This window comes from Hemiscyllium ocellatum, chromosome 31 (genome assembly GCF_020745735.1).
Source record: "Hemiscyllium ocellatum isolate sHemOce1 chromosome 31, sHemOce1.pat.X.cur, whole genome shotgun sequence".
Lineage (NCBI taxonomy): Eukaryota > Metazoa > Chordata > Chondrichthyes > Orectolobiformes > Hemiscylliidae > Hemiscyllium > Hemiscyllium ocellatum.
Genome location: NC_083431.1, coordinates 18,606,712 through 18,895,069, shown reverse-complemented (window position 1 = coordinate 18,895,069; position 288,358 = coordinate 18,606,712). Strand labels below are relative to the sequence as shown.

Here is a 288,358-nt window from a genome sequence, read left to right as displayed (position 1 = left end):
TAACCCAAGATGTTGATCACGGAGGAATTCAGCAATGACAATACTATTGAATGTCATAGGGAGATGGTCATTGCCCCGTACTTGTGTGGTGTGGTGTAATTTCCACTGTCAGCCTAAGTCTGGATGTCCTCTGAAGTTTGTTGAAGTGATATAAACTGGTTCAACATCTAAGGAATCATTGGTCAATATTCCTACTTCTAAAATGATGATTGAGGGAATATTGTTGATGATGAGGTGAAGTTGGTTGGGTCCAGGACACTACCCTGAGGAATTTCTGAACTGAGGCACTTGGCCTTTTTTGTGGTAGGAATCACTCCAATTAGTAGAGAGCTTTGCCTATTTCCTATTGACTCCAGTTTTGCTGGGTTCCTTGGCCAAATGTTGCCTTGATGTTAAGTGCAGCAATTCCCGTCTCACCTGTGGAATTCAGGTCTTTTTTGCTGTTTGGGCTGAGGCTATAGTGAGGTCAGGAGTTGCCTTGGCTGATCCTAAACTGAGAGTCAATGAGCAGGCTATTCCTTTGGGAGAGCCACTTGACAGCGCTATCCATTACCCCTACCATAACTTTGATGATGGTGATCAAGAGTAGACTGACAAGGCTGGGAGGCTTATATCCTGCATTTTGTGCACAGGACAGAGCCAAGGAAATTGTCTGTAAAGTATAATTCTGTGTGTATGACCACATCATGCTCTTCATAGAATCCTTATAGTGTGGAAGTAGGCCATTTGGCCCATTAAGTCCACACTGACCCTCCAAAAAATATCCCACCCAATCCTTGTAATCATGCAAACTCCACACTGAAAGTCACCCGAGGCTGGAGTCAAACCTGGGTCCCTGGCATTGTGAGGCAGCAGTGCTAATCCCTGAGCACCATGCCACATTGTTACTTGACTTGCTCATGGGACAAGTCTGCCAATGTTATGATGGGGGACTTTGCCGGACTAGGGGTTTTGCGTTTTGGTGCCTTGGTTTCACTCCTTTTGTTCGGCTCTACAACTGAGTGGCTGGCCAGCCCCATTTCGAGGGCTGTTAAGAGTCAATCACATTGCTGTGATTCTGAAGTCACATGTAGGATTTCCTTCTCAAAAGGTCATCAGAGAACTAGATGGGATTTGCCAATAATCAACAATGGTTGCATGGATTCCATTTGACTATAGGTTTTCAAAATTATGAGGGGCATGGATAGGATAAATAGACAAAGTCTTTTCCCTGAGTTGGGGAATCCAGAACTAGAGGGCATAGGTTTAGAGTGAGAGGGGAAAGATACAAAAGAGACCTAAGGGGCAACTTTTTCACGCAGAGGGTGGTACGTGTATGGAATGAGCTGCCAGAGGATGTGGTGGAGGCTGGTACAATTGCAACATTTAAGAGGCATTTGGATGGGTATACGAATAGGAAGAGTTTGGAGGGGTATGGGCCGGGTGCTGGCAGGTGGGACTAGATTGGGTTGGGATATCTGGTCGGCATGGATGGGTTGGACCGAAGGGTCTGTTTCCATGCTGTATATCTCTATGACTCTATGACTAAGTCCAGGTATTTTTAATTCAAACTTCACCATTGACCCACAGAGGGTTTTGAATGAACATCCCCAGAACATGAGCCTGGGGCTTTGGATTACCAGTCCTATGCCAGATAGCAGTTCTAACAGTTTGGTACATTTTAAAATGAGAGACTCATCAGACTACTAGAGGGGGAAAAAATTAAGAAATCATAAAGAACTATTGAATAAAAGGACATTTTGAATTTTGTTTGTCTACTTTTTTCAATTATCAAAGCAATGAGTTTGAGTTGATTTTGATTCCAAATGTGTTTAAGCCCTGAATGAACAGTCATTAACATCTTCTGAGCACAGACTATTACAACTCAGTAGCAATAGTAACACTTACCTCAACTGGCAGCACGGTAACAAAGACATCCAAACTGATCTAAGTTCTTGTGGTTTTAAAAGAATTCCTAATGGCAGAAGTTGTTTTTAAAATCAATAAAAAGGACAGAAATAGAGCAAAAATCGACCACCCTTTGAACAAGTTAGGTTGCCCTTAGGTTTTTAAGAAAAAAAAATGACAAAAGTGAAAACTAAAGCTGCACACTTGAAACCCTTGGAGTGGTTGGTTAGCTCACTTGGCTAGGCAGCTGGTTTACTGAGCAATAGTAATACTAACAGCATGGGTTCAATTCCTACACTCATTGACTTTCCTTCTTGACCTCTCATCTTGCCTGAGACACAAGTTAAATTGCCACTAGTCATCAGCTGATGGGAGAACGACCCTATCATCTAGGAGAACTATGGAGACTTTACCAATAAACTTTAAAACAATCAACTCGTTGTCCTTCTCATGCAAGATTCTTATCAAGTGCATTTATCCATAATGAGACATTTATATTAAATCTGTGTACCATTCTCTGTATTAACATTAAAGATATAAAGTCAATTCCTATGGTACAAAATTCAATGTAGCAGTCTACAGATGCAGCTATTTTTAAAAAAATCCACAGACCCAATATTAAGCAAAAAATAGTTTTGATTTTTACATGTTTCTTTCCTCAATTATAAAGATACATGGATGGACCATACTATATCGATGGGAACAGAGGACCGAAAGGCAAAAGGAGGTCACTTGACTCCCAGTCTGCTCTGCCATTCAATCAGATTATTGCTGATCTAGTTGTGGTCTCAACTCCACTTTCTTATCTGCCCTGCACTCCCCAACAAGCCTCTCCTCTCTGGTCAATAGGAACATAGGACTTAGGAATTTATGACTATGAATGTTACCATTTTTAGAAAATAAAGTTTATAATATTTATCCATATTACATTCCATTAATCATGCCGTAAACAATTATTACAATTACTTATTTACCCAAAAAATAAAGAAAAACTATTTTACAAAGAACTTTGACTGTGGAAAGATCATAACTATTCAGTTTTCATTTCACCAAGTTGCTTTATGAAGTAAAGCCATCAATTAAATTGCATTTATTTCAATGCAAGGGGCCTAAAGGGGAAGGCAGATGAACTCAGGGCATGGTTAGGAACATGGGACTGGGATATCATAGCAATTACAAAAACATGGCTCGTGGATGGGCAGGACTGGCAGCTGAATGTTCCAGAATACAAATGCTACAGGAAGGATAGAAGGGGAGGCAAGAGAGAGGCAGGAGTGGTGTTTTTGATAAGGGATAGCATTATAGCTGTGCTAAGGGAGGATATTCCTGGAAATATATCCAAGGAAGGTATTTGGGTGGAACTGAGAAATAAGAAAGGGATGATCACTCTATTGGGATTGTATTATAGACCCCCTAATAGTCAGAGGGAAATTGAAAAACAAACTTGTAAGGAAATCTCAGCTATCTGTAAGAATAATAGGGTGGTTATGGTAGGGGATTTTAACTTTCCAAACATAGACTGGGACTGCCAAAGTATTAAGGGTTTAGATGGAGAGGAATTTCTTAAGTGTGTACAAGAAAATTTTCTGATTCAGTATGTGGATGTACCTACTAGAGAAGGTGCAAAACTTGATGTACTCTTGGGAAATAAGGCAGGGGCAGGTGACTGAGGTATCAGTGGGGGAGCACTTTGGGGCCAGCGACATAATTCTATTAGATTTAAAATAGTGATGGAAAAAGATAGACCAGATCTAAAAGTTGAAGTTCTAAATTGGAAAAAGGTTAATTTTGACGGTATGAGGCAAGAACTTTCAAAAGCTGACGGAGGCAGATGTTCGCAGGTAAAGGGACAGTTGGAAAATGGGCAGCCTTCAGGAATGAGATAACAAGAACCCAGAGAAAGAATATTCCTGTTAGGGTGAAAGGAAATGCTGGTAAGTATAGGGAATGCTGGATGACTAAAGAAATTGAGGGCTTGGTTAAGAAAAAGAAGGAAACATATGTAAGGTATAGACAGAATAGATCGAGTGAATCCTTAGAAGAGTATAAAGGCAGTAGGGGAACGCTTAAGAGGGAAATCAGGAGGGCAAAAAGGGGACATGAGATAGCTTTGGCAAATAGAATTAAGGGGAATCCAAAGGATTTTTACAAATACATTAAGGACAAAAGGGTAACTAGGGAGAGAATAGGGCCCCTCAAAGATCAGCAAGGTGGCCACAGAAAATGGGGGAGATACTAAACGGGTATTTTGCATCAGTATTTACTGTGGAAAAGGATATGGAAGATATAGAATGTAGGAAAATAGATGGTGACATCTTGCAAAATGTCCATATTTCAGAGGAGGAAGTGCTGGATGTCTTGAAAAGCATAAAGGTGGATAAATCCCCAGGACCTGATCAGGTGTACCCTATAACTCTGTGGGAAGTTAGAGAAGTGATTGCTGGGCATTTTGATGAGATATTTGTATCATCAATAGTCACAGGTGAGGTGCCGGAAGACTGGAGGTTGGCTAATATGGTGCTACTGTATAAAAAGGGCAGTAAAGACAAGCCAGGGAACTATAGACCGGTGAGCCTGACATTGGTGGTGAGCAAGTTGTTGGAGGGAATCTTGAGGGACAGGATTTACATGTATTTGGAAAGGCAAGGACTGATTAGGGATAGTCAACATGGCTTTGTGCGTGGGAAATCATGTCTCACAAACTTGATTGAGTTTTTTGAAGAAGTAACAAAGAGGATTGATGAGGGCAGAGCGGTACATGTGATCTATATGGACTTCAGTAAAGCGTTCGACAAGGTTCCCCATTGGAGACTGGTTAGCAAGGTTAGATCTCATGGAATACAGGGAGAACTAGCCATTTGGATACAGAACTGGCTCAAAGGTAGAAGACAGAGGAGGGTTGTTTTTCAGACTGGAGGCCTGTGACCAGTGGAGTGCTGCATTGATCGGTGCTGGGTCCTCTACCTTTTGTCATTTACATAGTTGATTTGGATGTGAACATAAGAGGTACAGTTAGTAAGTTTGCAGATGACACCAAAATTGGAGGTATAGTGGACAGAGAAGAGGGTTACCTCAGATTACAACCAGGATCTTGATCAGATGGGCCAATGGGCTGAGAAGTGGCAGATGGAGTTTAATTCAGATAAATGCGAAGTGCTGCAGTTTGGGAAAGGAAATTTTAGCAGGACTTATGCACTTAATGGTAAGGTCCTAGGCAGTATTGCTGAACAAAGAGACCTTGGAGTGCAGGGTCATAGCTCCTTGAAAGTAGAGTCGCAGGTAGATAGGATAGTGAAGAAGGCATTTGGTATGCTTTCCTTTATTGGTCAGAGTATTGAGTACTGGAATTGAGAGGTCATGTTGCGACTGTACAGGACATTGGTTAAGCCACTGTTGGAATATTGCATACATTTCTGGTCTCCTTCCTATCCGAAAGATGTTGTGAAACTTCAAAGGGTTGAGAAAAGATTTACAAGGATTTTGCCAGAGTTGGAGAATATGAGCTATAGGGAGAGGTTGAACAGGCTAGGGCTATTTTCCCTGGAGTTTCAGAGGTTGAGGGGTGACCTTATAGAGGTTTGCAAAATCATAAGGGGCATGGATAGGATAAATAGATAGTCTTTTCCCTGGGGTGGGAGAGTTCAGAACTAGAGGGCATAAGTTTAAGGTGAGAGGGGAAAGATATAAAAGACACCTACAGGGCAACTTTTTCACACAGAGGGTGGTACATGTATGGAATGAGCTGCCAGAGGAAGTGGTGGAGGCTGGTACATTTGCAACATTTAAAAGGTATTTGGATGAGTATATGAATAGGAAGGGTTTGGAGGGATATGGGCTGGGTGCTGGCAGGTGGGACTAGATTGGTTTGGATATCTGCTCTGCATGGATGGGTTGGACTGAAGGGTCTGTTTCCATGCTGTACATCTCTATGACTCTATGACTATGAGCTTGGCTAGGGAGCTCTGCAATGGGCTTTAGTGTCCATGGGGTGAGGCAGCAAAAAAATAAGACTGTGTCCTTTTATCATTCTTAACCAACATACAATGATGTCTGTTGGAAAGTGTCATGATAAAATGGGAACAGCACTGAATTTGACTATGAAATGGTCGTGTTCAAAGAGAAATTGATTATGGTCACACGTAAAGAAGGAGCAAAGAGAGTGGATTGGATGTTCAGCTGACTGCAGTGAAGAATTCCTGAAAGGAGGTTTATAATGAATGCCACCTGATCAAACAATCCTTGGTCATGACCAGGTAAAGGAAATTCACTAAGGCTCCTCAGGCAGCACTTTCCAAACCAGCACTTTCACTGTCATCTAGAAGGATAAGAACAGCAGATACATGGGAATACCACCACGTGCAAGTTCCCCTCCAAGCCATTCACCATTCTGACTTCAGAATATATTGCTATTCTTTCAGTGTTGCTGTGTCAAACTCCTGGAACTCCGTCTCTAATAGCACTGTGATGTATCTACATCCCAAAGACTGGAGCAGTTCAAGAAGGTTGCTCAGCACCACCTTCTCATTGGCAGCTAGTGATAGGTGATAAACACACATCTTGCATTGCTATACACATCTCTCAAAAGAGAATATAGACTAAAACAATGTCCTTTGCAATGCAAAGCTTAGATAGAAAAGCTTGTAAAATGTTAACAAAGAGAAGGATAGTCTAATTGATAATATAAATGTAACGTCACTGTAGTCCTACTAGGCTATAGTGGTCCTCTTTCATTAGAGGGAGATGGCGCTAACCTCATTCAGTGAAGGAATTAATCCCATAATGCTGGCATCACTCTGCATCACAAACCAGCCGGACAGTCAACTGAGCGCATCCGTACTTAAGCACTGAGACATGGAGTGCAGGGTCATAGCTCCTTGCAAGTAGATACTTAACTGGCTTCAGATAGGGTGACATGAAGGAGCTGCTAACTTACTTAAAATCTGAGATGTTATATTTGACAATAAACCAATCAGCCAGTCACGGCCTCAGCAACCCGAGAGAAGAATCATTCAGTATTATCAGGTTTCATCACTATCAGACGCCCCCTTCTGGTATGCACAGATGAATGGATGATTGTAAAACCACAGATCAAGGTCAGCCATGATATTGTCAACATTGAATTGGATGCTGGCTGTCATAGCCTTCATGTGAGGGAGGGCCATGTTGAAGAGGCATGACCAACATTGGAAAAACTACTTCAGTAGAAATGTATATGTGGAGAAGACAATGGGAGAAAATAGAAACACAGTTGGAAAAAGATTAACAATTTAACAACTGTATCTGAAGGTATGATAAAAGTCAAAAATAAAAGTTGATTTAGAATGTATCTGAAGTTGTAAAGGTCCTGGTTCATCCTTAAACGTCAACTAAGCCTATTAAGGCATTTAACCTTGTCATTACTTCAGTGGTCTTTGTGGGATCCTATTGTTGTAAAGTAGTTGTCATTGTTTTTACACGACAATTCTATGTTTACTGCAAAATGAGTTCAGTAACTATGAAGTGCTTTGAGACATCTCAAAATTGTGAAACGTGTGTGATAAATGCCTGCATCATCCATTAAGCCACTCATGCACTCATAATTCATATATTTTACAGTGATTACCAAACTGCAAGCATACAGTCTTCTCATACATGCAAGTTATGATACTTCCAAGTACCAGTCAATGAAATAAGAGTATATCTTGTAGAATACTGTTGTAACATAGCTTTGAGAACCTGTCATCAAAAAGCACCACACAATATTCCTACTGTTTTTCGTACACCAATGTAATAATACAGGTTGAATAAGCAATCAGGGCAAAATTCAATCTGAGTCAAGATTAGAGCGGTGCTGGAAAAGCACAGCAGGTCAGGCAGCATCCGAGGAGCAGGAAAATTGTTGTTTCGGGTAAAAGCCCTTCATCATTCGTGACCTGCCTGACCTGCTGTGCTTTTCCAGCACCACTCTAACCTTGACTCTGATCTCCAGCATCTTCAGTCCTCACTTTCACCAAAATTCAATCTGGTCAATTTTGTCCTAGTGAATAATGCTCTCTGCTAATGTTTGATGACAGTAACAATTTAGGTACTCAAAAAAATAAAACAGCAAATGCTGGAAATTTAAAATGAAAACACAAGGTGCTGGAAATACATCTGAGATAAAGTCTGTACATTGATGGGCAGCACGGTGGCACAGTGGTTAGCACTGTTGCCCCAGAGACCCAGGTTCAATTCCTACCTGAGGCAACTGACTGTGTGGAGTTTGCACATTCTGCGTGGGTTTCCTCCAGGTGCTCTAGTTTCCTCCCACAGTCCAAAAGTGTGCAGGTTAGGTGAATTGGCCATGTTAAATTGCCTGCGGTGTTAAGTGTAGGGGGATGGATTGGTTTGGGCCTGTTTCCACACTGTAAGTAATTGAAGCATTAATCTTTCTTTGGACTTTGATGGACCTGCCATGAATTTCCATCATATTCTGTCCTTTTCACATAAGATTCAAACTTGATAACCTGTTAACACATCAAGCAAATGTTGCATATCCATTTTGAAACTTGGAACAGTGCTAATCCGTAATAATCTTTATTGTTCTCTCAACAAAATGTTACAGCGATCAACTTTCCTTACATATAAGAAATCATGCTAAATACTGAGGCAAAAAGTAGTGCACTAATATTTTAGGTCTCATTCAGACAAACATTCACATAGATGTACCTGGCTTGGAAGCTGATTATAAATTATCCAAATAACATAAAGGAGCAATAGTAAATACAGAGGCAAAGCAGAAACTATGGAAGATATTGAACATTTTTTGTCCATTATTAACTTGTCAGACAATGGTAGGTTAAATTGGAAGCAAGTAAGTGTGAACCTAGGAAGTAAAAATGGATAATGCATTTGGTCCATAAGGCTAAAATAGCTTTCTGATCTAATGAAAAACAGTCATCAACAAAATCCAGTAAAACAATACATTATTAAGGGAATATAATATTTTTAGGGGGGGTGTGAATTGGCTCTGGGCCACAGCATAAAACTGACCAGAGCAAAAGCATTCTTCATTGCACTCTTCAGGCAGTGTATGAACTGACCCACTAACTTCCTATCAAATGTTTCACAAATACCCCACAAGATTAATCTCACCCCCTGCAAGTCCAAGAAAGTTGAATTTAACTTCACAGCACTTTGATTAGAAAGTACCTTGAACACTGTGCCACAGTCTGCTCAACAATTATAAAGATACATAAAGATACAAAATAATAATAATAGGAATTATAATTATCAGAATTGCTGAGAAAAGCTATCAAACTCATCTTTAGAGTCTCAGATTCAGTTATGTTTGAGAGATGTGAGAGCATCAGTTGCCAAAAGAGGCATCTGAAAAATTTCCTTGTGGGAGTTCAGGAGGAACAGAAGTTGAGGATATGACTGAACGGGGGGAATCGGTTCAAACCAGTAACAGTTAACTTTAAGATTGATATCAGAAACGTTTACTTCACATTGTTATGACCAAGGTTGAGGAGTGAATTGTTTGTCCTACTACATCATGGGTCACAATACAAAATAAAAATATCTTTCCCAGTCGTTGAAATGAACAGTTATGTATATAAAGTTTTAAATTTTATAATGTCGATCAACTAGGTTTCTGAACACACATAATGGTGGTGAAAATTGCATAAAGATTCATGCACCTTGTGTCTTTCATTGTGTCTCATACCTGCAAACACACAACATGGGTGTGGGGGACAAAATAAACAAGTAGTGGGGGGCAAGTAGTATGGGGGTAATAAAAACAAAAGGGGAAAAAATAAACAGGAGTGTCAAAAATTATAATAATAAATAGGAGTGACAGGCAACGGGTCGAGGAGGGGGTGGTTAGGGCCGATTGCCTGCCCCTCTTCCACAGTTATGTTAGAGCCCGGGTGTCTCTGGAGAAGGAGCACATGGTGTCCACCAAGACCCTTGAGTTATTCAGGGAGAGATGGGAACAGTGAGTGGAGTGTATTATTTTCCCCTCCAACTCTATTTTGATTTAATCCCTGCCCTCCCCTTCACTGTTTGATCATGCAGCATTGCCTTTTGATGTGAAGGGCACTGCTTGTCATTGACCACTCGGGTGTTTCTTTTCTTCCTGGTGGTGGAAACTGAATAAAGATTCGTGCACCTTGTGTCTCTCACTGTGTCTCACACTTGCTCACACAACATGGGTGCTGGGGAAAAAATACCGCAATTAGGTAGGAGTGTGGGGGGTAACTAAAAAAAACAGGAGGGCAAAGGTTCTGTACACTCCAAGGTCCCATACTTCCCGCGGGAGCCTGTGCCCCACAACCGGAGCCGCGTCTGGAATATTAATTTTGTTCCCTTTCAGGGGGTAAAAAGGCGGGCCCTGCATAGACTGCTGCTGCACACCGTCCACCTCTTCTCCCTCATCCACCGTCCGGACACGCCTGGGCGTGCCCATTTGCCACCGGGCGGTGGGGATCCCAGTGGAGGGCTCTCCACACGGGAGTCCTCCCCCTTTCTCTCGGGGATCTGGGGTGGAGGATGCTGCATGCAGCGGTCCCCTGCAACCGCAGATTGCGGTGGTTCACGGACTCCCAGCCCAACTGCCTGTTCTGTGGCGCTGTGGAGTCTGTGGACCACGTGGAGATTGGATGTTGGCGCTTGCACTCCCTTTTTGATTTTCTTAAAAACTTCCTCCTTTGTTTTTGGTTGCACTTCAGTCCCACGCTCCTGATCTTCGGGAACCCGGTATGGAGGAGGGAGGGCAAGTCTGAAGACCTCCTCGTGGGTCTGCTCCTGGGCCTGGCCAAACTGGCCATAAACAGGTCCAGGCAGCGGGCCATGGAGGGGGTTGTTAGGGCAGACTGACTGCCCCTCTTCTGCAGTTACATTAGAGCCCGGATGTCCTAGGAGAAGGAGCACGCAGTGTCCACCAACACCTTGGAGTTGTTCAGGGAGAGGTCGGTGCCGCAGGGAGTGGAGTGCATTATTTCCCCCTCCAACTCTATTTGGATTTAATCCCTGCCCTCCCCTTCACTGTTTGATCACACAGCATTGCCCTTTTGTGAAGGGCAATGCTTGTCACTGGCCACCCGGGTGTTTCCTTTCTTCCTGGTGGTGGAAATTGAATAAAGATTCGTGCACCTTGTGTCTCTCACTGTGCCTCACACCTGCACACACACAACATGGGTGCTGGGGGAAAAAAAAAGCATTACTGCAGTTAGGCGGTAGTGCGGGGGTTAAAAAAAAGAGAAGAAAGAAAAAAAATAAACAAGAGTTTTGCTCATTCTAGGAGCTGGCTCTGAACTAATTAGGTTAGTGTCATGGACTGTTTCCGGGTAAATAAAGAGTGATATGATGATGGGATATCAGCCTTCATGGAGTTATTTCACTGAGGATTCAAGAGCACATTTTACAATAATCCACTGCATCCAAATGCATCACATCCCACCGTGAGTTAGAGAAGGAAGAGCCTTTACTGCTACTTCAGCTGATGGTAAAAACTCCCAGAAAGAAAATTAAAAGTACAGACAAACTTCAAACAAGGATTCCAACTGGGGATCTTTTTCCTTCTGCAAGGGTTGGAGGGCCCACTCCATATGCTGTTTGACATTGGGCTCCCATAACATAGAATGGAATTCCTACAGTGTGGAAACAGGCCCTTCTGCCCAACAAGTCCATACCGACACTCCGAACAGTAACCCACCCAGACCCATTCCCCTACCCTATTATCCTATATTTACCCCTAACTAGTGCACCTAACCTACACATCCCTGAATAATATGGGCAATTTAGCATAGCCAATTTACCTAACCTGCACATCTTTGGGTTGTGGGATGAGACCGGAGCATCCAGAGGAAAACCCTGCAGGATCAGGGAGAATGTGCAAACTCCACACAGACAGTCGCCAGAAGCTGGAATTGGACCCAGGTCCCTGGTGCTCTGAGGTAGCAGTGTTAACCACTGAACCACATTGCAACCCAAACATGGTGGCATTAAACAGAAACTGGGCACCTTGATTTATGCAATATACAATTTAAAACAGTCCCTGATGACTCCAATCCCTCTCAGTATGTACCTGTATTTCAATCCCACCTTTCCTAGCCCTCCATCCTGCAGTGTAATTATATGGACAGCGGCCATGTTTCTGCATGTACACAGTTGTGGCACCATCTAGAGGTAGGAGATGAACTGAGCAGCCCTTCCTTGTGGATCTCTTGTCCTCCAATTGGAGGCCAGATAGCAAAGCACTCTCCAACCATTCACTGTTCCAAGAGACTCAGTAGGGTTCAACAGCAAAGCAAATGCTTCACAAAAGTATTTAATTTCCACAGTGACTTTCAAAGTCCTTCTTTATAGAAAGTGTTACAGATATTTCCGCAAAAATTGCAATTTATCCATTTTTCCACAATCCTTCAAAACTTCAGCCCTCCAAAAAAATATTAAATGTGGTGTGGCTTCATAACACAGGGTGATAACACTCGGAACTGTCTTCCAGAAAGAACGGTGCAAACAGATATCCTGCAAGCATTTAAGAAATAATTAATGCAACAATGGAGAGATGTTAGAATCTTTATGCAGAAGTAAAAATATCTAGTGGTTTGTTGGTACATTCTTCATGAAGCAGCAGTTTCCTGAAGTTAACAGTTGAGCGGGATTCTGATAAATAATGCAGAGAAATCAAACAGGAGTCTATAAACAAAGAGAGGAATTAATATTCCATTATGTTTACTCTCTATTTGAATGTACTTTCAGCTGATTTATAATTTATTGTGTCAATACTATTTTAAATTAACTCAACCCACTTTCTTGGATTTGATTTTCCAATTCTACTTTCCAATATTTTATTAAGCTTTCAAACATTAGGTTACAATCTGAAAAAATAGCACCGGTATGTTGAAAGATAATGGCAGTGGTTAACAGCACTTCGTAAACATCAAAGAAATAAAGCATTAAGACAATGATGTTTCTTCAGATTTATACAAAATTGGTGTTTTTTAATAAAGAAATCTAGGTTCTATTAACCTAGAAAATAAACCCTCAACATAAGAAGTTTTTCTACAAATTTAGAAATGTCTTAAATTTTAGTCATCAATCTGCTCGAATTATTGTCTTATGCAATTTAATGTAATTTACGCTTCTCATCAGAATCAGTCACAATTTTACTTTATATGTTTTGAACAAATTTTAATCCTAGAATTACCTTCTAGACAAAACTTGAAACATTTCACTCTTAGTTTTTTCCTTCTCATGCTGGATATTCTTCTAGAAGTTTAAAGATATTTTAAAAGCTGTCATAATCATGATTTAAATTATCACAGGCCACAAAATAATGAAAAACAATAAGACTAGCTTGAATGACAATGAGGCTTCATTCATTCTTGTTTCTAAACAACTTTGTTAGAATATGCAAATTCATTAGATAGTCAAGAAATCTATCACAAATTTGTTAAAAGGCAAATTATGTTTGACAAGCTTTATTATTATGTTTGAATAATTGACTGACTGGATAGTTACAGAGAATGACTTTACATGGCTATCATGGCTTCTCCAAAAGAAGTTCAATAAATGATCTGACAGAAGACTCATTCAGACAAAAAAACTAAGAGTCTAACGTAATCAGGAACGTGAATATGACTAAAAAGTTGTTTGTGATAAGGTCAAAGGTTATTTCATAAAATGTGAAAAGGCTACAGTTAGGGTTAGTGCTGAATGTATTTTGGTTCTTAATGTATATTTATACATAGAATTTAGACTTAGGTGGAAGAAACACCATTATTAAGTTTAAAGATGCAATTGAGGAGCAAATATATAGGGAGATCACAGATAGCTGTAAGAATAATTGGATTGATGTGGAGATGCTAGAGTTGGACTGGGGTTGACAAGGTCAAAACTCAAATGACACCAAAGCTATAGTCCAACAGGTTTATTTGAAATTGTGAGCTATTAGTGCTTCACTCCTTCCTCAGGCATGGTAAGATAGGGAGGTATAAGACGCAGTATTTATAAGCAAAAAGTTAACAACTTTAAAACTAGCTGCCCTTGTTGAAACCTTTAATTGGTTAGCAGGTAGACTGTTGAATAATCGGATTGTAATAGAAGGGGATTTTAACTTTGCTGTGAAGGTGGAGACAGTACTTATAGATTGGGAGGCAGTAAGTTTGGTGTTTGGAAAGTGCTGGGGCGGGAGGGGGGAAGCGGAAAGCATTGCGTGGTCCATTTTAAAAGATTATATGCCTTTTTAAGCTTATAAATTTAAAATGGATGTCTGTGAGCAGCAGTTTGAACGTTTGCATGCACACAGAGAGCGCTCGAATTGAAGTATTTGTATCGAAAGGCTATACAGTTAGCAAGCCAAGTTGCGACCTGGACAACAAGCTTTTGAATTTAACCAATCAATTTGAACCAGGTACTCAGATACAAAAAAAGCCTATTAAATAAAAGTCTGATGGTTTTGACAAAATAGAACCAATCATACAGTAAGAAATATTGGTATGTCCTCATGGGTATAAAAAGAAGGGCAAAGTTGGACAAAGCCCCCAGAGCTATCTGCCAGAGCTAACAGCCCTCAGCTCTCAAGAGAGAATCGTTGGCTCTCAAAGCCTCCTCTATGTCTTAGAGAAAGAACCATCTAAATAACAATGGTACCAATGGCACAACAGGTTAATAATCCTGACAGAACAATTGACGGAGAAGGCACAGAACATTCCAGAAGACATGTAACTTGACTGTACTTGCAAGAGATTAATTTTTTCTTAATATATGACTGGGACCTATATTTATTGGAACAGCACGCCATTAGAATCTTGTTTTATTCAGGAATATTTATTAGTTAGAAGGATTTCATTCGGTTTGTTAATAGTTTAGTTAATTTGTTCACTGTTAAAATTATATAAATAAATTGCTACTTGTTGATTTTAAAGCAAGTGTCTGGGATTTATTTTGTTAAACCACTAGAAGTTGCTGAAAAGCAGGCTAGACTACCTTTCACACATCTTTTATGGATTATGCAGTGAGGTGCTTCTCTTTGAACGTTTTGATTTAGTTCTCAGAGAGGGATCAACTTACACTTTGTAACACTTTCCAAACATAGACTGGGACTGTCATAGTTTTAAGAGCTTGGATGGAGAGGAATTTGTTAAGTGTGTCCAAAAAAACTTTCTCAATCAATATGTATAATTGGCCTGACTATTCTGCCTCCTCGTGGGTAACAAGGCAGGGCAAGTGACTGAGATGTTGGTAGTGGGAGAACTTTGGGACCAGTGACCATAATTCTATTAGTTTAAAAATAGTTATGGAGAAGGATAGGCTTAGTCCACAAATTAAAGTTCTAAAGGTCAATTTTGACAGGAACTTTCAAAAGTTGATTGGTGGAGGCTGTTCGCAGGTAAAGAAACATCTGACAGTTGGAGGATTTCAAAAGTCAGATAAGAAGAGTTCAGCATGTTCCTATAGTATGAAGGGCATGGCTGACAGGAGTAGGGAACACTACATAACCAGAGTTATTGAGGCTTTGGTCAAGAAAAATAAGGAGGCATATATCAGGTATAGATATCTGGGATCAAATGAGTCCCTTGAGGAGTAGAGGGGTTGTAGGAGTACATTTAACTGAGAAGTCAGGAGGACAAAAAAGGGACATGAGATAGCTTTGGCAGATAAGGTAAAGGAGAATCTAAAGACATTGTACAAGCAGTATTAAGGGCAAAAGAGTAACTAAGAAGAGATTAGTGCCTCTTGAAGATCAATGAGGTCATCTATGTGTGAAGCCACAGGAGATGGGTGAGATCTTAAACGAGTATTTTTCGGTAGTATTTACCATGGAGAAAGACAAGGAAGCTAGGGATCTCAGGGAGATAAATAGTGATCCCTTGAAAAAACTCCATATTACAGAAGAAAAAGAAGAAGAGCTGGAGATCTTAAAGTGCATACAGGTAGTTAAATCCCCAAACCTGACTATGTGCATCCAAGGACATTGTGGGAAGCTAGGGAAGAATTCTGGAGCCCCTAACAAAGATATTTGTATCATCAACAGCCTCATGTTAGGTGCTGGAAGACTGAAAGGAGCTAATGCCGTGCCATTATTTAAGAAAAGCTACAAGGAAAAGCCAGGGAACTGCAGACTGATGAGCCTCATGTCAATTGTGGGTAAGTTGTTGGAGGGGATTCTGAGACATAGGATCGTCATGTATTTGGAAAGGCAAGTTCTGATTAGGGATAATCAGCATGGCTTTGTGGATGGGAAATCATGTCACACAAATTTGATTGAGATTTTAGAAGAGGTGACAAAGAAGATAAATGAAGGAAAGCAGTCGACATTGTCTACATGGACCTTAGGAAGGCCTTCGACAAGGTTCTAAATGGTAAACTGGTTAGTAAGGTTATATCACATGTAATTCAGGGAGAGCTTGCCAAGTGGATACAAAATTTAGCTTGATGTTAAGAGACAAAGCGTGGTGGTAAAGGGTTATTTTCTGACAGGATGCAGGTGACCAATGGTGTTCCACGGGTGCTGGTTTCATTGTTGTTCATCATTTATATAAACAATTTGAATGAGAATATAGGAAGCCTGGTTAATAAGTTTGGAGATGATATCAAAATTGGTAATATAGTGGACAGTGAAGTAGTTTATCTAAGAGTACCGCGGGATTTACTGGGCTGGTGGGCCGAGGAATGACAGATGGAGTTTAATTCCGATAAATGTGAAGTATTGCATTTTGGTAAGACAAACCCAGGGCAGAACTAAAACAGTTAATGATAGGGCCATGCAGAGTGTTATCAAACAAAGAGACCTAGGGGTACAGGTACACAGTTCCTTCAAAGTGGCATCACAGGTAGACAGGATGGTGAAGAAGGTATTTGGCACACTTGCCTTCATCAGTCAGAGCACTGACCACAGAAGTTGGGACGTTATGTTATAGCTGTCCAAAGTATTGGTAAGGCCACATTCGGGGCACTGTGTACAATTCCGGTCGCCTGCTATAGGAAGATTATTAATTAACCGGAAAGGGTGCAAAAGAGGTTTACAAGGACGTTACTGAGACTGGAAAGTTTGAGTTATAAGGAAAGCTTGGATAGGCTGGGACTTTTTTTCCCAGAGCACATGAGGCTGAAAGGTGACATTATAAACATTTATAAAATCACGAGGGGCATAGATAAGGTGAATTGTCAAGATCAGTTCGCCAGGGTAGGGGACTCCAAAATTAGTGGGCATAGTTTAAGGTGAGAAGGGAAAGATTAAAAGGGACTTGAGGGGTGACTTTTCACACAGAGGGTGGTGCGTACAGGGAACAAGCTACCAAAGGAAGTAATCTACCAGTTACAACATTTAAAAGACATTTGGACAGGTACATAAATAGGAAAGGTTTAGAGAGATATAGGCAAAACACAAGCAAATACCACTAGTTCAGTTCAAGAAACCTGGACAAGTTGGACCTGTTTCTGTGATGTAAGACTCTATGACTCTAAAAGCAGGAGATTTAGAAAGATGCAAAGGGGTTATAAATAGCCAGACAGTGGAACAGTGGGATTTAATGTGAAGGAGTGTGAGGTAACGCGTTTTGACACAAACAAAATCAGAATTAAAGTGTACACCAATGCAAAAATACTGAATGGAGTGGATCAATAAAAATAACTGGAAGCTCAAAAACACTTGTCATTGCAAGTGCTGTAAGATAAAGTCATCAAATGCCAACTATTGTAGATCTTATAAAGTTGTATCATTTGGATAATGGGGATAATTACAGAGTGACAAGTTTATATAGATAGTTTCCAATATGATTTGGTTTTGGACATTTTTAATGGAAATATAAGTACAAGGGCTCCATGTATGCCATTAACCACTGGACTGAATTACATTTGCAATTATCTCCTAGTCTCTCACTCCACTTCATCTGAAGACTACACTTAGCTTTGACTTTGATTTTGCAAAATCGCTGACAGTCTATATTCACTATAATTAGACTTAAATACATTACAGTGAAGGCACAAACAATTTCCACCTTCTTAATGACACAGGGATAAAATGAGACTGCTAAAATGTTTGGCAGAAAATGAACTCTGAATTGAGCACATAGTAAAGTATGTTCAAGTCCCAAATCACTGCTTCGTTGTTCAGTCAAATGAGGTTACTCACCAGTTTGCAAAGGTTTCATGAAGTCAACCCTCATAGATCAAAAAGAAAAGTCAGTGCAGCCTTAAGTCTTTACTTCTTTCAGGAGAGAATCTAGCAATGGTCATCCATTCCAAGATATTGACACAGCAACAAGTTATCATGATGACAAACTAATAAGCTGGGGTCAGAATGTTGACGTCAGCTTATATGAGGGGGCATAGCTACAAATTGAGGGTAATAGATTTAAGACAGATGTCAGAGGCAGGTTGTTTACTCAGAGAGTGGTAAGGGCATGGAAAAGTAGTTAACTCAGCCACACTAGGGAGATTTAAACAATCCTTGGATAAGCACATGGATAATGATGGGATAGTGTAGGGGGATGGGCTTAAAGTAGTTCACAGGTTGGTGCAACATCAAGGGCCGAAGGACCTGTTCTGTGCTGTATTGTTCTATGTTCTATCTTTATGCGTAGAATGGAGAGCCATTCTTTCTTGGAGTGGGACATGGGAAATAATGTGCATCTTCATTAAAACATGTAAACTTAGTTACAAGAAACCGACAGGGGATAGGAGAGATTGGAAGGGAGTAGGTAAGGAAGCAATGAAAAGATATTTACATTTAAATAGCACCAGTTTTGACTTCAGGGAATCAAAGCCTCTTTAAAGCCAATTAATTACTTTTGAAGTAGACATGGGAGTAATATAGGAGACACGACAATCAATGTGCACACAGCAAGTTCATGCACACAATGAAATAAAAGACCGGGTAATCTGCTCCTGGCATTAGTTGAGGGATGAAGTTAGACGAGATTTACTTTGTTTTATTCATTTGTGGGATAAGGGCTTCACTCACTGGGCCAACATTTATTGCCTGTCCCCAATTGCCCTTGAGAAGGCAATAGTGAGCTGCCTTCTTGAACTGCTACAGTCTATTTGCCGTAGGAAGACCCACAATGCCATTTGGAATGGAGTCATTGAGGTCTACAGCATAGAAAAAGACCCTTTGGCCATTTGCGTCTGTGCCAGTCAAAACAAGCACCAACATTTTAGTCAGTGGAATAGAAAGGCAACTTATTATCTGGTTGGAGAGAAACTTCAGAGTGCTTTGGGGAAGAGGGAACTGAGTGTCCTCATGCATAAATCACAGAACAGAAGTACACCATACAGCAGGTAATAAGGAAAGTAATGGAATTCTGGCAATTATTGCTAAAGGAGTACTGTGTAAAATAGAAAACTATTCCTGCAACTGTATAGGTATTAGTGAGACTGTGCCTGGAGTGTTGCACACAACTTTGGTGGAGGGATATAGTTACAATGACTGAAGTTCACAGGAGGTTCACCAGAATAATTTCAAAGATGAGGGGTTACCTTAACAAGAGAGATTGAGCAGTTAGAAGAGAATGAAGGGAGATCTAATCGAGGTACATAAGATGCTAAAAGGAATTGACTAAATGCTCATAGAAGGCACATTTCATCATATGGGGCAATCTGGAATGACAGGTCACAGTTTAAGATAAGGGGTGGCAGATTTAGAACAGAGATGTTTTAAGTGTCATGCATCTGTGGAATTCATTACCCCAGGGAGTGGTGGATTACATTGAGTAAATTTAAGGAGATAATCAGATTTCAAATTAGTAAACGGTTGAAGGGTTGTGGGGAATGAGCAGGAAAATGGCAGTGAGACCAAGATGAGATCACCCAAGATCATATTGAATGATGGAGCAGGCTCGAAGGGCTGGATTGTCTACTCCTGCTTCTTCTTCTTAGGTTCTTATTCTCATCTCATTTTCCAGCACATGGCCCTTGGAGTTCCAGGATTTTGACCTAATTACTCTGAAGGGATGGTGATATATTTCCAAGTTAGATGGAAAATGGCTTCAAGAGGAACTTGTGGGTGGTATGTCACCATGCATCTGCTTCCCATTGTCCCTTTAGATGGGAATGGTCATGGTTTTGGAAGGTGCTGTCTAAGCAGTAGATTCACTTGCTCTTCTTTTCCACCCACCTGTGAAGTAGACAGAGCCTTGATTCCATCTGAAAGATGGTCCTTCCCTTACTCTTGTAGTAATCTCCTGAAATATCATCCTACATATACATGCTTGAGTTTCTGAAGTGGGACTACCAAAAGAGGCCCCTCCCTGTTTTAGGCAGGATCTCCTGCCCTAGGTCCTGCCAAATAAAAATAAAATACTGCAGATGATGTAATCTGCAATAAAAACAAAAAAGTGCTGGAGAAATCCAGCAGGCTTGACATATCTGTGGAGACAGAAACAGAGTTAACATTTCGGGTCCAGTTTCACTCTTTGTCAGGACTAAATCCTGTCAGATTGGGAGTTTCTGCTTGCACTATTGGCAGGAATCCAACAAACTCAGTCTTCCGGCAAACCTTAGGTGCTTCTGTGCTAAATCAACATCAGGAACCATTAGAAAATTCATTCTCAAGTTCCATTACCAAATCAACAAGTTTATTGTTACTATTGAGGCAAAACCTACAATAGTCAGAAAATTCTTAAACAAACAAACTTGTCAAATAAAAGTTGTATGGACATAATTTGTTTCGTCAGTTAATGGAGAAGTTAACACAATTCTCTAGCTTTCTTTCAGCTGCAAGCTTTCTGGAAAGTTTTGTTTCCAATGCTGTGTTACATTTTGCTGAAGGTGTGGCATTTGTTACATCATCATGCCAGTTACTCTCTGCTATATCTCCCTGGTGTGAACATGGAGGGTTTGTACTAAATGGCAATTCAAACAACCCTTCCAATATCCACACGACACACTTTCAAACATTGATCACTGGATAGTGATTGTTACTTTGTGGACTAGATTCATTTTTAATCCAGTGAAGCCAAGGCCAATTATAACACCCCAGCTTTATTGTTAGCTGTGATCAACGAACCCAGCAAAAACTAAAGGCAGAACCTGGATCGTTCTAATCTGGAACAATTGTACACAGAGCACTTTAGTAACTGAGTTTTCAAGGAGCTCCTTTTCTGTTCGGGTTTTTTTTTGGCAAAAATTGCCTGCTTGTCAACACTTTGAATTAAGATAACAGAAAAAGAATGCACTGATATGAAAATTATAATCACCTTATATTGGAAATGTAAGGCAACTGTTAGCATGTGAGAAACCACTAGGTAGAGCTAGTGAAAAAGGAATTCTCCACTGTAGCACTTCATTACCATTACACTGGAGTATGGAGCCTGAACCATACATCCTGATTAATTAAGACTTTAAGGGATTAGAAATAGAAATTTAACAATAATTCTCTCTGCAATGAATGTGGTCTGATCTCCATTTGATCTGACATGATAATTAGTAAGCAAAGCCTTGTAAACCATCCAAAAAGCAAGAAGGTTGAGATTTTGCAAACAGCAGTGAAAATGCATTCATTGCTTCATGAATTAAACAATCATCTAAAAAGCTCCATCAGAGTATTGGGGAAGCGTTTCTGATTTACAGCATCCAAAGTTCTTTCAGTTTTTATTTTGTTACTGGGGAAGTAAGGCAGTTCAAACCTTATTTTTCACTACAATCAAAACATGAAAATCACCGAATTTACGTTTTGAGTAGGCCAGAGTTGGTGTCAAAAGATTAATAGGTTATGCTGCATAATGGTCATAATAATATCTGCTTTTCTTAGAACTGCTGGAGGCTGGGGTTGCTAATTGGTAGAGGTAAGGAAAAGCGGCTTTAGGTCAAGAGTCACTACGAGAGCTAAGGAAGGAGACTGCACGAAAGCAGAGCGAAAGAAGAAATACAATAGCCTTTCAGGTCAGCCAAGATTGTGGATTGCACAGTGTGCGGTCTGCGTGCTACAGTCACTTTCAGTCGATATAATGCATGCTGATCATGTAACAGGGTGTTGTTCCTCGAGCCTTCAACCAAAAGAGCTCTTTTACTCAGAGTCTGACGTGCTTTTGATCCAAACTAATCTCTCCATGTAAAAAGTGAGGTCTGCAGATGCTGGAGATCAGAGCTGAAAATGTGTTGCTGGTTAAAGCGCAACAGGTCAGGCAGCATCCAAGGAACAGGAAATTCGACGTTTCGGGCTAAAGCCCTTCCTGATGAAGGGCTTTAGCCTGAAACGTCGAAATTCCTGTTCCTTGGATGCTGCCTGACCTGCTGCGCTTTAACCAGCAACACATTTTCAGCTCTAATCTCTCCATGTACTTTGGTTCCCTGAGGCATGTGGATCATTAGCTTCATTGAGGAAGCACTGACCCCAGTTTATCAGTGTGTCATCATGACGATTTGTTGCCAAGTCAACAGCTTGGAACCCTACTTAACAACATATTGGGAAGACGTCCACACTCCTGACCCCCCCCCATGACTCCTGCAACCCCAACCCCACCCCCACTCCCCATGACTGCACCCCTCGACTCCCCAAGACCAACTAAAGTAGTGCACTAAATGCTGACTAGTCATTTGGCGTTTAATCCCAAATTCAGATCTTACATAAATTATATTTGCTTTACTCTTTGTGGGAGCAACCAGTCTGCAACAAAATAAAACAAACATTCCACCAACATAATCATTCACCACACCCCCCTCCCCCCTCCCAATATAACGAAGCAAAGCTTTCTGATCAGAGAGGAAATTGGTCTGTGCAAAGAGAGGAAGACAGACTGACTTACATTTATAGAGCACCATTCATGACCTCTGGATGACCCAGCTGGCTTTACACCCAGTTAAGCACTTTATAAAGTGCACTTGCTGTTGTAGGAAACACAGCAGCCAGTTCTCACACAACACTTTTCCACAAACTCCAATGTGATAATGAGTATATAATTTGTTTTAGTGATGTTGGTTGGGAGATAAATGTCGTCTAGGACACTTATGCATGATGGAGAATTACTTCCAGTTAAGGATAATTTAATCTTTTTCTTGCTGTTTCTAGTTTCATGATCAATAATTTTCAATAAAGCAAACATGTGGATACTTAGAGAGGCAATCCTTTTTAATAACGTAACAGTATTGTGTAAGGGAGAAGGTCACACAATATCCCTGTCCCTTTGGAAATCTTGACCAATGACGTGGTACAACCATCTCATACTGGTCTCTGTTTTCTATTGGAAAGGAGATGCAAACTGTGATCAAGCAAGGAATGTTCAGCAAAATAATACATTGTGCTCTATATGGCCCAGCAAATCTTATAAAATTACTGTCCAACTTGTCAGGAAGTTGGGAGATTTAGCATTTTGAAGTTTCAGCTATTATTCTTAATTGAATATGGATCCTGGTTTAAAATTTCCCCTTTTGTATTGTTTTGCTTTAATGTTGTTATCAAGACCAGAAATCTCACTGAATGTTGTGAGATGCATTTTAATGCTGTTTACTACATTGGTGCCATTTTGGTGTGACTTTGCGGCAGTGCCACACCACTGCCCAGGGCCTTCACCAGGGAGTTCTCACCCACCCGGGTCCAGACCGCCTCCTGGAGCCATCACTCTCCCTGGACCACAGCACAGACATCCTTATGTAGCATCTATCCCCACTCCTACCCTCCCAAGAGGCTACAAAAGCCTTCATCATCCGTAGAATCTGCCTGCACATGACAGAGCTGTTAGGAATGAAATTCCAGGGTTTTGAGCCTGCAATGACGAAAGGATGCTGATATATTTCCAAGTTAAGCTGGTGAGTGACTTAGAGGGGAACTTGCAGGTGATGTTGTTCCTCTGTAATTGCTGCCCTGATCCTTTGAGACGGTAGTTAATGGTCATGGGTTTGTAAAGTGCAGTTTAAAGACTTAATAATTCCTGCTGCTGCTCCAATTGCAGGGATGTGGTGGCTGGATTTGATGGAGTTGCTTGATTAAGCATAGCTTCTCATGAACCCACAGCACTTGAACATGTTGGGAGCATTGTATGAATGCAGGGAGACAGTAGGTTTCCAGTTAGATGTTAACAGCTTGCAGGAGGCTGGAACTGAACGAGAGTCAGGAAATAAACTTTCCAAGGAAAGGAGTTCTACCTGGGGGGCTGGGGTCACCAAAGAACCAATATCCACTTTCATAGGCAGCAATATCAATTAAACAGCAATGCTGATAATTTGGTTATTTGTCCTGGCTACGTTAGACTGTGGGACTTTCAAATTGATACAAATTAAAACCTATTGTTTGCTATTTAAATGTAAAACATTTATCCTTATTTTGTGCTAAAACATATACATGTTTCTATAATTTTGCATGGATTCAAAAGCAAGAGTTCCAGTTTTGTACATGTGAGTGGCACATTGAATATATGAGCACAGCACTGGAAAAACAAATCAGTGTCTGGGGTTGCTTAATTCACATGGTGAAACTGCACGCCGTCAAGAACAACACAAGCATCATTTTTATAGCTATAGCTAATAGCTATGTAGCTCCGCAAGATCTCTATGTCTCCGGACTTTACCCTGATATCTGACTCTGTCAACCACTCCATTGAATCCGTCCCGACAGTTAGCCAATTCAACATAATCTCAGAAGTACCCACCCAAATCTTACTCAGATTTTAAAGTGAGATTTCTAGTTCTTTAAACAAAAATGAACCACATTTGTGATCCTATTTTTAACACAACTGTTTTAAATAAATGACACTAAGGCTGAAAATTCACTGGCTCCATCCAATCGGATTGCAGTGAGTCATTGAAAACACTCTTAATTTCTGAAAGCATCTTGTTTCTCACTAACTTTAAAATTGAAAATATTGTTTAATTTGCATTTCTCATCAAATTGTAGGATATTATTGTACTTGAGGCTTCAGAAAAGACATTTATTGTTTGCAGGAGATAACCAAGTAGGAAGTGTTTTACCAAGCGAGATCATTGACTGAAAATTGGGTCGAAATTGATCAATACGCGGCGAGATATTGAAGCCTCAGCAGAGGCCTCGCTTTCATTCCCCTACGCCCTCGGATTAATGAGTTCAACACGCGGCGAGATATTGAACAATTCTTCCGCCGCCTTCGCCTCCGTGCCTACTTTTACAACCAAGACTCCCGCCCACCCTCTGACAACCCCTTCTCCCACCTCCAACACACCCCATCCACCTGGACACCCCGTGCTGGTCTCTTACCCACCCTCGATCTATTTATAGCCAACTGCCGCCGCGACATTAACCGACTCGACCTGTCCACCCCTCTCACCCACTCCAACCTCTCACCCTCAGAACGTGCAGCCCTCCACTCCCTCCACTCCAACCCCAACCTCACCATCAAACCAGCAGACATGGGAGGCACGGTAGTAGTTTGGCGCACCGACCTTTATACCGCTGAGGCCAAACGCCAGCTCGCGGACGCCTCCTCCTATTGCCCCTTGACCATGACCCCACCTCCCAACACCAAACCATCATCTCCCAGACCATCCATAACCTCATCACCTCAGGTGATCTCCCACCAACCGCCTCCAACCTCATAGTCCCACAACCTCGCACCGCCCGTTTCTACCTCCTGCCCAAAATCCATAAACCTGACTGCCCCGGCCCACCCATTGTCTCAGCCTGCTCCTGCCCCACCGAACTCATCGCCGCGTACCTCGACATGGTTCTGTCCCCTTTAGTCCAAGAACTCCCCACCTACATTCGGGACACCACCCACGCCCTCCACCTCCTCCATGATTTTCGCTTCCCAGGTCCCCAACGCCTTATCTTCACGATGGACATCCAGTCCCTGTACACCTCCATCCCCCATCACGAAGGACTCAAAGCCCTCCGCTTCTTCCTTTCCCGCCGCACCAACCAGTACCCTTCCACTGACACCCTCCTTCGACTGACTGAACTGGTCCTCACCCTGAATAACTTCTCTTTCCAATCCTCCCACTTCCTCCAAACTAAAGGAGTTGCCATGGGCATCCGCATGGGCCCCAGCTATGCCTGTCTCTTTGTAGGATATGTGGAACAGTCCACCTTTCGCAACTACACTGGTACCACACCCCACCTTTTCCTCCGCTACATCGATGACTGTATCGGCGCTGCCTCGTGCTCCCACGAGGAGGTTGAACAGTTCAACTTTACCAACACCTTCCATCCCGACCTCAAATTCACCTGGACTGTCTCAGACTCCTCCCTCCCCTTCCTAGACCTTTCCATTTCTATCTCGGGCGACCGACTCGACACAGACATCTACTATAAACTGACTGACTCCCACAGCTACCTGGACTACACCTCCTCCCACCCTGCCCCCTGTAAAAACTCCATCCCATATTCCCAATTCCTTCGTCTCCGCCGCATCTGCTCCCAGGAGGATCAGTTCCAATACCGTACAGCCCAGATGGCCTCCTTCTTCAGGGACCGCAGATTCCCCTCAGACGTGATCGACGATGCCATCCACCGCATCTCCTCCACTTCCCGCTCCTCCGCCCTTGAGCCCCGCCCCTCCAACCGCCACCAAGACAGAACCCCACTGGTTCTCACCTACCAACCTCCGTGTACAGCGTATCATCCGCCGTCATTTCCGCCAACTCCAAACGGACCCCACCACCAGGGATATATTTCCCTCCCCTCCCCTATCAGCGTTCCGCAAAGACCACTCCCTTCGTGACTCCCTCGTCAGGTCCACACCTCTCACCAACCCAACCTCCACTCCCGGCACCTTCCCCTGAAACCGCAGGAAATGCAAAACTTGCGCCCACACCTCCTCCCTTACTTCTCTCCAAGGCCCCAAGGGATCCTTCCATATCAGCCACAAATTCACCTGCACCTCCACACACATCATCTATTGCATCCGCTGCACCCGATGTGGCTTCCTCTATATTGGGGAGACGGGCCGCCTACTTGCAGAACGCTTCAGGGAACACCTCTGGGATGCCCGCACCAACCAACCCAACCACCCCGTGGCTCAACACTTTAACTCTCCCTCCCACTCCACCGAAGACATGCAGGTCCTTGGACTCCTCCATCGCCAGAACATAACAACACGACGGTTGGAGGAAGAGCGCCTCATCTTCCGCCTGGGAACCCTCCAGCCACAAGGGATGAACTCGGATTTCTCCAGTTTCCTCATTTCCCCTCCCCCCACCTTGTCTCAGTCGATTCTCTTGAACTCAGCACCGCCCTCCTAACCTGCAATCCTCTTCCTGACCTCTCCGCCCCCACCCCACTCCAGCCTATCACCCTCACCTTGACCTCCTTCCACCTATCACATCTCCATCGCCCCTCCCCAAGTCCCTCCTCCTTACCTTTTATCTTAGCCTGCCTGGCACCCTCTCCTCATTCCTGATGAAGGGCTCTGGCCCGAAACGTTGAATTTCCTGTTCCTTCGATGCTGCCTGACCTGCTGGGCTTTAACATTTTCAGCTCTGATCTCCAGCATCTGCAGACCTCACTTTTTACTCGAAATTGATCCAATCACCTTGTGCTGTGGTTTGTATTTAAAAGAGTTGTCTGCAAGGGGACGTTTATTGTATTAATGGCAGGGTATTTGAAGGAGACGTGGAAAGAAATATAACACAAAAAGACACCTAGAGTCAAGGAGAGATACCCAGAAAGAGAGAGAGAGAGAGAGAGAGAGAGAGAGAGAGAAATAGAAAGATAGAAATTAAGAGATATTAGAAGTTCACAAGTGCAGAGCATGAAACCTTGCATGGTTAGTAAGTCTGTGGATGACACCAAAATTGGTAGTATAATCAACAAGGAAGAAGGTTATCTAGGATTACAATGAGATCTTGATCTATTGGGTCAATGGGCTTAGGAATGGCAGATGTAAGGTAAAATAAACAGGGGAACAATTTATACAGTTAATGGTAGGGCCCTGGGTATTGCTGTCAAATAGAGAGGCCTAGGGGTTCAGGTACATTGTTTTTTGAAGGTTGCGTCACAGTTAGACAATGGTGATTATGAACATGTTAAGCACGCTAGCCTTCATTACTCAGACCTTTGAGTATAGGAGTTGGGACAACATGTTAACGTTGTACGGGATACTGGTGAGGCCACTGTGTACAGTTCTGGTCACCCTGCTATAAGAAGGATATTATTAAATTAGAGAAGATGCAGAAAAGATTTGCAAGGATGTTACTGGGATTGAAAGGTTTGAGCTATAAAGAGAGGCTGAATAGGCTGGGACTTCTTTCCCTGGAATGTGGGAGGCTGAGGGGTGACGTTATAGAGGTTTATAAAATCATGAGGGGGACAGACAAGGTGAAAAGCCAAGGTATTTTCACCAAGGTAGGGGAGTCCAAAACTAGAGGGCATAGGTTTAAGCTGGGAGGGGAGAGATTTAAAACGGACCTGAAGGGGAACTTTTTCACACAGAATGTGGTGCATATATAGAACAAGCTGCCAGAGGAGGTATAGAGGTGGGTACAATTACAACTTTTAAAAGACATTTGGACAGATATATGGAGAGGAAACGTTTAGAGGGATATAGGGCAAAGGCAGGCAAATGGGACTAGATCAGTTTACAAAACCTGATCAGCATAGACGAGTTGGGCCAAAGGGCCTATCTCCATGTATGACTCTATACAGACTCAGATTTGAATCATCCCTAAAAGCCAATCAATACTTTCTTGGGATTTGTCCTAGTTGCATACCAAGGTTCATTTAAACTTGTATTAAAGACAAACAATTGAACATACGGGGCAAATATATACTAATGGCCACCTTCAGGAGTGAAAATAAATAGTGGTGTGGAAATTCATAAAACTGGAGAGCATGAGGGATCAGCTTTGTTGTCATTGCCTGTCAGACAACCGCAATTGGGCAAAAGTTAACTTAAAATAAAAGAACTTGGATACAGTTTACCAGCAGGCACAGTAATACTGTGGTTTAATGTCAAAGGGTTGCTCATTATCTCATATCAATCAATAATGCAGAAAGATCGATGCCCATTCTCTCAGTGGCTGTAAAGAAATGCTCAGAAAAATTTGTTTTCTCATGGTATTAAACATAATATTGTTGTAAGTTAATTATTGTAGCTTGCCTTAGTATTAAAATACCTTGTTGAGCAGACAATATGGCAGCACAGTACTACTTGATTTATGTTGTTTGATGACAAGAGCACTTTCATAGCATTATGCTGGCATCTGGTGACATAAATTGTGTACTGCAGTCATACCCTAGGGATATAAAACAGATACAGGAACCATGAAATAAAAATAGAATCCGCTACAAGCACTCATTGTGTCATCTGTATCTGTGGAGAAAGGAAAGGTGGATTAGTGTTTCAGGTTTTCTGGAACCTGTTCTGAAACTCCCTGACTACCTGAAACCCCAAAGCCATCTCCCTTTCTGTGACTTGACCTGCTGAATGTTTCTACTGCGTCTTGAAATTAGCTAGAATATGAAACTTGAAAGTCTAGGAGAGCCATCAGCACCTGTGGAAATGTGTCATGGTAAGTGTCAACATCCTTTGCTATTTTGTCACAACTGTACCTTTCAAGTCATCTGAGTTCACCATAAAACATTTTGCCTATTCCTTACCAAGTTTGCTTAAAACCAAACCTCCTCGCCATAACCCCATCAACACTTGTGAATTTAAATTACCTTTATCTCTTAAAACACATCCATGTTTAAGAGCATAACATGATATGGTAACTGAAAGCAACAAATATTGGAGATCATGGCAGGTCAGACAGCATCCACAGAGAGAGAGCAAATTAATGTTTTGAGTCCATGTGACTCTTAATGTTGTTTGTTATAATTATTTCGCAAAAGTCTGCTTTATTGTTGGATCTATCCAAATTTCAACTTTGAATTGACCCATTGTGAGAGTACTGAAAGTTGATTAGCTAATCCATCTGTTTTCAGTTCCTGGTTTAAAGTGATAGAAGATCTGTGGATGTTTGGCTGGATTCCAGAGTAGGATAGCCTCCACAAAAACAATTGACTTGGAAATGCAATCTGTCCATTTATTACATAATGACTGAAATGTTTCAGGAAATGTGGACTGACAGGAGGGAATCACCAAAGAACTAAAGGACTTTCCTTGAGGAATAGTGATACACAAGTTCAAAAACTATGCACAATTGTTTCTTTTGTTTGATGGATCATTTAACCGTGAAATGTCATGATTTCTAGTTGTACTGAACAGAAATTGTTTGGCTGGTGCAAGGCATATGGGTTAGATGGGGAGTGAAAAGCTCTGCAATAGTAATAAAGATCTCAGCTTGTTTCTATAATGCTCAGCCCCATCTATTATTGTTAACAGGGCAACAGCAAAACTTAGATGATCAAAATGGAAGCAATTGTTCTTTTTCTCCAGAATGGAGGTGACTGGATGGTGCAAGTTCTTCATAAAATTCAAAATTGTGGGTTCTTCATTGTTATTTATTACCTGAGATAAGTAACTTTTCTAATTAGTTTTATTAGAATTAGAATGAGCTTCATTGTCATATGCACTTGAATGAGTGCAGTAAAAGATTTGTAATGTCGCCGCTTATGGCACCATCTTAGATACAGGATACTCAGTTTCAGATACTGAATAATTTGTTACAGAACTGAAAGAATAATAAATAGAAGTCCAGCAAAGATATAAAATGCTTTTAGAAAGTATTCAAATTACAGTCCTTCTCACCAACTCCGTGCCAGCACCGAGCCTCCAGACCACACCGGGCCCAGTCTCCAGACTGCACTAGGCCCAGTCTCCAAACTGCACCAGACCCAGTCTCCAAACTGCACTCGCCTCAATCTCCAGACCACATGGTGCCCAGTTTCCAAACTGCACTGGGCTCAGTCTCCAGACCGCACCGAGCCCAGTCTCTAGACAGCACGAGGCCCAGTCTCCAAACTGCACCGTGCCCAGCCTCCAGACTGCACCGGGCCCAGTCTCCCAACCGCACCAGACCCAGTCTCCAAACTGCACTGGGCCCAGTCTCCAGACCACATGGTGTCCAGTCTCCAAACCGCACCGGGCTCAGTATCCAGACCTCACCAGGCCGAGTCTCCAAACCACACCGAGCCCAGATTCCAGACAGCACCGGGCCCCAGTCTCCAGACCACAGCAGGCCAGTCACCAGACCATGGCGGGCCAGTCTCCAGACCGCACCGGGCCCATTCACCCAACCGCACCGGACCCAGTCTCCAAACTGCACCGAGGAGAAAGTGAGGTCTGCAGATGCAGGAGATCAGAGCTGAAAATGTGTTGCTGGAAAAGCGCAGCAGGCCAGGCAGCATCCAAGGAACAGGAGAATCGACGTTTCAGGCATGAGGTTCCTGAAGAAGGGCTTATGCCCGAAACGTCGAATTTCCTGCTCCTTTGATGCTGCCTGGCCTGCTGCGCTTTTCCAGCAACACATTTTCAGCTCCAAACTGCACCGCGCCCAGTCTCCAGACCGCACTTGGCCCAGTCTCCAGACCGCAAAGGGCCCAGTCTCCAGATTGCACCAGACCCAGTCTCCCAACCATACCGGGTCCAGACTCCAGACCGCACCGGGCCCAGTCTACAAACTGCACCGGGCCCAGTCTCCAGACCACAACGGGCCCAGTCTCCAGACCGCGCATGGCCCAGTCTCCAATCTGCACCAGGCCCAGTCTCCAGACCGCACTGGGCCCAGTCTCCAGACTGCACCAGGCCCAGTCTCCAGACCACACTTGGCCCAGTCTCCCAACCGTACTGGGTCCAGACTCCAGACCGCACCAGGCCCAGTCTCCCAAACGTACCCGGTCCAGACTCCAGACCACACCGGGCCCAGTCTCCAAACTGCACCGGACCCAGTCTCCATACCACATCGGGCCCAGTCTCCAGACCACTCAGGGCCCAGTCTCCAAACTGCACCGGGCCCAGTCTCCAGACCACACAGGGCCCAATCTCCAGACCGCACAGGGCCCAGTTTCCAGACCACACAGGGCCCAGTCTCCAGACCGCACTGGGCCCAGTCTCCAGACCGCACAGGGCCAGTCTCCAGACCGCACAGGGCCCAGTCTCCAGATCGCACAAGGCCCAGTCTCCAGACCGCACAGGGTCCAGTCTCCAGACCGCACAGGGCCCAGTTTCCAGACCGCACAGGTCCCAGTCTCCAGACCGCACCGGGCCCAGTCTCCAGACCACACAGGGCCCAGTCTCCAGATTGCACAGGGCCCAAGTCCAAAAGACTATAAGGCATAGGAGCAGAAATTAGGCCTTTCAGCCAATCAAGTCTGCTCTGCCATTCAATCATGGCTGATAAGTTTCTTTATCCCATTCTTCCTGTAACCCTTCATACCCTTGATAGACAAGAAGGTATCTTTCTCAGTCTTAAATACATTCAATAACCTTGCCTCCACAGCCTTCTGCGGCAACAAATTCCATAAATTCACCACTCTCTAACTAAAAAAATTTCTCCTTATTTCTGTTCTAAAAGGTCTTCCCATTTTCCTATTCATATATCTATCCAGATACCTTTTAAATGTTATACCAGACTCCACTATCTCCTCAGGCAGCTCATTTCATATCCATACCTCTGCATGAAAAAGTTGTCCCTTAAGTTCCTTTTAAATGTTTTCCTCTCTCACCTAATCCTATGCCCTCTAGTTTTGGGATCCCCTATCCTGGGATGATGAAATGATAATTTATAAATACATCACAATTGCCAATTTTTATAAGAAGATTTTTCTGGTTCAGAGCACATGTGAGATACTTGCCTCTATAAGACAAGGCACAGAGTTTAAGAGCACATAGGTTATGCTGGAACTGTATAAGGTTTGGGTTAGGCCATAGTTACAGTATTGTGCGCTGTTCTCAAATACAACATTATTTGAGGGATGTGATAGCATGGAGAGAGTGCAGAGGAGATATACCAAAATGTTGCCTGGAGATTTTAGTTATGGAGAGAGATTTGGCAGATTGAGGTTGTCTTCTTTAGAGCAATGGAGATTGAGAGGAACATAGAGTCATAGATTTATAGAGTCAAACAACATGGAAATAGACCCTTCAATCCAACTAGTCCATGCTGACCATGTTTCCAAACTAAACTGGTCCCACTTGCCTGCACTTGGCCCATATGCAACCAAACCTTTGCTATTCATGTACTTATCCAGGTGTCTTTTAAATGATAGAACTGTATCTGCATCCATCAGTTCCAGCCATGGTTTATATGTGTAAAACTACGAGGTGCATGGATGGGGTAGTCAAGAAGAAGCATTTTCACTAAATGGAACAATCAATGACCAAAGGCATTGATTTCGGGTATGGGCAGTAAATTTAGAGGAGATCATAGAGGTGTACAGCATTGGTCCAACTCGTCCATGCTGACCAGATATCCTAATCTAATCTAGTCCCATTTTGCCCATATCCTCTAAACCCTTCCTCTTCATATACCCATCCAGATGACTTTTAAATGTTGTAATTGTACCAGCCTTCATTGACAGGATAGTGGGAATCTGGAACTCAGCTGCCTGTAAGAGTGGTGGAGGCAGATAGCCCCATAACATTTGCCAAGGCTTACAAGACTATTGACTAAGTACTGGAGAATGGGATAAGAATAGCAAGGTTGTTGTTGTTAATTGCTGTGTATGCAATGGGTCAGACAACCTTCTTCTGTACTGTAGGTCACTATGATTCTATGAAATTATTTTCAAATATTTTAAAGGGGAAGCCTTTTAGGAATCAATTGAAATTTGCCAAGATAAAGGAGAGTAAAATGTGTTCAGCATACTTGAACAGGATTCTTTCAATTTTCTTACAGGAATAATTAATCTTTGGAAAACATGGAAAGCTGCCAAAATCTTTTGCTTGCATTTCCACAAGTTCAGGGTTTGAAGAGGCTGATGCAGAGGGCACAGATCTTCAGAACAATAATGAATCCACGTTTCATATTCTTTAGTGGTGTTCAGTCTTTATGTATATGCACATAACTTTAACATCAGTTGTAGTTATATAGTTCATTTAACATAGAAAAATATTGCATCTTATTTCCCAGTGGCATAATCATAAATCAATGGATGTTGAGCCAGAAAAGAAGCTATTAGGAAGAGTGACCAAAGAGCTAAAAGATCTTGAAAAAGAGAAAAGTACTAACGCCAAAGATTTTAAGGAAAACATTCCAAAGTCAGGGGCAGGACTGCCACAAATGAGGCAAAAGGAAGGGACGTACATGTTGTCAAAGTCAGTGGATTAGATAATACGAGGGTGTGGGTGGGTTGCAGGAGCTTTATAAAGGTAACCAATGAGCATGACCAAGAAGGGATTTTAAACAGGATAATGAGATTTTTAAAATGCAATACACGCCTCAGCCACAAGGATAGAGGTGATTAATGTGTGAGGCTTAGTGCAGTCTAGGTATATACAGCAGAGGTTTGGACACACTGAAGTTTGTGCAAAATAGAAATCATTAAGCCAGAAGAGCATTGAATAATCTGGCCTGGAGATGACAAAAGGATGGATCAGAATTCCAATTATGGATGGGCTTAGGTTGGGTCTGAAGCAGGTGATTTTATGAAGTGGTAGTCAGAGAATATGAGGTTTGAAAGTCCTCACAATGTAGGGCACCAACATATGGAAAAGAAAGGGACCAAGGATAGATTCCCAGTGTCCCCAGGGGTAACAGTACAAAGTCAGGAAGAAAAGCTAGCACCATAACTAAAATCAAACACTGAAAAGTGGAACTGATCCAGGGAATACCCACTGAGCAGATGGGTGAAGGAGGAGAGGTTTTGGAGGAGGGTGATGTGATTGCTATGTCCAAGTTTGGAGGAAAGATAAAGTTTGCAGGGAAGTAAGGGAAGGCAGATAATGAATCACAGTGACAGTCATGGAAGATATTGCTTATGACAGCTTGTGGCTGTTTCAATACTGTAACTAGATGGTTAGTTGATTGGAGAGATTATTTTAATAGATATTTTTATTGGAAATTTAACATTTTTGCAAATTTACAAAAATAAACAAAACTCTCAAATACAAACATTGATGTACAATTAAATCATATATACAATAGTCAAAATTTAACAAAGAGAAGAAAAATTAAAGGAGAAAAGAAAAAAAAATGAGAACCAAACAAAAACAAAACTCAACTTTCTACTAATCTAACCTATAACTAACCAGAGTGTATACCTAAGTGTCTTACATGCTCGGAATGTATTAACATCAAATATAATAAAACCCGTATTCGTGCGGGATTCCTCTCCCAAGGGGCCCCGGAGCAGCCAGGTCTGAAATCTTCACTAAATAAATGCCCTTGTTAGGATGGCCGAAATATCTGCATTTATATAATTCAAAAAGGGCTGCCATATTTTATAAAATAATTCAGTCTTTCGGTGCACCATATTTGTGAGGAAGTCAAGGGGGATATATTCCATAATTAATCTGTGCCAATTTGAAAGTCCAGGGGGGCCCTCAGCCACCCAGTTCACCAAAATATTTTTCCTTGCACAGAAAGAGAGAATAGAAAATAGTCTCTTCCCGTGCATATCCAGAGATGAGAGGTTCGAAAAGCCCAAAAGGAGAGATACAGGGTCCACCCTAATTTCCGTTCCTAAAATTTCTGTCAGGGTATTTGCTACTTTAGTCCAGTATCTGCAGATTTTCTGACAAGTCCACAGACAATGTACAAGAGTATCCACCTCTATTTTGCATTTGGGACACATTGGAGATGCTCCTGCCTTAAATTTTGCCAGTCGAGTCGGTGCTATATGGGCCCTATGAAGTATCTTTAGTTGGATAGCCTGAGTTCTGTTACAGATAGTAATTCTTCTAGCATTTTCCCAAATGTCATTCCACATATCCTCAGAGATTTCTAGCCCCAAGTCCTGCTCCCATGTTTTAAGCAGGTCATCCATGTCTCCTGAGACTCCATCATGTAGCAAATGGTATATAGTACTAATGGAGGATACCCTCGCTGGTCGTAGGACATTACGTTCTCTGTCTGATTTATAAAGACTATCTATTAATGTAGTCTTCCTCTGTATATAATCTTGAATTTGGAAGTATCGAAAGAGATCCCCATTAGGTATTCCGAATTTCAGACGCAGCTGCTCAAAGGACATCAGGATCCCATCTTTAAATAGGTCCCCTAAGCATGAGATGCCCCTGGATCTCCAGAGTTTAAAGGTGGCATCTGTAATCCCCGGTTGATTGGAGAGATTTAAACATTGAGTTATAAATATTGCACACAGATTCTGGAGGTGATTTGGAGAGGATGGGAAGATTGTAAAAGGGATAGTTATTTGCAAGGAAAGAGGAGCTGAGGATGACCTTTATGAAGGGGGTATGGTGTTGAAGCTACTGGTTTTGAAAACATGGGTAGGAGCACCTGAGGAGAGAGAGCCACTGACATGATTAGACAATTTGAGAATCAGGAAGAGAAGTTGGATTGTTGATAATTTAACAGAAATGGAATCAAGTGAGAGATGGATTTCAAAATGTAGATAACAGGAGCAAAGACTGAAGAGAATTTAAAGAAATATGTGAATTTAAGGCTGGCGTAGGACATCAAGATCTATCTTGGCTTGACCTTTGTGAGCAAGATAAAGGGAGGAAGTATTCCTTGAGTTGTTCCAACTTGTTGGAGGTGAGGGTGGAGGGGTTGTAGAAGAGGTTCTCAATTAGAGAAGGGAAACTCAAGGGGCAACCTTTGTTGGTCAGGGTGATCCTGAGGTAATGGACAGTTTTGCAGAGTAGAAAAAAAATTGCTAATACTTGATGTTGCACAGTCAAATCGGTAATGGCTTGCTAAAGCAACTGTGTGCCGTATGTACAGTACTCCACTGTTCTTGTTGAACAGTTGGGACTGAAGTTGAATATCAGCAGATTGGGGAAACCATGGAGCCCGTCACAGTCAGAAGCAATTTTGTCCTTTCCCTGTGTCTGTACATCCAAACTTCAGCAGGATCTGTGGGTAACTCTGACATTCAGATACTTCAATTCTGACCAGTAACCTAAGATTTGCTCAATTATTTTGATTAAATTCACTGGATAATAGTATTAAACTAATACAAAAGTATTAGTTCTCTCTTCTCTCTACAAAGTTAAAAATCACACAACACCAGATTATAGTCCAACAGGTTTATTTGGAAGTACTAGCTTTTGGACCGTTGCTCATTCATCAGGTAGCTGTGGAGCAGGATTATAAGACACAGAAATTATAGCAAAAGATCACAGTGTCATGAATGCAACTGATAGGATACACTGAACAAACCTAAGTTGCTGTTAAGTATTTTATCGTTTAGAATTGTTTGCAGGTTTTGGCTCATTAATGTGAAAATCCCAGAACTTCTTTCAAATCACATCCTCAAGATAGCTTAAGGTTTTATTTTATCTCAGCTCAGACAATGCATTAAAGGTGTGAGGTTAGACGCTGTCTGTATTCCAATCTTGAGTCAAGCTGGTTCTATTTCCAAAGTAGGAATTTATAAAATGTTACATGGATTGACTGCCTGCATTGATTGGCTGCAGATAGTATGCTTTTTGAACAAAATTGAACGTATCTGCAATCACAGTTCTGCAAATGCAAATTCACCCCATAGATGTGTGTGTGTGTGTGTGTGTGTGTGAGAGAGAGAGAGAGAGACAGTGTATAGTGTAGTGGAGTCACTTGTTGTGTGACATGAACCCAAGGTTCTGGTTGAGGCCATCCTCATGGGTACCAACCTTGGCTATCAGCCTCAGCTCAGCCACTCTGTGTTGTTGAGTATCCCAAAGTCTGCCTTGGAGGATGGTCCCCCAGAGATCTGAGGCCGAGTGTCCCTGACTGCTGAAGTGCTCCCCGGCTGGGAGGGAACACCCCTGTCTGGCGAGTGTTGTGCAGTGTCCATTCATCCATTGTCTGCTCAGTCTCTCCAATGTCCCATGCCTCAGGGCAACCTTGCCTGCAGCATGTGAGATAGACAACATTGGCCAAGTCACATGAGTACCTGCCAATCACACGGTGGGTGGTGTCCCTACATGTAATCTTAGTATCCGTCTCGACACTCTGACACGTCTTGCAGTGGTTGCCCTGACAACGTTGTGTGGTGTTGTGATCAATCTTATCCTGAAAGCTCTCCCAGACTGGGAATTTCCATCTAAACTTTTCTGACCACAACACTTCCAATACCTACTGCCGCCAAGATCTCTCTCTCTCTCTCCCAACACCCAGCCCCTCAGCAAGGATCTGGCAGAATTTGTGAAGCTTCTCAATCTCTGGACAATGGAATTAAGTTGCATGCCAGAGACGAGAAGTGACCAGTAACCATGCTGTTATTCATACAATGGCATGTAATTCTGAAAGACGTACAACAGCTCCATATCATAGTTTTACTTCTTTAGTGTTTCAACTCAAGACATCAGCAAGAATGAAATACCGAAGTCAGTGGGGCGACAGTCAGTGGGGGCTGTTAGAGCAGGATCATCTTCCTTCTGAAACTATAATATCCAAACTAATCAGCTCAGTTCCAGTAGCAGAATATATGACTCATTTCCATAGCAGAACCCAAGTTTAACAAGCAACATCCCATTTGCTTTCAAATCGAGCAATATATGAGCTGCTCAGAATCGCTACATAAGACAGCAGTGGCCAGCAATTAAACAAGAGAAACTTTATTAGCAAGGAGGCATCTTCCCTAGACAAATGCATGAACGAGAGTTTTAGCAACAGTGGAATTGGATGCAGACACAGACATTGAAACAGAAGTGAAGATAAGCAGTCGTAGTGAAGGATTTAGTTGGCATTTCAAAGTCTGCCTAAGATTGAATGAGAAATTGAAACTGAACCCCACTGGGTTTAGCTTAAGTGGGCATCAAGTTACAAGAGAAGAGACAAGGGGCTAAGGCAAGGACTGAGCTGAAGACTTCCCTGCCCTCATTGCTTAGCTGAAGGAAGGTCTCATTCACTGGTCACTTCAAACCAGAGAGGCAGTCAGACAGTTCGGCAATGGTTTTGGAATGATTGGTGACTGAGTAACACCAAACATATACTTAAAACCCGGTGCCATGCTTACAGGGGACAACAGGCATTTAGTCACTGACTATCTGGAGGGAGTATTAGTGCAGACAGGAAGTAGTGGTTCTAAAGGATTCCATTGGTGCTTACCCTGGCCAGGACAGAAATAAGAACCACCAGCAATGAAGGAGAAAGAGCCAAGGAAGAACACTGAAAGGCAAAGGAGCAATTGATCATCTGCAGGGAAGAAGGAACTGGAGCAGTTCCGGATTAAATAATCAATTGGATCAATTTATAATGTATTTTCATTGCAAACAGCTTAACTAACTGAGACTAATTTATTGTAGCCCCTGCCCAGGCAAACGCTTCATTTTCAATTAAAGTCACTGGGACCGACGTGACCATCTCATGCTTTGCTTGTAGTGGAGTGGGCAATGTTAATACCCCTGAGCCAGGCGCCCCGGGTTCAAATCCTACATATATCATACCAGCTCTGAACAGATTGAGATAGAAAGTGTGCACATTGCCCGCCAAGCTACAACCCAGTGACTTTATTCCGAACGCATTTGACAAAATATCTCTCCTCTGTCAAACCGTTACTTATCTCGCATCAAGACTCAACTTGAGAAACATTTAAAAAAAATACATTGTTGAAGCAGACAGCACGGTGCAAACGACAGGTCTTTTAAAGGAGCCTAGCCATCCGAATGCATTAGTAGGAGTTATTTGTAGTATCGATTTTGTGTTTAATGGACGTTCCTCCTCCCAGCAAACATAATTGTATGAATTATGCACAGACCAATAAAAGGGTTGAGTGTGTGTGAATGTGGGGGAGCCTGCAGTCGGAGAGATGCGTGTTGTAGATGCATGTATTCCCCAGAGAGGGTAAGCAAACTGCACTCGCTGTCTTGAGCTGCGTAAAAAGCTTTTATCTTTGGGACGGGCGGTGAGGGGGGCGGGGTGGGGGTGAGGCAATGGGCAGGTAGTAGGCAGGGCGACGGCCGCCTCAAGATCGTGATATCGCTTTTCATCCAAATCCTGATGCGAGAGTCGGCAGCCGGTGGGTGGGGGAAGAGTTCGGGAGTTCCAGTCTGCACCACTCGGTAGCTGAGGCTGGATGTTGTTCACGCTGATGGCTGCGAATGGACCAATCCACTGTAACATCTCCTTGGGTTGGTCTACTGTGAGAGACCCCAGTGTGTGTCTCCACACCGAGTGTGGTTCAGCATCACTCAGGAAATGAGAGATTTCTCCAGTAGCGAGAACCCCCAGACCCTCCTGACTGCTTTCTTTTGACTGCCTGCCTTCTCACTTTTCACGGAAGTTGTGTATTTTTTTAAGGGAGCAGTTGTTCCCACCCCCCACTCACCCCCAAACTCTCTCTACGCCCCGTCCGAAGATGAAATTGTAACATTTCTTGCCAGAAACTTGGCGCTTCTTGAGAGAGACAGAGACCAGAGAGTGGGAAATGGCGCTAAACGAGGATGCCGCCTTCGACAATTTGGGCGGATCAGGACACACGGCCTCGACCAAGGAGCACCAGGAGACCGAGAAACTCCTCAACATCTCCGCAACCAACCTGGGCAACGGCATCAAAGACTCCAAGGCGTTCCCCGCCAGCCCCCCGAGCGGCAAGAAGGCGGAGAGCGAGCCGAATGGCCACGGCGTGGCTAGCTTCTCCTCCGAGTCCATGTCCAAGATCGGAGTGCCCCCGGCCTCCCCATCCCGGGTCAGCCTGGGCAGAGCATCGTCCACCGTCACTACCAGCGGCCAGGACCAGTCGCCACCCAGAGACTACCTGCTGTTGGCTATCGTCTCCTGCTTCTGCCCCATCTGGCCCATCAACATCGTGGCGCTGGTCTACTCCATCATGGTGAGTGCAACTTTCTCTCACCCGCCACCTAGATTGGATTAGATTCCCTACAGGGTGGAAACAGGCCCTTCGGCCCGACCAGTCCACACTCACCCTCCCAAGAGTAACCCACACAGTCCCATTTCCCTCTGACTAATGCCACTAACACTACGGGTAGTTTAACACGGCCAATTCACCTGACCTGCACATCTTTGGGAGGAAACCGGATCTTCAGCCACGTTTTTTCAAGGGTCGAATGTACCTCACAGAGAGCTTCATAACTGCCCCTCCCCAAGCCCTGGCAGCTTGTGTAAGCCACTGATTGCCTTCAGCCCCGAGTAACTTGTTTTAACTCTCTCTCTCCGCCTCGCTGTAACTGTCCCTTGAGCAGCCCGCTCTTCAAATGAGCTTCGAAATCCCTGCTTTTCACCCAAACTGTTATAAATCTAACCCAGCATCCTTTTGAATGCTTCGAATGCCCTAGAATCTTTATCATTCAGGCTCAGAAAAACAAACCTCTCCAAAGTTGGCTGACACTTTCCCTAAATAATTATTAAAAAGCCTCTTCCGAAAATGTGAACCTCTGCTGGTTGTATACATTCGGAATGAACACAGGTCGCTGTGAGTAAAAAGTCCAAGCTTTTGTTTTGCTGTCGGATGCCCCCGGTGTGAGCTGGAGACCAAATGTAGGAACAAACGACTGCAGACGCTGGAATCTGTACTGAAAACAAAAACAAAATGCTGGAGATCACAGACAGCACCCTTGGAGAGAGCAAGCGATGACTCTTCGTCAGAGCTGGTGAAGTGTAGAGGGGGCAGCATTTCTATCCCAGTTCGGGGGGGTTGTGGTGGTGGTGGTGAGGGCAGTGGGTGCTGCAAGTGGAGTAAGGTACTTTCAGATTGGAATGTGAGACTGGCAGAACAGTGGAAAGTACAGCAAGTGGGATGGGGAGGGGAGGACAGGGTAACAAGCTGAAAGGGAAGGAACTGTTCACAATGTCCAACCCAGCCCAAACTGGAGGACCAACGTCTCATCTTCATACTTTACAGCTTTCCGGACTTAATATTGAGTTCAACACCTTCAAATTGGGAATCATTTCCTTCCTTTTTTTAGCTTGTTACCATGTCCTCCCCTCCCCTCCCCCATCTCAGTGGGACTGCCTTTTCTTTCTAGGAGACACGCCATTGTTCTGCCACTCTCACATTCCGATTACTTAATCTGAATTATCAAGATCTACTCCCCACTAAACCTACTGCCCTCCAACAGTACCCCTCCGAACTGTAGCATAGATGCTGTCCCTCCACACTTCACCAGCTGTGAGGAAGACTCATCTGGACTCGAAACTCTCTCTCTCTCTCTGTGTGGATGTTGTCTGACCCGCTGTGATCCCCAGCATTTGCTGTTTTCAGTGCTTTGGACAGACAGGCTATAAGGGTATTTTGTTAAAAGGCAGCGAGAGAAGGCTAATAAGATAAAAGCACGGTGGTTAGCGCTGCTGCTTAATAGCACCAGAGTCCCAGGTTCCAGAGTGCTCCGGTTTCCTCCCCCAGTCCAAAGATTTTGCAGGCCAAGTAGATTGTCCATGCTAAATTGCCCATAGTGTTGAGGGAAATAGAGTCTGGGTGGGTTACTCTTCGGAGGGTCGGTGTGGACTGGTTGGGCCGAAGGGCCTGTTTCCCACACTGTAGGGAATCTAAGCTGAACAAGTTGCCGGCTACTATCAGTGGAGGCTGCAGGGGTGTGGGATGCAGTGTGAAGGGCTGCTCCTGAACTCGGGTTAAGCCAGAGATTGGGTTCCTCTGCGAGAGGCAATGTCCATTCACTGAGCATTGCCGGCTGCTCCTGACAAATTCAGCCAGGCAGCGCTGAGCGCGTTGTTCCTATCTGGCTGGGGAGTTTGTGCAAACATAACTTGTACTCCAGGTTAACACGATCGTTTAAATACAGTATTGTCTCCCCCCCCCCCCCAATCTGAGTGCTTTGAGGGTGTGGCTGTTTGCTCGGCGTATCCAGTTACCCGCATCTCTGCCCAAATTGCTTCAGCCCAGAGTCCCTCACGCTAACTCCCTTTGTCGAAACTCGCTCACCGATTCTGCCACCCGAAGACCCTCTGTGTTGGACTCTTCAAGAGAATCCGAACTGACCGTGCTCGGTGTCTGATCATCCCTGAGCATCCTCAGCAAGTGCAGAAGTTGTCTTCAGGAACCCGGGGCTGGGAATGTTCAAAGACCGCAAAGATTCCCGCTCGGCATTCCAATCCATTGCCCCACTACTTCCCTTAAAAGTTTAACCTGATTGAAGATTGCATAAGGTTTTGGGGAGTGTGCTGAGTGGTATTGTCTATAGGAAGTCCAGGCTCACATATATTAAATGGGGAGTTAGATGCGGTGCAGGAAGGTGGGATCCCTGCTAACAAGTCTGAGTGTGTTAAGAAAACTCAGTGAAGGACATTTGAACCCTAAAGAAAATGCTGAAAAATCTCAGCAAGTCTGGCAGCATCTGTAAGGAGAGAAAAGAGCTGACGTTTCAAGTTTAACTGACCCTTTGCCAAAGGGAAGGACATTTCCTAGGTTCAGGTGTATTTTTAAAGATATACTTTGCCTGTATCCTCCCCCACTCCAAGCTTAATTATCCATTCAATAACTGAGACTAGCAAACAATAACAAAGTAGTCAGCTTCAAACAATTGGTCATTTTTTTGCAAAATGTTCACTTTTTTTTCCTCAAGTGTTACACCTCACTGACTTGTTTGTGTTGTAATTGGGTCTGTAGGGACTCATTGTTTAAGTTTCCACCAAATCCTGTCAAGATTCCTGTAATTCTGTGGATTATGTCGATTCTTCTATGCCCCAGAACTGTCAGTTATTTCAGAAGGAGTCAATGTTCAAGACAGATGCTGTTCAAAAGCTACCCAATCTCACACAATGCATGTATCAAATTCCTAGGATATTGTCAGAACAGGAACCATCCCACTTCACCCCACCCCCTTTGCAGACTTTGATTGGAGAATAAAAGTCTGATAAATGACCAATCTTTTACAAAGACTAGATATCAGATTAGAAATTGTTTATTTAATCTTCCTTCAATTAACATGGAAACATAAATTTGACACAAATATAAGTGGATATTTCAAATGCACAGCTGTTTAAACAGTTTCTTTGCTGAAGTGATTGTTAGGTTAATGGTTCAGTTTCGCAAGATTGAGTAAAGATCAATTCAAAAAATTTTACATCTGACTTGGAATAATTATTCATTGATATCCACTTGCTGATTGGCCCTTGATTTGATGATAGCTGAATGCAAAGACGGTATGTAATTTTCTGGTTCTAAAACAATGCAGGTCAGCATGGCAACTGACAGACAATAGGATATGAGATGGCACAGCAAAACCGGTTTGCAGTTACCAGTTACATGACAAGTGAAGTATGTTACAGCTTTTTTTTAATGTTGCCTACAGGCAGGTGCGCAACAAAGGGTGACAACTTCCCATTGAAGTAAAGATGTACCATTTGATGTGTAATATGATCTCATGTTTATACACTGATATCAGTTTGTACCATTTATGAACCTTTTTATGGATTGATCTATGGATGAAGCAATTGTTCAGATGTTTACATTTTTATTAGCTAACTGTGGATGATTAATTTGAACATACAAATTCAATTGAAAGTTAATTAAATATATGTCAGTCCAGTGAAAAGCACATAAGCTGAATATACCTTGGCAATTAGTAAAATTGCAAAGGTGCATTTTACAACATTTTGATTTGAACAAGTTTATAATCATGTTCGTGAGGCAGTAATTATTATTGGTTCATAAATGAAAGTGGAGGGAAGCTTACCATGTGGTAATGTTAGTGCAGTGCCAGTCTTTCAAAATTAATAATACAGAACAATTTCTAACAAATAGGATTGTCCAGTTTCAGACTTGGAAAATTAACAAGCACTAGTTATCCTGTGACCCTCACTTGGGAAGGGAAACTTGGCCAGGATTTCTACTCCTAATTGATGTTCCATAGCTGCTGCAGAAATGTGCAATTAAGCCTTCCTTGATGTCCTCATGGTTAAATGGCTGTCAAGACTCTTAGTAAAATGTAGCCTACTAGATGCTGGCCAATGTTATTGGTATCCTGCTTATGAAGAAGTTGTGTCTAAAGAAGTGGAGGAAAAGTTGGGTGGAAGAAGTTCCTTCAAGTTCTACAATATAAAACCTCTGTATAGAATGAAACATATTCCAATATATAATTAATAAGACAAACTTGCACTTCTGTTTAATTACTTCTTGATTAATATTCAAATTTATTCTGATCTGTGCAATATTAATAGGAAAGACGATATTCCTGGGTTCTTAAGGGATTTTAGCACACCAGGGATCCTGTTGTGAAGTTAAGAAGTGTAATTAGCTCCAATGTGCCAAATTGTAATAAACAACACAGCGGCAAGCCCAATGTTACCTTTATACTGTAATTCACCATTTGTATTAATTGTTTTCCTTTTTAAATCTGAGTGCCGTATACTGCAATATCCTGTACTGCAAATTCTTGCAAAGAACAAATTAGTTGGGCTTAGATTGGATGCAATTCTACTCACAGGAGTTTCTTTGGTATTTTTCATCCAACAGGATAATCTCATTTAAGACTAGCTGTAATTAAATACAGTGATAATTGTTCATGCTGTTACCACCCTGTTATCATATTCTTAGTGACAGAACTATCCATGCAGAGCTGCATCACTTGTCTGATCTATAACAACTTAAGAAAGTACAAAACTGTGAGTCCAGTCTACTTAGTTGAAGTGATGTTACAGTAATGAGCATATTGATTTACTGTAATGACCAGCTGCATCAAGCAGTCCTGACTTAAATCTCTAATGCAGTGTTTTGTGTCTTTGCCAAATCATACCACACCCTTTATCATCACCATCCTCAATCATACTTGGTATTAACAAATCAATATTTTACTTCATGTAATTCAGCCAAAATACATCGTAAAACTCTTATTCTCAGTTTTTCATATGGAAACACTCTCTTATAAGCACTGTCCTTTTTTGACTGGTACCTGATGATTGTGGTTTTATAATGTTACTGTTTGGCATCTACATTAAGGTGCCCATTATACTGCATTGGTAATAGCTTTGAATGAAACCATATGGTTTGGGCATTCTGCTTTCGAAGACAACACTAACCTGGGAGGTGATGAAACTTTGATCAATCAAAATTAATAATGTTAGTGTTGAGAATGAAAATTTATATTTCTAATTATTAGCATCATTACTAAGTTCAATTCATATATGTTAGAGCATTTATTAGCACTGAGCATATGTGATAAATTTGTAAGACATTAGGAATGATTTCAGAGTGGATAAACTCACTTTAATTAAGGCCTTATTGATATTCCAGACTTTTATCTAATTGATCTGAACTGGATTGAAAGTCAGGACACAGAGGTGAACAAACAATACATGTTACAACGCACTAAACTAAAGAACATTTACCTCAAGACAATATGGATGTTCTTTCAAAGAAATACTCTTAAGAAGACATTTTAATTGCTTTATCTGAGAGCTATATTAATAACACTCATATATGTTTATGTCTATATTCTGATCAATGAGTTTAAAGTGAATGTATGAAAATTTCCATAGTTGGTGACTGTCCTGATGGGTGGAGCCACCCTGTCTCTTTGTTTGCTGTGAGTTGTAGTATAACATCAGTATATGCCAGAATACATCCATGTTGCCCAGTCTGCATTGGCAATCTTTGTAGCATTTCTAAGCTCAAGAGGGAACTGGGAGACCCACCAGCTCAGGGACCACTTTAATGTATTAAAAATCTTGCTGATAGTAATTTCAAGATTTTGAGAATCTAATCTATCGAGGCAAAACACTGTGCAGATTAGAACATTTTCTGTAGCAATTTAGCAGTATTTAAAAACACTTCATATCCTTCTGTTATCATTTAACCCATCCAGCAAACTGATTAAAAATCTTCAAGTCTAAATAAATAATAGTGACTTGGATCTGAATGTATGTCTTGGTTCTATCTTTGAAATGCTGCATGAACAGTACAGATGGCAAGCTGAGCATCAGGCGTTAGGTTGTTACAGCTTGGTGCCTCTGCTATCCCTAGGAACAGTCAATCTCCAGGAGAATGACAGCTCATACCACACGGCCAAAGTTGTTGTAGGGGATTTTTTAAAATGCTTAAATTAGAATCTTTATAAATGAATGAATGACTATATCAACATAACTGCATGAAAAAGGCTTTTTGCATCACTAATAAGGCTCTGTAGATTCCAAGAGGCAATTCCATTCCTTATATGAAATTATAAAGGTTCTCAGAAATCAATTACTTTGCAATCTTGTAAAGTACTTGAATTTGTTTGGAAACTTGTCATGCAGTAGAAGTTGTAATATTTTATCCTGTTATTTCATTATCTGATCTGTACAGTAATGACATAGAGAGAAAATACAATATAAGAATGCCTGTTTGAGATTCTGTAATTGTATAATCCCAAATTGCTTTGAAGGTTTCTTTTTTTCAATTACATTACACTGGTCCATTTAATAAAATCAGGACCAGTACAGGGTGATCATTGGTTCATTTGAAATACTTTAAAATACATTTAAAAGCATATAAGCAGCCACTTATAGTATTAATGTTCACAGGCTCAAGTTTAAAATAAACAAATTATCCTTTTATAGAAAAGTGCATGCGGAAATAATTTGAGACCAAACAGACTTTAGACTTCCATCTCTTTCCTTGCTCATTTTGCTGTTTCCTTTATAGATAGTGGATTTGTGCTCTAATAATAACATATTTAAATGTTGAATTTGTCACATAGATCTGCATCTGAATTATATTACTTGCAAGTTTTCAGGAGTCTTGAGATAATAACTTTAATCCACAATTAGCTACCAAGTGAAAGAGTTGCTCACAATTTGGAATGTACTTTTGAAAAATCTAATATTTGTTTTTATTTTTTCATCCAATAGTCCAGAAACAGTTTACAACAAGGTGACGTGGATGGAGCCAGGCGATTGGGACGTCTTGCCAGATTACTGAGTATTGTAGCAATAGTCATGGGTGCCCTCATCATAATCACCTACTGTGTTGTCAACTTTGCAGGTAACAGTGAATAGGAAATAGGGCAAATCTAATGCACTGTTTATATGGACGGCTTATATTTAATAAAAGATCACAATAGCTGCCAGGCTAATCTTGAATAATTTTGATTAATCTATACGGATTGTTGTGAAGTATTGACCACCAGGGAATAAAAAGTTAAATCAGAGGTGGTGTTTGGTAAGTGCATAGCAATGTCAGTCATTTCACATCAAAAATTTCTTCACATTTCCAGAATGTTTAGAATTGTACAATATTTAATCAAGTCATTGTTTGGCATTTGCAACTCTACATGTATATGGAGGACATTTAGCATGAATAGAATAGAATTTGATTTATTTGTAAGGTTGACTTGAAAATGCAATGGAAATGTGCTTCACAAGGAGCCTTGAGGTATTTTGTTGTCCCCTATTGCTGTACTTTGCTTGCATTAAAACATTATTTTCGTATTTCGTGCATATCAGAGAAGTAGAAAAGTGATATTGAAAACCATTTGACCATATCAGAGAAGCAGGAAAGCAACATTGAAAACCATTAAACCATAGAAAGATCATATGTTTTGGAAATCAGTCCCAGAGTTGTCAGTCACCATGTGGTAGAATGCCATGTCTAGCTAAAACTCAGTGTCAAAGGATAAAATTATACAAACTAAGAAAAAATATTAGATTTTGAATTAAGTGAGATATAGCAGTCTAAGATTCAACTCCATTCATAGTGTCTATGATAATGGAACCCTTGGGTGGACATGGACAAATCTAGACTTGGGGTGACAATTACCGTATGTGGCAAATAATGCTCTGAGATTCAATTAAAACTGCATAGGGTTGTGATAATTGACTAGACTAACACCCCATCAAGCCATGTGTGGCTAGAAAAGATGGGGCAAGGACTGGATATTCCAAGATAATTAACTCACTTTCTGGATCTGCTGTTGCTACTTTACCCAGCTACAAGGCTGAAATCATGGATGCGATGGAATACTCATTGGATGGGTTTAATTGCAATAGCTCTCAAAAAACTCTGCTACCATCTAGAAAGAAGACATCTGTTTGATCACCATGCTGATACTGAACTTAACGTACAGCCTTATCACCACTGCTGTGGGGTTATAATATGTATAGTCTGCAAGATGTCTTGGAGCACTTTGAGCTCGACTATCAGACTGGATGAACGCAACATCACCATCATCTGCAAGAGTCTCTGTTTGGTACACACTACTGGTCTAAGTGCTGCAATATCCTATCTATCAGAAACCTGGAAGCACCATCTACCCAAGTATTCAGAGGTTCTAAGAGAGAGCCTGTTGGGCATCAAGGAAACAGTGAAAATAATAAACATTGCTGTACTGGTGTTACTTACAATGTGAGAATATGTTCATGAAGGGAAATGGAAGTGTTAGTATAGTGATTAAGTTACTAGACTAATGATCCCGAGAAGTGAGTTCAAACCCCACCACAGAAGTTGGGACATTTACAAAATTAATTCTGGAATAAGAAATTAGTTTCAGTAATCAGTATCCAGGGATGTGCAGGCTGGGTGGAATAGTCATGGAAATACAGGGCTACAAGGATAGGGCGAAGGGGGTGGGTCTGAGTGGAATGCTCTTCAGAGGGTCAGTGCAGCCTCGATGGGCTAAATGGCCTCTTTCTGCACTATAGGGATTCCATGTTAATGATGACCATACAATTATCAGATTGCTGCAAAAGCTAATTTGATTCACTCATGCCTTTCAGGGAAGGAAATTTGCTGTCCTTGTCTGGTCTGTGGCTCCAGACTCACAGCATTGTGGCTGACACTTAACTTTGTAATAAAATAGTACACAGTAAAGGGCAATTAGGAACAGACAATAAATATCGGCCTTGGCAATTCCATCCACATCCTGTAAATAAATTAACAGATTTAAATTGACCTTATAATTGAACCAACCAAGTTGTGAATAGAATGTTATTTAAATAGAATTATATTCAACAATAAACAGGTCCAGGCTTTTATCTATGTAGATTAAATAGGCGTATGACAGACTCTCAGAGGTAACAGAATTAACACTTCTGCTAATTTTCATTATGTCTTAAATAGATGGTATTGGCAGAACCTGGTACTCTGTTTAAGCATGACTTATCATTGCCAGGCCTCCTGCCTGACATAATTCAAGCCAGTGAAAGGAGAAACTGTGTGTAATAGGAGTGAGTGCTTGCGCTCTGGGAACAACCTCCCCTGTGGTTGCCTGCGTTTTAATGCCAGACACTGAGCTATCCCAACTCATACAAATGTTTTCCATAGCTTTGATGCTGTTAGGGAGTTAAATAGTTGTTATTTACATCACCTTGCTGTATGGAACTGCTGATCTTCTCCCTGACTGATTTTAATCAATGTGCTGTATCGAACATCCCCGGATTTAATGTCATTGTTGTTCTGGTCTGATCTAAGTCAGGAAAATGCTGCCCTGTGAGTGCTTTTTCTTCTGATAACATATAAGGGGAAGCTTTTCATACAATTTGCCTGCTTAAAGTATGTAATACTGTTAGAATTGATCTAAGACAATAGATTTCTCTTCTTGTAACTTTTACAATAATATGGGAATTCAATAGAAAGTATTTGATATTTGAACGCGAATCAATAAAAAAAGGTATGTTTTCCTTACATCATTACCAGTAATGTATTAAAATTCTAGTAACTGCTAGACATATTATCGCACTTTCTCACAGTACTGGAATTCCAACAATAGAATTTTACAGCACACAAGGAGACCTTTCGGCCCATCAGGTCTGCACCAGCCAACAAGGAGCCATCTGGCCAAATCCCATTTTCCAACTCTTGATTTGTAGCCTTGTAGATCATGGCTCTTCACATGTATATCCCAGTAATTTGTGAATGTCCTGAGAATTACTATTGTACCATCCATCCAGGCAGTGAGTCTCAGATTTCCGTCACCCTATGGGTTAAAACGTTTCCCCTTGAATCCCCTCGACACCTACCGCTTATCTGAAATCTACACTTCCTGGTGATGGACTTTTGCATCCTAGATCCTTTATTAATTGTATACACAACGAAGTGATCGGAACTCCAGCTGTGGCCCAATTGGTGTTTTATCAATTCCAGGTGGCTCCCGAGACCTGGATTCGATTCCAGGCTCAGACGACTGTCTGTGTGGAATTCGCACATTCTCCCTGTGTCTGCGTGGGTTTCCTCCGGGCGCTCCAGTTTCCTCCCACAGTCCGAAGATGTGCAGGTTGTGTAGATTGGCCATGCTAAATTGCTCGTAGTGTCCAGGGATGTGCAGGCTAGGTGGATTAGTCAAGGGTAAAAACAAGGACTGCAGATGCTGGAAACCAGATTCTAGATTAGAGTAGTGCTGGAAAAGCACAGCAGTTCAGGCAGCATCTGAGAAGCAGGAAAATCAACATTTTGGGCAAAAGCCCTTCATCAGAAATAGAGGCAGAGTGCCTCTATTAGCAATGGGGAATGTAGGGTTATGGTGTTTGGGTGGGCCTGAGTCGAATGCTGTTCAGAAGATTGGTGTGGACTCAATGGGCTAAATGACCTGTTTCCACACTGTATGGATTCTATAATTCTTACTTTCTGAAGTAGTAGTGATCTGCCTAATGATACATCATCCGCTTATTCCTTCATGCCTTGTACTTTCCTCTTCAACTGCAAGTGGGAGTTCCCCATTTTCAATTTCAAGTCTTCTAACATCTTGATTCTCTTTCTGCCCCTTGATTTACATACCTCTAATATCTTTTTATTCATCTCTTTCAGTAAACCCTCAAGCCTCAGAATTTAACCAACCATGTTTCATTTCTTGATGATATTCCATTGGATAGTAATAATCTTGTCTTCTCCACCTCTCTATGAAACTCTTAATTGTTCTCCTGCTGTCTCTAATTCACCTGATTCATCCTTGTTCCAGAACTGCATTCCACTATCTAGTTTTTGGGTGTCTACTTTTCTAAAGGCCCATATTTCACACCCATATGAATTGTAAAGTCACACAGTCCCAGAGGATTGTTGGGCTGCTCTCGTTAGAGACAGAGATGGTTTAACCTGAGGGTCACTGCATCTCAGGCGAAGAGAGAGGTTGAGAAGAAGGCTCATTCATGGTAACCTCAGCTGGTGCAAGAGCCCCAGAGAATAAGACACTCCAAATCCCACTTTGGGTTGGGACTTTTCACACCAAATCCAACTCTGAAGTAAGACAAAACACATTTTTATTACTGAATTTTCATTTGTAAGTAAATACAGTAGGCCCACTACCCCCGCCCCCCTCCCCCACCCCTCCATACCCACGGGTGATACGTTCCAAGACCTACTGTGGATGCCCGAAACCGTGGATAGTGGTGAACCCTTTCATTTAAGTGGGAAATATAACTCTCCAGCAGCCCTTTGGTTCCTGGTTCTGGAATTTTCCATGTAATATGTTCGGACCGCGGGTAACTGAAACTGCAGAAACCATTCCCCGGATACAGCAGTTGCTCTGTAATCGCTTCTGTGGAGACAAATATTATATTTGTGTACACTAAAGTGATCAAGTCTATCAAATTCATTGAAAACAAAAGGCACATATGCAAATGTGTACGATTTCATTCAGCTTCTCCACAGGGCAGGAAAGAATGACCACTTAGCAACAGAGTATGGACTAAATATGTTAAAATCCATTTTAAAAATCACCCTCCTTACCATCTTTGGAGTCAAGTACCTCTGCAGTCTGCTTCATGAATAGCATCATCATGTGGACCACCTTCAGCAGCAAACACAATGGCTCTGACCATGTTACTTCCCCAAAATAATCATCTTCTGTGTCATCAAGCGCATTGGGTTTCCCACATTTCGAAATGATTTGACCGGTGTCCTTTCTGAATTTGGCCGAGACCTTCACCATTCACACACACAGGGTTGCTAATGTTTGAGCACGAGTGCAGTTTCCCTTGGGAAATGTCACCCCTCCTCTGATCATCCAGTCATTCCACATTACTTCTCATGCTGACCTTGAGGGACCTATTTAAAGAAACCTCCAATGGTTGAACTGGGCAGTTGAGATCTCCAGGATTCACAAGACTATTCACAAGGTGTGATCTGAATTTATCCCGGATGAGAAGTTTCTTTTATATAATCATCCCGCTCAGAAAATCTAAACTTTCCTCAGCCCTATTTTCAAGCTCCTTTTATCCATTCATCCTTTAGCATGAACATGGATAACTGCTCCTTATGGGAAATGCTGTTTTTGTGATGGTTTTTCTCTCGAAAATGAAGCATTTGTTGACTTGACACTGTTTCACTCTAACTTTGACTGACTGGTATGTCAAAATTCTTGGGAGTCTCATGTTTCCAATTCAGGCCAATGCATTCTCTGGTTGATGTTCAATCATAGACCCCTGAAAGGCAATAAGCTGGAAGATGCTGTAAATGCTTGGCTTTTGGTCACTGTACAAAATAGCTTCGCTTTCTGAACCCAGTGCACCATCCACAGCTCAGTCAGAGTGAGTCCAACAGTTTGGATTAATTCCCATTGAGGTCCTGCTTACTCAACCTTACCACTTGCCTCAGATGTGGTGACTCTCAGGTTAAACCACCATCTGTTTTCTCTCTCTCTTTCACTCTAAGAGAGAGTACTCCAATAGTGACTTTACCCCCTTTATATCATGCAGGACTGGCTTTGAAATCTGAAATGCCTAATTTCTTGCTCGTTTTAGGGAAAAGGTTTGGACTAGGTCCTTGAGAAACCAAAGTCCTTTGTGATGATTTCCACTGACATAATTTTGCACCTTCAGTTTTCACAAACTCGTTTTTCTGTTTGCTCATTTATTTTTGGGCACCTTCCCAGGCTGTGCAGAGAGTCTCCCCTCTCTCTAAAGTTCTCCTCTGATGCCTTGAATTCTGTGGCTGCTGCAGAATTATTTGTCTGCCCTCCAATCTCAGGAATGTTATGTATGAATTTGCCGAATTAACTGCTCATTGACATCCTTGACCCCAGATAGGGCAACAAATTAACATGTTATCTTTGAGTAATATCTCCAGCTGCAGAAACACCTGATTGTCCCCTTCACTATCAAATCCCCAATCACTATTGGAGTTCAACTGTTCCTCCTCTCCGGTGCGACTCCCAGTATCAAGGCTTTGCTCCTTAGTTAATATTAGTTAACGTCTAAGTCAATGACTCTTCGCTGCCTTCTGAAATAGCCTGGCATGCCAATTATTTCAAGAGCACTTGGAAATGGACAACAAATACTGACCTCACCAATAACAACCACAGCACATCAAAGAATAAAGAAAAAACTACTCTTATATTTGTCTCATTAATTTTTAGTTCCTCCCCACCACCAGTGATGGTGCCATAGCATGAATCAGTTTGCTGACTCACTTTCTGTTGACCTCCCACTTGTCTTCAACACATATCTCTTGACAATCCTCATCTCTGCCTTTCTCTTCCTCTGCAAGAGCAATGGTTTTCTCAACTCTCTCTCTCTGTTCATCCTCCTTTTTGCTGCTCACAATCTACATCTGTTTGCTACCTCCTGTAGCTTCTGGATAATTCCTTGATATCTTTGATGCTCACTGCAAGGAAAAGAGATTTACAGGGTTATTGTAATGCAGTTCACCCACAGAATATTTAAAATAAATAGAAGATTCACCACCAGTATTTCAAGCAGGATAGTTATATCAGAAAGAACCAGAATAGAGGGGAGTCCCTTTTTCCCAGTGCAGATATATTGAAGACTATAAATAACAAAGTGACTTTGGGTGGCACGGTGGTTCAATGGTCAACATTGCTGCCTCACAGCGCCAGGGACCCGGGTTGGATTCCAGCCTCAGGTGATTGTCTGTGTGGAGTTTGCACATTCATCCATGTCTGTATGGGTTTGCTCTGGTATCCTCCCACAATCCAAAGATATGCAGGTTAAGTGAATTGGCCATGCTAAATTGCTCATAGTGTTAGGTGCATTAGTCAGGGGTAAATACAGGGCAGGGGAATGGGTCTGGGTGGGTTACTCTTCAGAGTTGGACCTGTTGGGCCGAAGGGCCTGTTTCCGTACTGCAGGGAATCTAATCTAAGGATTTCATGGATACTGGCTGGTAATTTTTCCAAATAGCATAGTAACCAGGTAACTGGAAGTAGTTTACCACATTATTGATGCCAGTATGTGGGACGTGACAGCACAAATTATTTTTTAAACAATTATTTATTGATTATTAAGAAGAAAAAGAAGCAACACTATGAGCATCTATATTCTCATAATAATGAGAAAGAAACATTTCACTGACATCTTAGCTGAATAATGCCATAGTCTTTAAAATCTACCTCTTGGCCTTTGAAACGGCACTTTTCCTGATTTTCTGCAGCCCACAATTTTATTTAATGAAAACAGGTCTGAGGGGCCGAATGGCCTAATTCTGCTCCAAATTCATGCATTCGTATGTAATAGGCTGGTTACTGGTTTCTGGAAATTGGTGCTCACTAGTTTGGATATTGTGATAAAAAGGCTTTTTATGAGCACTGTTTGATCTGTGGTGATAATGTAGTGAGAATTAAACATGCATTGTCATGTGTATCATCGCAAAACCGATTTAACATGATTATGATTTTCAGTTGTCAGTTTCCCCCAAAGATAACAGTAGATCAAAACACACTAGACTAGATTCTATTGTCAAAATAATAGTGCTCACCATTATTGCACACAAATCACACAGTACCCTTGAGTGACAGGAGATGTGAGGTTTAATACAAAGATTTAGAAGTTGCTGACAGGAATGCATTGCTGCCCTGTGAGATTTTATAAGACTCCAACTTGCTGTTTGGCTCCCTACTCACGTGTATTCAGCACTGTGGAGTTACTGCGTTTACAGTATAAATACAGTGAAATTCACCACAGAAAGATGGATCGTGTCCATTTTAGGAGCCCCTTCCTGATGGTGTGATAAGTCTTCCTCACTGCCAAGCAATATCTCTGGCACGGAACATCAATCTTTATGCATTATTTTAGTTTACTTCCACTGTAATCGGTGTTGGAGTTTTTTTTAAGTGTACAGAATATAATGTGTCTTTTGTCTCTTGGAATGCTCAGTACAGTATTACTGTAGAGAAGGAGGCCATTCAGTCCATCAGTGCTAGTTCTGTTAATTAGTGATCTTCAGATCAGTCCCTTGATCCTTTGCTGTATACCTGAAATGTATTTTTCTTCTTTAAGTGTTTATCCAGTTTCCCTTTGAAGTCTAATATTGCATTAGTATACCCTTCTCATGGGCAATACATTCCAAAGCCTCATTTCCTGCTATATAACAAAGCTTTGCCTCTGGATGATTTTTTTTAATTTCATTCATGGGATGTGGACATTACTGGCTGCGTTATCACCTGTCCCTAGTTGCCCTTGAGGAGGTGGGGGTGAGCTGCTTTATTCACCTATTGCCCTCATTTGCTGTAGGTTGACCCACATTTCCATTAATCAGTGAGTTCCAGACTTTTGACCCAGCCACACTGAAGGCACAGTGACATACTTCCAAGCCCGGATAGTGGGTGGCCTGAAGAGAAATTTCCAGGCTGTCATGCTTCCAAGTATCTGCTGCCCGTGTCCTTCTGAATGGTAGTAGTCATTGGTTTGGCAGGTGCTGTTTAAGGAACTTTGAATTTCTGCAGCATACCTTCTAGATGTTAATGGTGCAGGGAAGGAATGTTTGTGGATGTGGTGCCAATCAAGCAGCTAAGTGAAAATGAGTACTGCAGATGCTGGAGATTAGAACCAAGAATGTGGTGCTGGAAAAGCACAGCCAGTCAGGCAGCATCTGAGGAGCATGAAAGAAGAGCTTCTGCCCGAAATGTTTACTTTCCTGCTCCTCGGATGCTGCCCGACCAGCTGTGCTTTTCCAATCAAGCAGTTGCTTTGTCCTAGATGGTGTCAAGCTTCTTGAGTGTTGTTGGAGTTTCCCACATCCAGGCAAGTGGGGAGTATTCCATCACACTCCTGAGTTGTGCCATTTAGATGGTGGATGGGCTTTGGGAGTCAGAAGGTGAGTTACTTGCTGCAATGTTCCCAACCTCTGACCTGCTGTTCTGGCTACATTTCTATAGCTGATCTATTTCTAGTCAATGGTAAAGCCCAGGATGTTAACTGTGGAGGATTTGGTGATAATAATATTATTTAATAGCAAGGGCAGTGGTTAGATTCTCTCATGTTGGAGGTAGTTATTGCTTGGTATTTATACTGGGCAAATATTATTTGCCACTTGTCAGGCCAAACCTGGATATTGTCCAGGTTTTGTTATATTTGAACATGGACTGCTTCAGTAACTGAGGAGTTGCAAATGGGACTGAACATCACCATTTTAGACCTTATGATGGAGGGATGGTCATTGATGAAGCAGCTAAAGATGGTTGGGCCCAGAACACTACCCTGAGGAATTCCTGCAGAGATGTCCTGGAGCTGAGATGACTGCCCTCAAACAACCACAAGCCATCTCCCTATGTGCCAGGTATGGCTCCAACCAGCTGAGAGTTTTCCCCGATTCCATTGATTCCAATTGTGCTCAGGCTCCTTGGTACCACACTCAGTAAAATGATGTTCAGGGTATCACTCTCGCCTTACTCTGGAATTCAGCTCTTTTGTTCATGTCTGAACCAAGGCGGTAATGAGTTCAGGAGTCGAGTGGCCCAGGCGGAACCCAGACTGAGCAGGTTATTACTGAGAAGGTGCTGCTTGATAGCACTGTCAATGACACTTTCCATCACCTTAACGATGATTGAGAGTAGACTGATAGGTGTGTAATTGGCTGGGTTGGATTTGTCCTGGTTTTTTTGTACAGGGCGTATTGGGCAATTTTCCACAATATTGGAACTGTTTGGTTAAAAGGGAAAAGTTTAGAGCACAAGTGTTTAGAATTGTTGCTGAAATCTAGGGGAGGCAATGGCCTAATGGTATTATCGCAAGGCTGCTAATCCAGAGACCCAGATAACGTTCTGGGGACCTGGGATCAAATCCCCCTATGGTAGATGGTAGATGGTAGATGGTGGAATTAGAATTCAATTTTTTAAATATCTGGAATTAAGAGTTTAATGATGACCATGAACCCATTGTTGAATGTCAGAAAAGCCCATCTGGTTCATTCATGTCCTTACCTGGTGTGGCCTACATTTGAGTCCAAACCCTCTGACCAATTAGGGATGGGCAAGAAATGGTGACCTAGCCAGTGATGCCCTCATTCCATTAAAGAATAAAGAATGTTGTCACAGCCCATAACCTCTGCAGCCTCCAGCACCTTTAGCTGTTTCTTGGTATTACATGGAATGAATCGAACTAACTGAAGGCTGGGGACTTCTGGAGGAGGCAAGGGTGGATCATCCACTAGGCTTTTCTGGTGGAAGCTTCTTGCACATCCTTCAGCTTTAGTGTTTGCACTGACGTGCTGGGCTCTCATTACTGAGGATGGGGTTATTTGTGGAGCCTCCTCCTCCTCCAGTGAGTCATTTAATTGCCCACCACCATTCATGACACGATGTGGAAGGACTGTAGACCTTAGATCTGATCTGTTGGTTGAGAAGGGTCGCTTCGCTCTGTATACCACCTGCTGATTATGCTGTTTTGGCACACAAGTAGCCCTACTTTGCAATGTTGGAGAAAGTGAGCTCTGCAGATGCTGGAGTACCAGAGTTGAAAAATGTGGTGCTGGAAAAACACAGCAGGCCAGGCAGCATCCAAGGAGCAGGAGAATCGACGTTTTGGGCACAAGCCCTTCTTCAGGCCTTCCTGAAGAAGGGCTTATGCCCGAAACGTCTACTTTGCAATGTTACCAGGTTCCTGCCTAATGTTAGGTATGTGGTGCTGCTCCATGCAAGTTCTTCTGCACCCTTCATCCAAATGTTTGCCAGTTACTTTAACTGAATGCCCATTGTTTACCATCCCTGATACCACCTGGATTAGTATCTCTTCATTTAGTCTGTAGTCATCTATTCAGTCCTGCTCTTAGTTTTCTCCACTCTGCAGACAACGATCCACAAATGCTTGTCCTTGAAATTATTGTAATAAACACCTTTTCTACCCTCATCAACCCCTTTAAGCCATCTCTCAGGTGTAATGTCTAGATTTGGACAGAATGCTGCAGAACTAGTGTCTTAGATAGGCTTAAGATAACTTCTGGCTAGTACATGCTGCCCTCTATGAAGCATTTGACCTCACACAGTTTATTATCTCTTAATACAAACGTTCCCTCATTTTGATTTGCTTTCTGTTTCCAATTTGATATTTGAATCTATTTGAATTTAGACTCTGGTTCAGACTCTGCATTGGTTATTCTTCAATTTGAACTGATTGGTTCAGAGATGTAGCGATTTGCTCTTTTAGTATAGCTGTCGATGCCCTGTTGAAAGCTCCAATCCTTTTCCATCTCAGACATACTCCAGCAAGTAGCCCAAGACCCTTCAAAGTAAAGGGGGCAAGGGTAAGTCTAATGACTGGCAGGCAATGTTGGCTCACCAGTTATAGTTAATTCTGGTTCATCATCAGATTGGCAATCATCCTCGACACTTGAAATATTTCCACCTCCAGCAACAGAGAAAGAAATAGAGCTACATGCCACTGCATTAGAATGCCTTTCCAAAGATTCCCTTCCCATCTGCTTATCACAGTAGTGTAGGAGGGATTTGTTTTATTTATGTGTTGCTGCCATTACCATGGGGTTGCAAGATTCTTTGTGCACCAAGATGACTTTGCCTTTGAACTATGAACAGCTCTGGGGTCAAAGTCGTGTAACAAGAAATATGTTGGATGTGCACAGGTCAGGAAAGTTTCAGGAAGGTATTACATGGGGTTACCTTTGGGCAGTTTCATTCATCAAAGAGTTGTGGGAGTAAGCTGGAAACTAAGAAGAGCTCATGCTATTCCCAATAGTTGAACAAGGTTGTCTGAAAAAGAATTACTCAAAAGTTGGCATCTATTGTCAGAGAAAGTTGAAACTGCATTACTGGCACATCAAATTGATGCTAAATATTACATTGACATTTGAACACGAAGATCAGTAGGCAGAAGTGGGATGGATGCTGACGTTTGGCACTGGTCCGTGAGATCCAGCCAGAAACACACTCGTGAAAAAATATTCTGAGCTTGTCTTATCTTGGAAAGGCAACTTAGCCTTCATGAGATTCCTGAGTACACCAGATGGAAGACGCTGGAAGAGCCATTGTGATTTTTATCACAGCATATGAGAGGGAACAACAGTGCATTTTAAAATATTTTCTTCCATTAACTCTAATATGACAGTACATTTTGCACTTATGAAAATTTCTTAATTAATTTTGAAGTAATGGTATCTCAGTAGCTCCTGCCACAGTGTGTACATCAGAATCATGAAGCTGATACTGGCATAAGAATAGACCCAAAACTGAATAACACCTCCTACCTAATTTAACGGTTTATGTAATGGATTCTCACCGTTCACTATTTGCCAGAAACATATTTTTAATATTCTTGTTGGTGATTTAATTGCAAGTAGCAAAACAAAGATAACGGCTTTTCGTGCTTTTATATTGTATAACAGATTTTCCAAAATCAAGTTAAGCAGCATGCCATTACAAGGATCCATTAATTCACTGGGTTTCGGTGGCTACAAGAAATATCTGTTTTCATGATAGCTTTATGAACTAGAGGACATGCAAATGAAATTGGGTTTTCTTTGGACCCAGTGGGCCAGAGGACCATTTTCTAAGTGGCTCTCACTAAAACCTTGAAAGCACCTCCCTGGTATTGAGAGTTGTGCACACAGCTCTCAGCAATCTGAATTAAAGCCTGCCAGGGCATATCAAAACTAATGTTTGAACACTCATTGAAAAAAAACCAAACTGCTACCAATAGTTGCACATTCTGGCTGCCTACCACTGGATCTATGTCTGAGGAGCCAAGTGGTACCAGTGAGGGTCTTACACATGATTTTAACGACGTGAGTAAGACTTAATCACTCTATTCCCCCACTTCCACACAAGAAGACACACATTTTAAGAACTTTTGTTATTTAATCTCATTCGATTCTCAAAGCTCATCTTATCAAGAGTCCATCCGTCACAAAGACACTGACAGAATGTTCTTAGAAACAATCATGAATCAATAAATTAGAACAAGCTTAATTGATTAAATTCTAATATCTTCTTTATATTTCAGTTACTGCATAGAAAACCTGCCACACCTCAAGAAGGTTTTGGATTAGTTCCTTTTGGGACACACCTAGAAGAAGTCTGGCTCTTTATGGAAAATGCAATATATGAAATCCAGAACAAGAGGTTCATCATCAAAGGCTATCCAGTCATTCCAACTTCACTTAATGTGCATCACTTACAACTCAGCATAATGAATGCTGGAAACAACATTCCTTTCAATTGACATCTGGCAACAGATCTGAAAGCTATTCAAAGCCAACTCCAGTGAGATACCTGAAAACAGGACAGCTCTGCAGAATCCTTCTTGTTAGGAATGGCACAAGTGCATGCGCCTGAAAGCAGAGAAACTTGTTACCATTCGAGAAATTATGGTTACAAACCCACTTTCTCTGTTATTGCACAAAAACTCTCGAGTGCACACTGTGATTTTTGCTCTCTTTTGTACAAAAAGAAAAGGACAGTGTTGTCTACAGAGCTAAAACCTGCCAATGGCGAAGGAGGAAACGTGCAGTGAAAGAAATACAGAAAAGAAGCTAAGTGTTGAAAAGATTGGAGCAGAGAATGGAACCAACAATTATATCATTGGTTACTGTGGGTATCATGATGCTAGTTTTGGTAAATAGCAGGATTTTGTACTTTTTATGAAAAACACCACTTGCACGCGGAATATGAATGTGTCGTGATTGAATTATGTGGTTGAGGTATTTGTGGGTGCAGATATAATGGTCATATAGTTGCAATATGCTCGTTTTTGTGCTGTATTTACTAATAGAATGAGCGTTTACTCAAACATGAAAGCTCTTTCTGATTTGTTTTGTCATTTTCACAGAATGATTGATTGTTCAGGTACTTGAGAAGTAATCTCCAAGCCACTGATCCCTTTTCTTGGCAATTTATTATGATGGTGGTTAAACTCACACAGCATTCAAGGAACATATCAATTAAAAGTGACTATTCATCATGTTTAAGTGATTTTTTTTGGAAGCTGCAATGTGGCTACAGTCTTTCCACCTGACTTCCTTTGAGTTAAGGAATGATAAAAACAAAAGTTCTGAAGATATAATATTTGGGACATGAATGAGGAATTAATTTTTGGCGTGATTAGGCTTAAATTCTTTGAGTGGCTGAAGACTTTCAATTAAATTCATAAAACACCATTAGTCACACAAATCAAGTTAAATAAATTGTGTATATAGAGAACTTCACGTGGAGCAAAGTCAGAGTTTATTTATTTACTATTTGGTAAGCGACATTTGGAGGGGATTTAATCACAACAATTTGTTAAAATTGCTCTCAAAACAGAGAGAATAAATTCCCTCAACTCTCCATTTATTAAATGTTACCCAAACATTGTAAATGTGTATAGACTGTATCATTGTAACCTTGTGCATCTCAAAATTTCAGCATGCAACAAGGAGGGTGGAGAATGACCCTTCTTTAGGACTGGTAATGCACTTATTGGTACCACATGTGGTCTGTAAATAAATATACATCTTCATCTTTACTGTTGGGCATTTAGTACAGAATTATGGATGGCTGATGGTTCCACTTACTCCAGGCTCAAGAACATTTTTTAAAAATTGTCCTTGTAGGAGACATGGATGGTACACAGGTTTTGAATGACTTTGAGAGTCTAAGGGACTCATTGACTTTATCAGTGTAGACCGGTATCAGCCATTGCATAAGATGGTGTAAAAAGGGTATTCTTTTTTACTTTTAGGTGGCATTAGTGTTTTGTATTCCCCTGGAGCTTGGTTCACCATAGCTTGTTTCTTCGGGGAGACAATACAAAGGCTAGCGTCAACCCTTTAAAACAGATTAAACCGAATACTTTTAAGTTAATTGGTGCCTCAGTAGGTTTGTATATGGTGGAATATGGGAAGTTTGTGACATAATGCCATTGGACTAATAATCCTCATACCATGTGGACACAGGTTCAAATCCCAACTTGGCAGCTGGTGGAATTTAAACTGAATTAATAAATGTTGAATTATAAAGCTAGTCTCTGTAATAATTGGCATGTAAAATATCGTCAATTGTAAAATCCCATCTGCTTCACTAAATGTTCTTATAGAGAAGGAAATCTGCCATCCTTACCTGCTCTAGCTGACATGTGACTCCAGACCCACAGCAATGTGTCACATGACTGATGTCCAAAAAGGTCTAGCGAGCCAATGAGTTCAGTGGCAGTTAGGGATGACCTATGACACATCCCATGAAAAAATAAGGATAAAGGAGGTTTCCCAAATATATGTTTTGAATTCATTACGTATTTTAATAGAAAGTCAAACTGGTCACTTATTGTATTTCATACACATTTCAAATCTTAATGTCTACTTATTCCATCTATTATTTTTGATGTTACTCAGAGATCCATTAACATACATCCTGGAGAATCCAGATATAAAATACACTTTCAGCCTTAATGATTGCTTCCCCTGAGTCGATTCTCAGCATATATTCAGCTGCATGCAGGATGTATTGTAGGCAGCAGGACTAAAGCATTAAATAAACATGACTCACAAAACATTATTTCCTGGCAAGCCAGTTACTTTATTTTTAATATCCTGTTTCTCAAAGATTCACTAAATGTGTTTTAACAAGCAAATAAGTAGCCATGCCACATTAGATTGAATTTCAGATTGACTTCAACTATATCTAGGGAGACTGTAACACTTCTGTCACATTACTGAGTGAGAGAAAAGGCTTGTCTGTTTGGTGGTCTTTACCCTCCTACTCCAGTAATGGTTTCTCAATTCCTCCAACAATCAATTATATAGTGGCATATTTACTGTAAATGACAATAGTCCAATAGGAGCAAAAATAATCAAATGCATAGAATCTTCTATGTTAAAGGCCATTGTTTCATATATTAATATCTGATAGGTTACTTATCCATAGCCCAACATTAAAGCTTGCTTGTTAATTGTCACTCTAAAACACCATCCATAATTCAGGCACGAGTGCTAGCCCACATTGCATTGAAATGTTTTCTTTGCATATATTGTAGGAACAGTTTAACTTCAGTGTTGATTTAATTACATTATATCACAATGAATGCTTTACCGCAATAAAGTATAAGCATGGACATTTTTGATTGTATATGGTTGTATGACCAAATTTCCAATAGGTGACTGAATGTACGCAACAGCTCTGCTAATGCATGAATCTGCTAGTATCTTTGACCTGATACTTTGGTTTGTTGACCATTTTCTTGCAAGTTGAAAAGGAAATCTCTGTACATATGCTTATTTTGTATAACTTTGCATGAGATGGAATAAAATGTAACATGCACGGTCGCTATGTGAATTGTAACTGATTTACATTACCACAAACAAGTGTAAAACCGTGTCTCACCAGTACACTTGTAATATTTCAAACACAGTATCAATGCTCTAAAACTTATTACAGAAAACCAAATAAACTTGCAAGAAGGGCGGCATGGTAGCTCAGTGGTTAGCACTGCTGCCTCACAGCGCTAGGGACCTTGGTTCAATTCCTGCCTTGGGTGACTGTCTGTGTGGAGTTTGCATATTCTCCCTGTGTCTGTGTGGGTTTCCTCCCACAATCCAAAGATGTGCAGGTTAGATGGATTGGCCATGCTAAATTGCCCATAGTGTTAGGTGCATTAGTCATATTTACCCCTGACTAATGCATTTAATCTACACATCCCTGAACACTACGGGCAATTTAGCATGGCCAATTCACCTAACATGCGCATCTTTGGATTGTGGGAGGAAACCGGAGCACCCGGAGGAAACCCATGTAGACACAGGGAGAATGTGCAAACTCTACACAGACAGTCGCCTGAGGCTGATTTAGTTGCTTTAGCTTCTTGTGTTTTTTAATCTCTCTTAATCACTTATTTTTCTCAATTTTTATTTTGCATTCTGGATATGGATTAAACCTAGTTCATGTTTCCTGTTCAATATTTCTTGGTTGGAGATGGTGGAGGGGCAATTTTAACCCTGAGAAACAGCTGAATTGGGGTCAATTGAGATTTCAAAATGTTTAAATATCTTGAGCTTGATCCTAACCTAGCTCCAATATGCTTACTGTTGATGATATGGAGGTGCCAGTGTTGGACTGGGTTGGACAAGGTCAAAAAGCACATGACACCAGGTTACAGTCCAATGAGTTTATTTGAAAACACTAGCTTTTGGAGCACTGCTCGTGAGAGAGGAAGACCTTGGCACAGAATGTATAAGGAAAAGATCAAAGGGTCGTACAACTCGTGACTCTTTGACCTTTTCTTTATATATTCAGTGTGCAAGGTCTTCCTCTCTCATTAGCACCTAATGAAGGAGCAGTGCTCCGAAAGCTAGTGTTTTCAAATAAACCGTTGGTCTATAACTTAGTGTCGTGTGCTTTTTAAGCTTATGCCCATGATCAGGATAGGGCAGAGACAGAGCAAGCAGGTTGTTCATATAAGTTTTATTGTGCAACTGGAAGCGGTATACTTACACTTTATCGTTTTAAACCAGGCTGGCTAGTTTTCCTGGTCGTTGGGAAAACCAACAGCCCAACAAAGCAAGAACTACCTTTGGGGAAAGGTATCTGGACCAGGAAGAACAGCAGTACGTCTAAACACCACACTGTCTTTTTCCCTGTTACCAGACCATTCCTACTCCAGGATCCACTATTGGACTAGGTCTCCAGATCTAAGATTAGATTCAGCCACCCAAATACGCCATGCTCCCAATCACACCAGCTGACCCTTTATCTCTTCTCTGGTTGGCCCTTCCTTTAGAGTGTTCTCATCCCGAATGGAGCCAAACCTTCTGATAACGCTGACATCTGGGAGTGAAACTTGGAGTTAAGACCTTACATCAGTCGGGGAACATGAACGCCTGCTTTTCCCTGGCAACTCTCCTACCCCACACTTACACAACTCACACCTTGAAATATTGGGGCCTGTGATTCCTCAATCTGCTTGGTTGAAGAACAATTCAGTTCCTTGCTGTAAAGGGTTAAATCTTGAGTATATATAAAGGCAAACATCTCAACAATGATGTAATAGAGCAAATGATAATAGAGAGACTTTGCAGAGAGAAACCATTGTCTAGACCTCATGCTTAGCCAGAATGTACATAGGTTGATACAAATAAAGCTATTTGGAAAAGTCCCCATTCTCTGGCTAAATCTCTTTCATTGAGCAGTGCAACCCATACTTCCTTTTGGGAACTTGTCCTGTTAAGGTATGTCACAAATCTTCTGTATAAGTTGCAATGCTAGCTCAGACATTAATGTAGAGCAACTTGATTCTAAAACCTACCTTGTGAGTTGCTGTTAGTTAAGGTGAATTATATCACCATTAGTGACTACAGAATCCAGGCCTATTGTGGACAAATAGCACGATGTGAAACTATATGCAGAACCCAAAATTAAACTTTTGCCCCCCCCCTCCAATATTAACATAGCAGCAAACATTTCAATATTCTTCTTGTACGTAAGATATTTTGAGGTGTTTGAGTAACATGATAAAGAGTAAATTCATGCCTTTTTTCACTCTGCACTTATATAACTCCAATATACATAAAAGTGCTTCTATAAAATTAAGGAATTGGAACTTAGGCTTAAATAGTGGATTGATTTGACTTGGATCCATGAGCCCATTACTTAATTGAACACAATCTGCATGTTACAGTAAACAATCTCGACAGTCACCTGGTGAAAAGTCAGTTTGTTTCTTGTGCTATCATTGGGATTATCTGTTCATCTAAAGTAAGCAACATGAATAACACAAGAAATTGAAAACTTAAAAATTTGAAGTACTATGTGATTTGGAATTAATAGGCAGATAGGAATAATCCATTCAAACACTCATGTTTCTCCTATCACTCAATTAAATTAGGGCTGATCTGTATAGCGTATGGTGGAACTTCAATTCCAGTAAATTCATCAAGATTCACCGTAGATTGTGATTGTATAACTGGAGCTAGCTATTAAACTGATGGAATTTTTGTTAGGAAAATTGGCAAGGTCATCAGCATTTAGTGTCATTGGACACAAACTTATGGAACCCATAGTCTCCATGTGTGTAGCTAAACACAAAAATTCAAACCCTATTGACCTGTTCCTTAAGACAGTTCATTGCACCAATCCCTCACTGATAAATTTGACATTAAAATATACAAAAAAAAAGGTGTGGGTGGTACCTACAACTGATGAACCATCTTAACAAGGCAGAAAAGCTAGGTTCGGTGTATTTAAGCATAAGTAAAATGTTCACAGCAGACTTGGCAAGATGGCGGTGATTCTGTAGGACTGCTGTGGACAGGTCTGCCCAACAGCCAAGGCTTACCGGTGTTTTTTGCCATCCCTGGCCAACTTGTGTGGTGGAATTATTAGTTTAAAACCTCACAGATCACATATTTGTTAATATTTGGGAGTGGGAAGGATGCCAAAGGGAAAAGGAGCCAGCAAACAGCAGCAGGGAGGACACTCTCCTGTAGCACCTACCACACCAGAGACTGCAGCAGCAGCAACTTCTCCTTAACCCCCCTGGGGACCTGGTAGACTTTCAGGAATTGGCTGCAGTGATGGAGAGATTTACCTTGAAAGTTACGGCTGAGATTGAGGAGATCCATGGGGAGATTCGTGCCCAGGTCCAACCTATTGCATCCATGCTGCAGAAGCATGAGCAGGAGACCAAAGCCCTCGGGGAGAGGCTGGAGAAGGTGGAGAGTCGATCTAAAGCCTCAGAAGCTGCGATGGAGTCCTCATCCAGTCGGATCCAGGTGCTGGAGTGAGAGGTGCGAAACCAGAACGACGACTTCGAAAAATGTCCTCCGGCGCATCCCCTCAAATTTTTGATGAGTGCTTTCTTTAAGTTGAGTGCTTTTGGAACACAGCACATTATTACAGGGAGGGATTTTAATTGTCTTTTGGATCTGACAGTGGACAGGTTGCCTTGTGGGCCCCCATCTATTTTTCACAGGCCAAGCAGGTGGTTGACTTATGTGAGGAGTTGGGGCTGGTGGATATTTGGAGATGTCTTCACCCTACCGGCAGGGACTTCACCTTTTTTCCAAACCCAGATAAATGTCACACGAGGATTGACCTCTATCTGGCTCCCTCGGCCTTTCTGGATTCGATTATGCATTGTAAAATTGGGAATAAAGCTATCTCTGATCATGCGGCAGTATGTTTGGAGGTTAAGGCCAAGAGTGAAGTGCTACGTTTGTGGCACTGGCGTTTGGACCCTTTTCTCCTTAAGGATTCCAAATTTGTGGAATACTTTTTGAAGGAGTTTCAGGAATTCTTGACGATCAACTCAGGCACAGCTAGTAGTCCGTCTATGCTCTGGGAGACTTCTAAGGCCTTTGCTAGGGGATTAGCTATTAGCTATTGTCTAGCTGGAAACGACAGAAGGAACAGCAGCGTCTACTTGAGACGCGGTTGAAAGCCGCAGAGGTGGTACATTTTGTGCGGCCTTCGGTGACTAAGCTACAGCGGATCACGGCCCTCAGGGCTGCCTTGAATTCGATACTGACACAAAACGCAAAGAAAGAACTTGCTTTTGCTAGACAGAGGCTGTTCGAATATGGGGATGGTCAGGGAAGTATTTAGTGTATCTGACTAGGAAAAAGCGTGCGCCCCAATCCATTACTGCAATCAGAGACAGCGCCGGGGTCCTTACATACGATGCTAAAAAGATTAATGAGGCTTTTCGGAGCTTTTACTCTGAATTGTATCGGTCTGAAGGTTGCAAAGACAGGAGGGCTAAAATGGAGACCTTTTTTAAGAACCTGGACCTCCCAGGGGTAACCTTGGAATAGGCCTCTCTCCTTAATGCCCCTTTGACAGTTCAGAAAATACAAGAGGCAGCTAGGCAACTTCAGAGTGGGAAAGCGCCTGGCCCTGATGGTCTCCAGGGTGAGCTTTATAAGGAGTTTATAGGGTTTCTGTCCGGGCCAAGGTTGGAGATGTACAATCACTCCTATATGCATGAACACCTACCACCATCTTTAAGAGAAGCTAATATTCTCCTTAATTCTTAAGAAGGGGAAGGTTCCTGAGGATTGTGTCTCATACAGGCCCATTTCTCTATTAAATTCAGACTTCAAGATTCTGTCTAAGACCCTGGCACTGAAATTGGAAAGGGTGGTGCCCATATTATTAAAGAGGACCAGACAGGCTTTATAAGGGTCGTAGGTCCTCTAATGTTAGAAGGTTGTTGAATATGGTCCAAGTTTGTCAGCAACGATTGATTCAGGGGTTGGTGATTTCCTAAGATGCAGAGAAAGTATTTGACCGGGAGGAATGGCTGTATCTTTTTTATGTCTTAGAACAGTTCGGGTTGGATGGAGTCTTTGCTAGGTGGGTGGAGGTTTTATATCGCCACCCTCTGGCCGCGGTCATCACCAACGGGGTGAAGTCTGGGAATTTTAGGATTGGTAGGGGTAGTCGACAACGCTGCCCCCTCTCACCGTTGTTGTTTACGTTGATGACAGAGCCGCTGGCAGAGGCCATTTGTTAGATAATCGCTCCAGAAGTGGGATCGAGGGCACACAAGATTACACTGTACGCGGATGATGTCCTTCTGTTTTTATCGAACCCGATGACCGTACCCCGTTTGATACCATGTATCATTTGAGGCTGTTTCAGGATATAAGATTAACTTTGCAAAATCGGAGGCTATGCCTTTGGGGAACTTTAAGGATGTGCCAGAAGTTGAAGGTGGCTCGAAGTTCCCTTTCAAGTGGTAACGGGCAGGGTTCCAATACCTAGGCATTTTTATTACCCCCAAGTTTGATCTGTTATTTCGGACTAACTTTGCTCACTTGCTCGACAATATTAAACGAGATCTCCAGAGATGGAAGGCTCTTCCAATTTCATGACTGGGCCGAATATCTCTCATTAAGATGAATGTGCTTCCTCGTTTGCTTTATCCCATGCATATGCTCCCTATAATGTTTCCCAGGTCAACGCTGCGGAAACGTATGGGTGGTTTAGTTCCTTTGTCTGGCATTGTGGGTGGCCCCTCATCAAACTTACTAAATTGCAGTTACCTCAAGGAGGGGGAGGGGTTGATTTCCCAGACATCAGGACAATCATTTGAGTTCTCTGCTGTCATTTGTCTGTGATTGGGTAGATAATGATCCAAACTCAATATGGCTGGATATTGCAGCCTCCCAAGCAAAGTGCCCTCTTACTAACCTATTGTTCATGGATAAATGAGGACACTTATGGACCATTGCCGGAACCCCATTGTCATTAGTACAGTCAAGGCATGGAGGGCGATGTGTCAGAGTGAGGGTTGTTTATCCAAGACTTCGCCACTTACACCTATAGTTGGCATGCCAGCGTTCCGACCAGGAATGATGGACTCAGGGTTCAAACTATGGGCAGCGAGAGGAGTTTCTAGTTTGGGAGACTTGTTTGAGGGGGAAGTTGTGTTGTCTTTTGAGCAACTGAGCTGCAAATATCAGTTTCCCAGCAGAGACCTTTTCCGTTTTTTTCAGGTTAGGGGTTTCATCCAAGAGAAGACGATGCTTCTCACTAAGCCCGATAAGCCCGATACAGAAAGGTTGTTGCTCTCTATCGCCTGCTGGGTGGCAGGGCCTGGCACCATTAACCGGTTATGTGAAGTCTGGGAGCAAGAGCTAGGAGTGGAGATCTCTTCTGAAACATGGGAGAACATACGGGAGAATACCGAAAGATCTCAATCTGTAATAGAACATGCACTACGAAGTTAAAAGTTCTGCACAGGGCTCATCTGGCACCAGACCGTCTGGCGAAGTTTGAAAAAGGGGCATCTTCAGTGTGCCCCAAATGTAAAATAAGTGTGGGTACTCTTACCCATTGCTTCTGGACATGCCACAGGCTCCATGTTTATTGGAGCGCTATGGCGGGAGAGATAGAGAGGGTATTGAGGACTGAAGTCAAAGTAGACCCGATATCTCTCCTCTTAGGTCTACCGAATTTACCATCTTTAGACGGGCATGGGAAGAAACTATTTAATATTCTTGCAAACTGTGCACGGAAGAATATTCTGATGAATTGGATGTCTGAAAACCCGCTGGGCCTGCTGGGATGGTAGAAATTAATTATGGAGCACATCCCCTTGGACTTTTTTACAAACATGGTGCATCACACAACAGACCATGTTTATAAGACATGGCAACCCTACTTAAGTTATTTGGATATAGATTTGTCAGTTATCCTAACGAGGGCATTTGTCTAACGAGGTTGGTTAGATTTGTCAAGCCCTGGGCCCTGGAGGAAATCTCCTGAGTTAATACGGGTATGTGTACAATGCTCCCGTTCCTTTGTTTGAGAGCTTTGCACCAAGCAAAGCTGTTCTGTATTTTGTGGTGTTTTTGATTTTGCTTTGCACAGTGTTAGGGTTTGTTTTGTATTATAGGGTACGTTAATAGTTGGTAGACAGTAGTAATATTGTAATTTGTGGGGTGTTTTTTGTTTTTATTATACTGATATTTGTTATTGATTGTATTTTTCAATAATTTTATATGTTTGTGTGAGAGGCCCTTGCGAAGGTTGTTGTTTCTGCAAAAATCATAAGGCTGAGTCATTGGGGGAGGGGGTATATGTTAAGCTAGCTATGCTTGCAAGCAGTTACAAGTAACTGCATCTTGCTTCTGCAAAAATCGCAAGGCGGAATCATGAGGGTAAATTCCAAGAGATAACTAGCTGAAAAGGGAGGTGGTCAAGCAGTAGAAACAGATGTATTGACATGACCATTGCAATTGTCACGCACATAGGGAGTTAATATGAACAAGATAACCAAATAAGACCCTGTGTTGCGTCAGCAAAAGTAATTAAGACCCAGCTATCACGGACCCAGCTATGGACGCCACAGACAGATGTGGTAAACCGATTAGATTAGCAGGAGTCAGGAGTAAGAGGGGAGTATCAAGAGACTCAACTGAACAGTATAAACTGTAACGTAACCTCCACATCTGGCGTGCCTACTTTATGGTCACCTGGGTTTGCAAGACCGTCTGAATAAGGACTGCTTCAGAATTTGACTCGGACTGAAATGATTGAACAGTGAGCTTCGTTTCTCACAGTTGGTAAAGTTGAAAACAAATTGCAAATAAATATATTTACAAAAAAAAATGTTCACAGCATGGTGAGTTTTAAGTATTCCAAAACATTTTGTCCAACACTAAAAACTAATTAAACATGATGTCTCATTATTTCAGAAATTAGTTATTCTTGGAATTTTGTTTTTTTCTTCTGATATTTTACCTTTTTGACTATTTTATTTCTTGGTTTGAATTCTACCTTTCTTTCAGTCCCTTTATTTTCATTTCTGCATAATTTTACAGTTCTATATTTCATTTAATACTTCATGGTGTAGGCACGACTTTTCCTGGGGAGTACTCATCAATCCAATTGATAGATGGAACAATTGCTTGCATTGTGCACACACATGTCCTCAGACTCACACATCCATACACTCACACCCACACACACATTCTCTCTCTCTCTCTCACACACACACACACACACACTGATCTTTCAGAACATTAATGTGCCAGTCAAAATCCTATGGGCAGCAGTAATCAAAGCAAACCAGAAATTGTGGGATGTTTAACTTGAGATGTTAACTTTGTACTGAGATGCAGTGTCTGATGTTCTTAGCTTACAGATTGATGAGCTTCCTGATCATTCAATTGGCAAGGAAACATGTAGCTCAGCCTTCCAGTTTGAGCATTGTATTGTGTTCTGTTGGACCATCTCAGACAGGACAGTGAGGAACTAATGTCCTTTGGACAGAAATTGCAAAACTCCACCAGGCATTCACCTCTGAGTGGTAATTAATGAGGTCTGTTGGTTTTGCAAATGGATGAAAAACATATCAGGAGAGCTAAGCAAAGCAGTCAAGGTCAAGAACACATACAGTTCAGCCTAAGTGAAGGTTAAACTGCTATAACAGAAACCTTGGACTGATTCTTACCTAAAATTGGATAAGTGTTAATTTCATGGTTTCTGTCTCTGTGAGGCTTATTGGGTTTTTTTTTCTGTGCTATCATCTTAAACTCCCCTTATTAACCAGAGTCATAGAGTCATATAGCACGGAAGCAGTAGCACACCCTTATGGGATCCCTCTCATCCGAAACTAGCTCAATTCTCGCTGGAGGAGGCCGTACCCATTCCTCCCAAGGGATCCTGGTGGAGGCACCATATTTAAAAGACCTGGTCGGTCTGTGGCTAATAATGGGAAATTGGTGCCCAACCTTCCGGACAGGGAGCTGGAGGCTCTGGTGTTCCGGGAGGGCCATCCTGTTCCCACAGTAATGTCAGGACACCCTTCCTGCCTACCTGATCTGAGGTTACTATTCAGGCCACGGTAGTCCGAACAGTCCAAAGGAATGCCCTTCTGTACCACTGGAAGGTGAATGGTCTTCTCCACTCCATCAGGATAATGCCATCATCTTCTCTCTGCAATCTCTGCCTCACTCTATCCACTGCTACTACACCCAGCGCTCATTCTCATGGTTGCATGAAACACTTCCCCTCACTTGCTCTCACCCACCCAAATCCCCAACCCCACATGGCCTCCTTTCTTCACCCTTGGTACGTTTGCATCAGCTGCACTGTACTATCCGCCATTTATCTCACACAATCTCTTCCTTTGTTTTGTTCATGGAGAAAATGATCTACAATTGGGTGGAAAGAGTCAAAACACAAACATACTCTCAAAGCAGGCAATGGGGTTTTCCAACATTTGGCCCATCACCCTCCTATGAGACTATAATCCTGACCACTCTTGATCACAACGCCAAGAGGGGACTTCCTTAGCACATCATTGGATTTTCCTAAATTTCTCTCCATAGCTCCCACATTGTAGGGGAATATTTTTCCTGTGGGATCAGTTCTGCTGGCTGTCTTTGTGAGAAAATAATAATTGAAATGGAGGAATATTTACTGGGCAAGAACTGAAAAAGTAAATAGACTTCTCTTACCAGCTATAAATAAGCAAAATAAACTCTCATGGAACTATGAAGTGGATTGCTTTCTAAGGTAATGATGCTGAAAGAGTTAATGCTTGAGCCCTGCCCAGATTGATAATGGCACCCTGCCACTGGGTGAAGAATTAGTTGGAGTTTGGTACAATGTCTTGATAGAGCCACAAATGCCTTGCTGACTCTTAATTAATTAATATGCTCAAGAGTTCATGTAATCTGTGACTACTTGCTGAGATTTAATAAACTATATCTTCTCTAAGGTAAGTAAGTGTCTTTTCTATTGAGACATGTGGTCCATCTTGTCCCATAGACTACTAAAGGAGGCCCTTGGACTAGCAAAGGAAGGTGGATTATTGGCAGGTTCTTACCCAACCAAAAGCCACCAGTGACTGGTACCCACACATTAGGCTTACAACAACATGGCATCAGTGCCCAATATCACAAGGATAAAGAGAAACATAAAAAGTGAACTTTGAGGACGTGGAATGGATTAGTTATGTGACTTTTCATAGTTCAAAAGACAAATTGATGACTTAAAAGACAACTTATCAAACAACAGCATCAAATTTAATTTCCTGATGTACTATTTGACAAATGCATTCGCTTCTAAAGAGATTGGATTGCCTTTCTGCTCCCAAGACTTTATACTTTAATTAATATTGACTAACTGTTTAATATACCTTAAGGTGGATTTTGATGTGTACTTTGAAAGTGCAGGGTTTAATTATCCAGGTGCAATTTACAAATGATGTTTCCAAAATGAACCGATACATTTTTATAGTTATGCTGGACCATTTCCCTCATTCAGTCTTAACCTCTCCCACAGAACATCATGCATCAGCTTTTGGCCAAGATTATTACTTCAAATATGGCCTTGAGGTATGACTTTAACTTTGTTACTCAGAGGTGAGAGGGTTATCCAGTCACGGTGGATGTGAAGGGTTCACATGTCATTTCAATGGTGATAAAAATCTACAATTTGCTTTTTTAATCTTTAAAAAAATCCATACACAGCACCCTGAAGGACCTGAACCATTTATCCATCACTTGCAAACTGCTGTCCTGGTAGGAATACTTTTCCCTTTAATGCTTCAGGGTTAGTGCGAGGCTTAAAGACTGATATTTGTAACGTTTATAAGCTTGAGACATTCCCAGTTACACTGCACAGTAATTCACCAATTTCCATTGAGTGGAAATCATTGTGACGATATTTCTCCAGACAGATTGTGAAAGATTGGGAGTACCAAGGGCTTTGAACTTCTCCATGACTGAAGTGGAAGTCTGATGTAAACTTTAATTATTGAACTTGATTGAGATTTACAATCCAATTTTCATGATGCACCTAATGGTTTAGTAGAGAAATGAAGACTTGAGTACAGTACCTCAGCACTGTACACAGGATCACAGAAGCTCAGTAACTGATCTCAGCAGCATTTCAACAAAGAATGGCTCTGAGAAAATATTCCCTGCTGTATCAAACCTTAGTGAACATATTATGTCTATGACACTGATGTTAGCGGGAATGGAGTAGGGAATGGGAGAATGGGATGGGTAGTACAGTTCGACATTGCTTGCATGACATACATTATTGCAGGATTGTTCCGTAGGCTATTGCTTGATGCTAGTTGATTTACTCTGTACACGATTGTCTCCTTCATCCTAACCATACCCACACTATACTAGTTATACCCAGTGAGGAGCAGCTCTGTGACAGCATCTGTTGCTCCAGAGTCCTACAGCCCTTACATATCTGTGTCCCAAGTTTCCCCAATGTAAATAATGATTAAAACTTATATATGTTCTCAAATAAGTCATCAATATTACTTACTGCTTTACAACATTTACTGTACATCTTTTCCCTTATACTTCCCACCCCTCCAAAGTCTTTCAGTTGATTGGTAGGTGGATGAAGAAGATCTCTATAATGTCTATCCTTGAGGTAGGGGAGCTTGGTTTCTGTATTGGATTCCATTAGATCAGCAGGACTTACTAAATGGGTCTTGTGCTGGTGTAACTGCAGGAATGTGTAGAGTATTTAGGTGGTTTCCTCTGCTCCATCATCAGCTTCTGGAATGGGTGATGCTGTTACTTCTTTGGAAAGGAGTGATGGTGCTCTTCCTAACATATTGTTCTTCATATAAAGAAACCAGTACCATTGCAGCATTGACCTCTACTTCAAAGTTCTAGTCTTAGGTAGGAACATACATGTTGTCTAGAAATGATTTGCTTTGGTGCTTGGCGTATTTGTTAGACTGTATCAAATCTTTGAGAAGTGGCCTCTTTTATTAAAGTTAACATATTGGTGACGTTCGGTTTGTTGGATTTGACTTCACCACCCTGGGTAATTTTGGAGCTACATCTGTGATAAGACACTGTACTGAAATATTGTCGAGGATTTTGTTACTGTTATCATATAAAGTAGTTCTTTCTAAAACCTTTCTCACTACAACAACTTTTGAAGCTTTTTTATTTAGGAGCCCTGTATGATGAATATGAGAGTAGGAAGTGTGGTTGTGGATGGGGTAAGGAAAGGCCTGTTACAGAGGGAGCATAGCTGCTGTAACATCCCAGTCAGATCTGCAGAGCTCATAATCCCAAATGTTCAGCTTGTGTCCTGAGCCCCTCTTCAAGGGTTATTGGGAAAAGGCAGGAAGGTGGAGTTGAGGATTATCAGAATAGCCACCATCCCATAGTGTTAGGTGCATTAGTCAGAGGTAAATATAGGGGTCTGGGTGGGTTATTTTTCGGAGGGTCAGTGTGGACTTGTTGGGCCGAAGGGCCTGTTTCCATACTGGAGGGAATCTAATCTAATTTAAATGAAGGAGCAGACTCAATGGGCTGAATGGCTGACTTGTGCTCTTGTGTCATATGGTCTGATCTTTAGTGTGTGACTGCAGGGCTATTATCAATCACTACCTGGACCCCATTGCTGTTAGTGATGCAAGAAAAATGATGCAAAAGCTGTGATCTTTGAATGGCTTATCACACAGTTTGAGACAGCTGTACAGGACACAGGAATACTACTGTGGCTCAGTAGTTAGCACTGTTACCTCACAGCACCAGGGACTTGGGTTCAATTCCACTCTCGGGTGACTGGCTGTGTGAAATTTGCATGTTCCTCCGTGTGTCTGCGTGGGTTTCCTCCTGGTGCTGTGGTTTCCTCCCATGGTCCAAAGATGTGCAGGATTGGTGGATTAGCCATGCTAAATTGACCACGGTGTCTAGGAATGTGCCGGCTAGGTAGATTAGCCGTGAGAAATGTACGGTAACAGGAATGGGGTGGGTCTGAATGGGATGCTGTTTGGAGGGTCGGTGCAGACATAATAGGCTGAATGACCTCTTTCTGCAAGGCTTGTATATTCCTCGTAGCATGGAATCAACTCTGAGGAGAGGCAGTGGGAGCGAAATCCCTTGGGTCAACTGATTGGGGAGAGGCTAGAGGTCAGGATCTCCCTGCAGAGGTGAATTGAGCTGCTTGAATAATCTTCTACATCAATCATTACCTTACAATTCTTAAGATTAAGATGATCCATCTACCTCCTACCTTTCATCAAATAATTTAAATTTTGAAAAAGGATGAAATTGGAGACAGAGAACTGCAGGTAAAGAAGCAATAATGAATTGAAAAGAAAAGAAAGCAATGAAGAAAGCTGGTTTTACTGGAATTACTGGAAAGTAACTCGTTTTCAATCATTGTCTCCAGGAAATCAATTATACATTAATATAATACCTTTCTCAGTTTCGGTGTGACCCAGAGTGCTGCAGAGTGGACAGATTACTTTTGAAAGGTAGTTACTCCTATTATGTAGGCATTCACTGTGATCAATTTGCACAAAACAAGGTTCTACATGCAGAAAAAGAAAGTAGATGACCATTACTGACTAAGAGAAGGATGTTGATCCTGATCATGAGAGAAATCCCTGTACGCAGTATAGTAGCCCCATTGGACCTTGTACAACCATCTGATCAGGCAATTAATGTCGATGTTTGATATTCATTGTGAAAGGTAGCACCTCCAATAATGTTGTCCTTCCTCAGTATTACTCTAAATGTAGACTGTATAGCCAAGATCTATTAGAAGACACCATTTTATACATATGCCGTATGTTCCCTCAGATTGCTATCCGTTTGGAGCAATGGGCCAGATTTTCCCAGAGTAGCAATCTCAAACAGATTACCACACTTTTTTAAATGCAAAGAATAAGCTCCACATTTCTGACAGAAGATTCTCATCAGGCATCCTTCAGAAATGCAGAGCCGTACCGACAGTCTGATGGATCCTACACAATGCAGAGCAGTTTGGGGGTTTGGGGGGGGGGGGGGGGGAGGTGCTTGGGGTAACGTTCATAAAATGAGTGTCAGGTTAGCGTGCCAAGGGTTAGCATGCTAGGGGTTAGGGGTTAGGATGTCAGGTGGGGAGAATGAATTGAATTCAATTTATTGTCACGTGTCCTGAGGCACAGTGAAAACCTTTGTCTTGCGAGCAATACAGGCAGATCAGAATTAAATAGCATAGATAAGTAAGTAATAGGTAAACAGCGGCAAAAACCAAACATAATTACAGGCGAATGCTAAGTTTGTGAGTCCATTCAGTATTCTAACAACAATAAGGTAGAAACTGTTGTTTCGAAACCGGCTGGTGCATGTGCTCAGGCTTTTGTAAGTTCTCCCCGATGTTAGAGGTTGTAGAAAAGCATTGCCAGGGTGGGACGGATCTTTGAGAAAGCTGGCGGCCTTTCCTTGACAGTGGGCCTGGTAGATGGATTCTATGGCAGGTTGGTAGAGTGTCTGATATGTAGGGTAGCAGAGCACAAGGTGATAGAAGAGACCCATTAAAGGAATGTTATGAACAAATCAAGGTGGATGTGAGGTTTTGGAGATCTGCAGTACAGAAAAAGGTCCTCTGGCCCATTGCATACCTAACGATTGAAAACAACCTCCTAACTATTCTAATTCCATTTGCCAGCACATGGCCCACAGCCCTGTATGCCTTGGCATCAAAAGTTAGTAAGGTAAAAACAATGACTGCAGATAATACAATAGACAATAGGTGCAGGAGTAGGCATTCTACCCTTCGAGCCTGCACGCCATTCAATATGATCATGGCTGATCATTCCTAATCAGTATCCGCTCCCTGCCTTATCTCCATAACCCTTGATTCCACTATCTTTGAGAGCTCTATCCAACTCTTTCTTAAATGAATCCAGAGACTGGGCCTCCACTGCCCTCTGGGGCAGAGCATTCCACACAGCCACCACTCTCTAGGTGAAGAAGTTTCTCCTCATCTCTGTCCTAAATGGTCTACCCCATATTTTTAAGCTGTGTCCTCTGGTTCGGCACTCACCCATCAGCAGAAACATGTTTCTTGCTACCAAAGTGTCCAATCCTTTCATTATCTTATATGTCTCAATCAGATCCCCTCTCAGTCTTCTAAACTCAAGGGTATACAAGCCCAGTCGCTTCAGTCTTTCAGTGTAAGGTAATCCCTCCATTCCAGGAATTGACCTCATGAACCTACGCTGCACTCCCTCAATAGTCAGAATGTCTTTCCCCAAATTTGGAGACCAGAACTGCATACAGTACTCCAGGTGTGGGTCTCACCAGGGCCCTGTACAGCTGCAGAAGCACCTCTTTGTTTCTATATTCAATTCCTCTTGTTATGAAGGCCAGCATGCTATTAGCCTTCTTCACTACCTGCTGTTACCTGCATGCTGGCCTTCATTGACTGGTGTACAAGAACACCCAGATCTCTCTGTACTGCCCCTTTACCTAAATTGATTCAATTGAGTTAGTAATCTGCCTTCCTGTTCTTGCCACCAAGTGGATAACCATACATTTATCCACATTAAACTGTATCTGCCATGTATCTGCCCATTCACCTAACTTGTCCAGGTCACCCTGTAATCTCCTAACATCCTCATCACATTTCACCCTGCCACCCAGCTTTGTATCATCAGCAAATCTGCTAATGTTATTGCTGATACCATCTTCTATATCATTAACATATATTGTAAAAAGCTGCGGTCCCAACACGGATCCCTGCAGTACCCCACTAGTCACTGCCTGCCATTCCGAAATGGAGCCATTTATCACTACCCTTTGTTTCCTATCAGCCAACCAATTTTCAATCCAATCTAGTACATTTGCCCCCAATACCATGAGCCCTAATTTTAGTCACTAACCTCCTGTGTGGGACTTTATCAAAAGCTTTCTGAAAGTCCAGGTACACTACATCTACTGGATCTCCCTCGTCCATCTTCAGAGTTACATCCTCAAAAAATTCAAGAAGATTAGTCAAGCATGATTTCCCCTTCATAAATCCGTGCTGACTCTGTCCTATCCTGTTACTACTATCCAGATGTGTCATAATTTCATCCTTTATAATAGACTCCAGCATCTTTCTCACCACTGAGGTCAGACTAACTGCTCTATAATTTCCTGCTTTCTCTCTCCCACCTTTCTTAAAAAGTGGTATAACATTAGCCACCCTCCAATCCTCAAGAACCGACCCCGAATCTATCAAACTCTGGAAAATAATCACCAACGCATCCACGATTTCCTGAGCCACCTCCTTCAGTACCCTTGGATGCAGACCATCAGGCCCCAGAGACTTATCAACCTTCAGACCTAACAGTCTCTCCAACACCAATTCCTGGCAAATATAGATTCCCTTAAGTTCAGGTCCTTCAGTCACTGTTAGCTCAGGGAGGTTGCTTGTGTCTTCCCCAGTGAACACAGATCTGAAGTACCCATTTAATTCTTCTGCCATTTCTTTGTTCCCTGTAATATATCCCCCTGTTTCTGTCTTCAAGGGCCCAATTTTAGTCCTAACCATTTTTTTGCCTTGCACATACTTAAAAAAGTTTTTACTATCCTCCTTTATATTATTGGCCAGTTTACCTTCGTACCTCATTTTTCCTCTGCGTATTTCCTTCTTAGTAATCCTCTGTTGCTCTTTAAAAGCTTCCCAGTCCTCAATTTTCCCACTTATCTTTGCTATGTTATACTTTTTCTCTTTTAACTTTATATGTTTCTTAACTTCCCTCGTGAGCCACGGCCGCCCATGCCTCCTCCTGGGATCTTTCTTCCTTTTAGGAATGAACTGATCCTGCAACTTCCGCATTATAACAAAAATATCCGCTATTGTTCCTCCACGGTCATCCCTGCTAAGGTATTGCACCATTGAACTTTGGCCAGCTCCTCCCTCATAGCCCCATAGTTCCCTTTATTCAACAGAACTACTTTCACTTCCGACTGTACCCTCTCCCTCTCAAATTGCAGATTGAAGCTTAATGTATTATGGTCACTACTTCCCAATGGCTCCTTCACTTCGAGGTGTCTGACCAATTCTGGTTCGTTACACAATACCAGATCCAGAATTGTCTTCTCCCTGGTCGGCTCCAGCACCAGCTGTTCTAAGAATCCATCTCTGAGGCACTCCACAAAGTCTCTTTCTTGAGGTCCAATACCATCCTGATTCTCCCAGTCTACCTGCATGTTAAAATCCCCCATAACAACTGTAGTAACATCTTTATGACAGGCCAATTTCAGCTCCTGATTCATCTTACATCCGACATCCAGACTACTGTTTGGGGGCCCGTAGATGACTCCCAAGAGGGTCTTTTTACCCTTAGTATTTCGCAGCTCTATCCACACTGACTCTACATCCCCTGACTCTAGGTCCCCCTGCACAAGGGACTGAATATCCTCCCCCTCTGCCTGTCAGTCTGTCCTTATGATAGTACGTGTAGCCTTGAATATTCATTTCCCAGGCCCTGTCCACTTGAAGCCACGTCTCAGTTATCCCCACAATATTGTATCTGCCAATTTCCAAAAGAGCCTCAAGCTCATTCATCTTATGTCTAATGCTTCGTGCATTCATGTATAGTATTTTTAATGTGTTACTGCTCTCACCCTTCCCATCAACCCCTATTTCACTCAACCTTACAGCATGATCCCTTTCTGAGTTTTCTGCCTCATTGATACAGTTGTCTTTCTTGACTTCTCTTGTTCTAACTTTCCCTCCGATTTCCTTTTTAAACATACAGTTTGTTCCCCCCCCCCCCCCCCACAGCTACTTAGTTTAAATGTAGCGGTGTTGTAGTAGAAAACTTGCCTGCCAGAATGCCTGTCCCTAACCTATTAAAGTGCAAACTGTCTCTCTTGTAGAATTTATGCTTACCACAAAATATACCCCAGTGATCCAAGAACTTAAATCCTTGCTTCCTGCACCAGTTCCCCAACCACACGTTCAAGTCCATTCTCTCCCTGTTTCTGGCCACACCAGCCCGAGGAACTGGAAGCAAACCGGAGATAACCACCTTGGACGTCCTGCTTTTCAGCCTTCTTCCTAGTTCTCTGAAGTCCCGCTGTAGTATGTTCCTCCTTTTCTTCCTGACATCATTTGTGCCGACATGTACCACCACCTCTGGCTCTTCACCCTCGTCCTTGAGGATTTCCTGCACTCTGTCCACTCTCCCTGGCACCAGGAAGGCAACACACCATCCTTAAGTCTCGTCTGCTGCCACAAAAGCCCCGGTCAGTTCCTCTCACGATGGAGTCCCCTATTACCATGGCTCTGTGCGATGTCCGACTCTTCTGCTCTGCCTCTGCGCCAACTTTTGATTGACAGACCAGGCCGCCTTGTGAACTGCCAGGGTCATCAGTCTCTACTGTTTCCAAAAGCTTCAACTTGTTCCTGACAGGTATTTCCCCGGGGTCTCTTGCACCTGTCTCCTCTCTGCCTTCCTCATCATCTGCTCTCTTCTGGCATGATTGGTGTAATAACCTCGCTGAAGGTCTTGTCCAGAAAGATCTCGTTCTCTCGGATAAGCCTCAGGTCCTCGAGTTCTTTCATCAGCGCTGCAATATGCTCGGTCAATAGCTGAATGTGCACACACTTACCACACATATACGAGCCAGACACACCAGAGTCGTTGCAGATGCTGGAAACCAGAGTCTACATTAGAGTGGTACTGGAAAAGCACAGCAGTTCAGGCAGCATCCGAGGAGCAGTAAGATCAACGTTTCGGGCAAAAGATCTTCATCAGGAATAATCAAAAGTTAATATTTAAATCCTTCTGAAATGTTATGGGCGGGGGGTGGGGGGGGTGGGGTCGGGTTCTGCCTCTACCACTCTTACAGACAGTGAGTTCCAGATTCCCACCATCCTGTCAGTGAAACTGCTTTTCTTCACATCTCTTGTGAACCTTCTGCACCCTACCTTGAATCTATACCCCCCCACTCCAGTCACTGATCCTTCCATCAAGGGCTTGCCAAATAAACACAGTAGCCAGAGAGCAGGTCAAAGGCTGGGAATACTGTGGCGAATAACTCACCTCCTGACTCCCTAAAGCCTGTCTACCATCTAAAAGGTACAAGTCAGGAATATGATGGATTACTCCCCACTTGCTCCAGCAACACTCAAGATGATTGACACCATCCAGGACAAAGCAGCTGCTTGATTGACCCCACATCGACAGGTATCAACCCCCTCCAACTGATGCTCAGTACTATGAACAAGATGCACTGCAGAAACTCACCAAAGATCCACAGACAGCACCTCCCAAACCCACGATCACTTCCATCCAGAAGAACAAAGGCAGCAGACACATGGGAACACCACGACCTTCAAGTTCCCTTCTAAGCCATTCACCATTCTGACTTGGAAATATATCGCTGTTCCTTCACTGTCTCTCAGTCAATCCAAGAATTCCCCTCCCTAAGGGCATTGTGGATCACCCTCCAGCATGGTTCAAGAAGGCAGCTCACTCCCACCTTTGCAAGGGGCAACTAGGGATGGGCAATAAATGGTCAGCCACCCACAAGCGAATGGAATAAAAAAATGCCAGCCAATCCAATCTCTCTTCATTACTGAAACTCTCCAGCCCAGTAAATCTCCTCTCCACCCCAGAATGACTGGCTGGAATTAAAATTGAAAAATCATTAACACCAAATGGGTTACATTCAAAGATGCTGCAGAAAGTAGAGTTGAGGATTATGGAGGCACTGGCATTAATCTTTCAATCCTTAAAGTCAAAATATTGCAGGAACTGGAAATCTGAAATCAAAATAGAACAAGGTGGAAATGCTCATCAGGTCAGGAAAGTACAGAAATGGGGAAAGGCCCAGAGTTAACTTTTCAAGTTACGTTCCTTCACCAGAACTGAGAAAAGTTAGACATGCAATAGGAAGTGAAAAGTGAAGAAAGGGTAGAATGAGAAAGGGAAATTTCTGTGGTAGGGTGGGGAGCACGAGAAATTAAAAGATTAAAGGGCTCATGATGCAAGTCCCAGAAGAGGAAGGAGAGCTGCCACCTGAATGCAAAGGAAAAGAAATGAGAGAGAAACAAGACAAAAAAAGCCAAACTAACAAAAGAAAAAATAAAATTGGAAAGTTTATGACCTACAATTGTTGAACCCAACCTTGACTTTGAAAGGTTGTACAGTGCAGAATTGAAAGGTGACAGGCTGCATCTTTGAGGGAGTTAGAGTTTTGGCGGAACAGCACAGCTTTAACAGAAAGTCAGTGGGAGCAAGACAGAGAATTACAATGAAAAGCATCAGGAAGTTCAGGGTCTGCTCCAGTCAGTCTGCAAGCACTACTTAGTACATCACAGACTATTCAGAGTTAGCTAATCTCAGTCAGGGTTTATTGTCAGTTTAACCCAGCAGTAAGGGAGAGGAAATGTCAGCACTGAGTGCTTCCACCAAGCTTTAGCTGGAATGTGCATGTTAGGCGAATGACAATGTTTGGCTGTAAGGCTGACATTCACCATTATGACCCACCCTTAGGAATGATGAAAGAAACATATCAGACACTTGCAGAACTTTACCCAAATAAACAGCAAAGCTTTAAGATGAGAAGATGGCAGAAAAGAAAATTGTGGGGGATATACTTATTGCTTCACCAGAGATCTGGAGTTTCCAGTATAAACACAACCCTATGTAGAACCTATGTTTTACATCATTTTGCTGATGTATGTATCCAGTAAAATAATGCTGGGAGTGGGGTGTCATGTGCAGCTCTCTGGCTGCCAGTCCTTGGTTAGACACATCTGCAGAGATAACCTCCTTCATGAAACAATGTTGAACCCAAACACCACATGACACCTTGGTGGGGAGCTCAGCAGAATGTCAGGAAAAGTGAAATGGAAAATAACTGTGTTTCCTCATTAATTATTTAATGCTTGGTCACCACTGCAATTCTAAGTGAATAGCACTCTCTTCCTGGTAAGTTATATCTATTGCAGATGAGTCCTCAGGAGGCAGGTCATAAATGACTGCTATGAATTGAATTACTTTAATTTAATAAGTGCCAGATGAAATATTGAATTGATGCTCATGTACACCTGTTTAGAAGATGTTAAAGCAGCAATCTAAAAGAGATGCCATTGCATTTCAGTTGGAGCAGGAAAATATCTGAAAATTCCTTTTTCTTGCTTCCTATTTGATAAGATCACTGATGAACCTCTACAGAGCCCCATTTTAAAAATCTGATTTGATTTATTGTCACATGTACGTAGGTACAACGCAAAGTTTTGGTTTACAGTGCAGTACAAAGAGATAACAGAGTCGTGAACACAGACCAGTCCATCACGCAAGCCAAGCTTCCATCTATTGACTCCACGTACACTTCTCACTGCCTTGGGCAGACAGCCAACATCATCAAAGACCCCTCTCACCCCGGTTATAATCTCTGCCAACATCTTCTGTTGGGTAGAAGCCACAAAAGTTTAAACACACATATCAACAGATTCAAAAACAGCTTCTTCCCTGCTGTTAGTAAAAATGAGGTCTGCAGATGCTGGAGATCACAGCTGAAAATGTGTTGCTGGTCAAAGCACAGCAGGCCAGGCAGCATCTCATGAATAGAGAATTCGACGTTTCGAGCATAAGCCCTTCATCAGAAGGGCTTATGCTCGAAACGTCGAATTCTCTATTCATGAGATGCTGCCTGGCCTGCTGTGCTTTGACCAGCAACACATTTTCAGCTGTGATCTCCAGCATCTGCAGACCTCATTTTTTACTCGAAGATTTTAACCTACTGCGAATCCTCTTACAAGGATGCCTTCCTTGAAGAAGCTCTCTTCCTCCCTCATTCCTGATGAAGGGCTTATGCTCGAAACGTCGAATTCTCTATTCATGAGATGCTGCCTGGCCTGCTGTGCTTTGACCAGCAACACATTTTCAGCTCTTCCCTGCTGTTATTCAACTTCTGAATGGAAATTTCAAATTCAATGTTGATTTCGCTCTTTGCGCAACCTCTCTGCAGCCATAACATTGTATTCCTTACTCTGTTCTATTAAGAGCTGAAGAATCTATTGCTGTCAGCTGTGAACATATCGTCCAGAGGGGTGAAAACCCTAGACTCATAACCCTGAGTGAAAAATTTCTCCTCACCTCAGTCCTTAATGACTGACCCAACTCCCTCTCTCCCTGAAACTACAAGCCAGAGTTATGAACACCAGTGTAAATTATAAACATTCCAGATCTGTCATGCCCTCTAAGAATTTCAATGAGGAAGGATGGAAGTGAAAGATTTAAAAAAAATTTCTTCTATTAAATATATTTTACATACTTGCGAAGAATTGAGTCCTACTCAGAACATTTTGCCGATACAGGACCCTATAGCATCACACAGCATGAAACAGACCCTTTGAGTCAACCATTTCATGCATGAGGACTTGTAATCCCAAACTACACCAGTCCCACCTACCTGCTCATGGCCCATATCTCTCCAAACCTTTCCCGTTCACGTATTCATCCAAATGCCTTTAAAATGTTGATTTTATGCCCGCATTTACCACTCCCAGTTTTTCTCTCCCGGTATGGTTGATGAGAAGGTCTGCACGTTTTGGGAGAACTCTGTTTTCACTCCACTTTTGATACTGACCTGGTGATAACTCTGAAAGTTTTAACTCCTTGTCTTGGCCCACATTTAGCATCAGGTACCAGGTTAAAGTGTGGGATTGAATCTGCTTCCTCCATATGCACACATTGTGGCCATACCTACTTGGACTGCAGTGGTTCAAGAAGGCATCTCACCACCACCCTGATAACAGTAGCTAGAATGGTAACTAGGAATAAATGTTGGCTCAACTAGCAACATCCACGTCATGAATGAAATAAAACAAAAACCTATGTTACTGTTGCTTTATAGTGCAGCATCACCAGTTTTACCACAATAGAGTGGAAAAAAAACATTATATGGGAGTTATAATTAGGGAAAGAATCATGTGCCAATTCATAGTGTTTATTGCTTCAGGATAACCTGTATGATCATTACTGAAATGAACAGGGATCTTCTCTGACTCGTGAGCTGGACAGCATCAATCACTGTTATAGCTAGTCGGGTGCCTCTCACCATTTGACTTTCTGCCATTGTGCATTATGCTCCAAAGTAATGCCAAACACATTAAGGCAGCTATGTACGCATGCTACTTAATCTAGTTCCTTGACTTTAACAAATGATATGTAAATCCTCAGTTTATGAACTGAGGAGCTTGGGATGTATTTCCTTTGATATTCCTCAGAGATTATCCATGCCAATTTCAACATTAAGAAAATGATTCTTCTTTGCTTAGTCTAGTGCCATGTTGTTTTTGGAACCATTCTCTGCCCGTCCATTGATATGCATTTGTGACAGCTGTGTAGCACTCACCTCCAAGCCCCCGTTCCACAGCCATGATTTCGAGGTGCCGGTGTTGGACTGGGGTGGACAAAGGTAAAAATCACACAACACCAGGTTATAGTCCAACAGGTTAATTTGGAAGCACTAGCTTTCGAGGCACATTCCAGAGCAGTCAACTGAAGGTCTGGATTGGCACTGGGGGGGTGCCATCTTCAGACAGAGTTGGTAAGACCCAATATGCCGTCTCTGGTGACCAGAAAGTTCCGGAGCACTATTTTGAAGATGACTCAGGGAAGGTCTCCTGGTCAATACTAATCCTTTAAACCAATACCAGAGTGAAACAGATGATCAAGTCATTATCGTAGCAGCTGTGGGACCAGCAACAAATGCTGCTCACATTCCATGGAAGAATAAAAGCAGGCTGCCACATTTCCAACAATACAACCACTCAGAAGTACTTAATTGTCTTTAAGTGCAGTGGGATTCCCTGTGGTCCTAAAAGACACTATAAAGCAAATCTTTGTGTCGACACATTATCTGACGTTACTAATTCCCACACATTAAAGCACAGAAGCTGCGTTTGCAATATGCATTGACTTTTTCTCAACCAGAAATACTACAATTGGCCCCAGCAACTTGAAAGTTAGAAGAAAGGAAAATGCAGAAGATCTCCCACTGATAGTCACTCTTCAGATTCTTTTTGGAAGAATATGTGTGTGTGGGCAATTTGACTGGATTCAGTTGTTTTTCCCTAACAGGTCTGAACACCTTCAAATCTTTAAGTAGCCATTCCCCCAATGGGAATCTGGCTATTATGGGGGCAACTTTCATTCATGAGTTACATCCTAATCCAAGTCTTTGCTTGTATGGAAAGGATAGAAAATTTTAAATAGGTTGTCATTTCATTACACTCTGCGTTTATACATTACATATTGTAGGTCTATTATGTTAATAAAAGCCACAATTGGTATTGCCACAATTTCTACTCCTGCTTTTATATCAACAATTAACATTGCCAATGTAAATAGAGGACTTAAATTCATAATGCAAAAATACACAAATAATGTAGTTGCAGGCTCTGACCATTAAGCGGTGTTGTGCCATATGTCTCATATCACTGCCATTTTTTAAACATATTAAAATAACATACATTATTTTTCAACTACGGACAATGCCAAAGGTTAGAATATTAAATTGTGAATGCATAGTTATAGCAGGTAAGACTGAGAGCAGTAAATTATTAAACAGTGGTTTACAGATGACCTGTTAAGCTGAGCAATGTGGCACCTTGCTTGTTCTTGGTTTCTTCCTAATACAGCTGAAAAGATTCTTGCTACTGCTGTTTGTCAATTGAGTGATGGAGTACCCAATCATAATATGTCATGGTGTTTTGTGTTGTGCTTCTTTGTGGAGAAACAGAGATGGAATAGGAGACTTGATCCACGTTTATTTTTCATTGAATGCATGTTTAGTTTCCCTGGACTATTTCCCACAGCTATACAATGCAATATTGATAGGGAATGAATTCAGCTAGTCACTGCAGTGAGATGAATCTTTACACTTGCAATTAGAGAAGAATTCCAGGAGCTTAGTCCTGCTCAGAACTGTGAGAACAAGCCCAAGAAGAATAGTAGCAGATAAGACTACATCTTCTCAGCAATTATTTCCATTTCCTGCAGCAGGCATTTTCAATAGAAAGGTAAAGTCTGTTACAGACTTGAAACAAATCACAAGAGTGAAAAAGTCAGGCATCCACCTCCACAGCCTATTCCATCCACATTCATTTCCATTATGCAACTCCTCAAACTCACCAGCTAATCCCTTGTCTCACTCAGTCACCCTCTTGTCGGTGATACACAAGAATAAGGCAGCCCAGAGCACAGCAAACTTCATCTAACAGGTAGCCCCTGAACCAGACTGTGGGTCACCAAGTCGGGCCTTATTTGGTCCACTAATACAGGTAAGACACATGGAAGACTCTGCAAGGAGACATACCTTTATTTGAAGCTAATTCTCTCTCTAGTTTGCTGGTGGCAGCGTCACTGGTGATTGGAAGAGCAACAAGCTGCAGAAATGCCTCTACCTTCATTCAACCCAGACACCAGGAGCAACCATGAGATGAAGTAGGTTAGAAGATTCCAAGGTTCAGGATGCTTGAAGGACAAATGCGGAGACAAGGCTAGGAAGACACTGAGCAGGTCAGGGCAACAGCGGCATGTGGATTAGGTCAGACAAGGCTCCAGTTAGGTAAGCAAGAGCAGACTCAACCCCCCAAACCTGCTCTGCCATTTAATATGATCACAACTGATCTTAAAGCAGCCTCAACTCTGCTTTCCTGCATGCTCTCCATCACTCTTCAACCAATTACTAATTAAAAATCTATATCCTCAAATTTACTCTATGACCTGGCTTCCACCACACTCTACCATATTGAATTCCATAGATTCATGACCCTTTGAGAGAAATAATTTCTTGTCTGTATTAAGCCTGCTACTCCTTATCCTAAAACTACAACCCTTTGTTCTAGATTGTCCCACGAGGAAACATCCTTTCTACATCTACTTCACCAATCCCTTTTAACCTCTTATACATCACAATTAGCTCTCCTCTTAATGCTTCTAAACTTGAGTACAGAACGAAACCCCTCAATCTCTGGAATCAATCTAGTGAACCTCCTGTGAATTGCCTCCAACATAACTACATCCTTCTTCAAGGGGATCAAGACTGTATGCAATACTCCAGGAACTGTCTAACTAATGCCTTATACAGTTGTAGCAATAGCTCCCTACTATTATACTATCTACCTGCCAAAATTCTACTTGCTTTCCTTATTACCCACTGTACCTGCATACTAGTTTTCTGCAATTAATGCAGAAAGATATTTTCCAAGCTAATGGAGCCTAAAACAGTTTATGACATTTGGAGACATTGAAGGAATAGGTTTGAAAATCTCAGAGGAGTGGCCAATTTTGTGACCATGGTCTGGTGTGAGTATACAGTTAGTTTATGAGCACTGAGATGGGTAAAGGATTCTGAAGATATCTTGAGTTTCATAAGACTGACAGGATGTTGGAGTATTTGACAGAGTGATTCTGGGATTTAAGACATCTTTTGCAAGGGGAAAGCAAAGAAAATGGGATCCAAAATGTGCTGGCTCCTTGCAAACCATCAAGTTGCAATCTACCCTCCCACTTCAATATCATCCACCAGTTTCTGTCTGACTTATCTCAAGCCTGTCCTAGTACTCCCAATTACACCCTCCCTACTTGCTTTCCCTATTGTCAATTACTTCCATTCTTTATATTACTGCTTTAAACGTTCAGACTTCTTAAAATGAAGAGATGCAGTGCGGTGACTTATAAAATCTTCCATAGTGCTTGTAAAATGTGGCAAACCAAATTGCTTATGCAATTTCCATTTTTGTAGAAAATGCTAATTCTTAAAAATACTTAGTCAGATTGCAATAGGATTACAATCTTTAAAAACATCCTCTGAAGTCTTTGACAATTTGAACCACCATTTCTTTTGAAGTCTTTGGGGCAGAGAAAAGTTGCTACTCTGATTGTGGGATGGCTGTTTCTGCAAATTATGCCTGCCATGTGAAAACTCACATGCTTTCTCAAAATGCAGGCATGTTATTGAGAACTCGCAAAATTGTTGGGACAAGTATTTGAAGATTCGCCTGTGAGTATTTATTTTCTAAAAACATGACTTCCCATTTTCATGTTTTCAAATCTCATACTGTCTCAATTCTTTGCATTGTACGTTCCTGCATTGTCTTCCTTGTACACAAAAGGCAAATGTTAGTGGCAAGGCCAGCATTTGCTGTTCTTCAGAAGCATTCAGCTCTACGTTTTTATACAATGTGCAGTAAGCAGAGAAAAAATGTAGAAAGAGAAAGCCTCATAACAGATGTACTTGAGTGCATCTTCAGAAGTGCTCATTAACTGCTAGAAATTAGGTTGCATTACAATAGATAGTTTTTCTAAACACATTATCCCAAATGTTAAAGATAATGGAATCAGATACAAAGAGAAAAACATGAGCTTAATCTTATACAAGGAAATTGAGTTTTGTTTTTGCAAGATGGCAGCAATACAATTTTCATAATGCAATTTTGTCACTGTAAATTTCAAACTGAATGTTATAATTAAAACCGGGAAACAATGTACAGAAGCTATTAACCATTCCTTGAAAAATAAAAATTTAAATTCACAAGCAAATACAATTTAACACAGATACAGCTAATCATTGGGCTCAGATTTCATTTTACAGGTAACTCCTTATGATTTATAACTGGCATTTTCTACAATATCCTACACTATACACCAATGAGTGACAGATTATTGTCTCAGTTCACAAGTGTCTTCAATTGTACCAATGGGGGTGCGATTACAAAATGAAGCCTGTCATTCCTGCCTGACAAATAGAGAATACAAAGGTAAGTTTGGAAGTGTACTCCTGGGAAAAATTGAAGACGTTTGCATGCACTACATCTACATACTTTACAATACCTAATACTTCCTCTTTTGTAAAACCATATTGACTTTGATCAAGTTAGGATTTGCTAAGCGAGTGATTAAGACTGTTTAAAAAAAAAACAGACACCAGCATTTTACCATGATTGGGCCAACTAGTTGCCCAATTTTCTCTTTCCTTTTTTAGAATTGAGATGCTAGCAATCTCTGCTTACTGCTAACCCGTTGCGTTGGTTCTAATATCTGGGGAGTTTTGAAGAATGAACTGTGTCCAACTACCACTGAGGCCACTTTTACAGTACTGTAGGAAGTAGGCCAGAATTCGGAGGATAAATCGGACTTTAGTACCGTAAGTTTCTTGAATACGTTCGTTGATTATTACCTTGCATTCACCATTTTTATTAGTCCCTTGCTTATCCCCTATTTTTCATTTGATTTGTGTCTATTATGAAGACTCACATTACTTCACCTCCAAAGGTAGTTTCTCATGCCTCCATCTGTAAAAGAACCAATCCTTACTTTAGCTACTCTCCTTTTACATACGTGTACTTGGAAGTAAATAAGAGCTTTACATGTTTCCTAGTAAATGCTCATTCTATTTTATCCTGGTCACCAAACATATTTTCTTACTCTCTCTGCCATAGGGGGTCTATGGTACAGTCCCCACCTTTGGGCCAGGTTTGAATTCAGGCCTCATTTGCCACAAAAGGAGTGTCAAAACATATCTGAACAGGACGATTAAAAAATACTGGCTCACCATTCACACATTTCTGCAATTGACAATTTGATAGCTATTCCTTTAATGTCAAGTTTGATATACTCACCTCACTACAGCATTTAGTTACTGGCAGCTCCGATGCTCCCCATGTTTGACTCCTACCTTCACTCCTTTGTTTTCAAATCACTGTTAACCCTCATGTCCAAACAACTCTCAAGTCATCTCCAACCTCTTTCGAGACCACAAACATGGTGTTACTGCTGCTCAAATCTATTTGAACTTCTTCACTCAGGTTTCCATTCCTGCCTCTCCAATGGGACAACTCCTCACTAAAGTTACAAATAAAATCCTGAGTGCAGTGCATTGTCTCAAAGTGACATATGTCAAACCTAGTGTTGAGATAAGGCTCTCAAACTGACCTGCTCTCCTGCTTTGGGATGGTGTGAAGATAGATGTGAATAGGCAAATGAAGAAAGATAACCTTTTCTTTCAAAAAAAGGTATAATTATTGCAACAGGTTTACATAAGTATAGGTTTACATAAATGCTAAAAACAAATTGATTGCTTAGAACACGTTTTATTACACAATGTTGTTGATAAACCAAACATTTGCTAAATTCTATTGTGGTTAAGCTTCAATTTCCTGAAAATACAATAAGACAGATAAACTTATATAACACGTTAGTTATACAATTTTTTTCTTGAGTAACTTCTGCTTTTGTATAAAGCCAGTCTATTAAACATAATCCCTTGGGGAAAAGAACATTTGAATAAATTCCTAAATATTTAACTACTGCAGTGTAGCTTAATAAATAGCATATAACAAATGAAGTCCTACAGCTTTAGCATTATAATCAGCAACAGACTGTACTAAAAGCAAATGGCAGATTTAAATTAACAGCATTCCATTGCATTTAACAAATGCCCCTGGCTTCTCGTTGATTTCAAAAGAAATGAAAAGAAACACCAATAATCTTTTTTCTTGCATATTGCAGCACGCACAAGTTACAAGTTTGGCTTGGACACCTTTTACTCAGATAAATTATTTATTGGGTAAACAAAAATACAGGGCACACATTTAAAACAATAAAGTTCGTCAACAGCTGGACTTATTTTTTAAAAAATCCAACCTTCATTTAGTGTTACTGGTTGGAAATGTAACTTTTGGCAAATTTCTTTGTCAAAGCTGGTTACTTCTGCAACAATTGGCATTCTCCTGAAAAGAGAGACTTTCCTCCTATATATTTCTATTTAAGGCAACAATAAATGCAAACTTCTTGGAAATTGCACCATCAATTATGTCCTTTTTTAAAAATGGACTTGCATTCAGACTGAACATGTCATGTAGAGAAGAAATAGGAAAAGGTTTCAGGGTGAGAGATGGTACTGATGAAGACTGGTGCATTTTAAATTTTCCATTTACCGACATGATGTACTCAAGTGAAATGTGGATTTCCCCCCCAGTCTGCCAGAATAGCATACCTTCACCTCCTGTTGACTAGTGTGGCATTTCCATATATCAGTGCTGAGCCACAGATAACTTTGAAAGTGATGCCAAGAGTTTGACTGACATCAAAGAACATTTCTCTTTGGATTCTAAACAGGTACCAGAGATGTGAGTGACTTTGTTTCAAAACTGGGACTCAGCAAATACACGTATGGGCCCCAGCTATGCCTGTCTCTTTGTTGGCTACGTAGAACAGTTGATCTTCCGTAATTACACCGGCACCACTCCCCACCTCTTCCTCCGCTACATTGTTGACTGCATTGGCGCCACCTCGTGCTCCCGCGAGGAGGTTGAGCAATTCATCAACTTCACCAACACATTCCACCCTGACTTTAAAGTTACCTGGACCATCTCTGACACCTCCCTCCCCTTCCTGGACCTCTCCATCTCCATTAATGATGACCGACTTGACACTGATATTTTTTTACAAACCCACCGACTCCCACAGCTACATGGATTACATCTCTTCCCACCCCACCTCTTGCAAAAATGCCATCCTGTATTCCCAATTCCTCCGCCTCCGCCGTATCTGCTCCCAGGAGGACCAGTTCCACCATAGAACACAGCAGATGGCCTCCTTCTTTAGAGACTGCAATTTCCCTTCCCATGTGGTTAAAGATGCCCTCCAATGCATCTAGTTCACATCCCGCACCTCTGCCCTCAGACCACACCCCTCCAACCGTAACAAGGACAGAACACCCCTGGTGCTCACCTTCCACCCTACATACCTTCGCATAAACTAAATAATCCGCCGACATTTCCGCCACCTCCAAAAAGACCCCACCACCAGGGATGTATTTCCCTCCCCACCCCTTTCCGCTTTCCACCCCTCCGTGACTACCTAGTCAGGTCCACGCCCCCCTACGACCCACCTTCCCATCTTGGCACTTTCCCCTGCCACCGCAGGAACTGTAAAACCTGTGCCCATACCTCCTCCCTCACCTCTATCCAAGGCCCTAAAGGAGCCTTCCACATCCATCAAAGTTTTACCTGCACATCCATTATTTTCATTTATTGTATCCGTTGCTCCCGATGCGGTCTCTTCTACATTGGGGAGACTAGGCGCCTCCTAGCAGAGCGCTTTAGGGAACATCTCCGAGATACCCGCACCAATCAACCACACCACCCCGTGGCCCAACATTTCAAATCCCGCTCCCACTCTGCCGAGGACATGGAGGTCCTGGGCCTCCTTCACCGCCGCTCACTCACCATCGGACGCCTGGAGGAAGAACGCTTCATCTTCCGCCTCGGAACACTTCAACCCCAAGGCACCAATGTGGACTTCAACAGCTTCCTCATTTCCCCTTCCCCCATCTCATCCTAGTTTCAAACTTCCAGTTCAGCACTGTCCCCATGACTTGTCCGACCTGCCTATTTTCTTTTCCACCTATCCACTCCACCCTCTCCTCCCTGACCTATCACCTTCATCTCCTCCCCCACTCACCCATTGTACTCTATGCTACTCTCTCCCCACCCCACCCTCCTCCAGCTTATCTCTCCATGCTTCCAGCTCACTGCCTTTATTTCTGATGAAGGGCTTTTGCCCGAAACGTCGATTTCGCTGCTTGTTGGATGCTGCCTGAACTGCTGTGTTCTTCCAGCACCACTGATCCAGAATCTGGTTTCCAGCATCTGCAGTCATTATTTTTACGTAAATACTACAGACGTACAGGCTCAGTATTCTTTAATTTGTGCCTCTCAATAATTGCAGTTAAATATTTAAGTTTCAAAATTCAAGCTTTTGAAAGAAAAAATGTCTTTTAATTGTTAGTTAATATATTTCTTTGTAATATCTGTATGGCTCACATATAATTTATCTCCTTGCTGCCATTATAACTATAATTCCTTCTCTTTTAAAGCAAAAAAACTTGAATGACGCTCTCCAGGCAACACGCGACTGAAACAGAATTTATGCAGCAATAGATCTCAGTTTTGCCAGGAATAGTTTTTTTTAAAAAATATGGACAAATACCTATAAATGCTAATCTCAACTGAGGTAAATTTCCCCTGTCAGCTGCAGTTTACTATCAGTCAAGCTTTTAACGTTGGTTTGAAAAATTGGCTTAAAACTGCTGCTCAAGCTACTGAATGAGACACGGTTTGTTACCATTTCTCCAATCTTCATTACTCTTTTCTTCAGATTAATTTGTTTTTCTGGTTAACACTTTCCGCTTGCCTGTTTAATTCAAAATTATTCAACAATTTCAAATGACTGCAATCATTAATCACAATTTCTCTTCTGCCATCAATATCCTTCCTCTGAGCATGCTCCAGGATCCAGGAAACTACAGATGATGTTGCTGTGAGGTCACAGTGGAAAACGGACAGTGAAGAAGGGTAGGAATAATTTTTGGGAAACTATATCCAGTAATAGATTTTTTGAGCAAATGGGATTTCAGATAGAGAATAATGCTCTGATAATTTAGTTACGTTATTCGTTACTACTGAATATTTCAATCTTCCTCAGAAAATTTATACAACAGAAAATGCATCCCGTGTGAGCTGCTACTGGGTCTGAGTCTGCATCTGTTGGAATTAGCTACACACCTTCATAGCTGGAGGAAGATGGCATGCAGATTAAAAGATACTGTTAAAATCCATTAGGTTAAGGAATTTGGGAAAAGAGACCAGACAGAGGAACAGTGGATTTGAATACCATCCTTCATTTACCAGAGTATTTTGTTTGACCACATTCTTCCTCGATCTCCTTAACACAAATAAATCAACAGAAAATTTTCCAAGGATCAGTTATTAGATTAGATTCTCTAAAGTGTGGAAACAGGCCCTTCGGCCCAACAAGTCCAATCCGCCTCTCCAAAGAGAGGCCCATCCAAACCCATTCCCCTACCCTAAATTTACCCCTGACTAACACGCCAAACACTTTGTGCAATTTAACACGGCCAATTCACATTTTGGACTGTGGGAGGAAACCAGAGCACCTGGAGGAAACCCACGCAGACACAGGGAAAATGTGCAAACTCCACGCAGACAGGCAGGAATTGAACCCAGGACCCTGGTGCTGTGAGGCAGCAGTGCTAACCACTGAGCCACCGTGCCGTCCATAAAATTTGCCATGCAATAAAATGGATTAGAGTGCAAAATGCCTTGAGAAAAGAGGTAGAGAGAGTTTAAATCTTGTTCAGAGGAGAAATGATCAAAACTAAATAGAAATTCTGAGTTTGGAGTCAGAGTTATTCCAAAACCAATTAAAATGACCAACAGTAGCAGACTAGGCTCCATGGAACATATTCTGGGTTTATGATGCACAGTCAAACACAGACCCAAAGAAATACAGACTACCTGGAATACGTTTGTTCTTGAGCAGCAAACCTAGAGATTGAGACATAGCAGCTGAAAGTTATATTGAATTTTCTGAAAAGAACAAGTTATTGCAGTCATCAGCTTGACTATGAAGCTCCATTTGAATCAAATAGTAATTTCAGGTTCTTACATATAATTGCAATACACCAACAAACAGGATCACATAGGATTCTAATTTATTAACAAATTACATACACAGTCAGAGCTCCTCTGTACAATGCAGAAAATGCACATTGGTGGAGAAAAAAAATTATCTTACAAGATTATTAAAATCTACATTAACAAAATTCCCAGAAGCATTTGGAGAAGCAAATGAGGGAGAGGAAGATGAAGGCAGTAGAGGAAGGATGGAGGTGGGGTGGGCGGGCTGGGGAGGGAATCCTGAAAAACAAATAGATCTTTGACACCAAAAGCTTTGAAAAGATAAACAAATACAGCGGCTGTGAGAGCTCTATCTTACGGCAGAACTGCACCTTCTTTATGGATCAACTCAACTGTACGGTAAACAAAAATCCAACTAAGCAACTGAACAATATGAATTCAAATGATCCAGTTAGCCAGTCAACTCTTGCTTGCCAGAGTGTCAAGTTAATTCATCAAAGATGCCAAGACAAATAGATCATAGCCTGCATCCAAAAACAGTGAAATGTACAAAAAAAAGTGTTATTTCTTTCTGAACACACTATTGGAATGATTCATATTTCCAAGCATTAAGTTTTGTACCTGCATGAATTCCAAACCATAACATTTGTATTGGTTACCTCAATCTGAGGAATTGAAACTGACAGTTTGTAATATTCTCTGGAAGTCATTAAGGAGGCAACAGTTAGTGGTTTGTGAGTAAATGTATAGTGATTCAAACACATAATGGGATAAAGGGCAATTCACAGCCTTAATGCAAATATCTGAAAACAAAACCCAAAACAAGTTTTCTCCATTCACTGTGGTGCGGGTTTTCAGTCCAGATGTTCTAATATTTTACATTTTATTTGAAACATAGGCTTTGGCAATAGTATTTTTTGTAGTAATACCCAAATGTGTCAATATATTACACCCATGTGTATTAAAAAGAGGGTTGAAATTACTTGGTTTATGTGGGATGTGGTTTCATAAGCTTATTTTAATACATTACCAAAGTTTACCAATGGCACAGAATGAGTTGATATAAATAAGCTTAGTACATGGACACATGACAACTATATGAAAGTTTGCCATATTAATAAAGCTTTGGGATACTGGATAAACAACTGAAAGTTTATGACTGAATGGATGTCTAGGTATATATTTTTAAAAATCTTGCTTTTGTTTTCTCTTCCACGAGAAAGGGTAAGTTTGGTAGTTGCTCCTTGGTCTTGGCAAAGGCTGCTCTGTAACCAAATCGACTGAATTTAAACCATTCATCTGAGTAAACCAGAAAGTGCTCTGGCAACATCTTGGAATGAGAAACAGAGCTGATGTTTCAGCCTGCAACTATTCACTGAAACTGGCTCTGACTAAAAGTCATCCACCTGATTCTACTTTTGTTTTCCTCTCAGCACATGCTGCTGGATCTAAGTGTTGCTGCATTTTGTGTTTTTATTTCAGATTTCCAGTATTCAGAAAATTTGGCTTTTGCATTCATCTGGGTGAGAGAGCAGACAATGGGTATGCAAACCCATCAAAAGGAGCAAAACCATGACTTACACAGCATACAGATACACTATGGTCCTGCAGAACATTTGTGTATGAAAGTAATTTTATGTACACAATGTATATGCTCTTGAAAATACACTTGCATCAAGATGGATGATTCAAAGAACAGTTTTTTTTTTCTAAATTGGTCTATGTAATTGCTCAGAAATGATACAGGAACTTTCAATGTGGATAATTGAGATGGAGAAGGAAGTGTTAACAGATTGCATTCTAAAACATCCTTTCACAAAATGTAATGAGCTATGTTTCAAAATCATATATTCCAAGAGCATAATTAATTAAAAATCTGAGGTTTAACATTTTATCATAAACCAATCACACAACTGTAGCCTGCAGGAATCTCTTTTAAAGTATTCCAGTGTCACCTAGATCCATCGTACTCAATCCAGTCAATATATGCAGGTCCACAAGTTCCCCACCACTCTCTCCCCAGTGCTTTGCAGCTGCAGAGAAATCTTATGGAGATGCATTATCAGTGAAAAGCATACAGTAGTAATAGGATAGTACAAATACCAATAACACCTCCCAAGATTAACGTGTCCCTGCGTTTTCTCAAATTTATCCTTTGAACCAGGTTGTTAATGGCAGGAAATCGGTCTGGAATTGTTGTTAAAGAATCTGAAATAATTGTGTTTTCAATTCATTAGAAAAACATCTGGACACAAAACAAGGAGATTTAGCCACCCAACCCTGTTTTCTGTCATTTTCTAAAGTACCAGATTCCTCGTTGAGGTATAACTCCATTGATAGCAAGAATTCTCTAACTGACTACACTTCAGGAGTGGGAATCGATGTTTAAGTGCCAGCTGCTATTTGACTGAAGGAGGATCACATCCAAAATATCCTTACCTAATGCTTTATTCTGATCCTTCCAAAAGACCAGAAGAGGGAATCCTGGCTTGTTTATATCTTTTTGATAATGAGCACCGAGGCGAACTGGATATTTTCCTATTGACATCTCACCAGAGGTTAGCTAACTTATCATGATCACAGGCGGAATAGCAAATATTACTGCTCCCTCTCAAGGCTGCTGAAACAGTAGTAGACTCGCCAACTTTAAGGGCATTTAAATGGTCATTGGATAAACATACGGATAAGAATGGAATAGTGTAAGTTGGATGGGCTTCAGATTGGTTGCACAGGTCGGTGCAACATCAAGGGCCAAAGGATGTGTACTGTGCTGTAAGGTTCTGTTCTGTAAGGCTCAAAAGTTCGTTTTATTGGATAAACTGGATGGATAATGCACAAATTGATTGTACATTTACCTTTGCCTAGAACCCATAGCAACTTATTTGAAGCTAGAGCTACTTTCACTGCTCACTCTAAGATGTGTATCATGATTAACTGCATTAACAATTTAAGACGACTGGAGACCAGCTGCAGCTTTCAGAAGGTGAGAACATTCCTACAGGTCCAACCCTAGATTTTTATGTAAAGCTCTAACCTACAGAAATTGTGTGGTAACCCTGCTTATTCAACAGCAATTGCTCAAGCTCCCTTCACTCAACAAATTACTCCTGATCTTGCCAGTCTGAGTTCCTAAAAAACAAAACTGCCCTCTAAACGACACAGAATAGGTAAAGAGCCCATCATGTTGTTGCGGGTTTGAAGATACATATCAGCCAGACTAGGCAAGGATGGCCGATTTTCTTCCTCCAAAAGGCATTGATGAACTAACTGTTTTTTTTTGAATAACTCAGTTGTTTCAGAGCAACCATTACTGATGGTCACTTTTTATTTCAGTTTTATTCAACTGAATTTAAATTCTCCAAATGCCATAGTTTCCCAAATCTCATTTTCCGATTATTAGTCCAAGTCTCTAACTTACTTATTAACTCAGTAAAATAAATTCAATGTTAGCTAGCATTTACGCTGAGTGAAATGTTGTGAGACGAATGAACTATGGATTGACTATAGATAAAAATCTAAAGAAAACCTTTGCATCATGGCTAGAATAATTATAGTATACAAACACTGAAAAACTGCATGTAAAATGATTAGTTGCTACATTCTTTAAAAAGTTATGTTTACATGTTTTTCTGTGAAAACTGGTACTTTGTGAACCATCTACTCCAACTTTTCCTGAAAGTTCAATACTTTGCACTAAATTTTATGTAGTTCTGTACGTTCAACCAAATTAGTTACTGTATCAACTGAACTGTTTCACAGTTTGATATATCACAGCTATATGCTGTGGAAGACAGCTTAACAAACTTTACACACACTAGTTTTCCACCTAAGAAATTCCGGATAGTCTGACGAGTCCACTAGGAGAAAGTGAGGACTGTAGATGCTGGAGATCAGAGTCAAAATGTGTGGTGCTGGAAAAGCACAGCAGGTCAGATCTGGGAGAAGGTGGAGAGGAAGAGGAGATGAGGAAACTGGTGAAATCGACATTGATCCCATGTGGTTGGAGGGTCCCAAGGTGGAAGATGAGGTTCCTTCCTCCAGGCTTCGGGTGACTAGAAGCTGGCAGTGGAGGCAGCCCAGGAATTACGTGTCCTTGGTGGAGTGGGAGAAGGGGAGCTGAAATGTTTGACCACAGGGTGGTGGGGTTGTTTACTGCATGTGTCCCAGAGATGTTCTTTGAAAATTCTGCAAGTTGGCGTCCTGTCTCCCCACTGTAGAGGAGACCACATTGGGAGCAGCAGACGCCAGAGATGAGGTATTTGGATGTGCAAGAAAATCTGTGCTGGATGTGGAAGGATCCTTTGGGGCCTTGGATGGAGTTCAGGGGTGGGTGGGGGGAGGGGAAGCCTTGGGTTTTACACCTCTTTCGCAGAGGCAAGGGAAGGTGTCGGAAGTGGACGGTGGGTTAGATGGGGGGCATGGACCTAACAAGGGGGTTGCAGAGGGAATGGTCCCTGCAGAATGCAGATAGGGGTGGGGAGAGAAATATCTCACTGGTGGTGGGGTCAGTTTAGAAGTGGCAGAAATGGTGGAGAATGGTGCATTGTATCTGGAGGTTGGTAGGTGGAAGGTGAGGTGAGGAGCGGGGGGGGGGGGGGGGGTCTGACCTTGTTGCGATTGGAGGGGTGGGTTCAAAGGTGTAGCTGCAGGAGGTGGAGGTATTGTGCCAAAGAGCGTCATAGACCACGTGGGAGGGAAATTGCAGTCCTTGAAGGAGGCGGCCATCTGGGATGCACTTTGGTGGAATTGGTCCTTCTGAGAGCAGATGCGGAGGAGGAATTGGGAGTAAGGGATAGCATTTTATAGGAGGTAGGATGAGAGGTGTAGTAGTCCAACCCACTAGCCCGTCCCATCATATTTACCTTCTAATTTATTGTTACTTGACACAAAGTGGAAGAATTTAAAACAAAATATTTGAAAAGGATACTGGCCAAAGAGTTCACTTTGCTTTGTATAGACTTCAGCATTCCTCGTTGTGATGTCACATTTTCTTTTGTTGCCATAGCGATGCTAAAGAAAGAAAACACATCAGATCATTGCTAAGAATAGCTTGCTTAGCCTGCTGCAATTTCTGAGCTGACCAGACAGAAAATCAAAATATACACTGTAGTCTGTTTCTTTGATAAATGCGACACACACTAGTGCACAAGGTATTCCCACAGCTGCTCTCATTTCCAGCTTCTTCCAATTAATCTTCATCCTTCTTTCTCTTTACTTACCTGTCGGCTCCTGCACCAGCATACAAAACATGCAGACTCAGCACTTTTCTTTCTACATTCACAATCTAAATTTAACCTTTGTTACAATCCAGTGGGACCAGCAATCTGATGAGGACAAAACTAGAAAATTCTCTACACCAGCTAGTCTGTACGTCCACAATTAGTTACAAAGCAATTTGACAACTCATAACAGTGATGCATTTATGGCTTTATGTCTAAAAATATGTCCAACTGCTCTCTACATCAGTTCTTTACTATCACAATGCCAACTATGTATCTGTGACTCTATGTTAGGACTTCAACTATTTGAAGTCATTTACAACTTACCAAAATGAGAAAGAAAGCTATATATTTAAATTTTACTGAAATACAAACGTGGGCATCATTATAAGCAATGTAGATGGAAGCATGAGGTTAAAAAATACTGGTAGATAGGAAATCTACCAGTGAATAGGAAAAACTGGGCAAACAGATTTTATGTCAACTAAATGTGAGGTCATCCATTTTGAACATAAGATTAAATAACGTATTTCATCAATGGAAACGTGATGATTCAAAGAGACTTGGCAGTCTAAATATATAATTGTCACAAACAGGTAGAGAAAATAATTAAAAAGGATAATGGAATGCTGATATTTTCACCTAGAGGGCTAGAATACGCGGAAGTGTAAATCAAGCAATATAAAGTCCTGATTAAACCCGGAGTAATGTGGTGCTATTACGTGTACCACACTTGTAGAATGTATTAGTCTTGGAGGAAGTGCCTGTCGGCATGCCAGAATGACATCTGGTCTCCAAGGGCAAATTACAAAGAGGTTATACATCAACTACACTTTTGCTTCTGGAACTTTGAAGGTTAGAAGTGATTCGATCAAGGGGGCAAAGGGGACAGAAACTATTTACGCTGGTTGGGGAATTGAGGACTAGGGGACTATCTGAAATTGGAACCATTTCTTTCAGGAGTAAAGTGAGGAAACACTTCAGTGCACAAAGGATGCTAGATGTTTGAACCTCTACACTGCAAATGGCAATTGATTGATCGACTATAAATTTTAAACCAAGACCAATAGATTTTTGTTATTCCAAGTTATTAAAGGAAATGGGATGAATAAGAACAAAGATTTAGATTGCAAATCGCCCATGGTCTTGTGAATGGTGGAAAGGTTTGAGGAGAAAGCTTGTCTGCGCCTGTTCCAAAAACACTAAGAAATGTTAAAAACCTTTCGCAATTTGCTGGTTGGGGCGGGAGTTTGTGTAGAATGCATTTCCTTCTCCTATGAAAAGTCACTACAGTCAGTCATTCCACTGTAGACATACACTAAACAAAGATAAGGTCCCACATAAGGGCAGGAATTGATAGGACTGTAAGATACACACCTGATGACTGATTATACAGCTGCATAACAAAAACCCAGGAGGAGTTTGTCTGTTTACCACTTATTAAGTCCAGATTTGAGGCAAGGTTCCCCAATTTGTTACAGCTCCAGACACATAGCCCAAACTATGACGATCCCATGAGGTTAGGGGCAGGGGGAGGAGGAATAAAGAAGTGCATATATAGAACAAGCTGCCAGAGAAAGTGGTGGAGGCAGGTACAAATACAACATTTAAAAGGCACCTGGATGTGTATATAGGAAGTGACAATATTTCAGTTGAATAAGGGGAACTATGGAGCTATGAGGGAGGAGCTGGACAAAGTTCAATGGTGCAATCCCCTAGCAGGGATGGCAGTGGAACAACAATGGCAGGTATTTCTGGGTATAATGCAGAGGATGCAGGATCAATTCATTCCAAAAAGGAATAAAGATCCTAAGGGGAGGCAGGGGTGACCGTGACTGACGAGAAAAGTTAAGGACCATATAAAGACAAAAGGGAAAAAGTATAGCATAGCAAAGATGAGTGGGAAATCGGAGGACTGGAAAGCTTTTAAAGAACAACAGAGGATAACTAAAAAGGAAATACGCAAAGAAAAAATAAGGTACGAAGGTAAACTAGCCAAAAATATAAAGGAAGATAGTAAAGGCTTTTTTAGGTATGTGAAAAGAAGAAAAATGGTTAAGACTAAAGTTGGGCCCTTGAAGACAGAAATGGGTGAATTTATTACGGGAATCAAAGAAATGGCAGTGAAGATCTGTCTTCAATGTGAAAGACACGAGCAATCTCCCAGGATGCAATAGTGGCTGAAGGACCTGAACTGAAGGGAATTTATATTAGGAAGGAAATGGTGTTGGAGAGACTGTTAGGTCTGAAGGCTGATAAGTCCCCGGGACCTGATGGTCTGCATCCCAGGGTACTGAAGGAGGCGGCTCTAGAAAGAGTGGATGCATTGGTGATCATTTTCCAATGTTCTATAGATCCAGGATCAGTTCCTGCAGATTGGAGGGTGGCTAATGTTGTCCCACTTTTTAAGAAAGGAGGGAGAGAGAAAACAGAGAATTATAGACCAGTTAGTCTAACCTCAGTGATGGGAAGAAAGCAGGAATCAATTATAAAAGACGAAATTACAACGCATCTGGATAGCAGTAACAGGATAGGTCAGAGTCAGCATGGTTTTATGCTAGACTAATCTTCTGGAATATTTTGAGGATGTAACTCTGAAGATGGACATGGGAGATGCAGTGGATGTAGTATACCTGGACTTTCAGAAAGCCTTTGTTAAAGTCCTACATAGGAGGTTAGTGAGCAAAATTAGGGCACATGGTATTAGGGGCAAAATACTGACATGGATTCAAAATTGGTTGGCTGACAGGAAACAAAGAATTGTGATAAACGGCTCTCTTTCGGAATGGAAGGCGGTGACAAGTGGTGTGCTGCAGAGATCAGTGCTGGGACCGCAGCTTTTTACAATGTACATTAATGATATAGATGAAGGTATTAAAAGTAATATTAGCAAATTTGCTGATGACACACAGCTGGGTGGCAGGGTGAAATGTGAGGAGGATGTTAGGAGAATACAGGGTGACCTGGACAGGCTAGGTGAGTGGACGGATGCATGGCAGATGCAGTTTAACATGGATAAATGTGTGGTTATCCACTTTGATGGCAAGAACAGGAAGGCAGATTACTACCTAAATGGAGTCGTTAGGTAAAGGGGCAGTACAACGAGATCTAGGTGTTCTTGTACATCAGTCAATGAAAGCAAGCATGCAGGTACAGCAGGTAGTGAAGAAAGCTAATAGCTTGCTGGCCTTCATAACAAGAGGAATTGAGTATAGAAGCAAAGACGTTCTTCTGCAGCTGTACAGGGCCGTGGTGAGACCGCACCTGGAATACTGTACGCAGTTTTGGTCTTCAAATTTGAGGAAAGACATTCTGGCTATTGAGGGAGTGCAGCGTAGGTTCACGAAGTCAATTCCTGGAATGACGGGACTATCTTATGCTGAAAGATTGGAGCGACTGGGCTTATATACGCTTGAGTTTAGAAGGCTGAGAGGGGATCTGATTGAGACATAAGATTATTCAAGGATTGGACACTCTGGAGGCAGGAAGCATGTTTCCGCTGACTACAAGTCTCCTTCTTTATTCACCCACTTGTTTGGTTAGTTGCAATAAGGTTATTTTAAAAAGGAATTCCTTTCATTGTGGATACCTTCGTGAGAGCAAATGAACTTATGTTGCAAAAGGAGCCAATTTAGCCAAGCTTTCATAAATTAACAAAATGTGAGATTTGAATTTCTAGATTCAAGAAAAAATATCACGGCAACACACACACATTACAAATTAAGAGACTTCAAAATAAAGTTAAAACTGATATACAAATCAGAGAGCAGAGTAGTGGGTGGGTGTGAGAGAGACAGACAGACACAGAGACAGAGAGAGAGATGAGAAAGAAAGAGGAGAGAGAGATTCATCCTTTTGTTACCTGTGGTGCAGGGACTGGCTGTTCTCAAACCAAGGCTTCCACAGCAGCCTAATAATAATACACAAACTAATGCTGAAGTTCTCTTTTAACCCCTTTTTATATATTCCTAGAAGGGGAAACCACAAAAATATCAGCAGAAACTCTCTGCTCAAAAGTGCTATAAAGTACCTTGCTATTTTAACTATGTAAATTATAAAATATTGGTTATAGCACAATTTATTAAGTGACCAAATGATCTTTACACTTCCACATCAGGAGAAGCCAAAAATATTTTTTGGAGCTGCTTTTGGGACAAAAGGAGTTTGCTTTGGCACCTAAACATTATGCCCCTGAAAGGTGCTATAAATGATTTGGTGCTCAAACGTTTTCCAAAAACAACGAAAAAAAATTAGATTAGGCAAGACAGAATTGAAAGTAAAAGTGAAATAAAAAACCCAGGAGACAGAATAATGCAAAGAAGCACAGTTAGTATGTATCAAAAATGTGATTAAGATGGGGTTATTACTATAGAAAGACATTGATGTGTATTATTGTGATAGTTGTACCAGCCTCAGTTTCATGCAATCTGAAAGGTTAGAAATACCTGCTCAGGAATTGTAAACAATGTCTCAGACATTACTTCTCTAATTACATTTAACTATGTTCCTCAGCTAACTACTCAGTTGACACAAAAGTTACATATTAAACAGGATGTTTGGCACAGTCACTGCTTTTTGGCGTTTATGTTCTATATGAGCATACAGATGTATTTTGATACCCAGTTCCCACATATGTTCAATATCTTTGTCTACCTATCCAATCTAAACATGATTGAAAACAATTACACACAATCGCTAACCTTGGAAGTGAATCCACAAACTCTCAACTGTTTTAAATCCCTTCCATTTGAGTTCACATCCATCACTCCTCATTGCTAGAATGAATTTGTTTGTAGTTACACATTATTTTGTTTTTATAATATCTCAGGAAACAATCATTTTAAGCAATAATCTTCCGATGGAAATATCTGTTGATTTTATTCAGTGTTTAATAAAGCAAATCCATTTGAATTTACGCAAGTCATTTTAGAAACGGAAACATTAAAGTAGCCCAGTATGGATTGAGTGCCTAAAGACTTTAGAAATGAACTGTCAATGTCACATGTACTTAACTTTCCAACGACTTGTCTGATGCTGTCTATGGCATGTACTGGATCATTCAGGTCCATCTTCCTGATATAGCCGATAATTCCATTATATACTCTCCAGGAACACCAGGGGCTTCATTTTAACTTGAAAACACTCTTGTTGATAAAAATCTTACACTAAAATATGCAATTTGCTCAGGAACTTTTATTGGTTTGTAAGACTACAAAAGGAAATTTTGTCATCTTTCCTTTACAAAACAATGATTTATGCTATAAATGATGTCATGAATTCCCTGGTAAGTGTTTGCCAGCTGCCAAAAATCTAAAGTCAGCCTGCCCCAAATTTCCCTGTAGAAATTTCTATTATATATTGGTTGTAGAGCTTGCCATAAAATACAACTTAGTCCATAGCAGTTGAAAATCATTACTATATTGAAAATAGCTTAATGTGCTTGGACTGGAAATATCAGAACTTCTCCACAGATTTACCACTGAGTGTCTCAAACTGCACTTCCAAGTAGTTCTGAAGCCGTGGCTCAGCATGCTGGTGCTGTGGAAACTGTTTACACACAATGTGCAACAATTTCTGATGTAAAGAAAAAAAAGCTTGTATGTTACAAAGAGTTAATCAGAGTGGGAGGTGGTATGGAACATAATCACTGCCAAAGACAAACTCTGCCAAGTTGGCCATTTCTGTACTTCAGAGTTTTTATAGTTCTCTGCATTTAAAAAAAAATTGCATGTACAGGAAAGGAGGACGGATTTGGGAATCGATAATGTTCTTAGACCTTGAAGAGACAGATTTAAGGTGGGACAGAAATCCGCATGGTCAGAGGGTCAAGAGTTAAAACTAAAGAGAAGTGCTGCAGGGGAAAGTGAATGCTGATAAGGCAAATTCTGTATCTTTACACTACTTTGGCGCATTGAGTATTTGGTTCAAGTCGTTGAACATCTTTTTCAAATAATAGACTTTTAAAAATAATTTGGATCCATATTTTAAAATGAAGAACTTATAGTGTTGAGTAGTAAATCATCCAGTTACAGGCAAGCAATTATTGGTTGCCTGACAAATAGCTACCTTGCAATTTTAAATCTTGTTTAAAGTGAAGCCATTCATTTATTTTAGCTAAAAGACATACTTCGATACTGTATAGTCCTGACAAAGCATTTTCTTCAGTTTATACATAAACAGTCATTCAGACATCATGCTCTCCAGTTATGCAGCTGGTTGCTCAAAGTAAAAGCCAACCTTTGCTATCTTTACAAACTATACCTTTACTACCAACTGCAGCAGTCAAGCAAGCGTCTTTACATTCAACACTTATCATGGGAAAACTGCTCAAAGAATGACATCCAAAAATGGAACGATTCTGCAAAATTGATTTTTGAAATTCAAACTCAAAAATGATCAAGGACTCTCAGTTGGAACTGAATGGTATACAGCAGCCAAACCATTTCGGCCCAAGCACATGCTTGTTTAAAGAGAAACTACTCGGGCATCTAGAGAATCAGAAACAGAATTTTCTGGAAAAGCTCAGCAGATCTAGCAACATCTGTGGAGTGAAATCAAAGTTAACTTTTCAGGTCGAGTGACCCTTTCTCAGAACAGTTCTTTTGATTTTTTTTTTCTCTGGAGAATCAGAATGGTTACAGCACTAAGAGGAGGTCATTCTATCCAGTGAGTTTGCACTAGTTCTCTGCAGGAACACATCATTCCATTTCCCAGCCTTTTCTTCCCTGTAGCCCTTCTTCCCTCCTCAGTTGCTTATCCATCTCCCTTTCGAAAGTCATGACGAAATCTGCTTCCATCACACTCTCAGCCTCTGCATTCTAGGTCCTAACCACTTTGTGTAAACATTTCTTTCAAGCTTTCTTTGGAACTTCTGTCAGTTACTCGACAACGATGCGCCCTCTGGTCTTGACCATTCCACCATTAGGAATAATTTCTCTCTATCTGTGCTCTCCAGGTCCCACATGAGTTGGATTATTTTATACAATCACGCCTCAACTCTCTCTGCTCGAAGAATTATGCCCACTTTTCCAAGTAACGGACGCCCTTCGCCCTGGAACCATGCTGTAAACCTTTTCTGCAATCTTTGTAAAACCTTCACAATTTTATATAACAAACAGTAGAAGAACATATGGCCTAGTGAGCTGGCTTCAGTGATCAACTTGATGATTAGTCTTCTGCTTCAATGGTCAGGCGTTGACAGAAGGATGGAAAGGAAATAAGATGGGTCAGGTTGTGGGTGTGGGGGGGTTGCAAGAGGAGATGTTTGGAAAGCGACAAACAAGGTGACATGGAGGAGGCAAGGGTTGGCAGGGGTTGGCAGGGGAGAGGTGAAAATGGACAGGGAAGACAGCAGTAAGGGGTAGCAAGGCAGGGGTAGTCTGGGAAGTGGGCAGGAAGCCATGGTGGAGGTCCAGAATACAGAAGAGAGGAGGCTACAAATGTGGTTTTCGAAAAGGTGGGGCAGGGGATGAAAACAGGGGAAAGAAAGAGAGAGAGGGGGAGGGATGCTGCAAGCAAAGGGATAGAGGAATGTTGCAAGGGGGAGGCTGCAAAGTTGAATGGGAAAAGAGGGAGGCTGAAAAGGAGACAGCATACATTTAAATCTATCAACAACGAAACGGTCAGCTAACAAAGAATCAGGAAAACCTGAAATCGCAAAAACAGTGAATTCCTCATAAGTAAATATGCATTGTTGAGATTAAGGCTACATATGTTTAGCTATTACATGGGGAAAACGTAACAGATGTTATTATAATAAACACATTCTCAATTGTTCAATTTAAATTTGAGGTTGAGATTTGAGAGGTAACAAAACAGACACTAACTGTTTAGTTCAATCTTCCTGCTTTATGTCTATGATATAGAAATACATTAACTATGGCCTCATTAGTTTGTGCAATGGATGTTTAGAACAAAGTAGTACAGTACAGTAACAGGCCATCGGTCTTTCAGGATCATCATGCCCTAACTAAATTTAAAAACAACAAATTTTCTGTCCTTATTTGGTCTGTATCCCTCTATTCCCTCCCTATTCATATAACCATCCAGATGCCTCTTAAATGTCACCAATGTGCCTGCTTCCACCACCTCTTCTGGCAGCATGCTCTAGGCTTCTACTACTCTCTGCATGAAAATTTTCCCCCACATATCTAAGGGTGAAGTCTGTGTGTGTATATGAGGGCATTAGTTATTGTAAAAAAAAGCAAGTTATGGCTATTGTATTGAGCCAATTTAAATACTGGTGTTCAAGAAATTAATGCTTTTCATGTACATTATGGCTTTGAGCTTAATGTAGGAATGACATTTTTGAGAGTATTGATGAATTATTCTAGTTCTGCTTCTGTGCAAGCCCAAATATCTATGTCAATAATAACACAATGTTATTACTATTAATGATTTAGTGAGAATTAAAATGACAACAAAAACCTCAAAAATGCCCTTGAAGATAAAGTTTAAAAAATTGTACCCAAGTAATAGAAGAGAATATTTGGAAAAACATTATTTCTTTAAAAAAAGCAAATAATTCTAACCGAGCAGTATGTTTCTTAATACTTGAATGCAAGATCTGCATTTATTGGAGACGGTCCAAATTTCATGAATTGTCAAGTTAATTAATTCAGTTTCTTGATTAATCAGATGATAAACATCTCCCTGGTTTAACAACGGAAAACTTTCAGGAAAATATAGTTTCCAAAAGTGATCACAATCACTTCATTAACAGCTGTGATCACTTACTGTCCAGGTCATTAACAAAGCAGTAATACAAACACAGCATTATCAAAGATGAGGTCTGGTGTTTTTAGCAATAACATGTATAAAGACATAATCTTGCACTTCCAAGATACAATGCCATTAGTTCAGAATCAATTTGCTAATAGTTTATTAACAAGTACTCTTTTCGACTTGATTCTAAAATCTAGATATCTAGAATGAAAGTGTCAAAAGAACCTGACAATAAAACGACTGTACTTGCTTGAATTTGAATAAGTTAGGTTGCTGTTTTTGACTGGCACCTTTTTCTCTCTATGACATTAAGGTCGATACTCTGAATTGTTAACGTTCCAGTACCCTGCATGGTTTTCTCTTCACAGACAAGCAGCAAAGCTTTTCTCATAAGCCTGCAAATATTTCTGTAGTTGAAGCAGTACAACTAAATACACTGTGATAAGTTTTTGTAGGCAAGCAACTTACGTTCCACACAAGCTGCCTCTCAACCTCCTTAATCTAATCTTAGGTACACGTGAGCCAACAAGATCTTACAGTGATAAGTTAACCAGTAATGAAGAAACATTACTATTTGGAACAGATGCAAGAAAGGACTTGCAATAAAAACTCAGCAAAAAGGGTGAATTGTGGAAAAAAAATAGAACAGCAATGTCATCTCAGAAATCAGAGTCCGGGTCAATTTTAATACCACAGGATCAAAATAAGATTCAGAGCAATTTTACCCCTCAAAAACGTTGTAGGTCGGTGTAATATGTGTACATCTGAGGGCATAGTTATTTAGACTCAAGGTTAAGTGTATGAAAAATACTGCTTCAACTTCCATTTACTGATGATTATGTCTGCAGTAAGTGTGTATGGTTGAGAATCCTATCAGATCACATGGATCGGTTGGAGTGGCAGTTAGAGGCAAGAAGGAATTAATAGGAGTTAGGGGGTGGGATACATGGCAGTTATAGGAAGGGAGAAAAACTGCAGATACAGTCAGGTAGATGGTTACCATCAGGATAGGTAGGTGCGGGAAGCAGGTAGTGCAGAAATTGTCCGTGTTTGTCCCCATCTCAAACAAGTATGTTGTTTTGGAAAATGTGGGGAGGTGATGGACTCTCAGGGGAATGTAGCATGCACAGCCAATTCTCTAGTATGAGGCTGGCTCTAATGTAACGAGGAGTAAGACAGGTTACAAGCAGTTGATTGTGATAGGGAACTCTCTAGTTTGAGAGACAGACAGGCATTTCTGCAGCTGACAGCAAGAAATCAGAATATTGTCAAAGGGGAGTAGGACCAGCAGGAGATCATTGTACACATTGGGAGGAAAAAGGATGAGATTCTGAAGGGAGAATGTAGAAAGTTAGGCAGGAATTTAAAAAATAAGTCCTCAAGGGTAGTAATATCTGGATTATTCCTGGTATTACAAGCTAGAGAGGGTAGGAATAGGATAGAGCAGATGAATGTGCGGCTAAGGAGCTGGTGCAGGGAGATCACGTTTTTTGATCACTGAAATCAGAAGGATGGATTGCACCAGAATTGGAAGGGGACTAATATACTGGCAGGGAGGTTATTAGAACTGAGAAGATTTAAACTATTAAAGGTGAAGGTGTGGGACCCAGGGAGATAGTGAGAAAAGAGATCAATCTGCAAAAGTGAGTACTGCAGGTGCTGGAGATTAGAGTCAGGAGTGTGGTGCTGGAAAAGCAGAGCAGGACAGGCAGCATCCAGGGAGCAGGAAAATTGATGTTTCAGGCAAAAGCCCTTCATCATCAATCCGAGACTGGTATAGTTCGGAAAAGGAGCAAATCAAACAGTCAGAGCAGTAGGAACAAAGCTGAGAACGAGGTAGGACTGATGAATTAAACTGCATTTATTTCAATGCAAGAGGCCAAACAGGGAAGGTAGATTAACCCAGGACATGGTAAGAACATGGCATTGGGATATTATAGCAATTTGAGATGTGGCTCAGGAATGCACAGGACTGGCAGCTTAATTTTCAGGATACAAATGCTACAAGGAAGGATAGAAAGGGGGTGCAAGAGAAGAGGGGGAGTGGTGTTTTTGATAAGGGATAATGTTACTTGGTGAGGATATCCCGAGGAATACATCCAGAAAAAAGTTATTTGGGTGGAACTGAGAAATAAGAAAGGGTTGACCACATTACTGGGAGTGTACTAGAGCCCTCCCATAGTCAGTGGAAAATTGAGAAACAAGTTTGTAAAGAGATCGCAGTTATCTGTAACAATAATTGTGTGGTTATGGCAGGGGATTTTAACTTTCCAAACATAGACTGGGACTGCCATAGTGTTAAGGGTTTAGATGGAAATGAATCTGTTCAGTGTGTACTAGAAAACTTTCTGATTCAGTACGTAGATGTACCTATTAGAGAAGGTGCAAAACTTGACCTACGCTTGGGAAATACATCAGGGCAAGTGACTGAGGCGCCAGTGGGGGAGCATTTTGGGGCCAGCAACCATAATTCTATTAATTTGAAAATAGTGATGGAAAAGGATAGACAGGATCTAAAAGTTAAAGTTCTAAATTGATGGAAGGCCAATTTTGACAGTATTAAGCAAGAACTTTCAAAAGTTGATTGGGGGCAGATGTTTGCAGGTAAAGGAACGGTTTGAAAATGGGAAGCCTTCAGAAATGAGATAACCAGGGTCCAGAGACAGTATGTTCCTGTTAGGGGAAAGGGCTAGGTGTAGGGAATGCAGGATGAATAGAGAAATTGATGGTTTGGCTAAGGGAAAGAAGGAAGTATATGTCAGGTATAGACAGCAGAGATTGAGTGAATCCTTACAAGAGTGTAAAGGCTGTAGGAGTATACTTAGGAGGGAAATCAGGAGGGCAAAAAGGCCACATAAGATAGTTTTGACAAACAGAGTTAAGAAGAACCCAAAGAGATTTTATAAATATTTTAAGGACAAAAGGGTAACTAGGGAGAGAATAGGATCCCTCAAAGATCAGCAAGGCAACCTATACGTGGAACCAGACAAGATGGGGAAGATACTAAACGAGCATTTTACATCAGTGCTTATGATGGAGAAGGATATGGAAGCTACGGAATGTGGGGCAAATAGATGGTGACATCTTGAAAAAATGTCCATATTACAGAGGTGATAGTGCTGGATGTCTTAAAATGCATAAAGGTGGATAAATCCTCAAGACCTGATCAGGTGTACCCTAGAACTCTGTGGAAAGCTAGGGAAGTGATTGTTAGGCCTCTTGCTGAGATATTTGGATTACTGATAGTCACAGGTGAGGTGCAGGAAGACTGAAGGTTGGCTAACACGATGTCACTATTTAAGAAAGGTGGTGAGGATAAGCCAGGGAACTATAGACCAGTAAGCCTGACAAGGGTGGTGGACAAGCTGTTGGATGGAATCCTGAGGGACAGGATTTACATGTATTTGGAAAGGCAAGAACTGATTAGGGATAGTCAACATGGCTTTGTGCTTAGAAAAATCATGTCTCACTAACTTAATTGCGTTTTTTGAAGAAGTAACAAAGAAAACTGATGAGGGTAGAGTGGTGGACATGACCTATGTGGACTTAAGGTGTTTGACAAGGTCCCTCATGGTTAAGCAAGGTTAGGTCACATGGAATACAGGGAGAACTAGCCATTTGGATACAGAACTGGCTCAAAGGTAGAAGACACCGGGTGGTGGTGGAAGGTTTCTTTTTAGACTGGAGGCCTGTGACTAGTGGGTGTGTCACAAGGATTGCTGCTAGGTCTACTGCTTTTCATCATTTATATAAATGATTTGGATGGGAGCATAAGAAGTATAGTTAGTATGTCTGCAGACGACACCAAAATTGGAAGTGTAATGGACAGCGAAGAAGGTTACCTCAGGGTACAACGGGATCTTGATCAGAAGGGCCAATGGGCCGAAGAATGGCAGACGGAGTTTAATTTAGATAAATGCAAGGTGCTGCATTTTGGAAAAGACAAACCATGGCAGCACTTACACACTTCATGGTAAGGTCCTAGGGCGTGTTGCTGAACAGAGACCTTGGAGTGCGGGTTCCCAGTTCCTTGAAATTGGAGTCTCAGGTAGACAGCACAGTGAAGGTGGCTTTTAGTATGCTTTTCTTTATTAGTCAGAGCATTGAGTACTGGAGTTGGGAGGTCATGTTGCGGCTGTGCAGGACATTGATTAGGCCATTTTGGAATATTGTTTGCAATTTTGGTCCCTCTCCTATTTGAAGGATGTTGTGAAACTTGAAAGAATTCAAAAATGATTTACAAGGATGTTGCCAGGATTGGAGGGTTTGAGCTACAGGGAGAGGCTGAATAGGCTGGGGCTGTTTTCTCTGGAGCGTCAGAGGCTGAGAGGTGACCTTATTGAGGTTTATAAAATCATGAGGGGCATGGATAGGATAAATAGAAAAAAATCTTTTCCCTGGGGTGGGGGATTCCAGAATTAAAAGGCATCGGTTTAGGGTGGCGGGGGGGGGGGGGGGGGAAGATTTAAAAGGAACCTAAGGGACAACGTTTTCACACAAAGATGGCGCATGGAATGAGCTGACTGAAAAGTGGTGGAGGCTGGTCCAATTATGACATTTAAAATGGTACCTGGATAGGTATATGAATAGTAAGGCTGTAGAGGAATATAGACCAAGTGCTGGTAAATGGGGCAAGATTAATTTAGGATATCTGGTTGGCATGGACGAGTTGGAGCGAAGGGACTGATTCTGTACTGTACATCTCTATGACTCTGAGAAAAGGTTGTCAGAGGCTGAGGGGTGACCTTGTAGTGGGCAATGGATAGGGGGAGTAGCCAAGGTCTGTTTCCTGGGATGCAGAGCACAAAGCTAGAGGGAATAAGTTTAATGTGAGAGTGGAAAAACCCGAGGGGTACCTTTTTCATGCCAAGAGTGTTGCTTGTATCGGAATGAGCTGCCAGAGGAAGTAGTGGAGGCTAGTACATTTAAAAGGCATTTGGATAGTTATATGAATGGGGCAACAATGTGGCTCAGTGGTTAGCACTGTTGCTGCACAGTGTGATTATCTGTGTGGAGTTTACACATTCTCCCCTTGTCTGCATGGGTTTCCTCCAGGCGCTCTGGTTTCTGTCCACAGTCCAGAGGCGTGCAGGCTGGGTGGATTGGCCTTGCTAAATTGCTCGTGTCCAGGGATGTGGATGTTAGGTTGATTAGCCAAGGGAAATGCAGGGTTACAGGATCTTTGTGGACTTGAAGGGCCGAATGGTCTGTGTCCACACTGCAGGGATTCTATCATTAATAGGAAGGTTATGAGGGATATGGGGCAAATGGGAAAGGTCAGATTGTGATATCTGGTCAGTGCAGAAGAGTTGGACCAAAGGTTCTCTTTCCGTGCTGTATGATTCTATTTAAGTCAGCAGTTGAATGAAGACAGCCTGTGCATCTAAGCTACATAGCAGCACTGGCAGAATGCCCCTCTGGTGGTGATGGACAAGCCCTCTTGCATTAAAAAAAGGTGTTTTTGAAAATTTCATTACAACGATTGAATTTGCTTCTAACTATTTAATTGGAATTACTGCAGAACAGGAAGACTGCATATGGGATTTTTCATGCTGAATGCCTACTATATATGGCGTACGACGAGACAGCTAAGAGACTGGCAAACAACAAGTTGTAAATTAAAATTACTGTGTGCACCATTGTGAAGACACTTGTGCAGTTGAGAACAAAGTCGATTTTTAAATAGGTTTACAGCAGACTTTCTTAGTAACAGCAATGTATGATAACAACAGCTCGGATTTAGAGAAATTCCATCACAAATTTAGAAAAACTGCTTAAAAGGAGAAAACATTTTGAAAGTCAGATAATAGTTATGGTCTAAAAAAATTATATGATGATATTTATTGGTCACTACCTCAGGGAACTACACCCATACATGGTTACAGCAGGGCGACAAGGCAACTTGAACACGATTTTCTCAGGTAAGAAATTTATACGTGTTCATTTTTATGAACCACAGCTAATGTATATTCCAAATTGAAGAAGCTAAAAATTCAGATGATACGCCTGATTGAGGGCAATTTCACAAAACAGACATGGATTACAAATACATAAGCAATATATTTGATTACCAACAGTTTTAAAATATCTGCATTTCACTTTGGATAATTTTGTTTTTCTTCATCCCAATCTGCAGATATATGTAAATCTAAAATTGCAACACTTCTAAGTTAAGAATTAAACCACTACAAGAAAAGTTACTGAACAACATCAATTCTAGAATAACCAGAGGAGACTTTTAGAAAGGCAATTAAGATGTATCTCAGTGACCTGACATTTGCTTTTAACAGAAAGAAATCATGCCTAAGCATACCTGCAATGCTCATTGCTAATCTTGTAAACATGGATCTGGCAAATGAAGTAAGAGGTGGTGATCTGCTTTCCACACGGGATGTATGCAGTATTGCAAATAAATGCAACTGCAGTCAGGCAGTGTCCTTCTGCATACCAGCCCCGCCCAGTCCAGGTTGAAACTAGCTATTTATTTTTGTTGAAGTTTTTCTTCAAGTTATGTCAACTGCTCTTGATCACAACTACAGACATAAAAACCAAATTGACACTTAAAGATATTTCCCAATCAGCCTGCTCAGAGATGTTAAATACCTTTGGATCAGGTGGGACTTGAACCAGGCTTCTTGGTTCAGAGATTAGACACTAGTACTACATCACAGCAGTCAACACAGCATTTAAAACATCACATCCCAAGCAGATATGCTTCATCTATTTCAAAAAGGTCTATAAAACATGCTGCCTCAGAATGTAGTGGAAGTAGCTTCATTATATGTTTGCAGAGGCAGATAAATCCTTGCTAGGCAAGGGAACCACAGCCCTTTTTCTCTCCCAAGGGTGTGTTGATGGAAGTGTGGAATTCAAAAAAAGAGTCAGATCACCAGAGATCTTTCTGAATGGGGTGGAGCAGGCTTGAGGGTTGCAATGACCCACTTCTGCTCCCAATTCATACGTATGGAAGGCCAGGTGCAGATCAAACATGTCCCCAATATTTAACAAAAAGCTGTTGGAAATGCAAATACTGGGTTTCTTGCACAATGGCACTGTGCATTATTCCAAAAAAAATCAATAGCCTGTTCAAAATGCAATATGGATTATTCCAATTGGCTGAAAAATCTTGCATATATAACTAACTATTTCTTGAACAGACAGGCTAAAATTTGCACAAAGATTGCCTTTTAAAAAGAATCTGGATTAACATTGTTACTTATAAAGTGTCTACTGTAGCACTTTATCCTATGTTTAGATACGGGTTATTAAATTGTAATCTTGTTTTACTTTCAACGATACAAACGAAGATTATTTGTGCTAAATCCATTTGAACAAATAGGGAAAGAAATTGCATCACTTATCCTCTTGTGTAAGGGGATGGTTGGTAATAATGTGAATTGGTCTGATGAGTACAGGACAAAAAGCTTTGACAAAATGTTGTTTTTTCTGTAAACTTTCACATAATAAATACTTTGTACTTTGAGAAATTGAGTTATTTAATTTGGTCATGCTGGCTTACCTTATTGTATCTTCTATCAGCCGATCTGAGCTGCAAAAGGAAGGAAGAAAATCAATTGAGAGAAAATATCTTGCTACATAAATTTACATTTCTCCATTAGCTTTTCCATCTTAAATCCAAAATGGTGCAGTACAAACTAATGAGAAATAATGTGCACTTATATCATTACCAACATGATGCGTTCACAATTTCAACTTCAGTCCAAAAGAACATAAAACAGAGTATGGCAAGAAATTAATTGCACAGAAACGCTTCATACTATTTTTGCATAATTCTTGTTTCCTGGTTTTAGTGTCTCAGTGAGGATGACCTGGTATCTAATTTCTACACTCGAGACAAAAAAACGAAACCACTTTCTAAAGCTAGATAGATTTTCCCTTTCCAATCCAACCCTCCTGTATTAGGTGCACTGTTGGAGGGACAAAAGTAGATTGTTGTCTAACAGTACTATATTAAGGCTCTTTGCTGAAGGTAATCAAAACACCTGGCTCAGTGGTTAGCACTGCTGCCTCACAGCATCAGGGTCCCAGTTAGATTCCATCCTCGGGCAACTGTCTGCATGGAGTTTGCACATTCTCACAGTGTCTGCGTGGGTTTCCTCCGGGTGCTCTGGTTTCCTCCCACAGTCTAAAAATGAGCAGGTCAGGTAAATTGGCCATGCTAAATTGTCCATAGTGTTAGATGCATTAGTCAGAGGGAAATGGGTCTGGGTGGGTTACTCTTCGGAGAGTCCGTGTGGACTTGTTGGGCCGAAAGGCCTGATTCCACCCTGTAGGGAATCTAGTCTAACAAAAGGGCTTGCAGGCAATTCAGAGATCATCACCCTGAATGGGCAACTATTTCTTATTATTCTAGCAGATGCTTCTTTTTCTTATGTGGAGTAAAATTGATATCTCAGCATTTCTGAAATGTCTTAAGACACACTTCTGAAATTTATAAAGTACTTGTCGAGAACACCTTATTTAAAATTTAATGTTTCTAATTACATTGGAATATTTTCTTAATTGGAAAGCATTTTGTTTAGCTTTTTAAGCTTACAAGAAGGCAGTGCAAATCTGCAAACCATTGTTTGTTAACAGCACCACAATGTACACATAAAATTAAACAGCATAGCTAATAGAGATTCTCAATCATACTGTAACTTGATGTTGCCACTACTGATGTACGAGGTTAATATGTAAAATAAATTATGCATCTTTCGATCAACTCCAGGACTCAAAAATAAAAGAAAATGTTAAAGGTAAAATAGTTGGAGGACATCAGCAATCAATCACAGACTATACATTTGCAATGTTTCCAAGCTTGCAAACTACACAAAACTTGTGAGAATGTGGATTGTGACAATGATGCAAAGTAGCTTCAAGAGGATTTGGACAGACCAGGACTGGGCAAGGACAAGGCAAATGGAATATGATGCATGTACGTGAGAAACTATCCACTTTAGCAGGAGGAACAAAGGTGCAGAATATCCAGGAGAGAGATTGGAAATGCTAACCTCTAGAAGTACCTGGATGCCCTTATTAAGAAGTTACTAAAAGGTGCAGGTGCAGCAAACAAACAGGAAAGCAAATGTTGGATTAGCCTTTATCATAAGAATATCTACACACAGGAGTAATGAAATCTTCTTTCAAACATATGATTCCATGTATATATTTTCCATGGAGCCAACCAACTGTTGGAACAGGGTAGAATCAGGGGACACTGTATATCAGAATAAGAAGCACAGCATTTAAAATGGAGGTAAGGAAGAACTGCTTCATTCTGAAAACTGTTAACCTTTAGAATTATCTGTGTCAGAAGACTATGAAAGCTCAGACTGAGAATATTTAAGACTGACGCTGACCAATGACATTAAGAAGTATGAGATAGTGTGGAAAACGAACACTGAGGTAGACAAATCGGGCACGATACAGGATGGTGGAGCCAACTCAAGGGTTTACACGGCCATTCCTATTAACAATACAGCGATAATGGAAACACACCTTTAAATTAAAAGTAGGAAATTCAGAAAACGTAGAGATGCTTGATCAGTATCTGTAAAAAGACTTCATAAGTAACATTCAGGACATACAGAACAGAAAAGTTTAAAGATAAACAAATGACCATGTGAGAGGAGGAAATCAGGTATGGAAAACAGAAGACAGGAAAAAAGGAAAAGCAATTGCGATCTATAAAATGCAACTAGCTACATAATGAAAAGCACAGTAAAACACAGAAGACTAGAAATGCAAATAGGAAATGCTATAAATAACCGTGGATGGCAGAAAGAGAGAAACATGGGCCAATACATTTGTGCCATAAGCTACATTCTGAAGGAACAGGTGTAACCATCTCCTGTCTCAGGTGATGACAGACTCTACCCCCACCTCATACAAAATCAGCACCACTGCAGGAAACTAATTAGCAGAAGTTAAGGAAGCTCAAAAGTAGACAGCTTTGAATTGCCAAGAAAAGAAAACTTTCCTGAAAGCTTCCATTGAGATTGGTTGGAGCCATGCAGTATGCCAAAAATAGAAAAGCTCAAATAAGGGAACAGGAAAAACATTAAGTAGTTAGCTGTGTGCCACTCAAGAATAGATTGAATAGCTTACAAAAGGGCTGTGCTTGCTCTTCAAAGTCAAGATTAATCTGTGAGAAATGTATACAATATATGCACATGCCAACTAGTCTCATAGGACAATGCTTTATTGCCCCTAAATGGTATGTGAAAAGACAATTACAAGCATTGAATTACATCTGAAGGTTGATGTTTTAAAAGTTCAATGGAAAGGTCACCTGGTGGGGAAAAAGGTTATATAGTGAGGAGAAAATGAATAGGGCTATCCAAAGGGAACGATCACTCTAGAATTGAGAGAGAAGGAGAAACAAATCGAGAGGTAGCAAACTCTTTGTTGAGATTAAGGAGAGTAAATGGTGAAAGCCGATCTACCAAATGCAAATGTTTGCGGCATGAGGGTAGGTTACATTTCACTTTTCTAACTGGCATGACTCCTCCTAGATGCATTATTTCTGTTGACAGTGATCTGATCAAAACAGCCAGTTTTAAAACCACGGTTACAAATATGACAAATTAATTTATAATAATTTGGTTCCAGCACAAAATTCTGAGAAACCAATAATACACCGATGCAAAATTAAGTACAGTCAGTGTTCTTTGTAATTCAAAATACTGGGTGGAACTGAGAAAGCTTTTTTGGATGTATGTGGATTCAGGGGAGAGCTAGTAGAATAAGTGTAGTGTGACATTTACTCCTAGCCAATTTGGAGAGAATTGGGTAATTCCCTTGACAATCATGCTGAAGCATTGTACTGCCAGAAGTGACTGGATTGTGTATGGTTTTATAGGCAGAGATTATAGAGTCATAGAGATGTACAGAATGGAAACAGACCCTTCGGTCCAACCCGTCCATGCCAACCAGATATCCTAACCTAATCTAGTCCCACCTGCCAGCACCCGGCCCATATCCCTCCAAACCCTCCCTATTCATATACCCATCCAAATGCCTCTTAAATGTTGCAATTGTATCAGCCTCCACCACTTCCTCTGGCAGCTCATTCCATACACGTACCACTCTCTGTGTGAAAAAGTTGCCCTGTAGGTGTCTTTTATATCTTTCCCCTCTCACCTTAAACTTATCCCCTCGAGTTCTGAACTCTCCCACTCCAGGGAAACGACTTTGTATATTTATCCTATCCATGCCCCTCATATAAGGGGCAAACCTCTATAAGGTCACCCCTCAGCCTCCGACGCTCCAGGGAAAACAGCCCCAGCCTGTTCAGCTTCTCCCTGTAGCTCAGATCCTCCAACCCTGGCAACATCCTTGTAAATGTTTTCTCAACCCTTTCAAGTTTCACAAGTTCTTTCCGATAGGAAGGAGACCAGAATTGCACACAATATTCCAACAATGACCTAACCAATGTCTTGTATTCAATACTCTGACCAATAAAGGAAAGCATACCAAACGCCTTCTTCACTATCCTATCTACCTGCGACTCCACTTTCAAGGAGCTATGAACCTGCACTCCAAGGTCTTTTTGTTCAGCAACACTCCCTAGGACCTTACCATTAAGTGTATAAGTCCTGCTAAGATTTGCTTTTCCAAAATACAGCACCTCGAATTTATCTGAATTAAACTCCATCTGCAACTTCTCAGCCCATTGGCCCATTTGGTCAAGATCCTGTTGTAATCTGAGGTAACCCTCTTTGCTGTCCACTACACCTCCAATTTTGGTGTCATCTGCAAACTTACTAACTGTACCTCTTATGCTCGCACCCAAATCACTTATGTAAATGACAAAAAGTAGAGGACCCAGCACTGATCCTTGTGGCACTCCACTGGTCACAGGCCTCCTGTCTGAAAAACAACCTTCCACCACCACCCTCTGTCTTTTACCTTTGAGTCAGTTCTGTATCCAAATGGCTAGTACTCCCTGTATTTCATGAGATCTAACCTTGCTAATCAGTCTCCATGCTGAATGCCTTACTGAAGTCCATATAGATCACATTTACCACTCTGCCCTCATCAATCCTGTTACTTCCTAAAAAAACTCAATCAAGTTTGTGAGACATAAGCCATAAATTCTTTTTCCTTCAAATTTAAAAAAAGTCATTTTGTGTTTCAGTCCTTTGATGGATAAATAGACTTGACCTGCTGTAAATCAGACAAATGTGGAAGTTCTGTCCCACCTTCAACTCATAGTACAATGAGTTGAAGAGACATAAACCCCCTCCTATCGTCCCCAAACATCCTTCTATATCCCCAGCCTACATTAGTGAATGAATATGGAAACAAATGCAATTGTGACTTGTCCAGATGTTTTAGAAGTAACACACTTTTTTTTGATGCAACAAGAAAATAAAAATGGAGAGTAGGGACAGACTCAACTCTGAAATGAAGACTCCTTTGCTATACAAAAAACATCTTTGAAAGAATGTTACTAATAAGAATTATCATTCTAATTTCAAACCATTATATATAGTGATAATCAAAAAATGTTTTATTTCTAAAACATCTGGACAAGTCACAATTGCATTTGTTTCAACATTCATTCACTAATGTAGGCGTGGACTATAGAAGGGTGGGGATGTTTGGGGATGATAGAAGGGTGTTTATGTCTCTATTTATGAAGCACAATTACTTATCACAAAGTTCAATGCAATTTCTCTGGCAGGTTCATGTCGTTCGGATCTTGAGAAGCAGATTCATGAGAAGGAAGAGAAAAATAGAATACCAACATACTTTGGTTTATTAATCTATGGTGTATGGAACGCTGGCACTAGCCTGAAAGCAGATTGTCTGCCTAGCCTTTCACCTGGGATTAAAAGCCAAATGGGAGACTCATTTGTCGCAAAAATAAATTCCTCTTGCATAACTAAATGGAGCACAAACAAATCATTTTGTTGAAAAGGTTTTACAGGAAAACCTACTCACCCTTTAGAGTCTATACCCCTGATTCTTGAAGGAAAATAACTTTATCATGCATAGCTTTAACAATCACTTCAATACAGAATTGAAATGTATTTTGTAATACTTGGTCATCTACAATTAAGAGGAGAATACTACAGAAAATCACAAGAGGACAACATTAAATAATTCCTGAACCAAATGATTGCAAAAAGCAACACTCTTGGAAGTTTAACTGCTTATTGGCTATGGAGGTGGTGAATAATTCAGGCTCAATAAGGATGCTAAGTAACATTTTCCTGGATTCAGTGATCAAGCATGATTTCAACCATTATTGTGCAAAATTCTGTATGAAATCCAACAGTTTGTTTCTCACCAAAAAGCCTATTGGGACAACAGCGTCTAACAATAAAATGTACAATGCAAAAATGCTCAATGCTGAAATTTTCCAATCACATGGCAAAATAATACGAAATCCTGGTGGATGGTAGTTCAATATTGAATGGTAAAGAATGGACTGCAATCTTAGGCAAAAGGGTTTTTTTTTTCCTCTGGCACTGCAACATGACACTGTTCCTGTCACTGTGGAAATATTTCTCATATCTGTACTTGAGGACATTATTACATACCTGCTCTGACTAATAATGCTTGTCAACATTTGGTGACAACTGAAGTCTGAACATGTCCACAGCCTGTTTTTCTCATGCTTCTGAGATGCTAGACAATCTCACCCAGAAAAGACATGAAGGGAAATTGCAGATTGGCATCAAAATCTCTGGATGAGGGAGGAGGAAACATGCAAGTCAGCCATGATGCCTACACCCAATTGCTCTCTAGTGAATTCTGCTTCTAAATATTAACATGTGGGCATCAGGTCAAAAGATGGCCTTTGCTGTATCCCTCTAAATGTTTGAATATCTTGCCGTTGTTGAACGTTAAGTTCAGGTGAAAAGAATAGCTATTTGGATGAAGCTGCAAAAGCTACTAGCACTTGCATAATCATCTCCCAAGGATTAGGCACTGTCTTCATAACATGAGAAGAAATTATGGATTAAGTTAAAGGTAGAAAAACATGGCTAAAGAGCACAAGACGACAGGAAGAAAAATAAAAAAGAAGCATTAAGTTTTCACCGACCTGTGAACACTGATACTAGCAGCCATTATTTAACCAACATTAACAGAAAAGATTTTCCAAATAGTCATTCCATTCAATTTCCTATTAACCATGTTTTCCTAATCTCTCACCAAAAAGATTGCCAACAACAGTTAGCGTCACCTCAATAACTGAAATGAGTCTATAACTCATCCACAGCACAATTTTAGATAAATAAAATTAACCGTCTGGTTAATTCATCAGCATTAGACTAAAAACAACATTGTAAATTACCACTACTTACAGCTATTGTTATCTTCATTTACTGGAAAAGGGAAATAATAGGTTTGGTTTGAATATGGTCATTTGCATAATTTAAACTGAACTGTAAACTATTAGAAGTATTGGACGCCAGCTTTATTTACAATGAACAATTCTGAAGAAGCTCATCCATATATTTTAAATCATTTTGATTTCTCAATTTGCTCAATGATCTCAGATGTCTGGATTATTCAGGAAACTTTTGCCAACCTTTTTATTCATCTCCTATGGATGAGGTCATGCTGGAATGTGGTCCTATGAATGCCGAATAGTCAGAGTCATAGAGATATATGACATAGAAACAGACCCTTCCAGCCCAACTTGGCCATGCTGATCAGATATCCTAAATCAATCCAGTCCCATTTGCCAGCATTTGCTCCATATCCTTCTAAACCTATCCTATTCATGTACCCATCCAGATGCCTTTCAAATGTTGTAATTGTACCAACCTCCACCACTTTCTCTGGCAGCTCATTCCATACACACACTATCCTCTACATGAAAAAGTTGCCCCTTAGGTTCCTTTAAAATCTTTCCCCTTCACCTTAAACCTACGCTCTCTGGTTTTGGAACCCCCTCACCCCAGGTAAAAGATCTGGTCTATTTAGCCTTTCCATGCCAGTCATAATTTTATAAACCTCTATAAGGTCACCCTTCAACCTCCTAATGCTCCATGGAAAATAGTCCCAGTCTGTTCAGCCTCTCCCTTTAGCTCAAATCATTAAATCCTGGCAACATCCTTGGAAATCTTTTCTGAATCCTTCCAAGTTTCACAACATCCTTCCTTGAGCAGGGAGATGAGAATTGCATGCAGTATTCCGATGATGGCCTAACGAATGTCCTGTACAGCCACAACATGACCTCCCAACTCCTGTACTCAATGCACTGACCAACAAAGGCAAGCATACCAAACTATCTTATCTACCTGCGAGTCCACTTTCATGGAACTATGAATCTACACTCCAGTGTACAAGATCATATTCATTTGGCCATTCTTGGAGCAACAGCATATATAACATGCTTCAACAGGCTATTCAACACTGGAGTCATCATGGCTGAGCTCAAACTTGCCCTTTATTTGAACTTTTGCACACACTTTTTATGGTAGTCAGTAGATAGCGCTCAGGAAAGAGAATGCTATCCTGTCCTTTCTCCAGCCAAATCCCAAAGTTATGATGGCACTTCACAGTAGTCTCCTTATAAATTCTTGCACAAATTCTGTGTACGCTTTCCTTTTTCTCTCATTGTAAGTGCTTTAGTTGAAATACATTTTGACCACATACGTATGTAGAACTGAAATATCTATATGATCCAATTTGGTCTTTTTCAAATATTGACATGGAATGGCAGAGTCATTCATGTCAACTATAGTTAATAATCACACGACACCAGGTTAGAGTCCAACAGGTTTATTTGGAAACACTAGCTTTTGGAGCGCTACTCCTTCATCTTTTAACTTCGTCCACCCCTGTCCAACACCAACACCTCCACGTCATGTTAACTATTTACAGACACAAAAGGACATTTCCTTTTTCCACTGGGGATTCCTGCTGAAGGGCACTGCAGTCCCAGACAATATTAGGTCAAATCAGTTAGTGGACTTCAAAGTCATCTGTATTTTTTGTGGTCTTGAACTATCAGTGCTCCATGTTTACATTGATTGTACAAAGTTGCAGCTCTCTCTTTATTGCTTGAGGGGCTGCTCCTCTGTTTTCAGTTGCACTTCACCCTCCCATTTCTGACCTTTGGTCAGCCAGTTCTCGCTTTCACCATTTTTTCTCGGCAGCATCCTATGCAATGTTTGCTCTTTAGTAAATTAACTGCCACTGCTACACTCGAAGAATCCTGTTTCATTGCTTTTTTTATGCAAGAAAAAAAAAGTTACTCTAAAGGCAGCAGAATGAACGCTATTCATCCTAATTTATGGAAAAGCCTAGGAGTTTCAGAAGACTGTTTTTTTAATAAACTACACTAGTTTTAAGCTCAGGAGAAAATGAGAACTGCAGATGCTGGAGATCAGAGCTTAAAAATGTGTTGCTGGAAAAGCGCAGCAGGTCAGGCAGCAGCAAAGGAGAAGGAGAATCGACTTTTTGGGCATAAACCCTTCTTCAGGAATGAGGAGGATGTGCCACGCAGGCTAAGATAAAAGGTAGGGAGGAAGGACGTTGGGAATATGATAGGTGGAAGGAGGTTAAGGTGAGGGTGATAGGCCGGAGAGGGGGTGGGGACGGAGAGGTGGAGAAAAAGATTGCAGTTGAAGAAGGCGGTGCGGAGTCTGAAGGTTGGGAATGAGAAAAGGTGGGGGGAGGGGAAATGAGAAAGCTGGAGAAATCTGCATTCATCCCTTGTGGTTGGAGGGTTCCTAGGCGGAAGATGAGGTGCTCGTGTTGCCATGGTCTGGTGATGGAGGAGGCCAAAGACCTGCAAGTAGGCAGCCCGTCTCCCCAACGTATAGGCCACATCAGGTGCAGCAGATTCAGTAAATGACGTGTGTGGAGGTGCAGGTGAATTTTTGACAGATATGAAAGGATCCCTTGGGGCCTTGGAGGGAAGTGGGGGGGGAGGTGTGGGCACAAGTTTTGCATTTCTTGCGGTTGCAGGGAAGGTGCCGGGAGTGGAGGTTGGGTTGGTGGGGGGTGTGGATCTGACAAGGGAGTCGCGGAGGGAGTGGTCTTTCCGGAACGCTGATAGGGGTGGGGAGGGAAATATATCCCTGGTGGTGGGGTCTGTTTGGAGGTGGTGGAAATGACAAAGGATGATACGATGTATCTGGAGGTTGGTGGGGTGGTAGGTGAGGACCAGTGGGGTTCTGTGGCGATTGGATGGACAGGGTTCAAGGGTGGAAGAGTGGGAAGTGGAGGAGATGCGTTGGAGAGCATCGTCAACCATGCCTGAGGGGAAATTGTGATCTTTGAAGAAGGAGGCCATCTGGGTTGTTTGGTATTGGAATTGGTCCTCTTGGGAGCAGATGTGGCGGAGACGAAGGAATTGGGAATATGGGATGGCATTTTTACAGGGGGCAGGGTGTAATCTAGGTAGCTGTGGGAGTCGGTCGATTTATAGTAGATGTCTGTGTTGAGTCGGTCATCTGAGATAGAAATGGAGAGGTCTAGGAAGGGGAGGGAGGAGTTTGAGATGGTTCAGGTAAATTTGAGGTTGGGGTGGAAGGTGTTAGTAAAGCGAATGAACTGTTCAACCTCCTCGTGGGAGCATGAGGTAGTGCCGATACAGTCATCGATGTAGCGGAGGAAAAGGTGGGGGTTGGTGCCAGTGTAGTTGCGGAAGATGGACCGTTCCACATATCGAACGAAGAGACAGGCATAATTGGGGCCCATGTGGGTGGCCATTGCTACTCCTTTGGTTTGGAGGAAGTGGGAGGATTGGAAAGAGAAGTTGTTCAGAGTGAGGACCAGTTCAGTCAGTTGAAGGAGGGTGTCAGTGGAAGGGTACTGATTGGTTTGGCGGGAAAGGAAGAAGCGGAGGGCTTTGAGGCCTTTGTGATGGGGGATGGAGGTGTACAGGGACTGGATGTCCATAGTGAAGACAAGGCGTTGGGGGCCAGGGAAGCGAAAACCATGGAGGAGGTGGAGGGCGTGGGTGGTGTCCCGAACGTAGGTGGGGAGTTCTTGGACTAAGGGGGACAAGACTGTGTCAAGGTATGCAGAAATGAGTTTGGTGGGGCAGGAGCAGGCTGAGACAATAGGTCGGCCGGGGCAGTCAGGTTTGTGGATTTTGGGCAGGAGGTAGAAACGGGCAGTGCGGGGTTGTGGGACTATGAGGTTGGAGGCGGTGGATGGGAGATCCCCTGAGGTGATGAGATTATGGATGGTCTGGGAGATGATGGTTTGATGGTGGGAGGTGGGGTCATGATCAAAGGGGAAGTAGGAGGAAGTGTCTGCGAGCTGGCGTTTAGCCTCAGCAACCATAAGTGATGAATGCAGATTTCTCCAGCTTTCTCATTTCCCCTCCCCCCACCTTTTCTCAGTCCCAACCCTCAGACTCAGCACCGCCTTCTTCACCTGTAATCTTTTCGACCTCTCCACCCCCACCCCCTCTCCGGCCTATCACCTTCACTTTAACCTCCTTCCACCTATCGTATTCCCATAGCCCCTCCCCCAACTCCCTCCTCCTTACCTTTTATCTTAGCCTGCTTGGCACACCCTCCTCATTCCGGAAGAAGGGCTTATGCCCGAAACGTCGATTCTCCTGTTAGTTTTAAGCTCAGCCCATCAAAGCAGGTTATATTAATGTGACAAAAACAAAGTACTATGGAAGCTGGAAATTAGATTCGTTTTGAGACCAATATCACTCTTCTTCAGAGCTCAAGGTTTCTGGCAAATGTTTCAGATTAGGCTATGATACAGGACAAAGGAAATCTAATTGGATAGTTCTGTACTGTAAACCATCTCAGAGGTCTGCTTCCAGTCACTTTCATTTAACCTATATAGCAATTTATTAATAACAATGGCTAAGCAAACTCAGTTAGCTACTGCAGGGCAGAGAATAAAACCATGAGTAGATTACTGATACATTTATAACATTTGGAATGTCAGAACTGGTATTCGGTCAGAAGTGTGGCCCAGCCCTTAAAAATCAGGGATAAAATTATCAAAAGCAGAAGCTAAATGATTTTGAGCATATGTACCATCTGGGGTGCTAATTTGTATTTCACACTGCAATACAGTCACGGTTTGTGTAAAGATTTGTAGCTCGGGTGCCGGCGGCAGTTGTTGTGGGTATGTTCACTGAGCTCTGAAGTTAGCTAGTAGGCGTTCTGTCCCCTTTCTAGGAGATGTGCTCAGTGCAGTGGAGCCTCTTGTGAAGTGCTGCTAATCAATTGAACCTAGACTATATTAGGTTAGATCCCCTACAGTATGGAAACAGACCCTTTGGCCCAACAAATTCACACTAAGAGTAACCACCCAGACCCTTTCCCCTACTCTATTTTTTTGTTTACCCCTAACCTACACATCCCTGAACACTATGAGCAATTTAGTATGGTTAATTCACCTATACTGCACATCCTTGAATTATGGGAGGAAACTGGAGCACCCAAAGGAAACCCACGCAAACACGGGGAGAATATGCAAACTCCACACAGACAGTCACCAGAGGCTGGAATCGAATGCAGGTCTCTGTCGCTGTGAGACAGTAGTGCTAACCACTGAGCCACTGTGCCTCCCATGACTAATGCACTCTAACACAATGGGCAATTTAGCACCGCCAGTTCACCTGACCCTACTTATGAAATCTGTGTGCCCTCTCACAAATGTGTTACATTGATCTTAAGACTTACTTTTGGTGTAGGTGAGCTTTCTTGAGTGCTGATGCAACAAAAGTACCAAATAAAACTACAGGTTAGGAGTTTGTCAGGAAAGACGGCACTGGCTGCAATACAGCAGTGATCATTAGTTATGAAATTATTGTTGTGAAGATATAGTTAGGTAATAAAATGCTGGGTTTAATGATCACCAGAAGTCCAAATGAACAGCAGGTTATTCATGTTTGTTTAACAGAGTTAGTGTAGAAGATAAGAGTGCTACAAAACAGTAAAAGAGTGCTTACTTAGGTCAAAGATGTGATGTCTACAATGCTTGCAAAGACATGATGCAAAAAGGGATGTTTTTATTTTGTGAATTGGAGCCAAGTTAGTTTCAATTTAGCTGGGTGCCTGCTGTTCGGTGTTTTTTCAGTTGCAATTTGGTCCTGAAGTGATCTGTTGACAGTTGTTAATCAAAATAAATGACAGATAGCCAGAGCAGAGTAAACACTAAATTTCATCAGAGACCATATGTGAGGTGGGTGAGGCAATCTTAGTTTGAATTTTGTGGGGTACAGAGGATGTTCACCAGCATGTTACTTGGCATGGAGAAATTAAGTTATAAGGAGAGACTATATCAGCTTGACTGTTTTCTAAAGACTCAGGGGGACATGATTGACATGCATAACATTATGAGGGGTATGAAAAGGGTGAATAGAAAGTAGCTGCTCTCCTTGATTGAGAGGGCATAGTTTTAGGATGAGGGGCAGGAGATGCAGAGGGGATTTGGGGGAAAAAAAAGTCTTTTTTAACTCAGTAGGCAGTGGGACTCTACTTGGGAAGGTACTGGAGGCTAGAAGGGCTTTCCTGAAGAAGGGCTTATGCCCGAAACGTCGAATTTCCTGTTCCTTGGATGCTGCCTGACCTGCTGCGCTTTTCCAGCAACACATTTTCAGCACTGGAGGCTAGAAACCTTACAACCTTTAAAATAATAGCTGGAGGAGTTCTTCAAATATCATAACATGCGAGGATACGGGACAAGTGCAGAAAATTCGGGTTAGTGCACTTTCAGTGGTAGTTACGTCAGTGTGACTCAATGGGCCGAAGGGCCTTTTCGGGCTATAGTAACCCAATGGTCCTCTGGGACTGTGATCACTTTACCTTATTGGTTAAAACAAGGCATTTGGATTTCTTTTAAATATCAACAATGCCCAACTAGATCATAATGGTTTGACTTGTTACATTTTGATATACAAAGGACCAATTATTAAAACACATCTTTCAATGCAGTAAAGAACTAAATTTTTTGATGTTTGCATTTTTTTTTTCTGTTGTCCTTTTGTGCGGAGCCTACCTTTAAAAAAAACCATGTTATTTTCCCCCAAATATGGACTCAAAGAAAATCTTACTGAATTTGGGCAATACTGAAAAATGGATCATTTAAAGAAACCACAGAACTGCTGATTGTTTACCATTTAGGAAGATTAACTCGAGTTAGAATAATATGCTGGAGAACAATTCTCAATGTAACCTGCAGTCAATTTCACAACTTTAAAAAGAAAATCTCAGCCAAAATTATAATCTGCCCTTTCTTTCGCTGACAGCTGATTCAATAATATGTTCCTTCACCTCACAACTATTTTGCCAATGGAAATACTGATATTCAACATGCATTTTGTTAAAGGCCGATGATTGCATTGACCTATCCAACTGAAAACCTAACCGAAAATTAACACCACGCAGTCAAAAGAAAGGACAATGTATTATATTGTTTAATAAAGTGATAGGGAAATTTAAATTAAATATATATTTTTAGAAGGCAATTAAAATTCACCCAGAAATGTACAGCATGGAATCAGACCCTTCAGTCCAACTTGTCCATGCCAACCAGATATCCTAAATTAATCTCGTCCCATTTGCAGCCCTTGACCTGTATCCTTCTAAACCTTTACTTTTCATATACCCATCCAGATGCCTTTTAAATGCTGTAATCGCACCACTCTCAACCACTTCCTCTGATAGCGCATGCCATACACGCACCACCCTCGCCGTGAAAAAGTTGGCCCTTAGTTCCCTTCTAAATCTATCCCCTCTCTTCCTAAACCTCTGGTTCTGATCTCCTCCACCCCAGGAAAAAGACCTTGTCTATTTACCCTATTCATACCCCTCATGACTTTATAAACCTCTATAAATTCACCCCTCAGCCTTCGATGCTCCAGGGATAACAGCCCTAGCCTTTTCAACCTCTCCCTATAGTACAAATCCTCCAGCCCTGACAACATCCTTGTAATTTTTTTCTGAATTCTTTCAATGTCATCCTCTGACTTTACAGGTTCGACCCTTTATACATAATTTCTGTTGCAAGTTTGCTCTCCATCTCCCTACCTTAGTTTCTCAAAAACTAACCTTCAGATCTTACATTCAGCCACCAACATGAATTCTTCTTCCTCCAATTAGAGTCATAGAGATGTGCAGCACAGAAACAGTCCCTTTGGTCCAATTTGTCCATGCCGACCAGATATCCCAACACAACCTAGTCCCATCTGTCAGCATCTGGCCCATATCCCTCCAAACCTTTCCTATACATATAATTATCCAGGTGCCTTTTAAATGTTGCAATTGTACCAGCCTCCACCACTTCCTCTGGCAGCTCATTCCATACACGTACCACCCTCTGAGAGAAAATGTTACCTCTTAGGTCTCTTTTATATCTTTCCCCTCTCACCCGAAACCTATGCCCTCGAGTTCTGGACTCCCCCACCCGAGGGAAAAGACTTTGTCTATTTACCCTATGCATGCCCCACATGATTTTATAAACCTCAATAAGGTCATCCCTCAGCCTCCGACGCTCCAGATAGATATGATAGTGAAGGCGGCGTTCGGTATGCTTTCCTTTGTTGGTCAGAGTATTGTGCACTGGAGTTGGGAGGTCATGTTGCGGCTGTACAGGACGTTGTTGGAATATTGCATGCAATTCTGGTCTCCTTCCTATCGGAAAGATGTTGTGAAACATGAAAGGGTTCAGAAAAATATTACAAGGATGTTGCCTGGATTGGAGGATTTGAGCTATAGGGAGAGGTTGAATAGGCTGTTTTTGAATTGGTTGCTAACAAATCAATCCATTTGGGATGTTTATTAAAAAGAGCTATATTGAAAAAAACAGAAGCTATCGTTCCCTAACATATAAGCCGAGGTTGGAACACAGACTAAGACTCTGATTTGATTTGATATATTATTGTTACAAATACTGAGATACGGAAAAGCATTACTTACATGCTAAATCAGACAAACCATACCTTGCACAACTATATCAGGGTTATAAAACTGAATGTAGAATATAGCATTACAGCTACAGGAAAGGTGCAGACAAAGATCAACTCTAATATGCGAGAGATCCATTCATAAGTCTGATAACAGCTTGGGACATGTTTTAAACTTTTGTATCTTCTGCCTGAGGGAAGAGAGTGATCGAGTATAACCAGGGTGGGATGGGTCTTAGATTATATTGGCTGCTTTCTTGAAGCAGTGGGAAGTGTAAACTGAGTCAATGGAAGGAAGGCTAGTTTTCGTGATGGACTTGGCTGCATTCACAATTCTTTAATTTCTTGCATTTTTGAGCAGAGCGGTTGCTTTCACCAAGCTGTGATGCACCAGGATAGGTTGCTTTCTATAGTGCAGCTATAAAAATCAATCATGATTTGGAGATCCCTGTGTTGGACTGGGGCGTACAAAGTTAAAACTCACACTAACCTAGTGTTGTGTAATTTTTAACATAAAAGTCGGTAAGTCTCAGTGAACATGCTGAATTTTCTTAGCCATCTGAGAAAATAGAGGTACGATGTGTTTTCTTGATTGTAGCGTCAACCAGGATGAACCTGGATAGATCTTTGGTGATATTTGCTCTTAGGAACTTGAAGCACTCAACCACCTCCACCTCAGCACCACTGGTACAGACAGGGGCATGTCTTCCACTCTGCTTCCTGAAGTTGATGACCAGCTCCGTCATTTTGCTGACATTGAGGGAGAGGTTTTAGTCTTTACACTATGCTAAGCTGTTTCTCTCTTCCCTGTATTCTGTCTCATTGCTGTTTGAGATCAGAACCACTATGATGTTGGCATCAACTAATTAGCAAATGGAGCTGAGCTGAATTTGGCCATGCAGTCACAAATGCATAATGATTATCATAAGGGACAGAGTGAGCAGCCTTGAGGGGGACCAGTATTGAGGATTATCGTGGAGAAGGTGTTGTCACCTATGCTTATTGATGGTGGCCTGCAGGTTAGGAAGTCAAGGATCCAGTTGCAGACAGGGACGAGAGTTCTTTGTCTTGGTGTTTGGAGAGGAGTTTTGTTGGAACTGAAGGTGGAGCTCAAAGTCAATAAATATGAAATCTGGAATTTAGATGGGGGTATGTTTGGAGAGATGGGGGGAGATCGGGAATTAGTAGTACAATAGGCATACCACCACAGGAAAGTCTGTTAAAATTTAAAATATTGAATAAATCTTAGAAAAGGATGCTTTTTATATTTCAAAAATATTTGCTGGTTAGCAGGGATACATTGGCAATAGAGAAAGCTTTCCAATTTGCAACCACGATGACCAATTATATTCACAGATAATAGATCTAGATGAGAATTCTACTGAAGGTCACTATTTTCTATGCAACAATCTAGTCCCATCTGCCAGCAGTTGGCCCATATCGCTCTAAACCCTTCCTATTCATATACCCATCCAGGTGGCATTTAAATGCTGTAATTGCACCAGCCTCTACTGCTTCCTCCGGCAGCTCATTCCATACACGCACCATCTTCTGCATGAAAATGTTGGCCCTCAGGCCCCTTTTAAATCTTTCACCTGAAACCTATGCCCTCTAGTTTTGGACTCCCTCCACCTGGGGAAAAGACTTTGCCTATTTGCCCTATCCATGCCCCTCATGGATATAAACCTCTAAATGGTCTCTCAGCCTCTGACACTCCAGGGAAAGTATTCCCAGCCTATCAGCATCTCCCTAAGGTTCGAACATTCCAATCCTGGCAACATCCTTATAAATACATTCTGAACCCTTAAATTTCACAATATCCTTTCTATAGCAGAGAGACCAGAATTGCACACAATATTCCAAAAGTGGCCTAACCAATGTCCTATACAGCCACAACATGAACTCCCAATTCCTATACTCATGACAAAAAATAGAAATTGCTGGAAAAGCTCAGCAGGTCTGGCAGCATCTGTGGAGAGAAATCAGAGTTAACTTTTTGGTTTGAAGAACCCTTGGGGTCCCTAGACCCAAAGTGTTAACTCCATCGGAGACAAAAATAGAAATTGTTGGAAAAGCTCAGCAGGTCTGGCAACATCCATGGAGTTAACACTTTGGGTCTAGGGACCCCAAGGGTTCTTCAAACCAAAAGGTTAACTCTGATTTCTCTCCACAGATGCTGCCAGACCTGCTGAGCTTTTCCAACAATTTCTATTTTTGTCTCCGATTCACAGTCTCCGCAGTTTTCTTTGGTTCCTATACTCAATGGACTGACCAATAAAGGAAGGCATACCAAATGCCTTCTTCACTACCCTGTCTACCTGGGGATCCACTTTCAAGGAACTATGAACCTGTAGTCCAAGGTCTCTTTGTTCAGCACAATTCCCCAAGACCTTACGTATAAGTGTATAAGCGTTGCCCTGATTTGACTTTCCAGAACTTTCCAAAATGCACCACCTCAAATTTATCTAAATTAAACTCCACTTGCCACTCTTTGGCCCATTTGATCAAGATCCCGTTGTACTTGGAGGTAATCTTCTTTGCTGTCCACCACACTTCCAATTTTGGTGTCATCTGCAAACTTACAAACTATACCTTTGCTCACATTCAAATCACTTATATAAATGACAAAAAGCAGTGAGTCCCACACCGATCCTTGTGGCACACCATGCAAGTAGTAAGTCAAAGTCTTCTTTTTCAATCCATCATGGGGGTCACTAGTGAAGCCAGTATTTGTTGCCTATTCTGAATTGCAATTAAACTAAGTGACTTGTTAGGCTAGAGCCAAACATATTGCTACAGTTCTGGAGTCACATGCTGGGCAGACCAAGTGAGGATACCACCAAATGGCACAGTTTCTTCTCTATCAGCCATTAATAAGCCAGCAATCGATTATAGTTTAGTACAATTTTCAATTCCAGACTTCGTAATTTAAATTCCACCAGCTTTCATGGCTTGAACATGTGCTCAAAGAACTTCACCCTGGGCTCTGGATTACTGGTCCAACAACATTACAACCATGTCATCCTGAACATCAGGATTAACACAAACAAGAACATTATGAAGAAGTAAAACGTGTTTCCAAAGACATGCTTCCAAACTTGTGTACTTACAGTTTTAATGCTGCTACAAAACAAACATTCTACATGTCCTGTTGTATTTTCTTTGTTGCAAACTTTTGTTGTGTTTGCAACGACGGAGGAAAACCTCAGAGAAACATTAAGAGCTGTGATAGTGGGAGTGAGTTAACAGGTGCAGCGGAAAATACAAACCAACAATTAGATTAGATTAGATTAGATTACTTACAGTGTGGAAACAGACCCTTCGGCCCAACAAGTCCACACCGACCCACAGCAACCCACCCAGACCCATTCCCTGACATCAAACACTACGGGCAATTTAGCGTGGCCAATTCACCTAACCTGCACATTTTTAGACTGTGGGAGGAAACTGGAGCAAACCCACGCAGACACTGGGAGACTGTGCAACCTCCACACAGACAGTTGCCTGAGGCAGGAATTGAACCCGGGTCGCTGGCGCTGTGAGACAGCAGTGCTAACCACTGTGCCGCTCTTTTTAACCTAAGGCTATTAAACATTGCAGCTGGGCAGAACAGGTTTCTACAAACTCGACGGAAAAGGAAAAGTGGAAGGAAAAAGATTCATTTGAATAATGAAAGCTCAAGTCAGCGTCAGCCAGGAACAGAAGTGTAATATTTTACAGTATCAGAGGCCGTTCTTCATATCTTGTTTGTACTAACTCAAGAAAGTGCTACCCATCTGGTCCCATTCTCCAGTTCCATCTCTGTGGCCCTTTACATTGATCACTTTCAAATATATATATCACACATATCCATCTCTCTCTTTAAACTTCATGTGGAATCTGCTTCCACCACTCTCCCAGGCAGCACAGCACATTCCAAATCTTAACAAGCTTTGAGTTTCTCCTCCACTCACTTTTAGCTCGCTTACTGACAATCCGGAAATCGTGTTCCCTAGCTTCTAACATACCAACTATTGGAAACAGGACATCTTTCTTTACCCTGTCAAAATTGGTCATAATATTGAACACTCCAACAAGGTCACTTTACAGTCTTCTCTGCTCCAAGGAGAATAGGCCCAATCTCCAAAACCTTTCCTTGTATCTAAAATCCCTAATTACTTGTATCATTCCAGTAAATTTCTGTTGCACACTTGCTAGGGCTTTAACATCCTTAAATAAGATGCCCAAAAAAAGAACACAATTCTCCCTACATGGTTGGACTAGGGATTTGTAGAGGTTGGCATCATTTCATTGCTTTTATACTCTGTCCCTCCATTCATAAACCAAAGGGTCCAATAAACCTTAACAGTTTCAACTTGCGCGGTCACCTTCAGAGAATCATGTATGCAAAAGCAGAGATCCATCTGCTCTTATACTTATCTCAAAGCTGTACTATTGAGCCTTTATTGTCTGTTTCTTCTATCAAAATGCATTATCTCATCTCTCTGCAATGGAATTCATTGCCAGATGTCTTCATTTGGTCCTTGTCGATGTCCGTCCAAAGTCAGTCAGCATCATCCTCACAACACACCGTGTTTCCTCGGTCAACATCTTCTGAAAATTTAGAGATTTTGCGCTCAACAGCAATCTCCAAATCATTAACTGAAGCTCAAAAAGCAAGGGCCCCAGACCAATCCTTGGGGAACACTCCTTTCAATTTGTCTACTGTCTGAGAAGTGCTCATCTATATCTACCTTTTATTTCCTATCTTTAGCCAACTTTATATTCATGCTTCCAATGTGCTATCCAACCTGCCATGTGACACCATGGTAAATGCATTCTGAAGGTCACAATATGACCCTCACCCACTGCCTGTGTCACCTTGTCAAAGAACACAATTAAATTTGTCAGACATGACCTGCCTTTGATAAAGCCATGTTGACTGTCTAGTATTAACTTAATTTTCCCCAAGTCTAAATTTATCTTATCCTACATTATAGCATCCATCAGTTTGCCACTACTGATATCAAGCTGATCTGTCTGCCATTTCCTGGATTATCCTGGGCCCCGTTTTTAAACAACGGTGTCACATTTGCATCCTCCAGTCCCCTGGGACTAATCCTATGTTTGGAGGCACCTGGAAAATTTCTAACAGCAGCTACGTAATTTGGTTCATTACTTCCCAGCAATCTAAGATGCATTGCATCCAGGCCTGTGTGACGTCTCAACTTGGCATGCTGCCAGCTTTGTTAGGACCTCTTCTTTGTCTATCACTACGCAACTCAGTTGCTCAACACCCATATTTTCAACTGGGCCATGGTGACCATTTTCTAATTTTGTAAGGACAGGACCAAAGCACTCATTTAATACTGCAGTCATGTCCTGTGCGTCAGCGTGCAACTTACCCTGCTGGTTCCTTATGGGCCCCACTCTATCCTTCATTAAATTTCTTATTACTATGTCTGAAGAATATTTCAATATTTGGCTCAGCACAGTCTGCCATTCCTTCCTCCCTCATGCTTCCTCCTAACCTTGGTCTCTCTCCTGCTTTTCAGATACTCTTCCTGATTTCTGCTGCTGTTGTTATTCCAGTGTGCATCATCTACTCCCTTGTCTTCCTACTTTCTCTTGGCCAGGAGATTAGTTCCGTTTTGGCTCAGATAAAGCTATGTCTTCTGAAAAGCTTTCTCCTTTTCAAAAAGTGGTTCTATTGTCCCCCCAAAAAAATCTTTCTTCAACATCCTCAAACAATGCATTTACCTCCCTGATCTGCCTTTGCCTAAATGGTGAAATTGGTGGTCATAGGTAGTATTTGAGAGTACATAGGAAGTCACAAAGGTGAGAAAAATTAAGATTTAGGAAGCAAGACTTATTTTGGAGTAATGATACAAGCTGCAGGCATCTAAATGTGAAGCACAGATGCAAAAATTAAGAGGTAAGTTACTAATAATATAGAAAGGCGATGTCTGAAAGTACACATTGTATTTCTCAGCTTCATGCTAATACAATAGGGGCAAATTATTTTCTCCCCCAAGTCATATACCTTGAGTATGCAAATTGTATTAAAGCATTTGTCAGGACTTTTCAAATTAAAATCACTCGGAATTTCCTTCCTAACAATAGGATTCCATAGCGATTTTCTTCCTGAGGAAGGGTTAGGAAGCCTCAAATGTCAATTTTTGTTCCCTCAAATGCGAAATGATCAAATCAGTATTGCCAAATTTTCATGTTTGCCTTTACGATCTCACAGGGTTGACAGTTCGATTGAACAGCTGAATTGGAACCTTCCTGTCAGAATATTTGAGTGCTTTGTTTTGTGAGAGCAGCCAGGGGGAAACGCGAGCAAAATTCCCCAGCTGCCTATATTAAGAAATCCCTGATCCTTCTGGTCTAGTGGAGCGTTTGCACCTAATTTCCTGATAGACTAACTGGGTTGCCAAGAAGATTGGAAAATACATGCAATGTCTCTGGTGACAGAAGTTTTCCCCCTCTTCTTGGGGCAGGCAAGTTTAAACAGTGCTATCTGTAGAAGGGTCAAACAGGATTGCAACAAGATTACATAAATTAACTGACATTCTAATTTGAATGTATGTTACAAAATATGAATTTATAGAATAAAACAAGACGAGGAATGCTAGATCAACTTTAAGTAGCATTTACTTAAAGGCACAAATTTAGCCTCTAACAGATTATTTCATATATTTTATATTGAATGGTGAAGGAGAAAGCAAATGGAGACATGGACTTTAAATACATTTCGAAATTAAAAATGAACACAATTAGGTTGACAATTAAAGCAAGAAAATTAATTGCCACACACATAAGTGTCAGAAACTATCTGAATTCCAACAGAAATTTTTTAATGCTTTAAGTTCCAGGGAGATTTATTATATGTTAGTGGAGTTGAAGTTGAATAGGATAGGAATTCAAAGAATAATTTCTAACATAGCACTATAAAAGCAAAAGATCCTGATTGAGATAAAAATAGATCAATTTCTATATGCAATTACAATTTTACACATCTTTGTTAACCCCATGCAAACTATTAATGAACACTCCTCACAAGGTTTGGCACGATAGCAGTGAGAGATCTGGCATTTCCACATTTAGGGATTTAAAACATACCTGGTAATGACCAGTCTACGTGCATTAAAATATACACAGAAATACAGATCCTATTTGATAAGCAGACTATCCCAATCAAACAAGCTTTAGCTATATTTTATGAATTACATTGAGCAATGCATACATTTCCTAAAGATGATTTTCTCGTGGCAATCCTAAATTACAGTTAAGAAAATTGTTAGTTTATGGGCTGTTATATTCAGATAGTAAATCATTTCTGGTATTCACTCACCCAAATCCTTCATTGTGGGAATATGCTAACTTGAGCAAATTCAACAGAGCATTGCCAATGAGAAAAATTAGAATTGTGTCAGCAGTTAGTAGAACGGATATATTCAATTGTGCCAATGCTTTCAGGGGTAACATGGTATCTACATAATGCATCTCTTAAATAAATCATATGCAGTTCAACTGCTTGATGCCCTTCCAGGTACATAATGCCAACTGGTTAATTAATATTATCAGTTCTCAAATCCAAAATGAAAAAAGTCAACAAACAGAAACCTCTCCTTTTAATGATCTTACTAATGCTTCCCAATATATTGATCACAAATTAAAAAGGCAACATAAATTTTCATTATTTTGAAAAGTTAGAACAGTCTACAAATCATAATATTTTAAATTTTACTCAGAGTAACATGCTAAGTCCCTTCCAAACAAATGAAACATTCTGACACTAAACTGCATTGCCTGCGGGTTTTCAGATTGTGTAGATGTAAGCAAATCTCTGCTGTTAATTTAAAATCCATCATAGCACAACCAAACTTGTGTCCACAAATTATGCATCAGAATATTATATTTCTGGGTCCATTTTTGGAAAATGAATGCCACCAGCTATCAATTATAGTGGATAATGCTGGGAACAGCCTGGTCAAAATAAACAGTAATTTCATCATTTAGCACTTAAAAAGGAAGTCATGGTATCAGCAACTATGAAGTCCCATATTTGTTAAAGCTCAGGATAAGAAATAAAAATTCTGTCAATCGGAACACATCCTTCTTGTAACTTCATACTTCCTTGATTAATTTTTTTATTGACTGAAAAATAAGCTCAGCCCTTTAACTATCCGGCACAATCTCAGGACGTGTATAAACACACACAGTGAATGACAGACAAGGTCCCAACCGATAATTCATATCCTCCTGATAAAACAAGTTGCCTCAATTGGATTCTCTTACATCAGTTGGAAAGGCACAAGACAGTGTACATCACTGCGTCACAAGAAGGCCCATGTAAAGAGGACATCTTCTCATGTGGGGAAATCTATAATGAAAGGTCACAATTTTAAAGGATGGTTGATTTAATACAGAAATAAGGAGAAACTACTCATCTTAAAGGGTGGTGAATCTGTGGAAATCATTATCCCAGAGTGAGATGGATGTTTGGACATTAAGTAAATTTTATGAAAGAATAGACAGTGTTTTATTTAGTTATGATTTTTAAGGGTCATGGAGAGTGGGCAGGAAAGTGGAATTCAGGCAGAGAGGAGATCAGCCATTGAATGGCAGGGTTGGCTCGAGGAACTGAATTGCTTTGTCTTGCGTAAATTCAATTCTACCACAATTCACTCTAATTGTGGAGATAAACGCCCATGTCAGAGATAAATATATTTTAACTGAAAATCTGATTTTTAGGAAATATGGGTGCATGCTACTTTGTAAAGTTGAGAAGAATTCCTAATGCGCTGTTCAGCAAAGATGGAAAACACTTCAGCGCTGCAGCAGTCGTGACTTCATTAAGTAATCATATTGTAGTATGTTGAGCAACTATGCATCTAATTCAATCATTCATATTCTTTAGATGGGCCATAGAAAAGCAATATTTATTGCATAGCACCAATTATCACTTGTTTTTGCTCCATAATGATGTTCACACCCAATCTAAAGTGAACCACTGGGAAACTTTCATAGGTTCGAAACTCCTCAGGACTTTTTTTTCTCCACCTCTCAAACTTGTTTATTTTGGAAGGCGATGTGGGAAGTGAAAATGCAACAGCTCCAATTACTTCATGGGTTAAGTATTTGGTAAAAAAAAATTATGAGGAACGAATAGCTGTATTTAAAGGTTTATAAGTGCACGCAGGTATGAACTTATTTGGACAAGCTTGCATCAAATGGTGCAATCCATATGAGGATTCAGTGTTAAATTGTAATTGTTTATAATGTTGCACTGTTATTGTCATTGTTAGAATATCTACACATAAATTAACTTGACAATGTTAGTATTAGGAAGAAAAACACTCTAAAAGATATAAACCATGATTCAACAGCAAATCAAGGACGAAGTGAATTTATACCGGGTCAAGAGCTCAAAGAAATTAGTTTAATCTCATTAGCTCAACTGTTCAGGCTTTACAATGCCATCAGCAAAATCATTATGAAGAATTTGTAGAACTTCAATGAAAGCAAATTAGAACTGAAGAAACATAATAAAATCCTTGTACAATAGGATTACATCAATTTAAATTTATGTACAAATCTTGAAACATAGGTCACCTATTAAAGTTGTAATCTCCTTTGTTCCATGAAAGCAACTCAACTTTATATACACAATTGGATTCACCCTAAGCTGCTTAAATACTTGGAGAGGTAAATGAACTTCCACAGCCATTTTGGTTGGCTGGCCATATTGCCAAACATTTTAGAAGCTATTATCCTGTAACACAATCGGTTCCATCATGCACACAAAGGCTGCAAGTAATTCAAAGAGTTACCAATTTTTCCAAGTCAATCCCAGACTGGATGCCAACTCACTCTCTGGGCTTCAATAATTTAGGTGAAGGCGGCACTGTGGCCGCCAGGGACCCGGGTTCAATTCCAGTCTTAGCTAATGATGTGTGAGGAGTTTGCACATTCTCCCCATGTCTGTACGGGTTTCTGCTGAGCACACTGGTTTCCTCCCACAGACCAAGTATGTGTAGGGTAAGTGGCTTGACCATGCTAAATTGCCTTTGAAACAACAAATGCCGGAGATCATAGCTTCCGTAGATAATCTCCAGCATTGTTTGCTTTCAGTACAAATTCCAGTATCTGCAGTAATTTGTTCCTACATACTAAATTGTCCATAATGTCCAAGGATGTGTAGGCTAGGTGGAATGGTCATGGTAGCTGCATGGTTACAGGAATAGGATAGGTGTTTGGGTTGGGTGTGATGCTCTTAGGAGAGTTGGTTCAGAATTGTTGGGCTGGATGACCCCCTTTTGCACTGTAGGGATTCTGTGATTGTGCATGTCAATATAAAGTGCTTATTATGATCCACATATCAAATGGCAATGTTTAAAAACTGCCAGTAGGGCCTTCATGGATTCTCATACAGAGAATCCTTGTTAAATGTTGCCCTACAGTTTAGTAGTTATTGAGTTTAACATTTGAAAATGCGTTGCTGGTTAAAGCACAGCAGGTCAGGCAGCATCCAAGGAATAGGAAATTCGATGTTTCGGGCATAAGCCCTTCATCAGGAAGGGCTTATGCCCGAAACGTCGAATTTCCTATTCCTTGGATGCTGCCTGACCTGCTGTGCTTTAACCAGCAATGCATTTTCAACTGTGATCTCCAGCATCTGCAGACCTCATTTTTTACCCATTGAGTTTAACATTGCAAGTTATTAGGATTTGTAACCTGTTGAGCATATAGAGGTTTGTGTACCTGACCTGCATGGCACCATTTTGGCATGGCTTTGAAGGCACTCCCATGCTGCAATGCTCCCAAATGTCCACACCAGGAAGCACACTGTCTCACACACAGAGGTGGAAGCCAGAACATCTGAACTGTTGTGACAGATTATGCCCACAGCTATGGGAACAATGCAGTGGAGCTGCTGAAATTGATGTGAGGGGTGATCACCACTCAGCCTGAGGAGACTGCAGTGGGGAACATCATTCTACAAGTGAAGATGGTCATTCAAAAGGAATACAGCCAGTTTCAAAGCTGAAGTGATGAGACAGAAAGGATTCAGATGACAAGCTGCTGACTTTCAGTAGAGTCAAGATTGCAGCGAATTGCCACCACCCCAGGCCCCAGACATGGTGGCTTTAAGACCAAGGCATCTGCTGGCTCGGACAAGGAAGGAGTTTCACACAAAGGGCACAAACACAAGACAGAAATTTCTGCAACTGCTTAGCAGGTCTAGCAGCAGCTGTGGAGAGAAATCAGAGTTAACATTTCGGGTCCACTAACCCTTCTTCAGAACTGTTCCAGCAATTTGGTTTTTTTTTCCTGATTACCAACATTCACAGTTCTTTCAGTTTTTATTTGGTTATTCTTGCGTGTTCACCGAGTGACTTTATGAGCACTCTACAGCAGATCTTATCACATTTCTTACAAACATTCCACACTTTTAAACCTAAATTCTTTTGTGCATCTCCTGTGCAGTTGTAACCTCGCATGCCTCGCTGTAAGCGCCCTACGAAACATATGCCCTTGTTGCTTTAATCTGCCTGAAAACTAAAACTTTTCACTGTACTTAGGTACATGCGACTACCATAAATCAAGTCAAATAATAGGATATCTTGCTGCACTATCCTTGCTTTGCACCATGTAATTACATTTGTGAGAATTCTAAATGAACTGATCAAATCTGGATTACCCTGTTGTTATATAAAAATAACTTAAATTGGTTCCTTACTTCTCCATCCAGCAGTGTGCAATTTTCCTCACCTGGTTCAACTCTAGTTATCACTAGAGAATCTAATAATTTCACTTATACCCAAAGGGTCACCTCAAGTGTCCACGTGGCCAAAGAATTAAAACACCAACCCACTGCGTGCTGCATGGAGAGTTTTGTCTTTTAAAAACCCCACCAGTCTGATACCAGTTTTTAAAAAAGGAAAAACAAAACAAAAGCACCCATGCAGTGCTAATTTGGAATGGGGCAGAAATATTGCTCATCCTCCCGAGTTAATGCTTGCCTGGAATCAGGCGACAGCTCCTTCCCACGGGTTCTAGAAATATATTTGAGCATTGGAGCAGTAGCAGTTTCTCTCGTCAAATGAAGAGGTTTGGCTCATCATCTGGGCACCAAAACAGATTGGAAACTCCCACTAGAAACCTTAAGCCTTCTCAGAACAGATGGCAGAAACCACACACTTGCCAGTAAAATAATCAGTTATCCCTGTAAGACCATGAATACCAGCATTTATGCCACCTAAGGGCTCAATTAACAGCTGTACAAAATGTGTGAACAGGTTGGGAAAATTACTGCAAACTAAGACAGGTACACAATTTGAAAATTAAAATGTAATCCTGCTGTTAACCCTATCATTGTTACACCATAAATAACACCTTCGTAACTGAAAGCAGTACCCTGATTAATTGAAGATGTTGGTTCAATAAAAGGGTTGATATTTTCTTTGAGAGATATGGGTGCGTGTTAAACAGGGCAAAGTGTTTTAAATATAAAATGGACATTTTTCATACAGCAACCTTGCAATTTACTGATAATGTCCACTCCTCCCGTGAAGGCACTGCCTCCTTTCTTGAGAAATAATGATTCCATGGAGAGCCCTCCAATGCCTCACACAAGCAAGCTGAAAGACTTCACTAGGACCATTGCTCCTTTGGTTGGCAGTGCAATAAATTAAATAAACCTGATGTTCAAAGACATGCTCCCTCAGAATGAGCCAACAGCTAGCAAGTAAAACAGCACCACCAGACAACTGCAGTGCTCCTAACCTCAGACCCTGAAATCAAGGCCAACACCTCTACTGACTCTTAGTATTGATATAAACTAACGTAACAGGATGGAGATAACTTTGGACTTTGCTGCTTGCCAAGATTTAGTGTTTCACTAGTCAAATGATCTGGATGAAGGGACTGGGGGCATTCTAGCGAAGTTTGCTGATGATACAAAGTTAGGTGGACAGGCAGGTAGTACTGAGGAAGTGGGGAGGCTGCAGAAGGATCTAGACAGTTTGGGAGAGTGGTCCAGGAAATGGCTGATGGAACGCAATGTGAGCAAATGCGAGGTCTTGCATTTTGGCAAAAAGAATACAAGCATGGACTACTTTCTAAACGGTGAGAAAATTCGTAAAGCCAAAGTACAGAAAGGGAGTGCTAGTCGAGGATTGTCTCAAGGTAAACTTGCAGGTTGAGTCCGTGATTAAGAAAGCGAATGCAATGTTGTCATTTATCTCAAGAGGGTTGGAATATGAAAGCACCGTTGTGCTACTGAGACTTTGTAAAGCTCTGGTTAGGCCCCATTTGGAGTACTGTATCCAGTTTTGGTCCCCACACCTCAGGAAGGACTGGAGCGTGTCCAGCAGAGATTCACACGGATGATCCCTGGAATGGTAGGTCTAACATACGAGGAACGGCTGAGGATCCTGGGATTGTATTCATTGGAGTTTAGAAGATTAAGGGGAGATCTAATAGAAACTTACAAGATTAGAGATGGCTTGGAAAGGGTGGACGCTAGGAAATTGTTTCCATTAGGCGAGGAGACTAATACCCGTGGACACAGCCTTAGAATTAAAGGAGGTAAATTCAGAACAGAAATGCGGCGACATTTCTTCAGCCAGAGAGTGGTGGGCCTGTGCAATTCATTGCCGCAGAGTGCAGTGGAGGCCGGGATGCTAAATGTCTTCAAGGCAGAGATTGATAAATTCTTGATGTCACAAGGAATTAAGGGCTACGGGGAGAATGCAGGTAAGTGGAGTTGAAATGCCCATCAGCCATGATTGAATGGCAAAGTGGACTCGATGGGCCAAATGGCCTTACTTCCACTCCTATGTCTCATGGTCTTAAATACACCAGGGGGAGCTAATAACTAGTATTGCGCAAACTATACAAACTGCCAGCTGTTTTTTTCCACAAAATAATTCAGGACGAGTTATAACACAAGGGATTAAATCAATGACAAACAATACTTGCATTTATTCCCATAGGCCTGTTTTCCAGTCACTGACCTTTTAGAAACTATCAACCAAACGCAGCTCTTTATGGAAGAGACAGTGGCACTATTTCATAAGACGTTCACTCAAAAACAAATCCAGTTATATTTCTACATGAACAAATTTGTTTTTAATTATCCTCGACCCACACCTTCAGTTTACCTTGTGTTATATCACTATCTTTATCAGAGTATAAAGGGAATTTTATCAAAGGTTTTTCAGGACATAACATGAAGTTGGCCAAAATATGATAACCATAAGACCATAAGACATAGGAGCGGAAGTAAGGCCATTCGGCCCGTAGAGTCCACTCCGCCATTCAATCATGGCTGATGGATATTTCAACTCCACTTACCTGCATTCTCCCCATAGCCCTTAATTCCTTGTGACATCAAGAATTTATCAATCTCTGCCTTGAAGACATTTAGTGTCCCGGCCTCCACTGCACTCTGCGGCAATGAATTCCACAGGCCCACCACCCTCTGGCTGAAAAAATGTCTCCGCATTTCTGTTCTGAATTTACCCCCTCTAATTTTAAGGCTGTGTCCACGGGTCCTAGTCTCCTCGTCTAACGGAAACAATTTCCTAGCGTCCACCCTTTCCAAGCCATGTATTACCTTGTACGTTTCTATCAAATCTCCCCTTAATCTTCTAAACTCCAATGAATACAATCCCAGGATCCTCAGCTGTTCCTCGTATGTTAGACCTACCATTCCTGGAATCATCCGTGAGAATCTCCGCTGGACACGCTCCAGTGCCAGTATGTTCCTCCTGAGGTGTGGGGACCAAAACTGGACATAGTACTCCAAATGGGGCCTAACCAGAGCTTTATAAAGTCTCAGTAGCACAACGGTACTTTCATATTCCAACCCTCTTGAGATAAATGACAACATTGCATTCGCTTTCTTAATCACGGATTCAACCTGCATGTTTACTTTTAGAGAATCCTCGACTAGCACTCCCAGATCCCTATGTACTTTGGCTTTACGAATTTTCTCACCGTTTCGAAAGTAGTCTACGCTTGTATTCTTTTTGCCAAAGTGCAAAACCTCGCATTTGCTCACGTTGAATTCCATCAGCCATTTCCTTGACTACTCTCCCAAACTGTCTAGATCCTTCTGCAGCCTCCCCACTTCCTCAGTACTACCTGCCTGTCATCTAACTTCATATCATCGGCAAACTTCGCTAGAATGCCCCCAGTCCCTTCATCCAGATCATTAATATATAATGTGAACAGCTGTGGCCCCAACACTGAACCCAACCTGTCACCAGCTGCCATTCTGAAAAAGAACCTTTTATCCCAACTCTCTGCCTTCTGTTAGACAGCCAATCCTCAATCCATACCAGTAGCTCACCTCAAACACCATGGGCCCTCACCTTGCTCAGCAGCCTCCCGTGCGGCACCTTATCAAAAGGCCTTTTGGAAGTCTAGATAGACCACATCCACTGGGTTTCCCTGGTCCAACCTACTTGTCACCTCTTCACCACCCAAACCTCTATTTAGAACACTTTTCATCAACTTATAATAGCTTTTTTTAAAAAAGTATTGAATCATTCAACTGTCAATAATCTCAGAGGCATTGGAAATTAGAACTGTAAAACCTCCTTTCTATCACTCCACGTTCCACCATCAGGACAGTGACACACACAAAAAAATGCAAAATTAGGCAAGAAATTCGAAGAAAGAAAGAGTTGTGTGAATGAATAACAAGAAAACTACACTCACGTCAATGATCAGCCAACGATCGAGGTCTCATGAAAAGTAATTGAAATATGAAACACTCTGGGCGATTAAATGAAAAGGAGGAGGAAAACAGCACAGCTTGGTGAAATTATCATTAGTTTTCCAGCCATATAGACTGGTCTTCAGCATTACGTAACTTCACGTCACACTTTCTGTTCATCCAAATTAACTTTGTTTTTTTATTTAGCTGAGATTTATCAGTATCCCACCACAAAAAGGGAAGATGGGAAAGTAAAATGATGAACAGAATTCCTACATGATGTCAGAACAAAACAAATTGGAAAAAAAAATCAGCAGGTCAGGCAGCATGTGCGGAGAGAAACAAGATCTGTAATCATCTGGAGCTCAGGTGAAACCAAAAGAAAATCATGGTGCAAGAGCCAAAGACTAGATATGGTGAAGAAACAAAGGTTGTGTTTAGATGAGGTGTGCAATAAGACAAATATCATCTAAATGCAATATGGAATGATAAGGAATAAACAAGGCAAAGACCTTCTCAGCAAAAAAAAAGGTTACTTGGAAGAATACATAGAGGTTATGATGTAAAATTGGTGGATCAATATTGTGTTTAAAAGTTTGAGTGTTGTTTCAAAAGAAAAGTTGCTGTTCCTTGAGCTTTAGTGGAATGATATAGCAGGCTATGGACGGAAAGGTCAATGAGCAAGATGAAGACCTTGCAAGGAACCGAAAGCTACAAGCCATGCTGGCGGACTGAATGCAGGCGTTCAGCAAAGCAATCATCCAGTCTGTGTTTGGTTTTTGAGTAAAAAGTGAGGACTGCAGATGCTGGAGATCAGAGCTGAAAATGTGTTGCTGGTTAAAGCACAGCAGGTCAGGCAGCATCCAAGGAACAGGAAATTCGACGTTTCGGGCCAGAGCCCTTCATTTGGGCCCAAAACGTCGAATTTCCTGTTCCTTGGATGCTGCCTGACCTGCTGTGCTTTAACCAGCAACACATTTTCAGCTGTGTTTGGTTTTCCCAAACTAGAGGAGACCAGATCATAAGCAACATATACAGCATACCAAACTGAAAGAAATACAAATAAATCACTGTTCAAGTTTGAAAGTATATTTGGGTCCTTGAACAATGAGGAAGGAGGATATAAAAAGGACAATTGTTAAATCACCTGCTTTTGCACTGAAAGGTGCCACAGGGCAGGAAGGAATTGGTAAGAATGACTGAGGAGCGGATTGGCATATCCCGTAGACAACAGTCCCGATGCAATGTTGAAAGGGGACAACTTGTGATTGCATCACACTGGAGGTGGTAGAAATGTCAGAAGATGATCTGTTGAATGTGGTGGTTGGTGGAGTGAAGGGGGAGGACAAGGTTTCCCTTTCATAGTTTAGGGTAGAAGAGTTTTGAATTGGATGAAGAGGTTTGTGAAAACAGGATCTAGGTTGTCATTAATTTACATTTTTATTATTTCATAGATTTTTAAAGTTTTTTGGGGCATTTCAATGTCAGTCACAAGTTTACAAAAGGGTTAAAAATGCGTGTTAAATTGGAACTTTTTTTATGCATTGGCGACTACACACCAAGAAATATATCCACATATTATGTTCAATTTTGAGAAGATATCAAGAAAACCAATACTTTCAAACAACGTAAATTTTTATTCTCCTCCATATTCCAAATCTTCACTCAATTATTCAACAAGTGTTCTCAAGATTAATATTAAATAAATTCTATATTAAATGCCTACAAGTAAAGAGTTAACTTTTTTAACATATAAAATTCTGAGTAACACATTAAAACTGAAGTACAATCTGAATAATCTAAAACATAAATAAAGAAACTGCAAAAAGTCAGGATTTGTAAATTAAAACCAAAAAAGTCAGCCGAATAAAGGCCGGCACTTCAGTGCAGTTGTAAGGGAGCACTATTTCAAAGGGTAGAGTGAGCCTTGGTGTCCTGGTCAATGTTTCTCGTGAACCAACGTGACAATAAAAAAAGACAAGAAAAAAAGACAATAACTGGGGCATTATCACTCTGCTGTTTGTGGTAGTTTTGAGGACAAATTGGTTGCCCCACTTCCTAATTGTGACTAGGAACCCACTTATCACTTCAAAAGTACTTCCATTGACATAAAAGGTTTGAGAAGTCTGAAGGTAACCAGAAAATGCTACACTAATGCAAGTCTTTATTTTGTTGGAGGTGTGACTTTTGGATGAGTCATAAAACAGGTTCTGTTAGCCCTCTTTACAAAAGATCCGACTGCACAAGTCACAGTATCTTGGTCAGTGGGACAAAAAAATTCTCAACAAGGTATAAACTGCTGCTATTTATTGGACCTTACAAAAAACATGATGATTGCTGTCTTTGGCTGCATTGTAACTACTGTACTTCAAAAATATTTTAGTTGCAAAGTGCTTGGGAAATCCCATGGACAGAATTAGACAATCATTAATCCAGCTTTTTTAATTGCTTTTGTTCAGCGAGCTCAGCATAAAATTCTTTAAAGTATAATCAGTTACATTCCTGCTGACACTGCAGAGGTCTAGTAAATCAAAGTGTCACTGTAATTAGATTTAGATGTGGGGATTTTAAACTGGAAGCTTTTGGCAGTTCTGTTTAATACACAAGAATCAAATAAGTTTAGATAGGGTTTTGTCTGGTATGCATTAAACTGGCACTAAAAGCATAGCAGGTCAGGTAGCATCCAAGGAGCAGGAGAATCAATATTTCAGGCAAAAGCTGGTTCTTGAAGAAGGGCTTTTGCTCGAAACGTCGATTCTCCTGCTCCTCGGATGCTGCTTGACTTGCTTTGCTTTACTAGCACCACACTCTCGACTCTAATTTCCAGCATCTGCAGTCCTCACTTTCGCCTAGTTGATTAAAACACTCACAGTCAGCACCCTGCTGTTTTAACAAATCACATACTACATTGCAGTCAAAGATTTACAAAACATATTCCTAAACAGGCTACAGTGATTGGAAACTGAGATAAAAATGGAACACCAGAAGAGCATTCAAAAATTGAACAAGATCTGATACATGTCTACCCAAAACATTAAGCCATCTTTTCAGATATTAATTAACAGTATTCAATCTAACATTCCAGCTTTTAACTTTAAAACAAACCACATCATTTTGAGAAAAAAAATTGCTGGCAAAGCTCAGCAGGTCTAACAGCAACTGTGGAGAGAAATCAGAATTAACAGTTTGGGTCCAATGACCCTTGAGCTTGTAACCATCAGTTTCACCATCTATTCTATCCCATTCCTATAATATGAGCTAACATGATAAAGGACCTACACCTGCCAGAAATAAAAACAAAATCTGATAGAAATTGCAGCTATCAAGGTAAACATGCCCAGAGCAACTGGTATTTACATACTATTGAACTTGATCAGAATAGTATACATGAAACTTTCACTTAGAGTCACAACTGCAAAGTTTATGTTTAATATAGCTATCTCAAGTGTTCTAAAGGTGTCTTTCCTTTCAGCACCATTCCACTTTTGAAGGGTGGTGGACAAGTAAATAATAGGGGCCTTCATATGTGCAACTTTACTATGATTGTCTATTCTTGAGGGCCAGGTACTGCCATGTGCTGCACACAAAGCTGAGGGTCATTGTGGGTGTTGTTTTCAGCTTTGGCCAAGCTTTTAGTCATCGCCATCTTCCTGTCTTCAAGTTAGTGACTCCCAATAATTAACGTTTAAAGCCTAAGGGCGCAAGTAGCAGCTTTCAAGAGACCCATTTTCAAAGCCATGACTTGGAGCTGCCGGTGTTGGATCAGGTGGACAATATTAAAAATCACACAACACCAGGTTATAGTCCAACAGATTTATTTGGAAACACCAGCTTTCGGAGTGCTGCTCCTTCATCAGATCAACCACAATACAAAGGAGCAGCGCTCCAAAAGCTAGTGCTTCCAAATAAATCTGTTGGACTATAACCTGGTGTTTTGCGATTTTTGAAATTTTAAAAGCAACCCAGTGATTAGCACTATTATCTACCACCTGCTACACAGGAAAGTTAAAGTGTAAGACTTTATTTTTAAAAAATGCACTTGGAACTTCTTGAAGGCAAACTGACATTGAAACAAAACAATCAAGAGTTCTTTGATCTATTGTTGACATGACCAATATAAAATTGTTAGTCTAGACAGTGTAGCAGATGAGAAAATTTTCAAAATTCATAAAACAGCACATTGCCAGGAATTGGGGCCAGTACATTCTGGGCTGATTTTCCTCTTGTTGACCCAAATTGTGCTGCTATGACAACCCTGGACGAGCTAATTCAGCTTAAATGTGGATTCGAGCTCAAATGTTCCCTGTCTGCAGGGTTTAAGTACTCGCTGGATAAAAATGATAGTCATTCAAGGACACTCCCTGCTTGTGTTTAAATAATAAATAATTTTAGCATACGAAGTTATTTTATAAATCTTTATCAGTTAACTTCAGAATCAAGTTATGCAATCTCAGTCGATTGCACTGTCAAGCTCAGAAAATTGTCCAGATCCAATCCCCACAGCATATAATTACCATTCATTTGTAACTAATTGGGCTGGAAAAGGTCAAATACAAAAGGGGCAAAGCACCTCCAGGAATATGTGACAAGATCTATCGACCATGTTTACTTCCATGCTGCGCAGCTTCCCTACTTCTGCAACTCTATGTTCCTTGCAGTAAAGATCAATATTTAATTTGTATTTCCAAATGTTGTGCGCTGTAAGGACTGCATCTTTTTGTTCTATTTTAATTTTGATGGCGAGCTGAATGAGGAAAAAACTTTTCACAACAAAAGGACCAGGGAGAAATAGCTACACTTTTAAAAAGCAAATCACAAACTCCCGAAGTTGTTCATACTGTTCTTTACAAGCATTTGGCGGGGGGGAGGGGGTGAAGGTGGTGTCAATCAATGGGATGGCATCGGTGTGCATACAAAGTCAAATACAGCTGCCAATATGTAGCTGATTGGTCACATTTGCATAAACCAGTCATGGACATCAATCTTCATCAAGCAAATACTGATTGAGTATTTGAATAGTTTGTGGGTGAGAGTAATAAAGTGAGAAATCATTGAATCTCTGGAAGTGCAGGGTTTCTCTCTTTGCAGTGAAAACAGCAGAAGCTAAAGAAAGCCAGTTGATTTGGGCGGCACGGTGGCACAGTGGTTAGCACTGATGCCTCACAGCACCAGAGACCCAGGTTCAATTTCTGCCTCAGGCAACTGTCTGTGTGGAGTTTGCACATTCGCCCTGTGTCTACGTGCGTTTCCTCTGGGTGCTCTGGTTTCCTCCCACAGTCCAAAACTGTGCAGGTTAGGCGAATTGGAAATGCTAAATTGCCCGTAATGTTAGGTGATAGGGTGAATGGGTCTGGATGGGATGCTATTCGGAGGGTCGGTATAGACTTGTTGGGCCGAAGGGCCTGTTTCCACACTAAGTAATCTAACCTAATTTCTCCCACCAGTTGCAGTAAGCTGTTGCTTTTAACCAATTAGCGCAAGACTATATAGCTTGTGAACCAGTTGCTCAGTGCCTTTTGTTAATTGAAAAGATCTGAAGGGAAAAAAAAAATCAGAAAATTGAAGGACTTGGGAAACAAAAGGAACACTCCTTAAAATCCTGAAGACTGGGAACATCGAACTATTTCCCACAAACTTTTCCCCTCCATCTACATCAAATGCTTTTTTGTCTGTCATTTGTGTGCAGCTTTTTTCAGAATGGTCTGATTTTTTAACAAGTTGAAAGCTACATGTCATCAGTCCATAGCTGTTTACTACATTTAAGACTCAATTTAACATAATAAATATTAGCTCTTCAGTCCAGAACCTGGTCTATCATTTTTGGCAACCTGACTCCATAGGACATAACAACACAGTACAGTCCCTTTGGCCCTCGATGTTGTGCCAGAGGAGTAAAATGAGGACTTTGTGCACTTGGAACATTCGAAAAAAAACTTTAGATAAATCTGGAAATAAGCAGGACTAATATTAAGCATACTACCTCAGTGAGTCATGACAACACTAACTTTTTGTAACTTGTGTATGAGGTCACTAAGGCTCTCAAGAAGCATTCTGCAATCTCTCTCTCTCTACACCTGGTCTCACCAGCACATTAACATGCTGCAGAACAATGCAACAGGATTCCTAATGCTCAGTAGTTTTGCTCACAAAAATAACTGCTGGGCAAGAAATTAGAGAAACAGGACTGAACATAATATACACAAAAGCAAGTGATGCATAAAACGCACCTACATTTCAAGGCTTAACAGTCAGAATGACAGGAATAAAGTCATTATAAGTGCAGTATAAACAATAAACACATATTTGCTGTATGAGGATAATTTAATTTAAGCAGTCAGGACCCAATAGCTTTGCTGTCAGGTCCCAGCTGCTGAGCCAACAGGATTTTACCACAACGTTATCCTCAGTCAGTTGATACGCCATTACTCCTATATGAATTAACAGAATGCTAAAAACATTTTAATGACAAAGATAGAAATGAATAATTCACTTCTAAATGTCAACTCTACTTAACAGATGAAGACTGGAAAAATCACTTGCCTACATTGCTGATTTCAGACTGAAACTAGTAAAGGTTAGTCTCACAATTTCCTACACTTATTAGTATATGCTTTGTTGATCTAAAACAGGGTTGATGTCATCTGAAATTATTCATTAAAAGTAAAATACTGGAGCAATTTATTAATTTATTAGTTGGTTTCCTCAAAATGCATTCATACTCATCACTGCTCCCATCAGAACGTCACAAAGCCTGAAAATAATGAATATCATTCTAATACATATATGAAACGTCCAAATAATGCTTGGGCTCATACAATACACATTTAATTTCAAACCATCAACAGGTCTACCATGAAAACAACTGTTCAATACTATAAACTAACCTCAACAAATGTCTCTTAATTATTTTACTCATGAATGTGTTACATCTGTTGTAAACACTCCAATACAAAATATTAAACTTGAAGAGATTTAAATCAAACTAATAAACAACTCTCAAATAATTCCTGCATTTTTTGACTATCAGTTTATATATTAGGACAGCAGTTACCAGCTCTCTTGATATGCATTGCTCAGTTTAAGTCATCTGTGCCAGAACAACTTTTACAGGATAGGTTCAGTACTGGACAGTCATTTCACTCAAATCAAACAACAAATGATATTAAGAACATCTTTATTAACTACAATATCCACACGTCTCAGTAATATATCCAGAGACAAACAGAAAATGTCTTCAAAATGTGTTTTTTAAACCCCTGTCTTCACTTGAACTTCAAGTCTTTGAAGATTTCGAAAATAGAACAATACTGTCCACATTTTAGGATGTTTTTTTTAAAAGTTGAAAAAATGGACCAATGCAACGTGCAACAATTATACAATAAGTTTAGTGATTTATCAACTAAAATTAAAATAAATGCTTGCAGAATTCATGCTAAGCTTTTTACTCATGGTTTATCAGTGAACTTGCAGCATTCCCTTCCCACAGGAAAAGGAGATAATCAGCTAGATCACATTCTTCCTCAAGGTTCCAATCCACTCAAAAGATTTACGGACCTCAGGTACACAAGCAGTTCATAAGCAGTTATGGATTTGAACAACTTTCAACTAAAATTATTAAAAGGCTGTTATTCATAAACGTAACTTAACAAAACAACAAGCTTAGCTCTGAAACTTTCTGCCATAAAATGCAGTAGCAGTGCAGTTGTAAATGGCTGGGTGAAAGAAGAAAGTTGAATTAATGGTCAGAATTAGGAGTAAACCGGTTCTCGGAAAGTTCAGAAGCAGAAGGCTGGCAGATTAGAACATCAGCATGAGAATTTCAAAAATGAATCATTAGTGGATTGGAAGGGAGTGTAAACAAGGTGATGCAAATTGACAAGCAGGTTAAAATAGGAACAGAGTTTTATACCCTTTATGAAGGGTAGAAGATGGAGATTGACCAGTTAAGTACTGGAATTGTTCTGACTTGAGAAATCAAAAGCATAAATGTGGGTTTTAATCAGAAAATAAGCTGAAGTTGGTATGGAGGCAGATTATAGTGTACATGCATACAGTCTTCTGATGGAGAGGTATGGAGTGCAAGGGCAGCTTGTGAGGTTGAGGGATGCACTTGGTGACTAGAGAAAGGAATTCATGGTGGTGGGTGAAGAAAATAGCTTGGAGTTTTCCAGTGTTTAACTGGAAGAAATTTCAGCTCATTCAAGATTCTTAACAAAACAGTTGACAACATACATGCAACAGAATAGTTAAAAGGAAAGTTGGTATTGCAGAAAAAGCAATCGCCATTAGCATACATGTGGAACCTGACATGTATTTGAATGATATCACTGAAGCAAAATGCAGATTAGAAATAAGCTGTGGCAAAGTCATGGATGGGGATTCTAAGGATTCAATATGTAATAGAGATGGAAAGAGAAGACATTGCAAGAGCTTCTCTGGCTACAATGGCAAAGATAAGAGTGCTCAGGGATCCACAGCATTCCTTTCCTGATTTAACAAGTGTAATTCATCAAAAGTTGTTTTAATCTTGTACAAAAGCGTAACTTGTGGCAGTGAAACAACTGTTTCCATTCGTTCCACGGCCTCATCTCATGTCTGTAATCACAACCAGCCTACAATGCTTGGATATCTGTACATCTTACATGATCCCAATTTTAATCACGCCTTTAGCTAGCAAGACCCCATGCTCTAGAATTATCTCCCTGAACTTCATCGTACCTCCCTCCTTTAGAATCTTCTTTAAACCCTGCTCTTCCAGCAAATTTTTGGATATTTGCCCAATTTCTTCACAAGTGGCTTTATTACTAGATAACAGACATTAGAATTGCTATGAGAACTTTGCACTGTGACAAAAATGTGCTGTATGAAGTTTTTCTTATTGATGCAAGTGTACAGAGTGATCTGTTTATATGAATTCACCAAAACTGTCAACACCAAATTAAAAATATGAACATTGTAAAATTTCTCTGTTCATGTGACAACACTTTAATTTTAAAGCAAATATATAAAAAACAGTTGTGCTGTTTGAAGGATTTGCAAATAAAATAAAACAATTCTGAGGTTACAAAGACTGGATTCTATTACCAAGCAGGACTCAAGATACGTCTTTGCATTAATCTCAGCAAGAGGAGTTCAGTTCATTGAAATGAGAATAAACATTTTAGAAATGCCTCGGATTGTTACTCTACAATAGTGAACCTGACTGTCTATTTTGATGATGCAATATTCCCTGAAGTATCACAACAGAGGAATATGAGAATAAGCCTACCAATTCAATTAGGAAAAAAGTCAAGAAGTTGACTACTTTCTATGTCAGGGACAGGAAGTCTAAGGGGTCTTAATTAAGTTTTTGGATGAAAGAATATCAATAATCTTAAAGCCCAATATCACTTAGGGTTTTTAAATGGGACTGCTCATAAAGAATCATTGAAAGTAATAATTATGTCTTCCAAACATTCTTAGATTCAATCCAAAGCTTATTAAGAATTAAATGTATCTGACGTCAGAGTAAAACATTAAACTTGACAACTGTTTTATTTCTATCTCTAACAGAAATATTATAAATTCAATTTATTTGGAACTTTGAAAGTTGTAGTGTAGTAAGGGAATATAAAATTGTCTTAACAGAGTACGTTTTTCACAGTTAAAAAAGATACAAGATTTCCAGAGAGCTAATACCAAAAACAGTTCATTAACCTTTAGTGTAATGCAAATAATCTAGATGGCCACTGATTTTTCAATATTTTGATTAAACCTGTGCATTGGTAAGATGCAGTAGAATGTAGCGTCAGAGTTGTACAGCATGGAAACAGAGCCTTGAGTCCAACTCATCTGTGCTGACCAGATATCCGAAACTGATCTAGTCCTATGTGCCTGCATTTGGCATATATCCCTCTAAGCTGAAAATGTATTGCTGGAAAAGTGCAGCAGGTGAGGCAGCATCCAAGGAACAGGAGAATCGACATTTCGGGCATGAGCCCTTCTTCAGGAATGAGGAAAGTGTGCCAAGCAGGCTAAGATAAAAGGTGGGGAGGAGGGACTTGGTGCAGGGGCGTTGGAAATGCGATAGGTGGAAGGAGGTTAAGGTGAGGGTGATAGGCCGGAGTGGGGGTGGGGGCGGACAGGTCAGGAAGAAGATCGCGGGTTAGGAAGGTGGTGCTGAGTTCGAGGGTTGGGACTGAGACAAGGTGGGGGGAGGGGAAATGAGGAAACTGGAGAAATCTGAGTTCATCCCTTGTGGTTGGAGGGTTCCTAGGCAGAAGATGAGGCGCTCTTCCTCCAGCCATTGTGTTGCTATGGTCAGGCAATGGAGGAGTCCAAGGAATTGCATGTCCTTGGTGGAGTGGGAGGGGGAGTTGAAGTGTTGAGCCACGGGGTGGTTGAGTTGGTTGGTCCGGGTGTCCCAGAGGTGTTCTCTGAAACGTTCCGTAAGTAGGCGGCCTGTCTCCCCAATATAGATGCAGTAAATGGTGTGTGTGGAGGTGCAGGTGAATTTCTGACGGATATGGAAGGATCCCTTGGCGCCTTGGAGGGAAGTAAGGGAGGAGGTGTGGGCGCAAGTTTTGCATTTCTTGCGGTTGCCGGGGAATGTGCCGGGAGTGGAGGTTGGGTTGGTGGGGGATGTGGACCTGACGAGGGAGTCACAGAGGGAGTGGTCTTTTCGGAACGCTGATAGGGGAGGGGAGGGAAATATATCCCTGGTGGTGGGGTCCGTTTGGAGGTGGCGGAAATGACGGCGGATGATACGCTGTATATGGAGGCTGGTGGGGTGGTAGGTGAGGACCAGTGAGGTCATGTCCTGGTGGCGATTGGAGGGGCGGGGCTCAAGGGTGGATGACCAGGAAGTGGAGGAGATGCATTGGCGAGCATCATCGATCACATCTGGGGGGAAATTGCGGTCTTTGAAGAAGGAGGCCATCTGGGTTGCTCTGTATTGGAACTGGTCCTCCTGGAAACAGATGCGGCGGAGACGAAGGAATTGGGAATATGGGATGGCGTTTTTACAGGGGGCAGGGTGGGAGGAGGTGTATTCTAGGTAGCTGTGGGAGTCAGTCGGTTTATAGTAAATGTCTGTGTTGATTCGGTCGCCCGAGATAGAAATGGAGAGGTCTAGGAAGGGGAGGGAGGAGTCTGAGACAGTCCAGGTAAATTTGAGGTCAGGGTGGAAGGTGTTGGTAAAGTGGATGAACTGTTTAACCTCCTCATGGGAGCACGAGGCAGCACCGATACAGTCATCGATGCAGCGGAGGAAAAGGTGGGGGTTGGTGCCAGTGTAGCTGCGGAAGATGTACTGTTCCACATATTCGACAAAGAGGTAGGCATAACTGTGGCCAATGAGGGTGCCCATGGCTACTCCTTTGGTTTGGAGGAAGTGGGAGGATTGGGAAGAGAAGTTGTTCAGAGTGAGGACCAGTTCAGTCAGTCGAAGGAGGGTGCCAGTGGAAGGGTAATGGTTGGTACGGCGGGAAAGGAAGAAGCGGAGGGCTTTAAGTCCTTCGTGATGGGGGATGGAGGTGTACAGGGACTGGATGTCCATGGTGAAGATAAGGCGTTGGGGACTGGGGAAGCGAAAATCATGAAGGAGGTGGAGGGCGTGGGTGGTGTCGCAAGCTGAGGGTGGTGTGTATATGGGATGAGCTGCCAGAGGTGGTGGTGAAGACAGGTACAGCTACAACATTTAAAAGGCATCTGGATGGGTATATGAATTGGAAGGGTTCTTCAAAAGAACAGCTTAAAAATGAAAACAAATGATGAGAACATGCCAGACAGCTCAGGGAAGCTAATCACGCTGATGCAATTGCTTCCACATTACACATACTGCATCTTGAAAAAAAAAACAACTTTTTTTTGGGTGGTTAACTCTGCTCATTAGAAAGCAGTGTGCCCAGAGCTTAATGAGAGACTTTAACATATTGGTTATTCTGCCTTATTTTAGACTGGTAAAATTAAACATAATCTTGCCTCATACTTGTATTAATCTTGTTGCTTTCTCTGTACCTTGCAACTGAGAGTAAATTGCTGTTGTGGTGTAGTGATAAAACTGAGCATTGTATTTTTAATGCTGCTTCTCTGTCTATAGCTTGGTTGTTCAACCAGGCATTCAATTAGCTTGTTTAAATTACTTTGTCATATTGCCTGGCCATTAGCATGATGTACTTCCTGATACTGTTGATTCTTATTTTCAACCAAAAACACACAAAAACTGGCTTGGGGCTCAGCTTCATGTGTCAATATTCTGCCAAATTATGAAACCACATGTTCTTTGGCAAGTCTTGCACTGAACTATTTATTGGTATGGTAAAAGCAGTGAATCGGATCAGTTGTTTTACTTCCAATTTGACTCATTCAGATTGAAGTGTTTTCAGTTCAATCCAACTTCAAATATTTAAGTGAATTTTAGTACAGTTAGAAGTATTGCGTGTGGAACATTACTGAAAGTATTGTAAAATTCTAAATAAACTATTATAGGGAGATCAATGACCTTTTCTACAATATAATGTTATGAAGTTGAAGGTATGTACTGTATCTTTGAAAGAGCGAAAGCTAAAAGCTGGCAAACATCTGTCATGTGACTGTGACTAACAGTCACACAGTGAGCTGGAAAATGGAAAGATGTAATATTTGACTGTAACCTAGATACCTCAGTTGTTTTCACAACAGTTTGAATTTAACTAGTTTAAATTATGCCTCAAGATACTAAAACCCAATCGAATTTGAATTTTAATGTTTTGACACCATTGAAACAATGAGACAATCCGATGTTTGAGGTATAAAAAGCAGGTATTTTGGACAGTTGGCCAGAAAGCGCATCAACTTCCATTGAAAGACTGCTACTCACCACACTCTCCGTCAAAGATAGCTTCTTCATTTAAAAAACATCTTTGTGGCAGAAGACCAAAGACAACCCAGGGAGATCTACAAACAGAGGAAGATCAACTCCAAGGATGCCAGCCGCTGTCTGGTTTTGAAAATTAAGTTGCTGTATATTTAATAGGGGCTTTTATTGGATCAGTATATTGTTATACAGTGGGAGGTAGATAACAAATCTTGAAGAACAAGGAGGCTTAGAGTTGCAGGTAGTTGTTGTTTAATGTTCACTTTTAGCTTTAAAGAATAAAATTGATATTTTTGTGAAGTATTAGAATTTGAGTAGTTCTCGGTCACTCATACTTTAACAGATTACGAGGCAAGGTGAGCTTTTCTGTGTTTGGTTTAATCAGCAGTAGGGTTCACCAGTGTGTCCAACAACAGCTTAATGTGCTTTTAAACAATAACATTAAATGAATAACTTACAATTGAGATATATCCAAAACAAGGAATTATTTTTGCTCATATTTCAAATTAAAGAAAAACTACTAGACCTTTCACAAGAAACTAAAGTAACAGGTTTTCAAGTGCCACTAAGCAATGATGCACTAAATCTAAATAAATCTATACTGAAATTATGATAAAGCCATTTTAAAAATCACAAACAATCCACTAATGGAAGAGACAACCACCAAATTATTTTAAAAATGGAAGATCACTGCATTTCATTTTTAAAACATATTTCATGATTAACTGAAAATAAAAAGTATAATCTTAACTCCAAATATTCCATTTCATTGAAAAAAAACTTACAAACCTGAAAAAAACCCAACCAATTGTCTATTATTGCCTCCCCTTCGTCTGTTCTTAATTTTTTAAATTTTGAATACTTTTGTTAGACTAGAGGCTTCAGGATCTTCTAAAGTTTGGGGCCAGAAATAGCCATTTCTAAAACATAAAATCAATCTGTTGTGGTATGTTATGACACGCTTCTGCAACAGGTGGTAGCTGGAATCTGACCTTCTGGTCCAGGGATAGGAACATTACCATTGTGCCCCAAGAAGGTCACAAATGAATTTTCTTGTGTCACAGTTATCAGTGAAAAAAATTATTAACTGCATCAATTCTTGTCAGAGAACTGCATTCCAATCTTGTGCAGTGGCATTATGCAGGACGCAGTGTTATAACATGTTCAATCCAAGCATCAGCTAAGAACAAATATTTACAACTGTTTTTCAAAATCCTAACAACCTGAACAGAGAAATGTGAAAGCTCAGAGGTAAAATTTCCACATTACAGCAATGGTTATTTCTTGACTTCAACAGAGAGAAATAAAAAAAGCTTTTAAAAATCCTGATATTAGCACATAGTTAAATTCAAAGCACAAATGTGAATTACTTGAAATTCAAAAGAATCATTTCAAAAAATATATTTTCTATGTCAAAATCTACGTTATAGAATTTCTTAAGATTCTTTGAGTTTGTAAGGAAAATTGAAAACCAGCAATAAGTTGAAGTCTACTAACTGATAGAATTTTAGAATGTTGTGATTTCAGCTGGTGGCATAAGTCAAATCCTAGAAAGAAACCTGAATTGATATATCATTTTTGTAGTTGATTACTCACTGACTCATATTTACGAGGCAGACATTCTTCAAATACAGAACGTAAGTTTAGTACACAAACCACACATCCCCACCAAAACAAACTATACAAGATAACAGGATCTCAACTCCAACAAAGTTTCAACTTGCTCCCCAACAGTAAACCTTTTGCAGATACTCCATTCCAGAGAAATTTCACTCCAATTTCAGCTCAAAGTTTTATTTTACTGACTCCTCCCAGTTTCTCTTCCAGGGACTGTGGAGCCTTTCACAAAATTTAATGCCTCAACTTTTTCAAGTCCAACAATTTGAATAATTCTACCGATTTGAAAACCACAAAATTAATATACTTTGGCTAATGGTTCCCCTGAACTAAAACCAGATGCACCTGCCAAGAGAGATTTTTCTCCCTTCTGAACTGAGAGTTTGAACGTTCTGAAGTCAAACTAAACAAATACTTTGCTTGGTTTGTCTTAACACAAATATAAATTTCATTAACACAAGATTTTCTCCCATGTACTTGACTGTAGAACCATGTTTTTTCAAATTGATGCAATTGGTTCACTATTCCACAGGATTTTCTAACTTATTTTAAAATAAAATCTCTTCACAGAACTGACCCACAACCTTCTATTTTAAACCCCAAATCCCAAAATTTCACCACAAGTACAGTTTTATTTGTAGTTAGAATTTCAACACGATTAGAACATGTTATAGAGTTGCACCCAGAGAGGACAAGCTAGAAACCCTCTGCAAGGTACAACTAAATATTTCGGAACAGCCTTTGGAACTTGACTTGTATCTATATGGAGTGATGAGGTCGGCTGCTAATGGAAAGAAAATCAGGTCATTTTATTTCCTTAAATTAAATCAAAATTTGTGAAAATTAAATAAAATGTATTCTAAAACACAAATTGAGCCCTGAGCTGATATTGAAACAGCAACAGGAAACTCAAAACTGATGCTATTTGAACCCATCATGCAGGAATGTATTGCAAATTGATGCTCTAAATTCTCCCTCAAAAACTTTACTGAAGAAGTTTAGTTATTGGAGAGGTGATAGCTGTGGGATTATTGCTGGATTGTTAACTCAAAGATCCAGTTAATGTTCTGGGAACCCGGGTTCGAATCTTGCCATGGCAGATGGTGGTATTTGATTCCGATAAAAATCTGGAATTAAAAGTCTAACGTTGACTGCGAATCCATTCCCGATGGTCAGGAAAAAACGATGTGTTTCACTAATGTCCTTTAGAGAGAGAAACTACAATCCTTACCTGGTCTGGCCTACATGTGACTCCAGACTCATAGCAATGTAATTGACTCTTAACTGCCCTCTAGGCAATTAGGGAATGAGTAATAAATGCTGGCCTAACCAGCGATGCCTCACCCAGTGAACAAATTTTAAGAAGTGGACAGGGTCATCACGTGTATTTTTGCAGGCTTAAATAGGGAAAATGTTCCTTGCTTAAAGTAGTGGGCAAGCTTGCAATAAACTCAGTGACTAAGCAAAAGTCTTTACATTGTTATGGACCAGGTCAGACCCCTCAAAACATTAAGAAGATAGACCAGACTCTAACTTTGCTAGTCGTTTTAAGCAAGTGTAAGGTGAATATTCTAGGAGAGAATCAACTGGTCAAACCAATTAATTTAAAACAAAACAGAATTTATTTACATGATTACTGAATGAAAAACAACACAAAACAGAATACCAAATAACTTAACCTTTCTGAAAACCCAACAGATCATCCCAACTTAATGATGCGTTTCAAATACTTGCATTAATCTTCATAAACACCCCTGGGCACAAAAGTTAAAATCAAAAACAAGTTCTTACAGGATAGAAGTCAGAGAGACAGAGTACCAGCCTGGAGCTGCTCCTGTGGGTCCAGCAGCTTTTTTTTCATACTCCCGCTATATTATAAAAACCAAACCAGAGAAACACTGAGCTGGGAGAACTGGCCACACCCTTTTCTTTGCATGTGTGTTTTTTGCCTGAGGCAGTATCTGTTGACTATTATCAATTTGGCCCCAAGACCCTTCACCTACAGATTTTTTAGAGTGTGTCATTTACGACCTCTCTAAATAAAAAGCCAAGGACTACATAACCTTGTTAAAGGAGCAGCTTCGTGACAACATACTTATGCTTGCAAAGTTGCAATAAAGAAACTTTATTGCACAAAGAATCATCATGTTTTAAATAAAAAGACATTTCTTACTAAAAGCCTTGAGAATTGTTTTTTCCAATACTAGCCAACTATACTATGAAGAGCAATTTATTTAAATATTTGCAATGACGAGAAAAAGGATTATTCATGGAAAAATAACAAGCACCACAAATTTCATGCCAGCTGTCCATAAATTGCTCTTCCTAGGGATTTAAAGAAAAAGGGGACAGCTGAGTGTGTGTGAGAGAGAGTGTGAGAGAGAGAGATGTATGCATTGGCTAGAAACAAAGATGAGAGGTAGTTTAGGAAGTAAACCAGATGAAAACAAAAGAAAGGATGTTGTTTGATACTTGCCAAAACCAGTACTAGAAGAAGTTTTAGCAAAATTTATTTATGAATATGATTTTTAAAATTGCTGAACCTATCTTAAGATGTGTTCAAATGAATTCCATGCCCGTAACAAACGGGGGCTTAACAATTAACTCAACTTTCTCCAGGTAGCTAGTTGTGCCCTCCGAAGGTGGTCATCTCGTTTAGTGAAATTCAAAAGCCTGAAGGTCTGTGAAAGGCTTCACAGTTTCTCTTTGACATGCACACATAAGCTGCAGTGTTAGATTTCAACAGTTCTCTTCTGCCACCTTGAGAAAATATCCTATCATTGCACACAGGTCAGGTTAACTTGTCTTTACACAGAAACCGTTCATAAAATTGTCTCTGTTGTTACACTGCAGCAACAGACAACCAATTAAATAGAAAGAAATAAACACACCCAGTTAAAATTGAATATGGAAAGATGATGAAATAAGCACACCTGTCTAAATTTGCATGTAGAAAGAAAATAAAATAAAAAATCTGGTTATGCAATATTGGAAAATATCCAACTATCAACTGCCAAAATTTATAAACCATATGATTACATTTTTGGGTATAAAGGTTGCATGCCCTCTTGGCAATCAGGAAACGCCAACTTAAAATTAACTATATTACAGTAATTAGGTTATAATGGATGGCATTTTGCAGGCAGAGGTAAAACGACAGCATTTGCCACCAACCTCAAAGAGACATTGTCGGAAGCATCGAAGGGTTTTTATGGTGTAGATTCCTCTTTTCCCAAGCTAGCTTAACCCTGTCAAGGTGCTGTCTTGGCAAAGGCAGCAATGACAGCAAGTGCGCAAGCAGCCAATCATGATGGAGTATTTGCATATAGCAAACCAGAAAATTAAAAGTTCCTCATATCCTTAATTTCTATTTTAAAATTGCAAATAGCAAAATAAGAGATGCTTCAATTTGGCTACAAGCTAAAACAGCAACATGAACAAGCTGCAAAAGTGGACTTTTAAAAAACAAATCGCAAAGAAGAAATCTGACATTCTGCAAATATTAAATGAACATTGATAGATCTTATGTCATTATCACCGGACTAGTGCCAATTTATCTTCCAAAACCTGGTCATAATTCATTATTAGCTGGTGAAACTAGTTTGTAGGAGGAGGGTATTTGACTGACTCATTCCTAATTGACGTGAGACGGCGGTGTTGAGCTGCCCATTTGAATTGCTGCATTCCATGGGGTACGGGGACACTCACAGTTCATTAGAACTAAGTCCCAGGGTTTTGACCCCATAACGCTGAAGGAACAGCAACAGAGCTCCCAGTCAGGATGGTGTGCTGCTTGAATTAAGTTTCTCTTTTCAAACCATGTACACAGAAAAAAATAATTCCTGACGGTTGCTATGGATATTATGCTGCTCATAATTTTTCTCTGAACCCAAAGTTTATGGCTATTAATTCTAAAATAACTGCATTCTACAATCTTCCATCGTTTTAAAAAATGATTTGCACACTTTCCTTTTTACAAAACATTTTGATGACCTGCATAAATATGAGTGAAAGGACTAAAACAAAATATCAGTATATGCATTTTCACTACAATTTGTACTTAGCTATAAGTCTTGGTATTGCATGCAGCCAAAGTAACTCAATATACAATCATGGCATGCAACTTTTAAACAGACCAAAGTGAGATAACTCCATCAGTTTTTATCAGTTGTTACCATACTTAGTTTAAAAGCTTTACTTTCAGAGATTGAAGGAGGAAAATCAGATATGGAAAATTAAAATTAGGACAAAAAGTCTTTGTTCCAATAAACAATGCAATGGTGAGAAACACTTATGCCACACAAGGGAGAATCTAACCATCTCTCCTAAATATTCAATTGCACTGCCATGGCTGAACTTCCACTATCACATTGGGTTTAGCAATGACCAGAAACTGGATTGGATCAGCCATATAAATATTACTGCTACCAGAAGTAAAGTAGCTGACAATTCTGCCAGGTCTCACCCACCTCTTGACTCCCCAAAGCCTAATCTACAAGGCACAAGTCAGCTCACCATCATTTTTTCCATATCAAAGGTCACCCGACACCAGATTATAGTCCAACAGGTTTATTTGAAATCACAAGCTTTCGGAGCGCTGCTCCTTTTTCATTTCATTTGACTAAAATAATTGCACACAAAAAGTACAGACTGGCTCACAACTTTATCAAAGTCTGACTGTTGGCACGATTGCAGCTCCCTAACATTCAACTTAAAGATGTTGGTTAATAAAAAAATGCTTAATAATCAAATCAGTGTATGAAGAAGCCTTATGGTCTGGCAATTGCAGTAATTAGCTTACTGGGAAGTGCTGGACTCAAAGCAAGTTAGCAATGAACTATGTATGCTCCATACATAGTTCATGGTGCTCGACTCGTTAACCATCCAAGGAGTACGCAGAATATTTTTATGATCAAAATCATTCTTTTCCTCCAATTAAATAACAACTTAAACCTCAAGTTGGGGAATGAACATTTATTTAGAACAAATAAAGATTCTGTCAATAAAAGAAATAAAATGCTAATATAATAACTTGAATTATTCCCTCATGTATGCATTCAAAAACGTTTTGACATGCCTTGAACAGCATAGATAACGGATTTAGGAATGGGGCTGTTGAACTTCAGCTTAGTGAAGTGAAACACTCTCAAGTTCTATGACTAAAGTAGTTGCTGGCTCCAGGATTGCAATTAATTAATGGGCTAGCAATGAAGATTTCTATCACTGTTAGGCCTCTCACTCAAACAGCCATTAAAAGGTAGAACTTAATATCCTCAAAATTATGCTGGACTTTTTAATACTGTTATACAAATTAGGGCTACATGAGTGAGAAAATTGCATTTAATTAGCAAAGGTACATTCAAAAATAGTTCTGAGAAGGATACTAAAAATGTTCCCTGCTTATTGATAGGATGGGAACTTGCCCCCCCCAAAAAATTAATTTCTTATCTTGTGATTTGGGGTGCAAATCATTTGGAGGAAAAGAATACTTTGTTTTAAAAAGAGAGTTCTTCAGATTGTTGGCTTGGGATTTGATTCCAGTTGGATTAGAGCATCTAGCATCCTCCTAACATGCCTGATAATCCCCATCAAGTTAATTACCAGTTTTGCCAAACAATGCAATTCAGGTTACAGGCTTTTTAAGTGATGATAATGACGACAGTTATTGCAGATTATTATTTATCTAAAATACTATCATTCACAATCCCTGCTGATCTTAAGATCATGCAACATTTCTATAAATTGCACATGAATAATCTTATAAATAAACAATGAGAGGCGTAAGACCAGTAGAAAAACAGCTAGAAAACATTCAAAGAGTAAGATAAAATAAGCACTGTGATAAAATAGGTAACTTCATCATGCAAGCTGGAGGACAGGAGGGGGAATTTAGGTGCATTTCAATTTTACATGGTAGCAATTAATAGCTAGAGAGAGAAAAAGCCATACCAAATATTCAAAAGCCAGAATTAATGAGGTCTCAGGCAGTACAATTAACTGTACATACCATTAATTATTGTGTTACAACATCTGTAGTTTATAAAACTTTAAACTGGAGGTAAAATGGCATAATGAAGAAGGGCAAGATAATCTGTTACTAGTTTTGCCTGATGCTTCCAGGGGTGGGAGCATAGGTCAAGCGTTATTGAAATGCATGCTCCTGGTTCAAGACCTGGAAATAAAAGAAGGCGAGAGCAGTTGGCTTTGCCATAGGTAGAACTGACAACAAAGGACCAAGCAAATGCCTTGGCCAAAAACCCAACCGAGAGAGAAAGCGAATTAGAGTGTTCCAAAGTCTTAAAACTTGCAATCTTGTTGCGTGATTCCTTTAAGTCAGTCAGTCAGTCAGTCAGTCAGTCAGTGTAAAGTCACAACTTAAAAATTACAACACCAGATTTTAGTCCAACAGGTTTATTTGGAAGCACTAGCTTTTGAAGCACCGCTTCTTCATTGGGTGGTTGTGGAGGTTAAGATCATGCTCAGAATCTATAGCCAAAGGAGTCCAGTGTTATGGAGATGTGATACAGTAAACTATCTTAGATTAAAATTTTCATCTTTTATAATGGGATATGCTGGTTCCTGTTCTTTGCGATATGCAAAGTCCAGAACTACTTTTAAATTACATTCTCAAGAAAGCTCAGCTTTTAAGTGATTAGTGTGAAGTCTGTCTGTGTCCCAATGCTATGTCAGACTGACAAACCCTCTGTATAGTTTTAGAGTTTTAGATGGATTCATGCAGTTTTGAGTAAAATAAAATGTAATGCTGCAAAAACAAATTCACCCCATAAGCTTATATGTGTTCACATATAGGAGCGACAGATTGAATATGCATGAGAGTGTGTAAGGCCATGTGATCGAGTGTATGTGTGTATATGTGTGTGTGCATGTAAGCTTGGTTAATTGAGAGGGTGATGGGGTATTTGTGAGAGGGTGCACGTATTGGTATGAGTGTGGGGAGTGTGTATGCATGCATATGAGAGAGAGCTTGTGTGACAGGGATGGTCTGCGTGGATGCTTTTAAGGTTTGCTGGTTGATTAATGACAAGAAGTGGAGGCACGGAGCAGGTTTTGGCAAGGTGCTTATCCTCATTACTAATGTATTGCAGGCTGCGAAGAACACAGCATAGTCATTCAGCTCCCAGGAAGTACTGGGCAACGAAGGGTACCCTATCTGTTGCAGTCTGTCTCTGAGGAGGTCATTATGCTTTCGCATTGTGGCACATTGGAACTGGCGGTCGATGAGTTGAGCATCGTACCCTGTTCTTGAGGGCATCCTTGAGCACTTTCCAGTGTCCGTCACGGTCCTCTTCATCCGAACAGATCCTGTGTATGCGGAGGGCTTGTCCATAGGGAATCTGTTTTAATAGATTTCAGGTGGAAACTAGAGAAGTGTAGTCTCATGGGTTTACAGTAGAGAGGGGTCCTGAGGTGCCCATCCTTGATGGAGATGTACGTGTCCAAGAACGAGGTAGATACTAAAGAGTAGTCCATGCTAAGTCTGATGGTGGAATGAAACTCATTGATATCACTGCGTAGTTGTCTCAGTGACTCCTCACCATGGGTCCAAGGGAAGAAAATATTATCAATATACCTCATGTAGAGTATCGGTTGGAAATCCTGTGCAGCTTGTTCGAACTTGTGCATAAAGATGTTGGCATATTGGAGTGCAAATTTGGTCCCCATGGTTGTTCTGTGTGTATGGATGGAGAACTGATTGTCAAAGGTGAAAACGTTGTGGTCGAGGATGAAGCGAATAAGTTGTAGGATGGTGCTTGAAAATTGGCCTCTATTGCATCCGGTGCACCCGATGTGATCTCCTCTACATCAGGGAGACAGGACGCCTTCTTGCAGATTGTTTCAGAGAACATATCTGGGACACCCACATCCACCAACCCCACGCCCCATGGCTGAACACTTCAAATCCACCTCCAACTCCGTCAAGGAAATGTGGGTCCTGGGCCTCCTCCACTGCCAAACCATTATCACCTTACGCCTGTAGGAGGAACACCTCATATTCTGCCTTGGGACCCTACAACCACATAGGAAAAATGTGGATTTCAACAGTTTCCTCATTTCCCCTCCCCCAACATTATCCCAGTCCCAAGCCTCTAACTCGGCACTCTCCTCCGGACCTTCCCATCACTGCCCCCTCTGACCTATCACCTTCTCCCTCACCTTCATCTACTTATCGCTTTCCCAGCAACTCTCCTCCAACCCCACCTCCTCCCATTTATCGCTCAGCCCCGACCCACCAGCCTCATTGCTGATGAAGGGTTTATGCTCGAAACATCAATTCTCCTGCTCCTCGGATGCTGCCTGACCTGCTGTGCTTTTCCAGCACCACATTCTTGACACACATACATCCCCCACACTCTCACCAACACACACACCCTCTCTCAAATACCCCATCACAATCGCACTTAATAAGCTTACATTCACACATACTCTACCACGTGCACTCACCCACACTCAATCTATCGCTCCAGCATTTGCACACATAAAAGCTTCTGGGGTGAATGTGTTTTTGCAGAATTGCATTTTATTTTGCTCAAAAACTGCATAAATCCATCTAAAACTCTATAAAACTATACAGAGGGTTTGTCAGCCTGACATAGCATTGGTACAGGGATTTCACACCAATCATTTAAAAAGCTGAGCTATTTTGAAAAAAAATGTAATTTGAAAGCAGCTCTGGGATTTCCATATCAAAGAACAAAAACCAGCATATTCAATTACAAAAGATGAAAGCTTTAATCATAGATGGTTTACTGTATCACATCTCCATGACACTGGACTCCTTTGGCTATAAATTCTGTGAGCATGATCTTAACTTCCACAACCACCTGATGAAGGAGGAGCTCTCTGACAGCTAGTCCTTCCAAATAAACCTGGTGGACTATAACCTGGTGTTGTGTGATTTTTAACATTGTCCACTCCAGTCCAACACCAGCACCTCCAAATCACTGGAAAGTCAAACTTCTTTCAAAGTCAGATGTTTACAATGATCATAACATGCAACCCCATTCAAATTTATTAGATTTTGACCTTTCACACAGTGCTTAATTTATTACCAGAGCTAAATGACAATTACCAAACTAAAACTGTTGAGAACCCAATGCCACTAATATTCTGTAGAACAAAATGTACAAGTGAATGACTAGAACACTAGCAAGCACATTCTTATTTGCATCTAACAAACAGGCTGTTGGAAGGGAAAGTAGTTAAATTTCATAAATTGCACTTAAGCACAACTGAAACTGCTAGTAATAGAAAGAATCAACTGTAACCAACAATCATACCTCTTAATAAAAAAAGAACTAAAGCAAAATAAACACAATTGCAAAATTATGAGAAAACACTGGACATTCTATAAAGGAACAGGTGCAAGCACAGGCACAATGACCTAGACCTTTTGTGCTACAAGATTCTAGGATTCTATACATTTCAAAAACAAATCTCTCATTGTTGATCATCCTGATCAAGTTTATAATTTAGAACGTATTTGCTTTAGTAAAACTTAAATGATTTTATTGCCTTTCTCCTTTGACATATCTGCATGCCTATACAAGATCACATGGAATCAAGAACTCAGAAGTCGCCATCATCCACAGGGCTCACTTCCGCATGCTCTAAATATCCCACTATCCTGCACATAGCCTGAAAAACTACATTGGCTCACCTTTTATTTCTTGCCTACTATGCCTGATGACATAGACAACTCTTAGCACCTGTATAACTATCTCACCTAAATCTTCATCTACTCAGATCCTGTAATCACCATGCTACAAAAATCACCCACAGCCTTAAATCTGCAGGTTTGAAGCTTGAATCAGCTTTGCAATCAGCCAAACCACTTTTACTGGAAATTTATTACACAAGACACTTTCAAACTTACATGCTGCAGCATATTTTTCCACCCTCAGAGGTATATGCAAAACTATGAAAAAGCAGTTCTACAAAGGGTAATATTTCATTTCACATTCAAAGTAATAAACTTCTGCAGTGTTTCTCAAAAAACAAAAATCTTAGTGGCGTTAGGCCACCAATTAATTTCAACATGAAGAACTTTTTAAAAAGGTTTTTTCCTTTAACAGTAATTCCACAGACTAATGTACAGTAATTATATATTTTCTTCCTCACTAAGTACCCATTAATGAAGGCATCACAGCACATTTCTGTAAATTTGTAAAAGACCATTAAAAAAAAATCTCCTCTTTGTGCTAGCTTTTAAACATACTCAAGTAGAAATCAAACATTTCTACTTCGAAAATAATAATACAAGTAATTGCTGAATCTCAGCATGAAATATGTTAATGATACCAAATAAAGAGACTAACAGTATTAAATAAAGAATATAGTACTTGCAAGTAAACTATTCTATAAATAATATCCTTCCATTGCTTTAAGTTGGAGGGGGTTCAGATGAGATCAATCAGGATTTTGCCAGGAATGGAGGCTTTGAATTATAAGGGAAAGGTTGGATAGGCTGGGACTTCTTTCACTGGAGCATGGGAGGTTGAGGGGTGACTTTATATGGCGTTTACAAGATCATAAGGGGTATCAGTCAGGTGAATGGGTGGTCTTTTCCCTCGAATAGGGGATTTCAAGACTAGGAACTATATTTTAAGATGACAGGAGAACAATTCATAGAAGACATGAGGGGCAATTTTTTAAAAATCTATAGAGGTTTGTGGATGGAATGAACTTCCACAGGAAGTGGTGGATTCGGTATAGTCACAATGTTAAATGACATTTGGATAAGTACTTGAATAAGCAATGTTTGGAGGGATAGGCACAGGCAGGTGGGACTAGTTTAGCTTGGGATTATGGTCAGCACGGCCTGGTTGGACCGAAGGGTCTGTTTCCATGCGGTATGATTCTATGACTCTAAGGTAACAGTGGTGCACATCCAAGTACCCCTGTAGTTATAGAATATATGAACCAGAGGATCGCCAAGGAAGTCACAGGAAAAATTGGGATAACTTATACACACGCCCATTTTTTGTTTTACAGAATGGTAAATAATCTTCTTGTTGCTTCCAAAGGATCCAATATATGGGATATAGAATTGGTTATGAACATATTAAAAGAATAGAATGATCATTAATCCACCCACATGCACATCAGGCTTACAAAATGAGCACATCCACTAATATAATTTATTGTATCCGTTGCTCCCGACGCGGTCTCCTCTACATTGGGGAGACTGGGCACCTCCTAGCAGAGCGCTTTAGGGAACATCTCCAGGATACCCGCACCAAATCAACCACACCGCCCCGTGGCCCAACATTTCAACTCCCCCTCCCACTCTGCCAAGGACATGGAGGTCCTGGGCCTCCTTCACCACCAGACGTCTGGAGGAAGAACGCCTCATCTTCCACCTCTGAACACTTCAACCCCAGGGCATCAATGTGGACTTCAACAGTTTCCTCATTTCCCCTTCCCCCACCTCATCCTGGTTCCAAACTTCCAGCTCAGCACTGTCCCCACGACTTGTCCGGACTTGTCCTACCTGCCCATCTCCTTTTCCACCTATCCATTCCACCCTCTCCTCCCTGACCTATCACCTTCATCCCCTCCCCCACTCACCTAATGTACTCTATGCTACTTTCTCCCCACCCCCACCCTCCTCTAGCTTATCTCTCCACGCTTCAGGCTCTCTGCCTTTATTCCTGATGAAGGGCTTTTGCCCGAGACGTCGATTTCGCTGCTCATTGGATGCTGCCTTTACTGCTGCGCGCTTCCAGCACCACTAATCCAGAATCTGGTTTCCAGCATCTGCAGTCATTGTTTTTACCTGGAGAACCCATATGGTCACTGACAGAACCCTAATGAAAAGAATTGGCCCCATGTTTAAATGGTGAGTGACATTCATAAAGGATGTCCTTCAACTTTGGGATCATAAAGCATCTATGTTTTTTGCAGTTTATATCATCCAAACCTCAATTATATTTTAGTTACAATTCTCCTCAGTGCTTTGCATCACTTATTTCCTTCTTTTAGTCTTCACCATATTCTTACAAATCAAATTGCACGAATGCAGCAATGCACAAAAACTCAACAAAATAAACTCACTTGCGAAGGTGCTCATGCTCTTTTAAGAACAGTTCTGTTCTTCTGTTGTTAATTCCTGATCCACTTTTGTAAGATCTGAAGGTAAAATATAAAGACTTTATTGAAAGATCATAGTAAAATGATTTAGTATTACTTTCCTTCCATGCACACAGACACCTGTCACAGTTCTTAATACTTTATCAGCAAAGTTCAATTCTAATTTTCAACTTGGCCAACAGATGACAGTCCTATCCATTTTGACCTTGAGGCAAATTTGGTCATCTGGCACTTAAATGTACTTTAAGTAAACTACAAAAAAAAATTCACACCGTACTATTTCATCTGGGCTTATTTCTTCAGGTTGTTTATGCTTGAAAACAATTAGTAATTTTATAATTAATACATTTACTTTAAAAGGTGATGCGTGCCTGCAGTGTGGTAATTACTTTTATTTTAGGAAATTGCATGCTAATTCCAAGTCTCAATCAAAACAGAAGATAAATTAAACAATGAAAATAAACAGGTGTGAATTATCAAATTTAATTAGCTCATGTACAATGCTCCCTGGAAGGATCTTTAGTACAGCTAGAAAATGTACAAAACATGAGCTTACCTGGCCAATAAACACTGCTAATGACTTACCATCATTGGATCCAAACTAGCCAATTTATAGAACATTCGAACCACTAATGTTATGATTTGATAGTACGTATGACATAGAAACAATGAAGAATTTTCATGCTTTAACTTGTGATGAAGCTACTCCTTTAACAAGGTTACATAATCCTTAGCTTTTTATTCAGAGAGGCTGTAAAGTCTGGAGGTGAAGTGTTTTAGGGCCAAGTTGACAGAGACTGCCTCAGGAAGAAGGCTTTCAAGTTTGAATTTAAAAAAATGAGTACAATGAAAGGGGTATGGCCAGTTTTCCTAACTCAACTTTTCTCTGGTTTGGTTTTTTTTTAATAGCACGAGTATGAAAAAAGTTGCTGGACCCACAGAAGCAGGTCCAGGCTGGTACTCTCTCTCAGACTTCTATCCTGTAAGAACTTGTGTTTGATTTTACCTTTTATGCCAAGGGGGTGTTTATCTGAATTGGTGCTTCATTAAGTTGGGATGATCTGTTGGGTTTTCAGAGAGGTTAAGTTAATCTGAATTCTGTTTTCTGTTATTTGTGTTTTATTCAGTAATCGGACAAATAAATTCTGTTGTTTAAGACTAAGTGGCTTAACCATCTGATTCTCTCCTGGAATATCCACTTTACACCTACTTAAAAATGACTAGCAAAGTTAGAGTCAGGGCTACTTTCTTGAAATGTTTGAGGGGTATGGCCTGGTCAATAACAAACTGTAACAAATAATAATCACTTACTCAATATCCTTCCGAACTGATCCCAACAAGTCTTCACGCTCTCGGATTGCAATAAAATTAGCTTTTGTTTTATTAAACTCGTGTGTATAATCCTGGGAAAAAGCAAATTAAAAAAACTATTAAACTGTTCGTAACTATCTATCCACCTCATAACATTTCTTTGTCCCACACCACCAGGAAAAACACACGGCATTCTTTAAAACTGAAAATCTGTGTCACGAATATCAATTGTTGTGCATAACACTTAATGATCTAAAACTTCATACTCTTTTTCCAGATGCTAAACAGCCTTCAAAATTGCAAGCAGGAAGAGTGCATGCATTGAAGCTTGTAGCACTCAGCACAACACAACAGCTAAGTTTGGTGAGAGGGGGTGGTGTTCCAGAAGAAATGGGCATCAAAAGGAAGCTAAGTTGTTTACTAGACATGGATGAAGCAACATGTCTTTGATTACACTTCTGCTGCCAAAATCTCTAATAGCATTGTTATTTTAGTGTACTTTAATATTAAAATTATAAAACACAGCCTACTTAAAACACTTTGCAACATCTGACCTTGTTTTCCAAACTGACAGAAGAAACGACAGGGGGAAAAGAGTGGTAGCACAGAAATTCTTCAATTCTAGCTATAATTAGATTCATGCAATAACAAGGACAACAGCTATTATTCTTTTTCCCTTACAAAAGGGAGAACAGAGTGCAGCTGCTCGCTTTTGCAACAAATAACGTCATAGTCTAGCTAATATTATCAATTCACAACCAGCCACTATTTATTTTCACAGACAGAACATTTAGACATTGAAAATGCATATTGTGCAGTATTGTCCCTCTGCACAAAATTGATTAAGTTATTTTGTGCAATACACTTCCAAGCATAAGACCTGAGGTAGGACAAAATGGATCCTTTGCAGTCACGTAAAAATTACAATGATGGTTCTCCAGAGTTAGGAATATCCAAAAGCAAGTCTACAATAAATATGGAAGGGGGGCTCTAAATTGGAATCACCAAATGAGCTAAAAACTATCCTGAAACAAGGAGCGCAATGGAATCAAAACTGTGTCTGCTCTGGCACATCTATCAGATGTACTTTTAAACCAAAATTAGATTACTTACAGTGTAGAAACAGGCCCTTCGGCCCAACAAGTCCACACCGACCCGCCGAAGCGCACCCACCCAGACCCATTCCTCTGCACCTAACACTACGGGCAATTGAGCATGGCCAATTCACCTAACCTGCACGTTTTTGGACTGTGGGAGGAAACCGGAGCACCCGGAGGAAACCCACGCAGACACGGGGAGAATGTGCAAACTCCACACAGTCAGTCACCTGAGTCGGGAATTGAACCCGGGTCTCTGGCACTGTGAGGCAGCAGTGCTAATCACTGTGCCACCGTGCCATCCACAGCATGGTGCATCTAAATCATGCACAATTTTAGAGGAACTCTGCAAAAACAAAAGTTCTGTTTCATCTTGACTGAAAGAATTATGCCTTTTAAAAGCATTTGGCTACAATTCTTTAAAAATCAAATTTAATTTTAAGACATTTACGACAAGACTTTTAACAAATCATTGACCAATGGGAATAGTCTTTCACCATTTAATCTTCCAAACACTTTACTGTGTGAACATTCTGTAAGAACTCTCTTATTTCTAGGGTGACAGCTTTCAGTGCTTTGGTACAATTCATTTTTCAGAAAAAAAAATCCCTGGCTCTGGTGATCCAGCAAATTTTAAATTTTTAACTCAAATACCAAACCATATATTGTTTCTATGTCATCTATTATAGTAGACTGAACAACTACACATTTTTAAAACAAACTGATTGCATAACAATTTCTGGAGAGGCATAACAATTGCATTTCCAGTAAACAGAGTTATCCAGTCAGGTTTGAGCTTTATTTTCCATTTTAGGAATAGTATCCAACTTCTCACAAAGAATTATGAACAGACACAAACTGTGAAAGTGTCCAGGACATTGGGATTTCTTCCTGATATGAAATTTAAAAATGAACCGTGTTAATGTAAATTTTGTGTTTAAATTTGAAAATTAAAACAGAAGTAGAGTTTAAAAAGACTGAAATAAGCCAGAATTACCATTCACTCTGCCAGTTACAAACAAACAGGTGTAGTATCTCAACATCAGCAACCACAAGACATTTGGATCTTGGGTCAAGACAAGTTTCAATTGGAATAATCACTGTGTGAAATGACTACCAGTCAAAGCCAATAATCAATGCATGTCTTTTACAGGAAGAGTTTCTACAAATCAACAATCAACAAGTGAGTTGCTCCCCTTTGAACTGCTTACAGTTTAAGTGTTGAACTGATTTTATGGAAAAGAACAATAATTGGACAGGACCAAGGTGAAAGACTCAGTCAGATAGCATAGAAATAGGTCCTTCAGCTCATCTGGTCTATATCAATCAACAAACACCAAGCTATACTAATCTAAGTCCGTTCAGTCCATAGCCTACTATGCCTTGCCATGTTAAGTGCTTGCATTGATGCTTCTTAAATTATGCAAGAGTACCTGCCTCTACCATGCTCTCAGGCTGCGTGATCCAAATCTCTACCATCATCTGGATGAAAAAACATTTTCCTCAGATCCTCTCTAAGCCACTTACTCCTAACCTTAAACTCATGTCCTCTGATCTAAGATACTTCGGCTATGGAGAAAAGATTCTCAAAAATCTACGCTGCCTCTGCTTCTCATAACTTTGTACACTTCAATCACATCACCGCTTCCCCCCCAGCCCCACCCTGCCTCAGATTCCTCTGCTTAAAAATGTGTTGCTGGAAAAGCACAGCAGGTCAGGCAGCATCAAAGGAACAGGAGAATCGACGTTTCGGGCATAAGCCCTTCTTCAGATTCCTCTGCTCCACGGAAAACAAATTCAGCCTATCCAGTCTCACCTCATAACTGAGATTTTCCATTCCAAGCATCATCCTGGTGAATCTCCTCTGCACTTGTGCAATCACATTCTTCCAATAGTGTGGTGACCAAAATTGCACACAGTAATCCATCTGTGGCCTAACTAACGTCTTACAAAGTTATGACTACTTCCTTGCTCTCATTTTCTACACCCTGGCTAAGAAGGTAAACCCCCTGCATGCCTTCTTCACCACCCGGTCTACCTGTACCACAACTTCAGGAAATTTTGAACTTGTACATCAAGGTACCTTTGTCCTAGGGACCTGCCATTCATTGAAATATGGGAAGAATATGACCAAAGTGCATCACCTCAGACCGATCAGGATTAAATTCCATCTGTCATTGCTCTGCCCAATATCAGACTGCAGCCTGAGACCACCCTCTTAACAACACCAATTTTCATACCATCTGAAAATTTACACATTATACTTTGTATATTCACATCCAAGTCATTAATGTATATAACAAACAGCAAGAGTCCTACCATGAGCCCTGTGGTACACAGCTGGTCACAGGCTTCCAATCACAAAAACAACATTCCAGCATGGCCCTTTACCTCCTATTTACCATCCAGTTTTGGATCCAGTTTGCTGACATGACTTAGATCCTATAAACTCTCACCTTTTGGACGAGCCTTCCATGTGGGACCCTGTCAAAGGCCTTACTGAAGTCCATACAAATCACATCAATTGCACTACCTCAACATATTTAGTCACCTTTTCAAAAATATCCAAGTAGATTTGTCAAACAGGGTCTCCTTCCAACAAATCCATGCCAATTATCTCTGGTCAATCCCTGTCTTTTCAACTGTTGATTAATCCTGTCCCTCAGAACTTTTTTCCAATAATTTCCCTACACGAATTCCAGACAAACTGGTCTGTAATTACCTGGCCTAACCCTGCAGTCCTTCTTAAACAAAGAAACCACATTTAATTTCCTCCAGAAATCTGGCACTTCACCTGTGGCCAGCAAGTATTAAATATCTCAGCCAGGACTTCAGCAATCTTCTCCTTTATACTCACTAAAACATATAATACCTCCGCCTTATTAATCTTAACACGTTCCAGGACTTGACAATCTCCAGCTACAATGCATTTCTCCTTTGTGAATACAGATGAAGAACATTCATTTAATCCCTTACCCATATCCTCTGGCTCCATGCACAGATTGACCCTTTAGTCTTTATTAGGTCTTATTCTTTCCCTAGTAATCTTCTTGCTCTTAGTATACTTATGAAACGTATTGGTGTTTTCCTTAATCCTATCTGCCAAAGATATTTCGTGACGTCCCTTTGCCTCCTAATTTAATTTTTAAGCATCCACCACCAGCATCATCCACCCCCACCCCCCCCCCCCAACACACACACACACTCCTGAAAACACAGAACATGTAAAATTAAAACATCCAAAATAAAATTTAAAACTTAAGTACCAATCAATAAATCCTTTTACACGGTAAGAATGAAGTCAATGTTCTTCCTCGGCAGATACTGCCTGAACATGAGCATATCTTGTCTCACATCGAATTATTGATATGATGAATGTGAATCTTTAGTTAAAAATTCACCATATGGAAGGAAAAAATATCTTAAAACCTTAAACGAGTTCATAATGTTTATTACATACTGCAGTGGGAAAAGTAGATGGCATAACCATATTCAGTGCACATAGATATCCTTTACTGTGAGCAAATGTTTCAAATTTTCAAACACGCTACTTTTAATTCAAAACACAATTCAAATTATCAAGCAAATTGTTTTTAGAATTTCCTATTCCAATTTTTCTTCACTATTGACATTGCTAAGTTATAATTACTGGACAAAAACTTTTGAAAGAAAAGCCTTTGATTTATCGTCTGAAGACAGTGTAGTGGATCCCATGATTGCTAAACCTGTGCAAGCAATCAGGATCTTTCCTAATCCTGGATGAATTATGCCTGAACTCTTAAAATGATTGAACAAATTAAGTCACAAACAAAATGTGTGAGCTGACGAAGCACCACACATCAGCAAACAAACATTTTCCTGGTAGCCACACCAGATGTTGCTCATCTCAAGTCAATTCCCAAAAGGAACTCGACATGAGGACAATTTTTTTAAATAAACCTATACTGTAGTCCTCCAGTCAAAAGTAACGTTTCCCTTTAATACGGCAAAATATTTTTAAATTATGAAGGATATAGTTACAAAAGTATTGATCTATTTAGCACCTCAAGCCAAACTAGTTAAAATATATTTAACCTGTTGAGTCCAATTTTATCATTCAGAACATGCAAAAAGATATCTTCAATTTTGAAGTTAAAAGAAATATCAGATAGCTTCATTCATTTTTAACATGGGACACGAGAAAAAAATTGAAAGATGTGATGCTTTGTGGTAATGTCATTTTGTGAATTTTTTTATTGAAATGGATAGCATGATGTTTGTACCAAGGATAGGTCAATTCCTTTAACTGCTTTTTTTAAAAAAATGGATTACTAGTATATTTTCTCAAAAGTGCAAAATTAAAATGCAAGAAGTCACTTTCTTGGAGAGCCATTAGTTAGCAGTTTACTATTTTTTTGCTGAGGTTGACATCTGTACACTCAATATATAACTGAGGACATTTGTCACTCAATTAAGTTCAGACTGCTCTATTAAATCTCCATGTCATGCAATTTATCCTCATTCACAGCTAGCAATAAGCTAATCTTTTTATACCGTAAATGCAATGTCAGCTGTCACTCAACAAACATACTTAGATTGAAATTAATGGCTTCCTCCATCATTTCAAATTGCTGAAGTAATGCATTTGGAATCTAAAGCAAATGTATATTGCATTTGTAATTTACCTCAAAATGCAAGAACTGGATCATGAAATGAACTAATAAAAACTATTGGAATATTTCATGAAACGAACAAAAAATGTAAACATTCAAATAGAAGAAACAGAGGATCAACACAACATACACAAGTACTTTCAAACTAAACGGCACTAAAAGGTTAAAACAATGTAGAGGTGTGTTTAATATTTTCAAAAGAATTAAAAAGGGCATGGCATTTTTCACACTTCCAAATCAAAAAATGCCTTAAAAGCTACATGCCTACCTCCCTTTTTATAAACAGGCTTTATATAATCAAATTACAAATTAAAAGTTTATTTGGCTTTGGCAGACATTTGCAAGTGGATATGTTTCACTGGTGGAACCATTCTAGCAGCCTCAAGTTCATTAATGTACATCTCTTCTCCTCTATAACCTTGGCAGCATTATCAATCTATAAGATTTCTCCAGATTTACAAATCTCTCTTACTATTCACCTCAATTACATTGATTTTTAAAACCACCCTTTGCTCAAAGAAATGTTAACTCACTTTACTGTTCATTTACTATGCTATTTGAGCCACCAGATCCCATGTTTTAGGTACAGAAACATTCAATTTCCCAATAAAAGGGACTGTCTATTTTGTTATGGAACTCAAATTTACATCATTGCAACTGGAAATTGGGGCGGCACGGTTGCACAGTGGTTAGCAGAGACTCGGTTTCAATTCCTGTCTTAGGCAACTGAGCGTGTGGAGTTTGCACATTCTCCCAGAGTCTGCATGGGTTTCCTCCGGGTGCTCCGGTTTCCTCCCACAGTCCAAGAATGTGCAGGTTGGGTGAATTGGCCATGCTAAATTGCCCATAGTGTTAGATGTAGGGGAATGGGTCTGGGTGGGTTGTTCTTCAGAGGGTCGGTGTGGGCTTGTTGGGCCAAAGGCCTGTATCCACACTGTAAGTAATCTAATCATTTGAAACCAAACAGTGTTTTTCACTCTCTGAAAATTTTACCCCAAATTTTTATTCAACGTGTATCTGAGACCTACATTTCAGATATATTTCCACTGGCAACCCTTGCAGATACTGATTTTACTTTGGAAGAGTGATGATGTGCCTTAGGTAAAAACAATAACTGCAGCTGCTGGAAACCAGATTCTGTATTAGAGGTGCTGGAAAAGCACAGCAGTTCAGGCAGCATCCCAGGAGCAGTAAAATCGATGTTTCGGGCAAAAGCCCTTCATCAGGAATACAGGGATGATGATGTGCCTTGACAAAATGCTGACAGTGACTCTTTTAAGAAAAGATCTGATAGGCAACCAGTAAATCATTCCAACATCAATCTGCTGGCAATATTGGATTGACTGCCAAAAGCTACTCAAGAGAAATATGTAGGTTAGGGAAGGACTATACCCGTGTAATGATACCAGAAAAGAAAAGTAGATACGCCCATTGCTGCTAAATGTTGAGCTGCTCCAACAATGAAATACACAGTAACGCCAGACTACAAATTAATGAAGATTGTTTTTACCTGTAAAATGTCTCTATGCCGTTGTAGTGTGTGCATGAGTGCTGCATTCAATGATGTAACACCAGGGGATGAAGTATACTCTGCCATTTTGTCATTTACTCCCGTGAGCTGGAGATAAAAATGTTTAAAACGTTAAGAATTGTACATACAGCAATAATACCAGTGCTTACCGTATACCTCTGACTCCTAAGCACTTTGGTTCAGAATTCCACTGCAATACATCTTTCCACTTCCCTCTCCTTCACAGTACCAATATTGGTACAAGCATTCTTCTTAAAAAATTCAGGCAAGAAACTTGCCTCCATGTTTTCTGATAAGTGATATCTGTTATTATAGAATATTCAAGGATGCCCGTGGAGGGTGTATTCATATTCATTACACGCAGATTAAAAAAGACTGAAGAAAAGCTAGTCACCACTTAGTAGCTTACAGGAAGCTAAAATTATGAAGCAATCACATGAATTTAGTCTTAGGCTACTCAGTGATAGTTCCTTGTGGTCAGCTGATATTGGCAGTGATAGTCATTCTTTCCAAGGTCACTGCACAAACCAGGGCAAAATAGCATTCACCACTTCAAAAAGCATACACCATAGCATGCAAGACAATTCAGCCTACTCCTAAATCAAATGCAACAACCATTTCAAGTTAATTCCAAATAAAGGAGGGTGACAGGACAAACAGATATCCAAATTGCAAAGTCTCCTTAAAATTCAAAACATTATGGATAATGGAAAATCTGTAATAAAAAAAAAGTGAACTTTCAGCCAGTCTAGCAACATCGAGGGGAAAGAATCAGAGAGCTGACCTTCCAAACCCATTAAAAGTTAGGTTATCTCCTTCAGTTACGCTTTAAAAGCCAGAACCACAGGTTCAAGTTCCCACGCCAGAGCATCAGCACACTAGAGTAGGCTGACAGTTTAATTCATAAAGTTCTATTACACAGAAGAGGTACAAAACTGAAACTCATCTGCCTACCAGATGATATCTTATGACAGTGTCCAAAGAGTAGGGCATTTCTCAATAATGAAAAATTATTAACAGAATCATACAATCCTTAAGTGCAGATAGAAACCATATGGTGAATCTCTGCCAATCCTCCAAACAGCATCCCACTCAAACCCACTCTCCACCTTATTCCCATAGCGTGCATTAACCATGACAAATCCACCTAGCCTGCACATTCTGGGACACTATGGGCCATTGCACCTAACCTGTACATCTTTGGACCAGAGCACCCAGTGGAAATCCACACAGACACAGGGCGAATGTGCAAATTCTGTCACCCAATGCTGGAATTGAATTCAGGTCCCTGAAGCTGAGGCAGCAGTGCTAACCACTGTGCCACTCTAATTAACTGATCACTGATCTCATTGTTTGTATGATATTGTTAAATACAAATAATTGTTAACATAAAAGCAGGTTTTTTTCCTGAGATGAGAGATAAGATGCTATATACATTCAAATGTTTCTTCTGTAATTCTTGCTCACATTTAAAAAGATTATTGATCTTTCTTTCCATCTGTGAAATCTCAGTCTCAAGATAGCCTCAGAGTGATCCTTTAGAACTGGGATGGAGGGGGAATTTCTTCAGCCAGAGAAAGGGTGAATCTAAGGAACTCATTGCCGTAGAAGGCTGTGGAGGACAAATCACTGAGTGCGGTTAAGACAGAGATGGTTCTTGTTCAGTGAGGGGATCCAGGGTGTCGGGTGACGATAGGAAAATGCGGCTGAGAAACATAGCCAAGATCAAATGGTGGAGTAGAATCAATGGGCCGAATAGCCTAATTCTGTTCTCATGTCTTATGGTATCAGCTCAATACCAAAATAAAACCAACCAGATAATCAATGAAATGGCATTCTTCATCCTGTTATAATGATGCATGGTGTCAATTAAGGACAAAGCATATCAGAAGATGAATTGGAATTGGCAAGGTAGAAAAGCATTCAACAAAAAAAATGTGCACAGCTATGCATCTTCAGAAATCTTGAAACAAAAAAAAATTCTGTTTGCTTTTGGTCACTCACAAAACTCATTTTAACACTTGGACAATGTTGATCTGGTTTTAAAAAACATTAACAGGTTAAAATTAACTGGATTTTGTTGTAAGATACTGAACTAGAAATTCGATAGCTGAAAGAGCACTACCCTAAATAAATGGTACTTATTTTACATAACACTAATTATTGTTTATTGATTACTTCTCCAAAGTGCAGAGAATGGAGAAGAGTTGCATTATCTTAACATTGAATGAGTGTGTATTTAAAACCACCTCACGTCAATAACAGCAGTGCTCACAAGATGTGGATGACAAAAAAAAATCCAATCATGCCCAAATTTGCAAGACATAATGGTGACAATACCTGCAGTCCGAAAAAAAGACTCAAGTGCTTCAAGTAAATGGCAAAAGACAATGTTTGGTTTAACATACATGCAATGTTAACAAGGCAAACCTTGAGGGCATTGATGATATCACTGCTGGGTTTAGGTCTCGAATGTTTTAATACTAAAGAGGCCCAAGAAAAAAAATACAAGCTGCAGTTTTGTAACTTCAATCGTCTTACTATTTCTATTATCACATGCCATTTTACAACAAAACTAGTAGGAATGAGTTTTTAGATATTACATTTTCAGAACTATTTTTGCAATAACTTTCTGGACAGTTCAACCACTGAAGTTCAACCATTTATGTGACATACTGCTGGTTTTCATTTTTTTATCTGAAATTTCACTGTGCTGCAGTAGTAAATCAAGATCACATAGCCCAACTATTTCACAAAATCTGTCAAGAATTTATTATTTAGGTACCTGCCAGCAAACAGTAATGATGCCTAAAGTTCCAGGTGAACGAGGAAAAGTGGGCTAAGAGCACTCCCAATGTTGTGAAAGAAACAACTTCTAATTGTTTAGCATCCCTGAAATGTAATAAAATGTCGTAAAGCACTTGAAGAGGGAGCGATCAGAAAACTCAGAACAACATTAAACAGGAATAGCTGAGCAAAATGCAACACAGGTTTCTGAGGAGACTTCCAAAAAGCTGGAGAAATTAAGTAAGCAGAGTAGTTCAGGAAAATCGTTTCACAGTGTGATGGTGGGATGCAGTTGGGATTCAAGTGGGATGAACAAAGACCCAGACAGAGTAGTCAAGGCTCATAGATTTGATCTGAGATTGAGATGTAGGAGGAGAGAGGGATGGTGTGTTGTATTTTGCAAAGACTGGTAGAAACTTTGTTTTTCTTTAAATCCAACAATTCCCAAGCTTGAGAAGAATGATAATTGTGACCACTGTTTTTGTGGGGGAAGGGGGGGTTAGTGAACATTGACAGGAGAGAAAGATAAAAGATTTAAAAGAAAATCAAATACAGGCACAGAGTTCCAGTTGGGATAGTTTGTGAGGGGTGAAGCAGTACAAGTAATACTCTAGACTCTTAACAAGGTTTCAAAATATGGGCAGCACGGTGGCACAGTGGTTAACACTGCTGCCTCACAGCGCCAGAGACCCGGGTTCAATTCCCGCCTCAGGCGACTGATTGTGTGGAGTTTGCACGTTCTCCCCGTGTCTGCGTGGGTTTCCTCCGGGTGCTCTGGTTTTCTCCCATTGTCCAAAGATGTGCAGGTCAGGTGAATTGGCCATGCTAAATTGCCCCTAGTGTTAGGTAAGGGGTAAATGTAGGGGTATGGGTGGGTTGCGCTTCGGCGGGTCAGTGTGGACTTGTTGGGCCGAAGGGCCTGTTTCCACACTGTAAGTAATCTAAAAAAAAATAGCAATAGTTAACTGAAGGGTTAAACTCACCTTAGCTAGCAGCTGTTCTATTTCCACAGCCATTGTTTCAAACATCCTGTCTTGGCTCGATCCATTTAGAAGAGGCGTTGTATCAGAACTAGAAAAGTGGAAAGAGAAACAAAAACTAGCACAAAAATACAAGAAAAATGTCGGACTAATATAATTTGCTACACAGTGTAATTAAAATAATAGCTTCGTTAATCTAACCAAGAATATAACAGAAACAAAAAAATTGATGCAGAAAACAAAGTGCCCAAAATAAGTGGAATTTTCAATTAATACATCATATATTACTGTTGAAGACATTCTGCATGAAACATTTAATTTAATTTACATGAATGAAATCAATTCACAAAGATAACAAAAAAGTGTTCACTTGATCAAAGGTGGTTAAGCACATATTTAAATTAGACTTTTTGAAAATCAGCTGTACAACATTTCCTTTTTTTATGTTTAATATGAGAAATTCTGACTGAAGAAAAATGAGACTTTTTAATGCCAATTAAAATAAATGGAAGCAGTTAAAAATGGATGCACCTTTCAAATAAAAATCTCTTCAATTTCAAAAATACTTAAGCAACACAGACTTACTCTTTCCAATGATTAATTACTTCCCTTAGAAGTAATTAATCACTGCTCAACTTCTATCAGTACCTTCATGTAGTGGCTGAACTGCTTGATGTTTTGTCAGTTCGGTTTGGAGCAAGCTTAATTCCAATAATATCTTACCCAAAAATGATAGGTAAAAGAACTAAAAACTAAATCACAACTTCCTTAAATGCTGGTCATGAACTGAAATGTTGGGGTCATTAGCTTTGAGGCAGTAATGATCACTGTGGAACTTTGACAGACATATCTCCACACTAACAGGACCACATGCTCTCAATTCTATCTGAAAGTCGTAACAATCTCCAAGCATTGAAAAGGAGTCACAGTGTGAAAATAACTTGGGAACTACTTTACTACATGTCCAATGTAATAAAGGCAAGTTGATGTAAACACAACATGCATTCACACATGCAACAACATTACCATCATCAGATTCCTGCAAAATGAACATCCAATGATCAGAGAGCAAATTTCATCAGGAACAAAAAAATGCAATGGTGACACAACAATTTAGAGGTTGGATTGCTTCTTGACTGGCAAAAGTCCCTCTATCATAGGCAGAAACACAATTCAGGAATGCAGCACAATACTTTTAAACTTTCCTAAATGAATGCAAGTAGAACAACCAAAAAAACTGACACCATTTTGGATAAAGCTGCCTTCTGGCACCTCATCCACTAGCTTAAACAACCACTCCCTCCACCACAGTGAATGAAGTATGTAATATCTACAGAACTGAATGAGCAGCTCACAAAGGCATTACTGGCAACATCTCAAACCCATATACTCCACTACACAGAAGGACCAAGTGTGTGGGAACAGCGTTGTTTCAAAAAGTTCACCACAACTCATTCACCATCCTGACGTTGACAGACCATTCTGAAATTATTAGTATCAAAATCCTGGAACATCCCAATAGTGCTATGATAGTATCTTACCACGTGTAGTGCAAACCTTCTGAAAGATAAATTTACCACCACATAGGACAGCTTGGAAAAGGCAAATCTCTCAGAATTGAGGATGACTTGCTTCCATTCTTGAGGGACTGGGGGTTTCTGCAGTATCTGAATACTCCAATCCTGGAGTCACAGAGCGCAAAAGGTGGGGCAGGTGGTGTTAAAGTCAGACGTTCTGATCCTGGGTGCTCTTCCTGCTGCCTGGTCTTGGCCTCCCACATGCTCCACTCGGTGATGTTTGAGGTAGTTAGCGTCTTCACGGATACTCCTTCTCCAGAAGGAGCGTTCGAGGGCAAGCTATTCCCACATGTCAGTGGAGATGTTACATCTGTTTAGGAAGCTTTCAAGGTGCCCTTGTAGCATTTCCTCTATCCTCTTAGTGCTTGCTTAACATTGTGCAACTTGGAGCAGAGCACTTGTTTAGAGAGTCGAGGGATTGTGCATACAGACAATGTGGCCTGTTCATTGCAGCTGGTCATGCCTGATCATTACCTCAATACTGGGGATACTGGCCAAGGAGGGGGTGCTAACACTGGCACATCTATCCTGCCAGAAGATTTACAGGCTTTTGCAAAGGCAGCGCTGGCAATAACTCTTTAGGAATTTCAGTGTCTAGTTTACACAAGGTCCACAATTCAGATGCACACAGGAGGCTGGGGAATCACAGCAACTCTGTAAACTATGAGTTTGATGCTGGGTTTGAGGTCTTGGACTTAAAACACTGTTAATCAGACACTCAAACTCAACACTGGCATATTGGAGTCTATGATGTATTTTATTGTCAATTTCTGTTCATACCAAGATGAGGCTTGAAATATCGATCAAAAGGCTTGCTATGAATTTTGGCCATCACAAGGACAGCGTTGTGGGGCAGGAGCAGGCTAGTAGAGAAACTCTGTTTTCCCAAACACTTAGCCTGAAGTCCCTTCTCTCAAATGTCATGCATTGTCAATGGCTTGTAGCTCAAGTTCCAAGTAGGTGCGCGCACACAGGCGCCATCTGCATGTTGCAGTTTGATGACAGAAGTTGGAGTAGCCATGGTTCTGCCCTGCAGGTGAAGGGTGAACAGTTTCCCACTCAATTCATGTAGGTTAGCTCCACTACAGTAGGGTGAACCAGTGAACCTTCGTTATAATTATATCCTCTCTCAGGTAAGGAGATCAAAATTGCGCACAGCACTCTGACAACAAGACTTCCTTACTTTTATTCCAGAACCCTCTTGCAATTAAAAAAAACTTACCATACAGTAAATTCTTAATTCTAGGTAACAGGAACTTCACTAAATTATCAATTGAAAGGGAATAATGGATCTGATGCTTCATTAAAGCTAGTTCAAGACTGACCTTGAAGCTGCTCTTCAGTTCCTGGGAGAAATCCCAGATTCAAAATGAGAGCGATTGGTTTGTGTCATTCATTTTCAAGTGAGCATTCATCGTATCGCAATAGCAAGTGGAGTTCTTCCAGCTGCCATATTATTTCTCATAAAACCAGCTCACCAATATATTTCATGTGCGCTGAATGCCAGGGAGACTACTGTGCTTTCCTACCTAAATGACTGTAGCACGTGTGTGCGTGCTAACTTTATTCATATGGACTCGCAAATCACTTTTGCATACTAACAATTACTGACACCCTGAATTTTAAAACTTCTGCTTTTCTATTCTAGAAAAGATGAACAAACTGACCAACTTCACAATGTTGCAATCAGAAATTAATTTTGTCGTATAGGTACGGATGTTTTGATGTCAAAGGCTGTGACAATTTGCACACCGTAAAGTCCCATTATCATCAAATGGTAAAACAAAAGTGACCACTTGGTCAGTTTTGATAATAAGACTTTAACATAAGGATGTTGGCCACACACCAGGAAAATACATTGCTCATATCTAAATGGCACTACAGATTGCTTTTCTGTCCTCTAGAACAGGTGATGAGACATTAAATTAACATCTTTAATCTGGGAGACAAACCTCTTCATTTACATGAAAATTGAAGGGGATATGGATAGGGAGGAAGATTGTCAAAGGATACAGCAGTATATAGATAAGTTGGAAAGTTGGGCAGAGAAATGGCTGATGATGTTTAAAAGGTATAAGGTGTGGTCAAATGCCAGAGGAAAGTATAGAGTAAATGGCAGGACCCTTGCGAATACTAACACAGAAGGGATCTTGAGGTGCAAATCCATAATTCCCTGAAAGTGGCAACAGAAGTGTATAAGGTGGTAAAGAAGGTGATAAGCATTCTTGCCTTCATTGGTTGGGACACAGTATAAAAGTTTTAGTCTGGAAAAACTTGTACTGTTTTTGCTAGAATATTGGAGGCTGAGGAGTAACCTGGTATAAGTATATAAAATGAGAAGCATGGATAGGTTGGACAGTCAGAGTCTCTTCCCCGCCCCCCCCCCCCCTTCCCAAGAGTGGAAACAGCAAAATAGACTTAAGGTGAAAAGGGGAAGTTTAAGGGAGATGTGCAAGGCAAGTTTTTATTTTTAGGACCAGAGGTGCTTGGAACATGCTGCCATGGGAAGTGGGACAAGCAGGCATGGTGGGTTGAAGGGCCTGTTCCTGTGCTGCATGGTTTTACATACAGGGTAAAACTCTCACTTAAAATCAAATTGACAATATTACTTCTGAAACTTTAACAGCACTGGAATTAAATTGTAAAGCTGAGCTGTCTTTCAGACAAGATAGACTTGAGGACAGCAGAATAAAATTGGATGGTCATGGGAATGGAAAAGCTACTGTGCTTGTTCAAATAATCCAAAACTATGGTCCCCGATTTTACAACTAATGAAGAAACACAGATTTTCAAGCATTGGAGTTAAAATCCTATATGCATGCCAAAATGATTAAAAAAGAGATTTTATTGCTAAAATTGAAAAAGGCTGTACTTTAAAAAACTTGTAAAGTATCAACCTTATTGTTAATTTCTAAACAATGATTACTTTACTTAGATTTGTCCCTGAAATAAGAAATTACAACATTATTACACTGAACATGGCTTAAAACTGAAAATCCTAATCACTATGCCACCTAAAGCTGTTTTACAGTAAAAACAGACTGTATTGTGACACCTTTTTGGCCAAAAGATTGAATTATGTGGCCTTTCAGAATTAAGTTTGAAATGGATTATTGCAAATCAACAATTTTAAAATACAAAAATTGTAAAACATAAATGAATCGCTGAGTAAATACATCGACAAGGACAGTACCAAGCTACACAGATCAGGAAGACTCCTGGTTTGAATTGAAGAGGTACTATATTTGGCCTCCAAAATGGGAGTCAATGGATCACTCAACAAAAAATGTGGGTAAGGATGCGATGACCCTCTGAAGGGTTCTGCTAGATCTTGTATTACAACACCTTAGCTCTCCTTTTGGAGACAAGAGCAGGGGAAAGCGCAGAAAAAGACCCTGCTTGTTAAAGAAAATTCTATGGCTCCCATTTTGCGATGTAATGTTTTACTGAAAATCAGGACACATTACAAGTTGCCAGCCAATTCATAAATCTTCAACAAAAATCCATCCCATTTCTAACTCTATTCTCCCTTGGCATAACATTGGGCTTATGTTGTTTCACACTATACTGTTAGAGGCTAATCCTCTTGGAGATGATGCTCATTCCCTCAAATTCTCTTGCTAAACATTTTCAAATTATCTGATTCAATCTGTGCTATACAATGAGAATTTAAATGATTACTAAAGAAAAGGAATATGGTACTTTCAGAGAACACCAACTCTGCAGAATGACAAGCTATCATTGGGGGAAAGAGCTTGGACAGTCTATGGCACAGAAATTACTCAGCCAGTGTAAACTTCCTTACATGTGATTACTTTCAAAGTTCACTGATCAGTACTATGAACTAAAGTGTACTGCAATAATTTATCAGCCATCCTAATTAGATTAGATTAGATTACTTGCAGTGTGGAAACAGGCCCTTCGGCCCAACAAGTCCACACCGACCCGCCGAAGCGCAACCCACCCATACCCCTACATTTACCCCTTACCTGACACTACAGGCAATTTAGCATGGCCAATTCACCTGACCCACACATCTTTGGACTGTGGGAGGAAACCGGAGCACCCGGAGGAAAACCAAGCAGACACGGGGAGAACGTGCAAACTCCACACAGTCAGTCACCTGAGTCGGGAATTGAACCCGGGTCTCAGGCGCTGTGAAGCAGCAGTGCTAACCACTGTGCCACCGTGCCGGGCTGACTGAACAAACAGTATGCACTGCCAAAAAATCTACACAAGTGTCACTTTAACTGTCAAATGCATTAATAATAAATTCTGACAGCAGCATCACATTCCCCAGTTTCACAACACAATCCCTCATGTAAAACCCTCAACTAGTTTCATTTACATTACAGAAAGAATACCACAAGGCGATAGAAGATATTTTATACAATAGGTACTGGACACCAGGACATTGCATATATTCTAATGATAGAAGCATTAATAAGAGCGAATAATGGACATAGTGAATCAAAAGGTGCAGTACTCTTTTATTTGGTTCAATCTGAGCTTTAGGATCATTGATCATTAGATCCTGAAGTTAATAAATCATTGGTAGGCTTTCTCCCAATAAAAATTATTCTTGCTCAAGATGCGGAGACATAAATTGATCAGCCCAAGTGTTGAAAGCAGCAACTACAAAGGCAGCACTGAGCTGTTTAAAAGTAAAACACTACATGCTTTCCAGATAGATTACATTAACAAATCTACAGATAACTAATGATAAACTGAATAACAAAGTTTAGAAAGGACCCAGATTCAATCCATTGACTATAGTGAGTCAAGTGTCAAGTAGGAGTGTGGTAAGGTCACTACAAGTGGCTTATTTCTCAATGCTAGAAAAAAAGGAAGAAAATAACTCTGGGTAAAAGGGAAAACAACTGGCCAAAATAAAAAAGGTATCTATTTTTAAGAATAAATTGTTAAATATTGTTAATCTGTCCTGGTACTGCATATGTAAAATAGAATGTGATATCATATAACATTATTGATGAATAATGAACAAATGCAATAAAATGCATCTCAAAATAGCAATCAGAGATAATGCAAATTATAGAGGAGTCTCGAGTACCAAAGGACACAGGCAAGGAGTATTTTGTTCGGTTAATCGAATGCCAAATAATCGAATAACATACTTTAGCCGAGCATCGGGACCATGCGATCTTGCCAGATTATCCAAAATTCGGATAATCGAATACCGGATAATCGAGGTTCCCCTGCAAAAGTATTCACAGAGCTAACTTGAGCATTATATTGTAAACTGTAAGCCAAAAAGGTCAAATCAAAATAAGGATGCAAACCTTTCTGTTCTTTATTTGTGATTAGACTGTGACCAGAAAACCTAATATAAACTGAGAACATTTTAAAACTGAACAACTGCTGGAACATATTTGTTAAAATAGGAGGTAATACATAAGGGAACAAAAGTGAGAACACCTTTCAACATTTCTGCATGTTTTCTCAAAGGCTATATTTCACTCAATGATCTATAGCAACCAACAAAAATCATCAAGAACCTTAAACTAAGAGCACAATTATTAAAGTAGGCATTTGGTCATACAGAGCTTGAGTATTGCTGCAAAAAGATACCTTGTTGAAATTTTTCATCCTGCACTCATCAGGACAATTTGAAAGAATACCAATACAAGTAGAAAGCCTGGGGGCCCTCTTCTGGCACAATTATAACGTCCCTACCCCTGAACCAAGAGACTCGGGTTCAAGTCCCACCTGCTCCAGAAGTGTGTAATAACAAGGTTGATTTGGAAAATAGGTACAAGGAGAATGCCACCATTTATACCACATTAGCAGGAAGTGCCAAATGATAGGCAGGTAGATCACCATGGAGAATGCACCTATTAAAGCTGATTGACAATTAACTACTGTTTAAATTTTAAACCAGGTCAACTGATGAGGACATTGCCCATAGAAATGAACTAGCAAATGGACATTTGCCAGGTTGGAACAGACACAGTGGGGTAGACCTTTTGTTTTAACAGTCGCAAGTTGGTTTTCTACTTATATGGAAAAGGATTTCTCCAAACTTGCCAAGATCATACAGGCACATGGACAGCAATGCAGGTGCCCACTGCAAAGAATACCCAAGGAAACTACAGACACCTGTGAAGCAGAGCTACATAATTGCAATCTGTACCTACGACCACAGCATGAATCAGTATTAGCTGAAATTATGAACTCAGGAACTCATACAGTTCAGTTTATTTTCAATGAAAGCATGTCCAAATAAATGGTGTTGCCATGGAATCCTTGCTATGCCCAACGCAAAAAAAAAACAGGGCTTCATGAATTGCATCCCTTTACATATTTCTTACATAGGAGGGAAGTTTGTGAGCTGAAAAGTTTGTGTTGCTGGAAATGCGCAGCAGTCAGGCAGCATCCAAGGAGCAGGAGAATTGACGTTTCGGGCAGGAGTCCTTCTTCAGGCTCAAGCACAAAACGTCGATTCTCCTGTTCCTTGGATGCTGCCTGACCTGCTGCGCTTTTCCAGCAACACATTTTCAGCTCTGATCTCCAGCATCTGCAGTGCTCACTTTCTCCAGGGAAGTTTGTGATACTTGAATCTGCATCTCTATCTGTATCTGAGTGGAGGGCTGCACGTTGGCTCAGTGGTTAACACTGCTGCCTCAGTGCCAGGCACTTGGGTTCGATTCCAGCCTGTGATGACTGTCTGTGTGGAGTTTGCACATTCTCCTCATGCCTGTGTGGGTTTCCTCCCACAGTCCAAAGATGTGCAGGTTAGGTGAATTGGCCACATTAAATTGCCCAGTTTTCAGGGATGTGTAGGTTAGGTGCATCAGTCAGGGAAAATGTAGAGTAATAAGGTAGGGGAATGGGTTTGGGTCTGGGTGGGACACTTTTTGGAGGGTCAGTGGAGACTTGTTGGGCCAAATGGCCTGTTTCCACATTATAGGGATTCTATGATTCTATTTCCTTAAATGTCTTAATGGGGTCTACCTACGTTCAAACTCACTTCTGAAATACAACATCTAGTGGGTTACCTCCTGTAGCAATGAACAATCACTGGACTCAAAATATTAACTCTGCTCTTTTCTTCTCACAGATGTTGCCAGATCTGCTGAGTTTCTCTTCCTCCCACAGTCCACAAATGTGCAGGTTAGGTGAATTGGCCGAGCAAAATTGCCTATAGTGTTAGGTGAAGGGGTAAATGTAAGAGAATGGGGTCTGGGTAGGTTGTGCTTCGGCTGGTTGGTGTGGACTTGTTGGGCCGAAGGGCCTGTTTCCACACTGTATCTAATCTAATCTAATTTCTGCTTTTATTTCAGAATTATTTGTGATCCTTGGCCTGATCCTAGTAAGTGCCCAGTCTATCGCAGATTACCCTAAAGGTTAAGCTTTTTATTAAAGTTTGAGCAACAGTTGCAGTCTTACATTGCTACCATGCAATTTCGAGAGGCGTTCACCACTAAAAGATAGGCAGAATGTCATTTTGGCTTGACAGCACTATTTCACTAATGAGTAATGTGAAATAATAATTTCGGTGCCAGTGTAATGCCAAGTATATAAACCACTTGCCAAAGCCTGGAGGATTGTATCAAACAGCATATCTTTCAAGAAGCAAGGTACCACACATACCTAACCAGCTCATGTTTGGGACTTGCAACATTCTCCAACATTTGATGCTATTCTGCATTTGACAGCAGTTGTTGAATAAGAGTGTGCAAAGAATTATGCTGACACACAATTTGGGATTTTCACTGACGCTTCAAGTGTGGACTCTTGCATACACTGGAAGCTACATATATTAATACAGAACCTCATTCTTTGCATACAAAAAGAACATGTACATGTATTGCACCCATTTCATTTCTATGGTTTATGTCTCAGGGCAACGTTCTAACCAGAATCAACCTGCCTGGCCTAAAATTTAAAAATTCTAGCAATTAAGTGTCAGTCTACAATAATTGGTGTATTCTTCATGGCAACTTCTCCAACCAAAGTCCATTTGCCAACCGATTAGTGCATTCCGACCATGCAGTAGAAATGCTGGTTTTCCTTTTGCAAATTATGTTCTTGCAAATTATCTTGGAGTGCAAGGCAAAAAGCTTTGCCAACACTTTCTCAGCAATACTCTAAGTATGAAATCATGGGTAATCTTTAAAAAAAAAATTAGTTTATATCTCCAATTGTTTAAAAAGCAAATATTTTCTTCACAGTTCAGGGAAGTACAGTTGAGAAAAAAAGAAATTGCAGTGTAGTACCTATACCTGTCGCGTCGTCCATCTCGTGTCGTGGCACCATTATAACTTGTGCAAAGTTTACTGAAGGATACCAGCTTCAAATCAAGTTCGTTCTCCAGTTGCCGAGCCTGCTTCCGCAGGTCTGTTGAAACAAACACAAGAGAAATTAAGCAACCTTCATCTAGATAAGAAAGAGGGAAATATTGAGGAAGGAGGAAGTTGGATCAGATTTTATAATTGTAGATAGGTTTTGCTCGAGTATCCTGAGTGAATGGAGTACAAGACACACCTGAAATCTGAACAGTATTAAATGAAATCAATTATCCAATCATTTGCAATTTATCAATAACAAAAGATCATAAATGTAATTTGAAAAAGACATTCAAGCCAATGTCATTGAAACAAAGTCACTGCTGCAGCACCCAACTGGTTTTAGTTTTAAACCTCTTTCCAACAGTCCATTCCAAATGCCGATCACCTTAAGTAAATCAAGAAGTTTAACTTATGTAGTAACTTTACCAATGCCTCACGATCAAAGTAAATTTCAACTCCAGTCTCTATTGTAACGTAGGAGATGACAGTAAACAATACCAAAATCTGCGAAATGATATAACTTACCAATTAACTTGTGATAATGACAGATAAATTATACCAACGTACTAGGAAGCTTGGCTGCTCTATAAATGTGTTCTTATATCACCTTGGAGAGGAAACAGGGTTTGGATTTAGCATCTTATCCTAAAGTTAGCACCGCTGACATTCCCTTACTTTGCATTAAAATCTCTGGACTAGGGCTTAACGCCAAACTTTCCTCACTCAGCAGTATGGAGACAATGCTTCTTGACAGCAGCACTAATCTTAACTATAATAATTCGAGAACCTGTGTCCCAAAAACACTTAAAAACTTACTCCTAAAAAAAACCCTAAGTTTTCACTGTTTGGAAATTTTCTTCAAAGCTAAACAGTCAATTTCTTTAGCGCCTCATACTTTGAACCCCCTAAACTCAAGATCAGCATTGTGGCTATTCATTGTACTCATACCTTTGTATCTTGATGACCAGAAATCAACACAATAAGTGAGGTTGACCAAAGTACTATACAATGTGATCATGGCTTCAATACATCCGCATGACTATCTTTGCCACCAAAAGTAGCACACAGAAAAAGCCATTACAGCTGACATTTTAGGAGAAATTGAGGACTGCATATGCTGGAGATCTGAGTCAATACGTGTAGCGCTGGCAAAGTGCACCAGGTCAGGCAGCATACAGGGAGCGGGCGAATCGACATTTCCAGCATCAGCCCTTCATCAGGAATGTTATCAGTTGACATTTTAAGCAACTATGAACAAGGAGATGTATTCTGGTTTACTCTTCTTCCGGATTTAAACACTATATTGGTGGAACTGAATGTGAGAAGCCATCAGCGTATCCCTCTCCAGCAGAGAGGCCACTGCCTAGTAAGGCAGAAAGATACCAGGGTTGTACAGCCCTTTCAGCAATAGTCGAGTTAAACCAGACTTAAAAGATGAAATATTTATTACTGCACATTAAGACAGTTTATCTGGATACATGAATACAGACATTATGTTGAATGCACCTAATCAAGTTCTGTATTGTTATAAAGTTAAAAATCACACAACACCAGGTTATACTCCAACAGGTTTATTTCAAAGCACTAGGTTTCGGAGCACTGCTCCTTCATCAGGTGGTTGTGGAGTACAAGATCGTAAGACACAGAATTTATAGCAAAGGCTTACAATGTGATGTAACTGAAATTATATTGAAAAAGATCGGGATTGTTTGTTAAATCTCTCATCTTTTAGAATGATCATGTTGGTTCGGTTCTTTCATATACAAATCCCAGAACTTTTATTAAAGTTACATTCTCAAGTGCACTTTAACAATAGGTGCCATATCAGCTCAGATAATACACTGAAGGTGTGAGGTGCCCTGTGAGAGGCTGTCTGTGCCTCAATATTCAGACTGATTCTAATCTAAAAAAGGGATTTTACAGAATCTTACATGGATTCATGTAGTTTTTGAGCAAATTAAAATAAAATTCTGCAAGTACAAAGCAAAATAAACGCATTATCAGTTATATCACACTTTGAACTTTTGCTATAAATTCTGTGTTTTATCATGTTAAAAATCACACAACACCAGGTTATAGTCCAACAGGTTTAATTGGAAGCACTAGCTTTCGGAGCGCTGCTCCTTCATCAGGTGGTTGTGGAGAGAACAATTTATAGCAAAAGTTTACAGTGTGAGCTAACTGAAATTATACATTGAAAAATACCTTGATTGTTTGTTGAGTCTTCCATCTGTTAGAATACCATGATAGTTTCACTTCTTTCATATGTAAATCACAAAACTTTTTTTTTAAAAAGTTACATTCTCAGGTTAACTGCTACAATTAGTGACAGCCAGATAATATGTTGAAGGTGTTAGTCCCCTGTCTGTGCCATAATGTTTGGACTGATTCGAATCTAAAAAGTGATTTAACAGAGTCTTACATGGAGTCATGTAGTTTTTGAGCAAAGTACAATGTAACTCTGCAAATACAAATTCACCCCACAAATGTATATATGTGTGCATGTGGGTTTTTATGTGTGTCTCTGTCTGTCTTGGGTGGGGGGTTGAGAGTGTAGGAGTATGTGAGTATAGAGTGTCTAAGTCTGTGAGAGGGTGCATGCATGAGTGTGGGAGTGTGTGTGTCTGTAGGAGTGTGCGTGTCTGGGGTGGGGGGTTGTGAGTGTCTGTGAGAGATTGTATATGTGTGGGTGTGAGTATGTAAAGTGGTCTAAGTCTGTGAGAGGATGCATGTGAGAGTGTGAGAGTGTGCGTGTGTGTGTATAGTGCAATGGTGGTCACCTGTAGTGTGACATGAACTCAAGGTCCTGGTTGAGGCCCTCCTTATGGGTATGGAACTTAGCTATCTTTTATGATCTTATGCTCCACAACCACCTGAAGGAGCAGTGTTCTGAAAGCTAATGCTTCCAAGTAAACCTTTTGCACTATAGACTGGTGTTGTACGAGTTTTAACTTTGTACAAGTTAAAACCAGTTCAACACCGGCACCTTCAAATCATGTATTGTTATAACAATAGTTTTTAAAAGGAAGAAAGAGGAGTGAGGAAAGTAACAATAGATGGTAATAAAACAAAACTCAGCATTTCTCCAAATCTCCAACTTGGATTTTCTTCTCTTACTGTTTTTTATTTTGCCTTTATTCAGATTTCTGATCATATTAGTATTATTCAGAACATCAAACAAAACACTTTTGTTACAAGTTACGACAGGTTTACAATTTCTATTTTCCTATCTTTTACACACATCTCCCCAGACTACATTCAGACTTTGACTGTTGGTTACCTTTCTTCCACTTTCCAAATAATTTCTGTCTTCTCGGCAGATGAAACACAACTATGAAGAGTGATCTCTGCAGATAACACATTAGGGGCAAGGTTAACCGAGGCAGAAATAGGGCAGTTCCTCTTCTCTACAAATGAGATCAATAACTTAGCCAACTTCTCTATTCATGCGTTCGGAGAGACTGGTCATCTCCTGTGAAAAATCACAGCTATTAACCCATATCCTTCATTCAGTTAAATGGTTACTTGGAGCACCACCATCTCAAGTACTTTTCAGAAAATTATCTCTGAAACTACATTACAGAAATCCCCTGTAACAATTAACTCATAATTTAAAAGAACAATTTGGTCTCAAATTCCCCTTATAACTGAATATTGACTTAAAACTAACAGTATTGCATCAGTGTTCAAATCAGCAAAATTTAGACACCACTAATATTACAGAGGCATCCCCTCTATGATAGTAAAACATGAAAACCAGCACAATTAACACAAGTAAACACTCATTCATGATATCCACCTCTATACCTTGCACAAAACACATATTGAGAATACATTTCAACTGAAGTCATGATTCAGACAAAACTTCAGAGTACGAACATGAGTAGGCCACTCAGCAGATCAAGTCTACACCACCATTTAACTAGACTGTGACTAACCTTCTCCTCAATACCACTTCTACGTTCTATCATGATATCCCATAACATCATTAGTCTCAGAAACCTATCAATTTCTGTCTTGAACATATTCAGGATTGAGGTTCCACAGCACACTGGATGGAGAATTATAAGCTCAAGTCATCATCTTAACTAGTTAATTCACTCATGGCTCCAAATCACTCCAAATCATGTTTTCTTCCATATTTAATGGTTCTTCCCCTGCAACATACAAAACTATTTTTGTATCAGTGCACCTTTCAAGTACTAAATAAGTCTTTCATCACAAACATCTTCAAAAAAATGACAGACAACACTTGACAGCCAGGATTAACTTTACACATACAGCACTCCATTTTGCAGAATTCAGGAATGTGCATAGCAGGTTTGCCAGTCACTAAAGAGATGACATTGTTTCACATTGTAATCCTTTGACAAACATGGGAATCTCTCATCTCTTCCTGTTTACAAGATAGTCAATGCATGATATACAACAAGAAAAAATGTACAAATTAACAAACACACATCCTCATGAATTCTACTTGTAAACATTAGATGGATCACTGGTCGACATTTATCTTTTCAGTAGCTAACAAACATGCTATGTACTTTTACTGAAACATAGGGTGCATATAAGATCAAAACCCAAAGAACTGTGGATTCTGGAAATCTGAAACAAATACAGAAATAGCTGGAGAAACTCAACAGGTCTGGCAGCATCTATGGAGAGAAAGCAGAGTCAATATTTCAGGTGCAGTGATTCTTCTTCAGAACCCAGTATTATATAAAAAGACAGATGCAACTTCAATAGCTCTGTATGTACCCATGATGGAAGCAAACTGTAAATTGCATGTTAAAGCACAAATCAATGATTTTTGCATATTAATACATTCATCGCTAATTGTGTATGGTCCTGAAATTGATGTAAAATGGTATCAGAAGCAAAAGTGAACATTTGGGAAAAGATGACTGAATGATGTTATACAAAAGACAATAGTCTTGCTGAAGTATAGAACCTTGGATTGTTAAAACATCTTGACATCTTTGAATCATACTTTCACTTGTCATTTACACTCTGCAATCAAAAGTTACAAAAAGAAGTTTAAATTTTCACAAGGACTTCATCCAGTATATGAAGATTATCACTGAAGTACATCCTGAGCAATGCGACAGTTATAGAGTCATAGAGATGTACAACATAGAAACAGACCCATTGGTCCAACCCATCCATGCCAACCAGATATCCCAACCCAATCTAGTCCCACCTGCCAGTACCCAGCCCATATTCCTCCAAACCCTTCCTATTCATTTACCCATCCAAATGCCTCTTAAATGTTGCAATTGTACCAGCCTCCACCACTTCCCCGGCAGCTCATTCCATACACGTACTACCCACTGTGTGAAAAAGTTGCTCCTTAGGTCTCTTTTATGTCTTTCCCCTCTCACCCTAAACCTATGCCCTCTAGTTCTGGACTCCCTGACCCCAGGGAAAAGACTTTGTCTATTTACCCTATCCATTACCCTCATAATTTTGTAAACCTCTACAAGGTCACCCCTTAGCCTCTGACACTCCAGGGAAAACAGCCCCGGCCTGTTCAGCCTCTCCCTATAGCTAAAATCCTCCAATCCTGGCAACATTCATGTAAATCATTTCTGAACCCTTTCAAGTTTCACAACATCTTTCTGATAGGAAGGAGACCAGAATTGCACACAGTATTCCAACAGTCGCTTAGCCAATGTCCTGTACAGCCGCAACATGACCTCCCAACTCCTGTACTCAATATTCTGACCAATAAAGGAAAGCATACCAAACACCTTCTTCACTACCCTATCTACCTGCGACTCTACTTTCAATGAGCTATGAACCTGCACTCCAAGGTCTCTTTGTACTAAAACAAACTGTTTTCCACCTGCTGTTACTTGCAAGCGAGCACATAAAGGACCATCTCAAAAATGTAACTTTGGAAAAAAGAATATCAAGATAGTGTAGCCATGAAAAAATGAAGTATATTGAGGTATATAAAAATGAATCTATGGCACTAAATTGAAGTGAGATTTAGGCATGGTTGTCGAAAGAAAGAAATAAGCAAACATTGGAACTGAGAAAGGAAGGTCAGGTTCTGCCAGCTTTTGCTAGAACAGCAACTACACTTCAAAAGTACTTCATTGGTTGTTAGGGAGTAAAGCTGGAACATTCTGAATTTGTGATATAAATTTTAGAAATGTAGATCTTTCCTCAACTGCAGCTTATGGATGGATTATAAAATAATTTGTTTTTAAATTGCTTTTAATCAACTTATTTGGCCATGTAACAATACATCTCTGGGGCAATTGGGGCTTAAGTGCAAACCTTCTGGTCCAGAGTTAAGGTCAAAATCACTGTACCACAACAGCCCCTGTGTAAATGCCAAATTACATTATAAATCAGAGAATATATTAATCCACAAAAATCAAATCCAACCTCCTCCTGTGTAAACCTGAAAGTTGAAACTATATAAAGTGAAGCTATACAGATTATGAGAGATTCCTGAAATCGTACAATACAGATTTGTATTCGACTCAGGTAAACATTTTCTAACCAACCTGTTCAGAGATGTTATTGCACTACTTAGTTGAGAGATAGGGACACTATCAGTTCACCACAAGAGCCTAAAGACATTACACACTTCTCGAGAATGAAGGACTAGAAACCAGGGCTTCTAGGTGAGAGGCAGGAGCACTAGCATTGCACTATAAAGCCTCTAAAGTTACTAAGATGTCCCAGACTGCTGTGTGACAGGCAAAGATGGAAACTTGTTCAGCTGTTCCTTAGATATCCTATAACATTGGGTTGGACAGGATTCTACCCCACGCCCCCACCCCAAATTCATCCAAGGGGGGTAATGACATTCTCACACTGTAGGTCTTTGGGTGGGGGGGGGGGAAAGGGGGTCAGGCTGAATATTTGGCAGCAACCGCATTACTGATACCTAGCCCCCACTACGCAGATGGACTTTTAGATATCATCAGGCAGTTGCTCCCACACGTTCCTGGAGAATGGCCTAAGAGGCTTTTACTGCCGCTTGGTTGGGGTGGGGGGGGGTCAGGGAGGGGGGAGAGGGAGAGAGTCGGGGGTACAGTTAGGGAGGATGGGCAGTGGGGGAGGGCAGAGAATACAGGTTTGCGGCGGAAGAGGTGAACGCTTTACTCCTTCACGGTGTGGATTTTTTTATCCGCTCGCCCCCCCACCCCCGCAGCCCGTCGCCCGTCGCCCCCACCCCTCACCTTCCCAGTAGTTGCTGTTCCCCGCCGCCATTTTTGTTTTCCAACGTCACCCACCTGGAACGCTGCATTACCACGGCTTTCAGAGGGAGGTCTCTACCAGCAGCTGACAGTGAATAAATACACTTGCTCATTTGAACAGAAATATCACCGCAGAGTGCCGCTGTATGCAGATAATTTACTTTAATCTAACTTCTAAATATCCCGTAGAATCCAGTCTATATATCATACCGGATAGACAATGTTGATCGTACTCCCCTCCGGGATTATGGTACCTGCCACATTCTTAAAGGGGCCAGTCCGTAGCCAGCCCAGTGCGCACGCGCGCAGCTCAGGGTCAGCTGTTGCGGTGTGTGATGTGTCCCTCGCTCTTGCTACATTGTCAGGGCCAATCAAACTGTGGGAAAGTTAGCGCCAGGAATCAAATGCAATCCCGAAGCTACGATGCAAAGGATCAAAATTTGCTTTGTTTGGAGCGTGAAAGGATGTTGCAAAGCATAATAAAAAACAGGGTAAAAAAAAAGCATTGAAAGAAAATGTCCCAAGATCAACAATTTGAAATATTAAGTCTGCTGCATTCTTTACTACCGTAGTCTGTAACCCAACGGTGTCACACTTCCACTATCTGCAGCTTTTAATATTTAATTTTAGAACAACCAACACAAAATATAAGCCGAAAAGGGCCACATTCAAAAAACAATGAGAAACTTGCAGTATTCCCAAGCACCTGAGTCTAGGACCAGAGGACATAATCTCAGAATAAGGGGTCACCTACTTAAAGCAGAGATGGGGAAGAGTATCTTCTCTCAGAGGTTAGTGAATTTGTGGAATTCTTGACGACAACATATTCAAGGCTGAAATAGACAGATGTTTAATTAGTAAAGCAATTAAGGATTATGGGGAAAAGGCAGTAAAGAGGAAATGAGGACTTTCAAATCAGCCATGATCTCATTGAATAACAGAGTAGACTAATGTGCTGAAAGTCTAATTCTGCTGCTCTGTCTTATGTCTTGTGTGATACTCTTGTCCTTCTAGGTAGTAGGGGTTATGGGTTTGAAAGGTGCTGGTAAAGGATTCTGAGTGCATTATTGCTGTGCATCTTGTAGATGGCGCACTGTTACCGGTGTCTGGATGTTTTCTGAAATTGAGTCCTCTCATAATTGAAACAAACACTGAGAATGCTGGAGAAACTCAGCAGCCCTGGCAGCATCTGTAGAAAGAAAGGGCTTATGCTCGAAACGTCGAATTCTCTATTCCTGAGATGCTGCCTGGCCTGCTGTGCTTTGACCAGCAACACATTTGCATCTGTAGAAAGAAAGCAGAGTTAACATTTCAAGACCCGTTATGGTAGATTTGGAGGAAGTGAGTGTTTAATCTGGTGGGCTGGGGCATGCCCATTAATGTGCCTGCTTTTTTTGAATGGTGTCAAGTTTCTTGATAGCTGTTGGAGCTGCACTTCTCCAGTCAAGTGGAGAGTACTCTATCATGCTCATAACTCATGTTATGGACAGGAGACAGTTGTAGAACGATTTCTCCTTTTCTCAACTGACCACCAGAGGATAGATATACTGGAAAAGATTAGTTTTAACCCTTTAGTACTGTGACTTTTCAGAACAGGCACAGAAAGGGCTTTCTTTTAAATTTAAATCAAAAGGAAGGATAAACATTTTTTATACAGAATCTGTAATGTAATCATAACAAATACTCAGTCCTCATTCACACAAGACACACAACTTTAAAAGGTGATTTCTAAAGCTGAAGCATGCACTTAGTCTTGAAAGTCCTGAAAGTCAATATTGTACTAGTTTTCATGAAGGTTACCAGAAACACTGTCTGAATATACCCTCTCGGTTCACTGAAGGAGAAATGGATGTTAAACATCTTTGTTCATTAAATCAGAATGGTTTAATACAGTGATAGGTGATAGCCTAGTGACATTATCATAAGACTATTAATCCAGAGACCCAGATAATATCCTGAGCATCTAGATTCAAATTCCACCACAGCAATTAAGAGTCTAATGGTGACCATGAAACTGTTGCCCATTGTTAGGAAAAACCCATCTTGTTCTCTAATATCCTTCAGGGAAAGAAATCTACCATCCTTACCTGGTTTGGCCTACATGTGACTGCACTCACAGCAATGTGGTTGACCCTCAACTGGGCAATTAGGGATGGGCAATAAATTCTAGCCTGGCCAGTGATGGCCATGTCCCATGAATTAGTTTTTAAAAATGTAAGGTTATTGGTATTTCTAGTTAAAGTTGTGGCCAAACCATGGAGTAAAATGATAATATGTAGGCATGAGAAAAGCTTCACTTCTTTGCTTGAGGTGACTTTTTGAGTCAGGATTCTTTCCTTTTTAAGATAGAATCTCTCCCTTCTGAGATCTTTTATCCACATTGCTTTCTCTTGGCTTCTTTAGGAATAATACAATACTTGCTATCTCAGCCAGTTTCTGTCACATGACCACAATCAATAATCCAATTAACCAACAAAAACAAACTGATGGCATAAGCTATTGTTACAAATTGGGAATGAATGGTGGTCATTTGGATCTTCTCGTAATAAAATGGTTTCCTTGACATCTACCTTTAAGTGATTTCAAATTTGAAGACATCAAGTCAGGAGAATAAAAACAAAATATTGCAGAAGCTAGAAATCTGAAGCAAAAGCAAAGCATGCTGGTAAATATCTGTTCAGAAATTATGAATTTTTAATGAAGAGTCATATCAGACTCAAAACATTAACTTCTCTTTTTCTCTCCACATATCTGCTGAGTTTCTCCAGCGTTCAGATGTGGGAGGACTATTGTGACTCAAATTCAGAAAACATCCAGATACCTGTAACTGTTAATTCCACAAGGGATCTGTTGCATCTTACTATTTCTTCAATGGAAGGGTCCCCAGAAAGCCATTCATATTTTAGTGATTTTCCAGATACATGTCCAGGTATGAGTTAGTCCTGTCTGCAAAGAAACTATAAAAAAGCCATTTTTCCTCTCATCAGACTCCATTTTGTCATTAAATTGTCAAAGTTCTACGTTACTGAACAAAGTGACCTTGGAGTGCAGGTTCATAACTCCTTGAAAGTGGAGTTGCAGGTAGATCGAATAGTGAAGGTGTTTGGTATGCTTTCTTTTATTGGTCAGTGTAATGAGTACAGGAGTTGGGAGGTCATGTTGCGGCTGTACAGGACATTGGTTAGGCCACTGTTGGAATATTGCGTGCAATTCTGGTCTCATCTGGTCGGCATGAACGGGTTGGACCGAAGGGTCTGTTTCCATGCTGTACATCTCTATGACTCTATTTCTCTTAAAAAGTAAAATTTGTCTATTGTCTTCATACATTTATTGGCCTTTGCCATAACTACAGTGGCCTTGTAGACAGTGGACAGATTTCAGGGAGTCATCAGAGGTGATGGTTAGACTTTCTCTTATCAGAAATGGTCATTGCCTGGCACTTGTGTGGCATCAATGCTCATTGCCACTTATCAGCCCAAGCCTGAATTTTGTTTGGGTCTTTCTGCATGAAGAAATGAACCACTTCAATATAACCACTTCATAGAAGTTTTTTATGGGTGTTTATTACCCAAGTACAAAAAGAGGCGCATACGTCCATGTATTTGAATGCCACGTCTCTGAGAGATATGAATAGCACAAAGTTCTTAAGAAGCAAAACACCAACATTTTAATCACAGGGAAGTTGATAGCACCACTACTTGTACTGTAAAGTCCAGCCATAACCTGCTTATAGTTCTTTAAAAAAATTTTGCTGTAACTGACTATTGATTTCAGACAGCCTTCACTTTCTTATCTCAAAGGTAAATATTATAAAGAAATGATTCTTTCATGCTCCTATCGTATCAAACGAGAGCCAGCAGATATGATCCATTTGGATTTCCAAAAGGCATTTGAAATGGTGCCATACAGAAGGCTGATAAATGAGTCCATGCTGTTACGGGCATGGTACTTGCATGTTTAGGGGATTGGCTGACTGACGGAAAGCTAGAGTGGGGTTAAAAGGGTCGTTTTCAGGATTTCAAAAGCTGACCAGTGGTCAGTGTTGGAACCACAACTGTTCACATTATACATCAACAATCTGGACAAAGGAACTGAGGGCATTGTTGCTAAGTTTGCAAATTACACAAAGGCAGGTAGAAGGACAGGTAGTGTTGATGAAGCAGAAAGGCAGTAAACAAACTTGGACAGGCTAGGAGATTGGGCAAAGAAGTGGCAGATGGAATATGATTTGGAAAACTGTGAGGTTATGCACTTTGGTTGGAAGAACAGAAGCAGAAAAACTTTGGAAATCTGAAGCACAAAGGGACTTAAGGTTAGCCTGCACGTTCATATAACAATTAGGAAAGCAAATGTAATGTTAGCATTTATTTCAAGAAGGTTACGAACAAGATCAGGGATATACTGCGGTTTATAAGGCTCTGGTCCGACCACATTTGGAATATTGAGTGTGATTTTGGGTCCTATATCTAACAAACTGTGCTGACTTTGGAGGAGGTCTGAGGAGGTTTACAAGAATGATTTCAAGGATGAAGGTCTTGTCATATGTGGAGCGGTTGAGGACTCTGGGTGTGAACTGCAAGGAGTTTAGAAGGATGAAACTACAGAATACCAGGAGGCATGGATAGAGCGGAATTAGGGAAGATGTTTCCATTAGTAGGAGAGACTAAGACCCAAGGGCACAGCCTCAGGATGAAAAGATGATCCTTTAGAACGGAGATGAGGATTTCTTTAGCCAGAGTGGTATTTAAGACAGAGATAGACAGGTTTTTGTTTAGTAAGGGGAATCAAGGGTTATGGGGAGAAGGCAGGAGAATGGGGTTGAGAACCATATCAGGCATGATCGAATGGTGGAGAAGAATCTATGGGCCGAATAGCCGAATTCTGCTCATACACCGATGGCTTTATCCCTGATATTTTGGCACTAGATCATCATAAAATCAATCTGTCCGTACATCTCATCGCATGTCTGTTTGTGTTTAGACATATCTAATTCCATTAATCCTTGCTAATTGCTGCTGCAGTCTAATGTACTGCTGTCTGTTCTACAATATATTCACTTTTACAAGACATCTTCAAACTAATCTTTCACTGTAAGATTTTATTCCAGCTATAGACTTTATTTATAGAATTTATACATTATGTAATCTGAATTTCAAACAGTTATATAAAGTGCCAAGCTAAATCAGTTTCTTTCAGTCATATGTTACTCATTACATTTGTAGTTATTTACAATATTCATTGCTTGTCAAAAAGACGGCTTCAGAGATTTTACCAGTTTACAGCTCCTCAGTTTACTGTTGTTGTAAGAACTTAGACAGTGACTTTTCTCCATTGTCTCTACACCTGTGACAATACTGTCACTTCAGCAATGACTTGGAGGTGCCGGTGTTGGACTGGGGTGTTCAAAGTTGAAAATCTCACCACACCAGGTTATAGTCCAACAGGTTTATTTGGAAGCACTAGCTTTCAGAGTGCTGCTCATTCATTAGGTGGTTGTGGAGCCCCTTTAACAAGGTTATTTTATTCTTGGGTTTTTTTTTTAAAGAGATCATAAAGGCAGAGTGGCCAAAATATTTGGGAGGAGCTTAGATTAACAATGGTAGGGATTTGGGTAGTCCTCCCACTTCAGGTGTTTTCTAGTTTGGTTTAACTGTAGCAGACAGAAGCTGCTGCGGTGCAGAAAGGTTCCAAGTCCCAACAGATGATTCATCTCTGACCTTGCACCCTGAAATCTCTTTGGAAGTTGTTCCCTCCTGCCTGTAAAAACCTTGTGTTTGAATTTACCTTTTGCCAAAGGGTGTGTTTATGGGCTGTTGCTGGATTGGAGCAGTTCCTTAGTTAAATTGCTTTGTTGGGTTAGTTAAATTTTCCAACAGTTGTTATTCTAAATTCCATTTTCTTTTGATTGTGTTTCAACTGTAGTGTTTAAATAAATTCTGTTTCTCTTGTTGCCAAGTGGTTTAACCAGCTGCATCATTCCTGGAATATCCACTTCACATCTGCCTTTAAAGTAAGAAAAAAAGTCGAGGCTACCTTCTTAAAATATTTGGGGGGGGGGGGTCTGGCCTGGTCCATAACAAGCCACTGCCCCAAACCTTTTGACTGTCCGTCACCACAGAACCTTACACATTGGAATGTGCTGGTCTGCAACACTCCAGTGCAGACTATCAGCTCACATTAGAAGACAAGCAAGGTTCGAGAAGACTAAAGAGTGTCTTTCTTTGAGATGATAGTCCTCCAGCTATGATTGATGTTTGGCTTCTTGTGTAGCCCTTCAAACAGCTCAGAGCACAGAGTCCTGTGTCATAGCCAACTGCAACAAAATCTTTGCATCTCTTTCAGGACGCTCTTTGGTGAATTTGCATTGTGTTAAAGATTAGAGTAGGTCTGTACATGAGAGAAGGACAAGATAGGTTTCCTAAGGATTCACCTCCTCATTTTCTAACTTGTGCATGTTTAAAAACCACTCACTTCAAAGGAAGTCAAGACTTTGCAAGTATTGGGATCTGTTATTGTTCAGTCTTTTTCTCTGCATTAAGTTTGATCTTGCCGACAAACCGATAACTTGCAACATTGTGAGACCACTTAAAAGAATACTGACAGACTTGTATGCAACCTAATTCCCATTCTAGCTTTTCTGAAACTAAAAATGAATACAACTGCCATTTAGATTGTTTTTCTAAAACAATTAACACAGTGATAATGGACCAAGTGTTTCAGCTGTAAAAATATATGACTAGTTGGAGTATGGCAGAGGCAGTGCTGATGAAGGGTCCTGCCCAGAATGTCAAATCTCCTGGTCCTCTGCTTCACATTTTGTCAACTTACTTTCCAGCATCTGCAGTCCTCACTTTTGCCTAGTTGGAATATGGACATTACATAGTAAGCAATGCAGCAACTAGATGGTTAACTGAATACTTTCCATTTTTAAATGTATTAGATGTAACATTTTAACTTACATATTTTTCTTTACCTGCCAGATTACTGACTGGTAGCTATAAATGACAGCTTTAAGTTTCATACCTGCTCCATATCTATTTCTAGAATCCTGTGGGTATTATATTCAACACTGCCAGTAACCACCATCATATAAAATGTTGCATTGTCTTCTTACAGCGTGGCAAACAGGGCAGTTTTACAAAACAAAACTGGCACACTTTGCCTATGAAAAGAATCTAGTGTTATACTTCTCAGAGCTTGCTTCATGCCTCTGCATTGTTTGTTGTGATTCATAACAATATTTTACGCCAGCACAGCCACTTTCCAACTTGAGCTGACATTACTCTTTAAGCAGCTGCAACATGTGCAGGAAATTCCTCTGCCACTCCAGTCACAAACTACAAACAGTATACTCTCAGACAATACGATCACGTGGCACAATTAACATTGTTAACAGGGTCATTTATCTTGACTGTGATGAAGTTGAAGGCATATGTTTTATCTTTGAGAGGGTGAAAGCTGACAAGCACCTGTCATGTCAAAGTATACTGGACAATTTGAAGATGTAACATTTGGACTGTAAACTGGATAAATGAGTTGTTTTCACAGCAGTTCGAATTTAAGCTGTTTAAATTATGTCACAAGACACTAAAACCCAATTGAATTTGAATTTTACTGTTTTGACAACATCAAACCAATGAGATTACTTGATGTTTTGGGGTATAAAAAAGCAGGCATTTTGGACAGTTAGCCAGAGAAAGAGCACCATCTGCCATTGTCAGACATACTGTCTGAAAACTCAAAAGACTGATACCTTTTCATATGAAAAATTTGTGCAGCAGAAAACAGAAGATGACCCAGTGAGATCTACAAACCGAGGAAGATCAACACTACGGTTGTGAAAATTGATTTGCTGTAACTTTAATACAGGCTTTATCAGATCAGTATATTGTTATAGAGTGGGAGGCACATAACAAATCTTAATGACAAAGGAGGTTGAGAGTTGTAAATAGTTGTTTAATGTTCACTTTTGGAGTTAAAGAATAAAATTGTTATTTTTGTATTAAATAGTGGAATTTAGATAGTTCTCTGTCACTCATACCTTAACAGATTATGAGGTGAGCTTGTGTGTGTTTGGTTTAATTAACAGAAGAGGAGAAAGTGAGGTCTGTAGATGCTGGAGTATCAGAGCTGAAAATGTTTTGCTGGAAAAGCACAGGTCAGGCAGCATCCAAGGAACAGGAAATTTGACATTTCGGGCATAAGCCCTCCATTCCTGATGAAGGGCTTATGCCCGAAACGTCGAATTTCCTGTTCCTTGGATGCTGCCTGACCTGCTGCGCTTTTCCAGCAACACATTTTCAGCTCTTAATTAACAGAAGGGTTTACCACCATGTTGCAACACTATTTATAGCCCCAAAGTTGATTGGGCACAAATTCTTAAATTTCCACAAACACTGTGGAAGCTTCACATAAAAACTAGTAGACCATTTAGACCCCAAGCTTATTCTACAATTGTGTTAGATCATAGCTGATCCGATTGTGACCTCAATCTCACTTTTCTGCAAGCCTCGTACTCTTAGACCTTCATAAGAGTTTTTCTTTCAGCCCTTGAAAATATTCAAAGACCTGACTTCTGCACTCTACAGGGACAGGTGTTTCAGAGATTCTTGACCATTGGAGAGAAAAAAACCTTCATCACCTGTTCTAAATGGAAGACTCCTTATTTTTAAACTGTATCACATACTGCAGTTAAGTACAGGCCAGTTAGTCTGACATTTGCTGTTGGGAAAATGCTAAAATCCATTGAGGAAGAAATAGCAGGATATTTAGAAAAATTTAATATAAAACAAAATCTGTGGTTTTGTGAAAAGGAAAAAATGTTTGACAAATTTGTTTAGAGCTCTGAGGATATCAAAAACAATTGACAAAGGGGAACGGGTACATGTAATGTATTTTAAATTTCAGACCATAACAGAAAAGGTCTCAAAAAAAAAGAAATTGCACAAAGTAGGAGCTCACAGTATCAGGGACATTGCATTAGCATGGATTAATGATTAGTTAGCACTTGAAAGACAGTGTTGGGATTAGTGGGTTTTTTCAGGTTGGAAAGATGAAACCAGTGCCATAATGATCAGCCCCAAAGTCTCAATTATTTATTTATATTAGTGACTGGGGAGGGGGAAGAGTGCAATGTTTCCAAATTTGCTGATGGTACAAAAATAGGTGGGAGGGCATGTGGGATGAGGGTAGGAGGCACTTGCAAGGTGATATGGATAGGTTGAATGAGTAGGCAAAAACTTGGCAGCTGGAGTTTAAAGTGAGGCAGTGTGAAACAGTACACTAATGTACGAGGAGAAAGTGAAGGAATGCAGATGCTGGAGATTAGAGCTGAAAATGTGTTGCTGGAAAAGCGCAGCATGTCAGGCAGCATCCAAGGCGCAAGAGAATTCCTTGAATTCCTGAAGGGCTCATGCCCGAAACGTCGATTCTCTTGCTCCTTGGAAGCTGCCTGACCTGCTGCGCTTTTCCAGCAACACACTTTCAGCAGTACACTAATGTAAGAACATTCAAAAGACTTATCTATATGGAGAAAGATTCCTAAGAAATGCATTGCAGAAACACAAAGTTAGCTTACAGCTGCAACGAATATCAAAGTGACAAAGGAATTTTGGCCTTTATTGCTAGGGGTTGGGAGTTTAAAACAGGGCAGTTTTGTCCTTACAGTAGAAGGTACTAGTGAGACTACATCTAGAGTACTCTGTACAGTTTTGTTCCCATATTTAATAAAGGATATGCTGGAGTTGGACACACTTCAAAAGCAATTCACAGGTCTGATTCCTTGGGTGAAGAGGTTGACTTATCAAAACAACTTTTAATCATTAGATTTTAGAAGGATGACAGACTGAGGTTAATGAAACATACAAGAATGAGGAAGTAAGACAGGGTGGATATTGAGATGCTACCACTCATGGAGGAATGAAGCCAGAAGACAGTTACACAATCAGGGGACACTTGTTTAAAACTGAGATGCAGAGGACTTTTCTCTCAGAGGTTAGTGAATGCTTGGAATTCTCTATCAGAGTTGTGGAGGCTAGATAATGTATTTAAAGAGGAGGTAGATAGATTTTAGCAATATCATTGAGTTAATGGCAATGCAGAGCTGATGTGAAAGAGGTGTAGCAGATTAGCCACAATCTTGATTGGCATAATGGGCCGAAGAGCCTAATTTGTGCCCATTTGCACTTCTACAACTGAAATTTGTTAAAAAAAAACACGCTGAGCTCTGTACTGAAGTTCAATTTCAATACATTTATATAGGCTCAAAAGAACTTACCAAGCTAACAATTGACATTTTGAAAATTGTTCAATTAGATATAGGATGTGCAGAGAGTTTTGAGAAGATTTGTAGCTCAGGTTGAGGTTCTGAATGTAAGTTTGCTCGCTGAGGTGGAAGATTCATGTTCAGACGTTTTGTCACCATACTAGGTAACATCTTCAGTGAAACTTTGGACGAAACATTGCTGATGATTCCTGCTTTCTATTTATATGTTTGGGTTTCTTAGAGTTGGTAGTGATATCATTTCCTGTTCTTTTGCTCAGAGGGTGGTAAATCAGGTCCAAGTCAATGTGTTTGTTGATCGAGTTCCGGTTAGAGTGCCATGCTTCTAGAAATTCTCATGCGTGTCTGTTTGGCTTGTCCTAGGATGGATGTGTTGTCCCAGTTGAAGTTGTGTCCTTTCTCATCTGTAGTGAGAGGGGGTCATGTCGTTTTGTGGCTAGTTAATGTTCATATATCTTGGTGACTAGTTTTCTACCTGTTTGTCCAATGTACAATTGAAATTTGACAGGGTTGCAGCAGATAGACTGCATATTTTGTAACATTGTCGAAATTGGATGGAGTGTGTAATGTGTTAGCTGCAAATGTGTTGCTGGTCAAAGCACAGCAGGCCAGGCAGCATCTCAGGAATAGAGAATTCGACGTTTCAAGCATAAGCCCTTCATCAGGAATAAGAGAGAGAGCCAAGCAGGCTAAGATAAAAGGTAGGGAGGAGGGACTAGGGGGAGGGGCGATGGAGGTGGGATAGGTGGAAGGAGGTACCTGGGGGGTGCAGTGAGAGAGGGCTTGTTTCTCCAGGTTGGTTTCAGTGAACAGCTGATCTCAAATCACATTCAAACAAAAGACATTATTGATTTCAGTTGACTTGGGAAGAATCATTTTTGGATCAATTCAGACTTTACGATGAAAGATATTACATTTTAAAACCAATATAAAGCATTAGGTTAATTTACTTTAGAAAATGAATAACTACATGAAATGACACTGCCTTTATAGTATCTGATAGATCAAAGGACAGTTTTACACCTTGGCTAGTCTACATATTCTGATTTAGTGTTTGATTTTAAAATTTTATTATTAAAGATGAATTGAAAAGTAACGCTCAAATTATTTGTTAAGTCTAATATAAAATAGAATTTGACCAAACATTCCTAGATCTTTCCCCACCAAAATACTTTGAAAATGTTCTAATCTCTTGCAATAAATACTCTGTTCAATTATTTCATTTTAGGTTCCTTGAATCATTTGAAACAGCCAACTTTTAAATTGTTGACATTTTGACATTTTTTCCAATTGATGCCCTTTGTCACATCAATAATGATTAGGTAGTATAAAGAAAAGCAATTTTGACTCAAAGTTGACTAAGTCAGCTTTGATAGTCACTTAGTTCCCTTTTGATAAATTGCACATGGAATAAACTAAGTGACACATGCGAGCACTGTTTAAACATTGAATATATCACCACCATAAACATACATGTGCTAGATAAAGCATTTATTTTTAGATGCCAAAACCTTTCACTGAAACCCAGTGACATCACCATAAAATGAAAGAAATATGAAAAATTTAAGGCATCACAGCATATAATCAAATACACAATATTGATAAAATGTTCTGTGCAAAAAGTACAAATGAACAACGATACTAACTTTGAAGTGATTTTCCAAACACAATGGAGTGACAAACTTAAGTACAGTGAATCGTTTCTTAATAAATTGAATATCATCTAACAATATGAATTAGGTGTTTTTGGCAATGCTGTATTTCTGGTGATCATATACTGTATTTAGGCAATTCAGGTGTACATTCAGTGGCACACACTGAAAACACACATACAAACATTCACTCACACCTACAAAGAGTTCAATATTCTATGATCCTTCACCCACATTCAATGCATCTCTACAGTATATTGAAAAAATTTACACCAAGATCCAGACTATAAAAACTATGAAAAAATATGCTTCAAACAGCATATGATAGGACCATAAATTCTAGTTTTACTTCAGTAGTCACCTCTACCATCATGATTCAAATTAAGCAATTTCACTGCCTAAGATATTTCATAATTTATATAATAAAAGAGCACCTTGAAAACTAGATGTTCAGTTCTAACATTTGTAATTCCAATTGAGAAATCTCCAACTATAAAATGATCCAGTGTGCATAAAAAATAAATTCAAAAATAAAAGGATAACCATGACAAATTTGAAGATGCCATTTTCATAAAAATGGTTCATTTGGTTTTTGTTCCCTCTGTAACCTCTGCCTACACATTGTCCATCCCTGCCCCCTGCCAAAATTGTCTGGTTCTCAAATGTATACAACCTATTGCTAATTGCAGAGACTGTATTTGATGTATAAAGAACAGAGCAAAATAAAACTGCAAAAAGTGGGATAACAAATTTTTAAATTGTCATTTTTGGAGGTGGATCAGAAGGCAAACATATCCACAAGTCACTTTTCCTTCTATTGTAACACTGGCAAGATTTAGACAACATAAAGCTGCATATGCCTTCAATTAAAATTTGCCCACCTTTTGAAATTAGCATGTACAATCCAGACAAAATGATACAGTAGCAGCACTGCACAATTCTTTCCAATTCACACCATTTCTTTTGAGAACTTTGTTTCTACAAAATATCGAAAAGTTCGCAAAAATAAATGAACAGTTGTTTTAAAAAGGTGGTTAACAGACATTTTTCTTCTTAAAAATGGAGAAGTGAAAGGTATACTGCATCTTTAAATGTTGGCACAGGTTTGCAGTATGGTCAGGCAGAGGCTCAGATGGTAGATATGGTGCAATAACATTCTTCATGTGGTTGACCCTTAACCACAATACAAGGTCAGCAGTCAGTTCAGGATATGTGCAATGCTCAAGTGATGGTGCAAACTGCCATTCCTCCTTGTAGCATCTACGTTTTGAAAAAAGGATAACTATATGTTATAAAAATCACTCCAACATTTCCCAATGTGCAGATCAGGCAAATCCTCTATTCGGGTTAATGCTTATTTGTTCATTTTACTTGGCAAAAAGATAACGTTTCTGCCAGTCCAGCAGGGTTGGCTTGATATGTTAATGTTTATTAATATACAGAGTGTCATCTTCACTTTCAGTTTCATCCTGAAATTCACTGCTGAGAAGAGATTTCTTTGAACCCATGGACATCATTCGGATCTCATCTTCGTATTCATCTCTATGCTGCCTCAAACGATGAAAGCCATCTTTTTGGTGATTGGACTTGATAGCGCAAACACACCAAATGATGCAAGCTGTCACAATTATTGCAGAAATGGTTGCACCTAATGGAAAAAAGGTAAAAATATTTGTTGTTTAGTTTCATCATTCACTTTATAGCATTACACAAGCTAGAAAGACTGCTTCACCCAAAATGGAGAACAGGAACTGCTATTGACATATGTAAAATAGTTCTGTCAAAACTGAATACATTCAATGTTTAAATTAGAGATCAACGACTTCAATGCTAAACCAAGGGAGATACACAGTTAAACAAGCAATTCAAAAATAAAACAATTGGCCTGCTAGTTTCAACTTTACTACATTTCCACAATGAACAGTGGGAAAAATGTTTCTCAAATTTATTCATATTTTAAAAGGGATTGTCGAATAAATTCTGGTTTTTAACTAAAAGGATGACCAGACATGATCAAAATTATTAATGTTGATCGAAATTTAAAATTAGCAATTCGTACAAACTATAATTTACTGTTAATAGAAATTTTAGCACAGATAACTCAATGCTCCTCATGATATCAATTCTTACCTGCTGCTGTAACCACCAGTTCTCTGGGGAGACCAAATAATTTATTATCCAGCTCAACAACTATTATCAATGAGGTGGCAGCTTCAGAAGGGGATACAAACACCTATTGCACAAAAATGGAATTAATACACCTTTTAATTTTCAAGCAGAGAAGCGTGTAAACTTATATTTCCTAAATGTGGAGACCAGAAAGCAAGACTCTTATACATCATGACCTCTTTTAAAGTTCAACTAAATTTTAGTGCGAGAATATACTGAATGAAAATAAAAGCAAATACTGTACTGAAAATGAAAAGAAACAGCGCATATCTCAAGTCTGTGAAAAAGAGATAGTTTAATATTCACTTGCAAATGCTCAGATCCTGATTTTAGTTTAAAAAAGTGATCATAAGCATCACTGCAGGGCCAGTTAACATCCACAATAATGCTAAGCAACCAATTCCAGGGCTACTGATTTTGCGAAGGAAGAGTGATATAGTTCTTAGTCAGGGTGGATTGTGACTCAGAAGGGAATATTGCTGGTGATGTACTTGTTGGCCTTGTTCTTCCAAATAATGAAGATCTAAGTATGGGAAATGCTGTCCAAGCAGCCTTGGCAGCTGCTGCACTGCATCTTTTACATGGTATACACTGCAGCTGATGTGTGGCAACTGCAATGGCAGGGTCAACCAGATGAATTTGAATGAGGGTCATTGGACCGGAGATGTTAACTCTGCTTTCTCCCCACAGACATTGCCAGCCCTGTTGAAGTTTTCCAGCAATTTGTCTTTGCTGCCAATCAAGTGCGCTGCTTTGCTTGGATGGTCTCAAGTGCTGTTGGAGATGCACTTGATGCAAGTGGAGAGTATTCCATCATATTCCTGCCTCATGCGTACAGGTACTGGACTGGCTGAATCACAAGCTGAATTACTTGCTGCAGAATTTTAAGTATTTGACCTTCCTTTTAAATAAAGTTAAAAACACAACACCAGGTTATAGTCCAACATGTTTAATTGGAAGCACATTAACTTTCAGTGTGACACTCCATCAGGCGATACTGGAGGGCTCGATCGTAACACAGAATTTATAGCAAAAATTTGCAGTGTGATGTAACTGAAATTATACATTGAAAAATTGATTGTCTGTTAAGCCTTTCATCTGTTAGAATACAGTGATAGTTTCACTTCCTTCATGTATAAATCACAAAAAGGTTGCTCTGCGTAGTCTGTGTTGTAGGTCGACCTAAGTGGGTTCGTGATCCTTAATCCTTTCGGGATCCTTCCTGCTTGCCTCCATTCCTGTAGAAAATTGATGTCTGTGTTGATATGCAGATGAAAGGCTTAACAGACAATCAATTTTTCAATGTATAATTTCAGTTACATCACACTGCAAATTTTTGCTATAAATTCTGTGTTACGATCGAACCCTCCACTATCACCTGATGAAGGAGCGTCACTCCGAAAGCTAGTGTGCTTCCAATTAAACCTGTTGGACTACAACCTGGTGTTGTGAGATTTTTAACTTTGCACACCCCAGTCCAACACCAGCATCTCCAAATCATGCCTTTTAAATAAAGTATTTTAATGGCTAGACATGGGTGTACCCCACCCCAAATGGATTGGGGTGTTTCATGGCAGCAGCTCACACTCACCTTTGAGTGCAATTAGGGATGGACAATGAATCCCTGCCATGAGCCCACATTACATGTATTAAAAAATCTGTAGTCTAAAAGCAGCTGGAGTAAAACTGAGCTCAGCAGCTCCATATTTAGAGAAAGTACTTAGAGTTTCTACCTGCTTGCGCTGATGCTGGTATCCTGCTGCAAGTGCATCAATATGATGTGACCCCGGAGACAGGAGAACATGAAAATAACCCATTTCTGATGTCAGAACTTTAATACCTTCATTCAGAATAATATTTGCATTTGGAATTGGATTTCCAGCTTTATCCGTTACCATTCCTCGTAAGCCTTTATGAACCTGAGGAGAACAACCTCAGCTTAGAAAATAGATACAAGGTACTTAAAATAGCCTTATATTATATCCGGAAAACTGAAAACAGAGCAATTGGAAAAGCTAAAAAATAAACTTTTTCCACAATAATACTTGAATTTATCATTTCTTCTGGCTTATCACTATGGATTCTATTGATTGAAATTGGGGAGTTTTTAAAAAAGTGATTGAGAATATTTTGACGAATATAACTTCCCTCCATATTATAAAGTTGGGAATACCCACCTTTTTCCTTTGCGGTCTTAAACTCTGGTATAGAAATTCCATTTTCCAATTAATTTGTGTAGATAATGATTCTGATGCCAACATATTCAGGATGTTCTGGTATGCAATTTAGTGAACAGAGACAACTGGACAAGCCTAGCATTTTGAGATTTTGCAGGTTCAGTCAGTGGTTAAGAAAGCAAATGTAATGTTGTCATTTATCTCAAAAGGGTTGGAACGTTAAAGCAGTGATGTGCTACAGAGACTTTATCAAGCTCCGGTTAGGCCTTATTTAGAATGCTGCGTCCAATTTTGGGCCCCACATCTCAGGAAGGACATACTGGCACTGGAGCATGTCCAGCAGAGATTCACACGGATGATCCCTGGAATGATAGGCCTAACCTACGATGAATGGCTGAGGATCCTGGGATTGTATTCATTAGCGTTTAGAAGGTTGAGGGGAGATCTAATAGAAACTTACAAGATAACACATGGCTTAGAAAGGGTGGACACTGGGAATGTTTCAGTTAGGCAGGGATACTAGGACCCGTGAACATAGCTTAGAATTAGAGGGGGTCAATTTAGAACAGAAATTAGGAGACATTTCTTCAGCCAGAGAGTGGTGGACCGGTAGAATTCATTGCCACGGAGCACAGTGGAGGCTGTGATGTTAAACATCTTCAAGGCAGAGATTGATAAATTCTTAATCTTGCAAGGAATTAAGGGATATGGGGGAAGAGTGCAGGTAAGTGGCATTGAAATGCCCATCAGCCATGATTGATCGATGGACAGAATGGCCTTACTTCCACTCCTATGTCTTATGCTAAGATGCCAAATATTAAACAGAATAGATCAGTAAATAAGAAATATCTTCACAAACAGAAGCAAATGCCTTGAGTTTAATTGTCAGGCGTGACATGGCAGCAGACACCTCTGAATTGATGAGGAATTGGACAATACATACTTACCTCAACAAGCATACTGAGTAAAGACTTCTTGTTCTCATTCCAAACTGTAGCAAGCTCTTTGACACGTGGGAAGTTACAGCAGCCTGTGTAAACTGTGATCTCAGGACAGTGACCGTAGGTTACACTAAAATCCTGGCAAGATAACAAAACAAATCACTAAGAGGTGTTAATGAAAGGATAAAGTAATTATATTTTAATCTAAAACATAAATTCCATGTACTTCTTGCAGATTTTTAACCACAAATAAGGGAGGCATTCAGTCTCAAACCACAAACTAAGCATTGCACAAGATCAAATTTCAGGTGTGCTTTTATTGCTGGTTGGATTTTATTTGGAATTTTAGCTAGCACCATGATTCCTATTTGGGGAATAAAATCAATTTTATTCTTCACAGATGTAAGGGAGTCAGGTGAAGTGGATAAACATTTAAATTGTTGTATTCTATGACTGAGAAAGTCTTCAATACATCATTAAAAGTTTACACTTTACATTGCAGGATTTTGTACAGGACAGGTGACTGAGGTGTTAGTGGGTGAGCACTTTGGAGTCAGCGACCATAATTCTATTAGCTTGGAAAAGGAAGACCAGATCTAAAAGTTCTAAATTGGAGGAAGGCCAATTTTGATGGTATTCAAAAGCAGACTGGGGGCAGATGTTGGCAGGTAAAGGGACGTCTGGAAAATGGGAAGCCTTCAGAAATGAGATAATGAGTGTCCAGAGAAAATATATTCTTGTTAGGGTGAAAAGAAAGGCTGGTAGGTATAGGGAATGTTGGATGACTAAAGAAATTGAGATTTTGATTAAGAAAAAGAAAGCATACGTCAGGTATAGACAGGAAAGATCAAGTGAATCCATAGAGTATAAGGCAGTAGGAGTATACTTCGAGAAATCAAGAGGGCAAAAAGGGAACATGAGATAGCTTTGGCAAATAGAGTTAATGAGAGTCCAAAGGGCTTTTACCAATACATTAAGGACAAACAGGCAACTAGGGAGAGAATAGGAGGTTGGCTAACACTGTTTAAGAAAGGTGGTAAGGACAAGCCAGGGAACTACAGACCAGTGAGCCAGACAGCAGTGGTGGGCAAGCTGTTGGAGGGAATCCTAAGGGACAGGATGTACATGTTCTTGGAAGGGCAAGGACTGATTAGAGATAGTAAACATGGCTGTACGTGGGTGAAATCATGTCTCAAACTTGATTGAGGTTTTTGAAGAAGTAACAAAGAGGACTGATGAGGGCAGAGCGGTAGATGTGATCTATATGGACCTCAGTAAGGCATTTGACAAAGATCCCCATGGAAGACTGGTTAGCAAGGTTAGATACAGGGACAACTAGCCAATTGGATACATAACTGGCTCAAAAGGTAGAAGACAGAGGGTGGTGCTGGAGGGCTGTTTTTCAGACTGGAGGCCCGTGGAGTGCCACAAGGATCAGCGCTGGGTCCACACTAATGTCCACTCATTTTATATAAATGATTTGGATGTGAACATAAGAGGTATAGAAGGTTATCTCAGATTACAACGGGATCTTGATCAGATGGGCCAATGGGCTGAGAACAGGCAGATGGAGTTTAATTTAGATAAATGTGAGGTGGTGCACTTTGGGAAAGCAAACATTAGCAGGGCTTGTACACTTAAATGGTGTGGTCCTAGGGAGTATTGCTGAACAATGAGACCTTGGAGTGCAGGATCATAGCTCCTTGAACATGGAGTCACAAGTATATAGGATAGTGAAGGCAGTGTTTAGTATGCTTTCCTTTATTGGTTAGGAGTATTGAGTACAGGCGTTGGGAGGTCATGTTGCGGCTGTACAGGACATTGGTTAGGCCACTGTTGGGATAGTGCGTGCAGTTCTGGTCTCCTTTCTACCGGAAAGATGTTGTGAAGCTTGAAAGGGTTCAGAAAAGATTTACAAGAATGTTGCCAGGATTGGAGGATTTGAACTATAGGGAGAGGTTGAATAGGCTAGGGCTGTTTTTCCCTGGAGTGGAGGCTGAGGGGTAACCTTGTACAGGTTTATAAAATCATGAGGGACATAGAAAGGATAAATGGACAAAGTATTTTCCCTGGGGTGGGAGTCCAGAACTAGAGGGCATAGGATTAGGGTGAGAGGGGAAAGACATAAAAGAGACCTAAGGGGCAACGTTTTCACACAGAGGTGGTGTGTGTATGGAATGAGCTACCACAGAAGTGGAGGCGGCTGGTACAATTGCAACATTTAAAAAGGCACTTGGATGGGTACATGAATAGGAAGGGTTTGGTGGGGTATGGGCCAAGTACTGGCAGGTGAGACTAGATTGGGTTGGGATACCTGGTCAGCATGGACAAGTTGGATTGAAGGATTGGTTTCCATGCTGTATATCTCTAGGACTCTGACACAAACTGTTTCAACATGCAACCAGCCATAAGAGGGCAGCATAGGAAGAGCAGATAGCACTTGCTTCTGCCGAACTAATCAGGTGATTTTAAAACTAGAATACCTGCCAGATCTTCAGTTACACTTCTGACATTGGATTCATTATGTCAATATTTAATACTCACCTTCATGCTATGCATGTGACCATGCCATTGTGCACCACGTACAACACCATCAGGGATGTTTTCTTCTGAAACAGATTAAACCAATGAATGCTGTAAACTTCAGAAGCCAGAAGCAAATTGAAGTAAACAGGTCTTCTATCACACTTCACAATAACAATTTCTAATTTGCATACAGAATAAAGGAAGTGACCAGAAATTTATAAGATCACATGGAGTCAGGGGCAATTAATTACCTTGGACACAGGATTGGCTAGCAAAGAAGGGACCTGGGATAAACAAATCTTACTTTGGTTGGCAAGATGCAACTTACCAATGCCACAGGGTTTGGGCCTTAACTATTTACAATCTGCATTAATGACTTGGATGCAGGGATAGAAAGTACTTTAGCTAAATCCAAAAGTAATATAATAGCATAACAATTTATGGTCATACATTTTTAATTGATTCTTTGTGGAATTTCCTTTTGTGCTGTTGATTTACCTACATTATTAGATTTCCTGTATTAGCCCACTGTTGGATTTTTGCTAGTTGGATGTAAGCCAGGAAACCATGAACAAGAGGGCTGACAGTGTTTAGTAGCCAAACAAAAAAGCGTTGCAAATTGAGGAAAGAAACTGGATATGCTATCTAGAATTCATAAGAACATATGAACTAGGAGCAGGCTGATCAGACTGTGGTTTCAAATCCATACTCTTGCCTATCCCAGATAATCTTTGAAACCCTTGCTAGCCTTAAGAGCATTCAATGACCCTACCTCCACTACTGAGGGAAAGTACCAAAGCCCCACAATCCCTCCAAAGATAATCCCTTCCTATCTCAGTCTTAAATGAGATCTCCATTATTTTTAAACGACTGTTCTCCCTCCATCTAGACTTGGGATGCAAAATGCCCTGTTCAGTTCCAGATTAAAATATCTTTATACTGTAGGCACAAAATCTGACTTAGTCAAAAGTTTATCTGAATGCTTGATCTGGGGTTGCAAAATACGTGATAGCTATCAAAATTTCCAATGTTAATGCAATTACATTTTCATTTTGCACAAATCCAATGAGATCGAACAAAGTTAAGTATTATTGTAAATTCTCACCTGCGTTATCAGGACAGCCTGGATGACCCAAATGCATTTTAGGGTGATTGTCAGAATAAACTGTGGCCAGGTATTTCAGGGTTTCTTCATTTGCCACTGTTGAGAAAGCAGGTAATAGAGGAGGAGTGATGAGGTACTTTTCTACCTTCACAATATGCAGCAAAACATTAATAAAGCAAGAGTTTTTGCTTTTTCTTCCTCACGTTAGAGCCTTTCAAATGAATTTTTATTGCAAAAACAAAAGCTTGTGAATACATAAACAATTACTGGATACAAGTTTTTCAGAATGCACAAGAAGTCAAACCTTCCATATTCAACTAGATTTGGGTCTTTGTGCCTCACTGCTTTTCATTATCACTCATTTTCAATAAAGCAGCATCAGAAGAAAGTAAGTACTATCATGTGCCTCATGCCTTCATAATTTATTTTATTCAAACAAAATACCCTTGATACAGATAAGTTTGGGGTTTGTAGAAGAGCTACAAAAAATGGTAACTGAAATAGTAAATAGATATGCAGAGGGGAAAACAGAAACAGAAATTCCAGGACTCCAGCTCTGATACCTTTGCGACTTCTAACATTAACATTTCAGGAGGAAATTTGGCACTGCATTCAAAGTCACCAAACTTCATTTAATCTTCTCACCTGCCATCCATGTCACTTAATTGAGATCAACAGATGAACCCAATTGAATACTTTTTAAAAACAACGCATTAGCTTGCAGACGTTAAACTGATTGCAACTTTCGTATACTTCAAAGTACCAGAAGAGGTTTACCAAACCCCAACATAGTAAACAAACCACCCTGCGAGGGTAACAAAATAACTTTACAGAGTCAACACAAAATATTTCACCATTAGGACAAGGCAAGTTGAATTTAATGTGGAATAAACACATACCTGTTTGTACAGGCTTATCATAAGGATATGTAGTAAGAAGAGAGCCACCATCCAAAACAACAGATAATGTAAATCCTTGGTTGAGGATCAGTTGCTTGACTATCACTCTAGTCTCAGGTTGCATCTCTGAGAATTGCTCGGAGGAGTTTCCTGGTAAAATACAAGTCTTGTACTTTTACTATTTACAATGCAGTCTTCAAGATACATTCCTAATCAGTCTATGTGAAAATGTCACTAACACTTGGATTTGATAAGAAAAAAGTGGAAGCATAGTACTGCATAATATTCAAGATCATGTATTATGAACTGAAGAATAATGTAAAGTATACAGTGAATTCAACACATTAATTTTTAAATAACACAATGAAAAGTGATCAGTTACAATAAAATCCTGAATTATTGAGGGAGTTGAAACCAAGATCATTCATTTTGGTTACAAGTTTATAACTGAAAATTATTTGGGCTGGATAACTTCAGTATCTGTAACATTTTAAATTCGATATATTGGAAAAAGCCATCAACGAGTCAGCCTTTATATTCTTTTCCCTTCAATACATTAATTCAACCTGTTCAGATATGTTATGACAACCAAGAAGGTAGGTAGAGTTTGAATCTGATCTTGCTGCTCAGGAGCTGGTCAATACTACGGTGCCACAAGCTCCCAATCTTCAGCTTTGTTACAATACTCATATTGATCTACTATCTTTACCAATTTGATTTGATAAGAAATAAATGGAAGCACAGTACTGTATGCACAATATTCAAGATCTTCAGAAAACATGATTTGGCTGAACTCAAGGTAGTCAGGGTAGCATAGCGATAAGCAATGATCCCAAAACAAAACATCTCCATTCTAAGGTAATGAGATAACTTTGCTATTTGCTAATCAAATTTTACACATGGTATGGACTAATTAAAACAATATTGGTTACAACTGGGACAAAATATGGTTTGAAACTTTAGTTTTATATTGAAAGTAATCCAAAATCAGTAGCCTGGGTTAGTCTTGGAAATAAAACAGCTACCAGTCTTAGTACATTACCCATGAAATCACTGTCCAAATCTTTTCCATTTACATTGGTCAATCCGATTCTGGACGTACACTGCCCTTCTTGGGCAATTTCTCTACCATCTGGGTTCATGGATGGTACTATCATGATCTTTGTCTCTTTAATTAACTGGAGAGAAAAAAAAATTTAGCTTTCACTAGCTTAGACAATATATCTTTAAATACAAGCTTAACTCACATGCACACTTTACAACAATGTTTGAAATAGGAACAAACTGCAGTTAACCTAGTACTTTCAAAATTTTAAAATCAATAATTCAAAGACAAAAGCCAATAAATTAAATCTGAAAAACATGTGACTGCAAAAACACTTCACATTGCATTCTTAAAAGCTAATACAAATGTGAAACTAAATATATAAAGCGTCAAATGTTTTTGGAGTTGAATTTTACTTATGTGCACCAACATTCAAGATTCCAGTACCTGTTGCTCAGTTATGAAATGTAATAGTCACATTTCATAAGGATTTGTTTCAGGGTTTAATTCACGAGTTTCTGATAAGATTCAGGAAGCACAGACAATCTAACAGTTTGGAGATGTCTGTGTTCGACTGGGGTGTACAAAGTTAAAAATCACAACACCAGGGTATAGTCCAACAGGTCTTTTTGTAAGCATTTACTTTTGGAGCGCTGCTCCTTTATCAAGTGGTTATCTAATGGCTTTCACTTTTCACAATCTGGCTGCATCTATTTTGACTACTAAGTTCAGCTCCTCATATCAAGGCCAAGTTTTCCTGCAATTCAAAATTATAGATTTAAGCATGACTTTGGGCAGCTAACAGTCCCCAAATGGATTGTGCTTGTAAGGGCAATTATGAGGAATGATCTTTCTTAACCATTTTTTATATACTGGTTTGTTAGCATTTTCACCATCAGGGGAGATGACTCCAATGGTCGCATGTTAAACGATAGTGCTGCAGCACTGTCACCAAAAATTGTGTTATCAAGAATTTTAAAAAACTTTACAGTGCAGGAGGAGACCATTTTGTCTGGACTGACTTATAATGCCTTTAGGGTTTCTGGATCTACCACCCTTAAAGGCAGCAAATTCAAGACTGGCCACAAATGAAAAGATTTCTCTTCAGCCTCCTTTATTCTGTGATTCAAATAAGTGAAGTTTGTGTTGAGAAATGGACTGCTCTGATCCAGTGAATTCAGGCCTCAATTTCTGAATAGAATCTATTCCTCTTCAGCCTCATTGTTCTGAAAAAAATAACAACCCTAGTCTGTGTCTTCTCCTGGATAAAACTTTCCTGTCCTAGCAATATCCCTTGAAATCCCTCTGTACTAAATTTCTAATTGTAATCACATCCTTCCTGCAACAAAGCAATCAGAAGCACACATTGTATTCTAACAACGTCAACTAGTGTTTTATGCAGTTCTAGTGTACTTCCTTACTTGCATTGTATGCTGCAGCTAGGACATGCAAAGCAACACTGCAGTGTTCCTTTACAATTCTACTGCTGTACTAGTGAATTCCTGCCTTGTTCTCCTTCCTCAAATGCATTTGCTCGGTTCTCAGGTTTTCTGTACGCCGACTCAGTCTATTGAAAATCTTTCTGCAATCTCGAGCATTCTATGAACAATGCTGCCAACTTTATACCGTCTGCAAACTTTTTAAATCAGGCCCGGACTTTGGCGAAACCATTAATACAAATTATGGAAAAAGAGATAGTGCAGAACCCCACCTTCATCACAAAAATATCCAACAAGTGCTCTTTGCTTTTTGCCACTGAGCCAACTGTGTATCCAATTTGTCACCTACTCCTTAATCCCTTAGGCTTTTAATTATCTCCCGTTTTTCCAAGCGAGACCTAAATAAAAGCCTATCTGGATTTTAACAAGGCAGTGCATCAAAGGGATTTTCATCTAGTAGGCTCAACTCTTCCATCCTGTACCCATTTCTCATTATGATTATTAATAAGTTCATTAAAGTGAACATGCAACAGCAACGTGGGGAAGGGGGAAAATGGAGAATGCTAGAATCCAAGAATAAATGTACTGAATCTGGAAAGGAAAACTAACAGTAATGTGCCTAATAGTTCAGAAACATTGGTACAGAAAAGAATAAAAATGACGGCAAGCAATGCATATACAAAGGAGAGGCAGACATGTCCATTGCACGTCATTCTGACTATTGCTTCAATAATATAATTGTGAAATATGGCCATGGTGAGACAGAGCTCTGTTTGGTCATACCATAAATACCTGACATTTTATATATTTGTCTAGGTTAGCATCACAACCACAAGAATTTGCAGATAACATAAGGGTAATTAGGAGGTTGGAACGCGAATTGCAGACATATTTCAGTGTGATTTGGACAATTTGAATAAGTGGGCAAAGGCAGGGGAGATGGAAGTATAACGTGGATAAGTGTGAAGGTATCCAATTTGGGAGCAAAAACAGGTAGTCAGATTATCCAAAGGGGATAGATTGGTAAAGCAGAGGTGCAACTAGATCTGTGTGGCCTTGTAGACCAGTCGCTGAAAGCAAGTATGCAGACGCAGCAGGTTGTGAAGTCAGGAAAGTGTACATTGACATTCATAGTGAGAGCATGTGTCTACAGGTGCAGAGATGTTTTGCAGCAATTGTACAGGGACTTGGTAAGATACCCTTCTAGCATTGTATGCAGTTTTTGTCTGAGGAAGGATGTTCTGGTGAAAGGGGGAGTGCAGAGCTTTACTGGACTGATTCCTGGGAAAGAGACATAAGAGACACTGGATTGCTGAGGACTATATTCACTGGAGTTTACAAAAATATGGGGATCTTAATTAAAAAAAACAAATTTTTGCAGGACAGGATGGTAAACAGGAAGGAAGTTCCTGATGACTAAGAGTCCAGAACCAACGGTTACAGTTTAAGGATTAGGTTAGGCCAATTAAGACTGAGTTGAGAAATTTCTTCACCCAGAATGGTGAGCCTGTGGAATCCTCTGCCTCAGAAAATAGTTGTGACCAAACCATCAAATGTTTTCAAGTAGCAGCTAGATTAGTAGTAATTAGAGAATTCAATGGCCTAGTGGTATTGTCACCGGACTGTTATTCCGGAGATGCTGGTAATGTTCTGGGGACTGGGTTTGAATCCCACTATAGCAGATGGTGGAATTTAAATGTAACTAAAAATTCTGGAATTAAGGATCTAATGATAACCAAGATTCCATTATTGATTGCCAGAAAAACCCATCTAGTTCATTAATGTCCTTTTGGGAAGGAAACTGCTATCATTATCTGGTCTCTCCTACATGGGACTCCAGACCCACAGAAACATGGTTGCCTCGGCTGCCCTCTGAGTAATTTGGGACTGGCAGTAAATGCTGGCCTAGCCAACAAATACCCACATCCCATGAATCAAAAATAAATTTTAAACATTTAGTTAGTAGCCAGGAGTATTCCTTACTGCTAAAGGGATCAAAGAGCATGGGGAGAAAGGAGGACAATCAACCATGAACATACTGAATGAGCGCGCAAGCTTGAATGCTGAACTGCCTACCCCTGTTTCCTATTGTATGTTTCTGGTTATGACAATACAGACAAACAAATACAACTTGAGCAATGTGACAACTGTGTAAAAACCAAATATCTTAACCATACACATCATCTACAGAAGATGAATATTAATGGATAGTCTTTCTTGCATATTAGGTTCAAAGTAGCAGTCAGCCAAGTACCTTCCATATACACCTTAGAAAAACATTGACTTTTTTTGCATTGTAGACAGCAAAAGTTGTGAATACATTTGAATTGTACTTAGGCCTTGCACAATACACTGATGAGATGTTTCTCCTTTCTATCCATGATCAAAACATTTAAAACATTGTATCAAAACTTATGGCATTTGAATTCAATGGGTCAACTTTGAGAAATTTTACCATTAACTCAGAAAAATTTACTTTACAACTAAAATTGGCAATACTAAATTTATAACTGAGCCATTAACGACAACATCTACACATTAATATTGTGCCATGTAACTGCAAAGTTAAGGCATATAATGGTTCTTTCAATAAGAAAGTTTTTGATAAATTAAAGAGGATATTTTCAAACAAGTCATGAAACTTGATAAATAAGGTGCTTATAGCTGTAGAAATATCCTCATTCAATTGCATAGAAAGGAATTTACAATTTGTAATTGTTGTCAGATGATCTAGAAAATTTTAGGAACACCTGCAAAGATGTTAAGTTATTGCTGGCTATCCATGCGAATGGGAAAACAAACAAAACAGGTTTTTTTTGGTCCAGCGCTTGACTGCCACTGACCCAATAACAGAGGGAATACAGTACAACTTAAAACATTTGCCTAACGCAGAGAAAATACAATTTTTATAGCATTCTCCTCCAGCAAAGTATACTTAACCAAATACAAGTCATTGTGCAATTTATAATGTAATTACTGTAACCACGAATTCCTAATCAAAGACTAGACTCAAATATAAACTGGTGTAACTTCAAGTTAATTTTCACTACGTTGAGGGAAATGTCAGACACCAAGTCATGCCAGCCTCTCCAATAAGAGACATCAACATGTTCAACCTGTCCTCGGCAACTACACAAAAAGATGTAGCAATTGGAAATTGAAATAATTGTGGTGCCTCTACTATAAAAGAGTATTAAAATCTAGCAACTCTACACAAGCATGGCACTGTCCCAGGATTCTTGATCTGTAGATCTCAGTTGCTTCCTGTTTTAAATATAGGGTGGGAGGAAAGATTCAAGTCAGTCTGAAAATGTAAAAATACATTCTTGATTAAAGTAAAATTGTGTGGATTGTGGTTAAAAGCAATTCACAAAAACTGGCTAAAGATTTCATCAGAATGATTTATATATAGTTGAACAATGTGTTACTAATTTCAGGACAAAATGAATCAACTATCCTCTCTAAAAGATCTGCTTTAAAATACATGTTGAAGGAATTAGTTGAAATGCATTCCAGAATATTACCTTTGTAATGGCTTGATTTTTCCCGTACAGAATACAAAGAAACTCTGCAAATGCCAAAAGCAACTCTGTCCCGACAGGTGCATTTCCATGAACTCCGGCAATAAATTTAATCTTTGGCTCTGAAGGTTCTTTTATTCCAGGTTTATCGGATACTTCCAGGGCCCAAATTTGGCGAACTTCTACACTTTGGCCCAAACTGTGCAGATATGTAAAGTAAACACAAAGGTTCAGTTCATCTATGTAGGTTTCTTTGTTAATAAATGTCCCAAATTGTAAACTAATCTCAGTCATAGTTAATATGTAATTGTCATTAAAAAACCCAATATCGTTTAGGAAAGGAAATTTGCTGGCCTTACCTGGTATACCCTACATGTGACTTCAGACACAGCAATACGGTCATGGTTCTTAATGTTTCTGAAATTACCTAGCAAGCCACTCAGTTCAAGGACAATAAGGAACGGGCAATAAATGCCTCAGCATCAACACTCAGATCATGAAATAATAAACAAAAAACATACAATATACACTAGTTACACAAACATGATTGAAATTCCTGTGACCCAAAAGGTAACAAATTTGAAGACAATTGTGATTCCACACAAGTTTCAAGAGATAGACAAACTTGATTCAATAAATTAAGGACAAGCAAAAGGATTTAAGGCGTAAAACTTTAGATAAATACCTCAGCTAAATTTTGACATAAAATATCAGGACCGATAAATTATTCGATGTATAAGCATCAACTTTAGGATTTCAATTTTAAGTAAACTGGTAGGAAGGATCATCCAAATCAAAATGATACTCATCTTCCCAATCACATGACAGAGAAGTACTGACATATTAAGTTGTGCAGGTCATTGCCAGAGGCTCAAATGATCACAGGCATCAGGTCCTTAATATCTCATGCACCAAATCAATGACCTCAACATTAAATATTACAAGGAGGCAATGAGCATTATTGAGGTAAATTTCCACAGAAACAGCAACTTCAGGCCTCCCCATTGTTTAGCACAGAACCTGAAAGAACAAATACAAACCTGCTCAATTTGGTAATTGTTGGGTAGTTACTATGTAATCCATGCAGAACTTCAGTCAGGTCTTTATAATCGTGGTAACGATCAAGACTGAGATCAACATGTGCAGATGAAATCAAATGGTTCAATCCTTCTTCAGATGATAAAGTCTTTATAAGTTGTTGGAACTCCTTTCCAGGCTCTCCTGAAGAGTTGGTCAGTACTTGATCATTACTGTTGGAATAGTGATCTGCAATACGTGAAAGAGTGAAATTGACTTCTACAGCTTCTTCCACAACAGTCACATTCCTCGTCATTGGGATATACCTGCAATAAATGAGGAGGATGTGGCTATTAAAACATGGTTTAAATTTTTGTACAATGATTTTGAACATTTTCTTTTAGCCTCAAGAGTATTTTTCCTTGCTCTCAGTAAAGCAATTATTTCCTTAAATTTCTGGAAAATTCAGCAGTTCTAAAAAAGGGTCACTGGACTCAAAGCATTAACTCAGCTTTCTCTCCATAGATGCTGCTGGAAAAACTGAGTTTTTTCAGCCATTTCTGTTTTTGATCATTTCTGATTTCCAGCATCCCCAGCTTTTTGGTTTTTATTTTTAGAAATTTTCTTAAAACTTGAAATCTTGTTAACTTAGTATTAATTAGTACTAGTATTAGTCAAAAATTAAGAAATCAAATTTTACAAAAACATCCAGCTGAATTTACAAATTATGAGAAGGTAGACAAAATTAACATACAGATCAGAAATACTGAATACAGTGTAAAAACAGAATTGTAAAAACAATGATTGAGACCAAATTTAGTTTTGGTTTACTATATATTGAAGAATGTTCTCATTAGATTGGGTTCTTTTGCAACTGACATTTCTGTAATATGTGCAATCTCACTCAGAGCATACCACTTCAATTCCACAAAGCAGGTAGATACCCTTTAACACAATAACTTCTGTCCTTGCTCAACTGCAGAATATTAGATAATAAAGGAGTAGTAGGCCATTGAGACATTCAAGTCTGCTCCATTATTAAATAAGATCAAGGCTGATCATACTGTAATTGCAAATCCATATTTCCACCTACCAACAATCTTTCCACTTCTGCACTAACATTCAAAAACACTGCTTCTATTCAGGAAGGGTTCCAAAGATTGCCAAAAACATTTATTTCATGCCAGTTTAAATGGGTGACTTTTTTTTTTACAAACAATGGTGCCTAGTTCTAGATTCACCCACTAAAGGAAACTTGCTCGCCACCTATACTATCAAGACCTCTCAAGATCAAGAGGACTACGGCTCACTTTGTTTACTCCTTCCTTTTTAAAATATATTTTTTAAAAAAATCTACCTACTTTTATATTTCTGGCCAGATATCTCTCAGACTAATATTCCCCTTCTCGATTTTTAGACTATTTATTTAAAAATAAAGCTTTTATAGAAACTTACTATCTAATACTTATACCTAGCCATCTCTAATGCTTTTAAAAATAAATTTGGGCTCATTCTTTAAAAATGAAATGAAGTTTGCGATTTAAGATTTGTAGCTCAGGTTGTAAGTTTGCTCGCTGAGTTGGAAGGTTCCTCAGATGTTTCGTCACCATGCTAGGTAACATCAGTGAGCCTCTGGTGAAGCACTAGTAATCTGTCCCACTTTGTATTTCTGTCTTGGTCTCCTGAGGTGGTGATACCATTTCTGGTACTTTTTCCTCAGAGTTTGGTAAATTTATCAGTCTCAGAAAAAGAACCGGAAATGATATTATCCACCTTAACAGGCCAAGATACAAATAGAAAGTGTGACAGAACACCAGCGCTTCACTGGAAGCTCATTGACGTTACCTAGCACGGTGATGAAACGACTGAGAAGAAACCTTTCAGGTCAGTGAACAAACTTACAATTTTAAAAAATTAAGTGCTATATTACTTCATTGCTCACACAATTACTTGACAAACAGCAGCAGCATCTTTTTTATGCCAGTCATAGTGCTATGATTCACATGCAGTACATTTAATTAGAACATACCCTCTAGCAGAAGCAGTAATTTTATAGACACCAGGAACAAGCAGGCGCCAGTAATCTCCATCTTTAGCCGATCTTACTGGATGGTTCACTTCAGCCACAATAATGGTAGCATTGCGAATCCCCTTTCTATTAGCAGCATCGAGTACAAATCCTTTGATACCCTTGTGGACCTAATGGTAAAATGTGAAGCAAAGAATCACTAGTTTCAATTTAAAAAAGGTAGCAAAATAGCAAGTTAGCTACTTCAGTCATCAGAATAAATTTCTGAATGACTGACTAAATAAGAACTAATTAGGGAACACAAGAATAATGTCATAAAACTACAGCTTTTTAGCAAATAAAAATTATTTCAGATATTAATATTCCTGCATTAATAATTTTGAAGAATAATTTAAATAATTATTTGCCAAAATCCTCAGTTAAGCATCTCCACATGAGTTTAGGGTGCTGAAAGACAGATGGCTCAAATAATCAGATGCAGACAGCAACATAATGCACTTCCATACAGTCCTATCTAGAATGAGGCACATTAAGCATCCCTCTTCAAATTGTACACCTTGGACTACAGTATCCATATTAAGTACAGGATGACCTGTATCTGTGGGTCCAGTTTCCACGGTTTCAGTTACTCGCAGTTTACCCCAGCCGGAACTCATAAGGAACGTTCCGGAAGCAGGGTCCAGGTGGTTGCTGGGAAGATACGTTTCCCATTTAAATGAATGGGCTCACTCCTATCCATGATTTCAGGTTTCTGCAGTATGTCCTGGAAGCAATTCCCAATGATCAGGACTTTGAACTCATTTCGCTTGCGCTCGACGTATCATTATGTTTATCTGCTTAAAAGCAGATAATCAGTAATCTATCCGTGTACATATCTCTCTCTCTCATCAGGCAATGCACATACTCCTTAAACAAGGGAACTTCAATTGATATTAAATCAACTGCTATGGTGTACAAGTGATGAGGGAATGAATAATTATGGTGACGAATGAGGCCACAAACCAGAAGGAAAACAAAGGAAACTGGATGTAGTTGCTGAAAGCTCAGTACTCTCCACTCCAGGACACCCTGAAGAGTCACTCAAGGTGATATCCTGATCAAACGATCTTCAGCTGCTCCACGAATGAATTTCCCCTCATAAGGTCAGAAGTAGGAACGTTCATAGAAGGGTGCATAACGTTCAGCACCATTCAGTGACTGCTTCTATATGGTCTTATCTTGAAAATCAAGGGGATCAGGTGCTACAGGAAGGCAGGAGAATGGGGTTGAGAAACTTATCAGCTACAACTGAATGGTGGAGCAGACTCGATGGGCTGAATGGCCTAATTTGTGCTCTTCTGTCTTATTATCTGACAAGTAACATAGTAAGACTTGAACATTATCCAGGTTGACAAGTTGCAAATAGCATTCACACCACTCATGCCAGGCAACCTTCAATAAGAGAATCTAACCATCACTCCTTGAAATTCAATGGTATTCCTGCCACAAAATACCTATTATCTACATTCTAGGAATACCACTGACCAGAAAATGAATTGGACTAGCCATGTAAAAATACTATGCCTACAAGAATACTTCAAAGGTGACGAATACTGCAGCAAGCAACTCACCTATTTCCCCCTATAGCCTGACCACCATCCATGAGGAGGAAGTCTGGATTGTGATTGGATATTTCCTACTTGCCTGGTGATTACAACTCAATTCTATTCAGAATAAAGCATTTCTTTGAATAGCACCACATCCACAAACATTTACTTCCTCCACTGTTCATGCATGGCAACAGCAGTGTGAACCATTTACTCGGTGCAATGCAGAAATTCAACAAGGCTCCTTAAATAGTGTCTTCCAAAACCATAGCCCAAAGCATTTAAAAGAGTAAGGGTAGCAGATGGACAGGAATATAGCCACCTGCTCATTCTCCAAGTCACTCACCACCTTGGCTTGGAAATATATTGTTATTCCTTTAGTGTTGCTCAGTCAAAATCCTAGAGCTCCCTCCCTAACAAGATTGTGGCACGCACCGATACCAAATGGATGGTGGGCGATCAGGAAGGCAGCTCATCACCACCTTCAAGGGAAATTAGGGATGGGGACCAAATGCTAAAGAGGCCAATATCCCAAACGAATATTAAAAATGATTCCAATCAATACCCCATCAAATTCTGACTTCAACTTTCCTACAGTACCTTGATGCTCAGTTAAATGCAACTTTGATGTCAAGTGCAGTCACACTTATCTCACTACACATATACAGCAAACCTGCATTCCTAATCACATTTTCAGCATCAACAGTACATTGCTTGTATATACAACTGGCAGCTCAGATGGATGCAGAAAATCCTGTAATAGTTTCCAAAGGTCATATGACATTATTTGCTCAACATATTCCTAGAATAGTTGCTATATTTCCCATATTTCAAAGTGACAACATCTCAAAGTACTTAAAATGGCTCTAAAACACTGACATCCCGTAATCAAAAAGTGTATGTTCTCCCTGTGTCTGCATGTGTTTCCACTGGCTTCTCCAGTTTCCCCTCAGTCCAAAGATGTGCAGATGAGATGGACCAGCCATGGTAAGTTGCCTTGTAGTGGCCAGGGATTTGCAGGCCAGGCAGATTTAGCCAAGGCAGATATGGAGTCACAGGGACAGGATGGGTGGCTGGGTCTAGGTGGGATGCTCTTTAGTGGGTTGGGGTAGACTCAAATGGTCAACCGCGTTTTCCCACATTGTAGGGATCCTATTATTCTAAATGTAGGTTTTTGATACTAGTTTTCGCTGGATTGAGAGAAGTGTTAATCAAGATCGACCATTACTTCACATGCATTCAAAGAAAATATTTCAGACTCTACCTACCTGCTTTATAAACTGAAGGAGAGACCTTTTATTTTGTTTCCAATACTTTGGCAAATCCTTCGCAAAGGGGAATTTATAACAGCCCAATTCAATAGTCACTTCAAAGCAGTTTGTGTGAAGATAATTCCAGTCTTGCATGCCACCTGGGAAGAAAGTCTCTCATTTATTTAATTAATAGTTCAGTGTCCAGAAAGAACTCAAGTGAAATATACCACAAAATTTGAAAAGGATGAAATCCCGATCAACATCTGCAATCAATTCTTCATTTAATCAAATCTTTGATTAAACCAAAGATGATTAAACTACTTTAAAAACTGAACCCACTTTAATAACTGCTATATGAATATGCTATTCAACATAGGTCTGCATTTAAAAAACATCTAACTGTCCCTTTAATTAATTGTTTTAAACTTATCAGCCATTGCTGCAGGTGGTTTCCTATTTACTGTCAAGCAGACAGGTAATCCTATAATGCACCACTGAGTATCAAGCTGTCTCAATGAAACCTAAGGTGCATTTTGTCACAGCACAGCGATCTAGCATAGGCCGGAGGGGGGGAGAATTTCTTTTCTATCAGGTGGTTGGAAATACTGGAGTTCCAAGCTATCCTTCCCCATTTGAGGCAAATTCTGGAGCTGCAGTTAAAGTTATCACAGCATAAGCTCATCTTTGACGTGAAGCTGAACAATACTAATCAATGTCACTTTGTTTACGGCGTTCAGCTTTGTTCCTTTACCCATGGTAGGAAAAAGTTAGCTTTAGGAGGGAATGTAGTGAATGTTCAATGAACTCATTGACTCATTGTTTTTGCATGGAGGTTTTTGGGGGGGGGGGGGGAGGGAGCGCGAGGGCAAGGACAAGCTCACTGTTGGAGGCAATCTAGAATTAAAGGTCATAGATACGGATAATCTGTTTGCTATAATAAAAATGGCAAAGGCAGAGTTATTGAACACATTTAAGGCAAATCCTTTCTTTTAAAAAAAAAAGAGAGAAGCAAGACATATGGGGATGTGTAGAACGGAGATCAGTAATGGCCTTGATTAGATTCCCTACAGTGTGGAAACAGGCCCTCCAGCCCAACAAGTCCACACCGACCCTTCGAAGAGTAACCCACCCAGACCCATTTCCTTCTGACTAACGCAACCTACACTATGAGCAATTCAGCATGGCCAATTCTCCTGACCCACACATCTTTTGACTGTGGGAAGAAACCAGAGCACCCGGAGGAACCTCATGCAGACACAGGGAGATTGTCCGTCTGTGTGGAGTTTGCACAGTCGCCAGAGGCTGGAATCAAACCTGGGACCCTAATACTGTGAGGCAGCAGTGCTAGCCACTGAGCCACGGTGCCGCCCTGTTGAATACCTGAGTAGACAAGAAGGAGCACGAAGCTTGCTCCTGGCTTTGACTTGTGTGATGTGCACCTTTACAGAACCTGTAGGGCTGGATGGGAATTAGATCTGGTGATGTGCAATGAGACAGTTTTAATGAATCGTGTCAGAATAAAATATCCACTTAGAATGTTACCATGAGCTTGAAGGGAAGAAATTTGGATCGGACATAACTGTGCAAGCTTATGGAAGGATTACAACAAAGGAACAAGGGCAGAGCAAGCTGGAATGGACTGGGAAACAGGTTTAGTAGTAATGATGGTTGAGGAAAATGGCAGACATTTTCATGGATTTTAGGAAGGGGAATACACCAACCATGGTTAAACAAGAAAATCAAGACTAGCATTAAATTGAAAGAAAAAGCAATATGTGTGGCAAAGATTAGTGGTAAGCCAGATGATATAGAAGCTTAAAAAAGACAACCCAAAAAAGGGTGAAGATAAACTTAGAGGGTAATATTGCAAGAAAGATCAAGATGGACAGCAAGAGCTTCTTTAAATGTATAGAAAGGGCAAAAGTTAGAAGTCACTTGGAGAACAAGACCAGGGAAAAAATAAGGTACCAGGAAATGACAGGAGTTGAATGAATACTTTGTATCAGTCTTCACAATAGTATTCCAAAATTACTAAATAATCAAGGGACAAAGAAGAGAGGAAATAAATATATGATCTACCACTAGAGAAAAGGGTGGTAGAGAAACTAGCAAGTTTAAAGACCATCATGCCCTCTGAGCCTGATGGGATACATTCCAGGGTATTAAAATAAGGAGCTCCAGATATAGTGGATGCAACGATAGTAATATTCCTAGAATCAGATTCTGGAAAAGCCACAGAGGATTAAAATTTGGCAATGTAATATCTTCGTTTAAAAATGGAGATAGATAAAAATGCAGGTAACTTCACTAGCTAGCCTAACATCTCCTCTTGAAAAAATGTTAGACTATTATAAAAAAATGTATTAGCAGAGCATTTAGAAATACATAGCAATCAAGTAGATTTCGTATAGCTTTAAGGAAAAATCACTGTGGACAAATATTATTAGAATTTTTTCAGCAAGTAATAAGCAGGGTAGATAGAGGAGAAGCAGTGATATCATTGAACTTCAGAAGGCATTTGATATCATTAGGCTACTTACAAAATGCGATATTGGAGACGTATATTAACATATTAGTTAGCCAATCCTTTAGCTAAGTTGTTGGAACGAAGAGGCATTTTCAGAATGACAACGTTTAACTAGTGGGGTGCACCAGGGATCAGTGCTGAGGACACAATTACTCACAACATATTAATAATTTGAATGAGGAAAGTGACTGCATTATAGCCAAGTTTACAGATAACACAAAACTGGATGGGAACCCAAGTGCTGAGGATGAGGGTGCAGAGGAATTTAGGGAAGTTAGGCATTTGGTCAAAAACTCGGCAAATGGAGTACAAGGTGGGAAAATGCGAAGTTATGCACTTTAGCAGAAAGAATAAATGAGCTGATTGTTTAAATGGAGAAAAACGGAGAAAGCTACAGATTTGGGAGTCGGAGCATATATCACAAAAAGCTAGCGTAAACTTGGCAAATAGGAAAGTCAAAGGAAAGCCCTTATCTACAAAGGAATGTGCTTTCAAAAGAGAAGTCTTGTTAAAACTACAAAAGGCAGTAGTCAGACCAGGACTGGAAGACTGAACAGTTTCTGAACTCTTATCAAAGAAAAGCTATATCTACATTGGAGACAGTTCAGAGAACACCGATTAGATGGTTAAAATGATAGATTTGAAATTCACTGGAGTCTCTCCACCCAGATATAAATCTTTCACAGTTCAACAGTAGAGTCTCTTCACCTGGGCCAATAGGTCCAGGTTCAAGTCCCACTTGTCAAAAGGGAGTCAAAACACATCCAATTTGTGATTAAAATAAACAAATATAATGCAGAAAGCAGTGACAACTTTTAATTAACATTATGAGTCCCTCTTCTGAGGACAGTAGCAGCATAGAATACAAAACCTTTGAGGCACTTGAAAATGCCAGTCACCGGATAAAACACAATTATGGAAATACACAGGAATCTACATGTGCATTTAAGAAAATAGACAGTTTTAAATTTTTGGGTGTAGGACAGGGTCTACAACCAACTCACTATGGACTTATTTAGACTCCTGAGCTTGATCAATCAAGTCCATTTTGAGAGCAATTAAATGCTTTTGATTTTACTAAACTGTTTACAACTCAAGCATCTTTCATTTAAGTTTTATTTTGCATTAATATTAGCATTTAAGTTATGACAGTGCGGCTGCCAAGGTATTCCACTTGACTAAAATTTTCAAAAGCGGATCTTTTACCCCTGGTGTAGGCCCTTCATAAGGCAACTAGAGTCACAGAGTTTGCTTTGGGCCCTTAGACAATAAGTTGTGAATAATTTGTTTAAAATGCTTAAGTGGATAATGGCGATCCTGTACATGTAGTACATCTGGACTTCAGGAAGGCATTTGATAAGGTGCCGCACAAAAGGTTAATTCACAAGGTTGGATCGTATGGGATTGGGGGTAATTTGTTACCATGAATAGATGTCTTCTGTCCGTCAGCTAGTCAATCGGTATAAGTGTTTCTTTTTCTGAATGGCTGGATGTAACTAGTGGGGTTCCACAGGGTTCGATCCTTGGGCCCCAGCTATTTACAATCTACATTATCGATTTGGATACAGGGATAGAAGACTATCACCAAATTTGTGGACAAAACAAAAATAGGAGGGATGGTAAATTGCAATAAGGAAATTAAAAACCTTACAAATGGATATAGATAGGTTAGAAGTGTGGGCCAAAATGTGGCAGATGGGAGTTTAATGTGCATAAGTGTGAGGTCATGCATTTTGGTCAAAAAATGGGAAGGCAACCTATTATCTAAATGGGGAAGAGACTTCGGTGATTCAGTGCAGAGGGATCTGAGTGTCCTCATACATGAGTCACAGAAAACTAGCATCAGATACAGCAGACAATAAAGAAAGCGAGTGGAATGTTGACTTTTATAGCTAAAAGAATAGAATATAAAGACTAGTTGCAACTACACAAGGCATGGGTGAGACTGCACATGAAGTATTGTGCAGAGTTTTGGTCCCCTTATTTGAAGATAGATTTAGTGGAATTGAAGGCAGTTCAGAGGAGGTCCACAAGATTGATCCCAGAGATGAGGAGCTTGTCATATATAAAAAAAAATTGAACAGTTTAGGCCTATACTCTGAATCAGAAGAATGTGGTGAGATCAAATTGAGACATTCAAAATGATAAAAAGGCATGGATAAAATAGACGTGGACCCGATGCTGCTTCTTGTGGGGCATTCTAGGACAAGAGGTCATAGCCTTAGGATAAAGGGTAGCAAATTTAAAAACAGTTGAGGAGAAATTACTTGTGAATTTGTGGAATTTGCTATCCCAAGTGCAGTAGATGCTGGGACAGTGAGTAAATTTAAAGGAGGAGTTAGACACATTTTCAATTGGTAGTGAATTGAAGGATTATGGGGATAAGGTAGGAAAATGGGGGTGAGGAGCTTATCAGCCACGATCGAATGGTGGAGCAGACTCAAATCAGCTGAATGGTCTAATTCTGCTCCCCTATATAATAAACTTCCAGAACATTTTTTCACTAGAGCATAAGTGGTTATCGGAGATCTTATAGTGGTTTATAAAATCATGATGGGTGCAGTTAAGGTGAATAGCAAAGGTTTTTTTTCAAGGTTTGTGCGAAGATTTGTAGCTCGGGTGCTCGTTGTTGTGGTTCTGTTCGCCGAGCTGGAAGTTTTTGTTGCAAACGTTTCGTCCCCTGGCTAGGCGACATCATCAGTGCACTGGAGCCTCCTGCGAAGCGCTTCTTTGATGTTTCTTCCGGTATTTATAGTGGTCTGTCCTTGCCGCTTCCGGGTGTCAGTTTCAGCTGTCCGCTATAGTGGTTGGTATATTGGGTCCAGGTCGATGTGTTTGTTGATGGAGTTTGTGGATGAATGCCATGCCTCTAGGAATTCCCTGGCTGTTCTCTGTCTGGCTTGCCCTATGATAGTAGTGTTTTCCCAGTCGAATTCATGTTGCTTGTTGTCAGAGTGTGTGGCTACTAGGGATAGCTGGTTGTGTCGTTTCGTGGCTAGTTGATGTTCATGTAGGCAGATTGTTAGCTGTCTTCCTGTTTGTCCTATATAGTGTTTTGTGCAGTCCTTGCATGGTATTTTGTAAACTACATTAGTTTTGCTCATGTTGGGTATCGGGTCCTTTGTTCTAGTAAGTTGTTGTCTGAGCGTGGCTGTTGGTTTGTGTGCCGTTATGAGTCCTAAGGGTCGCAGTAGTCTGGCTGTCAGTTCTGAAACGCTCCTGATGTATGGTAGTGTGGCTAGTCCTTTTGGTTGTGGCATGTCCTCGTTCCGTGGTCTATCTCTTAGGCATCTGTTGATAAAGTTGCGGGGGTATCCGTTTTTGGCGAATACCTTGTATAGGTGTTCCTCTTCCTCTTTTCGCAGTTCTGGTGTACTGCAGTGTGTTGCGGCTCTTTTGAATAGTGTCCTGATGCAGCTTCGTTTGTGTGTGTTGAGGTGGTAACTTTCATAGTTTAGGACTTGGTCTGTGGGTGTTGTTTTCCTGTTACCCTTGTGGTGAATTCTCCTTTCGGTGTTCTCTGTACTATCACGTCTAGGAATGGGAGTTGGCTATCCTTTTCTTCTCTCGTGAATCGGATTCCTGTGAGTGTGGCGTTGATGATCCGGTGTGTTTTTTCTATTTCCGTGTTTTTGATGATTACAAACGTGTCATCGACATATCTGACCCAGAGTTTGGGTTGAATTTGTGGTAGGGCTGTTTGTTCTAACCTTTGCATAACTGCCTCTGCTATGAGTCCCGAGATTGGTGATCCCATGGGTGTTCCAAACTCTGGGTCAATATGTCGATGACACGTTTGTAATCAAAAACACGGAAATAGAAAAAACACACCGGATCATCAATGCCACACTCACAGGAATCCGATTCACGAGAGAAGAAGAAAAGGATAGCCAACTCCCATTCCTAGACGTGATAGTACAGAGAACTCACCACAAGGGTACACAGGAACACAACACACACAGACCAAGTCCTAAACTATGAAAGTTACCACCCCAACACACAAACGAAGCTGCATCAGGACACTATTCAAAAGAGCCACAACACACTGCAGTACACTAGAACTGCAAAAAGAGGAAGAGGAACACCTATACAAGGTATTCGCCAAAAACGGATACCCCCGCAACTTTATCAACAGATGCCTAAGAGATAGACCACGGAACGAGGACATGCCACAACCAAAAGGACTAGCCACACTACCATACATCAGGAGCGTTTCAGAACTGACAGCCAGACTACTGCGACCCTTAGGACTCATAACGGCACACAAACCAACAGCCACGCTCAGACAACAACTTTCTAAAACAAAGGACCCGATACCCAACATGAGCAAAACTAATGTAGTTTACAAAATACCATGCAAGGACTGCACAAAACACTATATAGGACAAACAGGAAGACAGCTAACAATCCGCATACATGAACATCAACTAGCCACGAAACGACACGACCAGCTATCCCTAGTAGCCACACACTCAGACAACAAGCAACATGAATTCGACTGGGAAAACACTATCATAGGGCAAGTCAGACAGAGAACAGCCAGGGAATTCCTAGAGGCATGGCATTCATCCACAAACTCCATCAACAGACACATCGACCTGGACCCAATATACCAACCACTATAGCGGACAGCTGAAACTGACACCCGGAAGCGGCAAGGACAGACCACTATAAATACCGGAAGAAACATCAAAGAAGCGCTTCGCAGGAGGCTCCAGAGCACTGATGATGTCTCCTAGCCAGGGGACGAAACGTTTGCAACAAAAACTTCCAGCTCGGTGAACAGAACCACAACAAGGTTTTTTTTCCTTCCTAAGGTGGGAATTCAAATCTAAGGTATATTTTTAAAGTGAGAGGAGAAAGATTTTAATAAAGGATGTGAAGTGCACCACTTTCTAAACAAAGGTGTGGCTAGTGTATGAAAATGAATTGCCAGAGAAAGTGGTTTCAACATTTAAAAAAGACATTTGGAGAAGCACGTAAATAGGGAAGGTTTGGAAGAATACAGGACAAATGCAGGCAGGCAGGACTAGTTCATCTTGGGAGCGTGGTCAGTGTGGATTAGTTTGATCGAAGGGTCCGTTTTCATGCTGTACGACTTCATGAAATGCTTCTTACCTGGTACGTTATACCAATGGGCGCCATTTGTGATTCCTTGAGGAAAATATTCTTCCGGGTATATATTTTTACAAGGATGCCCTTCAAACATTTGACTGTTTTCCTAAACAAAAACATTGATGAACTAATTAAACGCACTGCAACCAGACCGCAACATACAAGCTTATTTCATTAAGCTTCTCTTAGAAGCTTATTTTTGTCTTAAATAAAATAACCCCTAGATCGATGGGTGGATTTAAACATTAAATTCCACGGGGAATTCCAAGCACCATCAAACTACTACCAAGTCAGGTAAAGAAACTTCAAAAAGCACCATTTCTTTTATCAGTCTCTCATATTAACCAGATGATTGGAATACAATAAAATATTCTGTACAAAAAATCCAAATATACTCTTGCATAAGGTGTATAAATAAACAGCTTTCTTGATAAAGCACAATATCATGTATACCAAAAGGTAAATGCATTATTGTATTCAAATTACTGCTATACATAAATTGGTCAACTAAAAATTGGAGCACAGTTGACAGACCTTATGCCCTGATTCCTTTTGGACATTTAATTAGTTTATTTAGGTGTGCTAGAGCAGTGTTTTCATGAAAGGGCTGTCCGTTAAATAATACAAAGCTTTAAAGGAAATTGTTTAAGTAAATTTGCTAAGTCCATAGATGTTATGCAAATTTCACAAAGGGTCAAATAAAAGGAGCTTTTGTCACAAGAATGTAGCAATGAACTATAGGTTGGAAAATATTACAATTTTATTCAAGGAAATAATGAGAAAATCATGAACCGGTTTGGTAAACAGGAAGTTTCTATGATGTGTAAGGGACAGAGTTCTGTTATCAACATGTTTAAGTAATGTTATACTCAAATTCAAATGCAGCATTGAACAGGTTGGTCAAAACTTCACAATTTGAATTTAATCTACGCCTCAGTCAGGCTTTGATCGTTTAACAGAAATCGGAAAAATCAATTTCACTGGGAGTACTTATCTGAATATATGGTTGTTATTTAAATAGATGCATTCTCAAAGATAGAAATGTTATCTTAAGCTTTAAATACAACTTTTGCCCAACTTTTAGAATTAAATCTTAGAAGGCACAAATGACTTCTTCAAAATAGAAACAATTGGGTACCTTAGAAAAAGAAAGTGCCAACTGTTGGAAAATGGCATCATCCGGTGACTTACTGGAAGCAACAATTCCTTCTGCATCGTCGTCGTAAGGGTAATTCACTACCAGGGAACCTTGTCCAAGCAAAAGAACATAAAACATTATTGTTCCTCCCAATATCACAAACAAGTTACTTAAGACAACAAAACAATACACGGTTTGCATAAATATTATAAAGACAACTTTCAAAAGCAATGTTGCATTTAGCCTGGAACTTGCATTGATAAGTGACTTTTTTCCTTCCAATGTCTACATTAAATAAAAAAGACATTTCAAATACTTAAAACATATTTCTTTAGAAGAGAACAATATAATCAAGCTAGAAGTAGTGAAGGGAGAAACAAATTTTTGTATTTGCATTTAGCAGCATTTAGTAATTCTGAATTGCCAACATCTGTTGTTCTTGTTAAAAAAAGTACTTGAATTCCACCACCAAGGAATGATGTTCTCATGCATCATTGCAATTCCTCTTCAAGTTCCCTGCTTTCTATAATCATCGAGATCACATTTTACACACATACTTCCGCTCTATAGCTCTACCTTTTTTAGACATTTACAAAGCTTAAGTTTTAAAAATTCTTCTACATAATCAAGATATGTACATTGGCTTGATTACGTTAACCTTCAATACATCAAATTATTGTTGTGGTGCCCAGAAGCAAGTTAAATTCTTTTAAACTAATAATTGATACGCCAAGGTTTCCTTCTATCTCTTAACATTTAGAACAATGATTTAAAGTTGCTTTCACATGCCAGTCCAGTTTCTAATTTTTTGACCAATTTACGTCCAATTAGAACAGCCATCACTTGAACAGATGTACATTGTGGTTTAGAAGTACAGCACTTCATGCATTTGGTGAGGGTAATTCCATCAATTCGAAGAATTATTTTCTCACTGTTAAAAGCTGACCGGACAGGTAGCCAAAGGCAGACAAAAGAGCAGAGTTGGTCATTGGTGATTAAGCACAATTTTAAGACAATTTCTACAATCTCCCCTGAGTTCTGAAGTGTACTAATAAGTTGTTTAATTAATCTGGTAGAATCCAATTGCACTCCCAATACCAGAGAAGAAACTATATACCTACCACCATGCAAATTAGCAGACAACACAAAGGGAATATTTTGTAGCCAACGCATCACAGCTAATGTTTCTGGCTGCTGTGGGTCACTGATTTTAAAGAATTGGTCAGGGAAGTTGCGATTGAGATCAAAGTTATTACTATTGTTTCTCCCAACCACACCGTTCAGATCACCTGCAAGTTGAAGCAGAATTTTTTTTTAAAAATGTGCACACCACATTTCATCTATAGTGCAACAATATAATCTGAAAAGACATTAACCTTACTGGTTGACTAATGGAACTCAGACTATTTGGGAAAACAGGAAATTATAATTAATCTTCCCCTGGGTATGGGAAACCTTTGATATTAAAATTACCAGAACAGAAAGTGATTTCAGAGTTGCCAAGAAATTTGAAGTTAACAGCAAGTGATTTGTGCTCAATATTCAATATGCTTTTGTGTTTTGAAAGCAAAAGCTAGTCATATATTTTAAACATGATAACATAAGAATTAAAATAAGTTGAAAAGTTGTTCACCACTTTTAACAACCTATGCTGAAATATTTTTAAGATACGGGGGCTTTTTGAACAACAAATCAGTTGCCACAGAAAATAGTTACATGAAAACCCTGGCATGCATAATTTTATTAGACAGGAGAGAGGAAAATAGTAAAGAAAGCTCAAGGGGAAGCTAGTAAAAATACTTGTATGAAAAAAATTAGGTCTGAAATAATCTTATTCCAATTTGAAATCAGGAGTAAAATTCAACAGTACCACGAACGTGTATATGGAGTTCTTACTAAAATAATTCAATTGGAGGATATGGCAAAATAACAAAAAGGTGAACATTGTAGAACAGACATTGGAACTCATTACGGAAATACTCGAGATTATTTTACTTTAATTCAGGACAAAAACAATTTTCTACCACCTCCCACCCGTACCCCCCCAGCCCAAAAACAATTGTTTCAAACTCAAAATATCACCTTCTGTTGCCATCTCATATCCATCAGGATTCATGGAGGGCATGATGTGGATTCTTGTATTAGTCACCAAACTGGTCACTTCAGGATCAGTTCCAAAGTTGTTACAGAGGTACTCAATTAGATTCAGGAGGAGCTCTCTGCCTACAACCTCATTTCCATGCATATTTCCAATGTATTTGAATTCAGGCTCACCTTAATTAAATAAAACATTTATGCACTCTGTATGATTTAAGTTTCTTTAAGATCACATTTTATATACAGATATGACAAACATTCTTGCGATAAAACAACATCTTTGTTGAAGACTACAAACGCACTACTAACTGCGCAAATTTTAACATACTCACAAAGAGTGCTTTTAGTCTTCCGATCCAGTCATTAATGGTAGCATGAAACATGGGATGGGAAGCATAGCTGATTGTGGGGATAGACTATCCTAATTTGTCCGTAAACAGTTGCTAAATTGCACACACAAAACCCAGATGGGCAATAATGTACTTATGCAGGTACACTTAAAATTGCACAACACATTCTTGGGCTCATCAAGTTTCTCTTGGCAAAGTACATTCAGCAAAACAAGATAAATGTCATGAATTGAAAATATTACTTTGGAACAGGACTTGTCACATTATGTTGACATCTTCTGTTAGAACGGAAAATAATTTCACGTAGTTACTGAGCAGTTTTCATTTCGAAATCTAAATAGGATAATATAGTCTTAGCACTTGAAACACGCAAGCCAATAGGTATAATATCAGAGTGGAGGTATGACTTATTTACTGGCTAAAATAAACATTAAAAAATGAAAACAAATGTTCTTCATTTTTATAGTAAAAAAGGGAAGACTCTTCAGCTAGCTTTCACATTCACCTGACATAAGGAATTCCATTTTTAAACTTCAGTTTTGCAGTCAACTAATGTAAAACAAAAAAGGTGAAAGTAAGGACTGCAGATGCTGGAGATTAGAGTCAAGAGTGTGGTCCTGGAAAAGCACAGCAGGTCAGGCAGCATCAGAGGAGCAGGGGAAAAAAAAAAACGACATTTCGGGCATAAGCCCTTCATCATTCCTGATTAAGGGCTTATGCCCGAAACATCAATTTTCCTGCTCCTTGGATGCTGCCTGACCGACTGTCCTTTTCCAGCACCACAATCTTGACTAATTTAAAAGTAGTGCAGGCCTCTGGCTTGTTACCAACTGGTTTTACTGTTGGAATAGCAGTTTGCCTTTTTAACAGCACTCCGATTTGCAATCTAAACCCATTTAAATCAAACTCTGTACTTTTTTTTTGCAACCATACCCATTTCATGAGTGCCTGGATTGTCCGATATTTCCATGACGTATAAGTTCCTTTGCTCCACAGATTTGCCAACTGTATACAGACGTGTGATCGCTGGATACTCGGTGGAGTACTTCCTGAGGAGGATCTCCATATCGGCATAATTATGGTGCCTGAAGTTAGAAGGTTCAATGGCTCTGGATTGATGGGAGTCTTCCATTTCTGATACATTTTGTGCCCTGTATACAGTAGAGGTAGGTGGCTCAATGGTACGATTATCTACAGATCCTAGATGGTGAAGCGTGAAATTAAGTTGTGTGGCTGGGCCCTCAAGCACCTCCATGTTATAGCTGGTAACAGGCAAGTATCTGTGAAAATATAAGCAAAATTGCCAGAATTCGTCAATTTAAATTAATGACAATTACCTTGCATTATCCCATTTCCAAAAAGTAACTAAGATCAAAATTTTATTTCCTTTATTTTTGAACTGTGGATTAAAAAGAGATTATATTTTAAACCAAGGAGATTATGCAAGAGATGGCTATAGTTCTAAAAAAACCATGTTTACTGGAGTAGATGGACATGTGTTGTTTTCCAGGAAAAAGCCACATCAAAATAAATAGAACGCAGCTGACGCTCACTGATCTGGGGGACAACTGCTTGACAACAATCTTTGGATTTACTCATGATCAGGTGAATATGATTTGTGCAGCAGAAAACATCTAGCCTATAAAGAGAAAGCATCAAAAATCCGTCTCTTTCCCATGTAGAGGCAGTCTCCAGTAACAGCTAACAGGTTTTCACTAACAATGCAATGCAAATTCTCTTCTTAAGAGGAAAAACAGCAAATCCTTAAAGATTCTGAAAGGAGCAAATTTTGAACTAATAAACGAAAGACAGCAAACAACCTTGTGGCAAAGTACAATGATGAGGGAACCGAAAGAAAAATTTAAACTTCTGCTGTTTGAATTGGTATTATCAAATTATTTCACTTCTTTGTTATACCCCTAACAACTATATCTCGTGCCTGTTTATGAAGGGGGAATTCAAGAAGAGGTAGAGTTTAAGCTATATAATTACAAGACAGCAATTCCCATTTTGTTTTTTGCCACTGGTTAAAGACAAATTTTTCATTCTAGTGTTACAAGTACAGAAAACTATTGAGTGTTTTAACTGGTGTTAATCAGACAGTAAATTGGTAATTTTAATAACTCAACTGTTTAGCTCCCTCCTAATAGTGCTGTAGATATTCCTGCAACACAGACAGCAGTAGTTCACAAAAGTGGCTTTCCATTACCTTTCAGTGGCAGTTATGATTGGACAATAAACGATCTCACGACAAGTCTAGCTTTGTTTGGTTTACGCCTTTTGGATAAAAAGACCATCATTTGCCTGGCTTTCGTTTTTCTTACCCTTCTGCAACAACTGTTACATTGTAAGTCCCTGGTACAAGCAGTCTGTGGAAATCGCCAAATTTGCCAGTTGTAATATTATGATCAATGCCAGCGACTACAATCGTTGCCTGAGAAATCCCCAAGCCAAGTTGAGCATCTGTGACAAATCCTGCGATGCCAATATGAACCTGCAAGATACAAGTTAAAAAATAAAACTTCTAATTTATGGCTCTCATTGGATAGATATGATACATCAAACTGGAGTAAGTGTATAAAATACTTCAAAATCCAAAATTATCTAGAACTACATGAATTCTACATGTTACTTTTTCAGGTGGCATCAAGGATGGAGTTCATATGCCAATTACATTTCTATCTTCCTCAATACTTCAAAAGCAGGCTGTGGGTGCTGGGTCAATTGGAACTCTCAGGCTGAGACTGACAAAACAAGGGCAAGATGTGGAGTAATGGTGGTAAAACGGGCTTATGAAGGGTCAAGGCATGTATTATTAATTCTATACACAAAACAATATTAAAATGGCTAATTGATTGCAAGAACATTTTGGGGCGTCTGAGAGATGAAAGGCACTACAGAATCAAAAACTTAGCAATGTTTCAGATAGTCATTTGTGCTGTTTCTTTGAAGTACCCATTATGCTTAGTCTGAGACACTTTTTGTCTGCAATCCAGTGCCTCTATACACTAGCTATCCTGCCCCATATCCTGATGTCACTAACCATTCTCACCATGATCTTTGTGAAAATTTGATAATGAACTATGCGCCATCAACTTCAATCACAGAATAAAGTTATTGCACAGAGACTATTCAGCCCATTTTGTCCAGACCAGCTCTTCAAATGATTACCTCATGCCAATTTCCTGCTTTTTCTCCCCCATATCCTTGCACATGATTTTTATTCAAATAATCATCCAATATCCAATTGAATGCAATAATTGAACCTGTCTCCACCACACTTTTGTGCAATGCATTCCTTAACTGTAACTATTTGCATTGTGAAACGTTTTTCTCACATCACATTTGCTTCTTTTGCAATCACTTTAAATCTGTGCCCTCTGGTACATGATGCTTTTCCAGGCAGGAATACTTTCTCAGCCACTCTAATCCAAACCACTCTTGGTTCTGAAAACCTTTTAGTCTTCTCCTTTCCAAGTAAAACAGTTCCAATATCTTCAATATACCCTTATAACTTCAATTTGATTTTGTGACTTTGCCACATGTATTTTATAGTAAGATTACAACTTACTAAGAAATTTTCTTTTGTCACCATAATACAGCACTACTTTGAATAATTTGAGGAAAAAGAAAGTTTTAGTTCAAAGAGAGCCCAATCCCAAATCAGCTCAATGATGCCAGAGTTGCCACCCATCCATTATCACTTTGCCACCTCCTACAAAGGGTGCAACCAACGTCGAAGTTGCTGATCCTCAGACTCTATCTTTGCCAATAATCCTCCACCATTGCTTCATTGACCAAGCACAATCAAAGTCACGTCTCTCACTGCTGGGTCCACCTTGCCATGATGTCCTTCTGCTGCCAGACCAAAAGAACAATGAAGCCATAAATCCTCAAGCGCCATCTTCTGCTGCCAGGTCTACCTTGTTGACATCGCCTCTGCCAATGTAGCAACTGCTGATTCCAGTTCCTGTGCTTGCTTGAGAAAAGTAGGGGATCACTCATGGTCTCTGCTGAGTCTACAGTAGATCTGCCTAAGGTCTGTGCCCTGGGCCTGGCTCAAGGTCCGTGTGCTTGGCTCCTTCCACCGTCTTGGGACTTCCCATCCATGGAAACCTTATTTTAAGTCTCACACTCTCCAACATGTTCACATTTTGCCTCTAATATGGTGCCCAGAACTATTCACAACACCCCAAAAAAGGTCAAACAAGTGTCTTATAAGTTCAACATCACTTCCTTGCTCTTACATTTTATTCCCCTATTTATAAAATAGGATATTGTTTTATTAAAATATGGTCAGCCTACCCTGCCACATTCAGTGATCTGTTCACGTAGACATCCATCTCCTTCTGCTCCTGCACCCCTTTTAAAACTGTATACTCTATTTTATATTGGTTTTTCAACATTCTTCCTTCCAAAATCTATCACCTTAAGCTCCTCTGCATTGAACCTTTGTCACCTATCCACCCATTCCAATAACTCGTCTAGTCTTTTTGGGCTTCTCCTTTCGGAAATCATTAAAGAAATTGAAAGTTTGAGCGCAAATTGAAAACTTACTCTGGGAGAATGAATGAATGTTTTTCAAACTGAGTCATCCATTGCCACCTTTTGTTTCCAGTCAGCAAGTCAGTTTTACTTCTATACCATGATTTCCTCTTAATTCCACGAACTTCCATTTTCTTAACAAGCTTTCAATATGGCACTTTATGTAAAGCTTCGCAAAAGTCCTCACCTCTATATTCTGAGACTATTAATTTACGTCTACTGTTATTTCAATTAACGGAATCAAGTTAGCCATAAGTGGCTTGTCTATTAATAAATCATTGCTGACACACCTTAATTTACCCATGCCTTTTCAAATGCAACAGCATTTGGTCTTTAAATAATAGCTTGTAACAGGTTCCCAGTCAGTGATCTTGGTCTGATGAAGCCTGTAATTTCCTCTTTTGTAACTCCTCTCCTTTGTCAATTGTTACATACAGAACAACCTTGGTTATCCAAACATCAAGTACTCGAATTTTGGATTATACAAACAAGATCAAGGGCCCGTAAAAACGTTATCTGAACAACCAGTTATCAGAACAAAAACACTCCCAGCCCATCTCATTTAGATAATCAAGGTTGTTCTATAATCCTCCAGGCCTCCTGCATGGGAAGTAACCAACGAGGATTAAAAAGAAATGACGACCAACACTTCAGATATTACTGATTTTCAGCAACTCAAGATGCTATCTATCTTGACTAGGTGAATTACCAACATTAAGCAGTACAAATCTTTTAAGTCATCTTCTATATCAACAAACATTTTATTATTAAACTAAATTACCAATCTTATTGTAAACATTACATCATTCCATTCCTTATAACTACTAAAACTTTTGCAATGTTCTCTACTTTTCAATGACTATTTCCCATTGGGTCCAATTCTTTTCTTGGCTAATTGTTTACACTTTGTGTCTTAAGGTTCAATCTAACATGACCTCCTATGTCAACTCCTCCTGCACTTTAGCATTGTTGTTCATTACCATCTGGATCATCTTAAAACATCTTAACGTTTACTTGCATCACCAGCCAGGTTGCATTAACTATGGTTATACCTTGTCCCTCCAATGAAGTACTTTGTACTTGCACCCTGCGCACATGCCCCTGCATTGCTCCACAACTGCCTTTCCCAAATTTTTGTGGTCAATTTCTTTTTAAATGAATTACATATGAACTTAAATATGGTCTTTTTCTTATCATGTTCCCTTAAAGTACCTGTTCCATTAGGTTTAAAAGAGATTCACGATTTTTCTCCCATTCTTCACCAAGGTTAGAGGCCATTGGATGTTTGCAGCAGGTCAGTTCCAGTGTGATTTCAAAACAGTCTCCCTGCAAGTAATTGTAGTCTTGCATCCCACCTGGAAAACAACAACAAAATAACAGGTCACCTAAAGAACCAACTTACTGAATAGTATTTTGCCTTGCATTCATCATACACTTTCAAAGTATATCTAAAAGTTCATACTTCCACCAGTTTCAATGTGACTAAGTCATCACTCCATTTTTAAGTGTCAAGTACAACTTCCTGACTGTATGTTTGCCATTTTGAACAGTTCCAGTGTTGACTCAGTCATGTGGATAGCAACTAACAGAGACTGCTCATACATTTAATCCTAAAGTCAAAATTAAAAAAAAAACTTTGAATTGGTATATCCTGCAATCTGCCTGTTCAAAAAAGAGATTGTGTTTTCAAGTATAGAAAACAAACAAGTATCAATAAATCAAGCATCTAACCAGCTCACCAAACCAATTGAAGATCTGAGATTTAATGTTTGTTTCAAATACTTGAAAACAATGTTTTTTTTGAAATAGGCAAATTACAGGGTGCAAATAGATTTAAGGATAATTGAGTTTTCAACGTGGTTAATTCCTAAAATACAGATTGTGAAGTCCTCTAAGCAAACTTTCTAGCATATTTTATCAAAGCTTCAAAAGACCACTGACCAAACATTTTAAGTTGATATTTGCCACAAGTAACTGTGCCAACATAACGGTAAAATGTGACAATAACTATAAGCTCATGCAGTGTTAACATCAGCTAGAAACAGATTTCTCACCAAGATCATTGTCATGAAGAATAGCTAGAGAAACACGAGTTGAAAAGGAAACTTTCAGCAATTAATGAGATAAATAACTGAACACAAAAATAAAGCCTGATATCCAGAGATTATTTTTCATACAAGGAATAACATATGGAACACTTCCAGACAGAATGGAAGATGCAACAGTATGGACATTATCTTAGAACTAAGCGAGCGAAATCTGGAGTCTTTCTAGATGAATGAATTAACGTTATCTTCATTAAAAATTCCTTTGTGAACTCTATGCTCACAAACTGTTGGTTCTAATGACTTCCTGGTTCAATAAATGATTTACAGTTGATTCTTGTAACAATTGTTCTAATTGTCTACCAGAGCTGCTTTTCAGCTGAAGCAATAAATCTCTACTTGGGGGGGGGGGGGGGAAATACAAGATGGCAGTGATCTAGGAGGATCTGCACTGCATCGCAAGCAGAACAAAGTCCTTGCCCGCCCTACCTGGACCACCGTGATATCCAGGGACACTGGAAAGGTCATGGAGTCCCAGGAAACTTAAACTTACCTCCGTTTTTGTCGTTCAGGGATGCCGGAGGAAAGAGGAGCGTCCGAGGCATGGCCCAAGGTCCAGCCTGCAGGATCCTTGACTCTACTTCTTACCAGGCCCTGCTGAAGGAGCTCACGAAATCTTGCGAGATTTCAGGGAAGCAGATAGAGGAGAAGCTGGCTTCAATCTCTATCATCCTGCAGAAGCATGAACAGCAGATGCAAGACCTGGAGAAAAGGACGGATGAGGTAGAACACAGTTGCAGTGGTGGAAACTGATACCGGTTCCTCCAAGGATAGGATCCATATCCTGGAGACGCTGGTCCGTAATTTGCTTGACCACGTTGATGACATCGAGAATTGGGGCAGGAGAAAAGATATTTGCATTGTCGGTAAGAAGGTGAGCGGCCAATGGAATTTATTAAGGACTGGTTGCCGGACTTCCTTAATTTGAAGGCTGGAATGAGAGGCTTGAAGATCGAGGGGGCTGACTGGGTCACGGCACGGAGGTTGGGTCTGGATAGGTTGGGTCCTATCTTGGCACAGTTTCATATTAGAGATAAGGAGAGAATCATAGAGACTTCCAGAATTCAGGGGAAAGATCTGAAGACCCTAGTTTCCGAGGGCTCGAAGATCATGTTCTTCCAGGACTTCTTTTCCAGATCACTGCTGCTGAGAAGGTCCTATGATGGCGTCAAGAGAACACGGAGGGAGCTCGGGATCCAGTACTGAGGGGAATCTGGCGTTGCTTCAGATCACCTTAGATGGATCTGCACATCTCCTTGGCTTGGAGAAGGCAAAAGACTGTGGACAAATTAACTTACTCTGAACAATTCAGCATTTACAAACAGTGGTGTTGCTTGGTTATGTCTGTTTCTCTTGGTTTGGGGGGGGGGGGGGGGGTGGCAGTCAAGTCAGGACTTTGTTTTTTTTGTTGGTAATAATCTGGTCTAAACTACATTTGGCAGCAGTTGAGATATGTACTTTCAATTTCTAATTCTAAGTTATACCAAAGGATGGGTACTTTTTACCCCCAAATTTCTTTATTCATATTGTTATTTCATGGTGTATTTTTGAATTGTATGTTTTGTATTTGCTGTAACATTTAAAAACCTATTTTTCAACAAAAATATAGTTAAAAAACAAATCTCTACATTCTATACTCAAATTATTTCTAGGTTAAAATACTTGATCCGCTCTAGAACTACTGTACAACTTTATCTAACTAAATCTATTAGTTTCTGAAGTAAATCATTTGTACCGTGGTCAAATTCATAAACAAAACACAAACATTTAAAATACAGCTCAAGGTAAGTGCCTGAAGTGAAGTGAAAACTTTTAAGATGAAACAGATCAGATCAATGTCATAACACCCAAGTATGTGTCACAGAAGTACCCAGACCCAGTTAATAATAAAAAATACAATCCTCAAATTTAGTGGGCTTTCAACATTAAAAACACAAACATACATGCCATAGATTACATTCCATTACTTTAGCTGAATATACAATTGATCAGAGAAATTTACAGATGCCAAACCACAGATTCTTTCAGGAGTATTATTGATAATTAAGTAGGGAATGGTAAAAATAATTTTATGCTTGTTCAACAATTCAGTGAACCAGAACTAGCTACCATAGGAGGAATTCCATTATATTTTCAGTCCATGGTGCAGTGTCATTACTATGTTTCGTAGAGTTTAATTATGTCAAGACTGGAGGCATTTTGCTCATCCTTTAAACAAAGAATAACTGGTCGTTCCCGGTTTGCGGGATTTTGTGAACACAAATCACCGAACACATTTACCAACATGGTCAGCCAAGGTCATTGCAAATTATGAATTTACATATAATAGAGACTTGAAGCAGAGAGTTTGTTGCAAAGGAGAAGCAAATTTTTAATCATTTGTTTCAGGTCCATTGAAACGGAGGATAACTTTCAAAGTGAATTGACAGGTACTGCAAAACATATTGAAGCAATAAACTTAATTCAGTGCTGTACATCAAGCTGCACATGAAATGTTTCATATAACTTAGAATTATATGGTCATCCACAGCTTAACTAAATTAAGTATGAAGCATGTAGAAATTTTTAAATACGGTAAGCTGCTTGACCCAAAGTATTGAAACTAAGATCAAAGGATGTCACTATTCATTGGTCAACAATTCCCAAACATTATGTATGAGCTAATAGAGACAAATACAGTGCAAAAGAAAATAGTGATTTTAAAACAATTCTAAACAATATTTCGCCTTGACATTTGTGATTCTCCATTCCAGGACTTCCATGTTCGATGTGATTTGAAATGTATTGGGTAGAAACCTGCTGCCAGACACATGACAGTCAATTTCTCATTAAGTTAACTAAAAAGTCAATTGCACAATTTATCTTGCCTTATTCTCACCCACAGATTCCTTCAGGAACAATGTGTGATAATAAGCATTTAGCTTCTTCTAAAACACTTCAAGGTGAATGGCCAAGTATGGGAGCGAACCACAACAATGAAAATATTAGTTGCCTGCATTATGGTGGTGAACATGTCTAGCCTTCACACTTAGCATAAAAATGAGTTGGCATTAGGAGATTGCACACTGATAATTAGGAGCTGAATCAAAAGCATCAGTACATAAATTTTGCTGAGGTATAACTGAAAAACACTGCAAGATTATATGTTTGATTAAAGCTTAATCACAAATAACAATGCAATTTGCCTCTCTGAACATCAACATAACAAAATCCTGTAAATTTTCTTTATCTAGAACCAAAGTATCTGAAAATAGAAATCAGTTGGCTCTCCACTGATCAAACTTGAACAGGCTGACTAGCTCTGTGTACTCTATTTCAATGTGGTCTGTTTGCATTTGCTTCAATTAGTTGCTTATTTAACCAGGTACAGAGTTAATACTTTCTATTCTAATAGTCATCTAGTCAGCTTCCTTAGTTCGCACTGTATCCTTCAGCTCAACTAAAAAGAGCCAAAACATTCTGTCTATATCCTATTTAAGCCCGAGACATCACTCACCCTTGCTGATATACTATGGATCTTGGCCCACACATTGGAAATTTAAACATTTCTTTGATTTTAACTCCTGCAATGGACTTGCCCGTACTCAAACAAACAGTCAGCGCTTCAAAATTCCTTCTATAACTTCCATTCTTCTCAACTTACTTTGTGTTGCTAGAAACCTTATTTCCTATCTTTCTAAAAGCACCAATTCACGCCAAGATCAATAAACAGAGTCTTTTGTATCTTCCTCAAAGCCAGCCTGCTGGCATTAACTTTGTGCAAAGATACATAACAGGTCAAGTTTGGGAAAAGCAGGAAAGAGGACATCACTATTAACCCAGTAGTATTCATCCTATGCAAAGTTATGTATCTACAATAGCTAAAATATTTTGCAACATTGACACTTGCACAGTTTGAATACATTGAGTCTCTAATCTAATAGAGGGTCATCAAACACAAACAGACCCTTTGGTCCAACTCGTCCACGTTGACCAGACGTTCCAATCTAACGGAGTTGCATTTGCCAACACTTGACCAATATCCCTCTAAATAGTTCCTTTTCAAGTACCCGACCAGATGCCTTTTAAATGTTGTAATTGTATCCACCTCTACCACTTCTCAATGACGGATTTGTTATTGCCACATGTACCCAAGTACGGTGAAAAGGTTTGTTTTGCGTGCAATACAGGTAGATCATAAACACAAAAATCAAGGTAATTTAAGAGTAAGAAATACAAAATTTCTTCTGGCAGCTCATTCCATGCATGCACTATCCTCTACATGAAAAAAAAAGTTACCCTTCAGGTCCTTTTAAAAAATCTTACCCCTCATCTTAAGCCTATGCCCTCAAGTTTTGGACTCCTCTACTTTTGGGAAAAGACCTTAGTTATTTCACCCTATCCATGCCCCTCCACCTCAAACTTCCAGGGAAAAAAGCCCAGTCTATTCAGCTTCAATGTAAGACTCAAATTCTATAGCCCTGACAACATCGTTGTAAATCTTCCCTCCACTTTCAAGTTTAATATCTATTCCATTGAAGGATGACCAGAATTTTATGCAGTACTCTAAAAGTGGCCTCACTAATGTCCCAACTCCTATAGGCAATGCTCTGACCAATGAAGACAAATGCCAAAAGCCTTCTTCACAACAATGAAAATAGAGGCACAGGTAGACAAAGACATTACCAAAATGCAACATCTCATTTATCTAAGTTAAGTTTCATCTGCCACTCAATACATTGGCCCATCTGATCAACACCCTGCTGTACTCTGAGATAATCTTCTCTGCTGCCCATTACACCAATTTTGGCGTCATTTGCAAACTTACTGAACATATCACCTATATTTGCATCCAAATAGTTTATATACACAACAAAAAAGTGATCAGCCCCGTACCTTGCAGCACACCACTGGTCCTAGGCCTTCAGTCCAAAAAGCAACCCCCCACCATCACCCTCTGTGCCCAACCTTCAAGCCAATTGGTTAGCTCCCTCTTGAGACCATGTGATCTAACCTTACAACCTTCCCTGCAGAACCATGTCAAACAAGTTATTGAAGTCCATATCAGCAATATTACCATTCTGCATTTACAAATCCTGTCACCTCTTCAAAAAAACTCATTCAAGTTAGAGAATTTCCCAGACACAAAGCCATGTTAACTATCCCTAACCAGTCCTTACCTTTCCAAACACATGGAAATTCTTCAGAATACCCTCCAACAACTTCCCCACCACAGCTGTAAGGCTCACTGGTCTATAGCTCCCTGGCTTTTCATTACAGCCTCTTTCGAATAATGGCATCACATTAGCCAACCTCCAGTCTTCCACTATTTCACCCATGTTTCTATTGCTCAACTATCTAAACGTATTCCAAAGTTTTACACTCCATGAAAATTGTTCTTTCAAATTACTTTTGGGGAACAACCAGTGACAGCTTATTATTAATAATGCTGCAGGTACCCTTCAAAGTTAAAAATCTCAACACCAGAATATAGTCCAACAGGTTTATTTGGAGGCACTAGTTTTTGAAATGCTGTTTCTTCATCAGGTGGTTGTGGAGCAGAATCATTTGACAATTTATAACAACAGGATGTTATAAATTCTGTGTCAAATGATTCTGTTCCACAACCACCTGAAGTGGCGGGGCTTAGAAAGCTAGTGCCTCCAAATAAACCTGTTGGGCTATAAACTGGTGTTGTGAGATTTTTAACTTTGGTCTAGGGTGGACAATACCAGCACCTCCAATTCAATGTTGAATGCAGCCTACTTAATTGATATATAGTACCAAATAACAGGACTGAGTCAGTCTTGCCTGCGACTCAGTAAGTATGCAGTGTCAATCCAACACTAGCTACTCCTTCCAAGATCTTAGATGCCTTATGCGAGTCTAAAATTTCAGAAGAGCCTTCTTTCACACCCATTCTCTTAAGTGTAGAAATTATAAATAAGACCTCAGCTCAATGACAGTTTCCTAACCAACTTGTTTCATCTGCAAAGGAAATTCATTCCAAATACAAGTCAAAAATAGGACAAAACATCTACAGAACAGCACTTACTGATTAGGGGTGGGGAAAGAGGTTAATAGCAATCACTATTCACTTGTGAGAACTATTCCATCTTAAGTAATAACGTTTACTTTAAAGGCACTAGAGCATCAGGCATCTCTAGAACACTAGCAGTTTATGCTACAACATTATGGGCATCAAAGCCAGCAGCATTTGTCTAGTTCAGCATATAGTCAAACATTTTTCAAATACACAAGAAATAGATTCTGCAGCAAATCACAGTAAAACTGCAATTTATTAAATAGAAGAATCAAAGATAATTAAAGCAACTAAATTCAGTTGTTGATTTTTTAAAAAAATTAAAGGACAAAGATAATTGCTCTCAAATTAGAAGGGATAGCTTCTTAAAAATTTTGTTTTCATTCAAAAACAGTCCAAAAAGATAATATATGTTTCTAATAAAGTGGTCACTTTGAAATGTGATGGTAGTTAACATTAGCTAAAAGGCTTAACAAAGACTTGTGTAGCATTTTTGATTTTTTAGTTGCTACTTCAAAAAAAAGGGTTTTGGGTATAAGTAAATTATACACAATCACAGAAGGAAGCCAGCCAGCTGTATCTACTTCAACTCTGCAAAACCAATCCAGGTACTCCCACTCCTCTGACCTACTCCTATAGTCTTACAACTCTTTTCCCTTGTGGTGCTTACTCAACTCTCCTTTGAAAGTGTTAGTTGAATACCCCTCCATCACACTCAAGTAGTGGACTCTAGACAGTACCTACTTGTTACTCTTTCATCACATCATTGCTGGTAATCACTAAATCTGTTTGCTCTGGTTCTCAGCTCTTCTACAAATGGAAACTGTTCCTCCATATCTATCCTTAGATCCTTGAGGATTCTCAAGACCTGTATCAAATTTTCAATGTTTGTTCAAAACGTCATCCCATTTTCCACTTTGGAAGTAGATTTTTAAAGAGATCTATTTTCTACTATTGAGGTACTTACTTTACTTTCCAACAATATGTGTAATGCTCAAAGTTTAAGTATTTCAGAAAAAGTATTCATACAACAGGAGACCACTTCAATTTCTCGCTACACTGGCTCAGCCACTTCCAAGACAAAAATATGGCAGGGGATATTGAAACTGAGGTTTAATATTATTTCAGCACAGGACTAAATTTATTTTATCTCCCTACCTATTCTATGCAGTAGAAGCTTAGTGTCTTTTCCAGAGGGGATGGATTTTCAAGACAAGGAGGGCACATTTTTAAGGTGAGAAGGGAAAGACTTAAGAGAAAAGAGGGGCTATAAAAAATTAATAATTTCCACCATTAACCTTCATTTCCAAATGTGCTATTAATCTAGATGTTAAATCAGTATTAAATGTTTAGAGTTCAGCATGAAAGGAAAATGAAGAAAATCAGTTGGTATGAAATAGGATGTGAACTTTTCGCAGACTTAAAACTAATTTTTTGTAGTATGTGTATGCAGCTGCACCAGAGCCTTGGGTAAATTAATCTAAATCGTTAGTAAATCTGGTCAGTAAGCAGAGTGTCTCACCTCTCCCAAACTTGCACATTTTTGAAAATAAGGACAGGTTTAGAGTTTCAGGCCATGGTACATGGTATTCCCAAATGGATGTTGCCAAGAGAAAGATAAATTAGAACTAGCAATTAAGTAACCCCAAGAATGATTTTGAAAGCCCAAGTTTTTGAACACATTGTAGGCAGAGGAGGTAAAACCAATTCTAAATTTCTAGATTTAGTCAATAGTTTTTAATTCAAGGATGCTAATAGCATTGATTGCCATTCAGTAAAATGTTAAAAGAACTTAGAATAAACCAGAGTAATAAACTGCGAAAAGCACCAACCATAGGAGTAACGGAAGTGAGCAACAAGATGAAATGTTAAAAAAAAGATAAAACAACATTAATTATTTTGAGGTGTGCCTTTTAGATCGTTATCCAGGAGTATGAGTGCGATTCCTGGTTTTGGGCACAGCGATAATTTTGAGGTCGAAATTCAGCCAAAAATCATAGAATGGTCAAGATTTATATGACAGAAAAGAGATTACAAAAAGCAGCTGTAATGCTATCAGACATTGGAAAGATCTATTTGAATCCAGAGAATGAGGCAAAAAATATCTACAGTAAAGAATGGTTAAATGAATATGCAAGAAAAGTTGCTTTTCTAGAGACAAGGAATTATTTTTAGATTAAAACATTTTCACTGCTTTGGGCAAAGGTCACAAAAAAGATCAAGATGACAATAACAGAAATATGAGTCAAAGGATTAAATAAATTAGGTGCTGTCAGTATAATGGAGATTGGGAGTGTCAATGTAATATTTCTCTAGGACTCGGAGGTGCCTGCTAGCCACTGTCCACATCTTTGATGCACACAGAAAGGCAAATAACAGCACTGCCCTATAGACTTTGAGCTTGGTGATGGGTTGGAGATCTATGACATCAAACACTTTGCTCCTCAGCTGGCTGAAGACCGCACTAGCAGAGTGGAGTGGATGTTCAATTTCATCATCAACTTCTGCCCTCCCTTAAAGAAATGAGAATGGATCTGTGGCTCACCATGGATTTTGATAGTTGGGAGATATCATTACAGAGCAGGAATAGGCAGGCAGAGGACCATTGCCTTCAAGACATTTAACATAGGCCTATTCTCTCTCGGGCGTCCTTGAGTGCCAATGGTTCGAGGTCAGCTTTTGAGTGTATTTACACCCAAGTATCACCACCGTACTGCAACTTAATGTTGAAGACTGGTGTGGTCTTGGTTTTGGAAAGAGTGATGCAAACCGAGCAGTTTCAGGCTTGTTATGTAGAGAAGCTATGCCAGTAGCTAGCTTCAACCAATACCTGGACAAAATCCTACAAATCAAACTGCAGTATAGGCATTCCAAAATCCTTTCAAGCCAACACAGAGGCACCGGTCAGTCAGTTGCATTCAACCGTGCAGTATGCTTGCCCGATAGAAAATTTCCAAAACAAGTTCACTACTCAGTTTTGTCACAGCAAGCAGTTAATTTGAGTGCAGAGACAACTTCAAAGCCTCTCTGAAATAGTGGAACATCTTCACCAACTCAGAATTTCTTCTTCAAGAACACCCATAAATGAAGGCTAAGTATGCAAAAATACTCAGATTGGCATCCGAAATGGCCTGTGAAAACTAAGCATCTCACCAACTCATCTCTTCAAACACCACCTGCCTCATTTGTGGCAGGGTTTTCAGATCCTGTATTGGATAGCTTATTTACCTCCGAACCCATAATTCTGAAGATGACATTTTTCCAATGCAGAAAATAACCATCGATTTCATTACAGGTTAGTCAAAGTTAGAGCTGTGGCAACAATTAACAACTTCTGATACATAACATACAGAGTTCAGATATGTACTCTGAAGTTTCTGTACATATCCAGTGATCAAAGCAGATTAGCTAGATTTTTAGTGCTTCCTTATATTCCAACTGATACTCCAGTATTTCAACTACAAATGACCCATGGTTCCTCATTTTCTCTCTCCCTCCCTTCCTGAATTATGTTTGCTACTTTCCAATAAAGGACAGTTCTAAAAGTAAATTTTGCAAGATGAAAAGCATTATACCTATTTCTGTAGCAACCTCAAAGGTTTAAGATGTAGCAATAGATTCAGGAGATTTGTTAGCTTTTAGCCCAATTTATTTCCCCAGTTGTTTCTTCAAATTTCTTAATTCACCAGATCCTTGGTTCTCCAATAAACTTTTGGAATTTGTTTTGTGTTTGAAAACAAAACAATGTTCATGACTTTGCCATTTCCTTACTACCTTCAAAATGACCCGGGTGTACTTTCAATACTTTCATCCTTTATACTTGCCTAAAGAAGCTTTGACAATATGTTCGTGTTTCTTACCAGCTTATCCTCAATCTATTTCTCCTATTTGGGTTGTTGGTTGGGGAATAATACTGTACTTCAGGGCAGTGTACTCCCCTACTCTTCTTGAAAATATGCAGTGGAATCCTTTGCATCCACTTGAGATTTAAAACGTTAACCAAATGTTCACCAACAAAAGACACAATGAGCGCTAAGTGGAGTGCCAGCATAGAAAGTGATCAATTTTCTGAAGTACTAGAGAAGTTCAGTACTTCAGAATACATTTGAAAAGAAAAAAGACAAGTTAAAACTGTGTTCCCTCCCGTACCTTTCAGTTGTGAAATTTTCCAATTCTGATAGAAACATACACAGATCAATTTGTCTTTTGTCTTTATAAATGATAAGTAAGTTAACTATTTCCATTTATAGAAATAACAGCAACCTCAAATATAGATTTCCCAAAAATGCATCAAGAATGCTGCCTTAGCACAGAACACACTATACATGTATTTTCAACAGGATATCCTGCTACTGTTGTGGAAATACAATGACTCAACTTGCCTCAAGTCTTTTTTAATCTTCGTCCACAATGTACTGTAAATTTGATAATATTTGTTCTCAGATTCTTAACGCTCATTACACACCAAATTAGAGTTTAGGTGAGGTGTTAGCTCTGAGTTTCAGAAAGTTAATTATTCACTCACAAGGAACAACAAGAATTACTTTTAAAAGCAATCTGCTACAATTACAGCAGGAAGATTGATAGGAGTGCAAGTGTGCATAACTTGCTGATTACGTTTTAAAGATGTATTTGTACAGTACCTGAGACACCCATGGAATATTCCAAAAGGAACTTATAGCAATGTGTCGAGTTGTACCCAGTGCTGCTACCTAATTTTAGAACTAATGTTTTTGTATGTATTTTTTGAAGTAGAGAGATAAATTTGTACACAAAAATTTAAAGCAAAAAACCTTTAGATTCCTAGAAATTCAAACAGATGGTTGAAAAGACCTTTACTGTTATAAATCACTGCAACAGATGTAGAAGTGACCAGCACATTTGACTCACCAACAAAGTATATCTGGAATTATCCTTTGATTAGTTTCTTTTGCTTTCTGGAAAAAGTAAGTAAACTGCAGTGAAAAGATACAGACCCATGATAGAAGTGTAGCAAGTTCAATCACAGATTACAAGCGATTAGTAGACTTTTAACAGGAGGTTTAATAACATCACAAATCAGCTAAGAACAGCTCAAGGGTAATTGCTATGTTAGAGTGCTTAGTAACTAAAATATTTTGAAAGTTCAAAATCAATTAATTTAGGAACCAAACAACTTCTCTGATAACATTCCGAAATCATTACGTTCCCGAATGGTGGGCACACCTCAGCCAATGGAATAGGAACTAACCTTCAGGTACTGAATGTTTTATTTCCTTAGAACTCCAAGTTGCCAATTGTTTCTAAGTACTCAATAACACCACGTCAATTCTTGTGTATTTAAGTCCGCGTGCATCATTGGCAATTATTTGTGATATAAAGATGCAGAAGCTAAAACAAAAAGCATGAAATCTGATTTTTTTTGGTTCCTTTTCTCAGAGAGTTTCATTTGTAATTTTACGAATAGCAGATGTACAAATCTTATGTCTGTTCTATGAGGATTGAGAAAACTACATCGTATTCTCACCCAAGGAGATGCATACACTTTCCAGCAAAAAAAAGTAACTACAGTATTTTACAGGGAGAATGCCACTGTGTGGTAGAATTCTTTAACACATTCCTTCTCCTTGTATGCTACCTGATCGGCTGTGCTTTTCCAGCACCACACTTTTTGACTGATCTTTAGCATCTGCAGTCCTCACTTTCTCCCATAACTCTCAATTGGGTGAGTTTATTTAAATTCAAAGGACTGTAATTTAGCAACTTGTATACTATGCAAAATTTGCAATAATGTCAATTTCCAACATCAGGATCACAAACCAGATCAAACTTGAAGGTACGTTTGCTAGCATTTATAAGATCTGCTGAAAATAACATGATAATATTGAAAGCATGATATGACAGCCTAAATTTCCCCTCGTTTTATCAAGATATTATGGACTGAAGTATAGTTCTGCTTTCAATTACAGCCTTTTAACACCTCACCTACAGAAATTATAATACTATCAATTTAGACTTTTTAAAAAATAACCAAGAGCGATGGTATAACTATCAAAGTAAAATAAACCCTACAGTCTCCATCATTTCACCTCAACTTCCAGGCAACAGATGCCAAAATCAACTGTCCTATTAGCATCAGTCCCCAAATACCTATTACAGAAAAGAGCAAGAATCTCAAAACAGTGAGCAAATTTATCCACTGATCAATTCAGAAAAGGTAGTATGGAACCTATCAAAGTTCCCACAAAAGGTCAAGAAATGTATACATAAGCAACGTTGCCTCCTTTCATATTTCCTTCTCTTCCTGAAAAGAAGTTTTTGCAAGATGAGAACATGCACCTCAAAAACAAGAGTAATTTAATATTGCAATAGTTTTTTTAAACTTTATTAAGAAAACTTGTCAGATTTAACAATCAATTGTATAACCACAGTATCTTTTATCAGTGCATCAGCATGCTTCACCTATGCAGAGTTACTGTTCAATAAACAAACTGCATATGAAAGTCAATTATTGTTTCATCTATGTCTCTTCAAAAGCACTACAGTTCATACGAGAGAAAGGCAATATTTGGGATGCATATTGTTTAAAATGCACTATATTAATTCTTCTCAGTTTATGAATGTATTGTAAGCCATGGTTAGCCATATATGCAGGCACATTGCAAAAAAATCAATTAAACTGTCTTTTATAGTGCAAGCAGCAGGAATACATGTGTGGGAAGCTTGCAGATGACACAGCAGGTTTCAAAGCTGAAAATGTGTTGCTGGAAAAGCGCAGGTCAGGCAGCATCCAAGGAGCAGGAGAATCGACGTTTTGGGCATGAGCCCTTCTTCAGGAAGATCTCCAGCATCTGCAGTCCTCACTTTCTCCCAGCAGGTTTCAAACACAGCACTAATAATTGGCTAATCACCAGCCTGATTTTGTGATTGAATAACTAAAAACACTCAATTCCACCTGATCTGTTCCAGTTGATTCTTTGGAGTTTTGAAAAAAATTCTCCAGAACTGCTGTCACCACATCTCTCTATCATCGAATATTTAAGCCTTTGCTTCTCAAAATTTAATAGCCTCCTGGCTTTGCAGCCTTGCAGCTTAGAAAATGCTTTGCTAAATGTTCAGGACAAAGGAAACCATCAAGTGGTCTACTTATAGCTGCTCTTACCTGGTTCTGTTAAATGTTTTCACAATACAAACAAACATTCTAGTTTTTCCAAAGGATTCTTTAGCTTGCAGAGTCACCACTCCATTTACAAGCTACACTTCGACAATTATCTGAAAGCACAAGGTCTGTGCCCACTTTACTTTGATGGTACACAGCAGTCTCCCACTTTCTTCTCCGCTTATGAAAAGCTAATTTCTACACTTGCAAAACTCTGTTTTGCAGTGCAGTTTGAATGAACCGTGTCCCAAAAAAAACTAGAATTAAATTAGCCAAACTCATTTCACACAAGACTTTTAGTACAACTTCTTTATCACCAATCTGAACTGAATTTGAACCAAGAGCATGGTTTGAAATCAGCTGAAAGGACTGTGGCTAATTTAATGTAACACCGAGTTCTTGTTGTACTTGAAAGTATATAGAGTCCGGTAAACATTTAGCAACACAACAGATGAAAAAGTGTAGGTAGAACAGCCATCAATGTCTGAAGAGAAAACTAGTGCAGAAGTGCACAACTTAACAGGAGTAACAAGGGGAAAAACGATTTCTTCTATTCCAACATACTAGGAAATGATTTTAAAGCTGAATTCTGTGCAGACCACATAAGACAGTTCAGTAATTTAATGACAGCTCTTCATTGGGAAGGGGAGAAAAGGGAAAAGGCACCCATGATCACTTAAACATGAGTATATGGTTGAGATCTGCTGGCCCTGCAGGAAGATTGGTTCACAAACTCATAGGAGAAGATGAAACTATAAGGAACAGTGCACTTTTTCCTTTCACATCCAAATCTAGAGATTACAGCACAATCCAAATTGCATTGAGAATTAGATCTTCAAAGAATTCAGATGCGCTGTAAACTACACAAAAGAACAACTTTGGTCTTTCACCTTGGTTTCAATGCAAAGGTATATGTAAAGTCCTGAAATCACTTCCAGGTTTGAAAGATTTACATGGACAGCTTAAGTTCAGCACAGGTGATAACTTTCACAAAGCTATCGTGACTTTGCATTAAAGTTGAATAGAATATGGTTTCCCAGTTGGTCAATTATCTCCCACTTTCATGGGTTCAAGAGAAAAATATCCCCCAAGAGAACTGCACTGTCACTGTCTCTGCACAAAAATGTGCAAAGGTGCCATGACATCACTACTTTAATTGGCAATACATTTCCATTCCCTATTTCCACTTTGGCAGAAAAGCTCCATGGTGTAAACAGGAAAAAAATCTGCTCATTAGACCTAATTAACTATACTGTTACACCAGAATCCTGTGAGATAACTGACAATCTACCTGTTGGACAAACTTTGATACAAACGTAGTGCAAATGAATATCTGTAAATAATGACAATACTTCCAATTCTTTTAAAATTTTGTCTCCTCCTCAAAGACAGAGTTGTAGTTCCATAGGTACCAGCAACCTTTGAATATCACTGAACTGGCAAAACATGAAAATTAGAAGGCTCTGCAACCACAGGTGTATCATAACCAACCCCAAAACCTGACATTTACACACGTAACAATAAAGTTTGCATAGTGATAAGCAGCAAATTAGTAGTTCCTTTCACATTCCTCACACTACGAAATAAAAATGTTCCCCTATTTGGTATAGCCAATGTGTACGTTTGTCCACTGAAGCTAATAATCCAGGTTGCTTTGAATAACCCCCTGCCATACCAATTCTCACGATGATGTTCATTAATAAGCAGTGTAGTCCAAGTAATATGAGAACAGGAAAAGAATAGCATTGGTATAACAACTGTGCTATAGTTATTGTACCTCAGTCCTGTAATAACCAGACATTCTGGAGTTGAATACATCAGCAAAAACACTTTGTAACGTTGTCCTTTTCCTACAATTACAACTTCAACTGAATCATTAAAATGAAGCACATCAAATAATCCTCTGTAGAAAAATCAGCATTGAACTCACCTGTCACATCGTACCATTTGGCTCCATTTGTAATCCCATTGTCAAATGTTTCTCCAGGAGGGTCAATGGGGCAATTTGGCTTGCCAGTTTTCATCACTGGATGCTTGGAAGAATAACTTCTTGCTAGGTATTTAAAAACCTCATCATCAGGGCTCTTACTGTAGTATCCCCCCGACTCATGAGTTTCAGAATCGTCATAAGGATAACTGGCAACGACAGACCCACCATGGAGATTCCCAGAAGCCACAAACTTGTTTTCTATAGGAATGAAAAATTATAAAACAACATTTTAAAGAAATAAAAGCACCTTGAAGTAATTGCACTGCATGCCAGGGAGCTCAAAACAAGATGGTTAATTTTAGTGACTTTACTGCTGGACAACATCTTTACCAGATAGCATATTAGTGGGTAAAATGTATTTGCTGTTTGCCATGTATGTTTTCTCCCCTGGATTTCATGTTTTTTCTCCCTTTTTCACAACAATCCACTGAAATGTTTACTTCAAGTATTTTTCTAATATCTTGAAACCATCGTGTACCTCCTATTTAAGGTACACCAGTCATGTAGTGCTTCATCCTGGACATCCAAACTTGCACAGTCATGTTGATTCAGTAGGAGCCAGACACTCATACCCAAAGTAAATAGCAATAAAAAAGTGTTCTCTTCACAAGTTAGTTATCAGTATGATCTAATCTTCATTCAACCTCTTGAAATATCTTTTGCAGTTTTGTTAACTCTTTTACAATCTGAATACCACAGGGTTGAAGATATACTAGATTTCATTTTGACTACAATTAAATTTAGAATATTTCCACAATTTACTAAAAGCATACAAGTATGTTTTATGAAATTTTAGACAGAGGAGGCGCCATTTTGGATTTGGTGCTTGGCAACGAGCCAGGACAGGTGTCAGATCTCACAGTGGGAGAGCACTTTGGTGACAGCGATCACAATTGCCTCACATTTAGCATAGCCTTGGAGAGTGAAAGGAGCAGTTACCAAAGGAAGATATTTAGTTAGGGAAAAGGAAATTATGACGCTATCAGACAGGAGTTGGGAAATACAGACTGGGGGCAATTGTTCCACAGGAAGGGCACAGCAGATATGTGGAGACTATTTAAGGAGCAGTTCTGGCGAGTGATACAGGAATCTGTTCCTCTGAGAGGGGTAAGAAGGGATAAGATTAAGGAACCTTGGATGACGAGAACAGAGGAACTTCTCATCAAAAGGAAGGCAGCAGCTTACATGAGGTGGAGGTAGCAAGGATCTAGCATAGCTTCAGAGGATTACAAGCTGGCGAGAAAGGAACTCAGTGGGGTCCCGCAGGGCTTTGCTCTTTGTAGTTTTTATAAATGACTTGGATGAGGTGGTTAGGGGATGCGTTAGTAAACTTGCAGATGACACAAAGGTTGGAGGTGTCGTCGATAGTATAGAGGGCAACTGCAGGCTGCTGCAAGACAGACAGGATACAGAGGTGGGCTGAGAAATGGCAGATGGAGTTCAACCTGGATAATTGTGAAGTGATGCATTTTGGAAGGTCAAGCTTGAATACTGAATATAGGATTAAAGACAGGATTCTTGGAGGAACAGAGGGATCTGGGTGTGCGAGTACATAGATCCCTCAAAGTTGCCATCCAAGTGGATAGGGTTGTTAAGAAAGCATATGGCATGGGGATCGAGGTTAAGAGCCTTGAATTTTTGCTACAGCTATACAAGTCCCTGATGAGACCACACTTGGGAATATTTTGCCCAGTTCTGGTTGCCCGACTACAGGAAAGATAGAGGGGCTTTGGAGAGGGTGCAAAGATGGTTTACCAGGATGCTGCCTGGACTGGAGGACTTGCCTTATGAAGAACGGTTGAATAAGCTCAGACTTTTCTCTCTAGAGAGAAGGACGAAGAGAGGAGACCTGATCGAGCTATACAAGATAATGAGTGGAATTGATAGAGCCAATAACTAGAGACTTTTCCCCAGGCAGGATTGACTGTTACAAGGAGTCATAGTTTGAAGATATTAGGAGAAAGGTATAAAGGAGACGTCAGAGGTATGTTCTTTATGCACAGAGTTGTGAATGCATGAAATGTGTTGCCAGCTGTGGTGGTGAAAGTAGAGTCATTGGGGACATTTAAGTGATTGCTGGACATGCACATGGATAGCAGTGAGTTGAGGGGTGCGTAGATTAAGTTACTATATTTTACATTAGGATTAACTTCGGCACAACACTGCGGGCCAAAGAGCCTGTTCTGTGTTGTACTTTTCCATGTTCTATGTAGAACCTAGTCTAGGTAGTGAGGATTTGGTTCTTCAAGTCCATTGAGACATGCAGACCTCCAGAATATAATCACTCTATAACTAGTGGCACGCTTTCACCAATGTTCCTCTCAGAGTTGACTGTTCAAGCAATCCATAGCAACCTTCAAACTGTCCAAAACTCCATGGCCATCCTGTGCATACATGCATACTTTTTGTCAAGCTCCACTGGCTTCCTGTGCCATAGATAAGAGACTTCAAAAAAACTTTAAGGAATTGTAGATAAATATGCCTACAACTCCATCTGCACTTTTTCTTCTATATTACTTATGCTGCAGGAGACTAATTTGCTGATCCTTACACTATCATGTCCTCTGGAGTTGTCTCCAAAACCTGCTTACTTTATACTATTAATACCCTGTTCCTTGATTCCTAAAGACTCAGGGAAAAAAACCTTCAATATCTGGAGTAACACAGTAATGATGAAAGACTACTGCACAAAAACAAAGTAAAATGGACATTCACAATGCAGCACATTATAAAAGCTCAAATCCTTTTGTGTATATACCTGATGTACTATTACATTTTGTTGATACTGTAGAAGAAATTCATGAGCACCTTAAGTGGCATTACTTAACTGGGACACAAAAACAAGTCAACAACTAAAGTTTTGGAATACTCCATGTACTCTTCACAAAAGATGGACACAGCATCGGCTTGAATGTGCTTGTTAAAGGGTAATATCAATGACTGGAGCAAAGTTTATATTCACCTAATTTCACTTTACCAAATTATATACTCTGCATATAAAAGGGCTTACATCAAGTTGCTAGAGCTTTTCTCATCACTGTTACTCATTCAAAATCCTACTTTTGTCTCCTTGTGATAATAATTTGAGGAAAAAATGAGGTCTGCAGATGCTGGAGATCACAGCTGCAAATGTGTTGCTGGTCAAAGCACAGCAGGTTAGGCAGCATCTCAGGAATAGAGAATTCGACGTTTCGAGCATAAGCCCTTCATCAGGAATAAGAGAGAGAGAGCCAAGCTGGCTGAGATAAAAGGTAGGGAGGAGGGACTAGGGGGAGGGGCGATGGAGGTGGGATAGGTGGAAGGAGGTCAAGGTGAGGGTGATAGGCCGGAGTGGGGTGGGGGCGGAGAGGTCAGGAAGAGGATTGCAGGTTAGGAGGGCGGTGCTGAGTTGAGGGAACCGACTGAGACAAGGTGGGGGGAGGGGAAATGAGGAAGCTGGAGAAATCTGAATTCATACCTTGTGGTTGGAGGGTTCCCAGGCGGAAGATGAGGCGCTCCTCCTCCAGCCGTCGTGTAGTTGTGTTCTGCCGGTGGAGGAGTCCAAGGACCTGCATGTCCTCGGTGGAGTGGGAGGGGGAGTTAAAGTGTTGAGCCACGGGGTGATTGGGTTGGTTGGTTCGGGCGGCCCAGAGGTGTTCTCTGAAGCGTTCCGCAAGTAAGCGGCCTGTCTCACCAATATAGAGGAGGCCACATCGGGTGCAGCGGATGCAATAGATGATGTGTGTGGAGGTACAGGTGAACTTGTGGCGGATATGGAAGGATCCCTTGGGGCCTTGGAGGGAAGTGAGTGTGGAGGTGTGGGCGCAAGTTTTACATTTCCTGCGGTTGCAGGGGAAGGTGCCGGGGGTGGAGGTTGGGTTGGTGGGGGGTGTGGATCTGACAAGGGAGTCACGAAGGGAGTGGTCCTTGCGGAACGCTGATAGGGGAGGGGAGGGAAATATATCCTTGGTGGTGGGGTCCGTTTGGAGGTGGCGGAAATGGCGGCGGATAATACGTTGTATGCGCAGGTTGGTGGGGTGGTAGGTGAGAACCAGTGGGGTTCTGTCTTGGTGGCGGTTGGAGGAGCGGGGCTCAAGGGCGGAGGAGCGGGAAGTGGAGGAGATGCGGTGGAGGGCATCGTCGATCACGTCTGGGGGGAATCTGCGGTCCTTGAAGAAGGAGGCCATCTGGGTTGTGCGGTGTTGGAATTGGTCCTCCTGGGAGCAGATGCGGCGGAGACGAAGGAATTGGGAATATGGGATGGCGTTTTTACAGGGGGCAGGGTGGGAGGAGGTGTAGTCCAGGTAGCTGTGGGAGTCAGTCGGTTTATAATAGATGTCTGTGTTGAGTCGGTCGCCCGAGATAGAAATGGAAAGGTCTAGGAAGGGGAGGGAGGAGTCTGAGACAGTCCAGGTGAATTTCAGGTCGGGATGGAAGGTGTTAGTAAAGTTGATGAACTGTTCAACCTCCTCGTGGGAGCACGAGGCAGCGCCGATACAGTCATCGATGTAGCGGAGGAAAAGGTGGGGGGTGGTGCCAGTGTAGTTGCGGAAGATGGACTGTTCCACATATCCTACGAAGAGGCAGGCATAGCTGGGGCCCATGCGGGTGCCCATGGCAACTCCTTTAGTTTGGAGGAAGTGGGAGGATTGAAAAGAGAAGTTATTCAGGGTGAGGACCAGTTCAGTCAGTCGAAGGAGGGTGTCAGTGGAAGGGTACTGGTTAGTGCGGCGGGAAAGGAAGAAGCGGAGGGCTTTGAGTCCTTCGTGATGGGGGATGGAGGTGTCCTTCGTGATGGGGGATGGAGGTGTCCTTCGTGATGGGGGATGGAGGTGACCCGGCCGACCCATTGTCTCAGCCTGCTCCTGCCCCACCGAACTCATCTCCCAATACCTCGACACGGTCCTGACCCCTTTAGTCCAAGAACTCCCCACCTACGTTCGGGACACCACCCACGCCCTCCACCTCCTCCAGGATTTTCGCTTCCCCGGTCCCCAACGCCTTAATTTCACTATGGACATCCAGTCCTTGTACACCTCCATCCCCCATCACGAAGGACTCAAAGCCCTCCGCTTCTTCCTTTCCCGCCGCACTAACCAGTACCCTTCCACTGACACCCTCCTTCGACTGACTGAACTGGTCCTCACCCTGAATAACTTCTCTTTTCAATCCTCCCACTTCCTCCAAACTAAAGGAGTTGCCATGGGCACCCGCATGGGCCCCAGCTATGCCTGCCTCTTCGTAGGATATGTGGAACAGTCCATCTTCCGCAACTACACTGGCACCACCCCCCACCTTTTCCTCCGCTACATCGATGACTGTATCGGCGCTGCCTCGTGCTCCCACGAGGAGGTTGAACAGTTCATCAACTTTACTAACACCTTCCATCCCGACCTGAAATTCACCTGGACTGTCTCAGACTCCTCCCTCCCCTTCCTAGACCTTTCCATTTCTATCTCGGGCGACCGACTCAACACAGACATCTATTATAAACCGACTGACTCCCACAGCTACCTGGACTACACCTCCTCCCACCCTGCCCCCTGTAAAAACGCCATCCCATATTCCCAATTCCTTCGTCTCCGCCGCATCTGCTCCCAGGAGGACCAATTCCAACACCGCACAACCCAGATGGCCTCCTTCTTCAAGGACCGCAGATTCCCCCCAGACGTGATCGACGATGCCCTCCACCGCATCTCCTCCACTTCCCGCTCCTCCGCCCTTGAGCCCCGCTCCTCCAACCGCCACCAAGACAGAACCCCACTGGTTCTCACCTACCACCCCACCAACCTGCGCATACAACGTATTATCCGCCGCCATTTCCGCCACCTCCAAACGGACCCCACCACCAAGGATATATTTCCCTCCCCTCCCCTATCAGCGTTCCGCAAGGACCACTCCCTTCGTGACTCCCTTGTCAGATCCACACCCCCCACCAACCCAACCTCCACCCCCGGCACCTTCCCCTGCAACCGCAGGAAATGTAAAACTTGCGCCCACACCTCCACACTCACTTCCCTCCAAGGCCCCAAGGGATCCTTCCATATCCGCCACAAGTTCACCTGTACCTCCACACACATCATCTATTGCATCCGCTGCACCCGATGTGGCCTCCTCTATATTGGTGAGACAGGCCGCTTACTTGCGGAACGCTTCAGAGAACACCTCTGGGCCGCCCGAACCAACCAACCCAATCACCCCGTGGCTCAACACTTTAACTCCCCCTCCCACTCCACCGAGGACATGCAGGTCCTTGGACTCCTCCACCGGCAGAACACAACTACACGACGGCTGGAGGAGGAGCGCCTCATCTTCCGCCTGGGAACCCTCCAACCACAAGGTATGAATTCAGATTTCTCCAGCTTCCTCATTTCCCCTCCCCCCACCGTGTCTCAGTCGGTTCCCTCAACTCAGCACCGCCCTCCTAACCTGCAATCCTCTTCCTGACCTCTCCGCCCCCACCCCACTCCGGCCTATCACCCTCACCTTGACCTCCTTCCACCTATCCCACCTCCATCGCCCCTCCCCCTAGTCCCTCCTCCCTACCTTTTATCTCAGCCAGCTTGGCTCTCTCTCTCTTATTCCTGATGAAGGGCTTATGCTCGAAACGTCGAATTCTCTATTCCTGAGATGCTGCCTAACCTGCTGTGCTTTGACCAGCAACACATTTGCAGCATAATAATTTGAGGACTGAGTATTTTACACTGCATTCTGACATAAATAGAGATAGAATAACCCATTCAAAATCTAGATCAACAAAAAACCATCAGCACACAAATGATAAGATGATGCAAAACTAGAAAAGCAGAGAGAATATAGACAAGCCACATTATAAAGTGCTGCCAGAAGACTTTGAAAAGGGCTACACCTTATGACCTAATTTGTCTCATCAGCATTACTTTTCTATAAAATTGTGAAGTTTTTTTTTTAAAGAATTCAAAAGGATGTGGGTGTTGTGGGTAAACATTAGAGCTACATGTAGGTCAGACCAGGGAATTTCTTTCCTTAATGGACATTAGCGAACCAAAGGGCTTTTGCCCCCCCAACAATCAACAATTGTTTCAGTCGTCATTAGACTTTTAATTCAGATGGTTTTTGAATTAAAACTCTACCATCTGCCTTGGTGGGATTCAACGTTGGGACTACAGATTAGTATAGTGATAATGCCACTACGCCTTCATGTTTGCACACCTTCCACCCTCCCATATACTTGAACATTACACTGAATGTGGAAGCTTCAAAGAGTGGCAAACCACTAGTATGTAACTAGGTTGGATGTTTGTCCCATTCAGAGAAATCTAATCTGTTGCTTGTAACCTTCAACATTATTATACATTGGCTTGATGTCAAATTTCTGAGAAGTGTCTCAAACAAATAAAGCAGTCTCTAGAGATGAAGTTGCTACAGTGACCTCAGATTTAACGAGTGACAGCTTCAAATACATGTTTTATATAACATAACTAACAGGATACAGGATGAGGCAGAAAGCCTTTATCCCCACAATTACTAAATTGGAGTGAACAGGAACAGCTGGACAGGTGGTAAGGAGAAAGTGTACCTCAATACTTAAAGGATTAGAGTGAGGAGACACAGAATATAGTATACCTGATGAAGGACATTTTGCCCAAAACGTCGATTTTCCTGCTCCTCGGATGCTGCCTGACCTGCTGTGCTTTTCCAGCACCACTCTAACCTAGACTCTGGTTTCCAGAATCTGCAGTCCTCATTTTGTCTACATTTATCAAGCTGTCACTCCCTCAGTCTAGAGTTACAGAATGGGACAGGGGAAAGAATTTACCACCACGGCAGGAGTCAAGAGTGTGTTGCTGGAAAAGCACAGCAGGTCAGGCTGCATCCGAGGAGCTGACCCCCATGATTCCAGGAGCGTGTGGGGGAGGCAGGGGCAGTGTGTGAGGGGTAAGAGCTGACCCTCACAATGAAAGGACTGGGGAAAGAGGGGGGGTACGAGTTGGTTCCTACATTTAGAGAATGGGGATGGGGGATAAGGAGATGGGAAGGGAGGATATGGGGGGGGGGAGAAAAGGAGACGGGGAGGGAGGATATGGGGGGAAAGGAGACGGGGAGGGAGGATATGGGGGAGGAAAGGAGACGGGGAGGGAGGATATGGGGGGAAAGGAGACGGGGAGGGAGGATATGGGGGAGGAAAGGAGACGGGGAGGGAGGATATGGGGGAGGAAAGGAGACGGGGAGGGAGGATATGGGGGAGGAAAGGAGACGGGGAGGGAGGATATGGGGGAGGAAAGGAGACGGGGAGGGAGGATATGGGGGAGGAAAGGAGACGGGGAGGGAGGATATGGGGGAGGAAAGGAGACGGGGAGGGAGGATATGGGGGAGGAAAGGAGACGGGGAGGGAGGATATGGGGGAGGAAAGGAGACGGGAGGGAGGATATGGGGGAGGAAAGGAGACGGGGAGGGAGGATATGGGGGAGGAAAGGAGACGGGGAGGGAGGATATGGGGGGGGGAGGGGGAGGGAGGATATGGGGGGGGGGAAAGGAGACGGGGAGGGAGGATATGGGGGGGGGGGAAAGGAGACGGGGAGGGAGGATATGGGGGGGGGGGAAAGGAGACGGGGAGGGAGGATATGGGGGGGGGAAAGAGACGGGGAGGGAGGATATGGGGGGGGGAAAGGAGACGGGGAGGGAGGATATGGGGGGGGGGAAAGGAGACGGGGAGGGAGGATATGGGGGGGGGGAAAGGAGACGGGGAGGGAGGATATGGGGGAAAAGAGCTGAGGGGAAGAGAGGGGAGCCGTGGATAGCCCCACACACACACCCACCTTTAATCCACTTCTCCATCGCGACAACTTCGGGCACATCCTCCTCGTCCACGTCCACCGCCGCGAACTGATCCCAGAAGCTCCGGTTGAGGTCCCGGTTCCTGGCGTTGTTCCTGCCGCCGTGCTCGCCGGTGCAGTCGCCCTCCACCGACTTCTCGAAGCCGTCGGGGTTCATGCTGGGCATGATGTAGATGTCGGTGGCGTTGACCAGCCGCTCGACCCGCTCGTCCTGGCGGTATCCCTCGAGCAGGTACTGGATCAGGTAGACCAGCACCTGGCGGGACACCGTCTCGTCGCCGTGCATGTTGCCCACGTACTTGAACTTGGGCTTGCCCGGGCTGTCCAGGCCCGGAGTGCTCGAGACCTCCATGACCCAGAGGGAACGGTTCTCGACGCTCTGGCCGATGCTGAAGAGCCTGGCCCGGGAGCCGTGAGCGGCCGCCAGCTCCTTCAGCAGCTCGCTCAGGCTCTCGTAGTTGTAGTAACGGGACGTGTCAATGGCGACCGGAGCCGGCTCTCCGCCAGCCGGCGAGAGGACGCAAAGCGCGGCCAAAACGCCGAGGCAAGCCAGGCACGAAGCCCCCTCGAAACGCCGCCACAGGTCGCTCGCCATCTTCTCGAACCGTCGCCTGAAGCGAAGGAACTGGCCCCGCCCCTGCCGGCCACAACCTACCGCGGCTGGCCTGACTGACATCTCATCTGACCAATCGGCTCCCCGATCCCCGCTGGGATCCCATTCTCGTTGGACAGGAGCCCACGCTGCCCCCAGCAGGGCGGGGCCGCACCGCCTTGCGTCATGTTTGGCTGCACCCGCATACGTCCGTCGTTGACGTCAGTGTTTCCCCGCCCCTGCCTCTCCACAAGGTGTTCCCCTCCCTCTCAGACAGGTGTTTTGGATACACCTGGGTATTGGAGGTCTCAGCTGGAGACTGGATTTCATTCATCACCCAGGGTTTGGACCCCAGCATGGTTTCTTTCAACATCTTATGGTTCTTATTGCCAAGGGAGGAGGTGGAAGCCAATTCCGTCTGTCAATGGATTACAGGATTAAGTTAGAGCTGGAAGCCAATTCCATCTGTCATTGGATTACAGGATTAAATTAAGTACCTGGTAAAACCTCAGATGAGCCAAATATGTGTTCCGAAATCCAGCTCATCAACACACAAGGACCCATGAAACCCATGACTAATGTATGTGGAATTCCCTAGTTGGATAATCATACTCATTTGGGAGAGAGTGAGGACTACAGATGATGAAAATCATAGTCAAATAGTGTGATGCTGGCAGCATCAGGCAGAATGTGAGGAGCTGGGGAGTTGGTGCTTTGGGCATAAGCCCTTCATCAGCAATATGTTGGGGGTGTCTAAGAGGGCTGAGAGATAAATGGGAGGTGGGTGGGACTGGAGGGCAAAGTAACTTAGAAGGCGATAGGTAGATGAAGGTGGAGGGTGATGGTGATAGGTCAGAGCGGAGGGTGGAGTGGAGAAGTGGGAAGGAAGATGGACAGATAGGACAGTTCAAGAGGGCAGTGCTGAGTTGGAGGGTTGAATAAGGTGGGGGGAGGGGAGGTGAGAAAACTAGTGAGATCGACATTGATGCTGTGTGGTTGGAAGGTCCCAAGGCAAAAGATGAGGTGTTCCTCCTCCGTGTGTCGGGTGGCTTGGATTTGGCAGTGGAGGAGGCCCAGGACTTGCATGTCCTTGGCGGAGGGGAGGGGGAGTTAAAGTGGTCGGCCAGAGGGTGGTAGGGTTTTTGGGTGTGAGTGTCCCGGCGATGGTCTCTGAACCATTCCACTAGTTAGCATCCTGTCTCCTCAATGTAGAGGAGACCACTTCAGGAGCAATGGACACAGTAGATGAGGTGGTTGGATGTGCAAACATACACATTTGCCGGTGATTACCAGCAAAAATGTTTGATAGATGATTATGAGAGATATTGTACTGTTGGGTAATAAAAATTCTAGCTGACAGGCAACCATATGTTTTATTTCTGCCAGATGTTGTCAATGTCAAAACACCTCTGTCTAAAGAACTGCATCATTTGGATCAAATTATTAGTTGACGTGACTGAGAGTATTGAGTTTATGTTTCTGTGCAAAGTTCAGTATGTGTTTTAGATTTGTTGAAGGAAAGGGGTTTTGAAAGGTAGGATAATCATAAGGAACCATAGCCATCTCTCTGCATTACAGAGTGGCAAATGGTTATATAAGCTTGAAGGGAACCACTCTGCATCTAGGGCAAAGCAAGGAGGCAGCCTTCCATGAACTAGCACAATTGGCACAAGAAATGAATCCATAACATTAATGTCATTCTGCACCACACTTGCCATCGAGCCAACTTAATGAATCAATCCCTGTGAAAGAGTTTATGTTGTAATAATTAAGTGCTGGGTATTGACAAACAACACAAATGTCAGAAAATATGTTCTTCACGACAATATCATACTATAGCCTTATAATTTCTATTTGAATTTTCTCTGCTGTCTCATGTACAACAATAGAAAATGGCTTACTGAATATTGTTAACTCTCCTTCACAGTTCCTGAAGCTAGAGAACCGTTCGTCTAATTTCTTTCTTGCAGATTTCTCAAGTACTGTGACATTGTGTCATATAGAAATTTCAAGACCGGATTTCATGCATCTATAGGAATGTTGTTTCTTCGATAGCTGTAGCTTCATCTTCAATGCTCAAATATTGTCATAGTCTTCTATCACTGTTTGATTCAATCTCTGCATTCAGCAATTGGGTGAGTTTAGGTCCTAAACTTTTTCATGAAATCAAGGTCTTGAAACCATTCACAGTCCTGTAAGTTAGTAAGATTTGTGATCCATAACCAATCTGATCTCACCATGCAATTCAGTAGAGAAATTTGACACAGCTCCTGGATATAGCCACTTAACTCCAGAATAATATGGTATTCTGTAGGTGATGTTGCAACCTTACAATTGCCAATATTTCAAGATGCATTTCAAATATAATTTGTGTGCTTAACAAAATTTCCAAAAACATTAAACATATGTCCTTGTCGTAAAATGCAGCGAAAACAGTTACAAGTTCAATTTGGGTTTGTCAGTTTGAAATTTGACCTTAAAATTACCACAACCACTTTGATGATCCAGTGTGTCAAGGGTTATGGGGTGCAGACAGGAAAGTGGAGCTTAGCCTACAAGAGATCAGCCATGTGCACCGAAGTACACCTTTTGCTGATTATGATCTCAAGTCCTGGTTCTGACTCACAATGTCAATCCCAATTTGTAGCTATTGGCTTAACCCAAATCTTACCATGGTGGCTCAGTGGTTAGCAATGCTGCCTCACAGCACCAGGGATTTGGATTTAATTCCCGCCTCAGGCGACTATCTGTATGGTTTGCACGTTCTCTCCATGCCTGTGTGGGTTTCCTCCATGTGCTCTGGTTTCCTACCACAATCCAAAGATGTGCAGGTCAGGTGAATTGGTCATGCTAAATTGACCATATTGTTAGGTGCATTAATCAGGGGTAAATATAGGGTAGGGAAATGGGTCTGGGTGGGTTACTGTTCAGAGGGTTGGTGTGGATTTGTTGGGACAAATGGCCTGTTTCCATTCTGTAGGGAATCTAATCTATTCTTATTGAAAGACAGATTCTGCTTGAAGGGCTAAATGAGCTATTTTTGCTCCTAGGTCCCAGCCCACTTTCAATTTCTTCAGAGTTTCCACAAAACTGTGGATTGGACAGTTTACTGGTGTGTCTTTCAGTGGTGCCAGTTCTACAAGCTCTTCTGTTCTCATTAACTCCATGAATCAATATTGACAGCTGAGCCATGTTTTCTTCAATTGCAGTTCCAAAGGCAGTGAAAGTCTTTGCTTTGACAATAGTTGACTGTCCAAACTCTCAGCTGAATCATTGATTCTCTCGGTGATTTTGTTTCTTGAGACGCTTCTTTTTGCAAAAGCTCTCTAATTTTTTTCTGAAGATCTTATTTCTGCAATTTCAAAATTCCTCAGAGATAATGTACTCATTTCATGTGCATGTATGTAGCTTGGCTTAACAGCAACATTGATTGCATGGTAATGTATGCTGAGCCTATTTTAAACAATGAACAGCATTATGATTGTTTGGTTTATTTTTTGACATGTGCACCAAAGTACACCTTTTGCTGATTATGATCTCAAGTCCTGGTTCTGACTCACACCTCATGATGTCAATCCCAATTTGTAGCTATTGGCTTAACCCACATCTTACCATGAACTTCAAACATTCCCTCCCAGTGACCCACAATAATGACCAACAGACCTCAGCCTCCACAGATTGTCAGATACTAGAGTCTTGCATATGGATTTGTTGTCAGAACCAAAAGCGAAATGATGGTATATCAAACCAGTAATTATGAATATGAACCAATTACAATTTAAGTTGCAGACGGTCCTATATATATCATTGTTAAATATGTCAGGGAGGAAAATAAATTAGACAAGCAGTTTTTGCACCCGTGGAGTTAGAAATGTGCTACAGTCATCTGGTGATACAGGTCTGAATCTTACCATCTCTCTGCTTTTTTTGATCTTTGAACAGTGAAGATGTCCTTTTTTGCTCCTGGTACCTGGGTACTAGATGTTTTGATTTTTCTCTACTTCCTGTATTTTGCAACTTTTAAACTTACCAGAACCCTGTATTTGAAATTTACAACATACTACTGTTGCAAAGTTCATGGCTATTTAAATAATGAAAAAATTGTAGATTTAAATGAATATAACTTTTACATTGCCAGAAGGTAAAGCATACTGAGTAGAACAGCACCATTTCTTATAGTCTGTCCGGCTCATGAACAATGCAGTCTGTGAATTCAGTCACTAAAAGTGACTGACTTCTGTCATACAATTCAGCAAATACTTATCCTGTTGTAACTACTTATTTAGACTTATACAGTTACGTTTGATGTTTGCCCTCATTGACACAGAAGTCATACACTTCCTTTTTTGTGGATCATAGGAGGAGGAGTTTTCGAACTTCAAAGTTGATGAAGTTCGCAATTTCTTGTAAGTTTGCCACCAGTTGCTGATCATGAGACACTGCAAGACCTGAGCATTAATGTTGCTACATACAAGAATTACAAAGTAACTTGGAAGAACTTAAGCAAGATTTATTTTCGAAAGATACTGGTATGTCAGTGGCACACGAAAAATACTGATGGACCATCTCAAATAATGATGTGTGGAGTTGGTTTTCTTTCCAGGATGTTTAACTGCACCGTGCACGGGGGTTTGTGGCATACTTTCATTTATGCTCCTCTGTACAACATCACTTAGTATTTTGGGCTGAATCTGTCCCCAGTTGTGCCTTCCTTCTGAATGTTGTGTTTTCTGCTTCTCCTGCTCTGGACTGAGCAGTCCAGACTTTGAATTGGCCTCTACCAACACATTTTAAAATACAGATTTGAAACTGAGGGCAGGACTTTATGTTTTTAGTTTGGGATCCCAGTGTTGGGTTCAATGTGTGTCCCAGGCTGATACTGTATCTGGAGCAGTGAGCAGACATCGACATTCCCTCCGGATGGGTAAATTAGTGCTGGTCTGAACCCCAGAGGACAGTGGATGTGCTTTCACAGTATCAGTAGAAGGACCTCCAAAGAACTGCAATTTGTGGGTAAAGGAGAGGAGAGAGGGTCCTTTCATTTTAACATACCCTCTCTGTGTATTTTGAAAACTTCAAAGAAAATAAACAATCAGAGATTCTGGACGACCAATGAGCAGGGGGAGCTCTACCACATGACAATCCATGGCGACATGTCTGGAAGTTGGCTGAGAGCGCAACACATCCCTCTCTGCCACAGGGTGGCTACCTCCAAAGGCGCTCTTTTAATTTTCTTAACAAAGAAGGGGTGACCTTATAGAGGTCTATAAAATCATGAGGGGCATGGATAAGGTAGATAACTGACAGCTTTTACTCATGTTAAGGGAGTTTAAAGCTAAACTCAGCAGCATGGTGGTTCAGTGGTTAGCACTGTCGGCTCATAGCACCAGGGAGTTGGGTTCAATTCCACCCTCAGTGACTGTTTGCAGATTTTCCCAGTCCAAAGATTAGGTGGATTGGCCATGCCAAATTTCCCATAGTGTCCAGGGATGTGCAGGCTAGGAAGGTTAGACATGAAAAATACAGGGGTAGGGTAGTGGGTGGGTCCTAGCGGGATGCTCTTCGAAGGGTTGGTGTAGACTTGATGGGCCGAAAGGCCTGCTTCCACACTGTAGGGATTCTATGATTTTGGAAGGCATGGGGAGAGGGTGCAATGTTTTCACACAGAGGGTGGTGACCCTCTGGAACAGGCTGCCAGAGGTAATGGGGACGATAATGTGAGATGCAGGTGTTGGACTGGGGTGTACAAAGTTAAATATCACACAATACCAGGTTATAGTCCAACAGGTTTATTTGGAAGCACTAGCTTTCGGAGCCCTGCTCCTTCATCAGGTGGTTGTGGAGGGTAAGATCATGATTACAGAATTTATAGCCAAAGGAGTCCAGTGTCACGAAGATGTGAAACAATGTTAGATTTAATCTTTCATCTTTAAAACTGGATATGTTGGTATCTATTCTTTTATATGTAAGTCCCAGGATTTCTTTTAAATTTCATTCTTAAGATGGTTCAGCTTTTCTAACAATAGGTTTGAAGTCTATCTGTGTCCCAGTGATTAGTCAGATTGACAAGAGCTCTGCATAGTTTTACATGATTCATGCAGTTTTTCAGTAGGAGAGTACCTCATCTGTTCTGAGCACAAGTTTGGATGGAAGTCTGAGAAATCATCTCTGATCAAATTCTACAAAATGTTGATAGTTGGTGTTGGTGATGTTGAAGTCCTGAAGAAGGGTCCTGCACAAAACATC

At 40.4% G+C, this 288,358-nt stretch overlaps 4 protein-coding genes across 6 annotated transcripts in view; 2 read left to right on the top strand and 2 right to left on the bottom strand.

The window, feature by feature from the left end:
- Positions 1 to 1,714, top strand: part of LOC132830235 (class A basic helix-loop-helix protein 9-like) — an 11,984-nt gene extending 10,270 nt beyond the window's left edge. Inside the window, exon 2 of the mRNA XM_060847768.1 lies at positions 1 to 1,714. This exon is cut by the window's left edge and continues 1,233 nt beyond it. The gene's annotated coding sequence lies outside the window, so the exon portion shown is untranslated.
- Positions 1,715 to 40,164: 38,450 nt separating this feature from the next.
- Positions 40,165 to 60,901, top strand: trarg1a (trafficking regulator of GLUT4 (SLC2A4) 1a). Its single transcript, XM_060848250.1, has 3 exons — positions 40,165 to 40,585; positions 47,557 to 47,689; positions 60,823 to 60,901. The coding sequence occupies exons 1-3, from the start codon at positions 40,181 to 40,183 to the stop codon at positions 60,831 to 60,833; spliced, it is 549 nt and encodes a 182-aa protein (XP_060704233.1). The 5' UTR covers positions 40,165 to 40,180; the 3' UTR covers positions 60,834 to 60,901.
- A 36,668-nt stretch (positions 60,902 to 97,569) lies between these two features.
- gosr1 (golgi SNAP receptor complex member 1) lies at positions 97,570 to 206,085 on the bottom strand. Of its 2 annotated transcripts, none has more exons than XM_060847895.1 (9): positions 206,040 to 206,085; positions 198,769 to 198,889; positions 188,958 to 189,045; positions 185,167 to 185,274; positions 177,908 to 177,999; positions 176,561 to 176,635; positions 118,980 to 119,009; positions 102,445 to 102,527; positions 97,570 to 99,704 (listed from the first exon to the last, which is right to left on the bottom strand). In XM_060847895.1, the coding sequence occupies exons 1-9, from the start codon at positions 206,068 to 206,070 to the stop codon at positions 99,580 to 99,582; spliced, it is 753 nt and encodes a 250-aa protein (XP_060703878.1). In that variant the 5' UTR covers positions 206,071 to 206,085; the 3' UTR covers positions 97,570 to 99,579. The 2 variants fall into 2 exon arrangements, with proteins under 2 accessions (XP_060703878.1, XP_060703879.1); XM_060847896.1 differs by having other exon boundaries at positions 198,775 to 198,889.
- Positions 206,086 to 217,815: 11,730 nt separating this feature from the next.
- cpda (carboxypeptidase D, a) lies at positions 217,816 to 282,140 on the bottom strand. Of its 2 annotated transcripts, none has more exons than XM_060848442.1 (21): positions 281,503 to 282,140; positions 272,666 to 272,923; positions 256,683 to 256,825; positions 253,250 to 253,419; positions 251,859 to 252,205; positions 250,561 to 250,752; positions 249,600 to 249,767; positions 248,479 to 248,588; positions 247,344 to 247,446; positions 239,714 to 239,856; positions 236,860 to 237,029; positions 234,854 to 235,156; positions 233,817 to 234,012; positions 228,851 to 228,986; positions 227,809 to 227,958; positions 226,910 to 227,005; positions 225,823 to 225,887; positions 223,285 to 223,416; positions 221,894 to 222,079; positions 220,122 to 220,224; positions 217,816 to 219,639 (listed from the first exon to the last, which is right to left on the bottom strand). In XM_060848442.1, exons 1-21 carry the CDS (start codon positions 282,113 to 282,115, stop codon positions 219,413 to 219,415), a joined length of 4,011 nt encoding a protein of 1,336 aa, XP_060704425.1. In that variant the 5' UTR covers positions 282,116 to 282,140; the 3' UTR covers positions 217,816 to 219,412. The 2 variants fall into 2 exon arrangements, with proteins under 2 accessions (XP_060704425.1, XP_060704426.1); XM_060848443.1 differs by having other exon boundaries at positions 225,823 to 225,884.
- Between the last annotated feature and the right edge of the window lie 6,218 nt (positions 282,141 to 288,358).

Coding starts and splice junctions, on each gene's coding strand:
- trarg1a (XM_060848250.1), top strand. CDS start 40,181: ATGGCGCTAAACGAGGATGCCGCCTTCGACAATTTGGGCGGATCAGGA. Junction 40,586..47,556: donor CGCTGGTCTACTCCATCATG/GTGAGTGCAACT, acceptor TTCATCCAATAG/TCCAGAAACAGTTTACAACA.
- gosr1 (XM_060847895.1), bottom strand. CDS start 206,070: ATGGCGGCGGGGAACAGCAACTACTGGGAAG. Junction 198,890..206,039: donor GAACAGCAACTACTGGGAAG/GTGAGGGGTGGG, acceptor TTGTTTCAACAG/ACCTGCGGAAGCAGGCTCGG. Junction 185,275..188,957: donor TAGAACAGCTGCTAGCTAAG/GTGAGTTTAACC, acceptor TTTTATCTCCAG/CTCACGGGAGTAAATGACAA.
- cpda (XM_060848442.1), bottom strand. CDS start 282,115: ATGGCGAGCGACCTGTGGCGGCGTTTCGAGGGGGCTTCGTGCCTGGCT. Junction 256,826..272,665: donor CAAATGGTACGATGTGACAG/GTGAGTTCAATG, acceptor GTTGTTTTCCAG/GTGGGATGCAAGACTACAAT. Junction 228,987..233,816: donor AAAATCAAGCCATTACAAAG/GTAATATTCTGG, acceptor TTTTCTCTCCAG/TTAATTAAAGAGACAAAGAT.